General features: G+C 41.5%; 8 protein-coding genes and 1 pseudogene across 18 annotated transcripts; 6 read left to right on the forward strand and 3 right to left on the reverse strand.

Annotated features, from left to right (window-relative positions):
- Window positions 1–1,236: 1,236 nt before the first annotated feature.
- wt1b (WT1 transcription factor b) lies at window positions 1,237–9,501 on the reverse strand. Of its 11 annotated transcripts, none has more exons than XM_069684060.1 (9): window positions 9,084–9,501; window positions 6,149–6,271; window positions 5,139–5,238; window positions 3,822–3,902; window positions 3,356–3,458; window positions 3,086–3,233; window positions 2,724–2,813; window positions 1,504–1,596; window positions 1,237–1,358 (listed from the first exon to the last, which is right to left on the reverse strand). In XM_069684060.1, exons 1-9 carry the CDS (start codon window positions 9,499–9,501, stop codon window positions 1,237–1,239), a joined length of 1,278 nt encoding a protein of 425 aa, XP_069540161.1. The 11 variants fall into 11 exon arrangements, with proteins under 11 accessions (XP_069540161.1, XP_069540081.1, XP_069540482.1 ...); XM_069683980.1 differs by having other exon boundaries at window positions 3,356–3,461; XM_069684381.1 differs by having other exon boundaries at window positions 1,513–1,596; window positions 9,084–9,471.
- A 13,089-nt stretch (window positions 9,502–22,590) lies between these two features.
- Window positions 22,591–29,978, forward strand: eif3m (eukaryotic translation initiation factor 3, subunit M). Its single transcript, XM_069657427.1, has 11 exons — window positions 22,591–22,706; window positions 23,332–23,464; window positions 23,782–23,920; window positions 24,921–25,044; window positions 25,208–25,302; window positions 25,471–25,554; window positions 25,650–25,749; window positions 26,412–26,493; window positions 27,882–28,025; window positions 28,358–28,418; window positions 29,739–29,978. Exons 1-11 carry the CDS (start codon window positions 22,665–22,667, stop codon window positions 29,860–29,862), a joined length of 1,128 nt encoding a protein of 375 aa, XP_069513528.1. The 5' UTR covers window positions 22,591–22,664; the 3' UTR covers window positions 29,863–29,978.
- A 3,833-nt stretch (window positions 29,979–33,811) lies between these two features.
- Window positions 33,812–39,817, forward strand: prrg4 (proline rich Gla (G-carboxyglutamic acid) 4 (transmembrane)). The gene is made up of 6 exons (XM_069661577.1): window positions 33,812–34,344; window positions 34,450–34,613; window positions 35,543–35,570; window positions 35,960–36,101; window positions 38,434–38,628; window positions 38,761–39,817. Exons 1-6 carry the CDS (start codon window positions 34,242–34,244, stop codon window positions 38,786–38,788), a joined length of 660 nt encoding a protein of 219 aa, XP_069517678.1. The 5' UTR covers window positions 33,812–34,241; the 3' UTR covers window positions 38,789–39,817.
- Window positions 39,818–41,611: 1,794 nt separating this feature from the next.
- Window positions 41,612–53,919, forward strand: qser1 (glutamine and serine rich 1). The gene is made up of 13 exons (XM_069661877.1): window positions 41,612–41,794; window positions 43,852–43,961; window positions 44,248–44,385; window positions 44,950–48,258; window positions 48,970–49,274; window positions 49,516–49,632; window positions 49,726–49,859; window positions 49,947–50,134; window positions 50,264–50,401; window positions 50,542–50,639; window positions 52,027–52,173; window positions 52,377–52,472; window positions 52,648–53,919. The coding sequence occupies exons 1-13, from the start codon at window positions 41,685–41,687 to the stop codon at window positions 52,786–52,788; spliced, it is 5,031 nt and encodes a 1,676-aa protein (XP_069517978.1). The 5' UTR covers window positions 41,612–41,684; the 3' UTR covers window positions 52,789–53,919.
- Window positions 53,920–61,342: 7,423 nt separating this feature from the next.
- On the forward strand, window positions 61,343–69,621 carry depdc7a (DEP domain containing 7, paralog a). The gene is made up of 9 exons (XM_069659963.1): window positions 61,343–61,398; window positions 64,456–64,918; window positions 66,092–66,222; window positions 66,336–66,528; window positions 67,381–67,601; window positions 67,704–67,846; window positions 67,930–68,055; window positions 68,322–68,400; window positions 68,510–69,621. The coding sequence occupies exons 1-9, from the start codon at window positions 61,353–61,355 to the stop codon at window positions 68,731–68,733; spliced, it is 1,626 nt and encodes a 541-aa protein (XP_069516064.1). The 5' UTR covers window positions 61,343–61,352; the 3' UTR covers window positions 68,734–69,621.
- A 2,156-nt stretch (window positions 69,622–71,777) lies between these two features.
- cstf3 (cleavage stimulation factor, 3' pre-RNA, subunit 3) lies at window positions 71,778–83,513 on the reverse strand. Its single transcript, XM_069685634.1, has 20 exons — window positions 83,327–83,513; window positions 82,588–82,692; window positions 82,315–82,410; window positions 77,776–77,808; window positions 76,920–77,017; window positions 76,751–76,817; window positions 76,633–76,667; window positions 76,415–76,541; window positions 76,259–76,336; window positions 75,974–76,136; window positions 75,000–75,109; window positions 74,781–74,897; window positions 74,480–74,698; window positions 74,283–74,385; window positions 73,975–74,044; window positions 73,684–73,879; window positions 73,423–73,573; window positions 72,615–72,709; window positions 72,434–72,494; window positions 71,778–72,335 (listed from the first exon to the last, which is right to left on the reverse strand). The coding sequence occupies exons 1-20, from the start codon at window positions 83,351–83,353 to the stop codon at window positions 72,136–72,138; spliced, it is 2,151 nt and encodes a 716-aa protein (XP_069541735.1). The 5' UTR covers window positions 83,354–83,513; the 3' UTR covers window positions 71,778–72,135.
- A 2,199-nt stretch (window positions 83,514–85,712) lies between these two features.
- On the forward strand, window positions 85,713–128,889 carry hipk3b (homeodomain interacting protein kinase 3b). Its single transcript, XM_069658000.1, has 16 exons — window positions 85,713–86,047; window positions 93,785–95,117; window positions 109,856–109,979; window positions 115,915–116,034; window positions 116,489–116,575; window positions 117,050–117,234; window positions 117,329–117,488; window positions 119,946–120,069; window positions 120,167–120,288; window positions 120,492–120,616; window positions 120,984–121,151; window positions 121,241–121,570; window positions 121,656–121,802; window positions 121,904–122,166; window positions 123,345–123,481; window positions 124,141–128,889. The coding sequence occupies exons 1-16, from the start codon at window positions 85,975–85,977 to the stop codon at window positions 124,609–124,611; spliced, it is 3,969 nt and encodes a 1,322-aa protein (XP_069514101.1). The 5' UTR covers window positions 85,713–85,974; the 3' UTR covers window positions 124,612–128,889.
- A 1,518-nt stretch (window positions 128,890–130,407) lies between these two features.
- kiaa1549lb (KIAA1549-like b) lies at window positions 130,408–207,663 on the forward strand. The gene is made up of 22 exons (XM_069657862.1): window positions 130,408–130,624; window positions 166,126–166,497; window positions 169,720–170,208; window positions 170,329–170,444; window positions 175,630–175,849; window positions 176,061–176,194; window positions 176,948–177,116; window positions 182,377–182,436; window positions 183,190–183,341; window positions 183,827–183,998; window positions 184,488–184,651; window positions 185,706–185,741; window positions 187,305–187,495; window positions 192,529–192,659; window positions 193,504–193,628; window positions 196,248–196,480; window positions 198,191–198,323; window positions 201,992–202,363; window positions 202,447–202,541; window positions 202,847–202,995; window positions 203,163–203,314; window positions 204,602–207,663. Exons 1-22 carry the CDS (start codon window positions 130,408–130,410, stop codon window positions 204,863–204,865), a joined length of 4,146 nt encoding a protein of 1,381 aa, XP_069513963.1. The 3' UTR covers window positions 204,866–207,663.
- Window positions 207,664–233,851: 26,188 nt separating this feature from the next.
- Window positions 233,852–235,479, reverse strand: LOC138589755 (uncharacterized; annotated as a pseudogene).
- Window positions 235,480–271,387: the final 35,908 nt, after the last annotated feature.

Below are 271,387 nucleotides of genomic sequence, written 5' to 3' on the forward strand. Positions count from 1 at the left end.
CCAGGTATGTGACATCAGTAGCCCACACAGAGCCATGCAACAGCTCTTTCTTCCCACATTCACTCATCTTTTATTAACACGTGTTCTGAAGCTGAATCATCTCATCTCTTATAGACTCGCACACGAGCTGACACACAACTCCATCCACATCGTGCATATTTAATAAAGCCGGGGCCCGCTCTTGAACGTGCCTTCCTGTTTCTCACTCTGCGTCGATGTGAACATATTCACTGCGGCCGCTCAGACCTCTGAGGGCAGGGCGGACATGGACTTTATGAAGGCTGAAGTTTAAAGTAGAGGCAGAATGATGGGCTCAAAACAGGCTGATACTGCCATCATGTGGCTGCAGGATGTAAAATGAAAGGGACTTGAGTGTGTGTGCTTTTGTTTGTGTGTGTGTGTGTTGGGGCCCAGTGTCTGCAGAAGGGGGGCAGTCGGTGAGGTACAGCAAGCTGACACTGAGGTATGTGTCTTTTCTAATGAGATTTACCGCCGTCCAGATGTTCCTGGTTATGAAGATGTGTGTCGGAGATTTAGGAGGGTGAGACCTGCACCCTGTCAGAGTCGCAGTGGGGTGCTGTTTTACTGTCTGTCACCCCCCTCCCCTCCACTCATAGGTGGCCTCTCACCTCTCCTCTCTTTCTCGCACACACACTTTGACCAAAACGTGAGACAAAATTTTATAAACATACAAAAACATAGAAAATACAAACGGAATGTCTATAAATGGAAGCAAATACACCTCATATTTACAAAGCAAGTTGATAAGTATCATGTATACTGTAAGATAAAAAAAGATGTTTACATTCCCAAAGAAAAACGTCATGTGTTTAACTTCATGAAATAAAAAAAGACACATTGTCCGATTCCTAAATCCAGTTAACATCGTCCAGCACATTTACAAGGTGACACAATAAAAAAGAAGCCAGTGCAAGTGTACTAACATATCCAAAAGAGTGTATCAACATCTTCCTCATCTCACTTTAAAAGTATTCTTGGCTCAGGTAACCGTGGTTCCGTACCCTCCCAGTCAGAGTTTTTATGTCTGATAACATCGTGAAGATCTCGAGGAGTCCTTTGACGCCGGCCGCTCGAGGGAGGCATCAGCTGTGCTCACCGTTTAAGCAACTCTGGCACAGAACCATAACCGCTGACCAGGCTCCAGCTTCTTTCTCTACTAGCTGGCACAACATATTGTCACCTTCCTCTTCCTCGTCCTCCTCCTCCTCTGGCTGCTCAGATGGCAGGCTGCAGCTTGGTCAGGTTCCTCTGGTGCATGCTGTGGTGGCGCATCAGCTCGTCAGAGCGGGCAAACTTCTTCTGACAGTTGGACCAGCGGCAGGTAAAGGGCTTCTCACCTGACGATAAGGGGACACAGACGGGAAATCGTTGCTTTAGAGTGAATTCAATCTGGGGAGTGCCAGCTTTTTTTTCCATTAAAGCCAGGGGGCAGCTTAACAACCGGACGGATAATGGAAAGGTAGAAAATAAAGGTATACGCACTTGTTTTACCTGTATGAGTCCGAGTGTGTGTCTTAAGATGATCTGACCGTGAAAACTTTCTCTGACACGTCTCGCACTCAAAAGGCTTCACACCTGCACAGAGAGGAGACGGTTGTTGTGGTGGCAGAGACACAAATGAAATCAGAGGCAGGGGTGAGGGTCAAATGTTTACACTTAACATTACAGGAAGCAATCAATGTGGAGGAATTTCAAAATAAAAGTGTTCTGGAAGATTTAACAGATTTTGTGTTTTGGTCCAAATTCAAAAAATTCCCTTTTATAAATTTAAATAATTAAAAATCAGACAGTACGTTTAATTTATTGGCTATTAATGTAGGGAAACTATATAAAAGGGACCTTGGGAGTTAAATTCAATAGACTCAATTACCAAATCAAATGAGTCAATTATACATATCCTAGAAATGTCTTCTTTTCATGTAGGGTTATACATTTCAACAAAAAGGAGGTGCAGCTGCCTCCCTACATTTATAAGGTTACGTCAACATGTTTATTCTTTGTACTAAGTTTATTCTTTATTACTATTTTTAAGTCCTTAATTGCCACATGCACAAATACAGTGAGGCAGTCACTGGCAGTCAATCTCTTGCCTCACAGATAATAATGCAATTAATTTATAATATAGGATTATTGTGTATATAAATATAATTAAATATAGTAAAATAAAATGTGTTTTTAAAAATACAACAAGTGAAGTAGTGACATATTAAAGCGTTGTCAGGTTGAGGGAACATTTCTTAAGGTGCAATTTGTGGACTCCTTGTGTTAAATTTTAAAGTGTTACTAAAAAAAGTAAATTATTACCTCTGCTTTGTAACAATGAGGTCATTATTTCAGTAAGCCTTTAATTTTAGACAATTTGGATCAAAAATTGATGTATTAGTTGTTGTAATAAAACTGTAAGGTTACTGTTCATTTACACTTTCTATGATTTAAGATAAGATAATCCTTTACTGATCCCCAGTGGGGAAATTCGGGATACATATTACTTCTCTGAACCGCCAGGAATAAAACTCAGCCAGGAAACAGTAAATCCTTTGTATTTGTTAATTTATATCTATATAAAGTACCTAACATGCGTTTTTTTTAATATTGTAAAAAGTTATCTCCGTTCAGGTTTCTAAAGCTTCCAAAAATTTCAGGATAAAAAAGGAAGCTACAGCCCTGGAGGGAAGTCATAAAGTAGCTTGAAGTCGGCGTACCTGTGTGTCTGCGCTGGTGCCTCTTCAACTGGTCTGAGCGAGAGAATCTGCGGCCACAGTCTGTGAAGTCACACTGGTAAGGCTTCTCTCCTGCAACATACAACACCCACATCATCATCATCATTATCATCATCCACATTCAAATAACATCAGCACCTTTATTTTCAAAAAGAAACACGGGAAGTTAATGCACTAGCTTTGTAAATCTACTACAGCTACACACATTTAAACCTGGACACAGACACATTGTATCCCTGTCTAGCTCATCTTTAATGGTCTGTCATTTCTCATGGCGCCTGATAAAAAAGCAGCAGTTGGAGGTCTGAGTAGGAAAAAAGGGGGTGTTAGTCACTTTATCTCACCTGTGTGTTTGCGGCCGTGCATCTGCAGATGTGACAGTTTGAAGTATCTCTTGCTGCAGCCGGGATAAGCACAGACAAACGGACGCTTTTCACTGGCCTCTGATGACCTCACAACCGGTGCAGCGATACCAGCAACCCGTCGAACATCCTTTAAGAGAGAGAAGAAGAAGATGGCGGAGGCCTTTAGAGAAGTTCTTTTTGATGTATTCATTTACTTTATGTATTTGCTGAGGACGTTTTTTGAGAGCATGTATGTTCCCTCCGACTGACCTGAAGCCCTCTGAAGACACCGTGTGTGTGTATGTGGTACTGAGCACTGACCAGCATGGGTGGAGGCGGGACTGGGGGTTCAGTGTCATAGCTGGCTGCATGGCTGCTGCTGGGCAGGAGCAAAAACGATGAATTATTTTAAAACACTGAACATTTTAAGTACAAAACTGACAACGTAACAATTCTTGATGACTTAAACCAAGTCCTTGAAGAAGTCAAAGTGTCCTCACTTTGCAGAAACTAAAATTAGTCTTTAACAAACGCACAATAGAAACACATATCCGCACACATACACACAATATGTCCCTCTCTACTTCCTGATCTCCTTAGGCAGTAGGCCAACAGCCATCTGGTCAAATCCTCCTCCTCCTCCTCCTCCTCCGCACCACCACCACCACAAAAGAAGCTCAAAGCTGAAGAATGCATTGTGTTATTTTAAACAAATACATACAGATGAAATGCTCACCTCTTCATGGAGGATGCCAGGGAGTTCATCTGGTTCCATGTCACACAGTCCAGCTGAGAGGCCATTTGGTACAGGTTATCACTGAGGGAAACATACGGCGCAGGGATTATTAAAGATGAAGAGGGAGAAAATGTGTCATAGTTGTATTTTTCTTTATTTATTTATTAGTTATCTTTCGGAAAACCCAGACAATATTTATGTTTCCACGCCCTCTTCCTGTCTTTTCTCTTGCCTTGTAAGGATAATGAGGACTTTTCATTCAGGGGGAACTCCAAACTGCCGGCTTATTAACACATCCTGTCCGCCCTGCACCCTTCTCACCGGCTTCATTAAAAAACATGGGCTCTGAGCCATTCTTTACCTTGGCAGTTCACACTTTTGCACACACACACACACACTTGGAGAGGCGATCGTGCACTCTGCGGGGGTGAGTGCCTCCGTGCCTAGCACACCGTGGCCCAGTGCATGACATCACTCCGTCCTCAGTATCATTAAAAAGCGGGAAACAGTTTCGGGGGAATTCTGGACGGCATTCCTTGAGAAGTCCTTGAGGGAAGGATGGTGATGGCTCGCTAATCAGCTCTGAGCTATGTTAGACTGTGGAAAGACTCACTGATATCTGACATGCATGCACAGTGTGTGTGTGTGTGTGTGTGTGTGTTTGTTTGAGGGTTTCCAGCTCATGCCATAAGCTCAAACAACAGCCGAGTCTTCCCTCCTCTTATCAAGCGCTGTTCCAGTATTTGGGTAGCACATGTTCCTTTTCTACAACAACATCGGAGGGCGGCATTCAAAGAATTTCAGCCTAATTTGTCCTTTCAGATGGGTTGCATCAAAATGAAAACAAGTTGGAAACACATTCAGAGGTCGAAGTAAGACGATTTCCAGCCGCAAGCACCCTGCTTAACTTTCACTTAAACTGAGCTTGTCTCTTTTACTTTTCTCCTCATTTTTCCTCGGGGTGGACTCCGACACATCAGCAGTAGATCACTCACTGTTTGTTTTGGCCTGCTGAGCACCAGTGGGCAGCACTTAACCTCAGAACAAATTAGGATTCACAATCCAGACAGTGCAGAGGCAGGCGCAGAGCTCAACGCAGGATCAGAGGGAGTTCACACGTTTAAAAAAAAAAACGACCAGCGAGCGAGCGAGCGAGGGAGCGAGCTGCATGTGGTGTTAGTGGAAAGAATCTGACATTAATGGATGAGTGAGGAGTCTGAAAACTTTAGGAGGAGTGGAGTTGCGCCGTGAGGGGATTTAAGGTAGCAGGAGTCAAATGAAGCAACAATAAGTGCACGAGGTGACGGATAATTGTACCTGTTGTAGTTTCTCAGCAGCAGGGCTTGGCTGCTCGGACAGGATTCTGGAGGATTGTGGCAGCTGAACATGGGAGGAGGAGCCGGGTACTGCTGCTCCACTGAGAAACAAAACAGAAAAAGATTTTAAAAAAGGCTGCAACTAAAAAACTATATATATATTTTTTTCATTTTTGATTTATCTGCCAATTGTTTTCCTTAAACAAGATGCATTACTTTTGGTCAACAAAACGTCAGAAAAATATCCTTATCTTAGAATAACAATAACAACTCTTATTTATAGAACCTTTCAAAATAAAGTTCTTCACGATAAAATCAGCACATGTTTAAAACGTTGAGAGACTTACAGTGATGTAAACTATAAAAACACTTTATAAAACACAAAGAGAAAACAAACAGAAACATCATGAACACAAATAAAATCACTGAAAGGCAGTTTTTAAAAAGTGGGGTTTTAAAAGTGATTGAAAAGGAGACACACAGTTTGCAGCCCTGATTTTCTCCCGAACACAAAGGAACTTATAATAATGTTGTAAAAATAGAAAACAATGTGTATTACTTCTTTAAAAGTACAAAAAACACATAAAAGCACACTTCTAAACGTTTACTTATACAATAAAAATCAGTTAATTTCAAAGGCAAACTTCTGCACATGCATGTCTGCACTGCTTCTTTTCAAAGAGGCGGCGGGTCAATCAGGAACAGTGGTGCTTTTCAGCCTCATATACTATATTGGTCCCCTGACAGTTTTTGACATTCCTGCAGAGTCACATAAAGCTGTTTCCTGCAGTTATCAGAGTCATTAACCATACGTGTGCTTAAAGAGCGAGAGGAGAGCGTGCTTGGACGTGCGTGTGTGGAGAGACGGACGGAGATGAAGGACAACGGATGACAGCGAAGTCTGCTGTGATATGAAAAATAACGGGTTACTTATATAACCTTGCGGTGACATGACAGTCTTCGAGCCTGCGAGTCAATTTAGTGCGGAGACGTCCGGATGCAGACGCTTACCTATGTTGTTTGGCGGTGACAGCGTGTCCTCGTGTTTGAAGGACAGGCTGGAGAGCTGAGGGGCGTGGTGAGACGGAGTGTGGCCATAACTGGGGTTGCTGTCTAAACTCACGGCTCCATAACCTGAAAAGAGAAACAACATAAAGTTTAATAATCTTATTTACCTGGTGGAGTCATTTGGAGTCTCCGGTATCTGGTCGGTTATCTGAATCCCCCGGGTAGTAGCTCTTAGTCTCTGGCAGGGTTACCACAGAGAGACATTCATTAAACTAGTAAATCCCTTTTCCTTGTAACATGTTCTTTTTCCCCTCATCTATCTTTGGCCTTGTGGTTGCAATATTTATGGCAGGTGGAAAAAGAAATTTGGCAAACACAGCAGAGACGGGCTGAGATGAGCTGCTGTAGAGGTCGCTCAGTGAAAAAACAAGGCAGGGAAGTGATGAATTGCATGTATGCTAACTTAATTAAAGTTATAAGAAACAGCGAGCATTGTGAGTTATTGCATTATCTGATTGTAATGCATTTAGGTACAGTTAGAGAAGAATTTTACATTAAAGAAAGCTATTTGAAAATGATGCATTGTTTATTTAACATACACATACAGCAGAACTATGCAAGTGGCGACCTTTGGGCGAGTCGGGCCTTTTCACAACCTCAACATGATCCCTTAATCATACATTTAAAAAATATATATATGAAAAAAAGTATGAAAGAAATGTAAAAAAAGACGTGACCTTTAATTGAAGTTACCTGTATTGAGCCGTTAGCACATTGTTTGATTTTTAGAGGATAATAATGAGGATAAAATAATTTATATTTTATTAGAAGGCTGTTTAGCCCATTCATTACAATCAGAATCAGCTTTATTGGCCAGGTATATGTACACATATGAGGAATTAGACTGTAGTTTTATTGTCTCCATGTACATACACAGAAATAGACCTACGCTTAAGACAAAGACAACACGCTCGATGAAGGTAACATAAGCTTTAAACTACTACTTACAGGCTGAAAGATATATGTATATTAACAATAATAATAAAATAAAAGAACAACAATAAAACTTAGATAGTGAGACAATAGGAAAATGGTGAGGAGTGCAAAAGATGCTTAAATAAGTTATTATGTAACAGGTCGGTTTATTTACAGGCAGTATATGTGTTTGATAGTAGTTTCATTGTAAATAGTGTATACAGTTAAATCCAGGCTGTTAAAGTGGAGGGAGTCAAACTAATAAAAAGGTTGTGCAACATTGTGTTATATTAAAACAACCTTCTTCTCTTTAAGGGTTAAAAAGGTGGATTGTAAGTGCATTTAAATTCCTCGTAGGACTAAGAAAGGAAATAAAAATGTCACGTCACTTTTTATAAATCCAGCCCTTGTAAAAAAGTAATTAAATAGTCCAGACACAGCATGGACAGGGTGATAGACCCTGAGTCAGGCCTGAGAGGGATGTTGAAAAGTTACTGAGAAAAATGACTCACATGATTTTCTTATTTAAATCCCTGCTGAGAAGCAAACGACCACTAAGCAAACAGGAGTCTGAATGTCACGCCGACAGACTCGCACAGGTTTAATGCTCTGAACTCGGAGAAATGAAGCCCAAAAGACACCAGCGTTGTTTACAGTGCTGGCAGAGCCATCAGGTCTATGTGAACACTTCACAGGAAATAAAGTTTGATTCCAGAATAAGATTCGAGATAAAAAAAACTGCTAAACTCCCGGTGAACCAGGATTAAAACCCCAGAGGTATCGTTCGGAGCAGTTCATCAAAGTTATGGTTTACATCTTATCTTAGTTTTTCATCGTAGTGGTTTTTTTTAGTGAATTCTTCTGGGGATATGTTCAAACTCAGGATGTGCCTTTGCCCCGCGCTCTTGTCTTATTGAATAAATGGTCTTGTTTGCCCGCTGAATGTGACACAACAGGTCATTATATGTCTTATAATGTGTGTATTTCTTATTATAGGGAGCTCAAGTTTGACTTTACACATATGTATGGTTAGTTGTAGGGAACGAAGTGTACCCTTATAATTTATTCTTTAACAAATGTACATTGAAAAAGTAAAATAGATTATAACCGTTTACAACCATACCATATTTGGTATAACAGCATTAATAACCCCACAGTATTACAATGAAATAACGCTAGGCCAAAACAGGCGCTTTCGCTAGGTGGTTCTCTGTTATCCGGGGACGCTGGATAACGTTAACACGGAACTGTTGGTGCTTTTAATCCAAAATTAAGGCAAGTTTGACCCACTGGTTTTTAGTGTGCGGCTTCAGCATCACTTGAGTGTGAGTTTTGTAAAAGAAGCTGAACTTAAGATGGATGCGTGTGGAGTTCATGCTTAAGAGCACTGCATTTTCCAATAAAAAAGAAGGTATGATACTGATGTAATGTAATTTTTTAATCTAATGTTCTTATTGTTTTTAATGTGTTATTAAAATATTGATTAAATTGGGCTTGGACACCTTGGCTAAATGTTTTTTCTGAAACAATCCAATCAATACAGACATCTAATTGAGTTATAAGACCATTTAAAACCTTATTAACAGTCTCGCTCATTCTCTTGTTGTGAATTATGAACAAATACAAAATATTGAATGCATGCTAATTATCTAACGTTGACCGTGTGATGAACAGAAAATCAAACGTTAATTTTTGCAGAGAAGCCCTGCAACACCATTGCAAAAGAAGTCCATCATATGGATCTGTGCCAGAGCGTTACCAGAAGCTGTCAAGCCTATTCCTGACACGGGACGGGGTGACCCAGTACTGCACACAACATCCTGCTCAGACACAACACTGTAGACAACACCCTAAATATGGAGATCTATCATGAATGCATAAAGCAGGAAATGTAATTAAACCTGCATTGTGTGAGATATTTAGTTGGAAACAGGGGTGATGTGGTGGGACAGTGCATGCTTACCCTGGTTCCTGGCTGCAGGAGGACTCTCCATGCAGCCCGGCAGGTACGTCCCACTGGGAAACATCCTGGGTTGACTTGCAGATGGCTCCCCAAAGGCCCCGACTCGACAGGGGCCCGAGCCTGTAAACTGGCCTGAGAAGTGCACCGTGAAGGCCCCGAGTCCACAGTGAGGGTCCTCTATCGGGTCGGTGGTCCCCCAGCTTGGTTCCTGCTTGATGAGGGAGTGGTGGGAGGGCAGGGAGCTGTAGGGAGAGCCAGAGTGGAGGTCCAGCAGTTGGGTCCACTGTCCGCCACCGACAGACATCCCGCAGCCGCCACCAGCTCCCGGTAAGGACGGCACGGGAGGCGCTGGAGATAAGAGGGTCAGATCTCGTACATCTGACCCCATGGACATGGCTCCACACGGGTCAGTCAGCATGAGCAGAGGCGGGTCGAGAAAGTCCAAAGAAGGAGAGGTGGTATTCCAGGAGGAGACGCTGATGGAGATCAAAAAGTCACACAGTAATAATCTCCTGAACAAAAAGAGTACCTGAAGAAGAAGTAACGGAGGAAACAAACATCAGTGATCGCGGTGCACTATAGGAGCCATCTCTGTCGCCACAAGTGATGAAATTAACAGTTAAAATAAGTGAGTTAGTGATGATGATGATGGACGCCAAAGTTCACGCTCCCTGGCTGTCTGTGGAGGGAGTATGTAAGGGTAACAGTGCCTTGTCCCTCTGTCTCTACAATGTCTGACTTTCCTTCCTCTCCTGAAGGCTCAAATAGTGAATAACTCAGAGGACAGGGGGGAGGAGCGAGGGAGGCTGAGAAGAAGATGACTCCCCTGCTCTGCCCCGGCCAGCACACACTGCTGCTCTGAGGAGATTGTGAGTAACGACACATTTGCATGAACCCCCGTTAGAATGTATTCTTTGTTCAAGTTCAAGTGTTGCTCATCAGAAGTGTTTGTATAAGGAAGGATGAGGTACTTTTGCTTAAATGCTCCGAAAATAAAGAAATGTGCTGATGGAGTTAAAGCCATACACAAGTATCAGTTAGTCAAAGAGTAAAAGTGTTGTGCGCCCAGGTTGTCAAAAATAAAACTATAATTAATTTTATGTGTGCGTGTGTGTTTATTTCAAATTCTGACAATCTGAACATGTTCAAATTAAACCTTTTTCTTAACAATCGATGAATAATTAAAAAATGTTTCAGCAAAAGTGAAATGTTTTGCTTTCTGGTACACTGTTGACCTCGTGTCCTCTCAGACATCCATCATTTCTGACTCCTCTGACTCATTTGGTTTCAGAAAACCCCACTTTCAAAATAAGTTACCAAATGGATGAGGCAACAACGTCAACGAAATGGGTGAAAAAAAATAAATAAATGCATTTGTATAATTCTTTCTGATGTATTTATTCTAGTGTTTGTGTTTACATTTTACAAGAGTCTTTTTTTTTTTTATTCAGTATATTTCTCAATGATGCTGGATTGAATCACGATTAACGAACACACAGATAAATTAATTACTACTGAAAATGTAAAAAGGATAAAACAAGCAGATCTGAATTATTTTCCGTTTTGGAAACAGTTCTGTTTTTGTTAAAAGCAACTCGCATAAACTACACGGCCTTGGAGGAAAGCCACATCACACAAAGGGATAATTATTTATTAGTCCAGGAGAGGGGGAGTTCTGCGTGTGTGTGTGTGTGTGTGCGTCTGTGTGTGTGTGAGCGCTTAAGAGATAGAGGTTTTGACCTTAACTCAAACTTAACTCTGTGTGGACCTACACAGGAATGCAGTCACTTAGAATATGTCTATAAATTTAAGGCAGCTGCTGTGGATCTTTTAACATTATTGTGTTTGTCAGATTCCTCTTTTCTTTCTTTCAAAGCTTGAAACGTTTTCAGAGGCCTTTTAAAGATATACTCTGTGTACTATCACGGTCAGCTCAAAGAGTGGTGATAAAAAACAATGCAATAATAATGTGGATTAAAAAGTGATTACATATATCATTTTACATTTAATAAATATACATTTTATTTGTATAGGGCTTTACTCAAAGGCACAGTAAAAGCTTATACAGTGAAAAACTTAATTCCATGCTGTGTATAAACTTTCAGACTTTCTATCGTGTGTCAGAACAGTGGATACTCAGTCAGCAAACATGCCAACATAATTTGTGATGGGGACGGGGCGGTGTGGCTCGGGGATGCATTGTGCATTTATTAATGCCTAGTCCTATGTGTAATCTTGTGTGTGTTGGGGAGGGGGGCTCTTTAAATGTCTATTTCTGTGTGGGTACGGGTCAGCGTGCTCTTTTAAATGTTAGCTTTTTGTGTAATCTCGTGTGTGTTCAGGGGGTGGGGGATGCATTTTGTACTCTTTTAATGTCTAATCTTCTTTTAATGTCTATGTCTTCTTACGATGTAATGTTTTTACTGACCTGCGCAGGGACTACGGGCAGAAAAAAGCCATTTGCTAAAACTCAGTACAACACACCTTTGCTTGTTCTGTATAAGGTTAATGTTCTTTGTGCATCATCCCTGCTAAAATAAAGAAACATGTCTAATTAATTCTATTAATTTATCATTTTAATTTTCCATCATTTAATCCATTTTACTTTAGTATTACTATAATGGTCTTTTTATAAAAAGTTAATTATGTTTTTATTCTGCTGTTGTGAAGCACTTTGCAACCATGTCATAAAAGGTGCTATGCAAATAAAGTTTGTTATCATATTCTTTTATAATTTTAACAGATCATGCATTAAATTATGGACTCAAATATGATATCGAATTACTGAAAAGCCGACTGTGTTCATCAAGACATCATATTTTATAAAAGCTTCCGTGAGGAACTTTCATTTTGTGTCGATCTTGGCGACCCCAGAAAAAAAAGCGATACGTCTTCTCCGTCATCTCTTTGCTGAATCTGTCCTGTACATACTTAAGTAATACTCTGTAGCTTAAACACCCTCATGTCGTTTTTTTACCGGTCACACAAACCATCAACTGTGTATTTTTTTGACGAAAAATGTAAATACATCTTAGTCTACATGCTGTATATTGCTACATCTGACACCGACCCAGTGGCAGCAGTTACAGACGTAAAAATAACTGTTAATCTTGTCGCTGATGGTCTCGTTTGCTTTTGTAGGTCATATAGAGGCATCAGTGTTCATTTCAGCCTGTTTCATAACCAGTTAAAAACTCCTCACAGGAGCTTTAGCCTACATTTTCTGGACATTGCTTAATAAAGATAAGAAAAAAAACTTTTATTAGAGACCCCTCCCTGAAGTCTTCGAACATTAGGCATTAGGCCTACAACTAATGCCGTGTTTTACACCAGAGGGGTCGGGAGTAAGAGCAAAAGAGAGCTGGCGGTCAAATCAAACGACTTCCGTTACCCTATAATAAACAGTACACTCATTTTAAAAAGAGAGATATTAAGAATCATGAGCAGATTTGAGATAGAAAATCATCAGGGACGAGGATGCTGTGAGGTGAAGAGTGTCAGCCAGTTCCTGTCGTCACCATCTGGAATATGAGTCTAGGATTCCAGTGAACGTCGGTGACCTCTAATTCAACTTAAAGAGAAGTGATGGCTGAGTGGGGGGAGGGACAAAAGGACACAAAGCAGAGAGAGAGATAGAGAGGGAGAGAAGTTTAAAGTCGCTGTACGAGTGATGAAATCAGCTGGCAAACTGCTGAGGAGGCATCAGTCATTATTGCACAAGGTCACACATGTATCTTCTGAGTTAATTCTACTTTTGGTGACTTTTCTGATCTAAGCTGGATGCAACCCTGCAGATACTGACCTGTTTAGTTTGTTGATAACAGAGTGATTAGATTCACAACGCTGCTGCAAGACCGGTCGTCTTTATCAGCAGCTGGATAGGACGTCAGAAACAAACCCTTGTTCCAGTGAAGCGAATGAAGGCCTGAAACTGTCCGAACTTTCAGCCCTATGGAAGTATGTCAAAGTATTTAAAAAGACGCATAAATCAAGGACGTAAAAGTCAGTCTGACAGTGTATATGATGTCATCCATTACAATGGTCATAACCTTACAAATGCCCCTAACAGCTCATAGACAGATTCATCTGCGTGTTTTGCAGTCAAGGAGAAGATGAAGTGCGCTCTGACTTTGACTCTATTCTGGGAATTAAACTGGTGCAAAGGCAGATCAGTACCCCAGAGGAACACCCAGTCATTCAGAGGATGTCTCCTGACTTAAAAATAGTAGCAAACATAATTAATATCTCCCTTTGGTCCACCCACTACAAACAAACACAAACTAAAATAATGTATTACATGTACAAAAGGTTGCGGCACAATTAAAAGTATCCCGCCAAAAAACGGAGAGAGAGTGAAGGAAAAGGCAGAGCGCCTGAGCCAAGAAAATGCTGGCCGTGCCTTCCCCAGTGGAGTCTTTAGCGGGGATTCATCAAAGGTGACGGGGCCGGGAGAAAACAAGCCTTTCAGACCCTCTATGACGGATGGCGGTCCCCGAATACACCCATTCTTCAGATCAATCTGTGGTTAACTCAGGGTTTAAAACAACAACACGGGCTGTGTGGAGGAAGGGTAATGGTCAATACTGCCTGTGACCCTTAACAAGAAATACACAAGATGTTAACTTTCTACAGGGAGATGCGTTAGCGGAAATTTGAGAAGGCTTTTGTTTCAGCCAGAGGGATGTGTGATAAACTGCACAGACATGTGACCTGGCGTGAAACAAGACATGAAAAACGTACTTACTTTTTCCATTTTAATAAACATCGGTATTCATGCTACTGTGTCTGAAACAGACAGTTTGTTGAGCTGCTTTTTTTTAAAGCAACATGATTATAAATAATAAGTTATCAGTTTTAAAATGGCTTTGATATGAGGACCAAAACAGCCCGCAAAAAAGAGTAACAGGTGTGATTTTCATGTGCTGAGAGCAGCATAAAAAAGGGCCCAGTCCTTCACTTTTCTGTGTGGGCATGGAAACAAACATGATAACGCAGCAAACAGCAGTGTGTTGTAACGTTTCATCATTTCCCCTATCTGCCGGTGGCCTCTAGGAAATGGTTACAATTTCAAACAAAACACAGGCAGAACAATATTCCTGTGTTCCCTCGCTACTTTCTCAGAGCTCTGTTTGGAAGTTTGAGACAGCCAGGCTTCTGCTCTTTGAGATAACAAAGACGCACTGGTGCTTATCGCTCAGGGCTTTATACAGTAAAGGATACATTTGGAAACATTAATATAATATATGAAGTTAATTATTCCTGTTGAGGTCTGAATCAAACTCGGCTTCACACAGTGCGGTCATTGTTCCTCTGCCCGACTTGAAAAACAACAATCGTCAGCTTTTAATTCGCTCTCACATCTTCAAAGTGGTGCATATCAGACGTGAGATAAGAGCCGGAGAAGACAGATCTGTGGGAGAGCGGGCATCTCCATGCTTCATGTGTCAGACACAACACTGCTCCAGTGATCCTTCACACACACGGTCTCTTTCTCTTCTTCTTCTTGTTGTTGATGATCACCTTCAACCTCTATCACCAAACCAAAGATTCCTCCCTCTGCCGTATTTATATACAATCAAAGCTGGACGCTCCTGGATTAAGTCCAAGAGGAAATAATTAAAACCAAAGAATATAAACAGTGAGATCAAACTGCAGAACAACGCCACACTGAGTCATTAAAGGAGAGGGGTGCCGATAATCCAAATCTTTGATATTGTCAACAAATCCAAAGAAAAGACAGAAACTAACCATTTGTAATTCTGTCTTTCCGTATCTTTTGACTTCCCAGATTATCTGGGATTCCTACTAACTGTAAAAACAAATATATACTTGATTAAACCCTTTTTAATAAAGCTAATTAATTTGCTAAAACAGCTCACACAGCTGTTGTTTTTAGCAAATGATACAAAACAGAAGTATTTGTCAGGGACTATTTTTAGCTGCGGATTAAGATACATTTCTGCGCTAGTAGGTCTTTACTACAGCAATAAATTCTGTGATAGTTGAACAAATCCAAAACATTCGTTTGTCTGTTTTGACTTCCCCAGTTTATCTGTGGAACGCCGAAGCTGGGGTCACGTGGGTGACATGGCTGGGGCTCTGTTTTGGACAACAATGGCAAAAGCTGTAAAAAAAATATTTAGAAAAAAAGTAGAATTGATTTTTTAAAAATTGGGCCTTTTATGCCTCTATTAAGAGAGAGAGATGATACACAGTGATTGGTGTCCGAAACAGGGGAAGAGATAGGAGGGATGGCACACTGCAAAGGGTCAAGGGTGTGAGTCGAACACGGGGCCACCACATCGAGATCTGTGGCCACTGTGTATATGGGACGATCGATTTAAGTGCTGAAGCCCCCGACGCCCACACTTTAATAGGGTTCGTTGAAAGTAAGAAAAATATAGAAAACTTTATACTGTAGCAACGACGTATCATGCCTTGTTTCCCATCATGCCTTGTGCTGGACTAAATGTTTAGTTTGATGACTATGATGTTACTGTTACTTAAAGATTTTGTTGGGGATGTGTGTATTTAGAGGATGTTGGTTTATGTGATTTAATGCCATTTTGTTTTAGTCTGTAGTTTAAACCATAACTGAGGGGACTGTTGCATTTCATGACCTCCAGCTCTACTTGCAGTGTGTTTCTAAGTTCACTGTCCCCTGCACTTTCTGTGATTCTGGGCTTCACTCTGTGGAGACATTATTCATTTCCTGTTCCATCAATTCTTTACTCAGATATAGATTTGAGAGCAACTAAAAAATATGATTACAAGTGAGCATGTCAGTGTTTGGAATTACAGCTCTTTAAAGGGAGCTGGTTATTATGGTTCCTTTCCAAGAGTTCTCATCGTTCGTTGGTCAGACTTGCGAACATGCCTGCGCTACGTTGTCCCGTGTCAACACACTCCTATATTTAAAATTCTGCGCAATTAAAGGAAACAGCAGAATTATGTAGGAACAATTAATCAACGTCACTGATTTGTCAATAATTTATGATACAACTCTGTATGACCTCACAGATGTCACCAAAAAACAAACTTGGCGGAGGGTTATAATGTTGCTCACCGTCGGCACTATGTTGTGGTGACATGATTCCGCTGCATGTGACCTAGTATATCGGAGCTGCAGTTGAAAAAAGCTGCCTGTGGTAATTCAGCATATAGGGGAGTGGATCTCGGACGGGCAGTGAAATTTGGGCACAACTATAAAAAGAACGGCTCTCGACTCCCGTCGTCCGAAGAGCCGTTCAAAAGAATCGGATCGTTCGCGAACGTCACAGCACTAGAGCACATATTATTATCAGTGTGACTTTCTAAAAAATAAAATTGCTGTTGATTGTAAATCTCATGGACTCAGCTGTTAATTTAATTGTTGATATATAGTCATTTCCTAAAGAGAAAGTTGGAGGTCTTCGCTGAAGAATTTTGACTAATAAATTGATGGCAGGCTGAAGACACACAGTCATCATCACAGCTCGAGTAAAAAGACCCTGTGCGATGACTAAACATTTTCCTGACAAGCAAAAAGTTTAAATTCTGAGGAACTGTTCCTTTTATTTGTTATTTAAAGGAACCACATTACACATGTCAGTGACACTCTTATTGGATTAAGCTGAACAACCTCATGAACAACCTCTGTCTCATCCTCAGCAGGTGCCCGTGTGTCAGCACCAAGGCCGGCCTTTATCAGCTCCTTACAGTAAACCACAGCTTCTTCCATGCTGTCACACCCTCACAGCTGTGGCTGGGGCGTAAACAGTCATCAGAAAACATCTCGAGATATCTGTAGCGGTAAATGTCTGTTGTCACACCCTGGAGTCTCATTTCTCAGGCTAGAGAGCAAATGTTTACGGGATGACTCGGAGGCACAGTATGTGCACAATGATGGGAAAATATAAAAATTACCACAATCGGCACAGTGTGTCAACTCTGACGCGTGTGTTTAGGGAAATGCCGCTTTTTTGCAACTTTCTCCTTCTCAGGAAGAGAAAAGGGTTAGTACTGAAATGCAGCAGATGGCTGAAAGTAATGGGATTGCTTTGCAAACACATTTTAAACTATACCTCTCGACGCAAGTTATCATTTTGTGGATTAAAATAAAATTGAAAAAACCTATAGTAGATCTTTTGTGAAAGAAAAATACAGTAGTCCCCTGCATGAGCAATAAAATGTCTCAATCAGAGAGTTGAATGGTTGTCTGTTGTCTGTCTTCAGCATCATATTAATCAGCACAACCGGAAAACTCGGAATGATATCTCGGAAGCACAGGGTCACACAGTTAAACGTGCTTCTTATTATGATTTCTGAGCTCTGGCGTGTCTCTCCTTCAGCCAAATATTGTGCAATATATCCCCAATTGAAACAAATTTGATACTCTGCATGAATGTACCTTTTAAACTCTTATTGCCCCTCCTAGCCGCCCGTGAGTGTGCCTAATATAAACACACTCTGATGACAAGAGAGCGCTCCATTATTAGTGACTCGATCTATCCAGACAGGAACGTCAGAATTCCTGGAAGACTTTTGCTTTTCTTTTCTTTTCTTTTTTTTTCTGCTGCTGCCATTAGGTTGAAACAGAGCACACACATTCCACATAGCGGGATTAACGACCTCAGATAGCTCAACACCACCAATGCGCGCTCGCTTTGATTGATTAGTGCGGTGGTCAGTGATGGAGCTGGTCATGCAGTGATATGGAAAGATAACAGGGGTATTTCACGTACCAACCTTTACTGTACAGAACAACCGAGTCAGACACATCTTAGAGGTAGACACAAGAACTATAAAGTTCTTATTTAATGAATAAAAGAAATAGTAATTACATTTCTCTGTGTTGGAGGTGTGCAGCTGTGCTGTGTGATTGATTGATTATCTGTTAAGGAGATAAGTGATCACAGGGATTGAACAGCTATCTGGCTTTAAGATAAGTTGTTTGCACACACACACATACACACCAAACACACACAAACATGCACGTGGCTAGGACAGAGGCATTTTCACAAAGCATAATGAATTAACTTTATGTTACTAAGCTGCATGAATTATCTTCTGTCCACTTGGTGGAAAGAAACGCCTAAAGATGCACCGCTACAACACAACGCTGGCTAATGAAGTTGGGTCTAAAGACTTCCTGACATACCTGTATAAGAGCAATATTCAGTCTCCTTTTAGCTCTGGTTTTGGTTTCGACCAAGTCCTGAGGAAACTACTGGGTCTTTCATTTGCTCCCCACTCTGTTCACCACTAAATCTAAACGTCTGTCTGCCCTTTGGCACAGTACAACAGGTTTATATGAGCTGCCAACATACTAAGAGGTCAGCTCATGCCCAACCACAGTGAATTTGCAAACCAAAAAACAAGTCACTCCTGAATACTGTTCTTTCAATGGTATACTGTATGTCCACGTTAAGCCTGTATCCCAGAACTACACTTACCACCAAAGTAACTGTCAACTGACTCTTATTTTACTGTTTGCAGGATAAATGGATACATAGAGATAATTGTACACTATAGAAGCTGGTGTGGGGCAGCGTGTAGACACACACAAAGTAGCAGTCATGGAGCTAGTTGAGTTGGTGGAGCCAAATGAATGATTAAGTAAACAAAGGCCAATAATCTGCTGTTCTTAATAAACACAAGGGAGTGCTGTTATACTGAATATCAGGACGTCTGTCATTTTCTTCTTCTCCTGTGACCAAATCACAGCCATGCTAATATTAAGCACAACAGCACTCCCTCTCATGTAATACTGCTTAATTGCTGGTTCCCCAAGATCTAGATGATGCTATAAAACTCCTTGTTTTGTCCAACCGACAGAAGCTATTTTTTGATTTAACTGATTCATAAACTGCTTGTTTACGCCTTATGGCTTTATTTCAAGTGAAATAAGGTACAATGGAATTGGTACCATGAAGTTCCAAATGAAAGTGGATAATAAGTCAAGGTCAAAAGCAGTGATGGCTCCTGTTCTAATGTGCCTAAACATAAATGTATATGTGATAATGTAGCACAAGGCATAAACAGAGAGATAACTAGCACGCACTGTGACTATATCTCTGCTGCCTGGACAATAAAAAGTCCATCAGAGAGCCCTGTGGGATTTTGCCTGCCTTGAACCATTGTGTAGTCTTGTGTTCACCTCTGTCTAATACCATTACTTTGTTTGTTTATTTGTTTCTTGTATCTGTTCGTACGTGTGTGTGGGGAGGGCGGGTCAGCTTATAAGTAATTAACAAGCAATTTACTCCACCCAGGGAAGCAGGGAAGTTACTCATGCGATGCTCCCTGACAAGGTCACTGGCTGATAGATGAGCCTGAGCAAGGGGATTTTTCAGAGATTGTGAAGGCAGGCAGAACTGTGGGAACCAGACAATTAGTGGGTGGAAGGTGGGCAGCCATGTTGGATGATGACCATGAGACTAGCTTACACGGATACTCACCACTTGGCGGGCTGACAGGGAGAAAACAGACACCTGGGCTCAACGAACTCTTAACACACAGTCATTTATCTTTGAGGAGGCTGAGCGGGCAGTCTGCCAACCGTTTAGGAAGAGCATGTGCTATTTCAAATCAAACAAATATGGATGAGGTCAATAAAGACTAATGATATACATAAATATTACAAACACACCCATACAAATTCTGGAGCTTATTGTACATTCAAGCAAATATAAACGTGGAATCAATGACCAAAACACACATTCACCAAAAACATTACATATGCCTATGCCTATAAACATAAGATTTAAAACAAGCATCAACATTTCCCAAAAACCTAGGAAAGTATTTTAATGGTGTCAAATAAATAATATATATTAATATTAAAATATATTCAAGTGGAAAAAAAACACAACTTCCCTCAATTTCAATTTACAGCATTTAAAACAGATGTTCAGCACGCAGAGATAAAAGTGTGTTGCAACAAGGCTATTAAAAACAGAGAATTGGATTCAACACAGAATATCAACTTTCCCTGAAAACATAAGATAAAATGATTTATCTTTAGCAATATCTGAAATGATTTCACAACCTCGAGGGAAGGTGTGATTTCAAGATGCTGACTGTCTGACAGGCACTGATTTGCAAATACTCTTCAATTGAATTCTGCACACACGCACCGACTACAAACGCCCAATCAGACATCAGACAAACATTAGCAATGCTGCTGGATAATATCTTGTGCTATTTTCACGACCTTCGGCCGTGACTACTATGAACCAAACTTATCAGACACTGTACCACCATGTGCCAAATCACTTCTCCAAGCACCACTTCCCACACCAGACACTCATGATGTAACAATGAAAAGCTGCCTCGCCAATTATAATACATCATTACAGCGAGATGAACAAGCCTGTTTTTGGAATAGTCTTGGTATGACAGGTGTAAGCGCAGTCAGAATAAGCTGCATTGTCATGTCCATGTATGTCACTTGCCTCTTGACTGTGTTTCGGAGCTTGTAGCCTTTTATTCCATTTGTTCTGCTTTAATTTATGACTTAAGAGTCCGACTCCTACGGCTTTAAGCATGACTTTAATGTTACTAGTTTATACTACTGTATTGTCGATTGTCATGTCATGTCTACCCAACCTGGCTAAGCACCAGCAAATTAATTTATATTAATATTTTAGTGATTATCAACATAATAGCAATGTAATAATAATCATATGTAATCAGAGAGAGCCAGTATCCTTAGGGGAACCGTTTTGGGTTTTTTTAAAGAAAAGGGCAAAGAAAAATATAAAGAATATCTGTTAAAGGGGTAAACTAAACAAGTTATTGTTTACTTTGGACATAAAGGTTAATAAGGTGACACACAAATTAAAAAACTGAAGTTCGACTATTGTTTAGGAAATGTTTGAAATGTTTTTTTTTGTATGAAACGTTTGGAACTTTTATTTTATTTTATCACCTAAACCTAGGTGTAATAAATGTAATCACCAAAATACATTTATATTTATATATTTATATAAATGTAACTTCTATGTGTTTGGTTTTTTATTTGGAGGTGCGTTCATACAGACCGAAATACACAATAAGTACTATTGTTTTAACTAGCAATACTAGGCTGTCTACAAACGACGGTTGTGTGTAACAACACAAAATGAAGTAAAGGACTTGGGTCAATTAGAGTGCACTTGTTATGCCCTTTCAGCAAGGCTCTTGCATACCACAAAGCTCACGTACCATCAGGGTTACACATACCACAGTTTGGGAATCACCGATATAAACTATTAAGCATCATAACACACTGTGGCATTTTAAAGACCCTTTAAATACGACAATAACAAAATCTAATGCACCTGGAGCTTCAAAGCCTCCAAAACTCTTATTGTGGACTTGAAATACACCAGGCACTTGACACCAGCTGTTAATCAGATAATGAAAGCCTCGCAGTTACACAAGCGCACTTGTGTAGAAGCGGCTATAAATTCTTTGCCATGACAGCATGCGAGGGCAGGGAGAGAGTGAGGGTTGGATTTGGTACCAGGCACTTGCCTTCCCAACTGAATGACGCATCATACGAGCATTATGGTGCAACACTCCATCAGACATTTCCCCTCAGCACACTATTTTAAGGTATCTATCCAGTTGAATGCCACAAAGTTCAGTTCCTGTTAAGAGAAATATGTGACAAGCAGACTTTCGGGGAATTATGAAATGGCATGATGAGTCTCCGTAGCCTATGAATCCTCTAGAACACACATATTTTTGTGACAGATGAACTGTGAGCTGCAGTTCAGGTTGGAAATGGAAAACACTCCTCGGGGACACAGCCTACTCAACATTTTAATGTAGTAACCTGACCACATAGTTTTAGGGTGAACTCCTGCTCCACTTACCCTCTTCACCTCACTCACCTCAATCACCGAGTGGCCTGCCATGGTAACAATACACAGGGTCCCACCTGGTACAGAGGCCCAACAAGCACACCCATAGGTCAGCGGGTTTGAGGTGGAAAAGTGTTGCCCTCTGACACTGACGGTGTTTCCGGGTTGGAGAGCTCCACTGGGCCCGGCCTGCCATGGTGGTCCACGCAGATGGACTGTAGCTCAATCAGATAACCTCTCCTGGGGATCAGGTTCATCTCTCTAACTCTCATCCAAGACATCCAGGGTTAATCTCCCACAGAGGAGATTGATACCTGGATAAGAAATCATGAAAAATGAGGATTAGGTGGTGGAAGTGAAAGTGACTAATATAATTTAGGAGGTTGTCTGACCTCTAAAGGAAGGGGTCGCACAAGCTGAAGCTATGGAGCACTCTGTAGGTAGGGCTTTCTCACTCCATCTGGAAATACACCACTTAAAGTCCAATCATTAATGTGCATAATGTTGGTACATCATTTTACAATGAAACAACATACTATATAACAGTAACAATCTACGGAGAGAGAGGGACTTATCATCTATCATGAGACTACTTTCAACCGAACGTTCCAGGCTCTGTTAATGTACCTTTAAGAGCGTGACCCGGAAGAGCAACAGCGTCACCGGTACTCGTTCAACATTTCTTTTCCGCTCAGGTCTTGCTGTGGTGAGAGCGTGGATTTCATCATCTGGGCTCACAAAATCACCCAAAATGAGCGTCCCAGCGTTTATCGACATTACGGAAGAAGACCAGGTACGACTCAAGTCTTTAAATGCTCATTTAGCACTGTTACACTGGCGGATGAGTCGATGAATGGAAACTATACAACCAGATAACTTAGCATGCTAGCTAGCTAACATGCTAACCGTCTTTAGCTGCTGACAGGTACGTGCTTACTGTTAGCTGCACGCTGAATATGTCACATGTGGAAGCGATTTGTAAGTAATTACACATCAAACATACCACTTAGACGACTTTGTTGGTGTGAGCTATATTAAGCTAAATCTATTCACCACTAATACTTTACAAATGACTTGAAAGTTCTTATGTTAGGCTAGCAAAGAATGCTAGCTGCCTAGCAGACATCTAAATAAACAAAGAAATAAAATACAACAAGCCACCCAAAGCATCCTGCTTGCTATATAAATTAAGCTGGTATCCCAATTTAGCCTCAGTTTGAAAAACAAAACAAAAAATGGTTTACATTTCCCTTACTGTGTGTTAAATCAAAAATACAGAGTGGTAAATAAATACAAGAATATTATGATATTTTTGACATTGTCTACACACTGCTACATAAATAGCTTAGTACTACTCTTTCTGTTTTATGTATAATTTTAACTGCTGATACTAATCATATTTCTGTTGAACGTTTCAGGCATCAGAGCTGAGAGCCTACATCAAGTCCAAGGGAGCTGAAATATCAGAGGAGAACTCTGAAGGTGGACTTCATGTAGACCTCGCTCAGATCATCGAGGCATGTGATGTGTGCCTCAAGGACGATGATAAAGGTAGGTGATGATGAAGAACACCACTACATTTAATCTATGATCACTAGTTTAGAAAATTTACAAACAGAAGAGGGCTTTTTATAAGTAGATATTTCTAATTGTTTTACTAGAAAAAGCTTTGGTGTTGGTGTTGTTTTAAGTATCCCTGTAAGCTATGCCATTGATCCAGTATGCACATCTCCAGGACCATGGACCTGGCTCACCTAAATTAAATGCTGTTTAATGATGTCGGCCATGAATAAGTGTCAATATTTCATGCAACTGATCTTGAAAATGCTTCTGAATGGATATCAATTTCTCTGTGTGTTTTTCTGTAGATGTGGAGAGTGTGATGAACAGCATCGTGTCTCTGCTGTTGATCCTGGAGACAGAGAAGCAAGAGGCCCTCATTGAAAGTCTCTGTGAGAAACTGGTGAAGTTCCGTGAAGGAGAGAGACCCTCCCTCAGGATGCAGCTGTGAGTTCCTTTTTTTCGCTAATATATGTTCACAGGAGTGCCTCTTTTAAACATTTTTTATAATATTTGACCAAGTACACAGTCCACATACATGGAGAGAAAACAGGCCATGTTTTAGGTTAGTCAAGATTGTTGGTCTTTTGGACTTTAAATCAAGATATTGTTTGTAGGGCTTTCAAAATAATACGTTCAGTATGATTAATGAATCAAAACCATTAAAGCAGACCCCATGCGTCACTGAACAAACAGCAGCTTTGATGGAAGCAGATGACGAAATGTTGCATGGCTTTAATTGTAAGTTTTTTAGTGCATCAGAGAGAACGACGCCATCCCCAATTAATGAGCACGTGATCAATCTCTCGTTGTGTATTTGTTGCAAGAGGGGATTACACACATGTTCTGCAGAGAAACAAACACACCTACTGAGAGAGAGACGTCCACTGTTACCATTCTTCTGTAAATGCATTGATTAAGGTGTAACACTTTGTATTTGATAGTTTTAAATGCTACACCATCACCAACAAACCTCCTCCACATGTGGCTCGCCTGCTGTGAAAACTGAATCGTGTGTAAAAATAAAAATCATTATGCAAATTTTGGGTGGAATTTATGGAGCATACTGCGTAGGTGTGTGTGCAGTAAGAGCAGAGGTGTGGGTGTGTTTGTGACAAAGAGAACTGATGGGAGCAGACTTAAAGTTGTTTGTGAATGACCAGTACAAAAAGATGGAGAAAACAATTAAACTGAAGAAACAAGAAAAATAAACTCATAATAGAATAATGCAGACTGAGTAAGTCTACCTGTGATGCAATGCTGAAACAAAAATTATTTTATATATGCGACTAATTTACATTAATGAATCACAGAGCCTGTAAGTATTTAGAAAAAAATTTTAATATCGCTTGATAGCCCTAATTCAAAATGTTGCGGAGTGACACAAAACCTACATCTGCTAAAATTTGTGTTCAAACGCATATTTCTGTAATGTTTTATGTTACAGGCTGAGTAACCTGTTCCATGGCATGGATGAGAACACTCCAGTGAGATACACCGTCTTCTGTGGCCTCATCAAGGTGGCAGCAACTTGTAACGCCATCGCCTTCATCCCCACTGACCTTGATCAGGTATCTACGCACCATGATTTACCTGGAATAACACAAGCAGTCAGATATTGTGCATTATTTGCCTTAAACTACAGAGACAGCAAGAAGGATCTGTCTTATTTCTACTGGCTGCATTATTTTCTTCTGCAGTAGATTAAATCTACCTCTCTCTGCTGCTTATCAGGTGCGAAAGTGGATTATCGACTGGAACCTGAACACAGAGAAGAAGCACACACTCTTGAGGCTGGTATATGAAGCATTGGTTGACTGCAAAAAAAGGTAACTACACATTGGGTCAGTTTAATACGGACAGAAAAATAATATAACTTGATTTCATGCATATACGTACCTCTAAACCTAAGACTGTGCAAGATTCTGTGTTATTGTTTGAGGAAATGATCTCGGTACAAGGGACACTTTTCAACAATGCATATACTTATTTCACAGTGAGCCTGCAGCAAAAGTGATGGTGGAGCTGCTGGGGAGTTACACAGAAGACAATGCTTCACAAGCACGTGTTGATGCCCACAGGTAAACTTGGAGACCACGTTTAACATTTTATCACCAAGCCTTAATAAAATGTATGTCCTTCAAACATGTGCGATATTTGTCTCTTTCCTTTTAAGGTGTATCGTGCGTGCTCTAAAAGACCCCAACACCTTCCTGATCGATCACCTGCTCACCCTGAAACCTGTCCGCTTCCTGGAGGGAGAACTCATCCATGATGTGAGTAACGTTGTAAGATTTTTTTCTAGGAAAATTTAGCCCAATAACTGGAGTCATGTCAATTTATTAAACCTAAATATCCTGAAAATGTGAGTTTTCCAAAGCCCACAAAATAGATTTAAAACATTTCTATCAAGAGCATGACTGCTCTGTCATCTTGTACCTCTAGAATGGCCTCTTACGTAACACAGTTGGAATTTAAACACATAGTGATGTAAAACCTCTTGACTGTGTTTTTCAGATGCATATTTGATGCTAAGTGTCGATGACAGCTTAAACAAGCACAACCCAATATTTTAATTGCTGACCAGTCAATGGTTCATAAAGATTGAATGGTGAACAGCAGGAATGTTTGTACATTACCAGCTGAACGGGTTGAGACAATGAAAACATATTTTTAATAGGGTGTGTGCACAGTGTCATTAAAGAGATTTCACGGGTCAACGGCCAGGCCTTTGTGAAGACACTAATAGTTTAGCCCTAATGTTTATCAAGGACAAAATTTCTGCATTGGAGCCAATGTGATGTTTATTCCATTTATCTGTGTCTTAAATGTAATTGGGACATGATTATCCTCTCGGCCTGCTTAGGTGCAAAGTTGACCTGACTGTGTTTCTAATCTTATGATGTCCTTTCCCCATCCTTCTAATTCTCTTTTACAGCTATTAACCATCTTCGTGAGCGCAAAGCTAGCAGCATACGTAAAGTTTTACCAGAATAACAAAGACTTCATTGATTCTCTTGGTAAGTAGACATAACATGAGAGGTTGGTTACTTCAGTTCTGCACAAACACAAATGCACACACTGAATGTTTGAGAAGTACACAGGTTAATATACAAGACAAAATCTACAGTACTGCACTAGTCTTAATAACTTTAACCACCAATAATTAGAAATGTTGTTGGCCAGTGATAAAATGTAAGTCAGCTCTTTCTAATATTTATAAATCACTATTCTGACATTGTTAGTGCTTGATCCCTGCTTTGTAAGAGAAGGTGATGCTTCTTTAAGCTTGCAACAAGGGTGTATCATTTTTTCAGTAGTTAAAGGGCCAGTTCGCCAATTTTCAACCTCAGTCCTATCATGCTATTCTGGGGAGCTAATGCCTTTATGGTAGGAAATAAAATGTAATGCAAGTAAAATGTCTGGCAGAGGCCAGGGAGCTCGCTAAACTACACTTCCTCAATCTAGGACGCCCACCTCCGATGTCATGTCTTGTTCAGAATCGTCAGATTTGAAATGTAGACTGCAGACCTGAAGATTTTTTTTAGATGACCCACTGGTGTATTCTCGTTGTATTTCGGATTCTGTACCGCTCTGACCCATTGCCTTCAGCGAAAACGGTAGTATTTCACTCTAGCGTCTCTCGCTGGGCCGTTACTTTCAGAGGGAGGGGCGCAATGCACGCTGGGTGTTGTAGGAATGTAGAATTGGTGAAACCACAAGCTGTTTGGACAACTTTCTCCGCAGCTATGGTGCCCATTTCAAATATTATTGCTTCTATCGATTACAGAGAACACCAGCTTTGACTGACAGTGGCTTTTTCCAGGGGCGAACTGCTCCTTTCAGAGTATTGTCTTTAGGAACTGGTGTTTCAGCTGTCTCAAACTGTAAGAACAGCATTATTATGCGTCATACAGCTCAAACAATCTGCTGTTTATACAATGGTGAGGGTTAAGTGGACAATGGTAAATCCTGTGGAGGGAAATGAAGCCTGGGATTTGAATATAATGACACATTTTATCCTAGAAAATTTTTTAAGTACACTTAAAAACCATCTGACACACCTTTTCCAATAAGAAACACAGCATCTCATATTTTGCAGTGTTCACTACATCAGGATTTCAAAACTCTTTTGTTGCGACGTACTGTGCTCTGTTGACACAGGACAGGAATGTGTGTGTGTCAGCACTGTGCCTCTTTCTCACTACTAAAGGCTCAGGTCCAATTACAAGCATGTGTAGGATGGACTCTCAAAACAGACAATGTGGAGTGATGTTTGTGTTAATGAGTAGATTCCCTGACTGCTTGTCCTAAATGTAGCAACAACTATCACAGGGAAACTCCCTGAGTGGAGAGTAATCGACTGTGACTGCTTTGTGCTTAATGATCCCTGCGTGTTGCTCTGCAGGCTTGTCTCACGAGCAGAACATGTCCAAGATGCGTCTGCTGACATTCATGGGCATGGCGGTGGAATTCAAGGAGATCTCCTTCGACACCATGCAACAGGAGCTGCAGATCGGAGCGGATGATGTTGAGGCTTTTGTCATTGACGGTACAAACACTCAAATTAATCTTGGCTCTCTGCCCATATGCTGTTCACAAACAACTCGCGGATGGTTAAAAAAAACAGGGTACTGATAAAACTTCTTGTACCAAAAATAGGATTTGTTTCCCTCTTTATGAAAACAATGCAATGTTGATTTTAGATGGCACAGACCCAAGAATAGCACTTCCAATGTTTTGTGACCAGGATTAGCTTCCTCCTTCAGTATCATTTCCATGTGCACACTCTTAAATTATTCTCGTGTCAGTGGTGTTTTTATTGCTTTCTGTCAGAGCCTTTGCTGCCTCTTCATTCCCTTCCTGTCTGCCTTTTCTTTGTAGCTGTTCGTACCAAGATGGTGTACTGCAAAATCGACCAGACACAGAGGAAAGTCGTTGTGAGGTAGGTTCTCTCATCAAACTGTCACATACATGGCTACATTCCAAATAAAGACCTGTATTAGTGGAAGCAAATGTAGTCTTGGTACCATTTCAGGCCGATTTACAAAAAAATTCTGTCCTTCCTTCTTAAAGGGCCAGTTCGCTAATTTTTAACCTCAGTCCTATAATGCTATTATGCTGAGCTAATGCCATTATGGTGGGAAAAAATGCAATTTGGCTCTGTGCCTTTGGAGGACGCTATCCACTTCTCCAATGGGCCCTGGTAAACCTCTGCCAGACTATGTAAAAAAACACCTCATCTGGCGGAGGCCAGGGAGCTCACTAAAATACACTTCCTCAATCTAGGACGCCCGCCTCCGATGTCACGTCTCGTTCAAAATCATCAGGTTTGAAACGTAGACTGCAGACCGGAAGATTTTTTAGACAGTCCACCGGTATATTCGGAATCTGTACCGCTCCGAGGCCATTGCCTGCAGTGAAATGATAGTATTTCTCTCCAGCGTCTCTCGCTGGGCCGTTCCTTTCAGAGGGAGGGGCGCAATGAACGCTGGGTGTTCACGAGCTGTTTGCACAACTTTCTCCACAGCTATGGCGCAAATTTCAAATATTATTGCTTCTATCGATTACAGAGAACACCAGCTTTGACTGACAGTGGCTTTTTCCAGGGGCCAATAGCTCCTTTAAAACTGTTCTTATGCTGCTAAAAGGTGATGTTCATCGTTAATGTAGTCTCCGCTGTATCAAGCGTACACTTCAGTGCGTGTGACTGAAGTTGGGACCTTTTTTTTTCTCTGTTTTTTTTTGTCTTCTCACTGGCATTTAAACTAAACTAAAGGGCTGAAATGCTTTGAATGGAAAACAAACTTCATATTCACATCCAGGAGGTTTACTTTGTTGTCTGTGTAGCCTCCGTTATCATCTTTTTGTTTGTTCTTATAATTCTTCATGCTAGGCCAAACTAGGCTGCAAAGACTAATTAATTAGTGTGTGGATAAGTTTGCATTCCTGAATCTGGCCAAAGCAATCTTGTCTCTCGTCAAGGTCATGAATGCTAAGAGTTTATTTGGTTCTTGTCTGTGGAAAAATGTAATCCGTGTAGAAACTCGGAAAAGCTTAAAGGTTCATAAATTCCCGTCAAGAAAATATTTTTTCTGCTCCTCTTTCAATTCACAGAACTGTTCTGTGATTTGATGTCTTGATACAGAATATAAAGCAATGTCATCTCTATATATTTTATTTCCTCAAAAATGTGAGACACGACTTTGGCCGGCATTTATTTTGTCAAGTTAACATTTTTTCTTCTCTGGTTTCCACTCATCAGCCACAGCACACACCGCACCTTTGGCAAGCAGCAGTGGCAGCAGCTGCACGACAGCCTCAGCGCCTGGAAGGCCAACCTAGCAAATGTCAAGACCAGTCTGCAAGCCCTCTCACCTTCTGCTTAACTCCAGCTTTACCCAACGTTTAGACTGCCTGACCCTCCATTATTTTCTGCTCTTCAACTAACGTGACTGAAACCATCAGTTTTTATATTCCTCCAATAAAAGATCATTGGAGATCACCTGTGATTGCTCCTTTTTTTTTGTTATATATAAAAGATTCATCTGGTTTTAAGTGATGCCATTAACACAGCAACATGCATAACACACAAGAAACTAAAGTGTGATTGACAACTTCACATTTTATGGCTCGATGAAAAGCCTTACCGTTAGTGGACAATGTATATACAGTGTAATCAGTCTTTTCAGACAAGCACCCCACTAGTTGCATTATCATCTTTTCACAGAGCCATACATTGACTTTAATGGGTGCTCTTCTTCCAGCGGCTCTCAACATCTGGTTTTGGTTAAAGGACAGCATGTCGGTATTAGATGAGCTGTGACTTAGGGTGAGAAATAGCCTGTAGTGAGAGGGTCGCTCGTCTGGGAACACATGAGAGGTGACAATAGGAAAGTGAACTTAAAGTGACCCTGTCTGCTGAGGTCAGAGCTGTAGCATCAACACTTTGAGCTTGTGGCGTGGGCTGAGTCACTGCCACTGCAAATTTGAAATTGTCCACCGGGCTAATGGATACAGTTCAGCTGAAGTCAGCGTGACTCACTGTCTCTTGATGTGTCTGAAAAACAAAGACTTCCAACGTCCACTTTTTTAAAGCTCACCTTGCCCATTGATGTCAACTAAAGTGCTATTTATCCCGAGAGAAATCTGTTCTCAGGCACCGGTCCAACATTACATTGTGAACTTTAATGATATATGGCCCAGGCATTAGGTGTAAAAGGGGTCTGTTGGAGTTCTCTCCCTCTGGGGCTGTGATGAAATCAGTACAAACTGACGAAGTGCAGGCTACTGACAATGAATCCCCACCCCCACCCCAAATACATGCTGCTTTTTCTATGACTAATAAAGCCACAGCTCAACCTGGTTACTGTTTATGTGACGTTTACCAAGTAATCTGATCACTTCAGACCCTGCCACTAAAATATTTTCGCTCAGATTAAATGGGCATTAGAGGTATACACTTATTGCTGCGGTTCGTTCTTTTTGCTATCATAGCTGAGGTCTGCACAGGCTCACTGCTCACTTCTGTCCGGTTGTCCACAGGGAGCATCATCTCCGACTCTTATCAGCGGGTGTAAATCACTAAACACATTCTCAGGAGCATAACCTCATCACAGCCACCCGTAAGGTAGAGCGTAGAGCAGATAGAAACGAATGTGATCGAGTTTAACAGAATGTTTGCAGTTATACATCTCTCAGCAAATGCATCCTTTCCTCTGCAAGCACAGGCGTCCCGGATACTTTTCTCATTGTGCACAGGGATGTCTCGTCTTCTTCTCTAATTTGTCTCAGTGGCTTTAAGAATCTGTCATGTAGATGGTCCGTCATGTGAGGCATCCCTCATCTGCACGCTGCAGTCGGTTTATCTGGTTCAAATGTCATGACCCTGTCTTATCATATGCAAATAGAGGAGGTTGTGCATTGTTCAGTGAAGAAAAGCAAATGAGCTGTTAGTCCAGTTGGTAGCCGCAGCTGATTAACAGGATACTTTTGCATATGCAGCTCAGGTTATCAGCAGATGTGCAAGGTAATTCCAGTATTATAATTTTGATTTACATAATATTTGACCAACTTCCATTTTCTGCTAGTTTATACTTCTACTCTGCTACATGTAAGAGAGTAAAGTGTTATACTTTTTAACACTACTACATTTTTTACAGATAATAGTTACTTTTCAGATTTACAATTTACGTAAAAACACATTTGAGCTTGTGGATTTCTTTTATCCAGTTGTTTCCAACCTTTTAAGCTGGTCACCACGAACAAAAACAATGTAATTGAATCCCTGGTCATGTTTTAGATGTCCATGACTTCCATCGAAGATTTCATAGATTGATAGATCTTTATCTGTCATTGTTATAGAAATAACGAAACTCAGTTTAGCAGCTCTTTGGCAGTAGCAGCACTGATGAAAACACAGCAATATTAAGACAAAACAAACACGCTAGAAAATGGCACAGTGATAATAAAACAACAGATGTATACAACATTAAATAATAATAAAATGCTTGTTCTATGATGGCGGCTGGTTTGGGGGGTTGTTGCACTCAGCAGCTGGTAGCCTTAGTCTCGCTAAATTTGTCAGATGGTCTCATTTAAATAACTGTTCAGGTTAAAATACAAACTATTTATTTATAAAAGAAAAATTTAGAGAACATCAGAACTTTTCTTTGTCATATTTGATACCCCAAAAATCATGTCATGACCTCCTCAAATTTATTCTAAGATTCTGAAGGGTGTCTGACCCCTCGGTTTAGAGCCACTGAACTAAACCCCCTAACTGTTTATAAACAGGCTAGCTGCACCTTAACCAGCAATAAATGCTGCTTATAAATCAGTATTAGCTTATGTTATTATTGTTATAATATGTAAGTTGAGCTTACTTTTTTCCACAACTTTTACTTTTGAAGTTCATTTTACCGATAGAGTTCACTTTGTGTTAGCTTGTAAGCTGATGAGCTGATGAACCACATGAATTCCCCAGCAATGAGACACTGCTATCACTTTAACAGTGCTATAGCAGTGTACAGTCTAAGGTGGGTTTATAATCTAACATCAGAAAACAGATAAAGTCTAGATTCTTCATTTCCCTCGCCCTTTTTCTTAGTATCAACATTCCTCTGGGTGAATCTAAGACTCTGACAGTATCCAGAGACATAGCCGAGTACAAGAGACAGACTCTCTCTGCTCTTCAATTAGCACCATCCAGTAGTCGGCTAGATAATGTTCAATTGTATCCTATCTCTGCTTTACATAAACACTAGGCCAAGAGGCCCAGAGGCTCAGAGACAGATATGTGTATTTACATGGACAGAGTGAAACATAAACACTTCTATGCAGGATGATTTGCCGGACAGAAACTTTATTATCTCTACCTTGCTGCATGTTTTGCTGTTTGGTGTCTCTAAAGTTGCCATAGTCACCATTTGTTTGTGGTGTAAAAACCCAAACTAAGTGATACAATACACTTAGTTTGACTTCTTCTCTTTGAAAATGACTCCTCAGCTTATAACACAACCTTTTCCCATACAAGGCCCGCGCATAGTGGTGTAGTCTAGTCACCAGTTTCCGAGCTACCGAGAGATCCTCAGAGAGGAGCTTTAGTGCTTGTAAAAGAGCCTAGGAGATATATAGCACTGTGTTACAACAGTAATTTGTGCCCACCCATTAGAAGTGAAGATACAACATTGTAAACATGAAAAAGACATTGAGACTGAAGCAGATCAGATGTTGCAGCAAAATTATGGCACTTGACACTTTAAAGGGGTCATTTAAGTAATATGATCCTTTAAGTCTAAATAAAGTTTAGTGTCTGAAATGGAAAAAAATGTGTCACCTACTTAAAATAGGGTTAAAGTAACTACATCCATTGCAAGGTGACTCCTTTTCAAATCCACATGAATACGAACGTAAACACTGCATTAAGATCTGATAATATATATTTTTGTAGTGTGTTTAAAAGCCTCCTGTTAATTAAATTAAATTTAATTTAAATAGCCTGTATATTTGTTGCTCTTTTACAGAGCAAATTCAATTCATTCCTCCTCTCAAAAATGTATCTGAACAGCATGTCAATATGTGCTGAAAATATGACCCAGAGTGAAGGTTTGTCAGTAAATGACTTTGCAATGGGAGGATTTGTGGTCTCTGACTCAGAGTCAGAAGCCAGATGATGCATGTGTAACTCTATGTTACACTTATGTGTGAAAAGTTTTGCTGAGAAGTACTTTCACTTTCGTGGTTTCAGCTGCCCTCTAGCGTCCACTTGTGTTTCAGAACTTATCGCATTATCCAGGTAAACGGGATCGATTGGTCGAGTCTGCGCAGGTAGTTTAGGAAGAGCTGAGTTCACATCTGTTGGGAGTAAACAACACCTTTTTTTTGGACCTACCGGGACTTTCTTTGGTGCTTCATGTACTCACAGTTTTATTTAACAGTATTTTTTCCATGTGAAGAATGAGCTGCGGTAAACGTTGAACTCAGCTGTTGTTTGTGACTGTCGCTGAACATTTCCTGACTCATCTTATCAGCGTCGAGTCGGACACGTCCTCGCAGCTCCTTTACACAGCCTTCATATTGTTCTTGTGAACTTTGCCCATCATTATGTGCCACTTTACCTCATAGGTAATGTAAAATATACTTCTCCGGTGCTGGATGGTCAAAGAAAAGTGTTCATATAGTTGTTTGAAGAAGCTGGGTGCGTTGTTCGCAGTAATCTGCCCTCTGAACTTAATGCCCCGCCCGTTGTACGCGCGCAGGTGCACGGATGACCATGTTGTTTCATCTGTTCATACTCCTTCAACTCCTGTCATGCGGAGATCTGGCCTGCACGAGGAGGTTACTGTCCAAACATGAAGGAGACCAAGAAGGTGAGATTTTTTTAATGAAAAAAAACAGAACAGTTTTATTAACATTTAAAACGCAGACCCATCAGTTTTTTCTTCATTAATTTCATGTGCATTTGAACTTTTCAGTGTTTGTAGATGAGGGGGACGCAAATTCGTTCCTGGGTCGCCATCTACTGTTCAACCGGTTTGACTTTGAGATCTTTGTTCCTGGGAATCTGGAGAGGGAGTGTTATGAAGAAATCTGCAATTACGAAGAAGCAAGGGAGGTCTTTGAAAACATCCCGGCTACAGTTAAGTGATGCAGTTCAGTGGGTGTTCTCACTAAAAACATATCCTGAGAATAAAGAGGGGAGCCTTAGTACTGCCCTACAAAGGCAGTAACTACGCTGACACTTTAACTGAGAAAAGTCTTTCGATTGTCCAGTCAAATGTGTAATAGTTAGAAAGGTTAAGATGAACTTATTAAAAAGGTTTTCATAGAGTAATTCTTATGCTTAAAAACCATGATCAGTTATTTGTTCTAAGATTAGACACAAAAATTGTAGTTACTGCACTCTGCCTTTGTATTGCCTTGAATCGCTTTATAGGTAAGTGCAGTAAATACAATTTTTGTGTCTAATCTATTCGTAGTATGAGGGAAACTGTTTTAATTTCTTACTATATTCAATTTGTAAAAATTGTAATGTATTATTTAGTTGTAATAGTCACTGCATCCGGTTTCAAAATAAAGATGATTAACATCTGGTTATACTTGTACTTTCTGCTGCCAGTAAGCAAGCCTCTAAAATATAAACTTGTTTATTTGGGGGAATAGTAAGTGTCACATAAGGCTACTTAAGCAAAGTAAACGCTGGGACTTCAGTCCCAAGACAGACCGCAGTAACAGCACCGAAAAACCAAGGCCAGACTGCAGTAATACGCTACCCAATAGAATCCCTTATCTCTGGGAGCCCAAGGCAGAGCACATTAACTACATTTACGGCAGTTGGCCTTGGATTTGGGTTGGATTTTGTAGTTACTGCAATTTGTACACCTTTTTTTCTCAAGAAGAGAACAAGATTGAAACCGGAAATTTTGTCACAAGAAAGAACAGATATCAAAAGGTTTAATTTGAGTCATAACTCAATTTTGATCAAAATCGTAGTTACTGTGGTTAGCCTTTGTAGGGCAGAGTAGGCTACTGCTGATTTCAATATACTAAAGATGTTTTCTTTTGCAGGATAATTTCTGGAAGAAATACACTGAAGGTAAGACAGAGAGATAAATAACTTCTTCTTCTTTTAATTTAATGTTTTATAATGTTATCAGTGGTGCTTCCAAAACCTGTTTCACCGCTTGTTCCACTTGTTCAACAGTGTACAGTAGCTTATACATTCATTGGCAGGTCTAAAACACAATGTGCTGCTCAAATACCAGTCATTTTGTCTTAGTAATGAGGTCTGCATTCTTACTAAATCTAATAATAAAATGTTTGTTACTCAAAGAAAATCAAACCAAAGAAACCATATCCCATGTTAAAGAGGAATCACCCTGTAATCTTCAGGGGGGTTATTTCATCAGGTATAACATCTTGCTGCCCTTATCAAGAAAGGTTAACACTATCCAGGTACTTACTGTGCTCTATGATGGTCCACAGATAAGGACAAGCGTGGCTCACGGGTGGATGTGACCTCTCTTTTGGTGGGACTGATAGTTGCTGGAGTAGCCATTGTTATTATTTGCCTCCTGGTCTGGTACTTCTGTCAAGGCAAATGCAAGGGCGACTTAAGTCGTGCAAGGTGAGTCAGAAGGTCTTTATAATTGTTAGTTCATGTTCTTGATTCATTATTTTGACCAGTGAAAAATGGCTGTCATTTCCCAAAGCCCTAGTTGAAGCAATCAAATTTCTTGTTATGTTTGACAAAACTGTATCGTCATACATGGCAAAGAAAAGGATCAAATACTCTAATCTGGGAAACTGTGAATAATATATTGTATTAAATTTAATTAAAATATTAAATTGTTAAAATTATTTTCTATGATTTAACTAATTAGCTAATCGATTAATTTGACCTGTTCAACAACATTTTTGTCACACCTTTCATGCAGCACAGAAGTTTTACAAGAATTAGGTTAATTAGCCTTGGAGTTGTTGTACTCACACCTCAGTTATAGCTTAAAAAGCAACATCTTGTATCTGAGATTGCCCCAATCAAGGCAATCTAATACTATAATTTATTAGCTTCCCCAAATAATGGACTCGTTTCCTCTTTTCTAAAACATTTGCCTATGCAGCTATAATATATTTAAGCAATATCACACTCGAGTTCATGATGTTGTACTGAATATCTTCACGGCTGTCATTATCTTCAGCCTCGTACCTATGACCAAATCACAGCCCTGATGATATTCAGAACAACATCATGACCTCGAGTGTGATATTAGGCTTGTTCGAGATGAGCGAGGCCTGCGCAGAATCCATCGCTGCCTTGCCAAGCATAATGCATGACGGTTAGATTGTTGTCCGACTTGCTCTGAAAACCCGACTGCGCGAGGCTTTGAAGTCCCGCGGGAGCGAGGCGGCTGCAGTTTTCAGGGCCAGGCGCCGCAGTTGCTCTCCACCGACTGCACAACTCTATACATGATGGGAAACGACTTGCTCTTGCTTGAGTGAAGCGCCTATTGGCTGAAAAAAGCCTTGACACTCCCCAAAAGGAAGTGATGAGACTTCTGTCTTATTCATCATTATTCATTAAACTTAATGAAGTGTCAGACAGACACCAAACGGGTTTATCAAAGTACTGTCATTCACATTGTAATGCTTTACTCATGCCTCATGAACGTTGTCTTAATAAACATAAATACAATGACGTTTATATCGAAATAACTATCAAAAACTGAACTTAATATTAAATCAAATTAAAATGATAATGATAGTAATAATAATAATAATAACAACAACAAATGAAGACTTTATTCACTTCAATTTACAGTGAGGTGTTGGTATTATAGATGCTTGACGAGGCGAGCAGCAAACTTGTCAACAAATAAGTGTCCGGCTTTATGACTCCTCCCCCGACTGCAACCGGCTACTCTCGCCTGTTGTCGAGGCGAGCCGGCAGTCATCTCGAACAAGCCTATTGCTTTTATACAAGAGTTACACAAGCAGCAAATAGTAGTCATCAGTGATGACCAACAACAGATTCTTTTTTTGCTTCCCCAACTCAACTAGTTCCACAACTTAACTGAAACTGGACTTTTGTTGCCAAGCAACACAAACATTCTCCTGCACTTTGTGTCTACAGGTTTCACACGGATCAGCAGTTTTTTTATGATGTTAATTTATCTGTATGTGTTAATTTATCATCAACCAGTGAAATAAGAGTCTGCTGTGTGATTCAGAGGTACCAGCTGGATTAATGTAGACATACACAGTCTGCTGTAACGGTAATTAACAGTATTCAGAACACCTCGCTGAGGCGGAGTGATTCACAGACTGAAAAGTCCCTGTGATGTTGTTCTCTACTGTTTTAGAACAAAAAAGAAGAACAGATTTCAGAGAAATTATCACATGATAGTTAACAACAGAAGTGCAGTGCTAGCAGACAGTGTAATGTTAGCCAAGTTAGCAAAGTGTAAATGTTTGCCTCTCATTTCAAGGCTGTATTTTTCTAAATTTAAAGCTAAGATAATTTACAGATAAACAGGAAAAGACACAAAACAAGCAGTTTCATTTTAAAAATCTGTGTTTCTCTGACATTATTTGACAGAGACAGGATGTCAGGGCTGCGAGCCGAGCTGTAGCTAATGTTAGCTTAGCTTGTTTGTAGATGCTCTGCTTTTATTTAAATCAGGATTCCCTCAGTTTACTGAGCCAGGCAATAAGACAATGGTTAAATTACATCTATACACGGTTAACAGTATACCACTGATAAAAAAATAAAAAACAGTATATAATATTTATTCACACTGGTATTGAAAGTGTGCTCAGTATTGGCCAATACTCAAGGACAGGTGGTTCCGGAAAGGAAAAATGTTGTTGGAAAATCTCTAATTTTAATACTTGAAGTCATTAAGTAGGTCACATATGAAGGACATCATATATATGGTGTGTCTACACGTCTCACACAGCTCCATTCGGGTGCGACGGAGGAGGAGTAACGCTTCTCTCATAATGCGACGGCTAGAGGAGGTGTCCTTACAACCTGTGCTTCCACCTGCACCCCCACCCCAGATGGAGGAAATGACCCCCCCAGGGCTGCCTTCCTATGAACAGGCAATCGCAAAACATGGACAGCATGACGCCCCTCCTCCTCCATATCCTGGGTAACTGCATTTGTTCTTGACTTTATGTTTGTAACCAACTTTTCAAGTTTGTCTGGTACACAGAGTCTGCAATGCAGTCTCAGACACATGATTCAAACATTTTTTCTTATCTTTTCTTGTTTTTGCTTTTAGCTCAAGAGCTGGAAGTATTCGGCGGTAGTATCTACAGGACACCATATCTCCATGTCTGTCAACATTAGGCAGACACTGCTGCTCTGCTGAATGTTTCTTACCAGTTTTTTCATCATCACAAGATCTAAAAAAAAAAACTCTGGTGCCTTTATTGCTCTGATTTATATTTCTTTTTATATAATTTTTAACATGTCTGGTTTGTTGGTGTATTTTTTTATTTAGCAGTAAAATCATGTCAGTTTTAGCTCCACCCTCTTAACCTGCTTGTGCCAAAATGTATCCTGTACTAATTATTTCCACAGCTGTGGCTATGCTTCATTATGTAACCTCAACCCTGTGCTGAGTAAGCTTGATCATACATTGTACCTGGTTTGCTGCTTTTTGTCTAAATGAAAATGAAGAATAAGTAATGTGTTGGATGTCAGAATTGAAGTTTAAGAGGAAAACTTGAGCCCTGAGGGAGCTGTCGCTTTAGACACGGCATGTATAGAAGGGCTGAGAGCAAGATCAGGGTTATGTTTTATTACACAACAAGTATTAATTGCTATTGAAGAGAGACAGATTTGTTTGTGTAGTTTACAGCTTCCTGTCTCCTTCAGAAGGAGACGCTGCATGGTGGTTATTGTTGTCATAATGAAAAGTATTTTTAAGGATAGTACAAGTGTTTTGATGTACTGGCCAACCAGCTGTATTTGTTAAGATTAACTTTGTGCTGTATATCATGATCTTTGAATTTTATTTTTAATAACTTGTGCAGATGTTATAATGCGTGGCATTTTTACTTTCAATACATACTGGGTTTATTATTAAATATTGCTATAAATTGATGGAGACGAGAGATCATCAAGGGAAGCTTTACAACATTAACAGAGAAGATTATTTAACAATTATAGTAGAATATTATAGCTGTGTTGATTATGATATATTTTTGTAGTAACAGTTTGTCATCTTTCATTCACTGAACTGTAATTTGATAATTATACCTGCCTTTTGGATGCTGGTGTCTCTTTAGAAGATGTAGAATAGTTTCATCATGACATAATGAGAATTTATTTTCTTTTTGAAGCTTATCTGAAGCATAACTTCTTGAAATGAAAATCTCTTTATTGTTTTAATTAAATGAAATATTTTGATATTTTTTGTCTTCTCTTTCACCTGTGTGTGAGTATGCATACACATCATGATGATACTCTTTTTCAATATTTACCGTGAATATTATCAACTCTTGGCGTCATGTCAGCAATCTATCGCTGTTGATCAGATCTGAACACATCTGTTGAACTGAATTTAAAGTGTAGTTGAGAAGACTGAAAACTGCATAAATGTAGTAGGATGATGGGGTGAGGGCTCCACAGGAGAATACCTTATTTTAAAATAGAGACACAGAGACCCAATTATTTTTAGTTTTTTAATGAAGTTACGAAGTACAACTTTATTTACCTTACAGAAAAAACTTAAAGAACACACACTTGTGTACAGAACAGATATATCAAGATTGAAAAAAAAATGATACATTAAGGCTTTTTAATTTTCACAGCCTTTTTGGATAACATAAAGTTTGACTTTTTTTAAAAATGTATTGTATTTGTTTGGCATTAAGTGTTAGTGTAAGTGTAAGTGAATCTTCTTTGCTGGCAAAAAATGCTAACCAAATCAAGCAATTGTACAAGTTGCTCTCACTGTACTGTGAGGAGTTTTTAGCTGGATTTGAAACGGATTGAAATTAACACTGATGCCTCTATATGAGCTGCAAAAGCAAACAAGACCATCAGTGACTGTTTATATCTTTATAGTTATTTTTATTGTCTGTAACCATTGCCGGGAGGTAGGTGTCAGACAAGGCGGTTAACTTCGCGCTGCCAAATTTGCCTTTTTTATATATTTTACAAGGCAATCAGAATCGGGGTTTATTGCCAAATAGGTTTGCACGCCACGCACCAACACATCGAGGCAGCCATCCACGGTGCCATTTATATCAAAGATTCACAGTGAGTGAAACGTTTGAATGTTGAACAAAAGGAGAATGAGATTTTTAGTTAAAAAAACACTTCTTAAACATGTACAGGACAAGATCAGCAAAGAGATAAGAGGTACAACTTTGTCCACAGGGGGCGCCAAAATCAACACAAACCGAAAGTTCCTCAAAGGAGCTTTAATCACAGTACAATGTACAGGAAGATAGGAATATAATTAATATAAAAACAAAGCCACACAAAGATTAGTAAACTAAATACGTAATTATTAAGTAACCAATTTAATGTAACTTGTAAATATCCAGCTGAGAACTGGATTTGTTATATTCACAGAGGCTACATGTTTCTACCAATGGTTTCTACTATAACATAGTATAAGTATGGCTGCTCATATAGGTACACCAAAAGATCTCACAATGTGGATTTTTTGTTGTTTAATTATTTTTTTTATTCTCTGTCAGTTAAATGATAATCCACATAAGAAAGTTTGAGATCTTATTCTAATAATTTCAAGACTTCATCAAAGCAGAGGCTGGTTACAATAAATGTCTTTACGTGGCGATTTTGGTTTCTGTGACGGTATTACAAACTATTTAAAGAACCACCCAGGTAGGAGGCATATTTTTGAACTTTTAGGTGGAAAGAAGGAAAACTACAAAACTTCCATCCAAAGTCTGCGGTGCATCCTGGGAAATAAACTAACATGGGTACGTGAAACCATGCAGGGCTTGCACGTCTCTCCATGACGAGAGATGAACAAAAATTAACCAAATCACCTAGAAGAACGCAAAAGGCACATTTTAATCCAGCGGCTCCGCGGACTGTGAAGCGCTCTGACGGGACTGCCTGCCCTAGTTTGTCGGTCGGTCGGTCGGTGGGTCGGACCCGGGCTGCTACGATGTGTGTCCGCTGCTCTACGAAGCTCCGTCGGGGAAGTGAATCTTTCACCGGATGATGGACAGGAACTACCCGACCTCCAGCTTCGCGGACGCGCTGGCTGCTCCAGCACAGACCGTAGCTTCTTGGGCCTATGACCGCAGCACGGCGAGTGTCAAGCCAAGGTAAAGGATGAAGGAGAGGGCAGCTTCCGAGGGAAATACCGGTGATGGAGGGCCTAGCGTTTGGAGAGAAGTGCAGAGGAGCCTGTTGTGACTAGGAACACTGGAGAAATGGGGGAAATCAGGGAATTTTATGGGAGTTGTAGAGGCTTTGACTTGTCAGTGTTTCATAGCCTCCCACCTCGCTAGTTTTGGTTAGCACACCGCCTCCTCAGCATGGCCATTAACAGAGTTAGTGCACACTAGAGAGAGCTGTTATTGTATGTGTAATAAGGTATCCAGCCAGGTAGCTAATATTAGCATTTTATCGGCCTTTTACTTCACCCACAGGTGCTCGCCAAAGCCAAAACAAGATAGGTAACTAGCCACCAATGCTAGTCATGTCAGTCATGGTACTTCAAATTAGTGGGGCATAGCTGGTGGTGTTGTTACCTAAGAGCTAAGAGGCGACGTGTCGTTGTATCTACATATGTGTGCCTTTATTATAGTTGTGAAAGTTGGAGGTCCATTGCTATACTTCACGTTATTTTACTGAGGCTACTTAAAGTTTTGTAACCCCAAACCTACATTAGTTGTAGAGCTCAAACTAAGTAAATCTCACGACTTCTGTAGTATGTTCTACAAAGTATTTAATATTGAAAATTGATGTTAATGATCATTCATCATGTTAATGATAGCTGTGTAGTATTCTACAAATACTTCTGTTTGTGCTATTAATCATCACCAAAATAGCACCTCAGGCAATTTAAACCTTGCAGAAGTATATGGAGCAAGACTTGAGTACAGTAAGTGTGATGATACACTAAATTATGCCACAGAAGTGTTTACTTAATCCATTTGTTGCATGACAAGAATCATAGCATTTTGCAGTGCACACAATCAGTCGATGTACTGATAACCGGTTCAGAAGTGCAGCCTTAGGTTATCTCAGTTTTCCTCTTGTCATATCAGTGTGACCCAAATAGCAAGGGTTTTGCGGCTGATAATGCATTTGCCTCGACTGCTGAGAAACAAACTGTTATACGCTCACTGTTTAATGTTTTTTTTTTTAGGTTAAAGCCCTTAAAATCTAAAGCAATCCAATAACAGAAGTCAGCCATAAATTCTACCTTTACAAAGGTTATACATTTTAGCTAAGTGACTCTCTTAGAGACGCAATAGTTCTTATATGTTTTATTGAGGTAGTTTTCAGCGTTGTTGTACTGGGCTGCAGTACACTGAGAGATGTTTGTAATGTTTAGCCCATCCTATTTTCAAACATATGGGGGGAAGAATATTAGAAACACATTCAGCATAATGTGGTCCAGTACAACAAACAATAAACTACAACCTTAGTATAAAACATACGGTTCAATTTATACCTCTCTGACAGTGTCAGTGTAAACATACGCGTTATGAGCCTTATAAAACAAGAAAAGATGTTGGATTGCGTTACATTGCAAAAATGTAGCTGGTGAAGTAGTGGTCTTCAAATAGCCCAGAAGAGTTGTATAACAGAAGTTTGCACATCTGTGTATGTAAAAGGGACAAGAAAAAGAGGTGGATGACACCCTCTCTGCTCTGAGCCTTTCCACAGATGTTTACCTTCTGGCAAAAAAAGGAACACTTTAGGCCCGGCTGACTGCATCTGATTAGCCCACCTCTGGTTTTATTTCTGTTTCCAATGATTTTCCAACAAGTCATATGTCGTATATTAAACTTTTCCCCCCCTAATTGGCTCAGGCACACGTTACCATAGAACGTCACACCAAGCCGAGCAATCCAACAGTTATTGTTAAAGTCTGCAATTTACATAAAATGAACAGTTTGGGTTGAATCATGTTAAAAATAATTTTTCACATAGCATGCTTCATACAGACATTATTGCATTTTCTGCAAAAAGGGTGTGGGCCTCCTGAGTTTGTCACGCAGTAGACAGCCAAGACTTTACAAATGGAGTACTTGAAAACAAGAATGCTGTGTTTCAAGAAAAGCTATTTAGTTGGGTCTTACATATTTGGGTGATTCCCTCATACAGTGAAGATTCGAGCTCTCACGTATGTGTTTGTTGTGTGTTACAGTTCCAATTATGGTGGAGCACACCTTGATGCAGAGCTCCTCCAGCGGCAAAGCTACACTTCCACCCACCAGCTTCCCACCTACACTACATCACACCTTCCTGCTGCAGCAGGTGAGTTATGAATGCCATAACTAATGTTTGTTATTAAGAATACATTTTCCCATATTAATTTTCTTTCTCACTCACCCCAATGTTGATATTTGAGATTTGAAAAATATTGGTTTCTTTACACAACCCATAATATCGGTTGTGTAAACCACCTTTAAATCTGGTGGTCAGAAGTATAGAAATACACAGTATCATCATATAGTATCAATGAGCTAATATCAATTTACATATTAGCCCAGACTTTTTTTGCAATGTAAATGTACTAACCTCTCCTTTCTGTGACTGCCAGGAGCACTTGACACAAGCAGTAATACTTCTGAGACCTCAATCATGAGCTTCCTGTCAGCCATGGAGTCTAGAAGCCTTCAGGCTGGTCCTGTTAGTGCCTCACTGCTTCCTCCTTTTAGACCTCCATCATGGCCTGCTGGTAAGAAAACGTCCACTTATTTATTGTTTGATTACACGCTGAAAAATTCCTGTTTGTACCAAGTAAGTAGGCTTATTCTTTTCTTTGTATGTAAGGGGTTCTCTCATTTATGACACTGAGTTCCAAACAAATTATTTTTATTAATTTTTTATGAAGAAGCTAAGTTAATATATAATATGTGTATTTGTGAGAAAAAATATTCCCTGATAGAGCTTTCAAAGAGTTTGATTTTACGATCAGAATTCCAGAATACTTTGCGTACAAGACCAGACCATTTTTACAAAGATGCATCTGTGTCTGCATCATATGATCTAATGAAAGATTGTTGTAAATTTGATCCTACTGAAGCAATTAGAATGTGCTCGTGGTAGGCTGATAAGGTCTGAATGAGCTAAAGAATTAAGGCAAGACAAAATTAATTTGGTTGGTGATGTCAGTATTGAGAAATGTTTGTGTAATTACAAGTTTAATCTTTTGTAAATAGAGGTCTGATTTGTAATGCTTGGATTATATCCCGTCATGTTGCCTGTCCTGCTCTTATACTCTCTATTCTATGCCCCGCAGGTGCCAACTCCTCCACCACTGAACTCTATTTGACTGGTGCCCTGCCTTCAACTGCCACTTTCCCCTCTCCTGCTGCTCTGTCGTCTTATCAGCACACTGGTGCCTACTCATCCAGGAGTTACGCCACCAACCCTTCCTTGGCTCTCCCGGATCCTGCCTTCAGCACTTCCACCAATGGCCTGTTTTCTCACCATGACCCCCTTCTGCATCTCAAACCAAGCCAGACTGTGCTTCCCACTGCACTGGCCTTCAATCATCTCTCTGCCCCTGCTTTGGGCTCGGCTCTGCCTGTCCAGTCCTCCACTTACCGCTCAGCCCAGGAGTCAGCCCCCCACCTCTTACAACCCCAATTCAGCCTACTATCTTCTACCCTGCCTGCCCCTCATGGTGCCCCGCAACCATATGGGGCCACAGTTTTCTCAGGCTCCATTGAAAGAGCTCTTCAGCGTGAATGTAGTGTGATTAAACACCACCAGAGGCCTTCCAGCAGCCACGCAGCCTCCGAGCAGTTGCCCAATTCAGAGCACTCTTTACAGGGATACTTTGGCTCTGGCAATGAAGCGGATGTGTCCTACCAGCAGGACCCGTCCCGTCAGACACCGGTGTCCTGCAGCCCTTCCACAGGTGCAGAATCCTCTCAAGGGGTCAACCGTGCTCCACAACCCAAAACAGACTCAGTAACTCAAGGTTATTCGTCCACTTCTTTGCCGAAGGCTAAAGACTGCTCTTCCAAACTAGCCCAACATCCTGCAGGAGTTGAAGAGAGTCAAAAGCACTCTCAGAACCTCACAGGAGGGTCTCCCGAGCAATATTCTCCACCTGGACCGAAACAGAACTCAGTGATTGCTAATCAGCAGTCAGTCCAGCTCTCCAGCCTAATGTCCAGTAGTCTTGCTCAAACCTATATCACCCCCCAAACCCAGTCTCAGAACTCTAATTCCACCTCGGACAAACTCTCTCCCCTTTACAAGACTCTGCCTTCCCTCTCCAGCCAGTCTGACAATGTGGCATCTGTAAGTCAGACTCTTGTTTACTCCTCCAGTCCTGGGCTGAGCCAGGAGCAGGAGATCCAGTATGGAGCCCAGGTCCAGGGCTTGTGTCAGGGGAATCTCACTCAGAGCTACCCCACATCCCACTCTCAGGGTGCCCCGAATGTGACTTTTACATCTCACTCGCAGGGGCAAGCTTCGGTAACTCTATCTCAGAGCTACGCCACAGGACAATCCCTTAACCAATCCCTTAACTCCTCTTACCCAGCCACATGTGTGCGGAGTCTACCCACATCAAATTCTACACAGGACTACACCCTCATGCAGGCCTCAATGGGAGGTAAAACACATGACACTCTGCCCCAGCAGCAGACGATGTCTCATAAATACGTGTTGTCTGCACAGTTGCCTACCTACTCTTCCACTGCTCAAGCCTTACAAAATGACGTCAGGTCCTCAATCCAGGACTTAAAGCCAACATATGGCAAACAGAAACTTGAAGGGCTTCCTATTCAGGACCTAGATGCTCTCCAGCAGGCCTCCATGGAAGCCTCTGCTGCAGCTAGCAATATGTCTGCTCATAACAATGTCATATATGTCGTTTCAAAAATGGATGATCAACACAAAACGCAAAGCGTTATCCGAAGCAATTCACGTTCCGATGACCAGCTCATGGGGCTCGGTCATACAAACACAGCACAGATAAAGGATGAAAGGATGGGTTCTCTGAGCCAACAGCACCTTCATCTTAGCTGTACCAACGGTCACGATACAACCAACGTGAAAACTACAAACTCCAGTATTATATCTACTCATGTACCCCTCAAATCTCCTGAGCCGCATCAACAAAACCACCAGAACCACAGCCAATCCCAGAGCCAGACCACAGCTGCCCACACCCAGTTCATCACCGTCCCCAGTACTCAGGTTCTCCTCGACCATAACCAGATGATTCTGCTCCAGCAGCCACTTGTCCACCATGCTCAAAACGCTTCAAAGGTGGTATCAGTGCCAGGTATCCAACCAACCCAGGATCTGGGTCCTGTTCATGTCCAGTATCTTCAGATGGATCGAGAACTTCTTGGTCCCAGTGTCAGTGAAACCCAGAGTCAGCAGGGCACAGTAGTCTCCGAACAGAGCTCAGGCTGCCCTGATCCCTCTAAACACCACTACAGCCAGTCGGCAAACCAGCAACCCAATGATGCCAAGAACCACTTTGCGCTGAACTCCATTTGCTTCCCTGACTCCATGCTACTTGCAGATGACAGAAATATTTTGTCAAATGTTGACGACATCCTCGCTGCCACAGTGGCGGCCTGTGGGGTCGCACCACAAGACTTTGTCAAAGCTGCATCCTCTGAGGCGGACATGGCAGTGATGGCCAGCTCAGTTGATTCTAAAGGTCACTTCCAGACGGTGGATATAAGGCACATGTCACCAAGTTTCTCCTCCGCACAACATCCAATAATGACCAACACTAACTCCCACACCATGGCCATGACACTAAATGGAGCTCAGATGGGGTCAGATTATCAGGGTCAGTCTGTTCACCACAACAACAGCTCTGATGTCGATACAAATGGAGATGGAGGGAGCTCTGAGAATGACTATCACTTAGCCGGTCAGGTGTATGACCCCTCAGGTCTTCAGAGTAGAGTCAAAGGGAATGTGAAGTGTATAAAAACAGAGGATGGCCTCATTGAATGCCCAGGAGGTGAAGACTTTGCCAAAAAGAAGGCTCGTTCAAAGTCTTTAAGCAAACCAGGAGGTCCTGAGGAGGATAATGGACAGGCCAGAGCTGCCAAGCGCTATGGGCAGGCGAAGCGGCAAAACTCAAGGGGTAGTGATGTTGGCTCACCGTCTGCTTCCAACAATGTATATGACGGTTGTCCGCAGCAGGAGAGAATGAGGCAGAAGATCCGTGAAGTAGAAGAGAAACAGCCTGAGGTCAAAACTGGCTTCATTGGCTCTTTCCTCGACTTCATCAAATCGGGCCCCAAACAGCATTACTCTCCAAGTCCTACACGAACAATTAGTCGCCCGAGAAAGCCCTGCACCTCGTCCAAACCACCGCCGTGTACTCTGCCTGCTTTGCCCCCCAAGCTGCAGACTCTGCCCGGGCCCTTGATTCCCCAGGAGAGTCCAGGAGCGAGCTCTCAGCAGAAGCGTCTGGATGAGGATCTTCAAAAGAACTTGGAGACTCTTCCGTCGTTCAGTTCAGATGAAGAGGAGAACACTGGAAAGAACCAGGCCCTGAGGAACAGCATCACCTCAGCGCTTTCAGCTCTGGATGAGTCGACAGATCGGAAAACCAGGACAGGTAACTTTACCCCAAAGAACTACCAATACTGGTACTGAAGCAGGACTTAGAGTTTGCTGGTTTCAACCACTTAAATATAAGGATTTAAAGCTTTTTGTTATCTTATAAAGCAGAAGTCTTGGGTTTCAAGTTGCTTGTTGGACTGTAAAGGATGAACAGTGGAAGAAGGAGGAAGTCTTGGCCAGAATATCTGATATCCCGATATCTGCTGGCAAGCCGCAAAATGTTAGCTGTTGCCCCAAAAGGCTAAAGCGCCATCAGGTGATAGCTGATGGGTTTTAGAGATTGAACAAAGACAGTGTTTTCTCAGATGTTCAATTGTGGCTTATCTATACACAATATTTGCCTAAAATTTGCAAAATATTTCTACTTAAATTGGTGGCAGTATGGACATATTATGGTCAATAATAGAGCAATATTGATTTGTGATACCCAGTGTTCTGTTAATGCACTGTGACTGAACATAAATGAAGGTAAAAAAGGCACTGTCCATGTATGGCTCCATGGACATTGGAGAGCAAAGCAGGCAGAAAGTATAAAAGCTGCAACTACCCAACTGGTTACATGTTGTGTACTTTACTGTTAGGCCTCCCTCTGTGGTTTAGCAAACTGTAAATGTTTCAACAGTATTCTTTTTTGCTGTGCGACATTGAGTTTTCTTTTTCGTGTTTATTTCTAAACATGTTTTTCCTCAACACATTTCTTCTGCAGATAACCAAATGCCTGCTTTGATGATCAAGCCAGACCAAGTTCCCACCATACCACTCCATGTCACCGAGACCCGTCTGTCACAAGTTGTTGCTCCTCCACGGACAACGATCGCCATGTCAGTAGGGACTCCATTTATGGCCAACGAGGAGTCCAAAGAGACCCCAACAGGCCAGCTAGCTGTGCAGCTGACGAGTGTGGCCATCGAGGGACTGACGGACGAGGAGCTGTCGGACAGCGGAGGGGAGGGAATGTACAGAGAGAGGGACGAGTTTGTCGTCAGGAACGAAGACATCGAAAGCTTAAAGGTAGAGCTGCCAAAATCAATGATGGTAGATGAATGCTTGTGAAAAGAGATTTTGTTGTTAAGCACAAGTAAGCTGGTGAGCTGAACTATATCATATTATGCCAGTGTTGTTGACCTTATTTTAATGAAACATCTTTCATTTAAGGTGACACCCACCACTTTACAGTCTGTTGTTGAAAATGTCCTGTTCTTACATACTGCATAGTACAACTATCTTCATGGTGTATTGTGCATTTTTCCAGGTGACAATGAGAGCAGGTAGTGAGCCTCCAGCCATCTGGAAAGTGCAGAAAGCACTGCTGCAGAAGTTTGTGCCTGAGTTAAGAGATGGAAAGAGAGTTTTCTCAGCCACGAACAGTGTAAGTAAAAAAACACACATGCCAGTATTTGATTGTTCAGATCATTTTTCTTTATTCTGAGATGTAAAATGTTGTTTTTGTGTATGTGTGTAGTATCTTGGATACTTTGGTGATGCCAAAACCATGTACCAGCGGGTATATGTGAAGTTCTTGGACACAGTTAACAAAAGGGAGTATGTACGAGTGTGCAGTCGGAAGCCGCGCTGCAAGCCTATGAACTCGCTAAGGTAAGCTAAGAGTATGGTTTGAGGTACTTGAAGGTTTTTCGTTTGAAACAAGACTCTTCAGTGTCAAACTGTTATTCTCCCACACAGGGGTGTTCAAGTGAAAACTCTGCTGGGCTTGACAGCCGCTCCTTCCTCGGTCTCTCCAAGCCAAAAGCCTCGACCTAAACAGCTGAAACCCCGCGCAGAGCCCCCGCCTAAGAAGAGGAGGAAATGGAAGGAGGAGTTTTCACCCACTGCCTCAGGATCGTCTGCAGAAGAAGGTGGTGAAGATGATGGTGAAGAGCCTCCTGACTTTTCTCATTAAATCTAGTTTGGATAACAGTTGATGTAAGGGTCGTCTAAATCTGTTCCTACTCTTGATGCCCTGTTAACCTTTGATCTCTGTCACACACACACACTCTTAGAGTTAAACCCTCCAGTGCCCTTTGCATCCCGGCTCCTCAACACACGAACCATGAAAGAGACATTCAAGAGTTTTGTGGAACTGCTGACCAGCATTGCCTTGGACGAAGATGTGATGACAGCACTGGAGAGGGCCAACGGTGAGTGAGCTTACTACCTGGGCATTGAGCTTTTGTTTTCTACTGAGCCTTGATGAGAGGCGCGAAACTGCATGAAAACACGTTTAAGGTGTCTACTACAAAGGTACTAATTCTAAGCTATGTTGATTTGTTCACTCCAGATGAGCTGCTGCTGCCACATATGAAAAGAGTGGACGGGATGATCACAGACAACAGGAAACGCCTGCTTCACAAACTGCACATAGGGCAGGTCCTAAAGGTGGGTGTGTGTGTGTGTCTTTGAGACTTTTGAGGGCGTGTAAAAATTGTTTTTAATTTGTATGATAAATGAAACACTCTTGTATTATACTTAATCTATTTAATTGCAAAAGGCCAAAACATAAGGTTTGAAAGCAAACTTTTGTCAGGTACATTAAGATTATGCTTATTTTAGTATTGAGTTCATGCACTGCAAAGTCTTTTTGTTCCATGTGCTGTTTCACTCTAAAAGGCTGGAAATGTAAGCTAACAATAAAAACAAAACTGTTTTCAACATTTATAATCATAAAGAGCGCACAGATGAACATGTTGGCATGCAAACAAACCTCAAATCAAAGTAATATAGAGAACTTAAAAATAAATGAATAAAATAAATATTTTATTTGGGAGTAATATTTCTAGTAGTCCATCTGCTTTCTCAGTTTCATCAGTTAAATCAGTTCTTTTCAGTAATCCTCGTCGCTGCATTGAGTCCGCTGAATAATGTCCATTTCTGCCCCTTGTCCTCCATCTGTGCTTCTTGCAATCTCAAGCGATGTGTCAGTTTTTCCGTTATGTAGATTTCCTCTACTATCTATATCCATTGTTCTTGGGTGGGGGGATCCACTTTACCCCTCTTCCTTATGATAGATTTTTTTGCCTGTTATCAATAGTATTTTGACCATATATCTATCAGTTATTCGTACATTTCCTTCAGAAGAAATACAATTACATAGATAGAGTACCATGTAGCTCATTGGGATGTTATATCCGAGTGTCTCTTGCAAGCTTTTGTGTACCATTATCCAAAACATTAAGATTTTATTGCCTTTCCAAAATATATGAGTGATGTGCACCTCGTACGGCACATTCTCTCCAGCGTGCTTTCATTTAAATATTTACTCTTGACCTTGGATGTGATGAAAAAGTGGATCCAATTTTTCCGAGAGAATTCCCTCCGTAGCCGTGAATTGGTGGATGTTTGATCTGTTTTCCACATGTTGTGTCATCTGAAATCTTAGTATCAAACTCTGACTCCATTTTTCTTTTACATAGTTAGTTGAATGCTTATTTGACGTTGGACATTGTGCAGATATAATTCTAATTTGGTTTCTTTGTACAGTCTGATTATAATTTGGATCACACCCTTCGCTTCCACGGTGGGGTCTCTTTCAATTTCCATCTTAGTAATCCCTCAGTTGTAGATACACATAGAATTCATGCTTTCACGCTGTAATTCCTTTACTGTTTGAATCCTTTATCATAGCTGGCTGGTTTAAAATGACTATTGAATACTACCCATTTAAGCACATTTACGGGTTCTGTTTTGATAACAAAGAGGAACAGCAAACCTACAGGACCTTGACTGCGGTGTATAAACATGTTACTCTCCTGTTCTGTGTCTTCAGACGGCTCTAGACAGCTTCCCAGAGATCTCAGTGGTGACTGAGCTGAAGAAGGATGGGGAAACACCGGCCTTCAAGGTGCGTCTCAGTGGGAAGGCCTACAACAAGAAAACCATGAAGCCCTACAAGATGCCGAACAAAGTGCCACAGGTAAGACAACATTGTTAAAGTGCACACTCATTGTCTCCCCAGCAGAGGGCGCAGTCTTACCGGTTTGTTACTAACTTAATGCTTTACTCTGTTGACCAAACGCTCTCCTTATACCGTCTCTTTAATCGATTAATACTAGACTGAAAATCATGTTTGTAAGTGTCCTTGAAGATATTTTAATACTATGCATTGTCCCTTTTTAGGAGTATACCGTGGACCAGCAGAAAACGCAGTGGTTCTCTCTGTACCACTCGTTGCAGCACTACAAGTACCACACGTACCTCATGTGCAAGGACGAGGTGAGCCGTCACAGCTGTCCCTGTTTGTGTTGAATTAAATTAGCTGTTCTCTGTCAGTGTAGATTGTACTCTCTCTCAGATAGCATTTAGCAGGATTCACTTAGCGTGCTAATTACTCTGGCGAACATTGCTGTGTTTAATGTTCCTTTTTTCTGTTTGTCGTTCTGCCCTCTAGATCGCATCCCTGCGGGTGCAGGCCGGTGAACTTGGGCAGGAGGAGACGGTACAGAAGTGTCTGCAGAACGGAGCGTGGGTGGAGGGGCTCTTTGACCGCTTTGGAGAGCTGATCAATCAAGTGCAGCAGGCCTGCCGATGATCCAGCCTTTACGGGCTTTGTTTTAAAGCAAAAAAAAAAAATACTGTAAACAACTTGAAAACAAGAGGAAGTCTCCAGCTCGTAATGACAGCAGAGAAGGATTGAGTGAGTCTCTCCTTCCAGCCACAGAGAGATTTCAGTCAGGGACCTGTGAGACGACTAGCCTGAGAGACGTTTGAGAGTTGTGGCCTGAAAGTGGCAGCGGGCAGGAAAGTTCATAGTCTGCAGCCCAGCAGCAGACACTTGACGAACAGAAGACAAGGACTTTGTTATTGGAAGCATTTTGGGAGACTTCCACTTTATGCTTCTCCTAGTCTTTGTAGGTTTTTGTAGTTACAAGCCCACTTTTTAAGGGCCCTTTTAATAGATTTATATTGTTTTTTAAAACCTTTTTTTGTTGTTTTTAGTTAAATGCCGGATCATAACCAGTGAGTATGCACTAGTTAGAGAGCAATTGGTGTAGGAAGTAGAGCACAGCAAATAGAAACCCAGAAATCTGATTGCCTACAGTTTAACAAGCCTTCATCGATCATTTGATAAGTACGCTCACACACAGAGAGGTTGATTTATTGTAAAGAAAAAAAATCTCTATATATTAAATATAACCGTAGCTATATACTGTTTTTAAAACATCCATTTTGTAATGGAGCGCCAACTTATATATAATGTACATTTTGTATAAAGAACAGGGAGGTGGGAACTGCAGCGACTTTCTTAGTAACTGAATACTGTATGTTTACTGCCCCTTCGCTGGTAAGATGCAGGTCGGTGCCCTTCCACTACTGCCTTTTATGAGTTTTGTTAATCAGATATTATCACCTTGACTTATCAGAGGGTACAATGAAATAAATAAAAGTTGTCTTTATACTCCTTTACAGACGTAGCCCACATTTTATGACATAGATATATATTTTTCACAAAAGTAAATATTGTTATGTTATCTTGTTCATTACGATTTCTGAGACACTTTTTCATTGTTTTTTTCACAGTTTTCCAAAATGGACTCTTTATAAGTCCTTTACAAACTTTATGCTATCAAAAAATCATCTTGTTCTCTACAGATGCAGTTTGTAAATAAAGTGCCGCATGTATTAGGTGATGGGTTTGTTTTTTCTTTTTAGGTAACATCTTCCAAATGATCTGGGTCTCATGTGCGACTTATCAGAATGAGAACATGCTTCAGTAGCTGTGTCATCAGTTAGGAGCTTTTTCCACAGGACACATTAGATTTGCAGCAGCAGTATTTTGATGCTCAAAAAAACTTCCAATATGCATCCTTTCTTCTGGATCAGTCGACAAATAAAGGAGCCATTCTTAATTTTTTGGTCCACTTAAATGTCTGCAACATCAAAAATACAAACATTTAAATCCTGATTACAGAAGACGCCTGAAGTTAAATTACAAGATAGGACCGCTGTGGGATGCTTTTAAATCGCATGAAGCCTCGCTATTTAACCTCAGTGACACATTTGTAAACTTAAAACCAAAGTGCTAAAAAGTAATCTCTGCTTTTATAGGGACAGAGATGGATAGACCACAGAATACAAACATTTTTAACATAAGAACAATCTGTAGTGTCAGTGAATTCATCTAAAGTTCTTTTACGCAGAGATCTGTTGCAAAGCATGAATGCTTATGTAGGTTGTCCGGTACATTGAATTCCTTCCATTGAACAAGATCTGATGGACTTGTTTTTGGTGTTATTTCAGAGGCTGTTGCAAGCTGACGTAGATGTTATAGGGGAGAAAAGTGGGTGAGAGTGACATAGCTGCATCATCCTACCACCAGATATTTAGCGACTGAAACCAAAATACATCCTGTAGCCCCAGCAGTGACTCATGGTATCCCAGGAAACTCAAATCCACACTTACTTTCCTCATTGCTACTGGTCTCAACCAAGCAGCCCCCTACACAAAAATATGATCACACACCGATCAGCCATAACATTAAGACTACCTGCCTCATATTGTGTAGGACCCATCGAGGCATTGACTTCACTAGACCTCGAAGGTGTGCTGAGGTATCTGGCTCCAAGACGTGAGCAGCAGATCCTATAAGTCCTGTAGGTCGCGAGGTGGGGCCTCCATGGATCAGACTTGTTTGTCCAGCACATCCCACAGACGCTCGATTGGATTGAGATCTGGAGAGTTTGGAGGCCGAGTCAACACCTTGAACTCGTGTTTTTTCAAACCATTCCTGAACCATGTCTGCAGTGTGGCAGGGCGCTTTATCCTGCTGGAAGAGGCCACTGCCATTAGGGAATATCGTTTCAATGAAGGGGTGTACCTGGTCTGCAACAATGCTTAGGTAGGTGGTACGTGTCAAAGTAACATCCACATGAATGGCAGGACCCAAGGTTTCCCAGCAGAACATTGCCCAAAGCATCACACTGCCTCCGCCGGCTCGCCTTCTTCCTATTGTGCATCCTTGTGACATGTCTTCCCCAGGTTAGCTACGCTCACACACCCGGCCATGATGTAAATGAGAACGTGATTCATCAGATCAGGCCACCTTCTTCCATCACTCCGTGGTCAAGTTCTGATGCTCAAGTGTCCATTGTCGGTGCTTTCGGTGGTAGACAGGGGTAAGCACGGGCACTCTGACCGGTCTGCAGCTATGCAGCCCCATATGCAACAAACTGCGATGCACTGTTCTGACACCTTTCTATCAGAACCAGCATTAACTTTTTCAGAAAGTTGAGCTACAGTAGCTCTTCTGTTGGATCGATCCACACGGGCCAGCCTTCGCTCCCCCCGTGCATCAGTGAGCCTAGGTCGCCCATGACCCTGTGGCCGGTACACTGGTCTACTACACTTTTGGTAGGTACTAACCACTGCAGACCGGGAACACCCCACAAGAGCTGCAGTTCTGGAGATGCTCTGACCCGGTCGTCTAGCCATCACAATCTGGCCCTTGTAAAAGTCACTCACATCCTCACTTCAAGGAGAAAATGTTCACTTGCTGCCTAACATACATCCCACCCACTGACAGGTGCTACTGTAACAAGATAATCAATGTTATTCACTTCACCTGTCAGTGGTCATAATGTTGTGGCTGATCGGTGTATGTCAGAGGTCAGTCTGTGTTAAGTGTCACTTGTTTGTTGGGAGGGTGCTGTTAACTTTGGCTCATATTCTGGTAGATTGAGGGGACGTTGCAAGGCGGGAAACTTATCGTGATGCTCGCCCACCATGCTCTCATGACCAAACTATTCCCTGTGAAGGGGTGGCTGACTTTGTGTCGTCTGAGAGGGTCTTGAGCCCGATGAATAAAATATGATTGCCCAGACAGTTCGGCCACAATGCAAAATTACTGGCAACCCCCCGAAACACAAAAGTGCCTCTGTGCTGCAGCGACTGCTCTGTGAGGAAGGCCACTGTCCTCTGTCCTTTGGAGTTGGCGGAGGACGGCCTGTCAGGCAAGCGTTTGGGATTCCAGTACGGGCATGACTGTAAGAGACAGATACTGAATGTCCGCTGCCCAGATGAAAAGCACATGAATTTTAATGCACAGCATTGTTCCATATGTGGGAGACAGACTGAGAGGACCCTTGAGGCAGCGTGAGAATAAGAGAAGGGCACAGTAACTGGATGGCTGTGTGTTGGATAAGATTTCAAAACACAGACTGCTTATGGGTTCTGTAGTAAAACCTAATGTACTGTGAGGCGATGGTGTAGATTAAAAGCTGTGTTAACCAGTTACACTGCTGTAGGACGTGCAGCAGACGTGAGCAGAGATGTTGACTTGAAACTTGGTGACTTGGACTCGAGTCGACTCGACTTGCAAGTTAATGACTTGAGACTCGACTTGGACTTGAGGCATGATGACTCAGATGACTTGAGTGTGTTCATAAGTTTGAATGTTAGCTGTTAAATGTAAAATTATATAATTCAATGCTGTCTAACTATCAAGTTATGTACGCAGCCCAAACTGGGAATCATGATTGCATGACTCAAAAAGCTCCCCAGCATGTGATTGTCATGATTGGATGACTGGCTGTCAGTCAAACTCCTCGCTATGGCAACACGCAACATCAAATCCCCCGGGTACCTGATGTTTTTCCCCAAAGAGAATCCTCATCAGTCGTACTCGTTACTACTCACAACGGTCTCAGAGCAGACCCTCATTGTGGCTGCATCTGTGCCAAGAGTCATCACTTTTGGAATTTTTTTTTTTTGGAACGAAGTTGAGTTTGTTTTGTGTTTGACGTTGTCGTCTAGCTGTCAGTATTTCGCTGTTTAAAAGTGAGGAGGGAGGGAATATTAAATAAATAAGCTATTTGTTTTTGCTTTGATCACATGTATTTAACTGAATATCAATAATTATAAAACAGATACAATTCATTGTCATACTTTTTGAACAGGTAATAAAAAATTGGCAAATAATATCATTATCAGACGAGCTACTAACACCTTTTCTTTTCTCTTTATAAAGACCGGATACTACAGGTAAGAGTGCTGTATCTTAGGTGGAAAAAAGTAACTTAAGTAACTTGGCCTTGCCTAAACTAAGGACTCGACTTGACTTGACTTGACATAACCTGTGACGTGACTTGACTTAGCAGCTGTACTGATCATTTGGCAGTGGTGGAAAGAAACTAAGTACATTTAATCAAGTACTGTACTTTAAAGGGGCTGCACGATGGTGCAGTGGTTTGCTGTCGCCTCACAGTTAAAAGGTTCCTGGTTTGAATCCCGGCTTGGACGTTGCTGTGTGGAGTTTGTATGTTTTCCCCATGTATTTTGGGTTCCTTCCGGGAAGACATGCTCGTTAGGTTCATTGGTGACTCTAAATTGCCCGTAGGTGTGAATGTGAGCGTGAATAGTTGTCTGTCTCTATGTGATTGACTGGCCATCAGTCCAGGGTGTAGCCCGCCTCTCGCCCAATGACAGCTGGGATAGGCTCCAGCCCCCCCAACCCTGATAAGCTGAATACACAACGGATGGATGGTTGTACTTTAAAGTACAATTTTAAGGAACTTAGTTGTTCAACTTTATGCATTTTTATACTCATATTACCAATTCAAAGGAAGTATTGTACTTTGTTGTGCTTCATTTGTTCAACATGTCTGGTTCTAGTTCTTCACGTACTGTATAATTGGCTTAAAAACACAAGTTACAAAACATTCCCTTTCATTTGTCACTTACAAAACATGCTTAATCAAATATAAAAGTACTTGTTGTGGAGTTAAATGGGCCATGTCAGTCTTATAGCTATTTAATATGATGTGTTTTGATTAATATCAAACTGCTGTGGATGTTCAAGGTGGAGCTAATTTAACTGTACATTTGGTTGGGTGGTTTAATCGACAGCAGATCATCATCACATCCTCATTGTGTCGCGTGTAACTGAAAAGGTGTCAGACGGATGCAGTGGGGTATAAAGAACAACACTTCCCTTTGATATGAAGTAGAAAAGCAGTACAAAGTTGCCTAAATAGGAATAACTCAAGTAAAGTACAAGTACCTTGAAACTTAAATAGGCCTAAATGTTATAGTACCATTCCTCTAAGCATCCATGTTATAAACTGATCATGTTGTTTAATAAATCAGTCACAAGGGTTTACTTTTGATGCTTTAAGCGTATTTGGCTGTTAATACATTTCGTATTACTGGCATTACCTTTTTTACTTTACGTTATTGATGGATTCAACAGTTAGGACTGTGAATCTTGGTCAAAGGTTTTAATTTCTCAGATGAATCTTACAGGTTCAGACGGGGATCTGTATCAACAGTTTATTTTATCCAGGTCACGTTGGATCTCCAAACAGAAACTTACACGAGAGACTTTTCTTATTTACTATGCCACTTACTGGAAATAGTTCCTATGCATATTTGCCGTCATCATAATTGTAAGCAAACAACTATGTGACTCACGTTGCAAGACCGATAAGTATGTAGGAAGAAAGAAAGCGAAGTATGCAGGGCCTTCTGGGCATATGAGTAAATATTGCTTTGACCCTGTGGACTAGAGTTTCTGATTGAGTGCTCTCTCTCTCTCTTTCTCTCTCTCTCTCTCTCTCTCTCTGTCTCTCTCTCTCTCACACACACACACACACACACACACACACACACACGCACACACACTTCTTTCTTTCTTTCAGTCTGTCTGTGTCTCATTTTCTGTGTTGTTGTTTAACACTTGTCCCTTCAATTTGTCTCGTCAGCGTTGTTGCAGGTTTACAAAATACCAGGACATCAAACTGCAACACATTCATCTTAAGAGTGGTAGAACCAGTTTGGCCTTCGACCATATGCACGAGTAACATTTCATTTAAAGGGTGGATTTCCTTTGTTTGGACTTGGCGGCTGTATAAATATTAAAATACATCATCTACTGCAACAGTGAACGTGAGTTTGTTCACGCATGCTGCATGTTTAATCTTCATGCAGGGATCCTGAGCTTCTATGAATTCAGTGCTCAGAGACTGTCGGTGTCAGGGGATCAGAGACATAATGCTTATGATTCATACCTCAGTATGGAGATAATGTCAAGCGCTATTGTTAAAGAGATTCTTCTGTGACAGGAGTAAAGAGTGGGCTTTGCAAATTCATATTATTATGCTGTTTCGTAACACTTTTGCATCAGCGGAAGAAAGGTTTTACTTGAGCAGCTTTTAACTGGCAATATAATTAAAGATTCACAGATTTTAATCATTCAGTGAATGCCTGTGATTATTGTCACGTCATCTTTTCAACCCTTCCGCTCAATTATAACTTGTAGGAGCATTTTATACAGCACAGGGAAAGAGAGGTCTCGAGGGTCACTCCAATCACAAATGGTTTCAGGTCAGTTTCTTCACCTCTAGGCTACGGGCCATCTACTTTCATTCTTAAAGAGTCGATCTCTCAATTTAGTTTGGCATATCCAAAAGTTGGTTACTCAAACAGATCATACTCAAAGTTACAAAAACATTCAATTTTAGTATCTGTGACTAGTTTTCCACAAAAGCTTCTTTTCAAGGGGCTAAAGGGTTCCTACAGCCCATTTCTGTCTACATTTTGACCAAGATTAGGCACATAAATTAACGTGTGAAAGCCACACTCGACTCCACCAAACACAAATGGTCAGCACTACAGAGCCCACCACAAAGTGCCTGTACTTTTGGAAAGTACAACCCCAGTGCAGGGACCTTTTGGTGGGTAAAATAAAGTCCCCCAGGAACTTTATTAACCCTGGTCCATAGGGAAGTTCCTGCATTATCAAGGCAGCTTATCATGAAATTCCTACTCCTTTTGAAAAAAGAACATAATACCCCCAACTGGTACTTCTTATGACAAGCAAACCGAATATGAAATTAGTGGAGTGGCCCTTTAAAGTTACACATGAGCACCCTTAGAGCACCCTGTCTTGCTCATGAGCAGCTCAAAAGTATGTGAAAGAGGAGGAAATGTCCTCTGCTCTGTGTAGGAATGCAAACTAGCAACTTTCTGCTCCTTTAATCAGATGAGAGAAGGATGCTGGGCCTGTCTTTTACACTCATGCGTTCTTACTTCCTGGTGTTAAAAATAATTTTTCTGTGTAAAAGAGGTGCAGAGAGCAGTAATATAACTGGTTTGCACTAGTTGCACGCCTCACCCGTTGCACTGTCTTCCTTCCAGTCTCCCTTTCAGCGAGTGACCAACATTGTCTTTACAGTGTCAGCTTACTGCTTTTCCATTGTCAGATTACACCTAAGGAAATGAGGCACCAGGTTAGAGCCTCATCCATGAAATCTGTCCCTACTACAGCTCAGGCATGTTTACTCTGAGGTGTGTGTGAGTGTGTGTGTGTGTGTGCACGTTTGTTTGTGTCATAGCTGTCATTTAAGTTCAGTGACACTCAGTCTGGGCAGACGGATCCCAAACAAGGTGGAGTAGCAACAGGTACACACCTGAGGCACCTGCAGTCACATGTTTCAATACTGTGACGTCTGATGTTTTGATTGAAGCACAGGGAATCTGTCCTCATTTTGCAGGTTTTCAACCAGTTATATCCCAATAATCCAAATCCTTTTCTTTCTTCTCCTTTCACATCTTTCTCTCCTTGCTGCTATTGTGTAATACTGTAACTGTCGATCAGGTCAGACTTACCTCCAGTTCAGGCTTTTAGGGTGTGACTTTGTGAGTGAAAGGTTGTGAGAAAACTTAGTGGATTTTAAGCACTTCTCTAAGTTTGAAGGTTTCACTTGGCAACTATAATAACTAAAAAGGAGGGCCTTGTCGGGAAATATTAGCACTGTATTATAGTGACTCATGTTGTCGCGTGATAAAAACAAATAATCTACTTTGTGCCACAAAAACGTCTGGGGCTCGAACAACTTTTGTTAGACTGTGTTACAAACTTTGGTGTTTGCAGTTTCAGTTCAGGAAGTTGCCCCCAAATGTAGAAATAAGTGACTTAGTGCTCCTTTTGTTAAACATGAGGGACACAGCGAGAGCCTCATTAACGCGTTAATGCCCGGACAGGGCGGTGATTGGGACATGAATAATGTATCGCAGTGGGCGGGGACGGTTTCGGGCTTGACTGTAGCTCGCTGCGTGCGTCACGTTATGAATTGAAGACCAAGGACGTGGTCTGAATGGATGTGTCTGCACTCACTGGAGGAAGTTTTCATACACCGAACACCAGGTAAGACATATTTATTCACTTGTTGGTAATAGAATATAATCTAGATATTGATAGTTTTCTGTCGTGTTGGAAATATATTTTTTTACTGAAGAGTTTGGCTTATGTGGTTCTGTAACCTGCTGTTTTGAATTAGAAGTTTTAAAATGTTAGCCTACAGTTTTACATGTGGCCAACCGCTAATTTGGATTTGACTGCAAGTTTCGACTACAAGCAGACAATATGACATAGGATACTTTGTTGATGTAATGCATTGTACGGACATATTGTGCTTGTTTGTGCAAAAAAAAATCTGCCTTATGCTAAACGATTTTTTTAACATCTAAAGAGGGAATCTTTCTAATCGAACAAACATTTTTTGTCCGTTTAGTAATTTAATATATTTAAACACTATATGAAACAAAAGTCATACTATTTTTGTTATAGGCCTTTGTATAATCAATTTTGTATTCTTTGACATTGTGCTCAGTGCCGACTCAGCAGCCTGCAGTGCAGTGTAGGTTACTGTTTGTGTTGAAACACAGGTGGAAGAGGGTAATTCCGTTTACAGGCCACCATACTCTATATATCAAACAGGATGTGTGGGTTCAAATCCATACGGGCCAATACGAGCCTCCTGCCCGCTGTATTCATACTATGTCCTGAGGCTGAATCAGTTAATCTCACTGTCTCAGCATGTTGGAGGAATGAAGGTATCTGCCACAGGCTATTAACCACCTGCTGCTTCTCCTATAGTGCAGCAGGGCATTGAATAGCTTGAAATCATTGGTCCTGTGTTGGGTGCAGCTTAATATAGCCTTTAAAATAGACGTAATGTTTTTGCTATATTGCCACTAGTGATGTTAACCACAAGAGGACGATCCCCTTGTGTTGACAGCGCTGCTCCCTCTGCGATTATTTACCTCCACTGATGTGTGCAAACACTCTGAGCACTGTTGTCCTTGGCTCAAACAGGTCACTGCTCCTCTTGCATCCTCATACACTCAGTGATGGGATTTTATTTAAAAAAAAAAAAAGTCACAGGAAAAGAGTCTGGCGTCGGCTATACAAACTGAGCTTAAATCTCAGCCTGGCGCGAACAACGAGAGGTGACAGAGCACAGCCGGGTTCCCAGGATTGTTTCGACCCACACCTGACCCCACTCCATTTTTTCCTTTTTAACAAGCATTAATGGATATTGATCAGATCCGGATTATTGTGTGGCTGGTAATCCTGAGACCCCTGATGGGATTCCCCAGATGGTCCAGCCCTCACTCCTAAAGTGAGGATTTTATTCGAACAATGCACACTAATTATTCTGACCAAAAGGTGCATTATCTTTGTGATTTTCTGCATTTTATAGATTCTATAGCAACTATTCTGATATTATTTCACACACAAACTTGCGCAATGAAATAAATATTGTAATGTTTTATATTCCTCATGATTCCTATCATGCATACACACAGTGAAAAGCTCTTCCTCATACATCTCGTGCATCACCAATTGTTCTTCCCTGATATTCAAATCCCCAATCCAGGACAGTTTCTTCCGTCCCAGAGGTAGACGCAGTTTGACGTAGATGAATCTCATTAATCAGCAGATCACCCATAAATCCTCCATAGACCTTCCTCTGAGCTCCATGTGCTGTGTTTTGTTTTCAAGGAGTGGGTGAGCATCTGCTTGCTGCTGAACCTTTCCCGAGTGTTTTTGTTGTCAAGTCTTACAGATGGGTCAGTAAGAGTATTTGTCTTGTTGTGTTATCATAACATGGAGCCTGGCTGCTGCTGACAGGGTCTGATTTATGGGCCCTGGTCTCAGTGAGCCTCTCAGATCCTCCCCTAACATTTGCTCAACAGGCTTTATAGGTTTCCTGTAGTGAGATGAAAGCTAACATCTTGCCTGGCTCTGCTGTCTGTCACTGTTCTGGCTTTGGTTGGATGGTGACAGATCATTGACCATTACTGATGATAAAGCGATAAACATGTTACAGTGATTGTATGAATCATCTTCTGTTTTTGCGCATGCTTAAGTAACAATGCAGCCTATCCAGTGGAAAATACAGCAGGAACATATTAGGGTATCTCATGTGGGAGACGGCCTCTCCCTCTGTCTCTGCTTCCTTGTGTAATTGAGTGTAGACAGATTACATCGAGTGTGTTAGGGTAAGAAAATCAGGCTCAGTTTTGTTTTTTTCTTTGTCTTTAACCTCTACCGACTGATTGCAGATTAGATTCTCTAGAATTTAAATGAAGGAGGACTTGGGCTGGGCTAGTATCAATGAGATGCATTGATTCTGGACCATGTGCTGTAACACCCACATACAGTGACTGTGGGTTATTATGTAAAATATTACACAGAGGAAAGGGAGTGTGTGTTTGGTGAAGACAGAAACTACAGTGCTTTCTGAGACAATAGACAAAGCTGAGAATGTCAACTGTGGAAAAACAAGTAGATCACCAAAAAGACATGTGTTTAGGAAAGCTGAGTAAGTTTTGTTGGGGTTTAAAGCATCTGCGTGTATAAAAGTTTAGTCCCATGCTAATATTTCTTATTTGATTATACAGGTCATTATTTATGTCATTAGTTTTTAAGAGCATTTTCTAGAAAATACCAGAAAATAGTAAAAAATGTCCTTCACTAATTCCCAGGGTTCAAGGTAGAAGTCTTCAAATTACTTATATCATGTGACCAACAGTCTAAAACCCAAAGATATTACATTTTCAATCATGTAAACCACTGAAAAGTAGCAAATATTCACATTTAAGAAGTTTTAACTGGTCAATATTTAACCTGTTTTCTTTATTAAACAACCTACATGAATAGTTGTACATGAACATTGTAAACTGTTGTTTCTATTCATTGACAAATTGAGTGACAAACCAATTCTTTCAGGCACAATGCATGCATCTGTGTTTGTTTGTCTTTGCCATTTGGTTGAAATTTGTGCAGCAGTTAAAAAGTGAATCTCACTCTCACCATTAATTGTCCAGGGAGCTCGTTCTCTGCCTCTCCTTCCTCCATTTGTCTCCCTCCCCCTCTTTGTCCTCACACTGATTCTCTCCTCTCCTCCTCCATCAGAACCAGGCATGGCTGGGAAACCTTTCCGGGCCACCTACATCTGGGGCAGCATCATCTCCAATCTCCACTCCCGGGTGGAAGTCAAGCGGCGACGCCACAACCTGAAGTCCTACCATGACTGCTTCCTGGGCTCGGAGGCCGTGGACGTGGTGTTGGCACACATCAGCATGAACCGCTTCTTTGGCGATGATGCGGTGCCCCGCTACAAGGCCGTCCGCCTGTGTCAGGCCCTGATGGACTCCAGGGTGTTTGAGCCTGTGGGCATTAAAGTGTTTGGGAAGGAAAAGAAGCAGGCCACATTTGAGGACAGTAGTTTCAGTTTGTATCGATTCCTGAACCCAACGACCAACTCCCCGTCATCGCTGGTCAACAGCAACTCTCACTCCACCAGTACCATCGAGAGCGGCTATGACTCACCGAGCATGAACAGGAACAAGAACGGCTACAGTCCGTCACGTGACAGGTACAGACTGATGTCAAAACATCTTCAGATCTCATTTTTGATTTGCTTTGTTCTCCTTCCTCCAGAGCTAATCCCAAATCCAGTGCCTGTAATAACTAGTGAGGCATGACCTGAGACTTTGAAATCCCATCATGCAGTCATGTCTTCATACCTTGAATTTCTAGGAACCTCCTCATTATGAAAGAGTATCAAGTTCAAATACAACCCTTATTGCAAAATCAAAAGTGATATGAAGACAGAGATAAAACAGACAGAATCCCACTGAGGTACTTGCTCCAACACATTTGTATGACTTTTTCGCCAAGCCTAGAGTATCAAACCACCCTCAAGCAGCTAGCTAGTTTAGCGTAGCACAGCAACCGAAACGGGGAAACTACTAGCTTGGCTTGGTCACAAAAGTAACAAAATCAAGCTACCCCAAACCAGATGTAAAATTTAAAACCACAATTTAACACTTCTTTGCTTTTATTGTATAAATATTTTTTAAAATTAAAGTGAATTTGTATCTGTTAGCGTCATGGGTGCTGGTATGCAGATTTTGTTACAGACCAGGCTAGCAGGTTCCTGTTTCTAGTCTTTTTGGTAAACTAGCTTAACTCGCTACTGGCTGTAGCATACCTGCTGTGTAGACTACAGTACAGAATCTCATATAAGTCCATGAAAGAGAGCAAATAAATGTATTTACCAAAATGTAATACTGTTCCTTTTAAGTCAGGTGATTCTGCTTTACTTTGAAGCTGTGAAATTTAATTTAAGGGAGGCTGTCGAGTTAGTAGCAAAGACAGACATAATGCATTAACCACGTGGTGCTAACACATGGCCTTAGCACTTTGTGTTGTCACAGTGACGACTTCAGACCAGAGCAGAGCACAGGCCTGATGTCCCTTATTAGAGATAAAAGACACAGAGAAACCCTGTAACAGTTTAAATGAGCCTTTTGCTATTTGCAGCATGGGTATATAATTGAAGTGTTCATGTGAATAATGTAAATAAAGAAAAGATTTAAATGTTCTACTTAATGTTAATCAGAAACTGTCAATTCTGAAAATTGGGCATTTATTTTGTCTGACATAAAGATAGCCCCAAACTGTGCCTGACTCATAGCTACTAGAAAACATTGTTGTTTCTTTCTCAATCATTTCCGCTGATTGCTGTTATTATGTGACTCTTCAGACGAGAGGTGCTGAGCTACTCCGCCCACTCCCCTGTACAAACAGACAAATCACTGGAGGACGTGCTCGGAAACCTCAACCTGAGCTCGACCATCACCCCTCAGATGATCAACCTCGGCCTCTCACAAGAGCGTAAGTCCAATGACGTAAAACCGGCACAGTGTTTTCATGCACTAGATGCTTGGTCGCATTATTCAAGTGTGTATGCGTGTACTTGTGATACTTACGGCTCTGTGTTTTCACAGTTGTGGATGAGGTGTGGCAACAGCAGGCTGTGTTCAGACTGCTGCAGCTGATAGAGCTCCCCCTGTTGGAGAACTTGTTAGAGGGTAAAAACGCATCACGGGCTCCCCTGCACGGCATGGACAGTGACCCGGACCTGCTGTATACGTCAAGCTACCTGGACCGAGAAGTCCTCAAGGCCTTCAGTGAAGCACAGTAAGTCCTCTGTTTTATACAGTTTTATGATTCAGATAATCTCTTAACCAGCTGGAGACATGAACATCTGATCAAATCATCAGTTTTTATTTCCCTAAACAACATTTAGTTTAAGCTACAGTTACTTATTTCAATGACGATACAGATTACACTCCTTTCCAGTTTGTGTGTGAAGTTTTAAATGCAGTTGCTTGCACTGTATTGTTTTACTATTCTTCTGTTGCTTCTTTAAAGAGGGGGTATTATTTTAAGACATATATATAATGTTACAATGTTGGATGTCCCGACTAAACGTGGGTGAAGTTTCAAATCTGTAGGTAAACGTATGTTGGAGTAATCCCCAGGCTTCTCAGCTCAGTCTGCAGGCTGCTGTGAACGGCAGGTTTCACACAGGTTTTTCTACACGCTGCACTTTGTGATGCAGCCTTAGAAGGTTTCAGAGAGCTGGCTAATCAGAAGAAAGCGAGCTTGTAGGGGCGGGGTTAGAGGGACAGAGCTGACTGAGTGGTTTCAGGCAGCGGCTGTATGAGGGCCTGCACAGAGCACCAGTGAGAGAAAAACAAGGAGTTTTTTTTAACTGTAAATTATGCTAAGCAAATCCACAGGTATCACAGAGTGAAATATGAAGCTTAAAATGAGCATAATACCCCACCTTTAACTATGGCTTGGATTCAACCTAGATGAATAAACAAATGTTTGGCCTGGTTTAAACTTAGATGTTTTTACCTGCAAATGACCATGTTCGCTCTAAACCGCTGAGGGTTATAAACTGACCTGATCTTCTTTCCATCACCTTGTCTTTACTTTGACTGTTGGCTGTGTTTAAAAGCTTTACTCTCCCCTCTCTCTCAGGGCTGATGAGTGGATGTCAGGGGCGGTGGACTGCCTGGAGTTTCTACCTGATGAGCTGGTGGTGGAGGTCAGTCGAGGTTTGGCAGGTTGTGCTGAGGACCTGCTCCAGTGTAAGAGACTTCTCTACGAGGTCCTGGCTCAGCATTACGGACACGCACAGCAGCCTCCTCTGTTCAGCAACCAGGTGTTCGACATCCACTCAGGCATCTCAGAGCTACTCGGTAAGAAGAGGCGCTATCAGATCTCTCATGTTGTTTTCAAGGGGATTGATGAGGCTTTTACTGGTCAGGTCAGGTTTTCATCCTTGTGTTTTCTGTTTTCAGTGAACGGCAAACAAGAGCAGGCCCTGGAGGCCCTGCAGCTGAGCCTGAAGCTGCAGGACTCTCGCAGCAGGGAGGAGCTGCGCAGGCTCCTGAGATTCATGGCTGTCGCAGCCAAACCACAGGGGGTCAAACTGCATAAAGAGGTGAGCGTGTGTGCATCCTTTCTGCGTCTTTACTTGTACTAGAATTTTGTATCTTTAATAACTAAATAAAATTCTCCTGTCAGATCGAGAACAGAATGGCAGTGAAAAGGTCTTTCTCGAGTGCCATCGTGTACAGCGGGAGACTCTCCAAAGGAAAGGTGGACTTCATGGTGCTGTTCATGATAGATAATCACTGTGATCTCTTCAAAGTGAGTGTTCCTAATTTGTCTGTTTATCGGTTTGTGAACATGTGCGTGTCCGGTCTTGTAGGAGGATGTAACAATCAACATCTCTTAGTCACTATGTTGATAAAAAGCTGTTTACACGGACTGTTTTAAAGGCCGACCGCACCTTGATGTCAGATATTACTTGAAAGAAAAATCATAAATCAAATGCGTCTGACTGTTTAGATAACAGCCACAAACGGTAAAAATAATGATGTTTGTTATAATTAGTATGCTCTCTTTTCCACCAGATCCCTGTTTCTTTGCACAAGATGGTCAGCGACAGAATAATCAATATTGTGAAAGGAAAGGATCTGGATATGATACCAGGTTTGCAGATTTACCTTTCATGTATTTAACCTTCTGAAGTTAAACCGCTTTCAGATGTAGGAAAGCTCCTCCCTCACTTAATTTCTGTCTCTGTCTCTCTTTCCTGCAGGATCAACGTATTGCACAAGAGTGAGCGCCAAGGCCTATTCTGAAAATGCAAAAAGAACCACGAAAGAGGAACTTTGGTCTTTACTGCGCACCGTGCACGAGAACCCCAAGCTCTCCGCTAAAGAGAAGAGACGGCTGCTGGGACAGTTTTATAAAGGCCACCCTGAGATTTTTGTGCAGTACTTTGGAAACAGATTGTCCAGTATAAACGTGTTGCTACAGTGATATTTATTAAGTTAAACAATTCATGTATCATGATGAGGTAGATGTAGGAAACAGAAGCTAATGTGATGTGAATAATGAGCGTTATAGTAGGTGGACTGTATTCGCTTGTATGTAAATAGTTTAGACTACTGAACAGGAATGTGAATTTTAATGTAGAGACGTTAATGATCTGAGATATTTAAGGACAGATTTACTTGTCGTAGATATTTTTTGGTGCAGGACACTAATATGAAACTTTAAATATGAGACTGTTACTTTCCCAAACTGACAAAATGAACCCAGTGTTTGTTACACATTGCTATGCGTCTCTGTGTCTGCATACAGCTTTCAATGGATGTATTCTTTGTGCTTGTGCAACAGGAATAAGAAATCTGTCTGTTCATGTGGTTTCCATGTACAGAGTGATGCACAGCGGAGCTATGTCTGAGGAACCCTCAACCGGATATTTGAACCTGGACATTTGAAAGTCTGATGTTGTGCTATGTTAAACAGTCAGCAGCATTCATGAGAATCATCCCTCTGGGTTTTTTGTGTTTGTTGCAACAATTCAGCAAAACAGATGTTTGTACGTATCTTTTTTTTCTTTGACTGAAACCGTAGCTGCGTTTTAGTGGCATCTTCAGGCTCCTGTTTTAAATGAGCTGTATGTACGTCTTCTAATCAGCCGGGGAAATCAATTCCACATTTCCTGTTGACTAAAGCATTCCCAGACTTTAAACCGCACACATCTTGTTTGTGTTTCGCCAGGTCTTTTTAAAATTCAACTGCATTTGTCCAATCATTCATTAAGTGTTCATTGCAGACTCAGAAGATGTATAATGGGATTAAAAGAGAGTAAAAGGCATCTGGTATGTCGAATAATGTATCCTCAGAAGACAAATATTAAAGTTTGAGACATGATCTGCAAGAGTTGTGTTTTATTCTTACTTGACGTCCACACAGGCCCTTCACATGGCTTTCTCTGTAAAAAAAATACAAACACTGTTAAAGAGGAGGTTCACATTTTGAGTTAAACTATCCCTGGCATTGGGACAGAATGCATAGAATCAGCCAGGAAACTTTGAAAGAGGTTTTATTACTCTAAATTTAAGTAATGGAGTTCAATAACGGGGGACGAAACACACATGGATGTCTCATATCTGAAAGACAATAAACGAAAACGAAATATTAGAAGAATAAACTATAAGCCAAATTAGATTACCTTTCTATTAAGGAAGCATGGATAAATAAAGTTCTCAGGGTAAATGCAGAGACAAAGAACAACTAATAATAGGAAAAACTCGTTAAAGACCAGACCAGAACCAAAAATACAAAATACCTTTAATTCCCTTGTAAAAAATCCTCCCAAGGAATTGTCCTTCTCTCCAGGGGCGAATCCAGGGGGGGTGGCCTGGGCCCCCCTTGAAATCTGATTGGCCACCCCAAGTGCCACCCCAAAATCCTAAACCAGGATTGGCTATTTGCTATTAGAGGCGGGACTAAAATCAACTGTTTGGGCTGTGTTGCAACAGTCTGGGAGTAGCTTTCTTTCCATGTCAGTGTGGCACATTTCCTTTAGTTCTTTAAATCGTTACTCTGACCACACATCTGTCTGAGTCCTTAAAGAGTTAAGCTTAGAAGACAGGGTTAATTAAATGCTATTCATTTGCGTGTGAGTGTGTGGACACATACTTCATGCCACCCAGTTGGGACACCCCATTAAAAAAAGTCTGGATCCGCCCCTGCTTCTCCCTCATTCAAAATTCCTTAATCTACATAGTCCCCGCCCACTATGTGCTACTTTTTGTAAAATTACAGCCGAAAACAAAAAGTGATCTTTACTACACATAGATTTTATAATAGAACGGTATAACTGTGAAATCTATGGCTGATGATGCTCCTGAGGTTCCGAGTCAACTAAAAAACTGTTCAACAAAGACAGACCATGAGAAAGGGTAAAAGTGAACTCAGCATTACAGTACTGCTGAGTTAACTTTAACTGTTTCTCATGGCCTGTCTTTGATTATTTAAACACAAACACGTCTCCAGAGTCTAAAAGAGCAAACGGTCTCACGTTTAATAAGAAAAAGAGCAGTACTTTATTTTTTGAGTCCTTCTGTGATTTTTGTTGAGTGGCTGATATTAAATGTGATTCTCATCAGAAACAAAATCACCCGACTCTAAACATGATGTTTCTGTTCTTCAGCTGTAATCAGTGACTTGTAATTCACAGCTAACCGGACAATGAGAAAGAGTGAGCCAGTTATTGTGTTGTTTTGTTGAAAGCCTTTTTTTTTTACACTCTAAGGGAAACTCATTTTCTAAAACCTTTATCATTCAGAAGCTTTAAAAAAACTGTTTATTATAGACTTTCCCCCCTTTATTACGGTCGGTTTTTCAGTTTCTAAGAGCAACAGGCAGGAGGAGAATAGGAGTTCTCTAAACAGTGCAGGTAACAAAGTAACGCAAGCAAGTAAAGTCTTATGTGACTGATGAGTGGTGTTTTATGCCTACATGTTATCTGTGAATAGGCCTGCTACACTCTCAGTATGATGAGCTCAGAAGCAGACCAATAATGATGTCACCAGACCAGTGTGAGAATAAGCAGCTGGCTCGCGTTGAAAAATGTTCACTGTGCAAGTACAGTTTGTCACAACAGAGGATCTGTCTGGATATGGCAGCCAATGCTGTTTAAATTAGCACAAACTGACATCTTCATTTTTCTTAACAAATACAGTAAACACCTTAAGTCCTCAGTGAGTATACTCAGTCTTACAGTCTGCAAACCCTTTTTTAAACCCTTTAAAGCTGTTTTTCACTTGTGTAGAGTTGCTAAATCTATGACGTAGTGTTTCCTTTCATAGATGGTATCACACAACATGCCCAGAAGATGATTGAGACTTTGACAGTCATATGCTGCCCCCTACTGGTGATTAAACAGATTAAAAAAGGCCTGGTGGGGCTGTGCTAAAACACAAGTCTTTATAAAATATCCAGTGTGTAACAGAGAAAGAGAGGGGCAAGAGAGTCAAATAAACACGCCAGTGTGGTTGGATTCTTTTCCACTTTTATTGAAAGGAACTGTGTTTCTTCCAGTTATCTAAAAAAAAAAAGAAAGAGTAGCTTGATTCCACGTTGCCTTCACTGGAACATCACAAGGCCAAAACTGAGCTGTGTGTCAAGATCATAGGTTGAATTAAAAATTTTGTACAGTATAATGGTCAGTCTTTAAAAATAAAAACTGTTAACAAAAAAACACGAGAACACTCAGGTGTGCGTACTGTATGCATGTTGGTGTGTGTTGTGTCTTCTGTACAGAGATAAAGTGATGTATAATCTGTCAGACGCACTCAGACGTGTGAACATGTACCCCATAGGACCTGTTAAGATTACATTCTTGTAGGGTTCAGTATGTGTTTGAGTTTATCGAATCCTCTTCTGTTGGCGTGCGCGGTAGATGTCGTGTATGGGTGGAGCCACAGCTCCTTTGTCGTCCTCCTCGTCGGAGTCTGCGTTAGGCCTCTTCAGTGACTTGGCAACAGCATGGTTCTCCATGGACCCATTGCCCTCCCCTCCTGCGTCTGGCTGTCTACCAGTGATCAGCTCTACAGCAGCATCGACAGCTGCAGAGAGAGAGAATATATCAGAAACATGTCAAACAGAGAGAGAGATAATAAATAATAAATACAAACGGTCTGGGTTCATTTAAAGTGCAACTTACTCTCAGGAAGCGTGCATCTCCTTAAAGTTTCCATGAGCTCATCCACTTGAACAAAGGGACCCTGCAGCAAGACACAAACAGACTCTTTCCATTCTAGTAGGAAAAAAATACCCCGCTGCTTTCATCTTTTATTCATTTCCAGCAAATATTAGCGTGATAGTAATAAGCTGCTGCTACTCACAGTGAAGCACGTAGGCGGAGGGAGCAGCTTCATCAGGACGACAGCAGCCGGGGGGACTGGGAAAACTCCGCCAGGGACAGGGTGTAGACCTGGAGCTGTGAGGAGGAACACAAGAGGCTACATCATACATGGTCTCTAATAAAGGTTTTCAATACATGTAAGATTGATGCTCCAGTGCCAACTATTGATTAAGATGTTCTTAAAGGGCCAGTTCACCAATTTTCAACCTCAGTCCTATCATGCTATTATGTGGAGCTAATGCCATTATGGTAGGAAAAAAATGCAATTTCCCTCTGTGCCTTTGGAGGACGCTATCTGCTTCTCCAATGGACCCTGAAAAACCTCCGCCAGATGACTCGTTTAAACTACACTTCCTCAATCTAGCACGCCCACCTCCGATGTCATGTCTCGTTCAAAATCGTCAGGTTTGAAATGTAGACTGCAGACCTGAAGATTTTTTAGACGACCCACCGGTATATTCTCGTTGTATTTCGGATTCTGTACCGCTCTGAGCCATTGCCTGCAGCGAAACGGTAGTATTTCACTCCAGCGTCTCTCACTGGGCCGTTCCTTTCAGAGAGAGGGGTGCAATGCATGCTGGGTGTGGTAGGAATGTAGAATGGGCGAAACTACAAGCTGTTTGTACAACTTTCTCCACAGCTATGGTGCCAATTTCAGATATTATTGCTTCTATCGATTACAGAGAACACCAGCTTTGACTGGCAGTGGCTTTTTCCAGGGGCGAACTTCTCCTTTAAACCTTCACTGATTTATTTACAACATGTAGTGGAACACAATTACTACGTACCGGCGAGGTGACGTGGCTGGAAAGGGATCATCTGGTGGGTGTCAGGTTTGGGGTACTCAGGTTTACGGTCTGCTTCATCCTTGAGCGTGGGGGCAGAAGGAGCCACCACAGCCTCTGGTAGCATCGTAGCAAATTTGGCACGAGACACATCCTGCAGAACACACACAGCAGAGACCGTTTACATGAAAAGCCTAAACTGTAGAACTGCTTTGGCAGCAAGAGGTGTCAGTTTATGTTAGCTTTAAAGGGCAAAACACACACCTTGTATCCCAGGGCCTTGAGTTCACTCGAAGAGCAGGGATACAGATCCATGAACTTGTATCTATCTACGAGCAGGGCTGTCTCTTTGCCCTCATACTCGTCTTTGAAGGCTGTGAAACGCCTGCGCTCCACTTTCAGAATACTGGCCAGGTCGCCTATGTTGCTCTCAAAAGCCAAGAACCGAGCCCAGATCTCCCTGAAGAGGGAAGGACAGGAAAATCATCAAACACGTTGACACACGTTTACATCACTTACATGCATGCAAATAGCTTATTCAAAACGTGACATTACCCTGACTTCTCTGGTGACAAGCTTCCTGAGGTGAGGACACGTTCAAACAGAACCCGAGTGTTGTTATCCTCTGAAGACAGGAAGCAAAGAGGGACAGAAAAAAGCGTTACATAAGAAGCTTCATTACAATAAGAGAAGAGAAATCTATCAGTTTCTAACAGCTTGAAATGGGACGTTATCAACATCGACTCATTCTGCAAATTAAGCTCATAATGGCACCAAAAAGACTTCTATTAAATTCATGGATCAGCAGTAAGAACATATCCGCATTTTGTGCACTGGGTCTGTTTTAATCATACACAACCTACCGTTAAGGTGAGAGAGGTAATCAATGTATGCCAGTATGTACTCTGGAATGTCTCCATATTTCTTCAAACCAAGCTCAAAAATCTTGAAGGCCACCGATTTATCCTGTAGGGAAAAAAATGAAAGAGTTTATAAAGAAATAAAGGCACGGTAAGAATGATTGTGGTCACACATCAAAGACGTGATTGCGTGTGCTGACCTTGCTGCAGTAGTACTCCATCAGTGCTGCCGTCACGTACACATGGTGACGTGTGCGCAGATCCTCTCTGGCCTTTTTGAAGATGGTGCGGCCTGATTTGATTCCCTCCGCCCTCCTGGCAAACTTCATGTACTGAATGTAGACCAGCGTGGGGTCGATGTCCTCGATGGCCAGCAGTTTGTTATAGATGCTGTGGACTTTCTCGTACTTCATGCGACTCTGTGAGAAGTATTCCCATAAGTCACCATCTCTCCTGCTGCCCTGATTTTAATCAGTGTTCAGTAAACAGCCAGACACTCACCTCTTCGTAGTCGGCAAAGGAGAAGTACAGAAGCATGTTTTTCTTCAGAAGAGTCCCGATGGCACGTTCATAGATGTTCGCTGCCTCGTCACTAAACAGCTTAGAATTATTCATATCCTGAGAGCAACAACAAAAGATTTTAAAGAATTATAAGACTCCTCTGACAAACTCCCACCAGGTTTTAACAATCCGAGTCTGAAGCGGGGGTTTATCTCTTACCCCTTTCTCTGCCAGCAGTTTGCTGGACTGCTCCAGGTACTGTGCTGCCTCGTACCACACGTCAGGATGGTGACCCAGCACCAGCAGGCACTGCTCATAGGCAAACATCACTGCAACACAGAGACAACACTCATTTAAAGGGGACATATTTTAGATATGCAATCATTGTTCTATTATTCTAATGTGTTTTTGAATCACTTTGGTAAAGTTGTTTTGTTTTTAAAATTGTATACATATTTTAATTTAATCTTTTTCGTAGCCTCTCCTTCCTCCTGAAACCAACAAGCCAAAGGTCAGACCTTATCCACGACTGGCTGACTGTAGCCCCTTCCCCACGTGGGATCGCACATGTGCCGCACTGCACTGTAACTGCAAAGCTTTAGAGCACACGGCTGCTCTAGGATCAGTTATTCGGCCTAACATGCACGAGCCAGAATCGCCAGGAGGTGTCAGAATTGAAGTTGAAATCTTGACAACGATTTGACTACAAGCTAGTGCAAGAAGGCAGCCTGAGGTGAATGATGGTAAAGCAAGGTTCTACATAGAAACCTGCAGCTGTTCTGAACGGCCCATTTCAGAGGCGACCTTTTTAAACATGTAACTCTGGAAAAACACAGAATTATGCAGTTTTCACTTTTTCACTGTGAACAATAAACACCCAAAAATGTGGAACACATGCAAATTATGAGAAAATCCATTAAAAAGACCAACTTTGATAATCCCAATATAGGCAATCTGTTTGATAGAGCTCATAGATATAAACATAACACATGGACAACATAATAATAAAAAAAATAAATAATAATAATAATTAAATTAAAGCAAACACTGCAGCAATTGACGACAATTCATAAAATACAGAGTCAGTATAGCTAAACCCAGAGTAAGGAGAAAAGTGAAAACCTACTTCCTCTAGTGGCGGCACTATTTCACAGCACCATACTGTACAGAATATCCTGACCACAGATAGTCACCTCTCTTTGTGATGAGCGTCTGGTCTTCTGTGCGCAGCGGGTTGCTCTTTTCCCACTGGATGTACTTCTTCCACATTTCCACCTGCTGGGCTTCCTGCGGGGAGTTCTGGGGCGGCACTGAGGGTGCGTTCCTGTCCAACCCCTTCATCACAGTCTCATACTCCTGAATCACATAAAGCACGCAACAATCTGGGTGAGTTTACAGAGACTGTGTGACTTTTTGACATATAGCACAGGGACTCAAAACCGGTCAGTGCATGTGTGACACTCTGTTCAATGTCTCACCTTTGCTACTCTCCTGGCGTTCATGTAGTCCCTACTTCGATCCTCAATCATCTTTTTGGCCAAGTGCACGTTGATTCCCTGTTCAGGAAAAACACAACTCAGTCCAGCACTCAAAAAGTTCAAACTTTATAAGTGCAACACTTATTGGTCACTTACTTCCTCATATTTGCTGTAATCTCTCCAGAGCTGCTCGATGTTGATCATGGGGTTCACACAGCCTCTCTGGTACACCCTCCGTACTGCAGTGATCCGTTGGTTCTCTGCGTACGAGCCCACGGCCTCACTGATGGAGCACGAGACAAAAAACAGTCAACATCTAAGAGAACGCCGACACAGTTTATAAAGACTTGTTATATTGTAAAGAAAACACTCACACTCCTTTGAGGAAGTTGATGTAGTCCACCCAAATCTGGAAGAAGAAGAAGAAGACAGCCGTTAGGTGACAGTAGATATTAGAAACTCACACACTGGTACAAACAGATAGTTCTGTACCTGATAAGACATGATTTCCATGCCAATTTTATCCAGGGCAAAGTCATACGCCTGGGCCATCTTCTCTCTGAGGGTAAGAAAATATAAACATGAAGTAGAATGTAGATTTTGGTGCAACAGTATGCAAACAATGTAAATGCTGTAAATGCACTATGCAGCATGTTCTTACTTGTAGCTTGGCAGCTTTCCTTTGGTCTCTCGAACATATGAGAGGTAGCATTTCCACAGGTCGATGTGCAACACTTTCATTAGGCATCTCTGAAACAGCTACAGGTGCAACAAACACAACATCAACTATTGAGCCATGGACACACATCCTATATACTGTTTATGTCCTACACTAGCACCCATCTTCAGTTTGTCACTGGTTTGGTCTAACCATTGTACTTCAGCCCATGTGCCATATACTGTATGCGATGGAGTTCAGGTTCTACTCGGTAGCTGTGCAGAGCACTTCGGTTATGCTGCTTCATTGAACAGGCCTCAGATGTGGCCTACATTTCAGCAAGCTCCTCCAAACTCATTAATACACCAGGGTTTGAAGCCTGTTTGAGGAATTGAAACGTCTCAGTGTGAGAGATGTGAGGAATTTATATTCAGGCAAAAACTGTACAGGAAAGAATTTGTTTTAGAAGTGGAAACTCAGTGGGGGAAAAAACCTAATCATTTCAAATAGTAAATCATCAAAGTAAAATGTATCTTACAACTAAAATTTAAATTTTGTATAAAAAATGTATAACCATCGAGTGGTTAATCAATAAATACTACATTTTTAACTATATAATAAAGCCTTGGAAGTCACTTTGAGGGCTCTCCATTTTCTCCCATTCGAATACTTTCTGTGCTCGTTAGGACCCAAAATGATTACATCTTTCACAATTACTGTAGATGCCTTGTAAAACAAGGCAGATTTAATGTAGACTCAGATAGTGAATGCATATTCTAGTGGAAGCCAATTAAGGCAATCCTTCTTGGGTATCAAATTAACACTATAGTCAGGTTTCGTGAGTGTGATGGACACTTACCTTTTCTACTTTGTCATAGTTTTTAGCCTTGATCTGAAAATAAGAGTGTAAATGCAACGTTAATTCAAAGGTCTCTCGTACTTTTAAGGAAACATGCATTCATGCAAATATGACCACTCACACACACACACACACACACACACGCACGCACACACAGGACCCTCAAGATCAACAAAGTGAAATTCACACAAGAATGACAGATAACGTTTAAAGAAGGGGTTTATTTTCTGTGTAGATTGCACTACATAACCCAGAAAACCAACAGTGACCATGTTTTACAGAAAGAAACATCCTGAGAGAAAAAGCAGAATGCAGAATTTAAGTACTAACTTTAATAAAAAAAAATACTCATGAATGCTCAGAATGGGACAAACACAGTACTTTACAATAAATAAAATCCCTCCCATTCACAGCCTTGGGTGAGCGTGTCCGCTTGGAAAACACTGCTGCAGCAACGAGTCTCATATTGTCTATTGTTAATAGTCTCACAGCACCCTCCAGCACAGACAGGAGAGGGTGTTGTTACTGTGGTATGAGCACACTGGGCCTTTCCCATTGTGAGTACATGCACAGGCTGTTCAAAATACAAAAGCAGAATTAAACTAGCCTGGAAGTGACGTGAAGTTATAGTTACATGGCAGGTAAATGACCCCGGGGTACTCAGAGTGCACAGAGCACTGCAGTGGGGTGACTGTCCACAGGGCTTCATTAAGTCAAACATTATTGCTTTGCAAGTGCAAACATGCCTGCACAATGAAAAAAAAAGATTTGCATGATATTCATTTCATGTTAAAGACTGAACTGGAACCTGTCAGACCGGTTCAGAGATCTTCTGTAACTTAATCTAAACACACATTTATCTGGCGGCGTCCTGTTGGTTAAAAATGCATTACATATACTAAGACTGCCTCTCTCTAACCCAAAGTCTTCTCAACTGTCCACTGTTGAGCAAAAGCCCTAACACAGCACAAATCATTCATCTGTATCTGCATTAGTATGTACAAATGGCACATGCATGTAAAATGACACCAATAACAATTTGAGATGAGAGGCAAATTTTGTTAATTTATGCAATTAACAAAGAAAGCATTGCAATTCAGTGTCCCAAAGTGTTGCAAGCATTTCATACTAAATTAATCTCACTAGAATGAAAAGATGCTTTCAATGTTTGTATGACCTCTAAGCTGCAGTCCTACAAAAGAAAACCGAAAGCTGGATCTTTTTTGAAACGATGCAGTAAATGCAAACTGCAGTTTAGACTGCCTCTAGGGTCCCTTACCAAAGACAGGCTGACCTACCTAACTTGCTTGTTTCAGATTCTGTAACAGCACACCTGACACACTAAGCTTCACCTTCATTAAAAAACAGACACAAAGCAACTGTGAATCTAAAATAGGAAGAGAAACAAGAGGTGTGCTACAGCTGATTAAAGTGTTTATTTTCAGTTAATCCACATGCAGATATCATGTAATGTCTCAGAGATGCAATTTGGCAAATGCAATATTGTGTTTCCATACTCTGAACTACATCAGCTCTGTAAAGAGCACGAGTTAGACTGCAATAGTGGGGAAGTATGGGTGCAGACATTTCTAAATGCTCCTCCTGGAAGGAAACATTACTACACTTCTCCTGGCTGCTTTGAGTCATAAGTACCGGGTTACATAACCTCCTCATAAGAACTGCCGCACAATGCCAGAACTCTGCTAGAGTTCACTGCCAGAATAAATCTGCAACACGCCCATATGATCCACCCTGTTCACATCGTTTAGTAGAAGAACAGGATGTTGGCATAAAAATATAAACTCAATAACTATGAAAACGCCTTATGTGAGGGGATGCAAGAGGAAGATAAGGGAAAGGTTAATGTCAGAAACAGATTAGTGAAACAAAATTATCATTAGGGGGAAAAATCAGGACAAAGACTACATTTAGAAGAAACTGCACATTCAAATGTAGTTCTTTAAAAACATGGCATAAAAACAATGATTGTTGTTTTTAGATGGGGTACCATGATCCATGTTCTTATGTTTAACACCCAGTGAACTGACTTCACTGAGCAAAATTAATATCTACTCTGCAGCTGTGAAGCTCTGCAGTATGTCTACAGTCTGGCTGTGCAAACATGCTCTACCAATGATATCACTGCAATAAGAAGCAATAGGACTGTCACATTTCTAAAGGAAGTTGGCCTCAGCATGCTATTCTCACTGCATGTACAATTGTCGCTGCAGATTTTATGCGGGCCTAATCAACAACAAACTCGAGCAGTGTCAGACATGTGCTGACAGCCTACACTCAGGGGCACATTTTCTCACATTCCTCTGGCAGTTTCTGTGTGTGAAATAATCCTGATTGAGCTGGGCTCTCTCAGAGGCTTTGAAAAGACTTGCTATGATCTGCCTAGTGTGCAACCTTTACAAATGAGGTAGTGTGCAAAATCTCAAAGAGACCAGTCTCTCACACAAGCATGAGGATACACTATAATCTTTGGTGGAAATGTTTTTTTTATTTCATGGCAAAAAAAGGGCAAAATATGGACAATGACACATCGTTCTTTTGGGGGCTATGGTGGTTTCAGAGATAAGGGGGAGGGGGGGGGGGGGGGGTAAGAGCTGATCAACATACTTACCAAATAAGGAGGTGGTGTACTACTATGACATGCAAATGAGTTGCAAGCTATTAAAACATACTGCCCACACATGACCCTGATTAAAGCTGTAACAATAGAACTACACTGTCTGCAGCCAGATTCAAAGAAATACATTAAATAAAAGCAAAAAATTATGCAAATTAGATGTCGGGTAAACAGACAGCTCTATGCAAATATGGCAAACAGGTGTCTTCGGTTGGGTTGTAGACTGAACTGAGGTTTAGTAAGCAAACGTGAGGGCTAAAAAAAATCTAAGTTATAGATATTAGTTTAAGCTAAGCCATACATTGACATTAAATAAGCATTTTTACCCTATTTGTGGTAAAGCTATGACCTCATCCTTCCTACTTACTTCCTGCTTTAGTTTCTATCATCAAAAGCAGTCAGATTATTTCTAAACAGAAACCAAACAACACTAATGGTCTACATTTTTATATGTATTTAAATTTATTATAACTGTCGAGGGACACAACACATATTTTGCTAAAAAAAAAAAGATCAGGGTAATCATGAGGTGCAATCCAAAAAATAAATCTGTGCCACCTTTCAGAAAAAAATACTTTGCTTTAACACAAATATGGCTTTAGTGACATTAGTTTGTTTTAATCACCTTAAAATACTCCCTACTCTCTGATCCTCTGCACATTTGTTTCCACTAAGGGAACATCCCCACTAGTTGAGTAATCTGCTCTACTCTGGCATTTTTTGGCTGGCTGTCATCTTTGTAAGAGTGGGAAATATGTTAAGTGTGGAGACACTGATGCTTTACTGGCACAAGTACAGTAAGTGCCATCTGTAGGCTAGCATAAATTATTTAAGGCCTGTTCCTGTGAAGCCTAGTGTGGACATATATTTATTTTAATTAAATCTGACTACTGGCGTTTTCTTGTACTGGTTAATCTAAGTGGGAAAAGACTGGGAGTGGGGGTATGGGGAATAAGAGTGGGCAGGGGTAGCGACTCCACAACAACAAACAACCACTACAACCTCAACATACAACATTCAGTTCACGGCATAGAGGTGATCCTTTTACAGAACTACAAACTGTACTAAAAACTAGTGACTGAATTCTGATGATTGGATATATTGTGCAACTCTATGCAGGCAATGTGTTTAACACCATTTGCAGAGGTGGGGGCATCTCAAAATGCACTTCACCAGGGTTGGAGAAATGATTATGTGCAGTGAAAATGAATCAGTCTATCAGTAGCTGGTTGCGTAAAAGCAAAGCTTGTTGATGGCAGCAGGGCAAATGGATGACTGGCCATATATTTGGGGGTATGGGGGGAAGTGTCTAAAGGAAGGAATGGGGCCACACAACAAATATATTTGATTATAAAATTACCCGAAAGAAATGACACAGGAGGCAATAAATTGACACGACAAGTGAATAAAAGGCTAATGCACTCCAATACCATTAAAATAGTTTTAATACTGTTGCAGACCAAACATGCAACAAATGCACTTTACCCCATTTAAATAGGACGCAGAGAATATGAATATTTTTTTTAATCCTCGGAACAAAAGAAGATTTTTCTGAAAAAGAAATGGTTAGAGCTAATTTCCCTTTTGTTGGAGTTTAAAGGCACAATTCTTAATGAGTCCGGCCAGAGCCTGACAATTCAAAGTATTTTACATTGTCCCACTTATATGTTGATCCCAAGTCCTTCAATAATGTAGAATTTTCTTTGGCAGGTAGAAACTTTCACACTTTTTACCTTTGATTATAAATGTGTCAAACATGGTAAGTAGGCCTTGTAAGTCAAAAAAAGAATTGTGACTTTAAACGTATTTGAAGTAAGAGACATTTTGCTTGTGTGAAAATCACATTGTTGATCATGTTAGAAAAACCCCAGCCATGCACACATAAGAAAAGAAAAAGTATTAACCTCTGCTTCAATGAACAGTTTCCAGAATCTGCCAGAACTTGGGAACTGCGTGACAAGTCGTTCATATGTCTTCCTTGCTTTATCTATGGGTTGGTTCTAAAGAAGAAGAATGCATTTACATTCAAAACTATTTAACATATAAAGGAGCAGTCATGTGGGGGAAAATGAGTAAATGCTTTGTATCTTAACAATCTATAACCAATAACTCCCCTCTCCCCCCACCCGTAATCCCAATTTGCTTAACCCCAGGAATGCAACTCTGTGTCACTAAACCTGTGCTTCTCGAATCAGAATGCTCCATGCGTCAAGGTCATATGGGTTTTCTTCCAACTTCTTCTCTGCCTTCTTCACCTTCTCAGGAATATACTCTGCTGCAGCCTGCAAGACAACACAAAGACAAGAGACCAATGAGTTATACTGTTAAACCTAGTACACACCGTGCAGTGTGAAGCATCGTAGGGCATATGGATGCAAAGCTCAGACACAACGCTAACACCGAGTTTATCGTGGTGGGAATAGTCAAGTATAGATTAAATATGCCCTTGTAGTGTGTGGTGGTACTTTAGCAGCAGCATTGCGGCTTAAATGTTGTAAAAGGGAAATCAACTTAAAGCTACAGACAATGGCACAACCTAGCTAGCTAGATTTAAACTTAAAAACTAGGATCATGAACGTGGTCTAATTTGACGTAATGTTAATTATGTATTTATAACAATTTAACACAAGGGCCATGCTTAGTTCGCTTAACACGTTAATGTTGTAAAACTAAGCAACGGCGATGCTAACGGCACAGTTAGCCTGTTAGCATGGCGTACAACAGGCTCAACTAACAGCTTTTCGACAAAGCATACGCTTCGACATTGTACATTACTAAGTTATAATGTTGTATACACGGTAACATCACAATTCATATACTGCAATCGAGTTTAATCTAAGTGCTAATCTCATCGAAGAACAACAAACAAGCTGATGTATGCGAGCGTCTGAGTAAGTGTTAGCTGCATGTAGCTACCTGGTCGGCTGCTCCCTCGGCGGACATGGCTGGAAGAGTAATGCAGGTTATAGCAGTCAAGTGTTTTATCAGTTAGATTAACGTTTAAATAAAAACGCGTAGGAAAATTCTAAAACGAGTAAGTATTCGACATAGCTTCGAGGATCGATCACATTGCCCTCATACAAGTAGCTGCTCAATGGCTGGCCAGTACCTCAAAATGGCGTGAAATTCGACTTCCGCTCCGCCAAAAGCCACAGCAATAACATTTCCTGCGCGAATCCTTCAAAATAAAACAACAGTGTTCATTACACTAATCTAACTAAAATAAAGTGTGCGCGATGACTGCGCAGATTATACTTCGCCGTATAATACAACACATCCTCCCACAATGTATTAGGGTCAGAGAGTGTAACTGTAATGTAATGTAATCAAGTTGCGTAATATAAATCAACGGATTAATCATTTTTGGTTGGCTCACGACGTGTTTTTTTGTGGTTGTTGTTTAATATTAAGAGAGCCAATGGTATATATTTACTGTGTTCAGATTCTCACTGCCGTATGTTCATCTTATTTATTACCAAAACTAAAAGCTAAATAATAGCCTACAATAAGCGAATAATAAACGTACTTTGTAAAGATAAGCAAATAATTCTTTACTGTAGTGTGTTTATGCAGGACAAGCACGTGCATTCAGGTGATTCACATACTGCTGCAAATCAAGTTTTTAATTTTGGCCTGAAGGCGGCTTCTCGCGGTTTGACAAATATAGGCCTTTTTATTTTTACAGTCCAACAACTCCTACAACCTCCACGAGGTTGATCTCATGAACACATGGCCTCTTTCTGAGTAGAGCGCTATTTTGTTACGGTGAACGAACAAAAACAAATCTATATATATGAACAGGCGATATCACAATAAAGGCTCGTTTCACACAATACTGCACAATGCTTATAACTTGCTTGGCAGTAGGGGGAGACAAATGATAGCCACAGAGAGCGCGCGCGCTTGCGTGTAAATGGTCAACGGCCCAAAACAGACCAGAGCAAAGGAACACAGAGCAATTACGTGCTCACAAGTGAACAAATGTCTTTTTTCTTCTCCTACAAAGAAGAACGGTGATGATGTACGATTACTGTTAGGATTGTACAGTTATAGTGCAGTGACACTACTCTAACAAAACGGAGTTTAGATGGAACAAACAACCCAGGAGAAAAAACAAAAGTTTTTAGCTAAATTTGTATTGCCATGCCATGATTTGGCAGTTGTATGACGTGACATTGTTGTACTTTTGTGGGACAGTGAATTGTATGTCTTCCATGTCACTGTATTAAAACCTACGTCTGTCTAAATTTCTGGTGGTGAGCCATGCATAGCTGACATGGGCGAGACTGGGAGGGACAACATACGGTATCCCTGCTCTCCAGGAAGCACTCCTATGTCTCAAATGAGGAGCTAAAGAAGTTTATAGGGGGCTGTACCTGTGGGCTTCTGCTTCCTCTATTACCACCACAGCTGTGTTTACCAATGACGCACCAGTGTAGACAAGAGGTGTTCACACCTGTTTTCCAGCTGACCAGGCCTTGTTGTTTGTCATCTGTAATTGGGGTGGCCACTGGTGAAGAATGAGGAAAGACAAATACCTTTTGGTGGATTAAGTTACAGCTGGTCTTCTCAGACACTCAGAGCTTATGAGCAGCTTACTTTGTCAGCTGGGGGCCTCCTGACTGTCTGAGCAGTAGATGTGAGCTTGTGCTCCCCCACTAATTTCCTTAAGACCACTTTGTTGTTCACACTAAAAAGACAACAAGGACGGAGAGGAAAGAAATAACTATTCATTATTATTATTATTATCATCAATATTATTATAATTACATTGTTACATTGTAATTTAATATGTATAGCACATCATATGTAAAGCAAATGGAAGACACAGATCATTGTAGTCAACCTTCAATACAAATTGTACAATTTTGAAATAGGAATGATTTTCTTTCTTTCTATTTTTTTTTTTTTTTTTTTTTTTAGAAAAATACATTTGCAGGGGAAAAATAGCAAATGCTAAACAAAGTAGATGAATGCTGAGCAAATAAGAATAACAACCTCAATGTGTATACACAAAATATACACTGTAACCAATATGTTGACAGTCAATGCATGATTACTACTTATCTTTTGTTTTTTTCTAACAAGGATTTTCTCAAAATTAGATCCATTGTATTTTATTGTATTGTACTGAACTGCACTGTGCTGCATTACATTTCATTGTATTGTATTGTCTTCGAACTGAATATGCCTCTGAATCCTGAATCATTGTGAGCGTAGCTGCTCGGTGATCGATTACTCTGGTCTGGCCAATGCCGTCAGTTCACAAACATTCGCTTGCAGTTGCTAGAGAAAAGGGACATGTTATAGGCTGGCAGGGCCGCGGAACAGCACGTACGGACGGGGTAACGGACACCCTTTCAGAGATGGGCTACTTTGCCCAAAGAGGAAGGAGACGCATTTGAACTGTTTAACTACAGCCTGGGCTCGGTGTGGTGTTTCTGGACGCTCTTATGCAGGACTTATTTAATGTTTAAAAATGTGGGAGATGGTGTCGTTACCGAGCGCGAGCTCTCCCTTCCTGTCGTCTAGGACAAGATGGCAGCAATGCAGGCGAACTGTACATGGTGTGGATTTATAAGTCCATAACATGTTCAGAGAAGCCCTGGATTATACTTATAGTGACTCTATGTGAAGGTAAGTTATTGTGAGAAGAATGTCAATGGTAATATATGTTCAGTTTAACATTTGAAACGATACTTTATATGTGACGTAATGCAAAGTCATAATAACTTAGCAACAAACTTAGCTCTCGAGCTTCTGGCTGTATATGGTTTGAACATTTGCTTCGCACGTAACGGGCACCGTCAGCACTTTACGTTGATATATTTGCTCGTGGTGAATTCTTTTTGTTATCCTAACAAATAACGATGACGTTGGCGGTAATTATAAACATGGGTGAGGACACTCTGTAGTGTTTGTCTATTCTGTGTTGTTGATTAAACATGTTGCTTGGATCACTAACACAACGTTAGTAGATTATTCCCCAATCAACCCACCCTATATGGTTAATATGGACCGAAGAACTTAACTTGTCAGTGCTTTATTACTTCCTCAACAACTAGCTTTGTAATTAACCGAGCAAAAATTAGAAGATAATGTTATGCTCGACGATAATCATTGTCTATAACACCTCAATAGTATTTGGATGTAGAGAATTATACACGCCGTAATCAACCCACTCCAAATATCTACAAATGTTGCCAGCTGCAGTTATAACGTTATTTGAGGGGCCTCGGCTGCTCTTTTATGTGTTTATCGTGGCGTTCACGTGCTCTTCGGATGCTCGGAGTTTCCAGTATGAGAAGTCGTTCGTCTGACTTCACTTTAAATTCTAATGTGGAAACAACAGGGACACAATTAAAATAATATATTTATATATATATTTGTATTGTTTAATTGTTTAGAACAGAAGTAGGCAACTGCCTGGGCAACAAGTAATGATAACAAACTTATACCGTATTAACATCGACAAATAAGTCAAAAAGTCAATTTGCAATCTTCAAATTACAGTATGGTTGACCATTATCGAACCTTTGTTTTTGTATGCCATTTTTTCCAAAAGTATCCGATTTTTTCCCCGACTTGATGGGGCCTTCGTGAATTTTTTTTCCAGTCGGAATCTATTTTATTTTTAATTTCGGTTTTTCTGACACCACTTGCAGGGTAATATCTAGCTGGCCTCTTTCAGGTTGGAAAACTTAGTCATGGTCAATGTTTTAATGTCCGTAGATTTTCTCAACCGTTTTTGGTTATTTTGGACAGAAGTTGCTGCAACAAGTTACACCACAACTTGTATTTTTAAACCAACGCAGCTAAAATAATACCCCCTTTCCTTCACCTGCCATATCATCCCTTCCAGCTTAGCAGATATAAACACACAGTGACAGACAAGAGGAGTAATAATCCAAAGTTGGACTTAACGTCAAGTTAATCATACTATAGGTGGCTGTAATAATCAACTTTGTTTCCTTCCACAATGTAGGTGTTGGTTTTGTGTTAAAGAGAAGGTATAGGGTTAATAGTTAAGCTACGATATAAGGGTTTCAACATCACCACCACCCTTCGGAAAAACAAAAGTATCTTATATAATTGTGGGTAACATTGTTTGTACTACCAGCTGTTTATGTGGCAGGGAGAAAACCATCACTCAGTGGTCCTGTTCCCACTGAAACTCATCTTTTTTTGTAAAATGGTGAAACTGGAAAATTGAAGACACACTGTGGCATTTATACTTAAAAGTTCATGTACTTTCCCTGCCTTTGTGTGCGTCATCTATGATTGAAGTACTTCTTCTGTTGCCATGGGCGAAACTAAGAAATGACATATTCTTGGTACTTGTTTTTCTTTTCTATGCTAAGCTGAACAACAACAGTAGTACTGAGGACATTAAAGGGAAGTTTTGGCAGATTTGTCTTCTGTTGCAGACGTGGCTGTTTGTAGTTACTGTTCCTTATTCAGGATCAAAGGTCAGGGCTGCTTTGAGTTTTTTTTTATTGTCAGAAACACTACTTTAACTATGGATTCTACAAATGAGGCTAAGGTTAAGCTGAGGTTTACATAGATCCGGTCCAAGTTATATAATATTTTAAGTATCTGTTCTTATGAGAAGAGATTAGCTGGTATTAAAGTTTCACAAGCGACTGTCTCTAAAACATTTATGGTACTGTGAGTACACCATGCGTACAGTGCAGCACTGTACTGCTGGGTTTGTGTAATTCCCCATTGTTTAGGTACTCCTGTCCGCTGTACATGTGTCACATTCCTGATCTTATCAGTTGCAAGGCCAGATAAGCAAGGTTGTGGGTGATAATGATACCAGTGATGCAAGGAGAAAGCACATTGTGGCCAGTAAATAGTAAACAGTGTTTTCCCCAACAGCATTAGCATTTAATGGTGGTTTTTAACGGGGGTGTGGCGGCAGTTGGACTCTGGAACGAATGTGTTGTCATGTGACGTCATGCCACACTGATCTGCTATACTTAGGGCAGCTGTTTATCCTTATTACATCGTGGCCAACATAAAGACTATTTTTCAAGTGATGTCATCTTCAAGTGGGTGCACAGACTCAAAGCGGTAAACAAAACAGAATGAGGCAGAGTTTATGAGGACAGGACCATGACAAGAAGATGTTGTGCAGTAACTCGCATGACTCACAAAAGTGATGGGTGGAAAATATCCAATATCCCAAGGAGTAAACATCTCATCCAGCACACAGTATACTACATAATTACTTTTCTGCATCCAGTGATCTGGTCAGAGCCTTGGATTTTAATAACACGCTGGATGCTTTTGTCCTGAAACTGGTGAGGGTAAATATCAGGTTTAAAGTAAAACAGCTCAGCCTGCTGCTGTGTTCATGTCTGGTTTAATGAGGAGTGTAACAGCTTGTGTGGCTCCATGATCAGTGCTTTGCTGATCGATAAAAGTGCTTGTTGGGACGTGTTGTATTTCAGAGTGTGACGCTTGATGGCTGCTGTTTTTACATGATAGAGGTGAGAAAGGTGGTTGCTTGGATTGCAAACATGATTACTTTGATATTTCTTTCGGAGCTTTGAGTGCATTTAATAAAAAGCACATAATGGAGTGATGTCAATATGGGCCTTATACACGTTCTTTTGAGGCATTCGTGTAAGATAACTTCATAATTAAGCAAAGGTTACAACACAGATGCTTATTCTTTATTAAGTGAAATCATATCATGAAGTTTTACTCTTCTTGTAGTCCTTGTAAGCAGTACTCACTTTTGCTTCAACCTAATATTCAACTGCACAGTGTCTTATCTGAATACAGGAGGCAATTGAACAAGGAGAATGCTTCTAAATGATAGTCATAAGTTCACAGTCCAAATACCATGTGGTCACATGCCGGAGAAAATAAAGGGCCTTTTTATCTAACAGAACATTATTTTCATGAGACACACGTGTGCAGTGAGGTTGTTGGACTGTGAGTGAAGACAGCAAGCCCTGCTTAATGCTCTAGGGATAGCAGCAGAATGAAGATTTCCACATCAATTCATATTTTTTTGCAGCGAGGCAATCGCAATTTAAAAAAAAAAAAAAAAATGCTGGTACAGTATTCAGTTGCATTTCTTTGCATTAGCAGGAAAACAAAATAATTCTGCTTAGCAAATTCTGACAAAAATGTTGTACCTGCACTGCAAAAAGTATTTCGCATATCCTGAACTAGCCTTAAGATGCTATGTAGACTATGACTTATAAAGTTAGCCAAAAATATGGCTGGAGAAGCACTGCAAAACATTAATGCTTTGCTACACAAGAGCTAAACAGAACCTCGCACAATGTGTCAGTTCTCAGATGAAGAAACCATGAGTCTTATTTACCAGAATTCACATTTTGGTTGGATCATATAGGTTATAAAAGAACTTATCAGGCTTGTGTATGTGTGATTGTTATTCTGTGCTTGAGTAGCATAATAAGTTTATAAGGTGCATGTTTTTAAAAATGCATTTATTGGGACTTCTGCATTTTTTTTATATTGTTGTCTGTAGAGCTACCTAACAGAATGCATGATGCAAGGTGATGATATCACCCAAGCTGGTTTCATGATCATGTGGCCTGTGACAAACGTGTGAATGCTTTATGCGTCTGTTTTGATATTCTGCAGGAATGGCCAACATTTATAGCTCACATGTTCCAGAGTCTAAGCCGCACCGATCACAGCAACACTGTTTTAGATTTAGCTGTGAAGTCAAACCACATGGCCAGGAATAGTTCCTGCAGCTGCGGACTGGCTTGAATCAAGCAAGGGTGTATGTGTACAGCACACCAGCCTGGTTTAGGGACCCATTGCCACATATCTATGACTATTACTGAAGGACATATTCATTTGGAAGAAGGAGTGATGTGAAGTGTCATCGCAGCTGCTTCTGTTGAGCTAGATGGAAAGAGTGTTTGTTTTTTCTCCACAACATGGCGTGACTGTCATCACCTGTTCACATTCTCACTTATGACCATTGCGTCTGTCACTTGGTACCATTTGTTCATTGTGAACAGGTGTCTAGTGTTTATTTTCTTCACGATTTAAGTTTGAGTTGGCTAGGGTCATAAGTTCCATGGTGAGCAATTACTTAGCAGCTCAAGGCTGCTGGAGAGGTTCTATAGCTTTGAAGGTAATATGATGCTGCGGGAGGAGCCTCATGGCTGACCAAGGGAGTGTATGGCTTCAGGTGGTAATAATAGCAGCAGCTGCCATCCCTTTTGCCTTTGAACAAAGGCTCTCTACTTCTCTTACTTGGGTCAGTGTTCTCCTGACCATTTAGTGATTGCGTTTGTGTGGCCAGGGAAATTAACTGATGCCCAAGTTACGTTTGTTTTAAATTGGATTTGGGTGTTATATAACACTAAGCTGGTATTCAAATGTTGACATCTTGATTGCTTAGTTGGTGACCGTGTGCCAATCGAAGGCTTACTCCATCTAGGGCCTCTGGTAGCATAAAGCATGTTCTTCATCTCCAGAGCAGTAAATTAACATCTCCAGTCGCTGGCACTGACAGGAAACTCATTTTATAAATGTGTTATTTCATGTGGAAAATTACTACACATTTATACAACTTGGCTGATGTTTCCTTCTCTGCAAACAACTCCAAGCAGCAAGCACATACTTGAAAGTAGTGCAACACACTCATATTGTAGGGCTACAGTCCTGGTGTGAAGTAACGTTTTAAAATTGTGAATTGCATTGTTAATAAACCCTGGTAGGTGAAGAGGAGCACTTATTTTAATTTTTCAACATAGTAAACGTTTACAAGCCAATCCTCATCATTTGCATAGTTTGGAAAAAACAGAGGATGACGAAAGGTTGCTTTGAAACATGGATAAGACTGGTTAGTCTACAACTGTGAACTTGGCTGGGACATGATTGGCTACTAAGCTGACAGACAGACTCCGTCCCCAGACTGCGCTCTGTCTGCAGAGACTGCACTTGTAGTGTCTTGCAGTTGGCTTGGGTGTGTCCTATATACCTATGACCTTCTGGGTGCTGCCCTTACCTTTTAAGCTCTCAGCATGCTACTCGAGGAAACAGGTGGGACAAATATACAGCCTTCGCATGGGAAGTCCTTTGTACAAGAAGAAAGCAGGAACAGCAGCATGTGATGAAATTCTAAACTGTCTATTTCACCTTTCAACATAATGTGTGTTTCAATCAATTTCCCCTTGTTCTCTTTTTTAAAGGGTGGTGGTTTCTTTTGGTAGGAGGCAAAAGAGGGAATGATTTGGTTATCTTTCTTCAACAAGCGAATCACAAACACTGAGCCATGTGCAGTTGGCGCGACAGCAGACCATCATGTTTCAGATTTAGAGAGGCACATGATGGGTAATTGCAGCTGCTTATGAGTGCACGCGCATGTTTGCAGAGCCTGGTGTGAGAAGCATGTCCCTACCCCCCCTGTCCATTTTGTGAACAAGTTGAAGGCAGAATATCAGGTTTGTAGTAGCTCATCAATCAAAACAGCAGAAAGTGTGTAAATGCTAATACGGCGTACATTGCTATCTCAGCGTCTTGAAGCTGCCATTAAGGCGCACCAAAGTCAGAAATTCTCCAATCCTACACATAACGGTTGTAATGAAATAACAGCAGGGCTCTAAATTACAGGCAACACACCATACATTTAGGTGAGTTAGCGACTGGCCCAACAGCAATTAAGCGTATCTCTGCAAACACTGAGCGAGAGGAGGGGTACTATCTATGTCTGGGATAACGCATGAAGACAGACAAAGATAGGCATGGTATTCACTCACCATCCAGCCTGCATGTCTTTTGACTGTGGGAACCTTTGCTGGTGCATTTCTAACTGATAATTAAAATACGCTAAATTACAGTCGAGTCAACGCCGTCACAAATCCCCCGAGCTTTAGGTTTAGAATATAAGCATTCGAAATTGTGGCAGGCTTTCATTATAGACAGCCCGGACACTTATTTGTAGGTGTGCCGGTGTGGCCAATTTCAATCTCCCCATGGAGCACTTCCAATTTCTGTTTTCATTCACGACTAAAACGGTTGCCCTTTAAAGTCCTGCTTCGGATAATTTGATAAAATGTTTCTAACAGAGAAGATGGTAAACAGTGGCACCAAACAGTAACACAGGGTTTGATTGTGCAGAGAGCTGTCAAGGGAATTGGTTGACCTTATCTTGCTGCTCAGAATAGAGTCAAAGGGGTGGCTTACAGCGTTAGTGTTATCACAACACAAGTGTGTTTTCCATCAGGGATATTTATTTTAGGAGACTCTACGGGGGCACTTAGAGCCCAAAACCTCTCTCACTCGTCCGTCCTTTTTAGAAACAAATCTTTCTGAAAGAATTGGGGGAAATAGGGCTTAAAATGACTGTGCTGCAAACAAGACGAGCTTTTTTTGTATGCAGCACTCAGAACATTGGCTTTTCTAATTTGGTTGTATTGTAGATAAACATGGCTCTGTAAATGCACTTTTAATTAAGCTATGAAGACCTTTGGCTACCAGCTGCTTGTATCTCAGCAAATGTGCCCCTGATTGGAAGTAGGTCAAAGGCTCCGCTATGGCACACGGACGGGGTCTGATGAGGTCACTGTGCCAGTTTTCAATGTGGATTTTAAAGGTGGTGAGGATCGAGGAACTTGTGATTTCACCTCAGTGCTCTTTCTTTTTGTTACACATTATTGAGTTTTAGAAATTTCAGCAGGATGTAAATGTCTCAATGAGCATGATGAGCCTATCCTCCCTCAAACACACGCACACGCATGATGGGGGAAGAAGGAAAAATATAACCACATCTTAGGTAATTGGACACGTGGGCCTGATGATGTGACTTTATTTTTTCTCTCTTTGTCTGTCTCCTATCCACTCTCCCGCTCTATTGGTTGCCTAGAGACCCGCAGTAGGATGCAGTGAAATGGCAGGAAAAGGTCAGGCAAACCTTTGAGAAGTTAGTCATCCACTGTGTGGAGGTGTTGGTGGGATTGGATAGGGCAGAATGGCGAAGGTGTTCTCAAGCGCTCCACTACAACACGTTCTCTTGCCCTGATGCATTTGTTGTGTGCGGTTCGGGTGCTGGGGGTTCGGATGTAAATGGGGCCCTGCTACTTGTGATGTCATTTAGTAGGCGTAATTAAAACCACATAATGCATGTCGGTTGTTTTAGACTCGCAATAACTTAAACTCACAAACGACCTTTAGAAAGTAGAGACGGAAAAACACTCACCGTGGTTTGGTTTTTTAGTTGACTACATAAAGGGCATGTGTGTTCAGCATTTAAAATAAGTGAGTGTGCTACGCTTTCACAGCTCCTAAGCTTTGCACCATTTAATGTAACATGCTTAAGTGTTTTTTGGAGATCCAAACTAATTACCTGTTGTTTTTTCTCTTTGTCTGCAGGTATGGCCTCACAAGTCTTGGTCTACCCACCACACATTTATCAAACCCAGACAAGTGCCTTTAGCAGTGTGAAGAAACTCAAAGTTGAGCCCAGCAGCTGTGTGTACCATGAGAGGGCACACCCGTGGACTTATCTGAACAGCAGAACCCTTGGAATTGTGCACCCAACAAAACAAGCCCGCTCGTTTGTGAGCCGAGACTTGGCAGTGGGTGTGAAAGTGCGTGGAGGACAAGAGTACCCGGTGCAGACGGTGGTTGTGCGTGGCGTACAGAGACAACAGCCCGGTAAAAGAGGAGGAGGAGGAGGAAGAGGAGGAGGAGCAGCAGGCCCAGCAGGCCCAGCTGCGGCCCAGCAGCGACAGGACGCAGGGGTTGTCCACTCGCAGGGCAAGGAGCAGCAGCAGACAGACACAGCAAGTGGGGGCAGCAGTGGAGCAACAGGAGCAGGAGGAGGGGGAAGGGGAGAGGGCTGCTGTGGAGGAGGCGAGGAAGGTGGAGAGGAGGAGGAGGGTGACAGAGAAGAGAACTGTGGAGGTTTGAACTCAGCTGACAGCTCTCAGCGATGTGGGCTGAAACGTAAAAGTGAGGAGCTGGATAACCGAGGGAGCACCATGCAGATTGTGGAGGAACTGTCAATGTTGCCTGCCATGTTGCAAACGACGAATGTGGGGAACGCAGCCATGACCGCGCCTGTGGCCGTGGGGGCTGGAGGGGGTCCCGCCAAACAGGGTGTAGGGCCTGGGGGTGCAGCAGGAGGATCAGGAGGAGGGGATGGGGACTATCAGGTAGTACAGCATGAAGTCTTGTGTTCCATGAAGAATACTTATGAAGTGCTGGATTTCTTGGGACGAGGCACATTCGGCCAGGTCGTAAAGTGCTGGAAAAGGGGCACGGGCGAGGTGGTGGCAGTGAAGATCCTGAAGAACCACCCTTCATATGCACGGCAGGGTCAAATCGAAGTGGGCATCTTAGCTCGTCTGAGTGGGGAGAATGCAGATGAGCACAACCTGGTGCGGGCCTTTGAATGCTTCCAGCACCGCAGCCACACCTGTCTGGTGTTTGAGATGCTCGAGCAGAACCTGTACGATTTCCTGAAGCAGAATAAGTTCAGCCCGCTGCCCCTGAAAGTGATCAGACCTGTGCTGCAGCAAGTAGCCACAGCTCTGAAAAAGCTGAAAAGCATGGGTCTGATTCACGCAGACCTCAAGCCGGAGAACATAATGCTGGTGGACCCAGTGAGGCAGCCCTATAGGGTAAAGGTGATAGACTTTGGCTCAGCCAGTCACGTGTCCAAAGCAGTGTGCTCCACGTACCTCCAGTCTCGGTACTATAGGTGAGTACAAGATTTTTAACAAAACAGGTTTAAGTCCATTGCCTTTAAAAGAATGTCACTCTCTGTTTGTGTCCAAACCGACAGTCAGGTTTAGAAAATGTCCTTCCTCTAGCAACACAAGGAAATGTCTCCCATACTGCACAACATCCTGCCTATTTAGGAGCCACATACCACAGAGGCAGAAAAAATGTGACCCTGCAGTGTTTACTCGCAGAATGCAGGCTTACTGTTCACGTCCCCACTGCCTGGGAAAGAAAATACTGCACGACATTAATATAATGAGAAAAGTTAAAAAGTTAATTAAATATTTGGTGTTTGCATTCAGGGCATTGACCTCAAGAGAGGAAAGGATTTACAGACATTATGATAAAAAAAGCAAATATGGGAAAACCTACGATAAGACATAGTGTGAACAGTTAGACAAGTGGAGAAAGGTTTCAAAATAAAAGACTGAATTTCAATTCCATTTCAAACATAAGTACGACGTTGATGGCTCGAGGGTATGACATAGCTGTGTGTACAGTACATAATATTTACTTTAGAAGGACGCCTGTGTTTCCTGATGTGCTTGGATGTGCGCTAGGAAAACTGGCAGAACAAATTACATTTGGCATTATGTTATGAGTGCTTCGGTTTGATTAGGAAAAGAGGCCTGAAATGGTATCAGCTGTTGCATAAGAGACTGGAGTGACCCAGTTCACTGTGTTTGTACCCTACCCGGGTTTGCATAGAGACTGTGGGGTGATAAGAAGAGAACAGTGAGCCATTGCACGACAGTAATTTAATCTAGGTTTTGTATATAAGCATTATTTTGGCGTATGTTTATGTTTCAGTAAATACATGCTAAAAATGCACACAGTTGGTACAAATCTCAGGAAGTTGCGGAGGTGCTCCATCTTTTTATATAGTGTTATTGTCATTTCTTTCTATGGAATAAAACAATGACAATGACATTTCCATGATCTCGCACAGTTGAACTATTCAAGCTTGTTTGAGAAGTGACGCTTATTTCCACCCAGAGCTTAACATGCTTAATCCGATCTACTAAGATTTTGATCTCATCATGCCAATACATGCTTGGTGCACAAATAGTACGACTAATGGCTGTTAAATGAATTGAATTCAAACCTTGGCAGCTTGTACATTCAGCTGATTCATTCTGCCAATTCATGTCTTAAATGACTCATTAGCTAGGACATCATGATACCTTCCTTGGACCTCTCCCAGGCCACAGAATGAGCTGTGGCAGTCAATATATTGCGTAATAAACAGTAGGGCTGAACGATTTCGAAAAAATATCTAATTGCAATTATTTTGACTTATATTGTGATTTCAATATGATTTGCTATATTAAATTGAATGATCATTTTTACATAATTTTTCTCATTTTCATTGAAAAACATAATTTTGGTGTGTTTCGTGCAGGGATCTGTACCAAACACAGGTATTTGATACTTACGTCTGTGTATGATATGTAGGCCAGAACATCTCTGGAGCACAATATTTCAGTTAAAATGGTTTTTTGAAACACATTTAACCTTTTAATAAATATTGCGCCTCCTGCGGTTTCGATTAAATTTCGATTAATTGTTCAGTGCTAGTATACATACAGTTACATACTGACAGGACACCTGCTCTTTGCTGTCCTTCTATTGCCCTCTGATGTAAGCACTCAATAAAAATGCCACAAGAAAAGAGTCCTACACTAAGCTAGCGCATATTCAACTAAATCTAGCAACACTCACAATAGCACTTTTCCCACACCAGCTGCCTTCAGGCTTCCATGTGACGCAACTGTTCCTGTTTAACCACTGCACCTGTTTACGCTGGCCATGTAATCCATCATGCTTTACTTGCACTTTGCTCAGGCTGAACGTTCATAACTATAACCCGAAGTTTCTCTCGCAGTTCAAGTCTATTTGCGCACACGAATGGACTAATACATGTGTGTGTTTGTGGCGGTCAAAGTTGTTGCTAAATGTCTGTGCGTGTCACAGTTTGTACAGTAAGAGTAGGCGTATTACGTTAAATAATTGATTAGATTAAAATTATAAATCAAGAACAAAATACCAGGAAACCTTACAAGGGTAATGTTCCAGAGCACGCCCAAATAATTGCTTAATATGTTTTGAAATTCAACCTCAAGACATACAAGGCTTTCATAAGAAATAGTGCAATAGAAAGTCTCTTGCAAAGATTTCTTGCATGTAACACATGATTATATAATGTTTTCTGAGTTTTACAGTATTGTGGTTTGGAGAAGGAGTGCTGCTGGCTACATTAAAATGATTTACACTAGCTGCATAGATCCATCCTATATCAGGCAACATTTGACTCAAGAGGAAAGCTACCCTTGTTCTCTTTCTACCATGCCAGTGGCTCTTCCTCTGTGATGACATACTATAAAGGGTATGATGAAATCTCTGCATCAGCTTGATATAGTTTGTGGTTTTTCTCTGCCAGAAGGTGTTATGGGATTATTTGTTTTTAGTTTGTGTTACTAAGCAAATGTCAGTCAATTTACAGTGTTGAAGCAAATGCAAAGGATTTTTTGCTTGCCACCCGATCGCCTAAAGTTTGCAAAAAGTTGAAAAGTCAATTTAGATCAAAACTTGGTAATATAATGAATTAGTTTTATGGATAAATAGGCCTAATGCTCTGACAGAGTATTCAGGAATTGAGCAGATTTGTCTTGGTTTCTGGGGCTCGGAAGAAGTGAGCAGGATTTATGAGCCACATTCGGGTCAGTGCGGGCTGTTTTAGTGAAAAGCATTTACGTGGCATTTGAATAATTCTCACTGCCTGCACCCTGAGCCAGTGAAGCAGTAAGCTCTGACAGGAATTAAAACACTGTCGATGAAAATAGATGATTTGATATCTGTCTATATTTGCATTTATTGTAGCTATTCTAATCGACACAAGTGAGAAGACAATACTTTCTTTAATACTCGCTTCCCTTCGCCGTAATTTTTCAAGAAGCAGTTTAAAAATACTCATCGGTGACATAATAATTACATTCTTCTTTCATCCCGCACATGAATGGATCCGTCATTTTTGTGAATATTGTCGTATTGTTGTAAATGGACTTTGTTTCAGGAAGTTGCTCAAAATAGACCTGTCGTGTGAGGGAGGAAGTGAGAGAGCGCAGCTGTTGCGACTGTCAGCTCTGTCAACCTCGAGCTTTGGTGACCAGCAGTTTCTAAAAGATCTTGCATGTGTTGTGTTTAGATATACTGCATAAAAGTACAATTGCGGATTTGAAAGTGCTAAATGAAAATAAGCTAGTGGTATTTAAGGAAGCAGGCCAAGTGAAAACGTGTGCTTCACTTCTCTTGCATGTTTAACTGCGGAGAGGTGGAAGATGGTTTGATACCGTTTTGACCCATGTGCGATAACACATTTCATCCTATAGTAAAGACAACTTGTGTCGTTTGGTAGGGTTATGTTGAGTTTTGTCACTATGTGATGTTAGAAATTTATATTGTGATTTATCCCGGGTTTGATTCTCCTCTGTGGTTGGTTTGGTTACAGATACAATAAGCATAACAAATGCTTTGTAAAAATATTGTTCCTCTTTAGCTTGTGCCCCCGGGCAGACAGGAGCATGCAAAGCATACTGTGAGGGACCAGCGTTGCTGAGGCTAAGAGTGAAGGGTTGCTTAAAATAGCTCGTGGGACGCTGGCCAGTGGGCTCTGACTTCTATAGATGGTGAAGCACATAGGCAGCCAGAATGAAAAAAGGACAGCTTGAAATACTAGAGAGCTCTCACTTACTTGTTCAAGGTCAACCAGCTCTAACGTCAGCTGTTTGTGTTTGCGTGTTCGGTTATGTGCAGTGCACGCAGCTTGTTTGTTTGCCAGTAATCCAAAGTGGCTGGTGGATACCTCAAATCTATCAGCCACTCAAATCAATAAGTTTGACAGATACAACAGCCGCCTCTGCAATTTACAAGCATTTGGCCAGAGGTCGCTTGTAATTTGTCACCCTGGTTTGCACAGTCAGCTTAGTTGTAGCTATCAGAGTTCAATTTTACAGAAGTGAAAATGTTTCTACAGTTTTTAGTTACATTTTCAGACTTGAAAACAAAACTAATTGATTTAGGCTAGCTTTTGGTTCACAGTTTGTTGTTTATTTGCCACACATACAGCTAGAAACCGCTGATATTTTACCCTTTGTTTAAAGTAAGTTACACAAGTCATTTTTTAATCACCCGAGCGACATCTCATAAAGGGAATAAACTAATTGTCTCCTTCAGCAGATACAACGAGCAGCTGCTCTGCTTTCAACAAATGCTAGAAGGCTAGATCTTATCACTCCTTCTTTAGTGTCTCGTCACTGGCTATCAGCAAGTTTTCAACTGATTTGAAGGTTTAATGGATTACCTTTAAAGCACTTCATCGCTTGGCTCCTACTTTTATTGCTGAATGACTGTTCCTTCATGATCCTCCGTCAGGGCCCTGCTGGCTGTTCCTGAGTCCTGGCTCAAGACCAAATGTGACCCTCAGCTTTGGAACTACTTGCCTGTTAATATTTTTACCAGTATTAATAATAATGATCTGTTAAAACATCAATTAATGTCAGTGATTATTTAATTGAACTGTCAATAGCAGATAGAAAGTGGAAGAAAAAGAATCTACCAGGAAGTAGTCCTCAAAAACACATGAAAACAAGCAGAGTTTTTGAGATCTTTCCTCCAACTTCTAATTAAATAAATAAATATAAATGCCTGGCAGTCCAAAGTAATTCATGCAAATTCAAATGAGCTAGATTTGAGACGTAGTAGTAAAAAAGGACTATACACCAATGTAGCTCAAGCATAATCAAAGGTTTATTCTATATTTTTAACATTGGTCAGGTACCTCTATGCTAACCATAAGCTATAGTTCCCTCTCCTCTTCACACATGAAATATTTGACTAAGACTACTGGATTAAGTTTTCCCACAAAAAGTAGGTCTGGCATTTTTACAGAAGGGGAAAGAAATCCCCCACACTGTCAGAAAAAAATGTTTTTTTGTGTGTGGGCCAAGCGGCAACCTCCGGTGTTGAAAAATGAAGCCAATGCGGAAGTGCAAAAAACTGCAGTTCCTCGAGTGGCCACTTGAGGCTGGCTCCAGAAAACAAGAAATAACATTACAGCAGGTGGGAAAATGCCTATTTTTACAGCTGAAATAAACATGTTTACAGCCTGGTACAAAAAACAGGTTTGTTATAAATAGCTAATTTTATTGTTGAAGATAACTGTACGGGGGGTGAATTTTTGACATACCTGTTTTAATGATATTAAGCCTGAATCATAGGGGGCCGGATCACTTGATTGACAGGAAGAGCCTGCTGGCTGTCTGCTAGACGTCAACACAGACACAGACACTGAGCTTAACTCCACCTGTTTGTGTTGTTGGAGCCTTTTGTGGATTTTTTCATTCAAAGTTTGGACAAATAATCTCTCTGTGGGATTTATGGAACTTCACGGCTGTGCAAGAAGTCTGAGCTCCAGCTTCTCGGTGAGTTGAATGTTAGTGTTATTGTATTGATATATTTTTAGCACTAAGTAGCAGGTATACTGTGCTCACTTAAGCTGCTTGTTAGCCTGTTCAGTGTTTATCAAACATTTATTTAATCGTCGGCCAGTAAATAGGAGTCAGGAGTTGTTGGCTTTTCCCCCGAGAGATTACAGCGGACTGCAGTGATGAGAAGATCGGTTATTTCCCGTTTCCTGTTATGTGTCGGCTCGCTGCTCTCTCACCGGGTGAGCGAGCCCGCTACTTCTTTAGTCTGATAACTAAACACCTGCAGTCAGTCACCGTCACAAACAGAATCTCCTCCTGGGAAAGTCAAACCAGCTCATTCATGATTTATACCGTCTATGGCTAATAACCGCTAGCTGCGCTGAGGAGCATATAGCCTAGCTTCATAGCCGTAGCTGGCTGATTCATGCAGCCCGCCCACAGAGCTCAGCCATAGGCTTTAGCTCAGTCGCTCTCCGCCTCTTTGCCCGTCTCTGGATTAGCCGGCGACCCCCAGTGGAGGCGCAATTTGGGCTTCAAAACACTTCTTCAGAAACCAATGGGTGACGCCACTGAGACTACGTCCATTATTTATACGGTATATGGTGTGGGCACAGAAGTGTCCCCCTTTTTAAGAACGGTGTGCCTCTTTTGGTTGGTTTGTAATGAGTGTTTCCAGGTATTTATATGGCAAAGTAGCCTACAGTCTGTAGTTAACAAGCACTTACATAATGCATCATGGTTAGATTTCTGTTTTCTGCCCCACCTTGTATTTTTTCAAATGATGCAATCATTTGGTTTTCAAATATCTCAAACTTGTGCTCACACGTCAAAGACTGCTGCTGATCACCTGAAACCAAGCCTTGTACCAAATGGTGTCACGTGCCCATCACCAGGGCCTCCTGACACACACTGCTTCATTTTCAGCGACAAAGGGAATGCTTAATAACAGAGCATTTTGGCTTCCCCCTACTGTGTTGCAAATGTGTTGTTGCATTACATGAAATGTGTGCAAACTTAACTCAGTGAGCACATGACTGCAGCTTTTTGCCAGTGTGTTATATGTTACACATATTTCTTAATTAAACCAACAGCATTTATAGAAATACCAAAGCTCAGTAACACAGTGTGCTGTGATATTATAGCTTATGCCTTTCTGCCATGCCTGTCTGAGTTGGTAGTAAAACAAACAGTTCAAACATAATAACAGAGGAAATGAAAATGGCAGAAAGTTCCTGAAATTCAGAGAATGGTTTTGTATTCCAGAAAGTCTCCTGGTCCTTCTTGTTGTTTTTTCATACATTTTTGGCTTCACCTTGAAAAAGGCATCCTTCATGATAAAGGCCTTGAAGTCGGAAAAGTACCAGCACTGTTAAGTTGTTGTCAAGGCTGTAAACTGCTGATAGCGCGCTCTGTTTGCTGTGAATTCTGGTAAATGTTGGCCTTAAAAGAGGTGTCAGTTGATAAGTAAGCTGTGGGTTTCCTGTCAGATGTAAGAACTGTATGAAACTTTCTATGTCACTAGTAGTTTTAGTTTTCTCATAAAAGTCATGCACATTAAATGCAAGTGGAAAAGTTAAGCTAGGTATGCTACTTTTGAACAATGAATTCCATATAGGTGCGCAAGAAAACAAATGTTTATATCCGTTTGTTTCTTTCTCTAAAATCCTCCCTCATGTTTTAATAACCCTCAGGCAAACGTTGTTCTTTTCTTATGCAAACCCCTAATGTAGCGTTTGCAGAAGATTTCAAAATACCCCGATTCAAACGGCAAGACTGTGAAGAGGAAGTCAGGTCCACCTGATCTGGAAAAATACTCTCTTCAACAGTGGATCAATGTCAGCACATTGAATACTTAGCATCTGTAAAACGTGTGTAAAGGCTTGTATGGTTAATCTAAGGTCTGGGCAGATCAGGGTGCAAGTATGACCTCCGCCTTTGCTACACAGCCTCTGTGTTTCACTGAATAATGCAGAGAGCTCTGAGAGTGTGTGGAATTACAGTTCCTGGAAGAGACGTGCGGTAAAACTCCATTCTTCGATCATGTAGTCACCGTGTTGTCAGTTTGCCTCTGTGGCTGAGCTCATGCCAACTGCAGTGTAGTCCAAATGGTTTTATTTATCAGAACAAGCTTACTGAAAGGCCTGTGTAAGCATGCAGTGACAATGATGCCCTCCCTATGTGGAGCCACCCTTATTTGCTGTTCTCTGCGTGAGCTGGTTGGATGCCACCTTACACTCGGTCCCTCCCTGTGCGGACAGAGCAGGGAGGATCAGAGGACTATTTCTGGTGTGTGAGATAATGGCCATGAATAAGACATAGAGAGGGATAATTTTTCTGCTCTGCCATGAGCTCTTTGCAAAGAGTCATGTACGCACAGTTTTTTTTTATGTGCAGGTGAGATAAAAATAACTCGCAGCTTAAAAAAAACAACAAAAAAGCAGTTATCAGATCTGAACCTCAAAGTAACAGCCACGTTTTGGGATCAGAGATGAAGTTAATAACACTTTAGTATCTGTGCAGGGCAGAGTACAGTATGGGAATTTGTCCGGGTCATAGACTGTGTAAAAAACATAACTGCTCCCTAAAAGTGAAGCCAAACCCTCTCTATCGCCCCCTGCTGACTGGCTGCAGTATAGGTCATAAAGCCCGCCTCCTCCATGTTAACAGATGAAACACGAGTCAAACCATAAAATCAAAATACATGGCAAATAAATGTTTCTCAAACATGGTTTCTGTCATTATAGTTAGTTCTTATCATGCTGATTTATGTCAAAGTGTTCATTTTTCTGACAAGTTTATTTTTAATTAGTTACTTGATGCTGTAAAATGGATGATTGACAGCTCTGTTGACAAATCCGGCTCCTGCAGCCGATCTGTTCCTGATTAGCAGAGTGGAGGAGGAACGACGAGAGGAGACGTAGCTAAAACAATCACTACAGTCATTGAAGTTTACATATCTGTGAACGTCTGCTTCAGACCAACACAAGAAGCTGTTCTGATGTTACATATGCCGATGTGCGGGATCCTTGCTGTTTTTTTCCGTAAGTTAAGTGTGTGTTTTGGTTAACGGAAGTGGCTACAGCGGCTCCACCCGCCGATCTCTACTGTGCAGCTCTGGCTCCAAATGACATCACCATCGCAAGATGGAAGCGTCCGGCATGGGGGCTATTTTGGCATCAATTTCGTACAAAGAGAGCAGATGGATACAATAATTGGTCTGGGGTATATGTAGCCTAGCTTGACACAAACACTTGAATCCAAGGGAAGAGTTTGCCACTGTCAAAAAGTACAAAAATAAACATTACATTAACTCTTAAATAGTTGTATGTTTTATTTATGTAGGTTAGCAAACCAGGCGCCAGTGCAGCCGTCAGACAAATGAGAGTTAGGACAGTATGTAAAGCTGGCAGCCTTACTTTAGGGACAGGGCTATATTGGTGCTGCATTCTTTTAGCTTTGGTTTTAGCTTTAATTAAGTTCTTGTGAAACCCCTTTATGTTGTTCTAAAGCAACTGGAGACACTATGTATCTTAGCAGAATGTTATGAACTAAAATGAGTAAATGTTTACTTGAATTTTTATATAGTGAAACATAAAAATGCAGCCTAAAGAAACATGTTTATCCCTGCCCTGATATAGGACATCAGGACAGAATAGCCTGCTTTTTTTAAATACAATGTTTGTGGACTTCTTCCTATCCTTCGGGTCAACAATTTAGTGCACACGTACGCCGTTTGTTTTGGAATCAGTCCATGCATCATGTTTTTGTTGCTTCCACCAACATAACACTGCCTTGTGTTAGGCCTCTTTGTGGATTAGACACAGACAAGCTGAGAGGGAGGAAGAGAAGAGGTGGATGGAGGACGGGAAGCAGCTGTTTGAGGTGAAGGAGCACACTGTTGAACTTGTTGACCAGGGAGAGACTTGTTTTCATTGGTTAGACTATCCACAGAGGAGCAGTAAAATATAGTCGATGCCTCGGGCTGGGAGGAGAAGAAATGGCAACCAATTCTAGACATTGCTCCTGCCTGTTTGGGTTTTATTTTGCGATTGTTGCTGAATATCATACCTGCAGTGTGGGCGGGTTATACTTGGCACAGTGGTGCGCCTGTGCTGGGCCTGCTGTTACTGCTGTGCTCAGCATTGTGCATATGGGTTTGTTAGTGATGGTTTCCATTAAAGACGAGCTGGCAGCCAATGCAGAGTTTGTTATTCACAGTCAGGCTTTGTTCTGTAGTGACCTTACCAAAACCAAATGTCATATGTTGCATCATCCTTAAATCCATTGAATAAATCACTAAAAGAAAAAGTTATTCTGAAACTTTCCACACAAGATTCTTTTATGTTTTTCAACCTTAATGTACATCTCAAAACTTGTGTCATTCAGAGATAGAAAGGTTGAATGTTGCGAAAAGACAGCGCTGCTAGCAGACGCAGAAACTCTTTGATGATGCGTCTTCTGTCTCTGGAGGTGTTTTCACCAACAACGCACAAGGCTGTATGGAAACCTTTGAACACAGTGATGTAGTAGGCAAGTCATTTCTCACTCATAGTCATTCATTTGCGACCTTTGAACGGCACATTATCAGTCAACAGACCTGGAATGCACCAGTTTGTCTTGTGACTCAGAAAGAACATGTTCAGCTTTCATAGAAGGATATGTTTTCAGCACATTAGAGCATTAGTAGCAGATTGACTGCATTTCATAGATGGTGAAAAATGTTGCCAATTCCTTGTTGAAAAATCATAAGACTGAGAGAATGCGCCGGAATAATGAATTGTATGTTCGACTTACCCCTAGGGCTGCACGATTATGGCCAAAATGATAATCACCATTATTTGGATTATTATTGAGATATTAATTATCGATAATTATTTATTAATTTTCACATTTAAATAAATGGAGCGACGCTTTTAGTTTCATTTTGTGCTGCATTCTGGCTACAAGTTTTGCATCAAGCTAAGACTTCATATACTTCATAGGTCTTCATACACTCATCATACTGCACTATGCGGTGTTTTTTTCAGGTGGTTGAACATGTTAGTTGTGTTGCTTTGTGGCGCAGACACAGGTTTCATGCACTCTTTGCACATAACTTTTTCTTGCTCACGTCACTTGCCCTGAACCCGAAATACCCCCAAACAACCGATGACGAGCCGTTTTGGGCGGACTGGTGTTTCAGAGTGACTTGCTCTCTTCCTGTTTTAGCGCAACAACAAGCAGCCTACATGACCCGTTTGCACAAACACACTTCAAAGACATAACATAAGAATATTTGAGCTTGTAATGAAGAACAACAAAGAGGACAGCATTGGGCTGAAAGCCGCCAGTTAGCATGGTCACTTGTGGATCCGAAACACCGGTCTCTGTCGTTTACTCTTCCACTCTAGCTGCCGCGGCATGGTAGGGAGCGCTTGAATTGATATGCAGTTGCCTCCGGACGGAGCATGCATTTTAAACATCAGTATCGCCGTCAATCAAATATTTAATCATCAGGAACCCTAAATCATGATAGGGATTAATGTCCTATTACTTGTGCAGCCCTACTTACCACTACTTCAGCTACTGAGGCCATAAAACCTTAGTTTTTGTGCCACTATGGGGCATCAGGTCTTTGGATATGGTAATTGCAGTTTTGTCTGTGTGTCAAACTTGACCGCCATTATTTTAATCCACAGTTTTTCTGATAGGTGTTATGTACAAGTACTGGCCATGTGCTCCGTGCTGTCACAGTTTGAGTTATGCTTGTTCAGGTACATCCATTCATTCATTCTCTGTTCCCACTTACTCCAGTTACACGGGGCTAGAGTGTGTGCGTGCACTTGGCAAAGGCAGGATACTCGTCCATCACCCTGCTCATCTTTTTGTCGTACCTGTCCCTTTCCTCAGAAGCTCCTGCACGTGGCAGTGGGCAGTCACGAGGCTTCTGCCCCTCTAGCATTCAGTGGCCCCTCAACTTGTATGCAACATCCTCAGGATGGAAAATAGATTTGGTTTCACGGGAGGGCGGCGAGGCTTGAGTTGCATTGATTAGGACAGAGCCATGCAGCCATGGCAACATGCACTCACCTCCCCCCTCCCCTGACAAAACCAAAGGAGAGAGACCTGTTTTTTTTTTATTTGGCTTTCTTTATTTAATGCACCGTTTTTACGCATTCTACTGCTTATCTGTCCCTGCATTTAGCACAGAAAGGTAGGAGTAAAAGCTTATAAAAAGCACTTTAAAAATTATGGGTGGAATCTGACAAATTAATATTCAAATGAGGAAGAAATAAAGGTGACTCCTGACTCCTTCCCTTTGTTCTCCTGATGTCGGCCTTGATTATTTCCTGAAATAGAACTGTTTTAAGTTTTGTGACTACTTGCCCTCGTTGTTTCGGTTGTGGTTGTAGCTCTTTCAAGTTGTTAAATTTGAAAACAGCAAAGGGGACTTAAAATGTTTCTAATGCTCGGGCAGACACATTGTGTATCACCTGTATGAAAATAACCCTAACCCCTCATTTTGACCTTAAAGAACAGCGACAGGGTTGTTAAAAAAGCAGATTGAGGCCTCTGTAGAAGCTTTCATGCTGTGAATTGAGTCCGTATGCTGTCAGACTTTTTAGTGTAATAGGAGCTTAGCATCTCTTGACTGACTGCATTGGCTGTTGCAAGTGTAGGGCTGTGAGTTTTCGGTTACAGGGTTGTCCCTAACAACAAGACCAACTTGGTGATGACGCCACAGTGCTCCTCATGTTGTACTGATCAGCCTTACTGTGTGTTCCCATGTAAGCCTTACGTCCTGATGAATGCATGGGTGTGTTGATATGTACCTTCCCTCCCCTACTCCTCCAGGGAAAACCTGTTCCTTATAAATAGGACATGCCTGTGAGGCTGAGATGGTTAGCATAACTGCCTGCTTGGTTTTCTGCTGCTGTGTTGCCTACTGCACCAGCTGTTGTGGGCATTTGTTTTGACCATGTGATCATTTTGTCTAAAACTTATTTTAGCAGATATGAGGTTTGCTGTTGCTAGCCATATGTCCCACAGCATTCAGTCCCATATGGCTCCAAAGACGTCATAGTGATGTTGTCTGCAGGATCCCTTTAAATGTGTTCAGTGTGAAACCGCAGGATTGCCCAATAGTTGGAATGTCCAGCTCTCTGAAAGAGCAATCGTGGGATGTCCCTTGAGCTAATTCTCTTGAAATCTAATATTTGTCGCTCTTTATAGTCTTTCATTCATGTTGGTAAATAGTTTGTTGCGGTTATGTCTTTATGTCGAGCGAACATATCTGTCACTCAACCACAAATTTCTCTAGTTTCTCTCTAACGTCATTTTAGGGCCGAGTTATTCTGAGCCATTCTGTGATCTACACGGGCTGTATGGACATAATAACTGTTAAAAGAATGGCGACAAGATCATTTCAATACATTTATATTGATAAAATGATTAAAACAAAAAAATAATGTATTTTCCCTGAGCAATGCATCAAATAAGGGTTGTAAGGAAAATGTAACTGTCAAACTATATCCCTTATTATTTTAGCCACTTCCCAGCATTATTAGTTTTCTTCATTGTCTGATCGTCATGTTTATTGGATGCCTGTTGTCAAGAATCTGGTGATGTGATCAAGTGCTATATTGCAATACATTTTAATTTGAGGAAAGCTGTTGTAACATCAAGAACCTCCCTTCCCTCCACATGCATACAATCTGAATAAAAAAAGTTTATTCTTTTATACAATGAAAAGCAGAAGGATTTGCATTTACTTTTCCAGCTTCCTTTAGCATCCAACTTTGCCTAGTCTTTGCGAATCAATTTACATGTGTCTGTATCAGTAAAAAAAAATATGCATGTAAACTAGGGGTGGGAATCGCAGGGTAACTCACAAAATGCGATGCATGACCCACAATAACGATGGTATCACGATACAGCGTTTCTGCGATAATTGATATATTGCAAGACAGTCATTAACAGTGTTTTCAGTCTGTACATTCAATAAACAGAACAAACAGCCGTAAAAACAAATGGAAACAAATTGGATTCTAACTTCTTTTCACTGCTGTCTGACGTGATCTGGCTGTCTTCTTCTTCTTTTTTATCCTGCTGTCATTTCTTCTTCGGCCAATTAATGTCCGTTCACGTTACCCTCATTCATGTAAAAGCGCCACTGAGAGGAGTCATGAAGTAGTGAGTCGGTGAGTCAAAATTGTAGGGAAATCTGTTTAGAGTGCCATAATTGTAAATTAAAATATCGATATTTGGCACCACCCTATTGATGATTGTATTGCACAAGTCAGGACAACAGTATATTAGTGTATTGATATTTTGTCTCACTTCTAATGTAAACTTAAAGTAAATGAGCCAAAGTTTGGTTGAGAATTGACACAATATTAGAAAACCACATCACAAAACTCAAGCATATTAATATATTCCTTATATTCTTCTCACACCCCTAACCCGAGCCGTTTTGATGAGGAGGCAGCAACTGCTCAGAAACCCTTTTATCAGAGCAAAGCGCTCAGGCTACACCGCGCTGTCAGCGCAGTGTCACAGTTTAAAGGCTTTGTGGTGTCCTAAACACTGAGTTCTTGACAGTTGTCAGCACGTCTTACCTATATTGGTGCTGACAGGCCTGCGTCACCGCTAGCCGTCCCTGCGACACACAGTATTACGATGCTATTATGGAGTTGGTTGAGGTAACTCTGGGCCAGCACGTAGGCGAAGACGTAGTGACTGTGCTTCTTATTTCCCATCAGCCTAGAGCAGAAACAACAGGCTGTCCGAGGTCTGATCCCGGCCTGGCTGACCTGCTAACCCACTGACTCAGCCTGCTGACGCTTGGCGACAACGCTGGCTTACAAGTCACTTGGCACCGTTACACACATGTACCACATTTTCTCATCTGACTGTCCATCAACAGAAATCCATGACATTGTTAATTATGGATATAGATTTGCTCAAGACATGAGCACAAGCCGAAAAAAGGCTGCATCAGTCGGTTGACTATATGGCCTCTTTCTAAACAATGATCTGCTTTTTTTCAGTGTTTATTGGATGCTTTATGAACTTAAAGTTTGTTATAGAGATCTGCTTTAATATACTTCAAAAGGGCCTAAAACATTTTAATTGCACACATCTTCAACTGTAGAATTCTTTCTTGTTTATCACTCTGTAATGTTTTCATATAACATGTTATTATTGTGTAACTTTTGACCAACAGTTGCGTGTCTTGTCTCTTCCACAGGGCTCCAGAGATTATTTTGGGATTGCCGTTTTGTGAAGCCATAGACATGTGGTCCCTGGGCTGTGTGATAGCTGAACTTTTCCTGGGCTGGCCCCTCTACCCCGGGGCCCTGGAGTACGACCAGGTAAACAACCATCTTCTCGCCGCTCTCCCTTTAAGACGTTTTTGGCATATTTTGTTGTGGAAGTTTCCACTTTTCCCTCCCTCCATGTGTGCCTCCGCCTGTCCTCTTCTTTTGGCTCTATAAGCAACTTATCCCAGCATTTTCCTCTTTTAGTTTCAACTTGTATGACTCAGTCTCTCCTTACCATCTCCACATGGAAACTGTTGTCATCTGCTGCTTTAGTTTTCAGTGGGCCTTCCCTCTCTACCCTCTCTACAGACTTTTCTCCCATACATCAGCCTCATACCCGCACAACGCACACTCATCGTTGCACACAGGCTATGTGGCTGTCTGGGTAGCATTACACCCTCTGTTTCCAACCAACCAGTAATTTCCCTGGTCTCCTCTCTCTCCCTCTTTCCTTTTTTTTCCTTTTCTATTTTCCTTCATCCTCCTTACTTTCCAATCGAGGCAGCCCACAGAGGAGTGGGTTCCACGTGTTTTGTTTTTGAGTGTGCATTCAATCCAGCTTTCTATTACAGGCTTGCCTTCAGGGCACTGACTCAGACGAGGCTCCCACTGTTGGAAGTTTTGCAGAATATGTGATCCACGGCCACTTTAGTCTGAATCTCCCAAAAAGAAGGATTGCGAAGATTCAGTTCAGGAGAGAAGCTGACAAAGCCTTTAAAAGGCAGGAAGGGACACTCAGCGGCAGAGTTCAGGACAGATGGCTCCAAGCTAGGACAAGAATGCAACATTGTCACAGTGTGTACCATTGTAAAAAATGTTATTTTAATCCGAGTTAGATCCGGGCCTAATACCGTCTTCCGGGCTGCAGGAATTGTCTGCACGAGATAGAGGGAGAGATACTTATGAAGTTTAGGGACAGTCAAACTTCTGTGCATAATTACACAGGGAAGAAAGACAGTGATGGATTGTTTGAATGAGGAAAAAGGCGGGGGGCTCAAGGGACTCACAGTAACAAATTAGTGCAGTATTTACTGCTTCCTTGGTGACGTACCCACCCTGAGGATAATATCAGCTGCCGCGTGTGACAGCAGAATGGCATCTTCTTGTGATTGATGCTTTTGTCTATTTGGAGCTGTTGGATGCCTGCCCCTCCCAGCGGAGCCCTGACAGTGTCTTCCCAGGACCAGACTGATCCGGGCTTATCTTGAGCCGCTTTCCCCCAGCCCCGGAGCCCTGTCTACTCAAAGCCTGCCAACAGTCAGATCATGCTCTGTCCCATGCAGCACCCTACATTACAGCGCTCAGCCCCTCCGCACATTGCACTCATACCAAAGTATTTTTATAGCCTGGCTTCATTTTTCACTCTCCCCCAGAACCGAGACAGCAGATATAACTCAACACCTCCGAAAGAGATTTGACTTGAGCGCTGCACCACCAGTCTACATATGATGAATCTGTTTTTGCAGGAACCAGTCAGCATGTCGCGGAGCTGATTTAGAGATATGGGGGGGAGCCTTCTCAATTTAGTAAGGGACTGCTCGGAGCTGATGGGGGTGACGAGGGTGGGTGGCATAAAGTCGGCACAGATGGGGAGCGTGAGAGACAATGAAATAAAGCGTAAGATAACAGGTGAGAAGAGACCTGTGGAGTGTATTCAACAGATAGAGATAAAACCCCACTATATGTAAATGGGGGTTAAACACTGGCAAGAGTTCAGCGCTTTAGATTGCTGCTTGCTGGATCTTGCACCTCTCGTGTTACTGTCTATTATTGTCTGCTGATTAAAATACCTGCAGTGAATTTTAAGCTCAGGATGTTCTCCGGGATGGCTGAATACCATCCTGGCCCGTTTACGCAGAATGGATGTGTTGTAAGAGGGAAGCACATGCCTGTTCTAGCCCGTGAGCCTATGTTTTTTGGTGCCTTGACACCCACCCCTCATAAAAAAACACTGTCTCTCTTTGCCAAGCCTGCCCACTGGCATGCAGGGCTCTCAGTTTGGTCATGGAAGTGCCCAATAAAAGAGAACACTGGTGAATACAGGAGCAGAGGACTAATAAAACGCTTTTTTATCTGTGTTTCTGGTGCTCTTTGGAGGCTTTAATCTCATAAAGAAGCAAAAACTATACATAGATAATTAATCAGATATTATGATTAAAAAATCATAGAAATAAGAGCACAAACTGTACTTGTCTGATAGGGTTACAAGAATCTTAATTTCTACAATTCTGAATCGCATAGCAAAACCCGCTGCATGTGTTGTTTGCCGTGCACGCTTTCCGGCTTCCGTTGTACGCAGTTCCAGCGAGGAGTGTGTTGGTCCAGGCTGGTCAGTAGTTCTGCTAACATTAGCTAGCTCTTGGCGTCGGTAATGTACGGGGGAAGCCTTGACCCACTCCTATAGAATAGCTCTTACCTGCGATGCGTGGACCTCTCGAGCCACCCAGTCATTCGTGAAATTCACCGCTCACTACATCACACATGCCTGGCAGCTCGAGTCTATACAAACGAGAGTGATGCACGAAAAGCCTCACAGCTGTTTCTGATAAATACAGAAGATGCTGGTCTTATTTAAGTTAAAATTATTATTTCGCATAACTTGAACTTGTTTTTCTTAAAATGTTACACTTGAAGTCAAGTACTAAACAATGTTTTACTTTAGCAAGTTAAGCGAAAATACATTGTCTTTTGTCTTAGGTTTGCCTCTGTTTATTTATTTTTTGTATCAAAAGCTGCATAATGTTGAACACATTTTACTGTGCTTTAATGTCATATAATAATTTGCCACTGCGGTTTTCTTAGCACAAAGCAGACTGGAGTAAATCCTTAAATAAACACCCCTTTGTAACAAATAGGGCATTGATTGTGAATCGAGAATCGATTTTGGATCGAATTGTGAGATATTCTAAGATTTACACCCCTATTGTCTGCCATATTTTCTGTCCCAATCAGCCAGAGCTCTATTATTGATTCAATGTAAAATCACCTTAGGTTTAATGTCAGGGTACAAGATTAAAAATATGCTACTCTAACTTCAGTAGATTTAAATAAATATCCTGGTTTTGTGGCCTCCAAACCATCAGCTATTTAATATCACTTCCTGTTTTAGTTTGCATCTCCCATCGCTCATTAGCCTCTACAAGTGAACCAAAATGAGTTAAAAGGTTGAGGACGTGAATAAACTTAAATGGGCATCCCCCTGGGCTATCACTAATACACCAGAACTTGAAATAGAAAGCTTGTAAATTTTATTGCTTAAAATAAACAGCCAACTGACTGTATGTCAGTAAACAGCCAGGCAGCTGACTGCTGGTGTGAGGTGTTATCCAGGGGCCACAGGGTGTTCTCGCTGTAGCTGACCGAGCTTCTGCTGCCCCCTTCTTCCCCCCTTTCTTCTTCTTATCTTTCTGCAGGGGGTCTTTTTCCACGCCACCAAGCACATTGTATTTATAACTCTGGCTCCTCCCCCTCCTCCCCTGCTCCCCTTTTGGTGTCCCCGTGCCTTACCTCATCCCCCGGTCACAACACCTTTTTTTACCTCACGAGTGAAACAGGAGGCTGCTCACGTTTTTGACTTGACAAACTTCACCATTCAATCGTGTATCATTATGAAAGGCTATAAACAGCCCCGGTGTGACTTTTCTCCAAACTTTAGTTTAATCTTCTTTATGCCCTCTTTACACTCGCTGTGTCTTGCTTTCTCTGGAGCCATTGAAGTAGTGCAACCATGAGGGAGCAAAGTTATGTCTTATGTCTTCCATTTACTTTTCTTTGGCGGTTGACCTAGCTGGAAACATGGGGGATCTGTAAGAATAAGAGGATGTAGTCAGGGTCAGTGGAAGCAGAAAGGATTTTGGTTACAAATGCAAGGCCAAAGAGTGAAGTTTCCTGTTTGCAAGTTGGAACAAACTGTTCCCAAATGTCAACAAAGTGGAAGAGACTCTTTGTACAGCAGGTTGGGTCGGGAGGGTGTGGGTATATCACTCAGCAGAGATGTACTTTTATGCATTGCAGTGAGGCATACCATTCAAATGCATCTTTTATAGCGTGTATTGTTATCTGGACGGCCATAAAGTGAGCGGTGCCTGACTGTGCTTCCTGTCTGCTCTGCAGCAGGCCCAGGCTCGCTTGATAGTTGTTTTGTGAGCGCGGTAGCTTTGCACCAGTGATCTCACTGGTTTGTGAGATCTCTGCAGAGACACGCCTTCCAGGAAAAATAAGGGTTTTCCCGTCACAAGAATTTTTCCCACCCACACACACTGACTGTGTTGTTTTTTTTGTGACTGTTGCTGTTTACATGATGTTGCTGAACGACTGCTCGGGATACTTTGCGGACATGAAAGTAGGGGAATTCAGTCAGTGGACTCACAGGGCAAAGTTTGGTGGAATGGGCAGTTTCAGTAATCTGTGACTGAAATGAAAGAAAGGGGGGGACATTTTATTTGATCTAAACCTGCTTGTTCTTGAAAATGACCTAAGGAACAGTAGAAGTGAGTTTGCTTTGATATGAGCAAGGGGATCTCCACCATGTCAACTAAATCACTTAGCAGATGATGTTACAGTCATCATACATGCTCTCAGAATCCCTGTAAATACTTAGCTTTATCATAACCTCATTTGCAGCCAATTAACAGAGCAGGAGGTCCCACCCACCCACACGGACACATTGCAGTATTTACACTTAACCAAACGACGGATAGGAACTACTTCTCAAGCTTCATGTTGGCCAGAAAGAGCAACAAGTAGATCAACACATGAGGAGCTTCCAATAAAAACAAGTTCAGTTATAATCGCTATTAAGATGTGAGCTCAGCCGCCTCGTGCAACTTACTCGTAAAAAATCACTCATTCACGTTTAGCAGCCTGTTGTTTTTTTTGTGTGTTCAAGTTGTGTTTGTGCCAAGTGTTGTCTAAAATGAAAAAAATACCATCTGACAAGTGAGCTGGCATGTGAATAGTGAAAATAGTCAACAGCTGAGAGCCAGCAATTCTCACCACTCGCATTGATATCTGAAGTTTTAAACTGCTGCTGCTAGATTTACCTTTATGCGCCGCAGGTTGGACCAATACTGCTAATTCAGAAGTGCAGTCGTATCCTCAGTGCTGGTAGTTATACAATCAGATGATCTCCGCCAGGTCTGCTTTTGGATTCCTACCATCAACAATATTGTGTGTACTTTTTCCGCCCTTTCACTTATTTTTCTCTCAGGAATTTGGCATTTGAAGCCTCTCCCTTTCCCTTGTATGGGAATGCTTTATTTCTCTCTTGGATATTCTTTTCCCTTGAGAGGATAGTCTTTAAAGCTATTCTGGTTAAACTACGCATCAAGTATAGGGGTGAGGACTGCCTTACACAAAGCGAATGTGAGAGATGGACCTTAGTATTTGCATGCTAATCTATTATCTGCTACATTTGAATGTGTGCAGTGGCTGGCTCACGATCCTCACCGTTCTCCTGACGTGCGAGTCTCTTGCCTCTAAGCAGCGCTGAATCTCTAATGGTTGTTGTCCTTTACACTGAGGTGTGATTGACGTCAGCCATGCCTCTCACTGGTCTCCTCTCATAAACCTGTGTGTGACACTCTTGCCCCACGGCCATCTGACTGACAAGCATCATTACCCGGCAAAGCGTTTGGCATTGAGACCACAGGAACCTTGTTATCAGAGTTTACATGAAAAGACCCTGGCGGCTTTCAGAGATCATAAACACAAGCTGCACTCAGTACAGGCTCTTATTTGGGTGTAGCCATTTCTCAGGAATGTGCCATCTTCAAGGTCTCTGCAGCTGTCCCCACGACGTACAGCTCCGCACACATCATGATAGTGTGATTTAAGAGCACTCTGAATGACCTTGTAAATCGGCAGTACCTAAAAGAGGTTGCTAGTATAAGGTGTGTTGGTTTTGAGAGAGAGTGAATCAGCCCTCATTGTTAAAGTTGATTTTAACGTCTCTTTTCTTTCCTCCTTTCCTTCTTATCTCCGACAGATTCGCTACATTTCTCAGACACAGGGTTTGCCAGGAGAACATTTGCTGAACACGGGGACAAAGACGGCACGGTTCTTTTGCAGAGAGTCCGACTCTCCTTACGCAGCATGGAGACTAAAGGTGAGTTTTAAACACCGGAAAGATATGGCATATAAGTTTATTACCTTTTGTTCAAAACAAGTAACCTCTGCTCCTGTTGTGCGTCACTAAAAGCTAATAGTGAAAGTCATTGGTCGGCTGTAACTCGATGGGCAAATATTTTCTTCCTCCCTCTGGGCAAACAAAGACTGCACTTCCTGATAAAGTAGAAATGATGGCTTTCAGGGGAAAAAAAACAAACATAAACAGACGGACTAAGTATTAAATTCTTATCAAGGATCAAGTCAAAGAAATATAATACTCAAGAGTCTGCCAGCCGCATTGCTTCACGTACGGTGTAGCAGCTTAGATCCTTTCTTCTTTCTTATGAGCCTGTCTGAATCTTAAGTGCTGTTTTCAGGTTTTACACAGCATATCAGAACCTGTTCACAGAAACACCAATCACAATATAACTAATCATCTTCTTTTTCTGTAGTCAACAGATGAGCATGAGACGGAGACGGGGATGAAATCAAAGGAAGCCAGAAAGTACATCTTCAGCTGTTTGGATGACATAGCGCACGTACGTTCAGCTGCTTGGACCACAATGTACTCGGCAGGACTTTAGAGGAAGTTACATGTTGAATGTTTAGAGGCCACTAGGTCTAAACCAGAGGAAGTACAGCTACAGCTGTGTGAGCAGAACAGAGCGCATCTTATTGCTGGGAAAGAAAAGGTCACCTCTAAGCTTAACTTCCCTGCAGTTACATGTTAAAACCAAAAAATGTAGGTTCAGCTTTCACTCATAATTTTCTGTAGAAACAGACCACAGGTGGAAATTCCCAAACCAGCAACGCTAGCTCATCTCAGTGCTTTTAAACGTCAGAGGAGGTTCTTGTGAAATTATGTTCATGATTAATTTTTTGTCATTCTTGGGCTTGACGTTGCAAAAGAAGTTGAGTCATCACACAGATTTAATTTCCCATGTTACTCTGGTGTGTCTGGATAGGAAGTTATTTTGACCTGTAGTTTTAACTGTAAAATGTTTGTACTCCAGGTGAATTTGGTGATGAATCTGGAAGGTAGTGACTTGCTAGTGGAGAAGGCAGACCGCCGAGAGTTTGTGGGCCTGCTGAAGAAGATGCTGTTGATTGATACAGAAGAGAGGATCGCCCCCGCTGAAGCTCTCAGCCACCCGTTTGTGACGATGCAACACCTGCTCGACTTTCCCCATAGCAACCAGTGAGTCCTTTTGGCCTCCGATTTTCAGACATGTTGTCATTTTGACCTTCCAACATAACTTGAACCCTCCGTGTCGCTCTGACTCTCTCTGTAGTGTGAAGTCATGTTTCCACATCATGGATGTTTGCTGGACTCGTCCCAATGCGTATGAGGCGGCCAACAGAAACAAAGGTCCTTTCGTCAGACCTGTGACCACAACCGCTGCTGCCTCTGTCAACCACCCGTTCAGCAAGATGACCGGTGTCCACCCTCAAGTAAGTTCTTTAAGAGGTTTCCATTTATATATTTAACCAAATTTACGAACAAATCTGGCAAAGAAAATGTGAATTAATACATTTTTCAATCTACTACCGGCTATTCAAATATTAGAAGTTAAAGTAGTAATCTCGAGGGATCTCAGTTTCATTCTCTTTGGCGGCACCTGTGACGACAAGCTGTAATTGCGGGAGCACACTTCCCAGATATCCAGACAGTGTTGCATGTGTGACGTCCACGGTTGGCTCCGGTTGTAACTCTTGATTTTCCTCGCTGACGGTCGCTTTCCTTTTTAGACTGTTTGCCTTCATCTGAGCGTCAAATTTGTTTCTTTTCTTTGGATTTTCACTTATTTTTAGTAGTAGTCATTGATCTTTTCTTTGTTTGTTCAGCCATAGTAGATTACTGTTTACTCACAACACTTGCAGAGACCGGAAAAGCAGCCGCTTAGCTCCACCTACCCTCTCTGGCAGACCAACCACTGCTGGGTGACGGAAAACGCGTCACTAACTAGATGCCGCTTATGATTTCTTCCGTGAAAGTGGCCACAGACACCCAGTCTGTAATACTGCAAATACAAAGGCTTTCATCAGTGGGCCATAGGCTCAATCACCATTGTGTTAGCTCATTCGGCGACAGATAGCGACTTAACAGACATTTATTTGAATGAAAATCTTTGAGATTATTACTTTAACTCTCCAGCCAGATGTCATAAAAACGTTGGAGGAGAGAAGGACACAGTGAGATGACGATCTTTAAGAGCAACAGACAAACCTCTAACTCTAACAATGTGTGAATTATTATGACATTTGATTTTTGACATCTGTATAAACTGAACGAACGTTGCAGTCCTCACAGATCTGATTTATTCCTCTGCACTATTTTAAATATCCTCAGTAGATCTCAAGCACCTTTAGGTCACATACTTTATGCATATCACGATTTATTGAAGTCCATTTCCTTTACACTTGGTCACATTTTGCTTTAAGCTTTACGGCCCCTTTCCTTCTCTGCAGAGTTCAGACTTTAGTGTGTTATTTCTAGATTTATGTTCCTGTTCGATGTTTCTATCCAGCTTTTTTAACCACAAAATGAACACTTTAAAACAAAGGAACCCACCAAGTGATTCGTCTCTATATAGTATTTGCATTAAGTATTTTTCCTGTTTCCTGAATTGAGCATTGAAGAAAAATCCATGTGATGGCTTAATCACAGATGACGAGGGGCTGCTGCTGTGTTGTTCTGTAAATCTGCTCCTGCAAAGACTCATCATGTAGACAATTTCCCCACATTTATTGCTTCCGTGTTTCTGTCTTATTGCGTCTTGGCCCTGCTGTCATGGCAACAAAATCACGTCATGTGTCTGAGGTCATGGCAACAGTGCAAATCAGTGTTGTTGCTGAGGAAAAAAAGGGAGCTGACCCTTTTCTTTTCTTTTTAATCGGATCTTTATAATGCAAAACACCCCAAAGTCTATTCAGGAGCCACAATGCTGAGGATGAAGAGATGATCTAATGAGAGGCATTACCTATAGCACAACACAACAGGGACTACATTCGCTTACAGATATATACGGATAATATAAGAGGTCTCTCTTCTCCTACTCAGAATATAAACCTGATTAAAAAATACCTGGTCACTTGACTTGTATAAGAAACCAACTGCTCAGATATATTTTCTGTTTCCATGGAGCAGGTTAGTAAATGGTAAATGTTTCCTATCCTTGAGACTTTTACAGAAGAATGTGGTGGCTTTTTTAGCATTACCCTCTGAAAGGCTGCTTTGTGTTTACTATCATGTGTGTGGGGGCTGGGCAACATGCAGGAGCTGCAGCAGAACAATATAAGCCTAGTTCTCCTTATTCAATTAATGTGATTATAGCCAGGCACGAGAGCAGCGTGAGTGTTTAGAAGCAGAGGCACACGCTCGACTGTTCTTTGTTTATCTCGAGCGTCTCGCGACGACTCAGTCAATGTTTTTGACAACTTTTCCAGCTTTAAAAAATAGTGTTTATTAATCTGTTAGTTATCTGCCTCAGATTTGCCAAACATTTAATGAGCATGTTCATATAAAAGGGGACCAATCATGTGCAATATCACCATATATGAAGCAGCATTTTAACCAGGTGAAAGTATTGATTAGAGCAGATTCAGATTAGAGCAGTTTCATTTATTTTATTTGCCTTTGTAAGCACCCTGAAGATTCCTTTGAGCGGAGCAGCCATCTAGGTTATAATGATGATCTCTCACAGGTGAACAGCCTGAGTAATGCCTACATTTTAATGACTGACCTACTAATCTGTCAGTAGCAGACAGGCTCCTGAGCTGTCAGCCTGAAAAACAGGCCGCTCTTGACACAGATGTCGCCATCTACTGGCTGTGTGACGCTACTGTTGATCATTTTAATGCCACAGAAAAGTCCAGTCATTTCCTTTTCTCCCTTTTGTTTTTTTCCAGGGGTTAGCTCCATCAGCCCCCTCAGTGATGCATCCTGGGATACCGCTGCAAACAGGAAGTGGTCAGTTTGGATGCAATGATTCATTTCAGCAGGCGCTCATTCTATGTCCCCCAACCCTTCAAGGTAGGACGTTTAAATCCAAACTTTATATTTTTCTTTTTCTTTCTGGTGATTGGACTTAAAAAGGCTAATATATTTTTCTTCTCTTTTGTCTCCGCAGGAATCCCCGCTAACACAGCTAAACCAGCCGGCTACTCTGTTCGAATGGAGGCTTCTGTTCCGCTGGTCACTCAAGCGCCCCCCATCCAGCCCATACAAATCAGACCTGGAGTCATCACACAGGTAAGGAGCTAGCAGAGATAGAAGTGATAATAGTGGTTAAAGAACATAAGCTGAGATGGAGAGACAGCTAGGTTTCATAAGTAGGTATAGATCAGGTAAATGTGAGTGCTAAGAAAGTGGATATTTGATGTGCAAGCTCATGAAAGCATTACCGACAGGTCAGTTATTAGATGTCATTAATTTGCTGCTCTGCACTTCCACAGGCCTGGTCGAACCGTGCACAGCAGATCTTGGTGCCCACTTGGCAGCAGGTGACATCGGTGCCCCCACCACCTACCACTTTGGCATCTGACACTGTGGCGGGCTCACAGAGATTGGGTGACTGGGGGTAAGCAAATTGTTTGTCTGTTTCAGAGTCAGCCAATTCAGTGTGTGCTAATGTATTGCATGTGAGTCAGATGTAGAGCCTTCATGTAAAACTGCAGTGTGAATGTTCAGGGGGTTACAATGTGGTATCATTCTGCTTTGTTGGTGTGTATTATATTAGGCAGTAATTATCAGTGCTCTATTACCTTTGGTTGCTATGTACACCCTTGAGAATGGCTGAGCTGCTCCGAAAAGGCCCGTTGCTCCCCTGAATGTTAATGATCGATGAGTCATGCATGTCCTTTGCGACCGGCGACTGAGAGCGTTTTGTCAGTAATGGTGCTAAAGCCTTTTGGCTCAATTTGCAATGTTCTGTTTTCTTAATGCAGGAAAGTGCGTCCCCATGGAAACCATTACAGCTCCATGATTGCACACCCTCAGCCGTTCTTAACCAACCAAATGACCATGTCCACCCACCAGCCAATCAACATCGGCATTGCACATGTGGTGTGGCCACAGCCTGCTGCCAACAAGAGAGCCAAGCCTTGTGTGAACAGGTATGACACTTAGGTTTGGTATTTTAATCTTCTAAACATAAACTGAAAGGTGTTCTCTTGTTCTGAAAGCAACTTTTCTTCTTCAACAGGGGCAGCAACTACTCCCAAAACACAAACATCCAAAATATAGCATGCCAGTCCCCAAAGATGGCCGATACAGCAAAGAATGTGAATGAGGTAGCAGAGGAGGCAGCCAGATGCCCAGAGGAGGGGCGTACTGCTGGAGAGGCGCAAAGAACGAAGCAGGTGGAGGAGCATGAGACGAACTGCTGTAAAGTGGCGCCAGGCTGTGAGGAGCTTTCAGTTTCGCAGGAGCAGCGGCAGGCCATGGTGATCTCTGACCTAGCTAGCCCGACCGTGAGTGTCATCAGTATCAGCAGCGACGAAGAGGAGGGAGCACAGAGGCACTCGATGGGGGAGTGAGTACTGACCATCAGGCTACTCTTAAAGATATTTCTTATTTGGGTCTTAAATGTCTTACTTTATTGATCTCTCTGCTTATAGGTGTAAGGGGAGTGCAGATTGTGAGGCATGTCAGAGCACTGTTAGCATGGAGAGAGTCTGCTCCCTCAGCAGTCCAGACAGCACGCTCAGCACCAGCTCCTCAGCCTCCGCCCAGTCCAGCACCTCCCCCTGCAAACACCCAAACAGGTACTGTCAATGCAACAAAGCTCCTACAACTGTTTTGCTCAGTTTTGTTTTGCAACCTCGCACAAACGCAACTTCCTTCCTCATCGTTTGCCCTCTTGCAGTATGTCGGACGACGAGCAGGAAAGCGGTTGTGACACAGTTGACAGCTCGCCCGCATCAGACACCTCTGGCCGAAGCAACAGCCCCTTCACACAGAGACGATTCATCGCTGACACCAACCAGAACTGCGAGCCCCGTGTGGCCTGCGTTGCCCCAGAGACCGAGCCCAGCAAGCCTCCAGTTCGCACCGTTGTGGTGCCTCCAATGAGGGTGCAGAACAATAACAACAACAACCCTGTTGGCAATGAAATGCCTGGCAACACAGGTAAAACTAGAAGTATGACGCATTGCTAATACAAATATATTCAGTATGTCTGACTTTCAGTTGCTCTAATTATCTCTATTAGGTGTCAAGCCTACAGTTTGGGAGTTGTGCTGTTTATATGCTGAAGACTTTTAGCCCAACATCTCTCTAACCCTGAATAATTCAATAACTAAATCAGGTTTCCTTGCGCACTCAGTTGTTGTGTGTCTGAAGTCTGACGGTGTTATCCCCTCAGATGACCAGCTGAGTAGGTCATGTTAGCTCAAAGGTCCAGTCACCACTGCTGCTGTCTGCTCCACAGGTCACATGACCTGGGATTATGCTGTCTATGTAGGCCACAGAGGTTCTCACAGGTGATTATGGGTGACCTGCCCTGACGTATCTGCTCTACTCTGTGGAGTGGATATTTGTTTGCTGTCAACGCTCTTTACTCTGAGAGCCACTTTATCTGTGTGGATGTGCATCTCTCAAAGCTACATAAAACATGTGTGACTCCGCCCATAAAATGTGTAACGACCTGAATACAACATTAACACATTTTCTGGCTGCCTTAAAGAAATGTGTGTTTGAATCTTTCTTTCAGCCATTAAAGTGGAGTCACATATGCTATATGTAGGCTTTTTAACAGCTGTAGTCGGTGGGACTCTGCTGTCTCTTTCAATAACAGAGTTAATCTAAGAGTTGGCTCTTTTAAAGTGGAGGGTTCAACTCTAAATCCACAGAGTCAAATCACCTCTAATGTCAAAGGCATCAGCCTTCCCGACCGTCAAACTATTGCAACTTAAGCCCAACATAAAAGGGCACAGCTTGCTATTCTCGTGCCACCAGGTGTATTTATAGCTGATGGTCTGACCCCACTATAAGATCTATGAACAAGCTTAGTTACCAACTCCTCCTTCATCCCCCAAACACATCTATTTATAATCACCTAGATCATATTCAGAGGACAGATGCCACTGTGTTTAAAGGTTTTGGAACTGATCAAACACAGCTGAAATCCCTGATAAGCCCTCAAAGCATCCTGCCACTAATGTTGCCATTTGTGTGGTTGTTGTTGAATCCAATCTCTGGTTGCATCTCCTTCTGCCTCTTATTTACTTTGAGATGTGGATAGTGGGACACTGTACAATCTTTAACCTCTGTCTCGCTCTCTGTTTCTTCTTCTGTACCTACCTCAGTCTTAGAGTCTGTATGCCAGTCCAAAGGGCGAGGCATACCTGGACGGCACCACCACTCCACTCCCCTCCTCAACCGGCCGCAGAAGATGCCCCCTGCATTCCAGCCCCAGCAACAGCAGCCTATAGGCTTTGGGCAGGTGAGCACATGCAGTCACGTACATAATCACAAACAGGTACACATAAAAGCACCTAAGGAGTGTTGGCTGAAGACAGATTTGTAAGCCTGAGATAATTTATGATGATTGAAGCATATGTATACTTCATTAAAGGGATACTAACACTTTCCCACTAACTCAAAACCTGGGTTTAATCTCTGGCAGAGCTGGCTAGCAGTGTTTGTGTGTGGGTAGTCCCATTTTTAAATACCGGTGTGTTAAATTGTTGTTGGTGTATCTTGCATTTGTCCTTTTATCTGGCATGTGAGAAAGTAAAGAAGCTAGCAAATGGTTGCAGAAACGGGTTACATTTCTTAAGGAGATACTGTGGCTGTGACTACACTCTGCATTAAGATGATATAAGACAAACATTTGAATTGCAAGTATTTCCCTCTAAGCAGCAGCCGAGAGCACACTTACAGTGTACAGTAAATTGAACTTAACTCAGCCGCCACAGTCGCTCCTGTTGCTAACAGATCTATCAGCTTCGCTAAAAATAACTCTCAGTCTGTGGCTGAACAAGTGTATTTAAAGATTCACATTAAACTGTAGTACTGCTTACTTAAAGCTCTGACAGTATGAGACACAACAGTTAAAAAGAGTTGGATAATAATGGTGTATCTGGTTCCTCTCTCGTTCAGGTGCAGCATTTCGGTTCCTGCCATCAGGAATGGAACGGCAACTTCGCCCACCGGAGACCACAGGCCTATATCCCTCCCACCATGCATGGCCACACGTTCGCCCTTTCCCACAGCAGCCCAAACCACACCGCGGGCCCCCACCCCCACCTTGGGGGCCACCCGCACTCCCAGCCCACCTTACTGTCCTACCCCCCGGCTGGTCCTCTTGTCACGGCCGCACCCGTGGCCCACCTCCTGGCTTCCCCCGTCGCCTCCCGCCCCGTCCTCCAGCCCACCTACAGCATCTCCCACCCGGCCGGCATCGTGCACCAGGTCACTGTGGGCATCAACCCCCGGCTGCTGCCCTCCCCCACCCTGCACCCCCAGGGCCAATTCAAGCCCCTCTTTCCCCCGCACTCCTACATCGCCTCGCCCGCCTACGCCAGTTTCCCCCTCAGCCCCACCAAAATAAACCAGTACCCTTACATCTGAGCACGGCTGCCCAGGTTCCCTTCAAACCACCTGAGGGCTAAATGAGCAGGGCGAGTTCTATCTTAAACCACAAACAACATGGTTTTCATTTCCAAAACCATGGCACAACCACAGAGAAAGCAAGCTATTTTTTTTGTAGACTTGGGTGTAATTGAACTTCAAGCTTTAAAAAAAAGACAAAAAAAGAGTTCCAATGGTGGAGATGATTTGGGCAAAAATTAAGAAGGAAATAATGTATGAGTGATTGAATGAAAGAATGAATGAGTAGTTAAACTCACACTTAATGTGTTTTGCACATTTGATATATCTTTGCATTGGATCTTCTACGAATACTCCTCAAAACAGGTAAATAATTGGGGTGGTGTTGAATAGTTAGACTTTGCACCCCTGGTCCCAGCTATTTTTCTATATTGCCTTCTTACGTGTGCAAGACACATCCATATTTGTAAAGCCATCCCAGTCTCTAGCTCTAGATTGACAGATGCACACGTTGTCCACAGTGTATGTTGTACTGCGTTTGAAGTATTTGTACCTTTTCGGTGTCTTTTGGTGTTAGCAATGTCAAGTCAATTAACCGATCTAAAAATAGGGTTGTTCCTCACGCTGCATGTGGTCTTGCATGAGCAAAAAATGTAAACGGAAAGATGCATAGACGTTGCTCTTATTGTTCGTGTCACAAGACTCGCTGCATTGTATAACTGTCCCCAGCCATAGTGCCTTACATATTTGAGGTTGTTAATGTTACTACTTATATATGACTATATACATGAATATTAATGTACTGGACTGCAGCACTTGAAATTCCAATCAGTTGATGCATCCTATGTGTGAGTATATATATGCACATGTGTATATGTCCATGCATAGCCTGCATTGATGTGATGTATCGCGGATAGCGGTGCTTATATTTTGGAGTCGGTGTAAATTTCAGTGTGTAGTGAGTTACTTTTCTGTTCTCTCAAGAAGAACAGCATGCTTTGCTGTTGCGAATGCTTACTGTTTCATGAAATACGTTTCGTTTTTTTTTTTCCGTTTTCCCCTTCCCCCGAATGAACTAGTGTACAAAGTGCAAGTACTGAGTATTGCTTAATATTTGATAATCACTTTCTATTTAGTGAAACTCTTATTACAAACAGCATTTGTACTGTTTGACGAAACTGCAATACAATCTAAATAGTCGTTGATTATTTTTCTTTTTTCGTCTTCGTATTTTCATTTTTTGAGTGTTTTCACTTTGTTTCTTAGATGTTTAGAAGTGTGGTGGGCATGGCTTTGATTAGGTAAGGAAAAAATGCAAATTAATTCACGGTATGGAATCTTCTAAGCCTGAGCAAACCATGCAGTATTTGATATACACACATATATGGACATATATTATAGAGCTAGACTATTTAGTACAGATGCTTGATAAGGTGTGAGTTAATTGTGTGCAATTCTCTCATTTATGCATGTGTGACAAAGTTAACTTTTTCCCTTTACATTATACCATTTGTTAAAGGCTTAAGGCTTATCGGTGTCGACTGCTTATTTTATACATTCCGTCAGGGAGGATATATACATATATATATACGACGGGAGCACCAGTCTCTATATATATGTAGATATGTTGTGTGTGCATTCTGTTCATTTAACTAGTTTTGTGTGTAATTTTTTCGTCTCTTATTTTCAAATGAAGTTGCTTGTGCAGCACCAAAGACTGTAATTCATTTCCTGAGCAAGGTAGCTATTATGTTTGCATAGACCTCAGTTATACTTTAGTCGTAGAATGGGGTTAAATTAAAACAAATAAAAAAATTTGTATTTAAAAGAAAAAAAAAACGGCCGAGGTTTTGTCTAGCTTATTGGGCAATTAATAAGTCGTATCATTTCTTCTTGAATGTATCATAGATAAGCTGCTATATGATGATTGCCACTTCAATAGCTGTGAAATTAGGTGATTTCTCTGAGTTTAAACCTAGCGTTGCTATTTTTGTATAGGTCCCTAATTATCTGAAATAGAAGTGGTTTTGATTTTTGTGTTTTGCGTTCATATTTGGAGTGTCATTGTAACTACTGTATTGCTGATGATGAACATTAGTTGCATTTGTTGTTTCTCGGGGTGTGTGTTTTTGCATCAGTATTTTATCCTTATTAACCTTTCGGGCTCATCACTGCATATAAATGATGTATCGATGTAACTTAATTTTTGTATGTTTTCATATGGACGTTTTGTACACATCTAAAGCTGTAGCTTGCAGGATTGATTTAACTTTTTCATTGTGCGTGTACGGTATACTAGCAGTTCTCTTTTAGCGCGTTATAGGAGCACTGTGATGATGCCAGGATAAAAAAAACTAAACATCGTGTTCATTGAAAAGCTTCTGAAACTTTTCCATCAATTACACACAAACACGCTCGCCACAAAGCTCTCATACAGGTAGTTAGGCTTGTAAGGGTTCAGGTGATTATAGGCTGTGTGTCCAAAAATGAATTAAGCCCAATGTTTCTGTTCCAAAACTTATTTTACCGTTAAATTGATTTTAATTTGAGGTATTTATTGCAACCTTTTACCTGTTTAATGTTATATCTGGCTGGAATATCAGTTTCACAGTTTGATATTCTGAACTGCCTTGTGTTCGGATCGCTCTCCCCTTTATGAGTGTCTCATATCAAGATGTTTCGTCCGTGCAAAAAGTGTGGCCATTGTTCTGTGTTCCTTACTGAAATTGAGACAGTGTGAGCAGCACTGTGTATGTGCCTTGAGATTCAGAAAGTTAGAATTCAAGATGGTGGTTCCTCACCGCTTATTCAAGGAGGCAGGCAAAGAATCCAATAACCGAATAGAGCAGACCACACTAACAGGAAAACTACAAACACAACTAGGACTTCATAATCTCCCTTCTGTAATAACACACACACAAACACACTTTGAATGATATGACACTCAACGATCTTTGGATAGTCACTCTGGCTGAACAGCAGATGCAATACTTTACATTGTGCGCTCATTGCACCACCAAGTGTTCTTAGATAATCTCCATGCTTTACATTACCTTGCATGTACACCTAAGTTGCTTCACTGTGTCTTGCCTCGGAGCTGCCTGCTCAGAGCAGCTTTTTTTTCCATCGTGCAAGTTAAGACTTAGCGGGAGCAGCCAGGGCACAGACGATTACACTGGCCTTTTAAAAAATCACAAGAGCCATGCTTTTAATCCAGGAAGTAGTCTATCTGGATGTTTATTCTGTGCTCTGGGTGTAACCTGCTCTGTCAAGGAGATTATTGTGGTCCGTCATGAGTGCAATACTCCTCGTTTAAACACTGACATGGATACGGCTGCATGTTTTTAAATAGCTTTTTTTCTGACCTGTAAGCTTTTACGGATCATACTCGAGCATCATTTTGGGAAAGGAAGCTTATGACGACAAGGCATGCACTTGGCAGAGTAGTGCTTGAAACAGTTCCCCAATAATAAGCATGTGAAGTGTAAATCTGTGTTTTGATTCCTCCAAAGGTATTCACCAGCAATGCGCCTGCATAAACTCTCCCACACGTGTTAGGAAAAGAATGGATGCAAGAGGAGAGAAATCTTAAAACTGTTTTTAATTTTCCACACGATTGAGACGTTGGTTTATGGATTTTTTGTTTTTAATTTGAGGGTTCATGTAACATTTAACAGATAAAACAGTGGTTTGTAAAATTCTTTTAAACTTCTGACTTTCATATCAGAGAAAAAAAATCCTCTGCTGCGGTATTATCCTTTCGAGATGTTAATTCAGGGTCTGTATTAGTCTAAATGTGCTACTGTGTTGCTCTTTGATTTGATTTGATGAGATTTGTTCTTCTCAAGCTCTTATTTTCTGGTCATCTGTATCAATTTCAGAGTTAATTCACACTGCAAGTTATGGAATCATCTGTTTAGATTGCTCATCAATAGACTTGATCATGAAATCTGAACTGTTACTGTTTTAATACCTGTAGATCTTTTGTGGCTTTGTTTTTCTTTTGTTTGTTTTGTTTCTTTGCTTTTTTATTTCGTGCTACACTAGTTTGCCATGTAGCAATTGCACTGTGCAATATTTACAGTATGAGGACTGGGAAAACTAACTCTATGGATGTGATGTCTATTTACAGTTTGCGATAGTGTTTCCTCTCTAGTTCTCAGTGATTTAGGTGTGACCAAGCCTTCTCTACTTTGTCACATTAAGCGGGTTTTCCAGGTGACTCTTTTGGTGAGTGTCAAAATAAGACTTTATGGTGTATTATTGTTAAGATTCACTTTGAATTAAAAAAATCTATTGGAGCAGCTTGTTTTGTCTTGTGTGTTTTTTTTTCGACCATTCAGGTGCTTTTCTTGGAGTAAACACATGTACACACAACACATTAAACTGATAATATTGCAGCTTGTGCACCAAATGTGCTCATTGCCCAGTGTTTTTAAAGCCTAAGTAACATTAGAGTGTCTGCAGCAGGTGGTTATTTTAAGATTTACTAGCCATTTTGTTTTTAGAATACTCAATAACAAATGTGTATCGCAATTTCCCAGAAGCCAAGGGGACATGTTCAAATGTTTAATAGTGAAAATTATTACAATTTAATTTATACTAAACAGAAAAGGCAGCTAATCTGTGTTTTTAATAACCGGACATAGGAAAGTTTGTTTTTGCATCATAAGAAATATTTCAAGGATTAAATAATTATTGTTGTGGATTAATTTTCTGTCAGTCAGACAAGAAGTTAATTGACCAAAGTATTCTGCTACAAAGGTGGACAACAATCCTGTAGGCCACACTTATACCAATAAATGGAAATTGTTCAATTCAATTCCAACTGTTGATGAAGATCATAGAATAAGATCAAAAGCTGCAGAACAGCTACTAAATGGGAGGTGCACCCTGGAGTGAACCATGCAGACAAACAGACAAATACTATTACTAGTTAATAAACTAAAGTTTTAGAAATAATTTCATAAAATATAAACTAAAAATATGGATTATTTTCAAAAAAAGTTCTGTGTGTTAAAGTCTTTTGAGTTGAGAGGGTTTTTCTCGTCACCTAAAGAGTGGGTTCATTCAGGTTTTATAGCCTGGTTTTTTTCCTGGTCTAGGCTGACATCTAGTGGAGGAAAGGAGGTACTACAGCAGATCTTATATCTGCACTATAAGACATACACGTTGCAGTTAATGTAGCTCCCAGGGCAGGTTATAGCTAGATATGTTAGTGGAGAATAAGAAAAAAATGTATATAAAATCACCTTTAACGTTTCAATCGATCATAAAGGCAAAAATTGACTCAGTTGCTTCGCATGTCTGCTCTCATTCGTCCAGCAGAGGTCGCCCTATAGGCTGCTCTTTCTGACTTTCTCCCTACAATTAACAACAGAGAGGCTAATTTGCTCAGTTTGACCGGGGTGATGTTAGACTCTAAATTATCATCCCTCCTCCTGCTTCTCTTTCCTTAAATTTGTGGCTTAGCGTCACTGGAGCACACCCAAGCATCCTCCGTCTGCTGCAGGTCTGTATGATCCAGTCTGCCATCCACAGCTCGATGTCAAACCTTTGGCAAAGTGAGCTCTGCGCCGCCCTGCGCCACACCGCGATGATGATGCTGGGTGGACCGAGCGCAGCGGAGCGATAGGGCGCATTTCTTAATTTCCCTCCAACACCGCGTCCCCCCCACCCCAACACCAACCCCGCAAACCCCCCTCCAGCCCTGGACAGCACGACGAGACCGCGGGACCGCCGTGTCTCCCGTTCACACACGAGGATCGATCCGATGTATTATTTACGACCGAAACTTCAGCAACTTATCCACTGGATATGGCTCCCGGTGTGAGGAGTGGGCGGCGGACAGGTCACCCCAAAGTGGTGGTGGCAGGAGCCGAAGGAGAGGACCCCGGTGGGCGCTCGGATGCCGGAGGAGAGGGGAGGTGTTTGAGGACCAGGTGGCGAGCCGGAGCAGCGGGGATGCTCGGGAACTGTGTGCTGTCTGTGGGAATGCTTTTACTTGTTGTCCGGTGCGCTGTGGCCGCAGAGGGTAAGCAGCACACCGCACTAAACACACGCTGATATGTTGCATTAATCAAGTGACATCTAATGTAAAGAGCTGGAGCAGATTTGGTTGGAAATTCATCTTTTGTTTCACGCAGGCAGCGTTTTGTAATCCGCACATTTATTGCTGCTGGGTTCATGATTCACAGGCTGTACGGATGGAGCTGGATGTCTTTGCTTTATCAATTTATTGCAGAAACACTTAACTGTGTGTGGTCCAGGCACCTTTAAGCTGTTTGCATGCAGCAGGCTGTTATTGCATTGCAGTCAGGGAAGCTGTCCAGGCTGGCTATTATGAGTATTAATGTCCTGACTGACCGCTCGGACATGATATGTTTTGTGAGAGACGGTGTTGATGCTGGACTGCAGGCTGTGCTTTGTGTGATGTAACTCTCCCTCGCTTACCTAGGAGTCTTTCCACATGAGACCAAAGCCCGTCTACTCTTTTGTCTCTCTTATCAGACCATGATCCTCTGCTTCTCCTCTGCAGCTGGACTCTTGATGAGCTATAACCTCAACTTTGTGTCTCCCATCTCAACTTCCCCCTTTGTCCTACATTGTGCGTTTAAATTGTGGTTGCATTATCATGACAGAGCTTATTATTAGTGTCTGGGAGTTGTTCTGGGAATGCAGTCACAGGACAGTGAGAGCATCTGGGTCAGCACTAATGACACACATACTGTAGCCCTGTACTGTAGGTCTGTCTGTCTCTGGCGGCACAGATGCAGCATGGGTACGGTTGGCAAAAATAGCTGCCCTTTAGCTTGACGAAAAAGGGAGCAAAAGGCAGTTTTTCCCTCCCTGCAGGTGCACTGGTTTAGCTGCAGCACCTCCTCTCTTACTCTTTACACCTCCTCAGTATGGACGCCTTAGGGCCGCTCTGGTATGACCCCTAAACTGAACAAAAACAACATGTTCTTTGAGAGAGTTGAGTGTGTGTTTCCATCAGAAGCTCCGTCACCTCTCTCCAGTGTGCAAACTGTGATGTAGCGGCTGTAGTCTCACCTCTGCTGATGCACTGCTACAGTAGCAGAGTCTCCTCCTCTCTCCCTCCCCTCCCTCCCTCATCCTCCTCCTCCTCCTCCTCACAGTCAGCACATCCATTCTTAAACACATGAGCCCAGCAGAAGCGGCAGCACCTGAGCCATTCAGTACATATTGGGTGAAAATGGGCACACCGGTACTTTAAGTGTTCATCTATGTCAGGATAGTGTGCACTTGGGCTGTAGTCTTTGGTGGATATATGAGAGAATGGTTGTAGGATTCTGTGGTCTCTTACACTGCTTGACTGATAGTTTCCACTAGACTGAACAGTCTCATAATTATGTCTTTAACACCCAGGATGGTCACATGATGAACAATCTCAGAGCCCATAGGCTGTAGTCTGATGACGATATAGCCTGTGGGGACAACGGTGAACATGTCGAGCGTGTCCAGTTTAGCCAGCGGTTAGCGACAAGGACTTCCTGTCAAGACTCCCTTTTCCGTGCGCTGCATTGTTTACAGTACAGCTAGCAAATTCAGAAGCGACCGCGTGTTCAGATCAAAAGTGAAGAGAATTTCTCCCCTCCCCCCAGATATGTTAGCATAATAAATACCGCCATTTCTGAGTTCATTAAATCCCACGTTGGAGCCCGTTCATCTGTTCCTGGTGAGTCTCAGTTTCACTGTAAATAGTAAGTTACACAGAGGCTTCTTTCTGGTTTACTTCAGCGGAAAAGAAACATTTTTTCTTGTGATTTACTTTAATTAAGGGGTCTTACCTTTGCCGAAATTACAACATCATGATGCAGATCAGTAAACAGTAAAAATGAAGCTTTGTCAGGTCTGTCTTTAAGAGTTGAACGGAGGTTGGATCAAACGTTTCTGCTGCATTCAAGGAAGTCGGGAAATCGAAACGCTGAATGGCTTTCGTGACAGCGTCAAGCGAAATTTGACTCAAGTTTTGATCTAGAGCAGATTGTTAGCTGTTAGCATGCAGATGTCTGTTTATAGAGATTAATCAGAAGCTTAACTGTTGTCAGATGGCGCTGATGGGAGCCGGGATGTCATTACAGCGGATTACGTTCTGCCTGCTTTTGCTCTCCTCACGGACTGTTTTTCCTTCATATGCTGCAGCCTGCTGATGCGTGATATTACTGGGACTACAAGCGTACTACAAATGGAAACCAGAACACTTCTCAAAATCCACGCACCTAAATAGAGATTACATCATGTATAACTTCAAAATAAGAACATTTCAGATTCAACTTCCGTAACAGCAATGTGCGATTATGTCTCTTTCTTAGCTGCAACACATTTTCTTTTAATCCCACCGTAACAACAATATGCTCAGTGAAGAGCCAAGTCTATAAATCACCTTCAGAATAACCAAAACAAATCAGGATCAGGAACGAAACACAAAATTAAATTCACAATCAGCATTATCATGATCAAAATGCACTAAAATTCTGAATGCCTTTACTTCACCACCTAGAAAGGTCCCAGTTTTTAATAAAGGGACCTCCCCCTTTCTGCAAATTAAATGTTACTCATGGTTCAGTAATCTCCGTTGATATTTTACCTAACGTCTGAGCTTTGCTTGTTCCTGATTCCCTCCTTCCATTCGTCCTTATGCATCTTTAATGGGTTCATTATGCAGAGATTTATAGATGTACGTTTTCCAATGTGAACCAAGTATCGGCGAAGATACCCACATTATTTAGCAGATAAGATATTGGACATGAAGTGACTGAACCACATTAGAAAAAGCTCTTTGTCAATGCCATCATAAAATTCTGTGTTTCCTCCATCTGTTAGTGACAGCCTGCCAGCGCTTCAGTATTTTAGTGCCACAGTAATCCCTGGTCTCATACCGCCTTGGATAAAAAAGATTCCTGTGAGTCCTATTCAGAGAGCGAGACAGATTTCTGAATATGGACAGAAAGAGAGCAGTTGTATATAATTGATGCTCAGTATTGGCAGATAGGTTGAGTTAAGGTATCAGACAGAGAAAAGGGAGTCATATCAGGGCGGTGCACCGACATGTAGGAGAGCAGGGGCTCAGGCAACAAAAGGTGTTTCTACACCGGCGTTAATAATGACAGGGTATTCATGACATGCCGTGCTCAAACTCTGTATTATTGAAGAAATGTTTTTGTGAAATCTCTTCATTATCCGTTTGATAAGAGCTGTTTACAAAGATCATTAGATCAATCATTTCTCCCGGAAAGGAAAACTAGGAATGATGCAATTTAATGGCAACCAAACAGATCTCAATTTACAATTCTGCTGTTGTTGTTGCTGTTGTTTTGCATGACAGACTCTAACCCATTTTTTATAGGATATTTTAGATAGAATATTTTTATTTCACTACTTCCTTGAGAATTGGTGTGAAAACAGCAAGTATGAATTTAGGAAGGTGTTGATTTGGAAAGATGTGTGCTGCAACACAGCCATCAAACAATGCCAGGGGCACAGACACATTTTTCCTTAAGACCTGCTTTTGAGAAAAGTTATATATCTACACTAGTTTGGTTTAAAACTACTACTACTCTGGTCACATGCGGTATGTGTGAAAAGTAGACAGCTCCAAATTGACGGGAATGTCCCGAAACTAGAGGAGAATGGTTCTCTGGTTTTGGTGGATGTAGAGCTTATTTCCCTTATTATATATAAAAAATGAAAAATAATAATCTTAAACACTTAAGACCAGCTAAGAGGACACTTGTTAAAGGTGCCATATCTTTTAAATGGATATTCTCCTATTTTGCATGTGTTTGACATTTTCGGGTGTTTATTGTTCACAGTGAAAAAGTGTATAATTCCGTGTTTTTCCAGAATGACCAATCGACCAATCGTCATTCACCTCAGGTTGCCTTCTTGCACTAGCTTGTGATCAAGTCGTTGTCAAGATTTCAACTTACCATTCCGATACCTCCTGGTGATTCTGGCTCGTACATATAAGGCAGAATAACCGATCCTAGAGCAGCCATGTTTTCCACTAACTTTGGAGTGCAGTGCGGCCACTCCCCCACGTGGGATCACACACATGGGGGAGGGGCTACGCGGTCATTCCAAATACTGTCAGCCAATCGTGGCTAAGGTCTGACCTCCGGCTTGTTGGTTTCAGGAGGAAGGAGAGGCTCCAAAAAAGAATGAAATTAAAATATGTATACAATTTTTAAAACGAAACAAACTTTACCAACGTGATTCAGAAACACACTAGAATAATAGAAAATTGATAGCTAAAATATGTGTCCTTTAAGAACTGCTTTTGGCAAAAGTTATATATTTACACCGGTTTGGTTCAAAACTTGAGCCCTGTTTACAACTGTGGTCACATGTGTGTGAAAAATAGACAACCCCGAACTGACGAGAGTGCCCCAAAACTAGAGGAGAACCCTAGTATTGAGAATGGTTCTCTGGTTTTGCTGATTATAGTGTATATTTCTCTTACTATACATATAAAATATAAGACCAGCTAAGAGGACACTTGTTAAGTCAAAAGGCAAAAGGTCAAGGAATCAGCCCTCCTGCCTAATCATGCCTGAGCTGTGCATCCCCATAATAAAGATGAAACCTCCATACAGCCATGAGCGTGAATATAATCATTTACCAGGGAACCTTTTTACAACGTTGACCATAGATCATGATGCACTTTTGGTTGGGAAAAGCACACATTAGGTTGTTAGGTTGCTGTCCATCATGTTTGACTTCAAGGTAAGAGGCAATCAAACTGACGCTGTCTATTTCACAGAGGAGAAAATCTGATTTAGTAATTAAACTGATTAATTAAAATAGGGTCTGGCAGTGACTTTCAATGTTGTGTTTGCTGCTCCTACACAGTGGCTGAGACAATAGAGCTAGACTGATTTATGGGCCAGTCCAATATATATACAACAATCAGTAGACACTGCAGTACAGAAGCGCCAAATGTCAGATATCAGCGCTGGCGTCAGAGATCCAGCCCTGGTGGGGCTCTGCTGCTGTGCTTGTGTGAGGTTTACTCAATGAAAAACATCCTCTCTCGCTGTGAGCTGCTAATATCCTGACTCACAGATTCCTCCTCTGGGAATCCGAACAACATGTGGTATATGGGAACGCCAATTTTTGTCCTACAACAACCATTTCCAGATTCTTCAACAATACGCGGTACAGAGGACAGTCAGGGGTGCAGTGTCTTGTTGGTATCCTCCTGAGTACTGTGGCTGCAAACATTAATCTTTTCCATGCAGTTAGATTTATCTTTAATTACCTCGCGGGGGCTGTTGTCTGGTTTATTTCTCTCTTATTAACACAGCTGGTGGAATCGATGCTCGGCAGCAGCTCGAGGACACACAGCGGAGCGAGACGAGCAAAGGCTTGTTTGGTCCTTTCACGATTAAAACCACTTTCCTGTGACGTCGGCCGTGTTTACTCGTACTACCACAGCCCCCCGCCCAGTTGCTTATGAGTGCTGACGGCACTGTTTTGACAGGGGTTAACCTCACTGACCTCTCCCTGTATGAGACGGTATCCCTGAGCTACTGCAAGTCATCACTTTCTGCTCAGGAATGCATGGCAAGGAGACGTGACAGTAAGATTCAAAGCCATGTCCTATCTGTGATGGAGGCAGAGGCTTTAACCCGTAAAATGAGTTAGTATTCTGTGGTTCGTCTTGTTTTGCATCCTGCAGTTTTGTTCTTTTCCATGTCTTGTTTAGCCTTTTCAGGACTGTCACTGTGGTAAACATTAAAACAACTTCCAGGAATAGCTTTTAAAACAACAAGCATGACTCACCCTTGTTCTGATGACCTGTCTGTTTGCAGCAGCACACAGCGAGCATCATCTCTCTGTTTATTCACCTGGTTTCACCTCTCTGCGGTGATTTAGTGTGAAACGGTTAATTATGTTGTGGGAAAGCATGTCAGGAGGGCTTAGGATGAACGTGCATGTGCAATGTGTGTGTGTGTGCGCGCGCAGTGGAGATAGATGGTTTCTCCTGAGGTGGTCTGTGATTCGATTTGCACTCGGTGTTGAAGCCAGCGTTTGTCTTTGTGAGCAGATATCACATTAAAAGAATCAATTCAGAACACCAGAGATGATTTCTTGTGGAAGAAAAGCATTATTTAGATTCCACTCACAGCTCTCAGTCAGTTTTCTTCTGCATGTTATGCAAAGGGGAGAGTGTGTGACTCCTGTTTGGCAATGCAAGAATATGATGGCCAGACATGAATAGAGAGCCATCCAGTGTTTAAAAATATATATTAGTCCAGTAGATTATAAGAACATTCATTATCCATCTTCACTATAATTAATTCACAGGAATCTTTAGAAAGTCAGAGGTTTGCACTCTTTCCTCCTCCACCGCTGTAAACAAATCACGCAGCACTTCTACGACACGTAGATGCAATGATAAGACGGCAAACAGGCTTCTAATTAGTATCGCGGACCATCTGCCTCGCATTATCCCTCATACAGTTCACTGCAATCAGGGAATATTGTGTGCGTGTGTGTATGTGTGTGTTACTCTTCAGTATCTCTCTGTGTGTTTTTATCTGTTCCTTTGTCTCTCGCTTTGTGTTTGGGCTGTTTGGTGCAGGTTGATGGCGGACTAAAGCTCGGCTCTGCTGTTGCTTTTGAAGGGACGGGACAGCAGGCCGCCTGATTTATTGGGACTCGCTGTATAATATGGCACACTGCTCCGCACAAGGCCGCTGTTCATCACATCGCATCACACAGGGCCGATGGTGAAGATACTTTAGCTTAGCTTGTTTTTACAGACCAGACAGGGAGGACACAAACAACAAGTTACACTAGAGTAGAAGTGTTTACAGGTCCATTATGCAGCCGCAGTTCCTGTTTTGAGTTATCACAGCGATTAAATTTGTGCTCAGACTGAAGGAAGGTCTAGCGACATGGTAATTAAGGTAATACAGGTGGTAGTTATCTCACCTGACGGCTGATTCACACTGAAAGTGTGGCGTGTGTGAGATGGCAGCGGGATGTGTTCATTTTCATTTTAAATGCATGAAAACAGATGAGAGTCTTCACACTGCCGGCATTACACACGTGCATGCTTTTTCAAAGTAAAAGCCCGATCTGGAATTCTGACTCCCCTCGTTTGTAGACAATGCTTTTATTTTGAAGTGTTTCCAGGGCGGTTGTTGTTAATTTTTTTATACTTTATTTGATCCATAAAGTCACTCACTGGCTCCTTATTGCGGTTCCAGCTTAATTTTCTTTGAAATAAAAACTTAGTCATAAGTCTCCCGCAGGCCATAAGTACATGTTAGTAATACTTAGTATATGCTCGCTCTCCGTCTCTTCGTCCCGGCTCATATTTTACCACCCCTTGTTGCGCCATTTTTTGTGGCAAACTTGTACAGGATGTTGTTGGGCTTTCCTGTTGTGCCTTTAGGAGACCAGTGTATGGATCAAGCCCACGAGCGGTATCCTGACGCGCTTAAACAAAATGAAAAATTGGCGTAATTTAGTTTTGCTAGCAATGTGCTAAAACATATTAGACAATGAAAGTTATAGGGAATCATAATTAAACATTAGCTTAAAATCAAACAATATTTTGACTTACCCTGCTGTGCAAGAACGTTGTTGTTCCTGTATATGATTGTCCTTAACATGAATTGTCAAGACGCTGGGTGCTTGACGCTTGCATTGAGACTGGTGAGCTTTTGCCTCAATTTTTATCTCCTCTTCATTCTCAACGCTCTGCTGACAAATTATATTCTGGATGTAGCTTTCTAATGTGTACTGTAGTCCTTTCTGTCTACTTCTCTCTGTTATTTGGGAAGTTTCTATTAGGAACATCTTTCACTGTTATAGTTGAAAACGCCATAATATTTACATGCCGGTGCGAAAGCTTGACAGCCGTAGCAACAGTAACCAAGGGGGGTGGGACTTAGCGAAGGGTCAATTGCAGCATGTTGGTTTCGAAATGTTACAGAAATGTTAAGACAATTATGACTTTTTGTGTAATGCAATTAAACTGGTACAGAAAAGGTAACATGTATTTATCGGTTTATAGCCTGTAGGGGCAGACTCAATCCACAGTAAGCTGACAACCACACTGTGAAAGAGGTGTTGGTGTCTGATTACCACACTCGTGACCTCAGTGATGAAAACAAACCTTAGGTGCTGGTTAAATGGATGTGTAATCTCCACATGTTGTCAGCTAAAAACATGTAATGTGCATAGTATGATGGATCCAGTCTGACACACATTCTCTTTGAGATGCCACTCATTTATGAAACTGATCCTGGCTGACTTTCCATCTGTATGTGTGTGTGGTTTCTACAAATAACAGAAAAGAGTAAAATATAAACATTAAATAAATGCAATAATAATAAAATGATGATAAACATTAACAGAGTGTGACATGATATGCAGTGTGAGGTACTTAAATGCAAAGATAAACCGTGCAACGATGACTAAACAACTAACTGGAGCTCAAGGGAGTGTCACCAAACAGCCCACTCCGGCTGCCATCTATTAACACAGACACAGTGCACAGGGAGAGCGAGCTATGTAAGTGGGTGACGGTCCCTTAAAAGAGGTGAACATGCGCTCAGATAAAACAAACAAACTCCGATGGCACAGCAAACACAATGAATAACATATCACTTAACAAATATGAACAGTTACGACGGGCATTATTTACATGATAAACAAAGGAAAGAGCGGTAACAACTCTGTCGCTGATGAGTGTTATGACAAGGCTCTGCAGAGGCCCGAGCGCCGTCTTCATGTATGATGCGATAAACTAGTCAAACGGTGCGGACTACAGCACCAGATTTATAACGTGAAACAATATGAAAGTTTACAGAACTATAATACAACTACTTACACTCTAAAGGACGCACATGAACGAAACAGATGGATGAGGATGAGAGTGACCACTGAGGGTACGAGTCCACTCTCTACTCCAGCCAGATGCGTCACACAGAGTGTGATAGGGTGCAGAAGGAGGATTGAGGGGTGACACGGACTGCTCACGTGATCAAGCCTGTAGAAATTTGAGATGTCTGCACTAGAAACTGCAAATGTGGGTGATCTTCTGCACACACACAGCCATGACTAAGTTTTTCGCGTTAATGCTAACATGCTAGCAAACGTTTGCCTACTCACAAATCTAGCAGACACGAAACAACCTGATTTATCTTTCCTTTTTTATACAGGAAAGTTGAAAAAAGACTCCCTGTGTGTGTTTATCATAGGTGTGTTAAACTCTAACACTTTGTATTCAAAGTGTAAGAGTTTAGCTATTCCAGAGATGCAGCTCTTGTTAGCCACAAATGAGGCCTTGACTCTGGTGGTTTTTTCATCATGTTGAAACAAGTGAAGACATTCTCTGCAACTGTGAGTGATTTCATGGGAAAGTGAAAGATAGGGAAGTTAAAGATTTAAGAAGATTTTTACCAGAAGTGAATGAGGCCGGATCAGGCCAGGATTTAGATCTGTGGTGTGCATAAATGAGCGAGACAGGAGGACAGAGAGAGAGGGGGATTTGCCTCTTCACAGACTGGGTCATCAGTCACATTTAATGGTGTCACTGTAAACGTATCATATTTGGTTTTTGTCTACTTTTGTTACAAATTCGAAATGCTAAGTGTAATGGCAAGTGTAGCTGTAGGCTTTGCTTTTTCCGCCCAGATTCCTCTGTGGACTGTGGCATTTCAGCTAATCCCTGTGAACCGCTGGAGGAGGGAATGTGAGATCACTGACACATACAAACACATTAATTACACTGAGACTTCAAAATGTTACATACTTAGCAGCTAGCAAAGAGTGCACACACTGCATACAAGCAGGAAACACTACCTCCTCAGTAAATTCTGTTGAGATATTATTTTTCTCTGTAATACAATCAACGTGCAACACTTATTGAAAGTTAACATTAACTTATTTTTGGCCACCAGGGGACAGAGTCACAGCACCACAAGCTGAGATAGTAGCTGAGTCTCAAATCAGGGGCTGCAGCCTTCAAAGGAGGCGGTCTACGGAGGATGGGCCATTCGTAGCCTGCGTAGAACGCTAAAGCCAAACTGAAATGAGAAGGTCTGGTCAGGAAGGAAGATTTCCTGTGTGCGTCACCTGCTGTTCCCGCCCTTACCCTTGCGTCACCAAATGCTACTCCTGTTGTCCAGCAACAGGTAGCTAGCAGGCTAACTAGCTAACTTAACAAACTAGAAATGCACAATATCATCGGCACGTTATTGGTGTCTGCAGATTACGGCTTGAAAATGACATATAGGCATCAGCAGATATGTAATTTTTCTGCCGATATTTTCCTGATTTTTCTGATAAAACATTTTGCCTAAATGCTCGATGATTCCCTAAAAAAGCTTGACGTTGTGCTACGACATTAACTCAGCACAAGTGTGCATGCGCACTGCCTGCGCAAAGTTATCAGCCATATATAAAGACTAAAAAGTCACAGAAACTCGAGCCAATGAATAGAAGTTAAACAATCACAAATCTTAACTAGCTACAGTTAGCTCACATTCCTTTCATTTTACCCGACTTAACAACATCAAACACCCTGAAAATACACTCGCAGCCAAAGCCAACGCTAACAGAGTGTAACATAAACATCAGTGCAAAACGTACTTACATATTCATGTACCCACACACGATAAAAAGAGTCCGTTGGCGATCACTGATGTCTCCGTAGTAGCTGCAGTAAACAAGTCCGGGCAAGTCTCCCTCACTGCCGTGTTTCGGGGGGAGATGCTGCATTCAGGTACGGTCAGAATCGTGAGTGATCAGACACGTGACCTTTTGTACAACGCCTCCTCCGTCAAGCGTGAACAAGGGTGCAAGATGTCTGCGGTATGGCTGTTTTTAGCAACTACAAGAAGTGTAGGCATGATATCAATTCCACTACAGGGGAGACTTGATGTTCTCTGCAATTAGGTGAAAAAAACATGTGCCTAATATATCGGTATCGAAATCAGCAAGCGGCAAAAAGGGTTGGAAAATATCGGCATATCGGATATTGGCAAAAAAATCCAATATTGCCCATCCCTGTTATTTTAAAGATAATTTGTTTCAAGGGCCCTTTCATTTTTTAACACATGTAATGCTAGCTATTCCTTTGAGTTAAAACCAAATACTTTTACATTTAAGACTTTATTCTTTGACTGCGCAAGCGTCCGCCATCTCGTTTGTTGGCACGCAATGAATCTAGGGATGCGTTGGGTGCATCCTTTGTGGCCCGGGAAAAGGAGGATGCCTTTGTCGGCTGCATCTTAGGGTGCCTTCGAATTGAGATAGCCTTCAACGCACCGCTGTGAGGAAGCAGCCCCTGGATTGTGACACAGCTATTATTACTTTAAAATGGTTTCAGGGCTAACATGCTAGCTAACTGTTGTCTACTTACAAGGCTAGCAGGCACTAAACAACATGATTTTCCCATTAAGTCCTGTCTCTGCCTAAATAAGGGGCATAAGTCCAATATTCAGACTTTGCTCACTTTAAATAATTAAAAATGTCATAACAGAAGAAAAGTATTTTTGTCTGTAGCTTGCTAGCTGTTCCCTGTACAGTTTTTGGATAGGAACGTGGTGTACAGTGCATTTGTATGAGCTTGTTTGGTGAAATTAAACATTAGCGCTTGAAACAGTTGTTTAACGTGGACAAACCTTTAGAGGAATCTGATAGCTGATTTATGTGTTGTACTTAATCTACTGGCCCCTTCACTGCGCTGGCAAAGTGAACTAGTCAGCATCCCACCCCCCTTTGTTGTGGATTTCTCTTAGTGCAAGAAGCCTCTTTCATACAGTATGTTGTCATTTGATTCAATAGAAAATGACCAATGAATAGTACATTGTTGGTGTGACCCCTTTCTGGCTCTGAGAATGCTCATGTTCACAACTATCAGAGCATTTTCACATTGTCATGTAAATGGGAGTATGTCTTTTGTGTGCTCTAATTGGATTGTATAGAAATTGGGTCTCGGCTGGAATAAATCATTATCTATCGGCTTACAATGGAGTCAAATCCTGATGAGGATACTGTGTTATCTTTTTCCAAAGTACTTTAAATTACTAATTATACCAAAACTAACTTTTAAACGTTGCTGTTTAACATGGAAAAAGTCATATCAATATTATAGGAATATTCAATATCCTTATTTACAAACAGCAGCTTCATTGCATCAGTGTAAGACATTGCTCACAACCGATTTAGCCCATGAAGTGACCCCATGTGGCGTCCCCCTGCAGCTCCGGGCAGAAAGAGGTTGTTTGTGGTATTTTACGGCTTTGAAACATCAGCGACCGGCTCGCAGTCTGCGGAGAAACCTTTGATTTTAAATCCCAGTGACATCACAGATTCAGGGCCTCTCTCTCTCGTTTCTTTGCTTTTGGTGAAGCAGGTTGAGAGCGGAGGCAGCGATGACAGCGTCAGTGAAGCATCAAGAGCACCGGGGAGGCCTAAGCTGAGCTCAGAGAGCATTAAAGGAAATGTTCAACAGTTTTAGAAGTCTTTCTTATTAATCAGTAATCAAGCTGTCTTAGGACTTTAAAAAAATGTTCTTCTGACAGAATTTAGAAGTGAGTCTGCGTGCTTATACTCTTATGGCATTTCGAGGTAATATAAATGTCTTGCACAAGCTAAAATAGAGCATGTTGTGCTACATATAGTGCTGAAAAGACTCATTGACTTTTTCTAAAAGTAAGATAGAAATCCCCCCTTCCACACACGCAGCCAATATATTGATATTCACTCACTTTTATGCACACTGATAAATCTATACCATGTCGCATTTGTTTGATTTATGCCCGTACTTGTGCTCTGAAGTCACCCCCTAAGTCTTCAAATGAGACGGGCTGTTCCCCACAGGCCATTTCATTACTGGGATAATCCGAGTGTGTAGCTGGGCTGCTGCTGGAGAACTAACCCTTTGCATACGCACAGACACACTCACACACAAACAAGGCCTTTAAACAAGCCACTGTACCAAATGTCTATATGGTTTTCAGAGTTTGTTTCCCTTCATCCGTCATGGATATCTTATTAGTCCTTCCTCAGAGACTGTCCCCAGTGTGTGCCTGTGATTTGTGTGATGTGTGTCACATCCTGCCCCTCTCAGCACTCTGTAACCTGCTGCAGAGAGGGGGAGCCTCTTAAATTATGGAGCTGCCGTATTTGATGTTCAATTTGTTGCTGGATATTAATTGTGTTGCATCAGTGAGGCACGAGACCTGATCTATTGCACAGGAGAGTCAGAGCTGGAGATTAAATTACAACAATGAATGTGTCTGTTTTTCATCGACCAACCAAACAAACAAACCAAATTTACTACTAACAATATCAGTGAGCTGCAGTTTAGATTGCAGCCGTGTGCTTCTGATTGAATGATCCTTTGGTGCATGTGAAGGTCAAATGTGCGTCCATGAGTTAGATCATGGTACCTCATGATACACATATCTCTCAGTAATGATATTGTCACCTAGGACGGGCCTCTCCTTGACAGCGGACATCACAGAAGTCATGGATTGCTCCCATTAAGCTGTGTGTGCTAGCCTAAATGTTGTCGTGCATATGAGAAGAATGACTGAATGTTCAGTTCAAGGAGTGAGTGTGTAAGGAAGAAGGACGGTAAAGTGCAGCTGGGGGTTGATGTGAACAGACACACACTTCGGAGTAAGAGGTAGATTCATGGAGAAAAACTTTTTTTATCTTTTCACTTACTGGTGAAAAAATAGTTTTAATATTTAAAACCTTTTTCCAGAAAACTAGAAATCAAAGCATGTTCTCGCTTTTAAAGGGCCAGATTGGCAATTTATAACCTCAGTCCTATCATGCTATTATGGGGAGCTGATGCCATTACGCTATCCGCTTCTCCAATGGGCCCTGGAAAACCTCCACCAGACTACGTAAAACGCGTCATCTGGCGGAGGCCAGGGAGCTTGCTAAACTACACTTCCTCAATCTAGGACGCCCGCCTTCGATGTCATGTGTCGTTCTAAATCGTCAGGTTTGAAATGTAGACTGCAGACCTGAAGATTTTTTAGACGATCCACCGGTATACTCTCATCATATTTCTGATTCTGCACCGCTCTGACCCATTGCCTGCAGCGAAAACGGTAGTATTCACTCCAGCGTCTCTCGCTGGGCCGTTCCTTTCAGAGGGAGTGGCGCAATGCATGCTGGGTGTTGTAGGAATGTAGAATGGGCGAAAACACGAGCTGTTTGTACAACTTTCTCCACAGCTATGGCGCCAATTTCAAATGTTATCGCTTCTATCGATTACAGAGAACACCAGCTTTAACTGACCAGGGGCGAATTGCTCCTTTAATAGAATATTGAAAAGAACAAAATTGATTGGCTCTACAAATGTGATGACAAAAAAACATCACAAAGTAATTCCCATTCCCATTGCCTTACAGACATAATGGAAAAACAAAGTATCTCAATATGTTTTACCCTTTTAAGCGCACAATTTCATCCGACACTGCAGAGGCACATCAGAAAAATGTTGCCACAGATCTGTCCTATTTCTCCCGCTGAAAGGAGGCCACCTTACCTTGCTGGATAAACCTGTCCTTAAAAGATGGCTCCTGTGGGGACATCAATCCTCTTAACAGTATCTGTCTGCCCATCATTAAACTCATCTGGATTAAATCTGCAGCAGTACAGTGGGTTCTGTGAGTGCATATGAAATCTTGATCAAAATCTAAATGAGGACTGGTAAGGGTTGTACTTAATTATGAATTTTCTGCCCAAAAAATATCTGAATTTAAAGACAATCTTGTAGCAGATGGCCTCATCTGAACTCTGACACTCCAACAGTCTGCATCATTTGTCCGCCCACATCCTGCATGGTGTCCAGTGGAATCAGTTAAACACATTAAAGTGGACAATTTTTTGTATTTTGAGTAATGTCCTCTGTTCTGGGAATGAAGCATATTCAGTAATAGTCTCTGAGAGCTGCGTTTTGAATTATATATTGAATATATTATACAAGTGAACTTTGAGACTCAGTCCAAAGTTGACCCTGAGAGTTGCACAGAGGTGCTGTCTTCAGGCTTTGCTGAAACTTATCTCTTCTATGATTTACCCTTGCCTCTTGCAACAAAGGTTTTCAGCCCATAAAATAAATGCAGTATGGACAGAAAAAGCTGTCAGGGTACTGTAGTAGGGATGTTTTTCCTGTAGAGAGGAACAGGTCGATGCTGGTACATCTTGACAAACTGTCAGGACTTACACAGGAAGCAGTCAGTGCCAGTGTTTTGACGTCCATCACAAGCTGCCAGTGTGTGTTGAACTTCTTAAATCTGCTGCCACACAACTACTGACCTTGTCTAACCAGACTTATGTCATAATTTTCCAAAAGCTCCTCCACTCTGAAATGCAAATACCTCTTAGTGATTAAAGTTAGAGCTGCACGATACTGGACAAAACTGAGACTGTACCGTCTTTATGCCCTGGGAAAGTAGACTTGTTATGTAATGTCAGATGGACTTTTCTTGTAGATATGTTAAGGAAAGGGAACAATAGTAGTAGCATGATGTGGTTCAGTCATTTTACCTTACCTTACCTTACCTTATCTTACCTTACTTGACATCGCACGTCCTATAATGTGACAGCCCTACTTTAAAGTGATAATCTTGACGATTTTCATTTAAATAAATATCTGTAATCTATCGCTGAATGAGGTAACACAATGGTGATTGAGCCTATGGTCTGCTGATGAAAGCCTTTGCATTTGCAGTATTACGGACGGGGTGTCTGTGGCGACATTTGCGGAAAGAATTAGTCGAGGAAAGTTAGTGACACGTTTTCCATCAGCCAGCAGTGGTTGGTCTGCCAGAGAGAGTAGGCGGAGCTAAGTGGCTGCTTTTCCGGTCTCTGCAAGTGTTGCGAGTAAACAGTAATCTACTATGGCTGAACAAACAAAGAAAAGATCGATGACTACAGATACAACTTCAAAAACAAATGAAAATCCAAAGAAAAAGAAACAAATTTGACGCTCAGATGAAGGCAAACAGTCTAAAAAGGAAAGCGACCGTCAACTGTAGACGTTATCGCCATAGAGGCCGCCAAAGAGAACGAAACTGAGATCTTCGAGATTATAACTTTAAGTGCTAGATCCAAACTTCAAAACTGAGGTGATCTTTGTCCATATTGCAAAAACAGGTGCTGCTGACGTTGAATCACTTTGTGTTAAAATAAAATCTTAATCATCATAAAAGAGGTTTTGACAGAAAGAAAGCAGTACCACAATTCATGACTGAAATCTTTTGCACATTCTCCCAAAACAAGTTGTACTATGTTATCCACTGATGTTGCAATTGTCATCACAGTAAAGTATATGGATGAGAAACTTTCCACTGAGCACTTCGGTCCCACTTCTGGTCCTGACTTCATCTCCTGTGTTAATTAACTTCCCCTCATAAGAAGGCCTTTTATAAGTCAGGTTTTATGGTTTTAAATCCGACAAATCTTTTTACTTCTAATGTGCCCCCTTAGCACTCTTTGTTTTCTCTACTGCTCCCATAATTGTCTTGTTTAATCAGTTCTTTGTTTTTCTGCTCAGCTAAATGAGTCTTAGATAATTACTCGTAAATCATTGAATTGCATATCTGAAACGTTTTTTTAAATGAAGGAACTTCAGCCTGCACCTTTAATCAAAATACTATTGAAATCACAATATGGCACACATTAAAGTGCAATATCCAAATCAAAGAAGCTGCATTGTTTTGAACAAGGTCATGTGTGTGACGGAGGCTGCAGAGACGCCCTCATAATATCTGCCAAAATAATCCCAGTATGATTTCTTCTCTATTCTATGTGAGATGATCGTCACGTATCTGTAACTCACATAGTAATGCCCTGGTGCAAACATCTGCAAAACAAGCACACTCTCATTAAAAACATGGCAACAGCTTCTTACGTTGCCAAGCTGACGGCTGCAGTGTGACACAGCTTTGTAACCCCGTGGTGTCGTGTTGAATTGAGGATGTAGCCGAGGCCTTTGTTTCAGAGCTCATCCATCATGCTGCCTGCTGCAGGAGCTGCTGATCTCTGTTTGTTTTGACTATGTGCTGTGCCAAGGCTGAATGTACGAAAGCTGTGATGTGATGCATGAACAGGGTTGAAGCTCAGACCTGCGTGACCTGGTATTCAGCTGGTAAACAGTATAAGGCAGCCATGACTTGTTTTCACTATCACCTGCGTGCTGCGTCTGTCAGACTTCCTCTGCTCTTCTTCTCCGTGTCTCCTGATGTGCGTGGAGGAGGAGGTGTGATGTAAACTGTTTCTGCTGGTCACAAGAGAAGCAGCTATACTTGTTGACGTGCAGAAAAACATCTTGTTGAGCTGCAAGAACAACTTATTACCTTTTTAATATCTCACCGGCACTTGAAGAGCAGAAGCAGTGGTCATTTTATTGAACAGTGGCTCCCAGTGTGTGGGCTCCATGCACCTCCAGAGAAGCATGAGCTAAGGCAGCAAGTTATGATTATTTTCCAGACCAGCTGATCTTACATTTTTGAGACCAATACCCACACTGATTTTATTCACTACATGGCAGCAATAGTTCTCACAGATATGGCGGCCAGTGCAGTTCATTTTTGAGCTGGAAAATAGACCTTCTCTACGTGGATTGGGCAGAGGTTTTGCACCAATATGTCTATGTTACGGTACTCAGTAGGCTGCTTCCTTGAACAACAAGGTATAGAACATCTCTTACATGTGCTGCAAACAACAATTTTGCTGGACAAACTGTGTAATGACACCATTTCTAAATCACTGCAAGCATTATATGTGGTTTTAAACGTTTTCAAATCAGCACATATCGAAAAAACATCAATCTTTAAAAAAATGTGTAAAACCGTGTCTGATCACTCACGTTTCTTAGCGCTCCTGAATGCACCATGTCTCAGCGCATCTCCCCGAAACACGGCAGTGAGGGAGACATGCCCAGACTTGTTTCCTGAAACTAATGTGGAGATAGCAGTGATCGCTGACGGACTCTTATTATCGTGTGTGCGCCCATGAATATGTAAGTTAGTTTTGCACTGATGGTTATGTTACTCTCTGTTAGCGTTGGCTTCGGCCGCGAGTGTATTTTCTGCATGTTGTTATACAATATGCCTTTCCCTATATCTTCTTCTTTTTCTGTGGTGTTTAATGGCACTTGGCAAACAACGTTATGGTGCATTACCGCCACCAAGTGGTATGGAGTGTGGATCGGGATTCTAACTACTGTATTCAAAAGTAAATATTTAGGAGGAAAAAGAAGGTAGAATTTCCCCATAACTCTTAGTGAAGGTAAAGTTGAAGCCCAGTTCGTTTAATCAAAACCATGAGGCAGATGTACGGACTAAAAATCTGAAACTGGAAAACAAGTTCATAAGCTGTCTAATTCATTAAATTGTTAATATTGTGTTGACTGCGTGTCATGTTAAATAAAAAGTGGGCCTACATGACGTAACTTCTTTGGGGTCAATTCTTATTGTAAACATTAAACATTTTGATAATGCACATGTTAAAGGTGCATTGATATTGTAACTGAAATACCCCTAAACAAATCGATATCGGATCGCAAATCGAATCGGGACCTTGTGAATTGGAACCGCCTTACTCATATTACAAGGGTAAAGAGTAGAAACCTTCAGCAGAACATGAGTCTGGTTCTGCTCGAGGTTTCTGCCTGTTGAAAGGAAGTTTTCCTGCCACTGCTGCCAAATGTTGCTAAGTGCTACTCATGCTGGATTCATGTTGGGTCTCTCTCTAAATAACATAAAGAGTTCGGTCTAGACCTGCTCTTTCTGTAGTGTCTTGAGATAACTTTGGAAATGATTTGGCGCTATATAAATAAAATTTGATTGATTGATATTATTACATAATATAGGACAACTGATATATTGGTCCAGATCTATTTATCTTCATGACCTGCCTGTTATTTGTATAGTTGTTGTCAATAAATTATCATTAAAAACTGTGAAAAATTATCCATCAAAATTTCTCAGTATTTAAATTGTGTATTTTGAAAAGTTAGTGTAGTACTAGTGGACACTAGTTTATCAGCCCTATCTATATGTTTGACTTGTTTGGGCCATTAGGAGCCATGTGGTAGGGTAAGCAGTATCAGTGTTGCCAATACCTGGAGCGTGCATGAAAGGAGGTCTGTTGAAGGTGGCAATGCTGTTTGGGTGGTAGATAGCAATGTTCTCTTGCGGGCATATAGCCTACTATTTTCAGGCTGGGAGGTCCGTGTCTGACGTATGATTACTCAAATACTGGAAATGCCCATCCCGATTCCAAAATATAGTAACATGTTGGATTCCATTAAACACATCTGACTTCTCACATCACTTATTTGTGTTACAGTGATAATACAAAACCATATTTCAGAGTTCTTCCAGGAGGGATAAAATCAGCAGGTAAAAACACAACCATGTTATTTTGTGGCCTGCTTGCTTACAGGGACACCTTTGTGATTGCATTACATACATTTTGACATTCTTGGGCTTGACTCGAGTGTGGATTTCAGAGGGGATCCTGGAGGCTTAACAGGCTTATCCCACCTTGTTATCCCTCATTGTCCTCCTCTTCCTTCCATCCTCTGCATGCCTCGGCTAACCTCTGCTGCACCCGAGCCAATACACACGGTCAGAGGCTGCTCGGTATCACACATGAAGTCTTAACATAATCAGGGGTGTGTCATACAAAATGATGATCATACTTTTTTTTCCACATTGATTTCTTTACTTTAATTGTGCTATTTCTTATGAAAAACTGGATTAATTGAAGCCTCTGGTCATAGTAGTAATGAATCACAATAAGGCAAACAACATTAAACAAGCTGCTCACCTCCTGCGTGTGATCAAGGTCAAGTTTGCTCTGTTCATTATTGTGGCAAGTCATTATAAAACAGATTCAGTATGTCTTTGTTATGCCACTTAGAAGCCATGTAATTCACCATGGTCTGCTTCTTTTGTCATGTTTACTTTAACACTCGCCAGGTGTAATTTGGTTTGACATGAGAGGCCTGATTTATGTATCGCTGTGACAGAATAACAGTCACTTTATTTACACCAAGAATTGTAAATGCAGGAAAATTTCCCATTAATGACATTAAATTAAAAAACCAGAGGGGCAAGATGCCATGTGTAGACATTATACATGAATAACTTAAAAGTAAATTAATTTCATTCATTCAGTTTCAATCTTTATTATTACAGTTAAACTGCGTTGGAGGGTTTTAGCTGTCTGCATTTTAATGTTGTTTGTGGCGTTGGGAGTCTTGCAAAACAAAAAGAAGCTATTTTCCATCCAGCACACACAGTAACAGCTCATAAACTGTTCATGATTATTCATTAGTAATATTATTATTATTCTCTCGTCGTGCTCCGTGCTCTACAAAGCCGTCACACAGAGAGGGATTTTATTGAAGGGCAACAGGTTGCAACAGTTACGACAGAAGGCAACAAACTTTACGAAAAAAACGTGGTGTGTGATTTCATAGATGGAGGTTGTTGTATAAAAATGCTACATGTACCTTTAAGTGTGTTGCCATGGGAATAGAAAGACCTGACATTTGTGCGGGAGGTGAGCGCAGGACATATAAGTCTGTCACTTGGCAGGATGAGCTTTGACTTCCTCTGAAGTCTCTCTGAGGGCCCAATTAGAAAGTCAGAGGCAAAGCCATGTGATTTCCCCAGCAGTCTCATGTTAAGTCTATTTTTTCCACCTTGGTGGGTCACAGGTGACCAAGCAGCGACATCACCTCCCCTCCCGGTGATGTATTGGTCTTTCAATAGCAGACTGCAGGCCTCGACCCTTTGCAGAGGTCACTCTGCAGAGACAAATTACTTTAACTCTAATTTAGTGACGTTAGATAGTAGAGCTGTAATATGTGAGGCTAGCTTGAAGATGCTTTAATAGTAGGTCATGATTCTGACCTATTTACCCTTCTTTTATTAATGTTAATCCAGCTCAGTCCTGTGGGTTATTCACTCGTTTCTCACACTGACAGATTCTGTTCGTCTGGATCCGATGGAGGTGAAATCAATCAGGTCACAAGTCGATTTGTACTCAAGATTGTTTATACACATGTGGTCAGATCCAAAGCACAACCCACAGTCTGCACTGAGACTAAGCAGACCAGAAGCCTGTACAAGCGTGCATTTATAGAATTCATCATCACAAATTCAATACATATAAATCACACAGAGAGCAAGAGTCCAGGCATTCCGGTCCATACAAGGAAAAGCATTTAGTCTAAATGATCACAGATGTTCTTTTTCGGGCTGTCTGCCAGCTATCATAGGCATCCTTACTGTATGCTCCCATCATAGAGGTATTGTGCGTATAGGTAAAAAAAAGAAGTGTATGAAAGATATAAAGAGATTAATATACAAGTGAAAAATTATGTTGAATTCATATAAGAATAAAAAAGCTTATTAAATATTAGGGCTGCACAATATTGGACAAAACTAACATAGTGATATTTATTGTGTAAAAGCAGCGAGGATGTTTTACAACATTTAGTTCAGTGACTCTGACACCCACATGAAAAAGTAGAAAAAGTACAGGTGGAGCGACACGTTTCTTTACAAAATAAATACAAATAAACTTGCGGGTTGAAGTTGTGCTACTTTTACGTCATGTCATCCACCACTTCTAACGATGTTCAAATGTATATTTAATCAGCGTGATCAGCCCCGTGACAGTCACTTTTTTAAATGAAAGCTCACCGTATATACTTTCTGTTGACACACAGCAACTGTAGACGTTAAAAGTAGAGGCTCCACGGCACGTCCACTGCATGAACATTCTGTGTACGTAGCCCCAGCGTTAACCAGCACCAGGACGAGGTGCCGCTGACAACGGGAATAAACTAGCTTATAAGCCGGCTCGCGTAACAGAGCGTCCGCCTCGATCATCCCACCGACATTATCTGTGACGGCAGCAGTGTTTGCGTGCTTGTTCACAGTTCATAGGCAGGTGAAACACAGACAGCATGCACAGCGGTCAGGTCACTCACTGGTAAAGAGCTGCACTAATGTGAAATCAGACTTTTCCTGTAGCTTAGTGATGGAAAACAAGAAACTGACATGTTTTTGTTTTGCACCGAGCAACAATAAAGTAGCAGCTTGACGTGTTTCGATAAAATTTGCTTCACTATCGCACATGTTGCGATGTGACTATGCGCATGCGCACATCACAGTTGCGATTGTTAAACGACATATCGTTCAGCCCCATTACATATGGCATTCTCGTCATTATCACTCACTGTTGAGGAATCTCTGCCCAAAGAACCAGAGTAGATTTGAAACATGATAGTAATGCTTGTGAACCTCTCTCAGCTGGCTACTTATCAGGCTCCAATTTCTGATAATGGACCCTTGACTTTCTTTAATTTTCCTATGTGGGTTGAGTATATAATCATGCGTCGTGGCTCAATAGTAAGCCAGATGCTGCAGCATAGAGAATGACAGTTATCCTTGACTGTCCCAACATCAAATTTCACTGTAGGCAAAGCCCCATAATCCTGTTTTCAGTAAACTTAAAGGGGCCCTAAAGAAACACAAGAAGGTCTACATTTATTTAACGTACCTAAATCTAACTAAATCTCAGAAATGTAATGAATAAAAAGAATATTTGCATGGCTGACATTTAAGTTGTTTCCATCCTATTTACCAGGTTTTATTCTTCCTCCCTGCCTCTGCTGCTGCACTGCAGCATATCTGACTGTGTTACCCCCACCTGTAGATCAGTGGAATAATGTGAAACCACTGTCAGGACTGTGTAGTGAGTCACCATTGTGCGTCCTTGGGGGACCTATTCATAGAAAAGCAGCTTCATTGTACTGCTAGAGGTCAAACACTCCGCAGGGAACCATCGCTTCTGTTTGTTGTTCTACCTGTATGTGACAAATATGCCCCCTTTTATTGAATCAATTAATGTGTGAAGAATTAAGCGTAGTGAATATTCAATCAGGATAACCTTCATCCTGTCCCTGTACGCTGTCCTGTCAGCTGCCACGTCACTATCTGATGCCCTCCTTTCACCCCACCTGTCATTTCACACACACACAGCCTGCCACGTCAAACGGCTTCTGTAATCCCCAGACCATCACAGCCGCGGCACACAGCAACTCCTCCACTGCCTGATCTGATACGCACGGCCCAGGAGACGACCATCAAACCTCCTTTCTCTGTGTGTGTAAGGTTATGCCAGGACAATGACTGTATTTGCACAAACTGAATGATAAAAAATTCCACCCTCTTTGAGATGAAACGTAAATGCAATCGTTACATCTCATTTATATGACGCTCCCATGGCAAGTCAGTCCATGTATTTACCTTTGCTTTTATCTCTACCTCCGGCACATGCTCGCTCTGCTCTCTACCTTGACAGTTCACAGGCCAGCGTTGCCTCTGGCGCGGTGCTGACGTGAAAGATGACTTACGTTTGGTGGTTTTAATGGGACTGTGATTGCCTGCAGTGCCCTACTGAGCTGTCTGACTCGCAGTCATCCCGTCTGCCTGAGCCAGGTTCATCTGATCGCTCCACGCATCAAAGGGATATTTCACTGTGAAAATATTCCTACAGTTTTATATACCATGAATCTGTAATGATCAGTGTTTTTTTTTAGGATGAAGTGCGCCCAATTCATTCAACTTAACCAGTCGAATCCAAGAAATGATGTAGATGTAGAGGAGTAACTTTATCTTTATGTAGAACTTTTGAAGTTATTGGAGGAGACGCTTCAATAACATTTTAGTGAGCCTGTTCAGCAACCAGCCATCAGCTATTGGGATACTTCGGCCTTGTTAACAAGTACATGGGTATTTAATAACAGATGTTTTTGCCCCTTGTCAACATAAAAAGGGTATTTGGGTCACTTAATGTGAGAGTTTTGAAAAAACCTTTTATGGTGAAGATATTTCAAAACTCCAGGGACAACAACAATGACATTATCACTTCATTTTGGCGCGGCTGTTGCTCAGTGGTAGAGTCGATCGTCTCTTAATCGGAAGGTTGGGTCCCTGACTGCTACGGTCACATGTTGAAGTGTTCTTGGGCAGGACACTGAACCCCAAATTGCTCCCGGTGGCATAGCCATCGGGTGTGAATGGTTATAGATCTGATTGGAAATTTGCACTTTGGTCATTGTGTGAATGTGACATGTAGTGTAAGCGTGCTTTGAGTGGTCGGAAGACTAGAAAAGCACTATATATAACTTATTGAGCATGGTCCTGACACTACAACAATAATGGCAGACTACCAGTTTGTTTAGGTTCAGCTAGCACCACTAGGTCTAATTACAGTATGTAATATAACTATAAATACACAACAGCATGATAAACAAACCTTACAACCACAAAACAGGGCAGCTTGACTCGAGTCTGTTGGCTGCTGAGGCACTCTCTGCTCTGATGATGAATGGCAATGGAGTCAGGTAAAACATTTTTTAACCAGACATTGGTAACCGCTTGCTAATATGCTGCTGTTTGAAAGTCTGTGGTGGGCTGGGATTGTATAACTCAATCTATGCTAGCTAACTTCACAACTGAAGTAACAACGACGGAAGAGTTTACTGAGAAGTCAAAAGCCAACACCTGGAGATCGGTCCAACAGGCAAACAAATCTGAAGAGGAGCAGGCAGGTATCCAAAATCAGTAAAGAGGGGGGAAACCAGGCAGATCAGGCAATAGCTGGAGGGCTTGGCAAAACACACAAGAAAACCTGGCAGGTAACAAGTGAAAGTGAGAGGCTGATTAGGGAACGAGCCGCAGGCGAGGAGATGTAAACCAGGTGGGGGGAGTGAGCTGATTGCAGGGCATGAGGGAGTGGCGGGATTCGACGACAAGACCAACAAAACCAGGTTAGAATGAACTAAGTGCTGGTGGAATTTGTGACACAATTTAAACAGAACCCACACTTTTAATATCTCAAACTGTGAAGAAATACAACGTTTTTACAACACAGATGACAAAGGAAGGTGCAGCAGTCCATTCACAGCTAGAAGGTTCATGGTTAGGATCACGGTTCTCCGGCTTCCTCCCACAGTCCAAAGACATGCTCGTTAGGTTAATGGTGGCTCTAAAATTGCCTGTATGTGTGAATGTGAGTGTGAATGATTGTCTGTCTGTTTATCAGCTGGCGATCAGTCCAGGGTGTACCCCACCTCTCGCCCAATGAAAGCTGGGATATGCTCCAGCCCCCCCAGCGACCCTGAAGTTTATAGGCAGTATAGATGATGGATGGATGGATGGACAGTAGTCGGACCTGGTTGGGAGTGGGGCCTTTAAATTACAAAGTTATGATGCTGGAGGTCTCTAAGTGTCTGTGGTTGATGACTGTCAACTATAGGCAACCCTACTTGTAAATGCTTTCCTTGGTATGACAAGCAAAAAGGTCTGCTCTTTCACTTTAAATACACTTTAGAAAGGCAGGTTGACACTCATATTTGTGAGGGCTATAATGTTTTCCTTCAACTTATAAGATGTTTGAGTTTTTTTTATTCCTCAGTGTCCACTTTAACAGTACATTGCAAAGCAAAGAGTGAAGTGTGTTTCTCAGCCACACGCACAGTATCAGTCCTGCCTCCTCCTGCTGACGTGTAAAGCAGCACCACAGTATATTTGACTGCTCGGCTAATGATGCTAACGCGCTGCTGTCTGTCTAATATTAATATTGAATTAGCCACTCAGCGATTACCCTCCCAAAAAGCCTGAGCTTCTCCAAAAGATCTTTCATCAAAGCTACAAATGCATGCTAAATTTATTTAGTCCGTTCAGTGCTAGAAATGTTATTTCAAACTGCCTCAAGAGTGTTTCTTTCACATTTATTTATCAGCATCTTGAGGGTTTTCTTTGCTCTGACTTTTCAGTATCGAGTGTAGAGGATTAGGGCACGCTTGTTTCTGTCAGTAGAAGAACAGAAATAAAAAGGAAACAAGGCGTTTGACCGACTCTAAAGGTCATTCATGCTTTAACACCATCTTTATGCATTTAGACTGTTCTGCCCCCGTACTGCTGATATAATACTTTTCAGTCTGATGGTTTATTTTCGTCGTTTGCTGCAGATAAGAGATACAAACTTTTTCTGAAACACGTTTGTGTTCATGTGTTATCTTTGAAAAAATCCCATACATGTTTATAAGTTCCTTTTCCCCAGCTTTGTTTCACTGGGAAACCTCAATAGGTTTTTTGCATACAATGTCAGCACAAAAAAGAGCACTTAATGAAGCATGGAGGGACAATCAGTGGGGGCCGGTTAGACGACAACATTGAGCAAATGTGGCTCAATGATAAGCATGTTTTTGTGAGATATTTGAGAGATATGGTCGTTGTTGTTTTCTTGTTATGTGGACAATAAGGCCTGGGAGCCATTGCACAGTGAGGGAGAGCCTTTTTATCCGTCGGTCGGCACATTTTGTTCCACATTTAGGGACCTAATCACATGACTATCTGTGCATATCAAATGTACTCTGTACTATACTGTGGCACAGTTTTGTTCCATATTACATCATTAACATAATACAGCAGCTCTGTAAAAGCGTTGACATTAGATCTGTTTTATTTCCTGGAATAGTTTGTTTTGCTCAGCAGAACTGCGTCCACTTCCTCTGTCAACTTAATTGTCGCAGCACCTTCATTTCTGAATTTACATAATAAGGCCCAGAAATCAATCAAGTTTGGCTGCTGTCCGTCTGTTTTCCGCCAAAAAGGGTTTGAGCTAGCAGATATATGATCCCTGATATGAGAGTGGCGGGAATGCGTCCCCTGTCACCTTCCAAAAAGCTCACTAAAAGCTCTGAATAATGGCTCTCTGGTGTGTTTAACTGAGCCGGTGCCTGCAGTGGAGAACAAAGAGACACTCAATAGGAGCATAATCCTAATGTACCCCTATGTATAGAGTGATACAGAGAGCAAGAGCTAAATGTAGTGCCGGGCTTTTAAGCACAATGTACCAGTTATATTTAGCTGCAAAGTATGCTTTTCCATGTGCACTTGTTAACAAATCTCGGTTGTCTCGTATGTCATCATATTGCTCAGTGGCTAGCTCAAACTGCGGGACAAGGACAGAGGAGAACAGCGTGGGTGATAAGTAATAAGAGTGGACAGAGTGCAACAACATAAGCCATGACTACAGCGTCCCGAGCTGCATCAGGACAGAAGTCAGTGTGTCGACATGTCATGCTGGAAAAGATGAGCGTCAGTGGATGGGCCGACTTGTATTTGGAGCAGAGAGAAAAAGAGAGAGAGAGGGAGGACAGACAGAAATAAACAGCGAGAGTGCTCAGCCTCCCCTGAGTCACTTTATTGCCCAGAGCTGTTTTTTCCTTCAGGTATTTGTTTTCTATCATTTTATCAATGAGAAGGGAAAGATGCTTTGATGTGGTAGCTGTTAGAAGCGCACTTTGCAAGATAGTTACAAAACAAAAAGATTTATTAACTAGAGAGCGCCGGGTGCACTGAGTGCATTCCTCCACCAAGGCTATAAACTCTGCAAAACGTCTTCATTATTAGGGTAATAAACAAGGCGAGAAACCTGCATCTGGATCTGAATCCAAGTGTGAAAAATACAGTGAATCAAGCTGATCTTAAAGAAGTGTCCTCTTAGGACCGCATTACGTGGTGGTGGCATGTCATTTGTTTTAAGGCATTAAAACTGCATGTTAAACTTTTGGCCTTTAATCTGACAAAGGATTTGAACTCTGGTCTCCTCGGTCGAAGTCTTGTGTTTGTTAGACCCATCCATCGCCCCTCATCTCCACCAAAGCCCTTCTAAAGGATTCATGTGTTCAGCCAAAAAGCATCCCAAGTGGCTTTCCATTGGAATACTTTCCTCTTGTCCTGATAGGTAATGTTGACACTTTAGATGCTAGCTCCACATAACATGACCACAGCTGCAACAAGTGACAATCAGGCTACAAGATAATATTAGATTCTATATTTAGCACAACAGGCAAACAAGTATGGCAAAGTCATAATCAGCAGACTTATTAACAATGTTGGTAACTCCACTATATTTGAAGTATACTAGTATAAGCTAACATAGCTGCCATAAGCTTTTAGCTTAGCAAAACGATTGATCGTTATCAAATGACAACTGCACCTTTTATAAGCTTTATAAACAGCGACAGTCAGTGCATTTACAGTAGGGACATATGACCTGACTGCAAAAAGTGTTTACCTGGCTGGAGGGACATCGCCAGGGAGCTGAAAGTTTGAGATTGAGCGGACAACTGCACGTAGTTTACATTGCGTAATAGAACTGCATTTAATTCTGTTTTGACAGAGAGCGTCCGATGTCAGCAATGCGGAGCGGACCTGTTTTGCTGTTAGAAGTAAACTGGTCCCGCTGTTGTTTAATTGGTTGCCAAGACTTCTCGAGTGATTGATGTCCTGTGACTCCTGTCACTGTTTCAGTGCTCTTCCTCAACAAAGAGAGAGAGCGAACGACCGTTCATTTGGAGCGGAAATCTCCGTAGAGTCCTTTAATTGCTACTTCAGGACACACCATGGAAATCTGAAAGCAAAACAATAATTTTGCAGAGGCAGACCGCCAAAATGTCTGTAGCGGGAACACTGGTCCCACCTTTAACAAAACCTGACCAACCTTGCAGGAGCAACAAAGTCAATATAGTAATGTTAGCTAAATATGCTACTACAACTTCATCTGTGTCCACTTCTTCAGGTTGCCCCTCCCCTCCCATGCCATGCTAGTAGAAGGCAGAGGACATGTTCGAGTTAAGTGACAGGGCGCACTGGATGTTGAGTCCATATTTCATGCAAGGGATCATTGGAGCTAGTAATAAGGTGAATATAATCTGCTTTTTTAAACAATCCTGGAATCTCTCCACAAACTAATGACATGTTTCTTTGTCCTCTTGGCCACGGACAAACAGTTTAGCAGGACCAAAAACATACAGTCACCTCTTTGTCGGGTGTAATAGACAACTGAATGACTGAATGAACATCTCTTTTAAAACCCTGTACACGCCTCTGCGTGGTTGCAGGGTTAAGTGTCCGCTGGGCTGTGTTCCAGACAGCTGATGCGTGTCATAGCCTGCTGTGCAGTTTAAAAAAAATAGTGCTTCCATCCATACTGTCACCGCAGCAGTGCTTGGCGATACTACCACCCTCCTCTTCCATGCGGCCTCCATACATGGACAGAAAACAGAGAGGGTTGTAAATTAATAATACAAGTTCAATCAGAATTCCCTCCTTCCAGACCTTAACTCTGAATTTATCATTTCAATACATCAACAACAGCTCAAAGCGCCTTCTGTGAACAGTCAGGAGGGATGGATGAAGCACTTCCTCAGAAGCAGTTGACCAGACTTCTTAAATGTGTTTCTCTTCTCTCAGGCTTCCATCCACCTCACTGTTGAATTTTACTCTCTTGTTTACCATTTTCCGCACATGAGAGAACAAAAACAGCTCAAAGCAAAAGGGGAAGCAGTGTATAATGTGAGCGCAGCAGCGGGAGCCCCGGCAGTGTCATGTCTGTGTCCTGGTAGCTCAAAGATAGTGACGGATGCAGAGGGGAAAGAATTAGTGTGGAATTGAGGTCTGTGTGTTTGCTGGGAGTTTAAGAGGCGAGTCAGGATCACGTTGCTGCCTCTTGAATAAAGAAGAATCCCAAAACCACAATATTTTATGGATCAAACATATGCAGAGTATACACCGATCAGCCATAACATTATGACTACCTGCCTATTATTGTGTAGGTCCACCTTTTGCTGCCAAAACAGCCCTGACCCGTCGAGGCATGGACTTCATTAGACCTCTGAAGGTGTGCTGAGGTATCTGGCACCAAGACGTCAGCAGCAGATCCTTTAAGTCCTGTAAGTCGCGAGGTGGAGCCTCCATGATCAGACTTGTTTGTCCAGCACATCCCACAGATGCTCGATTGGATTGAGATCTGGGGAATTTGGAGGCCAAGTCAACACCTTGAACTCTTCGTGTTCCTCAAACCATTCCTGAACCGTCTCTGCAGTGTGGCAGGGAGCTTTATCCTGCTGAAAGAGGCCACTGCCATTAGGGAATACCGTTTCCATGAAGGGGTGTACTTGATCAGCATTGTTTAGGTAGGTGGTACGTGTCAAAGTAACATCCACATGAATTGCAGGACCCAAAGTTTCCTAGCAGAACATTGCCCAAAGCATCACACTGCCTCCACCGGCTCGTCTTCTCGTGATTCATCAGACCAGGCCACCTTCTTCCATTGCTCCATGGTCCAGTTCTGAAGCAAATGTGTCCATTGTAGGCACTTTCAGCAGTGGACAGGGGTCAGCATGGCCCTTGACCCTGTCCCCAGTTCACTGGTTTTCCTTCCTTGGCCCACTTTTGGTAGGTACTGACCACTGCAGATTGGGAACACCCCACAAGAGCTGCAGTTTTGGAGATGCTCTATCCTAGATGTCTAACCATTACAACTTGGCCCTTGTCAAAATTGTCAGTCACTCACATCCTTACGCTTGCCCATTTTTCCTGCTTCTAACACATCAACTTCGAGGACAAAATATTCACTTGCTGCCGAACATATCCCACAGACTGACAGGTGCCAGTGTAACAAGATAATGTTATTCACTTCACCTGTCAGTGGTCATAATGTAATGGCTGATCGGTGTACATTTCTTACAGGAGGATATAATCTCATTGGTATTTAACCCCTTTAACAATCATGTCATGTTCTTTTAATTCCTATAAAGTAGCTTTAAAGTTGATAAAACAATCTTTTCTGTATCGGCATATTCCAACTCTTTGTTGAAGCTATAAGATGTTTTACACTCATTTAAATATGCAAACAAAACATGCAGTGTCTTTTATGGCGGCAACCGTTAAATGAAAGTATCCTAAGTGTTGTGTGCATTCATTTGCACACACCTCCCAAATTCATCTTAACATATTTTTGTAAGCTCTGGGTTGACGGATACATTTCAAACAAAGTTCTGAGGATTTGAACAATCAATCTTTGGCTGCAGAGCACAGGTGTGAAATAAAGACTGATCCATCAGCAAGTCAGTGGGGTTTAAGAGGCTGAAGAATATGTTAGTTTAAGCTTTTACTTGCTTGCACAGCAGCAGCTAATCATTATTTTTGTGATCCATTAATCTTACAGTTCTTAAAATGTCAAAAATGGCGATTCCAATTTCCCATTTCCCTTTTTCCCAAGCCAAGGTGACATCTTCAAAACGCTTCTTTGTCCAAAAAACGTTTCTTATTTTAATTTAAAAAGCTGAGAAAGAAAGAAAAGTTTGATATTTAAGGATATTTAAGAGGCAGAACCAGCACATTTTGGCTAATGTTGGGAATTACAGCTCTTTGAAGGGAGCCGGATCTTATGACTCCGTTCTTTTACGAGAGCCGGCTCATTGTTCTTTTTTTTTTTTTGCTGGTTCTCACTCAAGCCCGCTGATGTCATTTTCACTTTTTGACTATTGGTTTGAGCGCTACTCCCTCTATAATGTCAACCACACCAAGAAGTTAGCATTAGTAGCAGTAGGTGACATCATCTGCTTAAAAGACTGAATAGCGTGAGAATATTCATCCAATATATATACCGCTTATCCTCTTCAGGGTCGTGGGGGCCTGGAGCCAAACCCAGCTGTCATAGGGCAAGAGGCGGGGTACACCCTGGACTGATATCAGTCAATCACAGGGCTGACACTATAGCCCCTTTCCCCCTGGTCAAAAACCCCGGCTTTTTTGCTTAGTGGGAAAGGTTACAATTGGCATTCAGACCCGGGTCAAATGACTCTGCAGTAGACCCCGGCAATTATCGCCTCGGCTCCGATCGGCATTGATGGGAAAACCAAACCCGTGTCGACATGCTGCCCCCTTTTTCGGCACGATGCTATGCTCCATCTGTAACTCGCAAGCGCTTGAACATCGTTCCAAAAATATAAACACAACACTTTTGGTTTTGCTTTTCCTGTTCACACAAAAGGCCTATTTCTCTCAAATATTGTTCACAAATTTGTCTAAATCTGCAGTTGTGAGGCCGGTTGGATGTACTGCCAAATTCTCTGAAACGCCTTTGGAGACGCCTTATGGTAGAGAAATGAACATTCAATTCATGGACAACAGCTCTGGTGGACATTCCTGCAGTCAGCATGCCAATTGCACGCTCCCTCAAAAAGGCACACCTGTGCAATAATCATGCTGTCTAATCAGCATCTTGATATGGCACACCTGTGAGGTGGATGGATTATCTCGGCAAAGGAGAAGTGCTCACTAACACAGATTTAGACAAATTTGTGAACAATATTTGAGAGAAATAGGCCTTTTGTGTACACAGAAAAAGTCTCAGATCTTTGAGTTCAGCTCATGAAAAATGGGAACAAAAACAAAAGTGTTGTGTTTATATTTTTGTTCAGTGTAGATACAATAAAGACCTCACCACCGTAACATCTTCACTGTTTACTAACCCTGTCTCCGGCACGTTTGTGATGTCAGACGGTGACATAGCAGAAAAGAGACCAACAGGAGTTTACTCCACTGGCAATGGGAAAAGAGACAATTGGCCTTTATTAGCGGGTCATAGAGGCAGACAACCTTTCACACTCACACCTATGGACAACTTATAGTCACCAATGAACCAAACGAGCATGTCTTTGGACTGTGGGAGGAAGCTGGAGTACCTGGAGGGAACACACACATGTTCGAGGAGAACATGCACACTCCACACAGAGAGGCCCACTTTGTCTAAGCCAGGATTCGAACCAGGAACCTTGTAGCTGTATGGCGACCGTGCTAACTGCTGCAAGTAAATCACTTTTGTTGGAACAAACCTGCAGACATATGTAATGTTGACACTTTAATTCAAATTCAATCATTTCCTCCTTCTTGTACCACTCTTTCACCCAACTGCTGCCCCTATTCCTCTGGTCTTTGTTGGTCTGTGTGTGTGACTTTCTGTTTTCCACACCTTGCAGCTCACCCTCAGTCTCCATCACTTCCTCCTTTAATCTGCACACCTTGTCCTCTCTCGTCCATTGTTAAAATCCTCCCATATGCTCGGCTCAGTCGGAGCAGGTGGCACACCACGGGTGGACTCCACACCTCCGTTCCACCTGGCCGCAGTCCCGAGCACCCACATTCACGTTTCTGCTGGGCACGCTAAGCAGGGAAGGGAAGGGGGCCAGGAAGTTTTCTATCATTTTGATGACAGGGCGGTTTGACTGACTGACCTTTCGGTGGCCTTGAAGTAGACAGATACCCTTTGTAATCTTACAGCTCATTTGGGAAACACAGAAATCCATTTTCCTCCCTCCCACTCTTTGTTTTACACATTCCTGTTTGTTAAGAGTGGATTAAAATTGCAATGTAGCAATTTCACTAATCACATTTCAGCACATTAGTGATTTATTTAAGAAAAGGAATTAACGAGGAATCATTTTTATAGCATGAAAGGACAATCTTTCAGACGCGAATGATAGCGGTTAATGAAATTCAGAGATTTATTCCCATGAAAACAAATTATAAAAAGCATTAAGCCAATTTTCTGGGGTATTGGTGACATTTAAGAACACATACAGGGTTAGTGACCTGGAACTTAACTGAATCTGTAGGTGCTGGATCCTATTACACTTCTCATGTTAGGGTTAGCAAATATCAGAAGATGGAAAAAAACTGTTCTCAGATAGCTTCACAGAGCCAGCTGTGTGAGTACACACTGCCTCAGGCTAATCATTGTGTGTATAATTCAGAAAACATGGACTCAAGGGCCTCTGTAATTTCCACAGTATGAGCTGGACGAATCTCAGAATTATACGCTTTATGTTCAAAGTGTGTTTTTATTAAAGTGAACTTAAAAAAGCAGTGCAAGGGAAATATGACATTGTGAGTTTCTCTTGTGCTTTACAATATGGATACACATTTATAATGAAAAGGTTCCCCCTAAACCCAGCTCCTCTCCTGCTTGTGCTCCTCCAACACTGAAGGAGTTGTATGTGAGTGTAGCTGGGTGCACTTGAGCAGGGGAAACATGCTGAGGGGGTGGAAGGTGTGACAGGACTGCAAAGCTTTATAAATGGATAGAGGAAACCCTATATGGATGTCGGGGATGTGTGGAGAATAAAAGGAGAGGACAGGACTTGAATTGATGAGAGACAACTCCACATTGGCTGTCTTGGTGCATTAATAACCTCGAGCTTCTTCGTGGAAGTTACCGTAATGTAAACCTCCATATCTCTTTCCTGCAGCAATATCTGTGCACAGGCAAAGAGCACTGCAACATGAGTCCATTGTCTGTTTTTAGAAGTAGCTTTATCTTTGCCAAACTTGTGCACAGGGCTTCCATCTCTTGAATAATTCTATTTGTTCCACTTTGAAGATTGTCTCTTTTTCTCTCCTTTGGGAATACATAAATGTCTGCCCTTGGTGTACTGGCTGTAACTATCTGTGTTTGTGATGTGTGTTCACCTTGGCACGGGTCAAAATGATTACAACTTTACAGTCAATTCAAAAATTGTATTTGAAAGTCAGTGAATTATTTATTATAACTTTGACAGCGTATTTAACAGTGTTACAATCGTTCCTGACAACCGCAGCCATCTGCAACAACTTGCACTGTTTGAATCAGGACTCGTACATGCTGGTGTGACATACCTGGCTCTTTGTAATGGCTTCATCTGTCATGTTCAGAGAAGGTAATTCTGTGCTGACACGCAGGCTGAATAAATATGCACACTGCTTAGGTCATTAGATTTTTCACGCTGCCAGTTAATAGGACAGCGGCGACATGTCATTTCAGACAGTTTTTTGGCTTATAAATCAGTTCTGAGTCATTAGTAAGAAGAACAGCTTTTGGGCTGCCAGGTTGTGAGCAAGGAAAAAAAACAATTGGCTTCTCTTCCTAGAATAACGCCTCCTCTTTGTTTTTCAAATAGCTTTTAGGAAGACCCCCTAATGGGGATTTGACCACTTAACTTCGAGAGAGAGCTGCAGAGAATCTGAGCCAAAATGCATTTATTAACAACTCATTAACATTCTCAGCGGCATACTTGATGGATTGTTGTAAATACTCTTTGTTAATGGCTTACTAACATTTACAACCGCAGACTTGATGGCTTATTAGAGAATAAGAAACAGTCAGTATTGATTAATGGATTTCCTAAATTTGTAACTACATTGTTGGCAAATAAAAAGGATGATACAACACACAACTAGCGCTAGTCCCTTATATCGGACAATTTAGCTTGTTGATATATTAGTATGGGTGTATATGTTAGCCAATGTTATGCCAGACTAGGTGAGAGGTCATTCAGTAGCAATGCTAGCGTTACATAGTTCGTCGGAAGAGGTCTGACAAACCTGGCAACCCAAAATGTGTTTTTGTAATGTCTGATAGCTGATCAATGGCTACAAAATAACACAGCCAGAAGATGTTATTTCAAACACTATTACGTGTGCCTCATACGAGCATTTTCATTGACTCCTTCGAAATGGGATTAAATGTAGCTTCAGCTTGAAAGGCCGGCCTTGTAACCATCACTTTTCATCTTTTCACTTTCTTTTCCATTCACAGAAAAACCCACCTATGATGCCTCTGGCTCCTCGTCTTTACCGAGCGACCCTGCGGTCACAGCTGCTTCTGCTCATCCATTGGCTGACCTGTCTGTGGCGGAGGAGGTGCCTTTCTCAGTCGTCCATTCAGATGGTGACTCAGAGTCTGAGGTGGAAGGTCTACCAGGGCAGCCTGCCTTTTCTTCTGTCTTAACTGTCATGGCAGGAACTGTCAAACATCCTGTGAGCCTTGATCGAAGTCGAACCTTGCCGACTATCACAAGGGACGATGCCCAAACCACCCAATGGCCTTCACATAGTTCCAGCCAGGGCTCAGAGATGTCCTCCTCCTCTTCATCGTCTGGGGGAGATAGGATCCTCCCCGCCAGCTCAGGTCTGACTTTCAAAATGTCTCGCCAACACACCGCACCAACTCAGGCTGTTGCAAATGCATGGACTGTCTCACGCCCATCACGTGTGTCTTCTATGGATGGAAATGTCTCATTGTTTCCATCGTCAACAGTATCATCTTCATTGCCATCACTGTCTCCATCAGCTCAATCCACCTCCTCTGTGTTATCATCTGTATTCTCTGTGTTTTCAACTTCTGATGGGTGGATAAACAAAGCTGCCTCATCTCAAGGTCAACAGTTTGGGTCCAGTCCAGCCCTTCAAACAGAAACAGCCACATTATCACCAGCAGGGTCTCTGGGATGGACAAACAGTCTAACAAATATACAGCCCAAGACTCATTCAGTGGTTGTTACACAAGGACTGCTAAGCACAAAAACCGAACTATCACACGTTCCAAGTGAATCCAGCATTGAACAAAGCAATAAAGTGACAAAACACACATTTTACTCAGCGGAGGATAAAGTGCTTGGAGTGAGTGGGACATACATAAAGAGTGCAAGCACAGATGTAGTCGAGACACCAGCAACCAGCAAACATACATCATACTCCACTCCTCACCATGGACAGCATCTTCTAAAGCTTTTATATGGACTAAATCAAACCCAGAACCACTTTGTATCTAATAATCTTGAAATGAGCACCTCGTTTTCCTCCAATCCAGAGAGTCAAGCTGTTCAAATGCAACAGGGAGCTTCGCGAAATCCAAGATCAGCTCTGCTGTCAGTCGATCCTAAAGGCTATTCAGCTTCTAGTCGTGTCACGGAGCAGATGTTAACTCGAACAGCCTATGCAGAAATGGAAAAGAAGACAGCAGTAGATAGCCAGACTTTTGCTGGAAATGCAATCATGTTGCCTCTCACTTCACATATCTTAAATCCAACTGTATCACCAGCAGTCTCCTTCAGACCCTTCAGATCATTTTTTACAGTTTCCTCCCAGTCTCCGCTAGTTAAAACGTCTCTCTCTGAAACTGCAATAACTAAGCTAACACATATCCACTCTGGCATGGTGTCCTCAGAGCATGCATCTAATCCCGGTGATTTACTGATGGCAGCAGGTCACAGCAGCCCCAGAGTTCCTGCCATCAATATAAATTACAGCTTGGGAGAGATAGCAGGAGCAGAGCTCAAATCCATTTCCACTCAGGCTCACCTGAATAACTCACTTTCACCTACACAGGCATCCACCACCGGTCCCATCCTGGGTTTGTTTACCAGAAGAGAAACAACCTCCTCCACGTTTGAGTCAGATCCCCATGATTTGTCAAGTAATGGAGTCATAAATGTTCAGGGTTTCATAACACAAACAGGGTCTCCAATGGGCCTGACTCAGGAGACTAGAGGATGGACAACGCCAACAATTATATTTTCCTCTCACAGTAGGACAGTGTCTCCACCTTTGCATGTTAAGTTAGCAAAGGATATGACTTATAGAACCATGCACAAAAGCCTTTCTCCCACTTGGACTACATTTTTATTTCCCTCCATCTCCCTTAGCCACAGCCCAGACCACAGTACCACTGATGATAACACCAGCCATTCCTCAAATAGTGAGGCAAACTATGCAGACCAACTCAGAGCCTCATTATCATCACCATTTACCCCCACACAAAGACCTTTTCAGACGAGATCTCTCCTTACCTTGCCCCGCATGTTTTATACAAAATCTGGTCAAAGTCCTCTTCCTAATAAGTCTCACCAGACAGTGTCCTCAGATGAAATCTCTGCTCATATCATTAAATCTGGAAACAGTAAAACATCACCAGCCTCCGATGTTCACATGACACACGGAAATGTGCCCGCTGTGAGCATCCACAGAAATGCTGCAAAGAGTTCAGTTCCTCCTTTATTAAATGGAAATGAAGAGTCTACTCTCATCAGACACACTATGTTGTACAAGCAGGGTGCTCCATCAGCGCAGTTCACAACACACTCTTCTTCTGTCGATACAGTGAAAGATTCCTTTATGTTTAATAATAGCTCAGAAGTTTCCAGCGAAGGATCTCCCACTGAAATCCCTGTTTCTCGACTTACTTCTGAGGCTGCGTTAGAAACTATTAAAAGTATTTCTCGTGAGGATGATGTGACACTCATGAGCCATCACGGGCAGTCCTCTCCTTCCTCCTGGACAGAAATCATCCCAGCACCAAGGACAGATTCTGCCCCTCGCTCTCAAGGACCAATCACCAGTGCGAGAAGTGATAAATCAAATTTTTATTCAGGAGGACAAACAACATTTCCCCCCACTGCCTTCCTCCACTCTGAATCACCTCCTTCCTACAGTGATGGACAAAACAGCCATGAAACATCTAGAGCTATTTTCAGCTTTGGCAGCAAACTTGTGGCACCATATACAAAGTGGAAAATCACCAAGCCTGATTTGGAAACTACATCTATTGGCTTTGATAGGGCAAATTATAATTCACAAGCAGATGGACCATCGTATGAACATCCTAAGCTGGAAGACAGACAAGAGCGTAATGTGCATATATTGAGTTCAACTAATCCAACTGCAGTCGCCAGTGATCCATATTTGCTTTATTCAACTGTTGGAGAACATCCATCTTTTAGATTTATTAAAGGCACTTCAGTATATGAGGAACAGAGTCAGAATTTGTCGCCAGCTAATCTCAGATCTGCTGTGGCCGTCAAGATACAGCAAGGAGCCCCTGTGAACACTGATGATCCATCAGCACATGGTTCAGATGGCTCTCTGGCCCTCTCTCACACAACAACTGACTCTGTAACATCTTCACAAGATTCTTTACTTGCATTTGTGTTCAAGAGCAAGCACAGCCCCTCTCTGACAGATATAGAGTCTCCTGAATCAGCCTTCGATGCTGATGCCACACTTTCAAACAGACTCAATATCACTGATATTGACAATATCAAACACACGACTGATTCCAAACCGAGGCAGGTTACCCTGCCAACAGAAGTGGTGCCATCATCTTCAGAGTCTTCACCACTATCATACAGTAGTATCAAAGCTTTGCAGTTGTCTTTACAGATTTCAGTGTCCTCTAAGGCTTCATCATCATCATTACCGTCATCATTGTCAATCAATCCAACCATGTACCCAAGCACTGCATCATCATCTTTGTCTCTACCAGCCACTTTTCCATTCTCATCACCAAGTCTGACCTTATCAATAGATCCCAATCGCTCAGAGGAAATGACTCAGACGTTTGTTGTCCTTTCAGAGGCAGGGACTGATGACTTGACTGCTGGAACATCCAGAACAGGTGCGCTCACTTTCCCCAAAGAAAAAGTGGCCAGTCTAGCCCCCTCTCAATCAGTCAGAATCACTCTGTCTGCTGGGCCCACCGAGAGGACATCTCAGGAATCACCTCTACCCCCTCAACAGGACACCACAACAGCCTCTGTAGAGGTTACCACCACAACTGTAGCCACAACCACCAAAACTATAAATCCCACCACTACCATGCCTTCCCTAAGAGTCACCACAGAGTCTACCACCACTACCACTCCACAGCCCACACCGGTGACCAGGAGAACGACGACCACAACAACCGTCAGAACTCAAACCAGCAGGAGAGCTTTCACCCCACCTGTCCCCAGAACAAGCCCTCCGAGGGCAGCCACTACCATCTTTATTTCCCCTTTCACCACCACCACGGAGGCTCCACCACAGCAGTGCAACATCACAGAGAGACTGTGGGTGAAAACAGGTAATACTTTCGACACAGTCTTAAAAAGATGTTCTGTATTTTCTCTCAGATGCTTTGTCAAATGTCTGTCTGGGTTTCTCTCTCTTTTTGTCCTTCTGTCTGTCCGTCTCTCTCTCTCAGTTGTATCCATCTATGTAAGAAGAAACCGGCTGGACAGCATTCAGAGGCAGAACCTGCGACGGGGACTAAGTCAGGGCCTTCGAAAAGCTCTCAATGATAGCACAGCCCAGGCTCAGGTCAGATCAATAACTGTTGATTTATCAATGAAAAATGTGCTTCCAACAGATCAATATGAACTTAGCATTCATTCATCCATTTAGACTCAAAGTAACCTATGGAGCTTTTGTAAACAAACAAATTATATTTACTGGTTCTCACCGAAACACATTGCAGGCATTCTTGATGCTACATTATTTCACTTTTTTAATTGCATGACCTTTTTTATAAATAATTGCAAAGCCAGTATATGGGACATTTTGAAACCTGCATGCTTTATATCCATGTTCGCTTGCTTGGAATCCCTTTCTTTCTTGCCTTGATAGCTTGTTTCTCGGTACATTCCCACCACCCAATTGTTGATCCGTGAAATCGTGTTAAACCATGGGTAGGACTGTGGATCACGTTACACCATGTGTTCATTGCTGTATCATGTGTGGATCAAATGATATACCAACAAAACAGGTGGTCAATCTTAGAAACATAGCTCTGTAGCACCTCTAGTGGTCAAAAACTCCACAAGGTAACTTTAATGCAGTATATGATTACTTTACAAATTACAAATATTTGAAATGGCGATTGATGTAGAAAGTTGTCAGATTTTCTCTGATACTGATCATGTCAGTACGACTTTAAGTATGTATTAAATAGTGTAAGTATTGATAGTAGTTTCCTCTAGGGTTATATACACTCACCGGCCATTTCATTAGGTACGCCTGTACAATCTAATGCACTTCAATACAACAGCACTGCCATGGATTCTGCTTTTATGAAGTTTAGATTTTGTTGACTTTTGTTTTGTTGAGAGTCGGAAGTGTGTAAATTCAATTATGTTTATTACTGAGGCCACAGTTAAAGGTGGTGTTGTACTGAATTATATTGAGATGTGTCTCTAATTTTTTGTCCTCCCTGTTTACATACATGAGGGGGCCACAGCATTAGAAACACCTCTGAATATAATGCAGCTCAGTACAGCCCCACCACCACCTATGACCTTGAGGCTGAAATATCATTGAAGTAACACCTCTATGAAAGCTTAGAAAAAAAGCCTGTACATTACAGGCAACATAAAAGCAAATCTTATGGCTGAGCTGGTGGATTGGATTACATTAGATTTTTCAAGTGTACCTAATGAAGTTGCCGGTGAGTGTATATTGCACACACGTGTGCGTCAGTGAGAGAGATTGAGAGATAATACAATGGTTGAACCAGAGCCATTGTCACAAACAGGTTGAAGCTAATCTAAAAAACATTATTTTAATCCAAATAAATGCAAAAAACAAATCCTAAACGAATGCAGATGCAAAAACTGAAACCTTTTCGTCAGCCCTGTTTGGGAATTGGGAAAGATTCTTTCTTTTTGACATGTTGATTGACAGCTACTCTTTTTACCAACACAAACCGTTGCTTGGCCTTGTCCTGAAAGCTTAATAATCAAACAATTTTGTAACCCTGGTGAACAGCAGATGCTTCCTGTTTGTGTTCTCACAAGAAATCTGGAGGTTTATCATTGTGGAGTGAGTAAGACACTTCTACCAAGGACCCTCATGTAGGCTATGTGAGAAGAGATGAGGACTAATATAGAAATTAGGTTGACTGAATGCGTCCCAGTAGGCAGCGGGTGATGTCACATATTTGAGTAACTGTACCAACACTGAAACAAGATGTAGATTAGGTGCCGTAGAAGAGAAGTGTTGCTCCAATTCCCTCATATTTACAAGAGGCAGGCTTATATTTACACCCAGAGAATCCATCCACACTCCACCAAAAGAAAATCTTATCAGCAGACACACCAGATTTGGTTTAGAAAAATGCAAGAGGAAAACAGTCTCAACATTTCGCCTGCAATAGACTCACAAACCAGCCATTGAACACGCAATGTTTTTTTGTGTCTGTGGATTAGGCATGTGTGGAACAAATCATGGTTCCCACTGTGCCAAAACCATTCTCCCTCTCCAGTAAGCCTGTAATACCTCCGCTCAGAGTCACTTTGTATCAGGAGCACCTTTTGGCTATGAGCAGCTATGCAAAAACCGGGTAAGAGATAAGTAACAATGTGTATGTTTGAGTTCCAACACCTGTGTTTGTGTGTAAAACAGAGAGATGATGTGCTGATACCATTTTTTCCTCCCCGATACCGATTATAAACTTGAGCAGACAAGTCTATCCTCCTGGAATGATATTGGCTATTTGGTGTTGTCCGTTTTCTGTCGTACACCAAACTTGTGGAATAAATTTTAGCAGCTTGAATAAAATTTGGATGTAAAAACAGACTGTAGGGTTGCAGGAATTAAATGAAGCAGCATTGGGATCCGTTCCCTACATTCAAAATATTTCCTCTCACTCTCCAGTGGGTTGGAGTGCCTTTAGAGTGTTGCAATTTTGAGCAAGTGTTAAGTACATCTGTGTGTGCATGTTTCTGTGTGTGCGTGTGTTTACAACTGCAGTCCTGTGAAATGTCTCGGGTGTTGTATTTCTCAGTGTGGAAGTATCAGATAATTGAGAGTGAGGCCTGTGTATTCGTCCTGCCCATGTGAAGGTCAGTGCTCTCACATGTTCGGTCTCTCTCTGCTGGTGTAGTCTCTGGAGGTGCCTTGCTTCAGTGCACCCCTGTCACCCATTTTAACATTGCTTGGGTTCCTTTTAGTAGCACTGCTCTCCCGTCCAATGGGAAGCAAGCTGCTGGCAAGGGAAATTGCTTCTGTGTTTAATTATAGGTTATAAATGGTTGGGGGGAGAGAGATGTGCAGCGCTGATGTTAAAAGATGATGAGAAATAGACTAAATGAGATGAGCCGAAGGACTAAAACCATTTGGATCCTTTAAAATATATAGAAGTCAACTTTTTTTGTGTCTTGTAATTAAGGCTCTCCGATGACTCGAGACTTTTAGAAAATAGCTCGTATTCGTTGGGTTAATCTTTTGGCAGTCTTTCACACTCTTTGTGATGGAGTTAGTGGGAGTGTTTCCACCCTCTGACTTGCTGGAAATGCAATCTCTTAATAACACCTTCACATGGGTGAAGCCTGAGAGGATGAAGTGATAATAAAGGGCTCTTTTCAGAGAGCTCGAAACAAGGCTGAATTGTGAGGAGGCAGAGACTGTAGGCTCTCAGTGTTTGGGCCAATGGATCTCCTTGTCAGCACGGGCTTTCAGATGGGTTCACCTGACCGGAATGGTTTCACCTCTCTTACACGAACACACCTGGTTTCATTACATCTATCATCGTTTTCTTTCCTGTTTCCATGTGCGTATATAGGTCACCAAAAAGTCAAAGCTCCTACCAACAAAGGACATTTGTAGATGCCGTGACATGTAGTTATGAAACACACAGATTTCACACGTGTTTATGTGCGAATGAGAACACAGGCATACCTGGGCTCCTGGGTAAGAAATGAAGGAACATAAGCCTCTTTGTCCCAAACTACCTATTTAACAGTCTGTCCAGTGTCTCGCTCATCTTTACTCTCCCCTCTCTCTCTCTCTTTCCTGCAGCCTTTCAGTCCCTCACACTTCTCCCCACATATCTGTATTCCTTTATCGCTCTCTGTCCTTTTGCTGTCATTAGTGAGTGGTTGAAATTCAATACATTTCAATACCTTGTCAAGTAGCTCATCTGCTAATATGACTGATTTACACTACCCTCGCAATCTGGCCTAAAGGACTATACCACGAATATTTTTGTTGCCGATTAACTATAAACATTTCCCATCATGGCCGACCATTTTTTGAAGAATGCTCAATTGTTTTAAATGATCTAGTATATTCTGTCGTGGTCTGGTTCCAATGATTTTACTTCACTGCTCACTGGAAACAGAAATCACAACAAAGCTGGAGATGTCTCTCTGAACATAGTGAGTTTTTTTTGCCTGGATTATATCACAGGAATCATCAGACTCAACAAAAGTTGTGGGCGGAGCTAAAAAGGTTATAAGAGACGATAAAAAAATGTGTGCTCTATTAACCCCAGAAGCAGATGTCAAAGAGACCCAACCCACAAGGCAGTTAAAGTTAGCTATACAGAGAATGCAAACTATATTTGTCTCACAGACACATGTCAGACAACTGCATGAAAGGGAGAGCACTACAAGTGTTCCCTGAGGAAACTCCACATATGGATCAGAGCCTAACTGACCTGGCTCATAATGTTTCCGTTCTGAATTTACAAAACTGTCTCAAGAAATACAACTTTATTTATTCCAAACTCTTTAGTAGAGAATTAAACCATAATCTGAACTCATTGGATAGTAATGAACCATAATTGTGTTTCCACACGTCCTTAGGGGTGGTTTGTTTTTAATTTAGATTGTAAGCATTTTCTGCTCTTACATGTCAACATCTCTTGATTGAAAAGGGCTTTATGAACAGGTTTCATATCGTCTGCAAGAGATTTTCACACGGTGGTGTAAATTGTTAAAGACAAGCAGCTTTCTGTAAGGCAGAAAAACCCTCTCAAACGTTGTCATGCTATTTGGAAAGTGGAATGAAGTACAATAAATACCATAAAAGATATTTGTCAAACATCAGAGACTTTATTGTGCAGTTTACACTTTAATACCCGTGGTTGTATGGTGGTTTATGATGCGAATCAAGCAGTTGCAGTGTTGTGAATAACAGCTGTAAAGTATTATTGGATATAAACATGAGTTCTGCATCAGGCTGAGGAAGTTCCTTTTTTATCCTTTATGGATATTGGATAACTTTACGGCTTTATTGATTTATGAATTGTAGTTTTATGTGGTTTTTATTTAGTGAGCCTTTATTTCCAGTGTTCCAATTAATTAGTATGGAAACACTGTGATTTGCATGTTTTTGAATGAATAATTTGAACTTTTACACCAAACTTTTTGCTGACCCTCAGTGGTTTACCATCACATCATAGCATGGGTATTGGGTGGGTCCCAAGTCAGTGACATTCTACGGATATTGGCCTTGTATGGAGCCTATCAAGGGCCATTCATCAACCCATTTTGGCTTACCCATGTGGTGCTTTTAAGTAAACTGAAGACAAACTTAGCTAGGCACCAGTTGGGTTACCCGCTTGTTCGTGGTTGTTGAGGCAAAAAGCCCACTTCTAGCCGCACCTGTTTTGTATGGCCCACTCAGGTATAAGCACTGCAATTAATGGGCTAGAACATAGTTAAAAAAAACTACCAAAAGACTTCTTCAAAGACATCTCATTCTCTTCTCTTCTTCCCCCTCTCAGGTGGAGACAGTATTTGGTTCTCCCAACATGACAGTGGCTTATCACGTGACTGGAGGGGACATGGTTTACGTTCCCTCTGTAGTGCTGGAAGGCTTGGACTCCTATGGCCGTGATAAGCTGATTGCAGATCTGCGACAGTATCTCCCCATGGTAACAGCGCTGCCGCTTCCAGTGACAACATGGAGATCCATCCCAGCGCCCGGCTTCCAGCTAAAAACAGGTCAGCTGGTGTTCAGTCAGTGTGAAAGAAATGTACAGAGACGTACGGTTATTCGTTACTGCTCATCATCATATTCTAAATGTTCCCAGTATACATACTACCAAAGATAGCAGAAACACAACTTTGTAGCATCCTAGAGAAACCTTTAAATCCGCATTAAAAGTTCTGCTCGTGTCCATTTTTATCAGCTTGTTTTGTTTTTATGTTCCAGTGCTGCAGTTTGTGGGAGCGGGGGATGATCCTCGGTCATGTCGGTTCTCTCAAATGATGGAACAGAGGCTCGAGAAGGTGTTTTCTGAAGCGCAGGCCAAAGTGCTCAACATCAACAGCAGGCTCTCTGTACAGGTACTGTGGTGGGATGTGTAGGTGTTCCCTTTGCTGTTGCGGTGGCAGTGCTATCATTTTTAACATAATGCTTTTGTTAGAACCTGTGAAGTGAAGAGTTCTGGTGTTGTTTTACTGAGATCAATCAAAGCATCTAATTCAGGCAAAACCAGAGACCTGATTTAACCCAGAGCCAACCAGCATACCAAACAGATGCTAAACAAGATTAGAAGCGTATTCGAGAGTTTACTGTATATCTTTTGCAGCATATTAGAATAGAGATACAGTTTTGTCCCCTGTTACACATTAGTATTTCAATGTGGTTGATTTGATTTGGCAGCTACAAACAGTTGCAAACTGTGTGCAATTTGTGCAAAATTTTCCCTCTGTGTATCAGACTTTGCTTTTCAAACCAGAGCTGCTTATGATATGCTAATTAATTATGTTTAGGGAGGCAATGTTTGTATTAATTTTAATGAGCTGCCACATTAAACGTACCCTAAATTAGAGTTAATTTGATAGTTATGTACGGATGAAAAAACTGAGGCTACAAAATGTTTGCACACTTTTATGCCTTGCCAGTTTACAGTCACTTTGCTTCTTGATGATTGTAGTATTTGTTTATCCAAGAAAATAATACATTTTTGGAGGTTTGTCTTCTCTACTATGTCATTTTGTTCTAGATTTGATTACAATAATGCAATCCCATACACTTTATGTGGTTCTGCGCCTTCTTCTCTCTCTGAGCCTGTGTGCTTCCTGTTCATTTCCCAGATGCTGAGTGTCTCCCAGGCAGCAGGCTCTCCTGCTGTGTCACTGGTCTACACTGTGAAGAATGGGACTGTCTTCCTTAATGGCACCTCTGCCTCAAACCTCCTCGGTCAGCTGTCAGCTGAGCTGGTGGGCTACTTCCTCTTCTATCCACCACTTGTCATTGCTGAGCGTAAGTCACAATTTGCATTCAAAAATACGTCTGTTAGTCAGGGATAATTCAACAGCGGTACAGGAAGAGACACCAGGTAGTTCTGGTGTTATGATGAGATTACAAATTCGAGTCACACAATAAAAGTGCTGAGCTTTTCCTTGTGCGAAGCCTACAGGAAGTTCTATTTAAACTTGTCAGGCTGTGTTTATAAAGCATGCTGGTTTCTCATTATAACTCTGGACATTTGAAGAATGCCACATATATTGATTTACTATACTTAAAGTAATCAAGACAAGACCATTTTTTAAAAACTTGCAGTGATTGATGTATTGACCGATTTCTGAGTATGTTTTTTGCATTCATATGAAATGGACTATCTCAAAAGAGATCTCAGGACTTCAATCTCGAAGTTTGACGCATGTCCAGTTTCTCCATAGCCTAATTGGATGTTTTTTGCCTGCTCTGCTGCTTTCACAATCATAGTTGTTTTTTAATGATTGAGTCACTTAAAGATAGTTGATTTAAAGACACAACTAAGCCCGTGCCTTTAATCTCAGCCTCCTTTGAGGGCATCCTCAGCCCAGCCCTCCATCTGTGGTAGAGATGTTCTCAGAGAAAAACAAATGAAGAGTGACAAGGACTCAGCGGGAGTCTACACAGCAATCTTAGTAGAGTTCCAGTATGCAGCCTGTTTCCATTCCCTAGTGTAACTGGGGGATGTAATGTATACCGCTCAGTTGAGGGAGATATAGCAGATGCAGAACTCTAAGATATAATGAGACACATCATTTTTATTCCGCTTTATTGATCCCTAAAGGATGGACTCACTGTTTGTCTTGACCTTGTTGGCAGTAAATTCAGAATAGTTTCAGCAAAGAGCTGGGCGATTGCCAATGATATATGATTTAAAGTCCTTTTACACACCTAGAAATCACCTGAACATTTTTAGTGTAACGCTCAGTGGCTAGTTGCAAACAGACTTTTCATTCTAGATGTGTGCTTCCCTTGTGTTGTTAGCATAAACATAAAAAGCCATGATGTTAGTGGCAGGAGGTGGTTATTATGGCAATTATTCTAAAGCAATAACAAGTTCCATCATGTAGCCTACTGTAAAGTAAGCATGTGAGGCATTTTACCTGAAACCTCTATAGTAGCAAAACCACAGTCCGACAGCGGCCATTTTCTTCTGATGTCTCAGGCTGGGAAGCTCAAATGTTGTTTTGCTGAACTGCTATAGGTAGCTTTCAAATCATTATCATTTCACTACTTCACAATGATTATTATCTGAAAAGACATGGATAGTGTTAATCCAGGGGATCATTATTAATTAATAACTCATTGGCCACATCTTATATCAGCATTCAACCAACTTCTAGCTAACATTTCCATTACATGATACATTAGGACAGGCATTTCCTCTCTAATGGTTATGTTAGCTAGCTAATGATAATTAGAGTTAGCTAGGCATTGGTTTAATGCTAGCTAATGATAATTAAAGTTAGCTAGGCATTGGTTTAATGACTCTCCTTACGTTGGCATTTAACCACCTTCTAGCTAACATTACCATTACATGATACATTAGGAAAGTAATTTCCCCGCTAATGGTTATGTTAGCTAGCTAACGATAATTAGAGTTAGCTAGGCATTAGTTTTATGAGTTAGCAGTTACTAATTGGTATCTAATGGTTATCAAATATGTTTTTTTACTTTGATATAGGTCACATTTCACACAATTTTGTACATTCATAGCCTTGTCAGTTGCTGATCGACTAGGGAACTATGATAACGATTTCTCAGTTTGTCCATGTTGAAACCATATGCAACCTGGAAATACAGCAGTACTAAAATATGGCAGTATTTCAATCCTGAGCACGATGTCAGAGTAAAATGGCTGTTGTTTTGTATGGTGTATAGCACCAGCACTCTTTAGGCGTGTCTACATAGGAGTCATTTCACCCACAGTTTCAGTCTCACTAGCGTCTGACAGAACAGATGAGCCCCTATATTAATCAGAACAGATGTCTAAGATGACCATATATCTCCTTATATTTAAGCTTCCTGTTTCTTATATGTAACTACTCTGATTTTATTGGGCTCTGAGTGCTGCCACATGCAGGTGACTTACGCTCTGTGGCTAAACATATCCTGTGTCTATACTGACAGATGATGGATTGCGTCATGCTGCTTACTTTATGCTACAATGTCTACATGGTGTTACAGGTTATATGCATGGCAAGTGTCTTGGCATACTGTAATTCTTTTAACAAAACTTCAGTCTTGTGAAGCTCGAGGGTGTCCAATAAAATAATATTTAATAAATGGAGTTAAGGACCCTTTGTTAATCCAGATGCAACCTTTGGATTGGCTGTGGATTTGAAGAGGCACACGCCTCACACCTACACCTCTGGTCATGATTCTGTTAAATCTCCCTGGCTTAATTTTAATGGGGCTTGAATTTCTCCAGGCTTTGGTCAGTTTGACAAGACAGACCTTTGGCTACGCAGGATCATGCTCAGGATCACATCAGAGTTGATGCCTGAGCCAGGATTTGAGCCAGGGGCTTCCCTGTATCACCATCTATCTGAGCCTAATCCTGAAAGCAGCTTTTTCACTTTTCTTTTCTTTACTGAGCCCACAAAGTTAATAGACTATGGACCCTTTCTTACTTATCTGGGTATACCTGGCTGGACCGCATTTAACGGAACTTAAAAAGAAATGCTTCCTTCCTCATATGGAGGTCGAACCTCACAGAGACCAAATCAATGGTGCACGTGTCCTGCTTAACTCTTTCAAACAGACCCAATGTAGTTAATACATGCTCTCTTTTAAGTTCTGTATAACTGTAATGTAGAGTGAGAACTTACTGACATTTAACAGGTTAAGGTAAAGTAGAATAATACCTGGTGTTATTGGTATTATTGCTGTGGCTTTTTCATTGGTCCAGATGTGACGTATTTATAGGAGATGACCAGCTGACCCAAATACCCACTAAACAAGACAGGGTTATGTAATACTTCCCCACTTTACAAATTGTGTGGACAACCTCAGTGCACCATTACACAATTGCCCAGCCTGCTATGGATTATTGAGTATTGGGGGCACATGAAAAATAGGTATGATATATAACATTTTGAGGTTGTTTGCTCCAAATTGGGAAGACCAAGGTTGCATTTGTAAACAGTATTTGTAGGAGCCTTAGGTGGGATTATGACTGAACAAAGCAAGAAAAGGCCGTCTAACAAGCCTTAAATCCAGTCTTGTAAAGATGCTGTACTAGTGTCACTTAGGGCCCATTGCAGGTTTGGTTTTCACCCTGTTTAAATCTTAATGAATAGGATTTCTGCGAGAGAGTGTTAAATTAAAACTCACTTTGTATTTGGAGTAAATTAAGTTAGTAAGTGAAGTTTCCAACAGGCAGGGTGAATCAGTTTGGGAGCAGAGAAAAGGAGAGCCATTAGCTAGACTCTAAGGGAGCAGACACTGACGCGGAGAAAAACTCAGTAAGACAGGAGAGTAAAAGAAAGAATGAGAGAGTGTGACAGGGATTTTGCTCTGTTTGTTTTGCAGCCTCGCCATTAGTGATATTACACTGTTCACAGGAGGTGTGAGCATATGCTGGCAGCGGCTGCCTCCTCACTTCAAAGCCAATTATCGCAGTAAATAATTAACAGTGGGGGATTCTCATACCACCTTGGGCTCTGCTCTGACAGAAAAGGCCCGGGATCTCACACCACTCCGAAGTGGCGCTTTGTAGCACCGAGTACAGATCCTGTGGCCTGTGTGCAGGCCGGACAGCCACGCTCAGCTCTTTTACTCCCCCAGTCTCTCTCAGGTGGAATATGAGTGGAGCTGTTTGCCAAATGTCTCTTTTTAGACCATAACCATCTCTGAAAACTATTACCGAAGCACTGATATCAAATATGAAAGATTATTTTGTTAAAAGCTCCCTCTTGGTGAATTGAAAGTTCTTGGAATGACTTAAAAATGCTATAAATGATGTATCCCCAAGGCTCTCATTACACAACAGCTTAATATTCCACATGATTCAAACTTATGGACAATGTTGAACAGATTTTGCTGACAGCCCTGCAGCCCCATCCATTAACAATGCCAAAACCCTTATTGTTCCTCTCATCCTGTCGTCCCCCGTCCCCCTCCACACCTCTCTCCTGTCATGCCTGAGTGTACATTTCTGTTGCAAGTCTGCTTTCACAGGCCGGTGATACAGCATTCCCAAAAACACTGCAGCAGCCTGCAGCACAAAAGCTTAATCAGGCAGGAAATAGATGTAAGAGAACACGGAGACAACCGGAGCCCAGGCAGCTGAACGCTCCCCTGCTTCAGTGTGTGTCTGACATGCAGTGATAATGAGGCTTTAACATGAGATCTCAACCACACAGAACACACCGATCTGAAAACACTTGTTGCAGTGACAACAGAACAGACACAGCAGGTGATAATGAATCGTCATTATTATTCTCACTGACTTTTGGCCATTTTTCTACATTGAATGCTGACGGCTCTGACTGGTAGAAAACCAACAGCTGTCAAAAAGTTTCAGTATGCAAATTTGAACATTTTTGTTCATTTTGCCTTGTCACAGCCTGTTTTATGTGATTTTCAAAGTTAAATGAACATCCACAGTACAAAAAAAAGCAAGAAATAATACATTTTTATCAAGATTAAAGTTGTAATCTCGAAGATCTCAGTTTCGTTCTCTTTGGCGGCACCTATGGTGATAAACGGTAATTGTTGGAGCACACTTGCGGTTGGCTCAGGTTGTAACTCCGTTTTAGACTGTTTGTCTTCATCTGAGCGTCGAATTTGTTTATTTTTCTTTGGATTTGTATCTTGGTATTTGTAAGTTGTATCTGTAGTCATCGATCTTTTCTTTGTTTGTTCAGCCATAGTAGATTACTGTTGACTCACAACACTTGTAGAGAGCGGAAAAGCAGCTGCTTAGCTCCGCCTACCCTCTCTGGCAGACCAACCACTGCTGGCTGATGGAAAACGCGTCACTAACTGGGCACCGCTTGTGATTTTTTCCACGAAAGTCGCACCAGTCTGTAATACTGCAAATGCAAAGGCTTTCATCAGTGGGCCATCATTGGCTCAATCACCATTGTGTTACCTCATTCAGCGATAGATAGAGACTTAACAGACATTTATTTGAATGAAAATCTTCAAGGTGTAGTGGTAAATTTTAATTGATGAATATTAATGCTTCTCTAATGCTGATGCTCAGGGGGGAAATTATTTTGTTTTTATGTCTTCACAGCACTGGAGTACCACAATCTGAACACCTCCATTGCTACCAGAGACTTTTGGGTTATTACAGGTAAGGTGATTATTGTTTCAATCTGTAATAAACACTTATGGGACCTTATGGGTTTCATGTTGCATAATGCATGCACTTAATGATTGTTAATGTTTACTACTTAATGACACAACAAGACTTGTAGAGGATGTATGTGCAAGAAATGTACCTTAACAATACAGGGTGCTTTGCATCTGCTTTTCACTGGATCAGTCAAATGCATGTATGACCTTTGGATTGTTTGTTGTAAGTACCTCCTCTGTTGGTTCCATTAATCAACATATTTCACAGTGTTCAAGGACACCCACACTGCTGTGCTGTATAATGGATGGCCTTTCAGATCAGTCGTGTAGCTCTTAACCCTGCTCTTATTGCCATGAGAGGCCAAGTCAGTCCAAGGTCGTCCCCCTACATAATGGGATTTACTCACAGTGAACAAGATGTACGACCAACATTATTACCTTAAAGTGTTTGATAAAAAAAGTGTCCAGATTAAAGCTGCATTAAGTGAAGGGACAGAAAGACTCCAAGAAGCTTTGCCCTGATTTTTCATTAGCGTATCAAGTTGCTATGGCTAATAACTTTTGAACTTGCATCTCAATCAGATAAAAAGCACCACGAAGAAACACAGATCCAGATCGGAGTATTTTTTGTCTCACATTCATTTCTAATTTTACCTCTCTCTTCTTTATTCATGCTGGTCTCCTCGCCAATATTTTATTGCATCCCTCAACAGCCATCTGGCCGTCTTCTTTCTTTTGTCTACGTTTACAGTGATCCAGGACGTGGATAACGCCAGCCTGGAGGGACAGTACCAAAGCTTTGCCAGTCTAATGGAGCAGCGGCTGGCAGAGCTGTTCGTGTTGGCAGGGCAGCAGGGCACTCGTTTCAGACGCGCAACTGCTGTAGACAGCTACACTGTCCAGGTAAGAAAGTAGCGTGGCAGCCGGCGGGGAGGACCACGTCTGACCTATTTCTAGAAGAACAGAAGAGTCGTTCATTTTAGATTCTTTTTTTGATTTTGTTTTTTACTTAGAAGTCTAATGAAAGCATTAATCCAACAGTTTTGTCCACTTATTTCTTAGAGTATGAATATTTCATGGGATGCACGCTTTGATATGCTCTTCTTCACACTTGCATGCAAACTTGTGGTCAGCCCTCGATAATTAGGGAGCTTCTCAGCTCATCATCTGCTAATTGCTCTTCAAAACAAGCCAGAGGTGTTATGTTTAACTAAACAAGAACTCACCTCTTTTATGAGGTTTTCCACTCGTGAGACTCCACACGTACATGCATTACTTTTTATTTCCTTTCTGAAACATAATCTGCCTCATAACAATAAACCAGCCATTAAAAACACGGCTCATATTGAGTGTTGTGTAGTTGAAGGAAATATATCTTTTCCCATCAGATGGTGAGCATCCGCAGGGTGTCAGGCCTGAAGAATCCAGCAGAGATGACCTACTACGTCCAGCACAATGGCGTTCCTATATCGGGCACGTCAGCTGCTAAGGTCCTGAACACAGTGGACTCTCAGACCATGGCGCTCACCCTGGGCTACTTTGTCCAGCTGCAGGCGGAACGTGAGCACAGCATCCCCCTTGTACTTGACAAGCTGGCAAACAGACAGAGACACAGACAGACATGCAAACCAAAACACATGACTCATGCTGAGTGTAGAAAGAAGAGCTGGGGTGAGGGGAGCAGAGAAAAGGTTGAGAAAGCTCTTTGCTCTCTAATGTCTCTGAAATGCTCCCGGCAGGACAGAGTTTGTTCGGGCTGCAGTTCACTGCTTAGAGAAAGAGAGAGAGATGGATGGCGGAGAGCATGCTGCATCCTCCTATAGAGTGCTGCCTACATTAGCTGAATCAGGCTCTCTGTATATCAGGTTGAGCTGTGTCATGTGGCGTGGGTGTGACGGATGATTCTGCATGTTTAAGCAGGGAGAGTCGGCCGTGTATTATACTTCCAATGAAGCAATCAATAACCGACCTTCTGGCATTTAGTGTTTAGAGCACTCTGGATGGCATGTAATGAAGTGGTGATGTTAAAAAGTGTTGTCCTTTTTTCAGCCGTGGTGAAGAACCCTCCTAATAACCTCTGGATACTCGCTGCAGTGTTGGCCCCCATCGCAGTGGTAACACTCATTATCATCATCATCACAGCTGTGCTGTGCAGGAAGAATAAAAACGACTTTAAAGCCGATGCCATCGGCAACCTCAATCCCCGAGCTAAGGTAACTGTCTTTCTTTCTGGGTATGTGTCAGTCTGTGTTGAAGCAGAGCTGTAGCTGAAACTGTTTCGAAAATGAGACCAAATATATTTGGTTTTCTATCAGTGTAAACTGAAGCTGTTTGGTTTTTTGACTGTTGGTCGACAAAACAGGAAATTTTGAGCATCTGCATGGGCTGTGGGAAATTATAATGGGGATACTTTTCATTTCTTTCTGATCTTTTATAAACAACTGGAGTACATGAATAAATTAACCTCCGCTACATTCAAGGCCTTGCCAAACTAGCTCAACTAGATGAAGTCTATTACAACCAGGGAAATCTTTCTCTGTACATTGCAATATAGCAAAGTTTTTATAGCTGCTGTCTGCGGCGACATCCTTGCCCTGGTTTGCCAGAAGTGATGCATTTAGGTCAAAAAAGATGATCAGTTTTCCAGAGCTGAAGGGTGGAGCACCCACAGAGACAGCGTTTATTTAATTAGCTAAGAATATGGCAGATCTTATAACTAAAAAAGCTTAAGACGCGTCCTCAGGAAAGTTTTTGATGCACCAGATAAAAAACAAACTTGACTTAAGACGAAAGATTACAGTAAAACATAGGCAGTCAACTGTGAGATCAAACACAGATAATCACGTAGCTTTTCCTCTGAAGGCGCTGAAAGGTCAAGGAAAGGTAATGTCATCTGCATGAGTCATCAGGGTTTGTGTAATTACTCTCGCTGCCAGTAGTGGGAGACAAGAGTTCTGCACTGCAGGTTTAATTAATTCATTTAGAAACTAATCAGCAGTTTAATCAGTGATGAAAAGAATCACTAGTTGCAGCAGTAAGGTTGTTGTTTGTGACTGTATAGCAGCCGTTTGCAGTCTTTGTGGTGCACTATGTGTCAGAGAGAGAAGACGGTCTACAATGAAAATCAATGCGAGGGTGACTTTTGTATGCAGCTAAGAGGACGTTTCTTGGCTTGTATTCTGTTTGGTCTGCATCTAAATGACCTGCGTCAATGCATTTGGAGACTTTTAGAACTTAAACACACACAACATTTTCTCTTGTTTTCAGATGGCGTACAGGAGAGATGTGGGCTATTATCACCAGGTATCTGCCTCTTTGTATTTCCTCTCATTACCGATCTGTGTTTCCATCTTCAGGGCTCAACTGTGCCAACAGAGGGATTTGAATGGGATTCTGAGCAGGCGTCACCTATGATACATTTCTGTAAATCCCGCTGTGCTGATGAAAAACTAAGAATACAACAGCACTTTAGAGTAACAAACCTTTCACAATGAGATGTACCTGGATGAAAGGCAGGCATTGCCTATTCTCCTTATAGCAGTCCCCTGACGGCACATTCGAAAGCTTTACGAAGAGTGGTTATTATGGAAATCGTTCTTTCGAGCAGAATGAGTGTGTGTCTGCGCGTGTATTCACTTTTTTTTTTAGAAGATTGAAAAGTGTTTCCATTATTGTTGCATCAAGGATGTCACAATCTTTTAATCGAAGCTGTCTCCACTCTCATGTCTGGCGTTAGTTTTCGCTCGGTGCTTCTTTGCTTCACTGTTTGAAATCAGTGTAAATGAAAATGCAGAGTGTAACACTCGGCACACCACACTGCTTTATTTATGGAATTTCTTAGAGAGAGAGAAAGTAATAAAATCTTCAATATTAAACTGCGAAAGCCACTTCAGTGCTACTTTCAGAGCAGTGATTATTACATAACATCCGAGGTCCTGCAAAGTCTCACCATTTAAGAAAAAAAAAGCTTAATTCCATCAGATATTAATTATTTTTGGGTTGCTTCTGACAAACTCTCACATTCCAGGCAGAGTGCACAGCCGCTTCTTTCTCATTAGTTACATAAAAAAAGGGGGGAAACATCTTAAAATGCTCAGAGATATAGTGACTACTGAACATTTAAATGAGGCTCCTGCGTTCGCTCGTCTATACTGCTTTCACAGCCTGTAAGCCAAACACTTTTAACAACACGTGTGCTTGTTAGAGCTTCCTACAGTTGCACTTTAAGTTAGTAAGAGAAAATCTTGACTATCCATGTGTGGGTGTGCGCGATATAGAAAGATAGAGGATGCATGAGCCTCAGTCAGGGATGTATTGATTTTGCACCATGGCTGTGCTCCACGGAGGCAATGATGCGTGTCTGACAATTTACGACACTGCCATGAGAGCAGTCTTTAATATTTAAGTGTATGTGCATGTGTGGGTTTGAAGCGCTACCTTCTCTATAAACATGTGGACATCCATGAATCCTCCTCCCTCTTATCCTCTAATAACTCCACTACTATATTTCTGTAGAAGTCTACAGATCTCATCTTGTCACCGCCCACTGCGAGTTATTTCTTTGACAAGAATTTGGAAGGAGATGAGAAAGGGTCTCACTTAATTCTCTGCTTATCTATTTCAAGGCACCGCAGCGCAGTAATCCCAGTCCTGCTCCTTAAATCCTCTGGACATCTCTTAAAAAGAATCACTTCAGAGCATATTTAGAGACGTCTCTCTCTGTGACATTTGTTATGTACGGCTAATGTGTCTCTTTGTTTCTTCTGTCCATGATTAGTCTGTATTACTACAGGTGTTATAAAGGAAATCTCCTTCACTTAAGCTATTTCCATGTCGTTCTCCCTTTTCACTCTCCCTCTCCCTCAGCCAGTCCAGGGTTTCGACTATGCCAAGCAGCACCTTGGCCAACAGGGAGGGGACGAGGAGACCCTGCCCGCCAGCCAGGATACCTTAGTGATGTCGCTACAAATTCGGGACACACCACTCTCACTGGAGAAGGCCCTGCAGCAAGACGGAACTGCCAGCAAGAAGAGTCTCACCTCTGATAAACACAAGAGGTATCATTAGACATTTCCCTTATCGTGCTGTAATCAACAAAAATACTTGTATTGTGACAAAACAAATGTAGCTATAGTCCACAACTTGAAGACTATCTTATATGTGTAAGAATAAAACACATAACTGGAGATTGAAGGACACAATTCTGTTGTCGTGACATAAGACCTTGGTATTTTTTAGATGATGTGAGCCTTAGCATGAAGGTTTAATTCAAGTAACTCGATGAAACACTTCCTTACTGATATTCAGCAGCAATCAGAATTGTGTTTATTGCAGAATAGGTTTTAGGAATTTGTCTGGTGTTTTGGTGCAAAACAATGAACACAGAAGTAGAATAAGAACAAGGAAAAGCTAGTAAACAGTAGTAGGACATAAAGAATAAAAAATAAAAATGTACAAAACAGTATAATATGTACTATAGGCATAAGAGCTGTACAGATGTGCAGGTATGTGCAAAGTGATGATGAGTGCAAATATGCTAGCGCAAAGCTAACCGGCAGTTAGCATGGGAGCGCAAAGGAAACCGTGATGCTGTCGGTGTTAGCTCGGCGGGGTGGGCGTGTTCTTGCACGAGAGAGTGAGAGTGATCTTTTGGTGACGAAGAGCCCAGGAGGAGGGGCCCAGTTTGAATGTGTTTTTGACAAAATGCAAGGAAAACTCCTACTCATTGTAGCTTTTAACCTCAAAGAGTCTGTCTGTGGTGGGAGCGGTCGGCCACAATTTAACCTGCACCTGGTGTACAGGTCGTGGAGAGATGGTAGATGCAACCAATCAGCCAAAAACAGATGATTCAATTTTTTGTGAGTACAATTAAACACAATGCATGACTTTTATTTACAATAATTATAATGCCAGATTTAACAAAGTCTAACAAAGCAGTGTTAACAAAACATATCCATCACTGCCTTCTTTACAAACTTACCAAGGACACTTAAACTGTTGAAACAAGACAAAGGAGGAGACAAATTATTTAGATAATGTGTGTGTGTGTGTGTGTGCGTGTGTGTGTGTGTGTGTGTGTGTGTGTGTGTGTGTGTGCACGTGTGTGTGTGCGTGTGTGCGTGTGTGTGTGTGTGTGTGTGTTTTATGAATGGGCACTATGATGGATATAAAATAGCCTAAAATAACTCTACAAAGTCAGTTTAGTTTATCAAAATGTATTTAATAACATACTTGTTAAATTGTTAAGTGCATATAAAGGTGTTTAAAGTTAGAATAATTTAAGGTTGTTAGAGTCAAAATGAAGCTAATTGTAGTTTTAAGACTTGGCTTAGTTAGCGTGTAAGAAACATCCTGCTATCTCAACCAGATGCTTATCAAATGAATCATCTTGATTTATTCAGAAACATATTAAAGCTTCTCCTTCCACTGTGACTGAAGATTAGAGTTCTGTATTTGCTAACAGTATGTGAGTTATCTCAAGCATTGCCCCCCTGCTGTGTCAAAAAGCTCCTGGCTCACATAGAGAGAGACAGAACTGTAAACTACACAGATCCCTCCAGTCCTACTTTCTGCCCTCATCGTACCCCGATGCTGAATAATATATATGTGGTCATTAACAGAGATCTCTGTATGGGCAGGTGAAATTGACCATTTTCCTCCTCTGACAGTCTTTACCGCCCTCCTGGATATTAATCGCTACGTTAAATTATGCTGAATTATTCAGCCGAGCAACGCAAAAGGGCACAATTCCTCAAAACAGGCAGGATAATGAGATCAAATGAAATTTATGTGACAGAACAGGGAACATATAGACTGGAGGGCTTGCAGTTATGACTCTGGTGACTCCTGAAACAGCAACCTTTTTATATTTCTCAATCAGTGTACTATGTAAAGGTGTGACTCACCTCTCATAACATCTGTACCTGTCGAACAGTTGTCATATATGTGCAAGGAGGACTTTTGGCTTTACTTTTAGTCTTTGACTTTAGTGGATAGTAGATTGGAGAAATTCAAGTACATACATACAGTAGATTGTGTATCGTGTGTTAGCTGTTTGCCACTCTGCATACAACATGTGCTATAGCAGCTGAAAGCAGCTGTCTTGCAAATGGAACATCATTTTAGCTCTCAACTGATTGCACTGACAGACCAGAGTTGTGTTCTTTCTATGCTGTTTCCCAAAAACAAACTTTTGGGATGATGTTAGGTTTCATATTTTAGGTACTTATTTCAGGCCTAGGATGCCGCTATGCACATCGGATACAAACAAAGCAATCAACATGGATGGATGGATAGAAAATATTTTATTGTCAGACCAAGTCAGATTTTTTCTTGCATCACAGCAGCTCCATTTGCAACATAAAAGTTAAGAACAGGATGGAAAATACTTAAAGTCGAGGTGAAATGAAAAATGTCATTTTAATCCTTTTAGATCACATCCCCGGTAATATTGTGCATCTATTTGACAATATAGGCCAAAAAAATACAGAAAATCCATTCTTCCTGTAAAAAAAAATATCACGTGAGCTAGAGCCAACCAATTTCAACCAATCAATCTGCAACATAGCTGCAGAGCACCAAGAACGCTCGGTCAGTTAGCTAGCTACTGCGCTGTGGAGAACGTCTGTCTACGCCCACTTCTCAGCGATCAAGTCAAATCCCTCTAATGATATGTCCCGCCTGCACGTCCTGTTTCACTCGGAAATACATCACGATACAGAAGCTAGATACTCTCGAAATGCCGTTTCAGCTCGACTTTAAACATTTCATAACACAGAAGACAGTATTTGAGACCCTTAAATGTACTTTTGATCTGGGATTCAGCTCGATATTTAATTTCAGAATGGACTGATAAACAAAAGAGTGCTTCAGTCTAACCTTATTAAAGCCTCGGACCCTGTATCTCTGGTTTAATGGTAATATTTCACAATGTTGTTTACCTGTCTTAACATGTTATTATTGTAGGCTGATACATAAAGTTTCCCAAGTGATTGGCCTACAATCTTTGAGCAGATTGTCATTTGCTGGAGCAGTTCAGACTTTAACACATTGGACAGACACTTGTACCATGTGGTGTTACAGTCCTGTAAGACAATCATAATCACAGAAGTAGCAAACAATAGAAGAATTTGTTTGCTCGCCCCAAAAGTTCTAGGTTAGTGAAGGAAATGAATTCTTTGTTTAGTCTCTTTCCAGACAAATTCCATGTGGTCTTTCCAGGATAACAGATGGTCAATCATTACACCCAAGTATTCATGAGAAGAAACCTGCTTGATTTTTTTGGTAATGGATAATAATAGGAGCATCATGAGAGTCAGATGGTGATCCAAATACAATTTCCTCTGTTGTATTTGGTTCACCATGTGACTCTCATAATGCTCCTGTTATTATGAATGAAAATAAAATAAATATAAAAAATAAAGCTGTATAAATAATGGATGTAGCCACCGAGACGTCACCCATTGGTTTCTTGACTTTGTATACGAAACCTCGAGTTTGGTTTCCTGAATCCAGAAGTGACCATATTTGGATGAGAGGGTGGTGCTGCAGAGAAGCGAGGGCTTATTTCTTAGCAGGAGAATGAGCTAGTTGACCGTCGTGTTGAGATTTGTTTTGTGCTGGAGGCTGACCTCAGTGGTTTATTGATCAGAGTAAAGAAGCTTAGAGAGCTTGGAACATCAACACGTATAAGGTAACTGAGAATAACTTTTCTTCGTCTTCTCATCACTAGTTTCTGTGAGCTAACAAGCCAAAGGTATGGCGAGCGTAGTATACCTGCCTGGTGCAAATGTTTCAATACAATAATACTACAATTTAACTCGCCAAAAAAGCTGGACTTCTTAGACGGCCAGTTAGTGGAATAAATCTCAGAAAGACAGATTATCATTTTTACATGAAAAATATCCCAAAAAAGCAAAATCACGAACACAGCCGAGGGGTTAACTTTAAAGACTGAATTGGCTGTGTTGATGATTAGCAGACAGCCAGCAGTATCCACCTGTCACTCAAAGTGACCCTGCCCCTACAGTTTAAGGCCTGAGATAATTAAAACATGTTAGTTATGTAAAAAAAAATCTTCCCCGCACAGTTGTCATGAATAGAGAAACCAGGCTGTAAACATGTTAATTTCTGCTGTAGAGTTGGGCATTTTAATAATGAACCTAATGGGGAATTTTTTGGCATTGGAGCCTCAAGTGGACACTCAAGGAACTGCAGTTTTTTGCACTTCCGTAATGGCTTAATTTTTGAACACTGGAGGTTGCTGCTCACTAAAAACATGACTACAAGCATGCTGTAGACAATTACCTCTAATTGGCTTCTTCCTTCGTACCGAGGTCCCACTGTTAGCCTCAAAGGATCGAACATACAGTCCAATCAAACAGCTAATCCACATGTATTATACACACCTCCTTTAATTATTACACATTACACGTCTTTGTTAAGCCCTGACTGTTGCACGGAGCGAGCTCTCTGCAGCACTGACTCGACGAGAGCGGGGAGGGCAGCCACAGTTCCTCTGTCTCTCTCTGCTGTTATCACTTATACCAGACAATTAGGGGATAGACCACGGTGCTTTGATGTCACTGTCAGCCTCGTGGTCCTCTGTGCCGACGCTTGATCAGCTCTAATTCCGACCACAGTACAGCATTTGAGGCTAGTGAAACAAGAATTGGATAAAGCAATTGTTTGTTCAATTAAAGGAAGAAGCAGTTCTTTGCTTGCACTCTGGACATGAACGCATACTGGATTTGAAACATACATGACACAATATGTCAGAGATGATGATACATGACACAAGAATGCATCCACATTTTTTTTCTTGCATTTTCTGTCATTTCATTTCCTGTTAGGACCCAAAGGACTAACTAACGCCTGATAATCTTTAGAAGCAGGTAATGTGTAGTGATTGTGTCATTACTGAGCATGCATTAATCATTGTGCAAAGACAAATACAACAATGACACATTATGTTTACTCCAGTGAAGTAGAGAGCAAGGTGGGGTTGTTAAAGGGAGGGATGACATAACGTGGCTGTGAGCCCAGCTTCCGGAGAGCTCACCGCCTTTCCTGTTGCTATGGTTACTTGCAGCAAGTTGCCGAGCGAGGACGGTTCCGTCATCAGCAACGAATCAGAGAAGCTGAACTCCGGCAGGGCCCTGACGGTGCTGAAAGTCACAGCGCAGCAGAAACTGACAAAGGAGGAGACGCGCAAGAGGGACGGTGAGAGTTACACTCTGATGCAAAACACAAATCATTTCTTCTGCAGCTGCTTTGCAGAGAAGGTCAAACGTGTCACACATGCCAAAAACCTTTCCCTACGATCTCCTGTGTGGAAGACTTCCCCAGTCTGTGCTTCACAGGTGCCGTGAGAGAAATGCTCTGCCACTGCAGCTTTTTTTTTTTTTTTACAGCCAGAAAGGTAGCCACTCAGCAGTAAGCACAGATTGACCCGATGAATATGCATGAGGCAGACGCTCTGCTGACATGATACAGTATGTCAGAGGAGAGGATGCTGTGACACACTGGCAGGAACACATACACGCACATATGCACTAATGAAAAAAAGAACACATGAAGTCTCACATTTTGATGCGGAGCAGTTTAAGCCGTTCAGACGTAGAACTATTCCCTGTTCTATTCTTGTTCGCTGAAGCTAAATGTTCCACATGTGTCGGGCGTGAGCTAAATTAATCTAATTCAGATTCTCCGCCCGCAAATTGCATCCAGCTCTCTAGATTATGATTTTCTTAATGGCTGGATCTGAATAATTCATCAGCTGAGTTAAGGGAAACTGAATCAAGTTTGTCTGATGTCTGATAAGGAATGAAAGTGCGGAGTCAGTTTCTTTCATCCATCACAGAGATGCATAGGCACAAGCTTTGAAGCTAACGCTATCTTTATGATCTATTGTCTCCGTCCGGCACTTCATTTGCTGACACAAGCGACTGATATTTGACATAATCCCTCAGCCACGGAGAGAGACAAAGAGGCCGTGTGACTGACAATGTGATGATTAGAGGTATTTGTAGTCTCTTTGTGAGTGAACTCCCTCTCTGTTCTTCAGATCCATATGACACCTCCTCTGGCTCCCTGCAGCTCATCTCTATAAAGCCCATGGCGGCTCAGCCCAACTACTCACATCCTGCGTCGTCTGACCGCAGCCAGGAGTCCGCCATCGTTAATGGAGAGGTGATGTGCATGTACACATTGAGAGACATACATGCACATGTGCAAAAAGGCAGTCATGAACAAACAAATGGATGCACAAATGTATAAAGGGACCTGAAACTCTAACAGCTACTTACTGTGAACGACAAAGAAGAGCTCACTAATTACCAGCTTTGGGCAAAGCTACTTTGAAAACATACTCTGCAAGCTACCAATTAGCCACAATACAAGAAGTTAAACTAAAGTAAAGCTACTCTAGGGAGGAATTAAGTTCAGTTACCTAAAACTACTTAAAAAAGGAAGTTCAGACTTTTTTTATTTAAAAGGGTATCAAATGGACATAAACATGTGATACAAAAATATAACAAATTATCAAACAAAAGTCACACGCCAGCAATTTAGTTTATTGCAAAAATGGCCCACTTGTTCCCAGGTTCTACATAAACTAATACAATATAATACCCCCCCATTCATGGGGAAATGCAGGCAATAACTGATGTGGTTCTTTAAATGGTTGTTATCACTTACCTCTCCCGTCCCAGCTAGCTGAAACTATCAAATAAAGGCAATACGGCCAAAAAAAGGAATTTTAGAACATAAATTATTTTTACCTTTTCGGTCAAAATGTAGTTGTAGTTTCAGTTGTTAAAATATACAAAAATTAATTCAAACTACACAAAAATGGCAAGTAGGGATTGGTCATGCATTTTGAATACAGTATTTGAGTCATTAATTGTTAAAAAATCAAAACGTTCAAGCGACTTTTATCTCATCTTAAAAAGGTTTTTTTTTCATTGTTTTTACCGGCGCCTGGTTGTAATGCAGTAATACCGCCAGACAGTGGCTCAAGCGCATCTGAAAGCTGTTTGCTAATAGCCATTAAATAACAAAAGAAGAAGAGGGCATTCACACCAAGAGAAATGCAGAGACTTCTTCTCAAAGGGTTGTGTTGTGTGTCGGACCGCTGCTTTAGCTCAGTTGGAAGAGCAGGCGCCTCATGTACAGAGGCTACAGTCTTTGATGCACCTCCTCCCTACACTTCCTGTCTCTCTTCAGCTGTCCTGTCAGCTGTCAATCAAAAAAATCTTTAAAAAAAAGAAAAAAAGAGTTGTGTGTCAAACTCCTATGAAAAAATAAATGAAAATGAGGTCAAGTGCAAACTTTTGAATAATTGTCGAATAGTTCCAAGTGAATGTCGAATACTATTTTTGCTTGAAATGTCCATCCCTAAAACAAAGTGATTTTATTGCAAATCCATCCATCCATTATCTGTACTGCTTAGGCGGAGTACACCCTAGACTGATCGCCAGTCAGTCACAGGGCTGACACACAGAGACAGACAACCTTTCACGCTCACACTCACACCTACGGGCAATTTTTAAAGTCACCAATTAACCTAACAAACATGTCTTTGGACTGTGGGAGGAAGCCGGAGTATCCAGAGTATCTGGAGGGAACCCACGCATGCACAGAGAGAATATGTTAAAGAACAAACTCCACACAGAAAGGCACACTTCATCTGAACTTGGATTCGAACGAGGAACCTTCTAGCTGTGAGGCAACAGCGCTAACCACTGCACCACCTTGCAGCCCAAGCTTTAATCACTATTTAAATATGAATGACGCTCAACTATAAATTAGCCACTTCAGATTGTAGATAAACTGCCAGTATATTCACATGTAGTTCACTACTCCACCACCCTATGACTACTACTGCTCTTTCTGTTATGTGACATGACTAATATTTATTTTTATTTGTGTTATTTTTCTCTTACTCATATTGGACAGCACTAAGGGGGAGAAATGTTTGCATATTTCTGTTTTTTTTTTGCTTATGTTGCCAGAACTGTCAATCACATCCAATTAATCCGTGCAGTCCTAATGAGCGGAGCTCTCAATAAATAATAACCACAGACGTTTTTCACCCCGCTGCCCATCTAACCTTGAATATTTAATGTTACAGAGAAAACTTTAAAAAATGTTCTACGCTGATGCCAATTAGGCGGAGTAAAATCTTTTTTTCATGGGAGAAAATTCCCAGTGCTTTTAAATTAGTGATTTGATTTGTGGTATTGTGTGAAGCTTTGACCTCTGATGACCACATTACCATAAAATCAGTTTAATGATGTTAAAGAAGTGCAGCTCAAAATGGCATTTCTTCGCAGTAATTTCATTAAATTATATTGCTGCCATTTTTCTATTATAAAAAGTGATTTTTTTTTTTATGTATTGTTTCCTCATCCGAGTCTTATTTCCCCTTGAAATCTTTTCATACAACCTTCACAGTAAGCTGGCTCTTATCACCGGATCAAAGAAACACTGGAAACAGTCGGTTCAATCACATGATGCAACACACCTTTGGATTTTTCCGTTCTTCATTTTCATTCTTCTTTAATTTCCTCTGTGATTTCAAAGTGATATTCTAAACATAAAAATAATGAATATGTTCCGAGTCTTTCTGATCTTTATTACATAACAGTGTCATTTCCAGAGCCTTTTATTCCCATGAACCCTCTAATCTTTCACCCACACGTCTATGAAAAAGCAGAATCATGCCACGTACGGAAAGAATAACTTTGCGTCTGTTTTTGTTCTGATCTCTGCATGTTCCTTTGCATCCTCGCTCTTTCTTCTCTGCAGGTGAACTTGGCTCTGAAGCAGAAGTCAGACATTGAGCACTACAGAAACAAGCTGAGGCTGAAGGCTAAGAGGAAGGGCTATTATGACTTCCCCTCCACCGACGGCAGCAGCAGCGGCGGCCGGGCCCTGGCGCAGAGACAGCGGCACGGCCATGAGAGGGCAGCCGGTGAGCATGGCAGACCACTGGAGCCTGATGATGAGCGAGGTTCCACTTATGTCAAGTCTCACAGGAGGTGAGGGGGAGAGAGGAAAAGCAAGTGGAACCTGGGTTAACAAGAACATCCATGCTTTCATAAGGGTGTAAGGGTATAATTCCAGCAGTCACTAAGTGCCTCATGTGACATAACATTTCATATTGGTTGATGGGGCTTTTAACCAAGGCCACTCATCCATCCCTGCAGACCTATGAATTGCTTAATAAGCGTATAAATATGCATATTTAAGCATTATAATGTATAAAAAGTGGATGTAGCCTCTGGTCTTAAGGGTCGCCAATGCCTTAAACCTGCATTCTTTTTAATGGCCTGCAGGGGGCGACTCCACTGGTTGAAAATAGAGGTCTGATTGGATGAAACAAGATGGAAAAATGACTTTACTTCTGAGTTGATTTATTACCTCTGTAAACATTTTTCTCATGGATTTATGGTCTCAATCGCTAGTTTCAAGCCTTCTTCAATACACCATGATGTTCATCTTGTAAATTATTGAACCATTCAGAGAAAAATCATCAAAAAGCATGGTATGTTTTATGGCATGTCTACCTTTGATTGACCAGTCCCTACCATGATGACCTTTCAACCAGGATAGAGATGTGAAAGTGTGTCCACCCTGTTGTCCATATATGGTCACATCTGGTTCAGAAAAACCAAGATGGCGACAGCCAAAATGACGAACTCGCAGCTTCGAAAGGGTGGTCCACAAACAAATCAAACACATTTTTTACAGTCTGTATTAATAGTTTAGTAGGCAGTAGGGGTGGAAACTGCAAGGTAACTCACGATACAATACGTGGCCCACGATAAAATCATGATACAGCGATTCTGTGATAATTGATATATTGAAAGGCAATCATATAATGATACATCACGATATCTGATTAATTTCTTCAGCCAATTCATTTCCGTTCATGTAACCGTCATTCATGTCATAAGCACCACCGCTAGGAGTCATGAAGTAGTGGTAGCAGGAAAATCTGTTCAGAGCGCCCTATCTTTGTAAGTTAAAATATCGATATTTGGCGCCAGCGTATCAATATCCCTTGTATGCAGTGAGACCCTAACAAACCTGCCTGATTAGTTTGAGTCCGGAGCTTTAACGATAGAAGTAAGAGGACTGGCAGGGCGTTAACAGTTCACTTTGCTGGTCAAGGAGGGAACCAGCCTTTTCCACATGAGATCATCACACCAGATGCATTTAGAGCGGAAAGCAACATTTGAATTTTGGCTTGTGTGTTGACTTAGTTAAGGGTTGAATGGACCTGCTATTTTTATATCCCAACACAGTGAGTAAGATGAACTTTTAGCAGCAGTTTGCAGAATGAGGTTATAGTGAGGGTGATCACCAACCACATCCTGGCCACATCTTTTCCTTTGTCATGGACTCTACTTGTTTTGTTTACTAGAGGTTTTATACATGTACTTCCTCACACCTGACATGTACAACATTATTATCAATGATGCTGATTCAGCCCTTTTACTTGATGTCCTGATGAGATATCCAAATATACTGTATCTATTTGGTCTGTATTGTAACTTTTTGTACGGTAAGGGAATCAAATCCATTCCCCCACTGTGTTCTCCACACACTCCACTTCCCACCCACCTTTCACTGCAGGCACTCTGCAACCATAGCTGGAAGTAAGAAAGCTGAAAGGATTTCAAGTAATTTATAATTAAACCCCAGGTTTGATTTGTACTGAAGCCACTCTTTACTCTGATTGGCAGGCACTCCCAGGTAGGGCAGACGGCCTACCGCAGCAGACAGAGTCTGAGCAGTCCCAGCCCTGGAGGAACAGAGATGGACCTGCTTGTTATGAGGGAGAGACCCAGGAGAGGCATCCGAAACAGCGGCTATGATGTGAGTCACATGTCATCTCCTGACAAGGCGCAGTTGAATTTGCCAAACATTAAAGTTGAAATCTTGAAGATCTCAGTTTTGTTCTCTTTGGTGGCACCTATGGCGATGAACGGTAATTGCGGGAGCACACTTCCCAGATATCCAGACAGTGTTGCATGTGTGACGTCCACGGTTGGCTCTGGTTGTAACTCTTGATTTTCCTCGCTGACGGTCGCTTTCCTTTTTAGACTGTTTGCCTTCATCTGAGGGTCGAATTGGTTTCTTTTTCTTTGGATTTTCACTTTTGAAGTTGTATCTTTAGTCATCGATCTTTTGTTTGTTTGTTCAGCCATAGTAGATTACTGTTTACTCGCAACACTTGCAGAGACCGGAAAAGCAGCCGCTTAGCTCCGCCTACCCTCTCTGGCAGACCAACCACTGCTGGTTGATGGAAAATGCGTCACTAACTGGGCGCCGCTTGTGATTTTTTTCTGCGAAATTTGCACCAGACACCCAGCCTGAAATACTGCAAATGCGAAGGCTTTCATCTGTGGTGATAGATAGTGACGTAACAGACACTTATTTAAATGAAAATCTTCAAGATTATCACTATAAATATTAACCATTTCGAAAAGCAGGACTTTAGAACATAGTGATTTGCGATGTGTTTGCATAAACATGTGTAAATGATGGGGTAGAGACGTTCTTTTTAAAATACAAATATGTGTTCATTTCTATTCTAATATTCTTCTTACCAAATTCATATGAAAAATCCAGTGCCACTGATTTCAGTCTAGTACAACGGCATGTAAAAATAGAACTCATAATTATCATTCAGAGCTTGTCAGGGCTAAATCTGTGCCTTATTGCCCCACTTAACAAAGAGCCACTGAGCCAGAATCACACATATTCTTCTCAGGTGTGGTTTCAAGTGTGCCACAGAAGGCTGAAAGAAGAGACGAGGTTCATTCATAATTAAGAGTAAAGATTTATAAGCTCCTGTCGCCTTGATATGTAGTGTGGCTCAGGACGGCTGCTTTATGCCTCGGCTCTTTTATTGTTCCATTACGGCTCTGTGTACAACTCTTTCTGTCATGGAGTCAGAATACTCGCAAGTGATCTCCAACCAGTAATGGAGCTGACCATTCCTAAGAGGTGTTTTTCATTCAGAGCTGTCCTTTTGTAAAATATATGAGCTGTGATAGAAATATTTCACTGAACTTCTATTGACCTGCCAGCCTCTCTGACCATCACAGCAGGAACAAATGCAGGTGTTACTGGCTCTGGTATTGTTGTTGTTCTGGCTCACTGAGGCCCATAGATGGAAAATAAATATTATATAAAGCTGTGCTTTTACTACCACTCCCAGTCAAATGTCGAATGAAAATAGCCTCTTGTGCATTTTATTTCTATACATCAGGCTCTTGGGGATGACAGGTTGCTGCCATGAGCAAAATGCCACAGGTGAACATGACTAAGCGCTTGATTTAGATTGCAGAGGACTTGACAGAGATTCTCCACAGAAATAGAAGTCCTCCCTTTATCATGACTCTTGTTCTGTTTGTACCGAGAAACTATTCAGCTCTGTTAGAAGTATAGCAAAATAGCCATTACATGCTACATAGTCCCTTTCAGGACTCTCAGCCCTGTTGATTAGAATGGGACTAGTGTAGCTGCAGGCCCCATCGCTGCAGATGCAAGTCCGTGTTGCAGGGGGCGCTGATTTATGAGGTGCACTACACTAGGTCTCCTGTGGCTACCTTCAATTCGCACAGGAAGTAGGGCAGCCTCGACTCCTATTCATTTATCACTGGATATAAGGACTGGATGGATAGAAACGGAGGCTGGGAGAGAGAGCAGAGGGTATGGAAAGATGGAAAGACTTAAAGGAATGTGAGAAAGACGATGGAAAAGAAGGAGTGAGGCAGCAGGTGATTTAGGATGCAGAGGTATTGATGATTGTGTGTGTATATAGTGTGGAGAAGAAAAGAGACCCCACAACAATCCCTTCATGGTTAGATTTTTAAAAGAATAGAAAAGTGCAGCTTTTCAGTCGCTGAAACAAACTGGCTGCTGAACCTACTGTGACCAAACAGTAACTGCTGGATCAAAGCCTTCCTGCTGACATGTCTCCGAAACTCGGAGAAACTTTAAACATCCTTTGCTATCTCAGCTGGCACCTTGTCAACAACCCACTGAGAGAATGACAGGAGACATTATTGAACTTGTAACTTTCCAGCCTCCTCAGGGTGTCTCTGTTGATATCCTGCAAATTCAATAAGAGGTTGTATTTCGTAATATTTTAATACAGGTGTAAATGGGAACATGCCTCCTGTGGTGGCTACAGATTTAGCCACATAAGCCCTCAGCATAACTACAGTGATATTTGGGCACTTGACTCAAAAGTGTGCCCTACTTTAATATAATGACAGTTACACAAATTAAACAATGAGCGATTAATGAGTTTTCAGTCGCTCAATCAAACATTGGAAAATCTGTCCACCCCCTCCTCTCTTGGTCTCAGTCCTAGCCTGTCGTAGTGTGCAGGACGAACTCCACTGTGTTTGCTCATTGTTGCACAGTTAGACACTTAAAGGGACTTCAAGGATTGCATATGTTTCATTCATTTACTCAATTTCTGGAAATGCAGAAACACAAGCACATTAGCCAGACATCTCGGCCTACTGAATGCACATGTTATATTCTCTCTCACTTTATCATGAAGCAATAAATGTCCTTAAACACTAAAATGATTGACTATAAAAATAACATTGACAATGTTCTGTACACTCACAGATCACATTCTAGCAGGCTACAGGTGGTTTCACTACTGTCTATTAATTCACACTTTTATTTTCTCCTGCTTCGATTATTTTAATTCACTTTACACATGCCTCAGCCAATCATCTCTCAATCGTTTACAGTTCAAAAAGCAGCTGCTAGAACCAGCCGTTGGTACCATCTCTCCCCTGGTCTTGCGTCCCTCCATTGGCTTCCTGTAAAATTCAGAATAAACTACACCCCTGTCTTTTGTTTTCGTTTTGCTTATTTCTTTTTTTCCTTGTTTAACTTTGTGATTTTTTCCTTTTGTTTTTGTTTATATGTTTTTTATTCCTCTGTTTGTGAAGCACTTTGTAACCTGGTGTTTTAAAAAGTGCTCTATAAATAAAGCTTTACTTACTTACTTCCTAATTAGTGAATCACTAGGTTTCAGCACTTTAAACATGAAATCTTTGCCTTCAAAACTCTACACATACTTGCATTACAAGTGGTCCCTTTCTCTCACACATTTAAATATACATTTATGTTAATCCTTTTCTACATTGTTTCAACGCTTATGCTCACCTGGAAATACAGAAACAAAAGCACATTAGCTTAGCATGCAATGTATTGCAGGACCTTTCGATCTGAATGATGTGTGTGCACTCCTGCTTCCAAAAGACCTCCCCCTCTGCAACCAACCATTACCTACTTAGATATTGCAGGTCCTTTTGTACATGACAAATAATAAAAATATGAGTGTCCATGCCCTTTAATATGCCCAGCATCACTGTGGGTCCCACACTGTCTTGATTAGTCATAGAAACAGTATAAAATATTTTACAACAGAAGATGCATTTTGAGATGTGTCAGGAGTGTCAGCTCATAGATGTGTCCCTCTCCTGTGAATGTGTTTGCACGTGTTTCAGACTGAGCCTGAGCTGATCGAGGAGACGAATGTCGACCGCCTGATGGGGCCTCGGGGGTACATGTACGGCCGGGGCTTGAAAGGCCACTCAGAGACCTCCACACTGAGCTCACAGCCGTCCATTGATGAGGTCCGACAGCAGATGCACCTGCTGCTGGAGGAGGCATTCAGCCTGGCTTCAGGGGGGCAGTCCACATCCGGGCGACACTCTCACCACCACCCGCCTCCTGACCACTACAACCCTGGCCCGCCCCCCCTCCCCTATGTAGACGTGGTGACCAGCGCTCCGGGCACTATGACCAGTGGACGGGGAGGCCTGCAGTGGGTGCCATCTTACGGCTCAGACGTGTATCAGTGCAGCCTGCCCAAACCGGTAAGTGGGAAGAGATTCGCCCTCTCTAAAGCACTGTGATAATCTTTATGTAACCTTAATTTGCCTTTCACTGTCTCTTTAAGGCCTTTCACTTCACCCAGCTTCCTGAGATGGCCATGGGTTCTCCTCCCCCTTTACCGCCTCGCACTGGTCCTCCTCCTGGGACCTCCTTAAGGCGGTAAGGCTGAATAAGTCACAGACACACACACACTGTCTGTAGAATCCCAAAGTCCATCAGATATTCCACATCCATTCACATTCAGATTCATATTCAGGGACTAGATATTCACTAGGTAATGTGCTGTGGCCGGGGTGATTTTAGGCCTTGTATAAATTTGAATATTGAACTAGTGCATTGAGAGCTGGCAGGAATGTTAATAAGGTGCTTACTTAAACACATGGAGTGTGTCTGCCACCTGGTGGTGCTGATTAAGTATGTCAGTAATCCTTTATTTCTATTCCTCTCCAATCTCTATCCAACAGTTCCACTTCTGACTTGGGGCCTAAGGGAAGGAGCTCAGAGAAATCTGTCACTGAAATGCAGAGTCAACATGACAACAACCCGTACGGGCCGGTGACCAGAGCAGCCCTTCCATCTATCACTGCAGAGCAGCCTGTGTCCAACTACTCAGGTAAACGTTTTTTCTTCTTCAGAATAATGAACAGCTGATGAGCTTACTTAAATGCAATCATACATTTTGCAAGAATATAAATTGTCTGACAAAATACAACTGAACCTAAATGTAATCACTCCCTGAATTACATTCATCAGTGTCAGCCTCTCCTCTCCTCTCTGTAGGAAACCCAATAACAGCCGTCTACGCCATCCCAGCCAGCAGGACCGGCTACTCAGAATACTTTGTCTCCACACCCCCCACCTCCTACCACAGTCCCTCCTGGATGTCGTATCCACCTGAGCCCGAGGATGTGCCGCCACAGTGGGCAGACTCTGTAAGAACGCCCACTTTGCTTGCTTAGGAAGCACCTAAACTAGGACAGTCGCAGTTTACAGGCATTTGTCACAGTGCCCCAACACTTTTTGTCCAATTAGTTAGACCTTTAATTGTTAGAAAGTAAAGTAGTCTATGAGGTTCTTGCAAAATATGTGGCAGAATTAAGCATAATCCAGGTCATGAACAAGTTTGAAAGAAGTTGTTTGTGTCAGACTCAATCAGATAGTACTTTCATGCAGAGACTACAAAAGACCAGTATTCTGCGACAAAAGAAGCCCAGACAATTGCAGATATACTTTTTTTAATTGGAAAACTAAATACAGAGTTCATACAGAGTGTTCAAATAAATTATTAAACTGTTGTAGAGTTTGATTAAAATACCCAAACTTAACTCCTGGTTGTCTTATCTCTGGTCACTCTACAGCCGAAGAGTTGAGCATAGAAGAGTTCGGGATAACCAGCATGACATTAAGTGTAAAGATTAGTAGTTGAATATACCTGTAATGTGTGCGTGAGACCGCCTCTCCTTATTTAAACATTGCCTTTTGCAGACCATCCAGCTGTAGCCCTGACACTGATTCTAACAGTCGTTCCGTGCTCATGTCCCTACCTACCCTTGAACAGGCCTGGCCTCATTAGGCACTCCTCTTAAAGCATCATCCTTCTTTCTTCCTGTTTTTCATTAAAATAAGATTGGTTCCATTCGTCTCCGTCAGATCTGTTGTAACCCATGTGACCCTCCGTGCCCTCCCCTTCCCCGCCTTGTTTGTATCGAATGTTCTCTTTTTTTCTGTCTGTTTGCCTGTTTCAACCAGTGTCTTTTTGCAGAACCAGTGTCATTTAGAAACCATTTGCTGATCTGATTTATGGCTGCCGTTGAGTGGAAACAACAAAACACCGGGGTAGTTGAGCACATTTCCTAAATGAACATTTATTTTACTTCTTTTTCCATTTCTTGTGGTGTAAACCTGACGCCTGTGACAGCCCATTTTGGAGTTCAAACACTGTTTGAACCAAAGTCCATTTCAGTATCACCAAACAGTAGCTTGCCACAGTCATTATTTTACTTAATTTATAATTATTTTCCCAGAAACACTTTCCCTTATTTTCCCTTATCATACATTTAATTCTTTCTAAAATAGTGTTGAAAGAGAAAATGTTCACCAATTCAAAAACTAAAGCATATACTCTATCTCTCTTGTTATCTTGTTGGTAACCATTATTTTCATTGGAGGTTTATATGAAGTAACTTTAGATCTAATGCCCTGTCTATCATGTTTTCCAGTTGCCCCTGCCTGGGTACGTCGAGGCTTTTCCTCACCCTCGCTACCCCCAGGGGAGCCCCACCAGGCTGCCCCTGGAGTACAACCCAGCGCTGGAGCCTCCGCCTGCTGCCCCTAGCACAGCCTCCCAGCAAAGCCTGCCGCAGGTGGTGAAGGACATGGACAGCATGCCCCTGAGCAGCCTCTCCACCTCTGCACTCGTGCAGGCTATCCGGCAGGAGGTGGCCAAGCTGGCGAAGAAGCAGAACGACGTGTTTGAGTTCTAGTTTTGACTCTGCCCCCTCGTGTGCAGGAGATGGTCTTCAACAGAGGCACGCAGAGGTGGTGCTCCTTCAGACTGATTTTTGATGTTTGTACTGTAAAACAGACTGATCTTCTTTACCCACCGATTCCCCACTGATTGGTTTCTTTTCATACGCCATTGGTGTTTTGCAGCTCCTGACTTACAGGAACAGAAAATATTTTTTTTTAGAAAAAAGAAATGCCATCCTCTATCGATGATGTCCCAAGTTACTACATGCATCTCTTCTTTGTAGATATGTCCATATGATTCGCTCAATAAGGAAAATGTGACTTTTTTTTTTCCACAATTAGACGTTTTTTTGTGAATCAGCATCAACTGAGAAGAGACAAAAGTAGCATTATTGTCTGTACTGAGAGGACCAAATACTTCCTGTCAGATGGTTAAGTATAAACCACAGTGTATATGAGCATGTACAGTATTAGGACATCATGTATCTAATCTCCTTTTATAGACCGTTAGCTTCCAAAAGATGGGCTTCATCTAAATCAGTTCATTCTTGCATCCATACCACATCAATGTACCACATTCTTCAGCTAATTATTTACACATGAACACCCTAACAATTACATCAAATACTGACCGTCCTTGATGCGCTAATTATCATTATAGATTCAAACAGTTGTTCCCCTTGATTACCAAAAATAAAATGTAAGAGCCTTTTTTCGTTCAACCCAATTCAACATTAGAAAGGAGCATCTCTGAGGATGTAATATGAAAATGGAAATCTTTCATGAATCTAAAATAGAGGGAAGCATTTATCCTGAAGTAACCTTCACTTAGTTGACACTGACACATTTTTTTACACTAATGGGAGGTTAATAAAGTATATTACTTTCATTAGATACTAAAATAACAGAAGCTTTGACTTCTATCTAATGTTACTGTCAGCTAGCTAACAGCACCGTTAGTTAGGAATTTACACCTTTCCTATTGTATCTTGTATGCTAACAGTTTTGTTAGCTAGGAAGTGGTTAAATGCTAACATGATCAAATATTTTCTTTTACTTGAAATTTGTTAGATATCTGTTGTTGTCCAACTTGGAACAAAGCAGTACAACATTATTACAACAACTGAGCGTCCTACCCTGAATTCACAGGAAAAATGGCTGCTGGGAATTTTTACCGAATTGTGATCGCTGCTGGTAGCTGTGCAGAAATCTGATCTGGCCTGAAGCAATCTTAATGATCTCAATTTGTGGAATTCGTGAATATAGTACTGAGTTCATGTAAACGAATGACCTAATGAGAAATCCCAAATAAGTACTCCTGTTCTAAGAAGATTTAAGTGCACAAACACTCATGTGCCTGAGCGTAGACTCAGATTGAACAGAACAGCACTTGTTGTTTCCCATGAAGTGTTTTGAAAGAACTGTGTTTAGTGTTAATAAATCATTGTGATACATCTGTGTGCCCTGGAATCACACAGATTGTAGCAGATCTGTTTACAAAGTAACAACACGCTGTACCAACTACCAGGTCACTTAATGACCTCATAAATACTGTATCAGCACGTAAAACAAGCAGAACTGAGAGACCCAAAAGACTACAAACAAAAATGAAAGCACAGAATGGACAGAAAGATACACAACAGACCCATCCTTCTGATAGCTCCTGGAACAAAGGAGACCTGTTTGTGCGACAGTTATTCCAGCAGCGACAAGAAGAAAGGAGGTCAACGCTTTATCTAGTAAAACCCTGGAGCAATCAAGGACCTAACTAACCTTTTTGATGACATTCTTCAGTCTTGAAGCTGTCGATTATATTTAGTCTGTTTTTGAAATCAGACTTAGGCCACCATGCCAGGGCAGCGCACAAACAAAACTATGAACAATTCATGAAAACTCCAACAAAACAAAGTCATTAAATCATCGCACACATCAAAGGAAATCATATTTCTCAGACAAAGACTCATACTCATATTTCACTGTGGCTTTAAAGCCGTCAGAAGGTTATGATGAATTCTTAATGCGGACTTGTTGGCTTGGCAATGGAAAGAAGGGCTGAATGCAGATGAGTGTATTTAGGCCAGGAGCAGGGGTGCTGCTGTATGTTTGCATAAACATGCAGATGCTAAAGATAGCATACGTACTATGTTAATGCAAATCACCTGGGATGCAGTGCTGATTATTGACGCTGTCATAAGAAGGTTGTGATATAAGAAAGACATCTTTGAGTAAAAATGCCTTTTTCATGGGACAGTTTTGCTGTTACAGCAGTCCTGGATGAATTTCGCCTTTTTGCATTATGACCTTTGAACCCTCCCTCCTGTCCAACAATGTTCTTTTATACTCATGCCTGTTGGTGTGTAAGTAGGTTTAAAGAATTACTGTATGTCTTAAACTCAACAAGAACTCTGTTGCTTGTTTTCCCAATGTTCCTTTTACCCATAATTCAGAGAAGCACTTAATGTCTTAACAACTGTACTAATTACAGTGAAACCATGTTTTGTGTATACCAGAAGTGTACACCTTTCCACATTCTCATGCTGGAAAACTTAGCGATATTAAATAAAAGGGTTTCAGGTGGTTTCTGGGTTTAGAAAGATGACAAGTATTTATTCTATAACTGAAGTATGAAGTGAGCTAAATCTATTAAAATCTATGTCTTTTTGTCTTCCTGGCTGATTTTCTCATTTTCGTTTCATCTGCTTGATCTTGTTATATTTGATGTTCCTCAGAGATTGATCTGACAGGCAGACCTTTGACAGACGGAGAATGAAAGACATATTAGCCTACATGATTAAAATTAAATAAAAGATTTTATTAGAACAATCAATCATCAATCTGTGTCTTCTATTTGTCTTTTACTTTCTGCATGTCATTTTTCCTGATGAGCACTGTCACTAGAACTGGAGCAGTTATTTCACTGATGCTTCGCTTTCATAATCTGTTTTATTATCATTTTAGACGTTATGAGGAGGAGGGGCAATTACTATTAACACCTACTTACACCACAGGGAGGTTCAGCACTCCTTTGTATCACCATGCATTACATTAAAAGCTCATACATTACCCTCTTGTTCGCAGAGGAGTAATGGTTTCGAGGCTGGTAGTTGTGTACTGTTAAAAGATTGTAAGCCATTATGCCTGAGCTGTAATCCTGAGAGGGAAACGAAAATGACTAAGACACAGAATACAAGGATGTTGAACTCTTTTGGAGTTGAGTTGAAACTTTTTCATTAATCATTAATACTTTATCATTTAGTGACTTTAGATTCAAAATGACAAAATGCAATCTTTTTGGTTTTGCTTCAAGTTTGTGACGTTTGTGGCTAAATATGAATTATCAAACACGCCTTGGATTACCAGTTATAACTTGGTGATGATTGGTAGTTTGAGTGTGAAACGATGGACCACGAAGCAGGATTAGATTTGTCAGAAGAAAACAAATATTTAGCTGGCCACAAAAAGAAAATTAACAATTTGACAAGGTTAAAAGGGTAAACATATGTCTGATGCCGTCATTAAACACCCACAGTGCATGTTCAGAATAGGTGATGGTAAATAGCATTAAGCACTTGTAGCATGCTAGATATTTGTCCTTTTCTAGAAATAGTTTTTATCCTGTGCTTGTTTGACTCTGACCATTGAGGCTTTCAAGTGCAGCAGCGTTTCCATGGCTTTAGCTCATCCTCAATTTTTTTAATGGAGAAGTGTTGTGTTGAAAGTAAACATCAGTGACAATCAAGAACATCTTCCTCAATACATGCCTAAAAAATCCACATGAAGTGGATGTGTTTAAAAAAGCGTCTTTCTGAGCATATTTTTATTGAATTAAAAAAATATACAATCATGTTGTGGGCCCAAAAAGAAATCCACTAAACTGAAGAACCTAAACTGACCTTTAAAATACAAAAAGGCCTAACAAATGTAATACAAATGGGACAGATGTAGCAGACAATTTCTTTGAGAAAGGGGGTAACACGAAACAAACACTACTAACTGAGCTATAAATAAACATAACAGAACAATTAGTTTATTAGTATAAATTATTATAACTCTTGATCAAAACCAAAAACAGATCAACCAAAAATGCTTAAATAAATAAACAAACCTATGTCTAAAATAGAAAACACATTCCCCCCATGAAGTGGTGTGCACTTGGTATAGTCCAATTGACCACTTCCTGTATATAAGAGCTCTGTTTCTGCAGGGAAGCTTTTCCTCGACCCTGGCAAGATGTCCCTCCAGCTGCAGCTCTCTCAACACTGGTAATTCTAGAGACACACATTACACAAGCCAAAAGCAAACCTAACCAAAGACAAGCCAAAAACTGACTGCACAGAGTTTAACTCAATGTACATGTGACAAGCATATAAACTACTCATCAATACTTAGCAAACTGTATGAGGTATGAAATGAGAGCTTTGTGTCTACATATATGCTCATGTGCAAGCAGTGTGAGGTCAAAAAGGTCATTAAAGTAACTGAGCTATTAAGTGTACACTGAAATGAAAACTAGTGTGAGTGCAGACAGTTGCACACACTTTAAACCAGCTGTGTGATGGGCCTGTTTGGCAATGGAAGTGTGGCGGAGTGGTGCAGGTGGAAAATATACAAGCAGACAATGCCACCTGAGGAATTGCACATCAGGAAATACAAGATAAAACCTTGAAAAATTATATTGAAGATGGATATTAAGGCACACAGAAAGAAATCAAATATTTTATTGTAATGAATCAAAAAAGCTTTAGCCAATTATTTTTGATAGCACTGAAGCTGCCTGGAGGGAAAGCCAGATTAAGAAGTACACAAATAAGGGGAATTAATATGGTTCTTTATTACAAAAGTCTGAAAGACCTGATACAAAATCTAAAACCTGGCTTTTAGAGATGTTTCGGTCATGAATGATCTGTTCAATTCCATGCATTGATTAGTTCCTGCTGTTCATTACATTCTCTCTCGCTTGATGTTAACGTCCAACAGAACTGCGTCTGACTCTGCTCTGCTCACGGCTTCCCAATCCCTTCCTTCTTACTTTTATAAAAACCACACAGATTTATGTTATCACGAGCCAACGGCTTTTTGGAGGAGGGCTGTACGTATCAAATAACCATGTCATTGGTGGTTAGGAAAACTACGGAACGTATCACTTGACCAAATGCAACTCACTCACTCACTCCTCATGAACAATACGACCCGATTACGAACGAATGTGGGGCAGAAGTATTTCGGGATTGAAGATGTGAATCACTGCAAAGACCCCTAACTGCCATCTCTACTGTCTTGATCTCAAAATATTAGCTGCCAGTGCACATGTAAACAAAACTGAGCTGGAGCCACCTGTGAGGAGTCACACTACACTGGGGAGTGTCCAGGGGTTGGACCACTTAATCACCCAGAGTGGAACATAGCAAAAATGGTGCGGTTTACATTTTTGTCCCAGTGCTCTTAATTCATATGCATTAGGTGGTTGGACCTTCACCATGGATGCCTGGCGTCCTAACAAAATTGCACTTAGCTCCTCATTATGTCTCTGATATATAGAGATTTTTTCTAAATCATATATATTTCAGCATCGTTGCACTCCTCATATTTGCGCTATTCAGCAGTCTTTCATAATAACCAAAAGGGTTAAACAATTACTCAAACCCTAATCTCTATTTACAGATCCTACACAGGAGAATAGTCTACAGATCTAGGCAGGGACGTGGATTACCAGGAAGGCAAGTGTTCTGATTTCCGTTTAAACTACGGTTGTAGTCAGAGTAATATTGACCAATCACGTATCAGCAGGCTGCGGTGTATGCAAGAAAAACAGTCCGTGAGGAGAGCAAAAGCAGGCGGAAAGTAATGTGCCGTAATGTTTCCCGGCTCCCATCAGCGTCCTCTGATGACGACTTTGCTTCTTATTAATCTCTATAAACAGATACCTGCATGTAAGTTCAGCTAACAATCCGTTCTAGACCTGAAATTTAACTGAGATGAATTCCTCGAATGCATCGGATCGATCCAACCTCCGTTCAACAAATGAGCAGTTTTCTTCTCCTCTTGATGACAGACCTGACAAAGCTTGAATTTGTACTTCTTACAAATCTGCATCATGATGTTTAAATTTCTGCAAAGGTAAGACCCGTTAATAACAAGTGAATCACAAGAAAACGGTTTCTCTTTCTGTAACAATGCAGCACACGGAAAAGGAAGTCTCGATGGGAAGTCAATTATTGCTTACTGCCCAGCATGTTCACCGGTGTCCCCTGAGGCTATATCGCTGCAGAGACTGTGGCCTATGGGATCCAAGATTGCATAAACCCAAAACAATAAGTATAGAAAGAGACGCCAAAACAGCAGTTTAACCGTAGGTCAACCTACAACATAAAAAAACATAATTATAGGGCTCCTTGCTTGACTTTTCTGAATGCCAAGCCACCCTGCTCACCACATTGAGTATTGGGTATCACAGTAAATCCCTTAGTAATAAGCAGGAGAACCATGGGCTGGGGTCAGTGTCAAGAGATAGGGTTCTCACTGAGATCAAGTCTTTAAAAGGCAAACAGTGCAGCTTAAATACGCGTTTTACATACATGGCGAAACACCTAACGCTACCAAAAGCAAACAAGGTAGTAGCAAAAGGACTTTAAAAGGCCACAGGTGCCTTATCTTACCTGGCCATGATTAGGGGGTTGGTGGAGGAGGAGTCAGGTACAAGGCTGCGTTCACAGACACTGCTCGACACACTATATTAGAGGATCTAGACGGATACACTGCTTACCACAGAAGTCTGCACATTGCGTCTGTATTTCCGTGTTTTTAGCCCTCTCTATCATACAGGCTGATGCAAGTACGCACAATCTGCTAGATTTAAGGCCCATCTTTACTTTCTCGATGCTGCAAGTTTGGGTGTCATTACTGTCCCCTCAGAGGCTTAGCAGGTGGTTGTGGTAAACAGTGATTATTGCAGGGCACATTGAAATATTTGCAGTGGGTACTGAAATATTGTAGGGCCAGAGCTTCTTTTATCTGTCTGAGAACAAGCTTGCTCGGCTGATGAAGGTGAGCATGAAATGAGCCCAGTAGATTTGTCTGCACCATCAGTGAACCGGTGGGCCCCGACCGCTGCGACCTCATGGGGTGATGATGCAAATACAGGACAAGCACAGAGGCTTTGTTTCATCATAGTTTACCAACAATCAGAGCGGAAACATTCGCTGGCTGCTTCAAAGGCTCGACTCTGGCTTTTACCCCCTCCTCAGCAGCTGCTGAGGGATTCAAGGACAGTGGGAATTTTGGGTTAGAATCTGCGCTAAGATTTAAACAAGGCTTATGCTGGTTGTGGTTGGTGCAGTGAGATGTTAATTATACCCTTTGACCTTGTGAGCCACTAGATGAATCCCTATGTGATAGATTCTGTGTGATTCCAGGTACATCACCTGTGATGTGATAAAAATATATTTTTCCCTCTTTAGATGGAGTCCTGTAGTGAAGAGCCTCTTTACTCGAGTCCCTTTATTCAGCAGATGAAGAGAGTCATCATGTCTACTCACCAGGATGTCATTTGCTGTTACAACTACCTGAGGAAGCCCTTATAATTGTTCATGATACGCTGAAATACAACTCCACAGGTCTCAATGGTAAGTGAACATTTTACCCTAAAGAATTTTGGGGAACTGTTAAGGCAAAAATCAACTGCATGCTCAGTGGAGCATTAATACTTGACTAGAATGTCTAAGACTTTTTTAGCTTGAATTAGGAACTTTTTTCTTAAGGTGTTCAACATTTTGCTTCACCAAAGAAACATAAGCTCAGATGCTTTAATGTGTTGAAGAAATACCTGAAATAATGAGATAAAACCATCTCAAAGCTCCATCATGCAACATCATTATTCTTATCTCTAAACTGATCAGCCAACAGGTCTAATATGTGGATAAACGTGTTGATTTGATGTATTATAGTGCTAAGTGAGTTTACATTGGACTTACACTGGGCATGTTGTCTGTTATCATATTTATTCTTGTGTATCGATGAACGGTGCCAGAACCAGATTGTCCCATTTGTTTGTCTCCTCTGTGTGTGTACAAGTAGTGCATTAAATGTGTAGTTCAGCATTTTACCCACCAGGGCTCAGCCTAAAGCCATGCACACAGATGTTCTCTCTATCAATGAGAGAAGCATATCATTATCTGAGTATCAGAAATATAGCTAATTAGATTGTTCCCCTGAGAGAGATGTGCAATAAAAGGAGTGCAGCCTATTGTGTCACATGCAATGGACCAAAAAGGACCGCCTTCTCTCTCCCAGGTTAGAAGTTTTTCACTCTGTCATACAGGGTTGATTCACAAGAGTAATAAAACCTCCAGTTCACCGTGCAGTAGAGAGAAGACAGTAGAGATCATCTGGTCAGGGGTTTCCCATGCAATCAAGAGGCTGATGGATAGAAGAGGATATTCACCATGTGGTTATGTTTCCTTCCTTTTGTTGCTTCGTAGCCTAATATACATGTTAAGGTTTTGTACTTGCCCTAAGCGGACATGCATGCACACATTATTGACTCTGTTTTCCTGTGATAACAAGTAATTTCCGGTTGTTTTCTTGAGATCTCGACTTTTTTTTCTCCTTATCTTGAGAGAACAAAGCTGGTTTTCCCATCATAACGGATTAATGTATCTCATTATCTGGAGATAACAAAGCTCCTTTTCTCGTGATAACAGGATTATTTTCCGGCGATCTAGAAAACAAAACAGGCTGGACACTGTGATATCACAGACCAGGACATGCCATGCTGCCATTGCCCACACTTATGAGGGCAGTTAAAACTGTTTTCATGTTTGCTTTGTGCTTTTGCAACTTATGGGGATACGAGTTCTGATCATCTGAGGTCACAATGGTGCAGCGCTATCTCGAGATAACGAGATAAATAAGTCGAGGTCTCGAGAAAATAAACGGAAATTTTTCTCTGAGTACATATATTGTATATACGAGTGTGTGTGTGTATATATATATATATGTATGAATGCATGTCCCATTAGGGCATCCGTAAAATATCTTATTACTTTGACTCCTTAGTTTTACTTTTAAAACTAAATATTCATCATAAGAAAGTGATAATGACATTATTAATAGGCTACGTGACAAATTGGAAGGGTTGATGGAAGTATTTTATACGTTTTTTATACGGAAGCCCTAAGTGGTCATACATCCACACATGTTATTTACTCTGTTCTCCAGTGATAACGTGCAATTTCTGGTCGTTTTCTCGTGATGTCAACTTTCTCACGTTATCTCGAGATAACAACGCTGCACCACCGTGACGTCAGATGATCATAACTCGTATCTCCAGAGTTGGAAAAGCACAAAACAAACATAGAAACAGGCTACACTTACTTCACTAGAGTTGGCAATAGCAGCATGGCATGTCCTGCACGAGAATATTAGCTTTGTTATCTCCAGATGATGAAATAAATAAGTCTCGAGAACAACAACTGGAAATAACTCGTTATCACGGTAAGATGGGGTAAATAAAATGTATGGATGCATGTTCGCTTTACTCTAAGCACTGCGATCAGTCAAGCAGTTAAAGCCCCTCACTGCCCCTGTCATGACTTCATAATGCAGAAAGTTTGCCATTATCTCCCAAAACAAGGAGAAACACCCTCTAGCATTACCCTCTTCACCCGTGCCTCTATATCTGTTACTAATCCAGCTTCTTGTTCTCCCCTTTAAATGATTCAACAAACCTGAATCAGTTCTGTTGTATTTCAAATCTGGAGAATTTCAGTAAAAGAGACGAAGCCATCGCTATATATTTTATGTGTGGTGTCACAGTAATGAATACATCAGTGCTGCATCCCTCTGAGATTAATTTACACTCCTCCTCTTGTATACACCATTAATGTCTTTGAGCTCCATTTATATCCATCTCCTTATGATGAGCACACATTATAATTAATTAACTTGTACAAACGACTCGTACTTGTGTTTGATGTCTCCTCTCTCAGGTAGAGTGTGGATAGTTAGAGCCTAATTTGGCAGCTGTAATGACATGTAATCTAACTCTGAAGATCCATTAACGCTAATAAAGGCTACTCAAGGTAATTATGGGACAGACGTATTGTACAGACACCAGCATAGAGATGAGATAATTACCACAGTGGACAGTGCAAGGACAGGTGAAGGGAGGACAACAGACAGGAAGTAATATGTGACACTAAAAGTGATGTATCACTCTGTTACTCGGGAGTATACTGCACTTTTTTACATCTCTATCAAAGTGGATTCAGACTGAGGTCTTGCTGGAAAGCCTGAGGATTTGTAACCACAAGTTTATAATAAGCTATAATAAGTCAGAAAGTTCTCAAAAGAACATGTTAAATGTCTTCCCGTTTAAATGATCAAATGACAGTGGATGTATAACATTGTTTTTGTCTGTCTACATCATTTGAAACGGATGAAAGTAAACTTTGTTTTCCTCTGACTGAACTTCTCCCCAGTGATGCCGTTTTAATATGTGAACTCAGTAGGTGGTGCATTGAAAGTCAGACGCAAAAGCAGACTGACTGATTCTCATTAACACGGGCGCCTCTGAACTTCGCAGCAGAATAAATATTAACATCACATTATCGCCTGTCGTGCTTCTGCAACAGATGCTTCTGCTCAAACGAATCCTGAACGTACAGTAAATAAAGCTTTGCAACTTTTTTCGGTGTCAGCGCAGGGGAGCTCTAAAATAGACAAACCTTGAGTGTTTTCATAACAGCACTTCTTTGTGCCTCAGCCCGCTATTTCATGTAATTCTATTGATTATTCCTCTGCCTCCTCCGGTCAGCGCAGCGCAGCGAGTTCCACTCCACACAAGCTGTCCACCTCCTCGAAAAATGATCAGACAGCTGCTTTGACCCGGTGACTGAGAGTGTAAAACGCATTACTGCACAATTGTTAGATAACTTTACCTCGCAGCCTTCCCCTTCTTCTTCCCCTTTTTACACATTTGTTGCAGTGGCAGTTTGAAGGCACTAGGGGATGTCCAAGAGACTTAACCAAGCAGATGTAGCACCACCTCACTGCTGAAGAAAGACAGCGGGAGGATTCTTCCTCAGTAAATGAGACATAGATCCTCTGCATGCATAAAGCCCGGCTGTCTCAAGACAGTATTTATTTCTGATTGGATCATAAATTGCTCCTTAATCTGGCTACAATAACTTTTTATATCCAGTGTGAAATCATCTTTTGATGAAGACCAATTTTCACAAACATGTTTGTTTTGTTATACAGCGCTGAAACATTGAAGAGATTTCAGTAACAAAGGGCTGCTCTGTGTCATGCTGAAGCGATTAGCTGGCTGGGTGTTGGCTGAATGTTGCTAGATGACAGAACAGTACAATACTTACCACCTTTATCCCTGTTTTTCTGAATAATACTGATTGAATATTATTGATCCTGGTAGATTAGGAAAGTTTTCACTGTTTTTTCTCTTCTGGTAGGACGTGATAATAACTTTTTAATATGATGTTTTAAGCCTGATACATTTCTGATCCCGTCCTGTTGCATTAAATGAACCAGCTGTCAGAAACACCGAGCTGAACAGACAGGAGCCAGAGGTTTAGATTAATCTAAAGGTAGGTAGTGCAGTGGTGATTTAATATACAGCTGGATAAGGAGAAAACACTGATCTCTTGAGTGAAAGGTTACTGCGTGGCTTCAGTATGTTAAAGGCATATTTCGCTGCAAACGTATCGAAACATTACCAGAAGCTCGTAGGCTTGTTTCAACGTGTCCTGTACCTGTGTGTCACGCTAATTAGTTTGTTGATTAAACTCCTATTTGGGGGTTGGTTGATGATAAAAAGCATAAAATAGCAACCCTTCTACATGAATATAAATCTACGTTTCATACAGTCCAGAAAAACATAAGCATAAGCTTGAGTTAGCTGAGATGTTTAGTGATGTCGGTTTAGCTCAGCAGTTATATCGCATGTCCGTTATATAGAGGCCACAGTCCTCTATGCGGCTGCCCCGGGCGTCGACTCCCACCCTCGGCCCTTTGCCGAGTCCCTCATCCCCACTTTCTCTTCCCCTGTTTCTGACACTATCCACTGTCCTCTCTCTCAATAAAGGCATTACAGGCCAAGACATTCATAGAAAACCACGCCTGCACTACAATCCACCTCTCCTCTGTAAGTTTGGGACATAATGTCATCAGAATATGGTGACTCACAAAGGTTCCCTATGTCATAAGCATGATCAGCTAACAGCTGCAATGCCTCCCTAGACCCCTGTCTTCTTCAAATTACAAATTTGCAACAGCACAAAGGTTTTTGAGGGAAACCTAATTCAGACAGGATAATATTATATTAACCAAATAAGGAAATGCTTTGAATTAATAGACAAAAATATACTGACTACAACATTTTATGTGTTTTCTGGCAGAATAGTACAGCTTGCAAAACACAGCCAGTAGTGACCACAGCATTATTTGGGTTATTTTATAGTTATGTTTAATACAGAAAAAAGTCACTAGTGCTTTTAAATCGAGACCTTTGAATAACCTGACCCAAAGTGCTTTTAGTTGCTAAACCTAACCAGAGACTGGAGGATTGATACAAAACCTGTACCCCTTTATGACACTCCTAATGATCATTCACTGAAAGTGAAGTGTTTCTCTCAACAACTGTTCACATTTGTATATTTCTGCTGGTCCATTGTGTGTGTCCTCGAGTGAACTACCACTCGTCAGCTAACAGGGCATCATTTACACTTTTCATGTGTATGGATCATTTGTCTAATAACACCTGTGCTGTTAACAGAACAGGCTTGCTGTTGATTAAAAATAATTATAATTGTATATCATTTTGTTGGCAGGTAGCTTAGGTGACAGTGACGACCACGGAGTGCGTCCAATCCAAGAATGATCATGGTCAAATTTGAGCAAGGCAAAGGACTCAGGGGAAGTGGATGAGGCTTTATATACACGCAGGTGTGCGCACACACAAACACATGCATAAAAGCTCTCTCTATCTTCCTACTCCTTCACATCAGACACAAAAATGAATTGCTTCAGTCTGTCCTTGTCCTTGGCAGCTATAACGTTACAGTCCTTTAATGCAGATCCCAGGTGTATTCTTAATCATATGCTTCTTTACAACTTATCGCCGCTCTGAGATTTAAACTTTCCAGCCAGAATGGAAACATAAATAGACGAGGTAATAAACCGTTTATCTTTGAAACTAAGTGCCATTATTAGTGTCTTTATTTCTAGATCAGATTGGGCACAGATTTATAGATCACGGACCAGCGAGGTTGGATTCTGGCTAAATTTAGTTCTAGGTTTGGAGCTAGTATGTGGTGAGTAGCAGGCTGGGTATCTTGGCCGTTAAATTACAGCTCATGTCTCTGCTCTAATTGAAAGCATCTTTGGCTGGATGGGATATGCAGAGCTTTGGCTGAGCAGGACCAGAGAAGCTGGCAAAGCCTGAGCTCTGTTATTTGGATTAATATCCCCAACACCTGTCTTTGGGGAAATTAATGGGTGTTACTGCAAGCAGCTTTCTTTCTTCCTCAAACCATTTCTGCTGATTTCTTACTTTCTTGACCCCCTCTGCCAGCTCTTTTTTTCCCTCACTCTGTTGTCCTTCCCGTACTTTCCCTCTGCAGATTAATTGCTCGGTGATACCGTATGTTAAGGACTGCTGTGAGTTTCCCTACCCAGCTGTTTGAAAGTGTTGGAGTCAGCACGATTTGGCTGCTTGCTCCTCACTTGCCACTTCTTATGCACTCCCTCCTCTCTTCTCCAGTTCTCCTTCAAGCTCCTCCTCCTGTTCTTTGCCCTCTCACCTCCCTGCCTGCTTTCTGTGCAATGTTCCCTGCTGGTGCACAGGCACGATGTGGCCAATTATAGTTCCATCAGAACTATTTCTGATGCAGCCTCAACATTTCTTTTTTAATGCTCACCAATTATTAGGAATAAAATATTTTTTAACCATCTCCCGACATATGTAATTGACATTGTCATCCTGTTACAAGACTATCTGCCTTGTGACATTTTTACTATAACGATGCTTTCATACTGGACCTGTACTGTTCAGTTTAATTGTGCTCTTAGGGCATTGGTTTTGCTGAGTGGTTAAAGCGTGTGCCCCATGTTCAGTGGCTCAGCCCATAACGCAGTTGCACATGGTTAGACTCCCACCCTGGGCCCTTTGCTGCATGTCATCCCCAGCCGTCTTCTCCTATTTCCGCCTCTATCCACTGTCCTATCGACTAAAAGAAAAAGGGCCAAACACATAATAAAAAAATGTATTAATTAATGAGAGCTATAGTGCATTTACCTATTTGGTTTTTGGGGTGTTAAAGCTCACGTAGAAGCTGTCAATCAAACCCTGGTGCAAATTTAAAGCATAGTACACAAACCACAGAATTTATAAGCTAAAGCTAAGTGCATACTTGTGCTGTGAACTGTCAAAAAACAGATCTTATAGCACAAAATTGCAGGGACTTTTCCTCGAAACATCAGAAAATAAGTTTGCATGTTCTCCTTGTGCATGCGTGGGTTCCCTCCGAGTACTCCAACTTCCTCCCACAGTCCAAAGACATGCTCGTTAGGTTCACTGGTGACTCCAAATTGCCCCTAGGTGTGAATGTGAGCGTGAAAGGTTGTCTGTCCCTGTGATTGCAGTCCTGTCCAGGGTGTACCTCGCCTCTCGCCCAATGACAGCTGGGATAGGCTCCAGCCCCCATCCTGAACAGGGTAAGCAGTAGATAATAGATGGATGGATCAGAAAATAAGAAGGTGCAACATACAGTGTGTTCTGTTTGTGCTCATTTTGCCAGTTCCTCATTAAAATGTAAGTAAATCATAGTAACCACACAGTAGCTATCCTTGCTTAAAGGAGCCGTTCGCCCCTGGAAAAAGCCACTGTCAGTCAAAGCTGGTGTTCTCTGTAATCGATAGAAGCAATAATATTTGAAATTGGCGGCATAGCTGTGGAGAAAGTTGTACAAACAGCTCGTGGTTTCGCCCATTCTACATTCCTACAACACCCAGCGTGCATCGCGCCCCTCCCTCTGAGAGGAACGGCCCAGCGAGAGACAGTGGAGTGAAATACTACTGTTTCACTGCAGGCAATGGCTCAGAGCAATGCAGAATCAAAAAAGGTTGAGAATATACCGGTGGTATGTCTAAAAAATCTTCAGGTGTGCAGTCTACATTTAAAACCTGACGATTTTGAACAAGACATGACATCGGAGGCGGGCGTCCTAGATTGAGGAAGTGTAGTTTAGCAAACTCCCTGGCCTCCGCCAGATGACACATTTTACATAGTCTGGTGGAGGTTTTCCAGGGCCCATTGGAGAAGCGGATAGCGTCCTCCAAAGGCACAGAGCCAAATTGCATTTTTCCAACCATAATGGCATTAGCTCCCCATAGTAGCAGGATAGGACTGAGGTTGAAAATTGGCAAACTGGCGCTTTAATATCATGGTCAAAGATGCCTTGTATGTGACTGTAGTTTGACATTTATGACTTAGGGCCAAGTTGCTATCAAAGCTCATGTTCAGTTCATGTATGGTGAACTGTTTGTGACACCAAGCAGATAAATATACACGTTCAGTTCATAAATGCTGCATGCACTGTATGCCTCCTGAATTGTATTATTTCCCCATGGATGTCCATGAAGCAACACTAACGATGAAGGACGACATCACCGAAACTGCCCACAATGAATGAGTTACCCATCAGTCCATATAAATTCGTGCCTTAGCCCTTCTAAAAAAGCCAGTGTGAGTGCTGAATCAAAAGAAAATAACAGTATATCATTTATTTCTTGGTCTGGATCAAATGAGCTAAGCTGCAGGTGTGAAAGCACCTTAATGGTTACAGTTTAGAAACATTTAACAACACTTCACGAAGCCCAAAGCAATCTGACTGGGTCAATAAATTCTTTGTTGCTGCCTAAACTATTAATGAGGCAGCTTCCCTCCCTTGTGTTTGAGTTAAAAACCTGTTACTGTGAAGCATAGCTGCCTCCCAGCCTTTGATAATTACCTGACTGTACAGCTGAACAAGTTTGTAGGAGGTTTTTATAGAGATACAGTGTGTTACCGGTGCAAAGCCACCAGAGCAAGCTGCCATTAGAGCAGGTTCATGGTGCAGATGTACCCTCACCTGCCTCGGACACTCTGCTTGTCAGAATCCACTTCCATGCTGTGGCTTTTCTTACTGCTGCTGTCAGGAATAAGGAAGTGAAATGAGGGGCAGGAGCGAATGGAAGCCAGGGAGCCTTATTGAATACATAAATCACTTCCTGGATAGAGGCTATGTTGTTTCACTGCTAATGGATCTTTGCCACTGCTCGGTAAATCAGAGTGTAGCGCACAACCAGACATGGTGCTACTCAGAGGCAGGACTCCGATGTAGGCAAAGAAAGATAGAGGACATTATTCTGCTGCTTTCTACTTTGTTTTTCTCCTTTCCTCCCATCTCCTCTTGCAGGGATTCTGGCTCAACACAAAATTGCAAAACAAGCAGTATTTAGGTTACTGCCCTCTCTCCTCTCTGGGTAAATGGGCACTTACTCAGCTCGGTGGGGTGGCATTAATCCCTGACGCTGAGCAAAGTCACCAAAAGTTCATACCTGACCAGGCAGACATAATGTCCGTGCTTGTCCTTGTGAAGATATTTCTAAAAACTATAAGAGAGCTGATCTGAACTCATGTTACATTCATAGAGAGATTACAGTAAGAGTGCAACTCGTGCAAAAAATGGTATCCCACAGGTAAGGGCTTTTATTTGCTGCTTTAATCAAGGAGGCCATGTGAGGAATACCAACAACTTTAAGACAATAACCGCACAATAAGGCACAAACAATAAAGTCACATGGTTGAGGTGTTAAAGGGTTTATTTTTAACAAGATTTGAATGTAATGATTTCAAGCTAGGGCTGCATGGTGGTGCAGTGGTTAGGTCTGTTGTCTCACAGCTAGAAAGATGTAGGGCCTTTCTGTTTGCATGTTCTCCCCGTGCATGCATGGATTCTCTCCAGGTACTCCGGCTTCCTCCCACAGTGCAAAGACATGCTCGTTGGGTTCATTGGTGACTCTAAATTGGCCGTAGGTGTGAGAGTGAGCGGGAAAGGTTATCTGTCTCTATGTGTCAGCCCTGTGATTGACAGGCGCTCGCCCAGTCAGTGTTAATTTCATCAGCGAGAATAATGACGAAAGTGTTCGGCAACGATCTCTTTCCCATGACGAAGACGAGACATTGGCGAGCTACAAATAGATCGGTCATAAAAAAAAACTCTGAGGATGCATGTTTTGTTTTTCATTCATGAGACGAGACAGGACTAAAATGTTTTCCCCCACTGTGCGTCTTATCTGTCTGTCAAAATACAATCAGTTCCTTCCTGTAACTTGGTAACCTGGTTGGAGATAACGGGGTCATGAATGTGTTTGTGAACTTTCTGTTAACCCAGGCCTTCTGCTTCAGGCTCTGAGCACGCTCACAGAAACAAGGGTCCGTTTACGCTTCTTCTGAGAAAAGAGAAAACGTTTTGAGTTTTTGTCAACTAAAGCTACAAAGGGAAAAGGTGACTAAAATGTGACTAAAACTATTAAGCATTATTTTTATAGCATTACAAATTAACACTACGCCCAATGACAGCTGAGATGACCCTGAACGGGATAAGCGGCACAAATAATGGATGGACAGATGGATTTCAAGCTATATGAAGAAGATATAATATAGTTTTTAATTAATCAACTTAAAAAATGTAGATCTAATGCCAAAACCCTTGTAACATAATTCTTTAACATGTCAGTTGCTGTTTATAGATGTGCATCTTATATTGAGTCCAGTTTTCCTCTCATTACACTAATCACCACTGTTTTGGCAACTTGCCATCTAAAGTGTTAACTAGGGAATTAATATGGTGAAAAATACATGTTTAACTTTAAGGCTGCATCCGTGGGAGGAGCAGAGGCCCACATAAAAAAAATCTCTTCGAATAAACACATTAATTGAAGATTGTGTAAAAATACCTGCTGGCACTTGGAACTGGCACATGAACAATATTTTAATAAAGGAATAAACTTAATGACATTTCTACAGGTTGATAATGAGGCAGACCCTTAAAAATACATATTCACTTAAGAGTCACTGAGTTATTCTGAGTGTTTAAAGTAATAATCTGGAAGATTTGCATTTAAATAAATGTCTGTTTATGCCGATTCATCCATCAGTATAAAGGCAATTTCAATGCTCTTATGTCTGCTCGGTGGAGCAAGTGTTGACGAGGGATCTCTGAGGAGAAGTGAGGACATACAAGAGCACGAAGGAGTCCTATATCTGACGGACATACTTCTTTATTAGAAATCTCTGTGATTGGACGCTATTTTTAAATAGACATGACTGCAGTTTAAACACAAGTACAGAAACAAATAACAGAACCAAATTAAAGCCTATGGCCCACTGATGAAAGCCTTTACATTTGCAGTATAACAGACTGGGTGTCTGGTGCCACTTTAACAGAAAAAATCACAAGCGGCGCCCAGTTAATGACTCATTTTCCATCACCCAGCAGTGGTTTGTCTGCCAGAGAGGGTAGGCGGAGCTAAGCGGCTGCTTTTCCTGTCTCTGCAAGTGTTGCAAGTTAACAGTAATCTACTATGGCTGAACAAACAAAGAAAAGATCGATGACGACAGATACAACTTCAACAATAAGTGAAAATCCAAAGAAAAAGAAACAAATTTGACGCTCAGATGAAGGCAAACAGTCTGAAAAGGAAAGCGACCGTCAGCGAGGAAAATCAAGAGTTACAACCGGAACCAACCGTGGACGTCACACATGCAACACTGTCTGGATATATAGGAAGCCATCTTAAAACTTTTAAGTTAGAACTTTTATGTCTGTTGCACCTGTGACTGAAACAGTGATGTCACAGTGTACTGACCCTCCCTGAGTACACCTTTACATCGCTGCAACAAGATGAGAAGTTAAAGCGCAGGAGTTCAGCAGAAAACAGATGTTTAGGGGCTGCTAAGGTACTCCTTAAGATTTCCAGAAGCTTTAACTTTCGACTTCTACGATCGTTTATCATCCACTGAATATTCATCTTTAATTGTCATCTGTGTCTGTTTTCTTGAGAGAGAGGCATTTTCAGAGCCTCTTCTCACCCCTATTTTTCTTAATTAGCTCATGGTTGTCTCTGCAGTAACGATTTTGAAATAATGAGTCAGATTCAATCACATGCGCGTGGTTCCTTCCTGCTGCCTTTTAAAGGTTGACGTTGATAGTGACCCGATCTGTCTGCATTCTGTAAGGGGTGACTTTGGCTGTGTGCTTCTGGGCTCCTGACTTCCTCATGCTTCAGTAGCTTTGCTGCTGTGATTGCTAAAACCCCTCAGCCGGAAAAAACTTCATTAGAAAGGGGAGATAGTTAATGAACTCTGACCCTGCGTCTATGTCTGACATGCTGCCTTCACTTCCAACTTTCTCTACTAAGCAACCTCTCAACCCCTTTTTGCCTTTGGAAATCACTCTTCCTGTTTCTTGTTTGTCTGGAGCTACATATGAAATCAGCTGTCTGGACCCTTTTTCAGGTAGAAAAGAGCAAAAGGTGAAAGTTAATCTCTGTCTTTTACTGCAGGGCATGTGGTCATTACAGATGTATGAACGTAGCTTCTGCAGACGCTAATAACACTGTGTAACATTCTTTAGTTCTGTGTTTTGCCTGCCGGAGAAATATCAGCATATTTTCCAATTAAATTAATTTAGTTAGTGCTGTGCCCTCCCCACAGAGCCTGGCAGGTATCAATTGTAAAATGGTTGATAATTTGTATTCAAAAATTAGTTATTTGAACTCTTAAATTAATAATTCCTTCTCTTAAAGTACTGAATTAATTCCCTGGCATTAATAATTAGTTCTTTCAAAAGGCTGAATCATGCCCCAACATTACTGACTTAATGTAAAAACCTGTTCTTTTATGAGCTGAAGTTACACTTTGTTGTAGTCAGTCTGCAGCAGACCCCCAGCTGTGTTATAGCAAAGAAGCAAATTAAGTGCAGCCAGTCTCTCAAGGTGTAAAGAACCTTCAGCCGACTCTTTTTGAAGGGTAAGATGATTTTTTTTCACCGCAGAAATCAATGCCTGAGACTATCATTTAGGTTACCTACCTTCGTAGCAAATATGAGAGGATAAACACAACAAGAAACCCTGCTGAGTCAAGGATGTCAAAAACATAAATTTAAAGAGTCAGCTGCCTGTGAGGAAAAAAAGAGGGGGGATACAGAGATTGCATACAGTTAAGCTGACATCACATAAAGAAATGGAATGAGAAATTGTATTAACCCTTCCTCTGCTACTGAGTACTCTAACAATAGGTTTTTTTCTTTTTAAGATTACATTTTTAAAGCATGACACAGTCGAATGCGCAAAAACCTGATGGAAACTTATACAGGCTGCAACTCAACCCAAGCAGCAACCTTCTGGCTAAGTCCCAAAAATTGCAGTTCCTCCAGTGGCCACTTGAGGCTGACTCCAAAAGAGAGTCGATTCCCTTTAGGCCCCAAATGTGTAACTTCCAACAAAATTAAACATGTTTACAGCCTGGTACAAAAACACTTAAGGACTCCAAAGCTCATCTCTATAATAATGACAAATGTGCAGAGGGTGAATTATTGGTTTAAATTAGAGCCCGACTGATTTATTGGTATACCGATTTTATCGGCCAATATTTGCACTTTGCAGATATATCGATATCAGCGTATATGTTCTCCGATATATATTTCAATCCAAATTCATTTAATTTTAGACGTGCAGCGGGTTAAAGCCATTACATCTCCTGATAAACAGGGGGCACAGTTTTATTTTGACGGCATGTGAGCCAAATTCTCATTCTTTTACCTCAGTACAGCTGAAGTCAAGCGAAACAAAAGATGAAACAGTCACCTCACTCGTGGTTAAACCAGCACAAAAATGACAGTTACCAACATATGTTCTTAACAGACACATTAAAAACACTAACAAAATATTTTTTTGCATTTTGGAACATAAATAGCAAACTTAACAACTTAAACTACACTGTCAGCACTAGGCGGCAAGCATGATGGGAAATGAGGACGTCCCTATCGCTGCCAGAGTGCGCGTCACAGCTGAGCAGAGCAGCACACACAGCGAAGGGAAGCATTATCTTTCCTTTACAGAACGAAACATTGTGAACAAGAAGCTCATGTTAAAATCACAGTAATCAGCCAAAGAAAGCTTGCTTTCAGAGCGCCGCTGTTTCTACCCTCTGCGCTCTGTGACGAAGGCACAGGAGCTTTATTGTCTGCTAGTTTCACAGCGGCTACGCTCTAAACAACAAGCTTACATGTCAACACCTCCGTACAACCCTGGCAGGAAGATACAGGGTTTTGTTTTAATAAGCCATCGTCGCGCTGCTGCCAGGTGTGTGCGTCTGTCTGCTCCGCCCTCCGTCACACCTGCAGCTCCTTACAGCAGTGAGACACACACGAGCAGACTGTTCTCATTCACAGAACGGCAAATGAAGACATTTTGTGAAGTCCCTTTCACGTCTCATAAAGATGTTACGATGTTACGGTGTTACAGACAGACGGAGAGCAGAGCACAGAGACAGCCATGTCACCGTCATGTTACGTTTTGATTGAGTTCCGACCTGCAGACTGTTGGCTGAGCTCCAGACCTCTGCCCCGCGATAGACAGTCCATAGAAAGTCGAAAATGTCCCAAACAGAGCAGAGTAATAAGAATAGAAATAAAAAGGACAGATCCTCTGCAGATACAGACACCGTCTCACACTTCTCCTGGATTATGATGTTGATTAATAGTGAATATTTAATATAGAAAATCCTGCTCATTAAGCCTTTTATTACTTTTATTAAGAGTATCAGTCTGTCAGATGAGCTGGTCTGTGTTTAGTGACTTTTATCTTCAGCAGCACTGTGTGAAGGTGGGAAAAAAAGAAAATCATTTTGGTTCCTACTTTTGTGTGTTTTTGTGTTATACTCACTACTTTTTAATTTGATATTTTATTTTGGTGCTATTAAAAATTGGAATTTTGATATTTTAATTAAAGATACATTTTGAACATATGTGAATATCGATATCGGAATTTTTTTACTCCTTAATATCGGAATCGACATCGGCCCCAGAAATCCAATATCGGTCGGGCTTGGTTTAAATTATATTTAGGCTTAAAATGATGCATAATTAGGGACACGGTTGCTTTGAGTGACAGGCGGATGCTGCTACCTGTCTGCTAGGTGTCACCTCAGCTAATTCAGTCATTAAACTAAACCCCTCGTAACTGGTTACGTTACTACGTTACCTACTGAGAAAAGTAACACCTCAAATTACTTTTGCGTTACCAAAAATAAAAATTGACCCCTTTGCGACTTGTTACATGTCGGTTATTTTATCAGGACGGTGTGTATCCTACTGTATGTCTATCTTTGAATGAATTGACTCTACGGTCATTGCAGCCTAGGCCCCTAATCTGTATTTCTGCAGCCTAATAACAGGAATGACAGCCGCAATATAACCCTCACAGCTCTTTATTATGTTAACAATGTGACAGTGAACGGGGCAGAGGCATACAGTATTAGGCACAGCTGTTTCAAAGACAACAATACAACACGGGCCCTTAGTCCCACCAGTGTTGCGGAGCTGCATATAGTTGCTGCAGATGCTACTTCAGAAGTAGAGCTCTTCACAGCTGACAAAAACGTATCCTCAAGGCACAACTTACATTTCACCACGATGTTGTTCTTGTCCCTTTCCCCAAAAATTTTAAATAATGTGAATATTTCCCCCAAGTAAAAGCTGTCCTCTCTGCCATCTTGCTCATTGAGTTAGCTAGCTTCGCATGTGCACTGACACAGTTGTGTTTACCTTCCACTGGTGTGCAGCTACCTGTCAAAAAGTAGGAGAGAAACAGAAACAGTCCTTCACATATTTTCATTTTTTGTGTTGACAAAAGGAAAAGGGGAATACAGCTTTTTTTTTAGTAACAGATTACTTTTGATGAAAAAGTTACTAAGTAATGGATTACTTGACTTGCAAAAATAACATGTTGCATTACTGGTTACAACAAAAAAGTAATCTGAGTACTCTAATGGATTACTTTTAACAAGTTACCCCCAACTCTGGCTACCACCACAAATAGAATCTCATTCTGCTGGAAAGTCAAGGCTTAATTAGCTAATTTGCCATCTAATGAATTAGCTGCAGGCACAGATTCTTTAGCTTTGATAGGTTGGTGTTTGCTAACCCTACACTCCTCTCCAGCACAACCCTCTCGTCCAAATATAGTCACATAGGCAATGTCCTGTATTTATACTGTCTATGAATGCAACTTAACTGAATTTTAAGGTGAAGCGGATGGATTATAAGCTATACTATTTCAAGTTTTAAGTAGGGTTGAGTCACTTAAAGTTGAGTAAACAGTCTTTAAGACCTCAAGTCTACTTACATTTTATCAATTGGAAAACCTTACTGTGATAGTAGCACAGAAATGTATAGTAGGAGAGAACAACTGAGACTGACTGTTAGGCTCACAACCCTGTCAGGATCAAGACATGTGTGGGGCAGTTCCTCTGGAGAGGGGAGTAAAAAAATGTCTCATATTTGTTGGTAACAGATATTGATGAAAATCAGTTATGATAAATGAACAAGCTTTTACACTACATGTCACATTCACCTATTCACACACTGATGGCAATAATGTAAGTGCCAATTTCCAATCAGGATCTATGCATCCATACCCAATGGCTATGCCCACAGGAGCAATTTGGGGTTCAGTGTCTTGCCCGAGGACACTTGGACGTGACTGTAGCAGTCAAGGATGGAACCACCAACCTTCCGATTGAGAGACGACCAACTCTACCACTGATCCACAGCCATTATAATGTTGAGTGTTCAAAAAACAATCTATAAAGTAATATAAAGCATGAAACAATGAAGCAATTAATGAACCACATGAAGACAGTTATCAGTTTTGACCTTAAAAATCTTGATTCAGGTACAGCTCAGACATGTAGGACAAAAATCTTGCTCTGAACAGATTACACTCAAACTTCCTGAGATAGTAAATGTGTTTATTTTGACTTGGGGCCAATGTTTTTACAAAGGTAAATGAGTTTTAAAGACCTTTAAAAACCTTTCATCCTGTTTCTTTACATTGTAGCACTGAAAGCAATGCACATGCCAGCTCTAATTGCATTTTCCAAATTACCGTTATTTCAGAGGATGGACCACTGAGTGTATTTGAAGATAGAGACACAGTGAGTGTTCCCTGTCCATTGTAAATGTACTGTCTCTGAACCCTTTGCTTTCCTGGAATGATGGCTTTCTTATGCTGCTAATTTGATTCGCTAAAAAAGTAGCTGCATGTACGATGAGTTATCTGCCCCTGCTGCTCTTAATTAATATAATTTGCCCGCTCTATTGCTCTTTCAAAACACCTTTGTGTTTTTCTAAAACTGACATGCACTTTGCTCTCCAATTTATATAGACACAAAAGCACACAAGAAGTATTATCTGAGAACACCTGACATTTCAGGGCTGCCAGAATGTGAGCCTGACTAGTTCAGCCTTTTCAGGCATACAGACGAGTTATCAGCTCCTGTCAGGGTTCTGGTTTTGCTTTGAGTATACACATTTAATATTATTCAAGAACAAAGGTCTGAAGGACTGATAGGGAGAGGATCAGTTTCTCAAGAGATTAATTATTTGCTTTAATTTGTGCAGGCACTGTATAGGGAATTGTGTGTACTGCAACGTTTAACAGCACATTAGAACGTTTTCTGTATTGGAACCATACGGTTTGGTCCAATGCTAGGACTAATGGATGCATCAGGTTTGATTGCCAATCACCTGCCTGTAAAATCCAATAGGTTTGCAGCCCAGTGCATTAATGAGTATATTTGTGCTGAATAGAGTTTGTTTTTGAGATAATTTTTACAGCAAAACATCCTTCAAGGTCACACTGTAGTCTTACCTTCATATCAGGGTAGCCGACTTCCTCCTGTTTGATACAACAAAGCCTGTGTAATCTTTAGTCGAGACTTTCATACAGGACACTTCAGGGGCTGTTGGGTACTAGATGTCCCTGATTGACTTTGTTTTAGAAATATGCAACCATACATGTCTGTATCTGCAAGCTAGCGTACAGTAGAGTGTAACTTAGCTAGTCAATAGCTAAAGCTAACAAAAATGTCAGCAGTAAACATGCATCACACACTTTTTGGCTTTTTTTTACTTTTAAAGTTAAGAAAATTTATACAAGTAAAAACACAAAATAAAATAGTTTATTCAATGCCCTTTAAGAGACGCAGGACTTTAATGCTGCATTCCAGACAACTGGGAACTCAAGAACTTGTAGAAATTTCTGACTTCTGAACTCACAGCGTTCCAGGTGCATGACGCCAAACGTAATGGCCAACCGCGACGAACTGATGTTTCTTTGGCAAGGCTTTAGCCAATTTAGCCAGTTTTCCAACCTTTGTGGATAAAAGATAACTTTCAGAGATTATTTAAAGTAACTAGCTACCTTATCACATTGACGATAAAAATGTTCATGCAGAACATTTGTTACTTTATGATAGCAGTTGTTTTTCAGTTAAATGCAGGCAAATATAACGTTGCTTTTCAGTTGATAGTTTACCATTAATGATGTTTCTCTCCATTGTTGTTGTTGTCAGAAATCTGAGTCGGGGTAGATGAATCCGTTCCGAATTCACAAGTAGGAACTCCAACTTTGAATGGCCTTTCAGAGGAATTTTTTTTGTCGGAGGTCGGAAAAACTCGACATCCGAGTTGTCTGGAACGCAGCATAAGAGGGGCCGCAAGCTAAGCTACGGCTAACGTTAGCTCAGTTTGTTTTTGGGCGAGGATTCCTTCAGTGTAGTCAGCCGGGCCATACAAAGACCATAGAAATTATATCACAATCCACACAGGGTTATTAAAGTACAGCTATTTAAAACATTAATAACATTTATATTATTTTTATTGCACTAATATCAGTATGAGGTAATGGCTTACGCTTAAGTATAGCTAAAAGAATCGGTATTGGGAAGGAAAAAATCTTCGAACATCTCTAATGCTAATTATATTCCACAGTGTTTGAGACCTGGTGGACTGAAATCTAATGCTAATCTAATTATCCCGCGTGCTAGTCTGCCTGGTCTTGTCTCTGCGGTCTTAGAGCAACACAGACCACTTGTGGGAAGGTCTCCGAATGACTCTGCCCTTTATGGCCCTGGTAGCTGAATCACAAAATTGCACTTGGATCAGTGCTGTAAGTATAAATGCATCTATTCCGCAATTTTGTGCGTAATGTTAGTTTGCAATGTAAGAGATGTGCTCCTGTTGAAAAGGCAATTCTCTGCATGGCTGACTCCCCCTCTCTTTCAAGCGCTCCTTCCGTCTAAACTGAACTAAAACGGGAGATAGCTTTGATCCCTTATGAGCACATTTTTTCATATTACACAAATTCTTTCATTTCTTTCCCCTTTCTTCTGGCTGTGAAAAAAAATATCTAAGCATAACAGCGTTCCTGTCTGAATACTTCCAAAATATATCCCCTGTCACTACAATAGCATCTCAGCTGGAGAGGCAGTGATTTGTACAATGGGTGGCCTCTTTCCATAGGAGGAGGGATGATTTCTAATTTCAGGAGAGCCTACAGCTTTGAAATTGCTGTTCCATCACACCAACACCCTTGCTGGTGAATACTGACAAGCCCATATCTTCCACTCAAACAAACCGACCTATCTGAAGAGTCTGGAAAGCTCGGGTTGTAGATATGAGAGATTTGTTGTACACCGTTGTATCAGAGCAATGGAAGGAAGTCGCTGTGTCCTTGTTGGGCTCCTAAAGACTGCATATTAAATGTCAGCGCCCCTTAATCACACACTGCATCCAGGTGCCGCCTTTTTATGTGCTGTCACTTCCTATCCAGGGACAATGGACTGTTTTAAAGTCCCCTTCAGCCACTGTGTGAGCATATGGTCCTAAATAGTGAGACGTCATATTGAGTCTAAAGTGCTGCGGGTGCAGTACTTAAACCCCGGACCATGACACAGTTTTTATTGAGGCACAAATATACTCACACAAACACACAAATACACATACATTCATACATAACGTGTTGGTCTATGATGCGTTCAGATTTAATGTGAAGCTAATTAAGGGGGTGGAGCAGACATCTGCATTTTCTATGTGCTGCAATTGAATTGAAGACGCAATTTGGGAAGTTGTAGATTTTTCTACTTAAACTCATTACTGGTTGCATAATTTCACACATGCTGTTCTTTAGGGAGAAACATTAATACATTTTAACATATTAAGTAGACGGTCGACAGATTTGAAAGCTAACTCCAGCTGGGTGTCAAGTTTTCTATGTGCATTTTCTCTGAACAGTTTTTCAATGCTTAATTAATGTAGATACGTACGATCAGTAATGTACAGGATCTAAAGCATCTGTTTCCATCATAGCTGTTGTTTGAACTAGTTTTTAAAAATATTTTTCACAAATAATAGAGCATATGCAATGCATACAACTGAGGCAGAGTGATGAAATATTGAGAATCAGGCCTACCACAAAGACCGAACTTGCATAAAAACGTAAAACTCAATAGTAAAGCTGATACAGATCCTCAGCTGTTAGTGTTTCCCCAGAGATGAGCCTTGCAGGCTCTTTCATAGACCGACCCCATGGCTAATATAAACCTTAGCATATATGTTAAAACACAGAGAGGTCTGTAGTGTAGTGGGATCGCAGGGCCTGAGATGATACATGCTTTGTGAGCCTCTTGGTTAATTTAATCCAGTACCGCGCACCCTTTCGTTTGTATTTCATCCCCACTTTCCTTAGTGGGACTGACAGGAGCCGGTGCAGCTTCAGAGCTGGTGCCATTAGCAATGACAGCGCTGCCACCGTTAACATTAGCAGCAGTTGCTGTGAAATTCTCACCTAAGCAGCTTGACTCGGTCTCTGTACTGTCAGTCTCTCTCTGGGCTGAACTGGTGTTGTATTTTAATGAAGAAACGCCGTATATCCACTGAAACTTTTTTAAAGCAGTAGTAACGCAGTGAGCTAAACAAAGTGTCTCTTCTTATTTGCCTGTCTTGGGTTGTGTGTGAGAGTTTCCCTGCAGGCTACAGTTCCACAGCTTTATTTAACCCTTGTGCATCCTGAACAACGACTGGTCCTAGGAGTGCTTAAAGGACCAAAATGTCCGCGTGTAACAAACTGCCATAAACACATTATATATTAATATTATTTTCCACTTTAACTGAGTTAATTTTTTTAACCAACATCTGTCCTGATAATAACAACCAAATATTCATTCATTTTCAGAATTTTAACCCTTTAAAGGCCAGTTTGCTTACACAAAAACACAGTTTTTTTAAATGACAAAAACACAAAAAATGAATTATTTTCCATATACTAAATGCTAGAGGGATTTTGGGTTTGAGTTTGGGGGATTATTACAATCTGGGATATGTCAATGATTAGCAACAAAATTGATTTTGATGCATTATTTGTTTTTGTGCAGTGTCAGATTTAAAAAAAACTACCCTTAGGAGTCCTTAGAGGACCAACATTTTTCATAACTACTACATATTCATTCATTTTCAGAATTTTAACCCTTTAAATGCCAGTTTGCTTACACAAAAACACAGTTTTTGTTATGACAAAAACACAAAAAATGAATTATTATTATTATTACTCCTATTACCCTTCAAAGTTTTTACCTTCTAGTAGCCTATTACCTTATTGAGCTCTAGAAAAAAAGGAAAAATACAAGTTCACTTGGAACAGGAACAAGATTTATTTGAAAATGTTAAGAACAAAATTTAAGAACATTCAAAACATAAAATGTGAGAGAGAGAGAGTGAGTGTGACTGTGAGTGTGAGGTGTGAGGTGTGTGGTGTGAGGTGTGTTAGTGTGTTGTGTGTGTGTGTGCGTGCCATCAGGCCTGCAGTGTTCAGGTTTCAGTTTACTTGTAACACAAGTTGCAGATGTAGGAGGCGTGCTCCTTGCATGTATATTTTCCACACTTTGTGCAGGTGGTTGATACCTTGCTCTTCTTGCCTGTGCATAGTTCACAGAGCCTCCTCTTCTTCGTGGTGTTTGGCTCTGGGTCTGGGTTTGGCTGCGGCTGCTGGTCCATCACCATGGCGGCAGCAACTGGAGTGCGGGGCAGGCGTTGTCTTCGTGCAATCTGTGGCATCACCAGTGCTTTGCCAATCTCCTCCAGGAAAAGCCTTCTTCGAAATCTTTTTCCCTGATTCCAGGTAGGATCCGCATCTGACCAGAGGACGTACGCATTGAAGGCTGAAACGTCCAGGAGGTTAAAGAACAGGACAAGGGGCCACCTGCAGGTCCTCCTCCTGCAGCTGTAGGTGCCAACAACCTGTAAAAGAAAAAAAAATACCAAAGAAAAAAATCAATAAATGTATACAAATATCCTTCCTCATCATACACAAAATATATCATTCATCCTTTATATTAATGCAAAAAAATGCTTAATTATAAAAGCACTAAATATAGCTCAGACAAGAACATAAATTCAGTAAGAATAAATAAGTGTATGCATAAATGATGTGTAATTGTACATACCTTATCAAGGTTGTCGACACCTCCTTTGCATTTGTTGTAATCCATGATGATTACTGGTTTCTTCTTTGCGTCACTGCTGATGGCCGCAGGACTACTCTCTTCGCCTGGCCTACCTCGGGCAGACCGCCAGGAGCTTTTCCTGTATAAACTTCCATCTTCCAAGCGTAGGAAGTCTGCACGTCACACGTCACCCAGATTTTCAGGCCATATTTGGCTGGCCTTTTTAGGCATGTATTGCCTAAAACTACAGCGGCCTTTGAATGGAACAAGCTGCTCATCGACACACACCTCCTGACCTGGATTGAAGAGGAGGGGGTGCGCACTGTCCACAGATTCCAAATGCTCCTGAAGGCAGCCAACTTATCTTGCCGGTGACGGGCAGGTCTTTTCAGGCGGCTGTCAAAGCGCAGGGTGGTGCAGATGAGCCTGAACTTCCTATGCGACATAGTGGCCCGAAAGATGGCCCGACTAGAGTGGTCATCCCAGAGGCTGCGGGTGGACTCATTTCTGGATTTATACACTCCAGCCAAAAGCAGCAGGCCGATGTATGCCTCTATATCTGTGCTGTCGAGGTCTTTCCAGTCCTGGATGAAACGCCTCCCTTGAAGGTTCGTCATGGTGGTGATAAGTGTGACGATTTTTCTGGGTGACTAACAGCTCAAAAGAAGACCTCAGCGTGCTGATCCTACTAATTGCATATCTTGTTGGTCCCTCAGGTGCACAGGCTGCTGGAAAGTAGCGCAGTGTCTCCTCATGATGGGGAGACCATGAAATTTTCCCACTCTTAGATGGGCATCCAGGAGCGGCTGCCTCTTCCATCTCCTCCATCTCCTCCAGACTCTCTACGCTCTCATCCCCAGAGGAGTCAGCCTCCGGCTCCGACTCCACCATGGACACTCCCTCTTCCTCCGTTTCCTCCTCCGTGTTAGACAGTGAGCTGTCGCTGTCATGAGCAGGCTGCATGACAATATCCAGAGCCTCTTCCAGATTGTACCTTCTCTTCATTGTGCCGAGTGAAGAAATGACCAGCTCCCCAAGCTGCATATACGTATAGCCTTCTCTGTCCAGCACCTGTGTAAACTTTTGATGGTCTCAATTCTGTCCTCAACGCGCGTGCTGTCCTCAATCGACAGATAGCTAACAGACTTCAAGAGAAAGTCAGAGGCTGTAGTAAAACTAAATTCTCTTTACGGTTGTCGTCATTCTCATGAAGATACACTTTTGTTTGTAAAACTGAAATGATACAAAAGGAAAGCACCAATTACTGGATGCTAGTAAAATAACATTACACGTTCTTATACATTAAACAAGCAAACAGCAGCTACAAAAATATAACACAAGAATAGCTGAATAAACGTGTAAATAGTCTGCAAATATCGTACATAAATTTGACCAGCATAATATATCGATTTAAACAGTGCCACTCATGGCTATTTAAACATTAGCAATGTTCACTTGTAAATATGTCCATTTTAAATTCACACGACAGAATTCAATTAACAACACTTATGAACTTATATAATATACCGCGAGAGCAGCTAAACTTACAAGCGAAGCTTTCCCAGGCACAAACAAAGGGAGGAAAGAAAAAGGCGACTGAAACTGCAGGCTGACCGCATGGCAATGATATTTATAAGCTGCCACCTGACTGTGTCACATGACTGTATCGACCAATAAGAACCAATGGCGGGAAATTAACAAGATTACATGAAATACTTTCAAATGACCAGCAGCGGGAAACATGAACTTAACAGAGATCCAAAGTATGCATAACATGACATAACATTTGGCTTTCCCTGCAGCAGCATCTTTGATGTCCAAAGTTGCTATTACTTGATAGAGTGCATGTGTGGATCATGTGTGAGTGTGTATGGGCCTCTGTTAGGTGTGTGTGTGTGTGTGTGGGCATATGTTTTTTTTAATTTATTACTATTATCAAGGGGCTTTGAACTTCTGTATCAAAGTCAAGCTCATGTTTTATCTCTGTACTTGAAGGACACATGAAATAAAGCCAATGAAAAACAAAAGCCATTAGAATGACTCTGAACTCATATGGTCTCGCACACACACGCGCACACACACACACACACACACACACATACTCTTACATCCATATGAACAGAAAAACATAATTTAAATTGCATATTTCATCCCTTGGCCTGCAGTTCTCCAAAATACAGCAGCAGGGCCCTGCGAGCAAACCATGAAATTGCATGTATTTGTCCCTATAGGCTATACATGGTAAAGTGGCACCATTTTGTGAAAAAAAAAATAAAATTACAATTTTGAAGGGATTGCTTCAAAATGAAGTCCTAAGACAGTGGATGGCATCATTGTATGTTCTAATGGCAGTGGGATAAAAAAATAATGTTTTTTATGGATTTCAAAGGGCCATTTTTGCCCTAATTTCTGAGTGTGATTTCATTTTAAAGATCTTACACTGCACAAAAAATAATAATGCATCACTAATTTCTCTATATACACATACACACCACTCTGTGACATCCATAGCAACACACCCACACCATTTTTGTTGCATTCATGTTTTTCATTGGCTTACAGTGCAACATAATACAACAGGAACAGAAACCAGGAAAATAGCAGTCATTTGTCCCATAGGCAATGCATGGTAAAGTGGCTCAATCTGGTGGAAAACCAAACAAATTAAAAATTTGAGGGGAATGCTCCATAATGACATACTAACACAGTGGATCACATCTTTTATGTTATTATGGCAGTGGGATCAAAAAATGGTGTTTGAATGGGGACATTTTGGTCCGAAAGGACCTCTAAGGTATTAATTGATGCACACACTAAAAAAAATGTTTAAAATACGCAAAAAAATACTTCTATTGCCATTTACCATGCCATATGCATTAACACAGTCCAAAATAATAATTAAAAAAAACAACAAGCGAGGACCAAAATTCCCCCTAGTGATGCATAATCACAGTCAATTAGTCAATTAGTTTACCATTTGCATCAATTATTGTAGAGCAAGGAATTACAATAAATTATTAGTTCTGTGTTTAAAAAAACAAGACTAGGTCAAAACCTAGTATGCGGCTGACCGCATCAGGTCAATGTGCGCTTTTGTGGGCAATGTGTTACAAGGACTGTCCTTATGAGGCAGATGACAACGTGTTTGAAAACAGGTGCACGCTGTGGACTTAAGTGAGGCAGCGGACGAGCAGCAGAGGTGCAGCCCTGCCTACTCCCCAAACAAAGTATCCAGAGCCCTGTAGACAGAGAGTCACTGTGCAGTCACAAAGTCTGCAGCTGTAGGCAGCAAAATAACCTTGGTCTTGAGTTGTATTATCCATGAAAAGTTGAATATCTGTTCACGGTGTAAAAAATGTTTAAAAGGAGATGAGTGAAGTGGAGGCACTGTCCTTATGAGGCTGATGACAACATGTTTGAAAGCAGGTGCGCGCTGCAGACGTAGGTGAGGACAGCGGACGAGCATACAGACCATACAGACAGAGAGTCGCGTCAGCGTAGGTCCCATGTGCTCCATGATCCGCCATTGCGATGTCGCAACTGTTTCTCTCTATGGCTCTGAAAGTACCATCACCAATTCACTTAGTCAGTCAGTTACATAGTCAGTCACATACAGACCCATGTGTAGGGCGGACCCCGGCGGGCAGCCAAAAATAGGGGCCTCAATGAACCTATGCCTATTTTTTTTCCACCAGTGCAGGTTTAAGACACTTGCATTGGCTTCTCTTTGATACCAAGGGGATTCTTCTCTTTTCTGTGATATTTTTCCTTGAAGCATTTTAGAGATCTGTCTCTGATCACTCAAAGGTGCAATGGCAATTATGCACACATATCAGAGCAGGGACCAGTCCGACCCATGGTCTGTTTGTGGGTGTTGTATAATATCAGCATGGCAAAACTTTTTGCATTTTCACATCTGGCCTTTGCAGGATTGTATATTTGCTGGACATCCTTGCACTTGATGGCCTTTAAGAAATCTTGCAACAATTTCAATCATATATTTTCTGCAAATTGTATATCAATGTTTTAACACCTTTCCTCATCAGTCTGTAATAACATGAGTATTGTAACATGTTGATTGTATTAACTATTACTATTTTAAGTCCTTAAGTTCTGTCTACATCATCTCTTTCTCTCTTAATGTTTTGACATCTGTTTGTGTAATGAGAAGAGGAGCATGTCAAGATCACTGATCATATTCTTTCTGCCTGAGTATAAATGCGGTTGGCTTGACTAGTGGTGAAAATGCCTGAGCAGATACAATGAATATAAAAGTTCCTGTAAAAGCCATCTTCATTCAGCTGTAATATTCCCCGCTCTCTTGGAGGCTTCAGGAAAAACTCTTTTGAACTTGAAAAGCAGCAAATCCTCATTTGAGAAGCTGGACTGGATTTTTTCATCACTATTTTTGCATGACTGGATGAAGAATGAAGAAAATACATGATTGATTATCAAACATTTGCTGATTACTTTTCCACTGATTGACTTATAAGTTGATAAACTTATAATTTTTAGCTGGAGATGAGTGTACTTAGAGGTTTTGTGAGTCTGAATCTTGCCAGTTGGGAGTCAGTACGTTCCTACCAACTTAAATCATCTTGGCTTGTTAAACATTCTCTTGCTTTTTCTTCCTGATCCGTCCTGCCTCTTTTAAATAGATGAGAAACATATCTCTAAATATCAGTGGGCATGTGTCTTCAAAATCTGTTTCTTAATTGCCCTGCAATCCTGTAGTATTGATTTCCTGGCTCGGAGCCACTGACAAAACTTTTTAAATTAAAATTCTCTCTCGACTGGACTCGAGAGACTCGACAAGGTCATTGAATGATTGGCATACGCGTCATGTTCTTCCAATATGACTGTGCTGTGATCCACAAACGTACCTGAGACATTCAGAGCATAGATCCCCTGGTTAGTATGGAACAGCTGGAGTCGTTGATTGCTTTGTCCTCTCTGCTCATTTTCTCATGAATCTAATTTAGTATCTCGGAGGTGAAGAAGGAGGAGGAGGCCGGAGATGGTAGTTTGCAGTTATAGCTCTTTGGAGGAGGATGTGGTCTTTATGAGCTTTGAAATACATGCAAAGAGGAAAAGTACAACATCTGTGTTTGGGTTTTAAAGTTTTTGCTCCACACCAGGCATTCTCAGCACTGTTACATAACTCCCTGCCTCTGCATTGCTGTGTCTTTAACTCGAATCCAACAAGCAACATTTGGTTGGGTCCTGTATTGTTGAATGGTTGATGCAATGCTGCTTGGAGTGATGGTTTTCCTCCTCCTGTTAATAAGGCCCGATGACTATTTCTCTGCCATAGTTTTGGATAACACACTCTCTCTCTCTCCTTCCATGCACTATCCATCACTGCGTTGACAGTGACAGCACATCTCTGTCTGTTGACAGAACATAATGGGCCTCTGTGGCCTAATGTCGTGTTGTGATTGACAGATTATCGCAAGGTAAATATCAGTCAATATTCTATTAAAATGAAATTACCAGTGCCAATAATGACATTGAGCAAATAACGGATTAGATGAGAAACGCCATGGACAGGACAATCTGCGGATACTTGGGGAATTCTACAGCTCACAATTTGTGTCACGTATATGACTGGATTTGATGCATCTTATCTATTCAAATGTTATTTACATCATCAGTCTTTTCATGCTCAGCCTGGGGATCTTTTATTATATGATTAACACCCTTATTATTTGTGTAAAAATATATTGCATTTGTAAATAACTAACTAATAAAACATTCAGAGCAATATTCTTTGCAACAACAGATCCAAACACTTAATTATTAATACGCCTGTTGTGTGGACAGCGATGCATGGCTGCTTGGTGTAAATTTTTCTTCTGACTGGGCATGCTGCTCCATTCATTGTGTGGAGGCTAGCCGGTCTAAATATATAAACCCCCTAAAGACATGGTCTACAGGAGAAGCACATGAAAACAAGACTGCTCTGCAGACCCACTCTGCCCTGGGCTGGTCTGTTTCAGTGTGCAGCCATCGTCTTTGCAGCAGGCCCGCCCCCAGAAATGGCTGGGAACCTGAGAGGCCAATGAATGGGTCCTCCCCAAATCTGAGTTAGTCATATAAACGCATGTGCCTTCTCTTTCAACATGACCCCATCATATACACATACACATAACACTCATGGACAGGCATCGTATCATTATTATCCAGCAAAGAAAGTTTATATTCAAGTGCAAGGATTACATGTAAAAAGTCTTCAATATTATTACTACATTATTGTTCAGTTCAAAAGGCCTTGCTAGCTCCCTCTTATTCTTCTCCTTCCTTTCTGGTTACCCAATTCATGCGCTGGTCCTTTTATATCAAGAATCATAGCAACCGTAGCAGTTAAAGCTGCAGTAGGTAAGATGGAGAAGAGAGCGGACTTTGCTTCAAAATGTGAAAGATCACAACCTCCAGGTCCCTCCCTCTGTCATGCGCGTGCAGGCTAGTAACCACGGCAACTGAAGAAGCCAGGTATACAATATGGCGGACACACCGGTAAAAATGTGAAATGACAACAACCGCAGCCGTTTGTATTACACCAACAACACTATCGAAGCAGATACACATCAAACCAGCGGAAATCAGTGTTTTTGCTGTGAACGGTAATCTACAGGTAATTCTATTTAGCAAAACCACCAGCACTTAGTTTGCTAACAGAGACTGTGGAAAAAACAACTAAGCAGTAACACACTGATGTTGAGAACATTTAGCCGTGAGAGCACAGGCACACATCAGGAGAAAGCCAGAAACGGTAACACTGCCTGGGCACTTCACAGAGATATTTTCAGCCACTCCGGCATGAAACAACGCTGAACAGCAGCCACATTGAGAACAAGCTAACGTTAGCCTGACTGGAACACCAACGTCACATCACAGTAACCGCAGACATCTTCGGAATTTTGAAACATTTTTTGAAAACAATTACAGCAGAAATCAAGCTCGGGTAATTATCTGTCGAGCAGAACTGTCTAACTCAGCATCGCTTTATAATCCTCTCAGGTCCCGTAGCTCTCTCCACCTCAGAGATGCCGCTCTGATGTACTCTGGTTTTGTTTCTGTCTCGGTCCAACTCTTTCTTTTCAGCTTGCTTTTGCTCATTTGTCTTCTTCGGTTTAGCGGTCTTTGTAGTGTAAGCCTAGTTGGCAATGGAGGGATGGGCAGTTTTGTCATTCCCAGTAGTTGTTTTTCAGTCTTTGTGTACACAAACCAGCTGACACTGTGTACACTGAAAAAAGTGAGCTTGACCTGAGTGGTGCTGCGCAGCGTGTTGACAGCAGCCTGAGAGACTGCTCGGCTCTGATTGGTTGTTGTGGTTTGGGAGCGTTGGATTCTTGCAAATGCCATTAGGAGCAGTAGGAGGAGCCAGAGGAACATGATCTTTTTCGCAGATTATCTCTCCCATGTACTACTGCATGTTAAACTTGACAGTTTGAGCAAATATGACAAAAAGTTAGTTTTAATAATGTTAACCCCTGTACCCTCCGTGCACATATGTTTTTAATGAGCCATTGCACTGTGACACTTTAAGATTTGCTCCGAAGTTACTGCATGTAATGGTTGTGCCTTAATCTCCATGTATGTAACATGTAATGATACATCCAAGCAAACAGCACAAACTTTTGCTGTCAGGACACTCTTTTAATAGTGATTAAGATGTTTTTCATAGAAAAAACCTTTTGCCAACTCCTTCCCACGGTTTCATGCAAACTAAACAGCCCATTACATCTCACTTCTTCTAGCTGCAGCCCTCCTGATGTTTGAATGAGTTTTGCCAACTGCAAAAAGCAGCAGGAACCCCAAACGTTGCATGAAAATGAGCCTCTGTAATGACCACTTAGTACTCCAAGGAAACTCTAAGTGACTCAGCAGCTGCTACAGAACATCATCAATATAAACTTTCCTGAAGTTTAAATTAATTTTTGGATGACCTGTTATTTTAAATGACCTGGTATGTTAATGATTTTAGTTACAAAAGATGACGCTATGCTTTAAAAAGTAACTTCTACCAGATAACGACAGACTGGCTGATTTATTCTAAGTCATTAAATATGTGCAATAGCCACCTGGAAGATTGTATTCATTCTAGGAGCTACAAACTATTATTTTGCAGGATTATATGTCATACAATTGTTTACTGCAGTCATAACAATGTTTTTGCTCAAGCTTCATATTATAGGCCGCAAGGTTGCATTATGCACAACATGGATTCAGTTATAGCAAGGGAATGCTGGAGAAATCACAGGACGTGTCTATTTCCAGGTTCCTTGTTTAACATCATGTCCCAAAATGACATCATGTGGTCAAATCAGGTTTCTCTCCACACACTCATTTGCATTTAGACCATGCGCGCGCACACACACACACACACACACACACACACACACATTCTCACCTGGAGCAACCTTGATGCAAGTTTTTACTTCAAAACAGATTCATGTGATAGCAGAAGGTGCAGATCAGTCAGGTGAACTATTGAGCAGCTTTTCATTGCACTCTGCTGCATTTTCTTTTTGTCTTTACCTTTACTACATTGTGTTCAAAGCACTCATCTTCTCCCTTTATGATTTGTCCCTGCTTATTTATAATCAGTGGGAACACAGTGTCTCAACACTTGAAGTCAAAGCGACTGTTGGGCAATTAGCTGAGTTAGATCATGTGTAGGAGAAAAATTCACCATCAATAGATCCATTTTTACTAGTCGCACCATGAGCAAAGTAACATATTGTGTTGTCACAGACAGGCTGATCAACAATTTATTCACCATAACTTTGGTAAATCCTTCCACATGCATGCAAAGTGATTTGTGTAGGGTGTGACAGGGCCCTCAGACTGGACACAGACATAGTTTCCTGTATGGTTCTGTTTACATCAGAAATGTATAGACAAATGATCTACTTTTATGATAAGATAAAGGTCTTTCATATTTATAAATGACATATTTTGGTGATTGGTTTCCTTACTTTTAAAATTAGAGACTCTAATACACAAATTTGGATCGGATTTTTGATTTTGTATTAAAATGTCCACCTGTAATGCATGCGTGTTTAAGTGTACAAAATGCAAAGATACACAGAGGTAGTGATGAAATATTTGCTTTATTGTAATTAATACATTTCTTTGAACATCTAGTCCAAGTTTTGTGGCATTCTGATCTTTGCTTCAAGAGTTACATGTGAAAAGGTAGACGCTGTTCCATTTGGAAAAGCCTAACTTTTCACTATTTTTCATTTTGGATAGGGTCCAAAAAACAACCATATAAACTCATTTTGCAGTGAAATAATTTTAAACAACCATCAATTTCATACACTAGGCATGATACATTTATAAAAAAAAATTGTTCATTATACCTCGAGTATGGGTATCTCAAAATCTAAAGCCTTTTGGGGGGATTTGTTCCTATTGTCAAAGTTTCTTAAAGACAGATAAGAATGTTCAACACTCTGTAAGTAAAATGGACTGGATGCATAAACCTACTGTATATCATTGCATATAAGATAATCGAGTCAATGTCTTTTGATACAGGCTGAATCTTTTATTATTGCAGTTGTTGGGAATCATTCCCACAACATTATACCCATTACCCAAGAGAGTATATGCTCCTCTGCATCTCATTATTGGATTTAACCTCCACCACAAAGAGGTTATCGATTCCCTCACAGTGTCACGGTTGCTTCCACATGCTAGATTAAAGAGGGAAAAAGTACCTTAAATGAAGGCCTGTAATTTCACTCATTACCACACACCTCAAGTGTTAGACGGGTGCCTTTGAAGCTTTTAAATTAACTAACTAAGGTGATCCGAAGGACACAAACTTCCTTCAGGGAAATGAAATGGTGGATTGCCCTCTTTTCTCTCCTGCTGCTTTCAGTGATAATGTGCAAGATGGTACTAAGAATTAGTAGCATATAAAGGATGACACATCATGACAGAAATGTTCTGATTAAACTTGCGTCTCATACAATTCCCTTCCCTTTTACTGTAACATCTTCTGTCCAACAGGTTCTCCATTTTTAAAGGTTAGTAGGCTACTTGTATTTTCACTAAATGCGAGGACCACATCTTGTATGTATGAGGATGATGTAGCCTGAAAGACAATGCACAATTATTACACGGCTGTGTGAAATACTTGATTCTGAATTCTTAATTAGGCTGCTATTTCTTGATAACAGACCGTTGCTATGAAGAACAGACCGTTGCTAGGGATTCTTCTCTAATCACACAATCCGCAGGACTAATTGTTATCATATCAATCCACTGAACGAAGTCCAGTAAATTTGACGTCGGCTTGTTTACAGAGGGGAAAAAAAGAGGAAAACAGCGAAAATAGCAGAGAGAAGGCAATGAAGGCTAAACGATGCAAAAACTGAAGGCTACGACAGAGAGATCTAAAACTGAAGACGGCACATGAGGTAAACATTAAACCGAACACAGTATGGTATACAGTGGTGTTTAAAGAAAATGTCAACAGACTCTGACAGTGACAAGACAGAAAACCTAAATCAGGAGCTGCACTGATTCTTGTGGTCCCGTTCAATTTGTCAACTTACTTCACCACCATTAGCTCATTTTAATGCAGGGGTTGCACAACTTCAGATTTTTTCAAGTCGACTTTTCTATCAACGAAGTCAACGTAACGTCGATGTGTCATTGATGACGTCATCACATACACACATGCAAAAAACACAGGTCCCTATTTAGATGGTGGAAGGCGCACAAAGCGAGGCGCAAGGCGCAAAGAGGTTGGCTTAAATCCCTGGATTATTCATAGGCATGTTTTCGGCATCACATGAATCAAACCAATCAGCTCTCAATCCCTTTAAAGGCCCGATGCACCTGCAGACAGGTGTGTATCTATATACACTGGATTTCAGTCATTCTTGTTATATAAACTGGACCACGACCGGCTTATTTAAATTATTTCTTTCCACTGTGTGTCCTTGAACACGCAGAAAAATCACAGTCACTGTACGATATATGTCGAAACACTGATTGATGTTAAAGCCACTGAAGCGATCCTACTGTCCAGCAGAAACGAAAATGAAGAGAGACTTACATGTATGCTGTGTACGTTTGTGCATGAGGCACAGCATTAATTATTTAAATCTCCTAATCTCAAGTTTATTAAGTTCTGTGTGCTGACCATCAAAGAAAGGTAGGCTTTAAATGTTAATTTACTTGTTGTTGCTGCTGGATCACATGGTTGTGTTGTCTCCTGCGTGCGTAATTGACTCTGGACAGTGTATTAGTACCTGTGGGCATGACTGTTGGTGCCACAGGTAGTTATCTTTGAGTATGGTAATATACTTACCTCATAGTGGTAAGTATCTTTCCGTGTGTGTGAGTATGTCTGTTTCGCGTGCATTAGATAGAGCGTGCGTCAGAATGAGCATGCATGATGGAGAGCTTGGTGTCGGTCTCGGTAGTTTTTGGCCCCCTGAGGTTTGGCAGGTGTGTGTGGGGGCAGCGTCTTTCTGCACTTCTCAGCAGATCGGTAACAACTAGAAAGCAGTATCATAAATTAAGGAGACGAGGGAAACAAAAGCTTGCAATTTTTTCACTGTATCTGCAAACACACTGGCGCTGCTGCGCGTCCCCGTGTGAGTGACAAGCAGAGACTCCTGTTGTGAACCCTCCGATGTACTGTATGTCCATAATGCAGCCTCTAATTAGCAGAGACAGACTGCACCATAGCCTTTAGACCAGGTTTTTGTTGGGTTATGGTGCAGTCACTTCCTGTGTCCTCAAAATAGTAATGTGCCACACGTTTATATAGTCTTGTAGTGTTTGTTCTTCTTTTGGCTGTAGTGTGTGTGTGCCCTTTATTTGGCAGAAATGGGTGGGGAAAAAAATAACGCTGTGTGAAATCATGTGGTCAACGACTCGTCGACGTCACCCAATATAAGTCAACTTGTGGTAGTGACGTAGTGGCAACAAGTCGACTTTACTGTGCAAGTCCTATTTTAATGTGAGTAATAACAGCTAGCTTGGTTCATTTTAGTGTGAGTAATAACAGCTAGGTTAGCTCATTTTATGTGAGTAATAACAGCTAGGTTAGCTCGTTTTAGTATGAGTGATAACAGCTAGGTTAGCTCATTTTAGTGTGAGTAATAACAGCTAGCTTAGCTCATTTTAACGTGAGTAATAACAGCTAGGTTAGCTCGTTTTACACACAGTTACACAGTTGACCGTTGCCATGGACGTAGCTTTCCTTGTGAGTGTAACAGACTGTGACTATGTTTTTAAACAGAAAACAGAAATATAATCATTATAAATTAATGACATGATTTCCAAATCAATATTTGTTGTCAAATAATTGATTTGTAAGTAAGCAGCCAGTGTAATAAGCAGGATGTGTATTATGAGGTTGTCATTGTGGAGAAACCCCTTCAGCGTTAGACAAAACTAGTATGTTTCGTGTCGGGGTCCTGCTTGCCCTGTCTGCGATAACAACCTGCTCACTTTACATTATCCCTTAGTATCTTAAGGTTTTTACTGGTTATAATTTGATTGACTGTAAAAGAAGTAAAATAATGGATACACTGCTGTCTTTTTTACTTTCTATGTGAATAAAATACAGCCATGCCAGTGATCAGGATCACACTGACCACGTCTTTGGCTCTGCGAGGGTAAAAGGTCTTTTGTGAAAGCTGCTCTGTTTTGCTAATATTTTGCCCTTTAGCAATCAGCTTTATTTAAAAAAGATGAAACATGCTGGCATTAATAAATATGCATTTCCATGTTTTTAAATGAGGGGAAAGCAAAGGTTACTGATGGATGGAACATAAGACAGATTGCTTGGAGGTGAAAGGGAAATTATTACCAGAATTCATGAGCTCCCATTGTTTCAAAAATATTATTCCACTGTTAATCACTGGCTAAAATATTTCAAGTGTTAAATGTTAATCAATGCACCACAAGTATTTTGCATGACATAATCAGAAGTGGAAAATTTGTGAAAGTCAATGCAGGGGCTGAAGGAGAGCACTTGTGTCAAGCCTGGTTTCTTGGCCTTGATGAATGTGTAACGCATGCTTTGAAACTCATTAGTCCCTTTTTAAATGAGTTGCATGGTAACCCCACTGATTTGCTTAAAAGTAATTACTTTCACCTTAAATTATTCACTAGAAACCATCCCAAGTGAGAACAGTGAGAGGAGAAGGAGAGACATTGAAAATGCACACAACCTACATAGCATTATAAGGCTAGTATTTTCTAATGCACAGTAGTTCTTTTTCTGTAAGGATCAAGGATTGACCTTTACTTTTCCAATCTTTTTTTTTTTTTGCATCTTTAGCAACACAACGTCGATGTGCATGTGTGTGTATGTGTGCAAACTTTCTAGTCTAATATGTCTGACTCCAATGCGGCCGGCTTCTTTCCCATCATGCTCCTACAAAGTGACCAGACTAAGAGTTAATAAATGGCCCAAGTTCAGGACAAGTCCAGAAACCTCCGGCAATGACAGTCTTTTATTTCTTTTTCCATGTTCAAGGACTGGAGCTGCATATAAATGAGAGGTAGAACTAGTACAGCATGGATCCCCTGAGGTTCAACATCTAAATCAGAAAAATTATAAGTCACATAATTCTAGTGAAGTGAGTAGCCTGGACCCATAACAGCAGGTGTCGTTTTATATTAAACACTTTGAGATAAATTAAGTGGTATGCATCATCTGGAGGCCAGCTCACTGATTGGCTGAGTATTGCCTTTGTTAATTACCAATTATAAAATTATATGGTATTATAAAGTGTGCAAAGAGCTTAGTGCCTTGCAGAGCAGACTTGAACAACGATTTATGAACCCCTGCATGACCTCACATATACTTTACTTCTTAATGACGTGTCCTGAGTCTGCGTCACAGGTGTGGTGTGCCTTTTTATAGTGTGAAATATTCATTATATTCCGTGATACTTGCTGCTGGTACACTTATAATGAGTACTCGCAGCTTTCTATAGTGTTGTTAGCTTGTTATCCAGTAGCCGTAGAGGGTTAGATATATATGGCATGTACTTTATATGCTGTGGGATCCCTAATGATTGTGATTTACTGTGACTTTTATGTGCTGCTATAGAGTAGCTCCCCTATGTTCAACCCTCAGGCTGTCCCGCAGCTCCTACTATATATTATTCTGTCAAACTGCCAATGTCAGTTTATTTGTCCATGTCTTTGCTGACTGTACGCCTGCTTCTTTTTGTCTGTGTTGCGCAGTGTGCTTTCCAGCTGCTGCTCTATATGTCATGTCCTGCATTGGTATTAATTAAGGGCTGCAACTAATGACAGACAAGAAATGTTTATTTATTCGAAAATATGTCTTTTAATAAACGTTGCTGCTGATTTGTCTTCTACTAATACAAAAGATAAATAAAAGGAGGAAGAACAAGAGATGAGAAAGAGAGAAAAAGATGAAGTGTTTAAGGTGAGGGACTGAAAATGTAGATGAGAGAAAAATCACACAGCGTGGCTGTAACTGGACTGTTAAGTTGACGTTTTAAAGAGTGATGCTTCAGGTTCTTTCTATAGCACTACATTGTTTAAAGCAAGGGTCTCCAACCCTGCTCCTGGAGAGCTACCTTATCAATCCCCTGAGATGCGTCAGTTGGTTGATAACGAGCAGATCATTCAAATCAGGTGTGTTAGAGTAGCCTACAGAGAAACCTAAAACATGCAGGAAGGTAGCTCTCCAGGAGCAGGGTTGGAGACCCCTGGCTTAAAGCCAATACAACTCTGTCTATAGATAGCTAACATTAGCTAGCTGAGAAGCTAATTATCTTATCTAGGCAAGTCTGCATCAAGTCCATCAGGCCTTCATTACCTACATGCTTTGGTGATAAACAAGGTTTACTTCTACAGTATTTACATCACTTTACATGTCTTGCTGGCAATCCTTTGCAGCGTTGAGGGTGAAATGTATTGTGGCCGAGAGGTTTCGAATGAACTACGTATCCATATTTGCAAATTCGAAAAACACAAGTGCAAAAGCCACAATTTGTGTTATGGCTTTTGCACTTGTGTATTTGGAATTTGCAAAGCGTTTTGGATATGGAGTTCGTTCGAAACCTCTAGAGAATGCTGGAAATGCTGCCACCGTAGAAAGAAGTTTTAGGACACGATGGTGTTGCATCAGCTGCCGCCATTTTGCTATGTTTTGTTAACCTGTCACTTCCTGGTTTTGCATGAGCAGCTTTCAGCAGCGATAGTAAGAATCCGAGATGCCTCACCCTTCAACAAACTCGTTATTTAATTTAATTACCGACTAATACCGGTAATTTAATTCTATTTTTATCATCGATTTTTGTCGACCATGTTGACTAATGGTTGCACCCCTACTGTTTATAGGTCATTGTTATTCAGCATTTTAAATATGAAGCCACCAACAAACATGTTAATGTGATTCTTATTTCATCTACGCCATAATGCATTTTTCTGTTAATATATCAGAATCGTAAAGAACGTGCAGCGAAGGAATATGCTAATAACATACTGATTATCTGTGATGAAAGCCTGCTGCATGAAAAGCTTCTAAAGAACAATAACGGTACCTTTCAGCCATGACCCTTACGCTCTACTTGAACAAGTCAGTTTTTGTACCCATGTTATTTAGAGTTACAACAGTCACAGGAGATGGTTAATTACATTCATTACAGGCATGATAAACACGCTCGCCTGTGTAACTTTGCGTGGCACTTTGACACGTTGTATTGCGCCTTTCTGTTTCCCTCAGATCGAAGACGATAACTACTTTTCAGCAGGGCAGAAAATTACATCACTGTTATCAAAGGACATGCTGTTCCACCTGTGTTTGATGGGGAGTGATTTTGTCAGAGCTGATGAGCTACATTATTTGAAAGACAATGAGTCAGAGAGAGCGCGTGATGCAGTAGATTGGTTTAATTAAAATTTCCATTGGGGTTTCAGTTATCTTGCTTCTTTGTGGACGGTTTATCTGTCTCTCAAATAGCGTGTGGGCTGCGATGAAAAGTTTTTTTGGGTGTAAATGCATAATTTAAAACCTTTATCCTAGCGTGGATAAAGGGTGTGTGCGCGTGTTGATGCTGTCTTTGTGGCAGTGTCAGATCCCTCTGACTGCTTCTCACTCCTTCAAGGGACTGGTGTAGGGTACAACTTGGGTTCATTTTAAACTTTGGAGTATAATAAGGGGAGTGAATGAATGAATGTAGTCAGAGAAGGATTGTCAAGAGGATACGTGTGTGTATATGTGTGCCTGAATGTGTGTGTGTGATATACAGTATGAACTCCGTAATGGGATTTGCAGGGAAGCTGAGGGAATAATTTAGACATAGTGCCCTTTTGCAATGGAGAGCTCATTTGTCACATGTAGTCGGTGAGCTTCCTTCTCCTCGCTGGGTGGCCTTATTATGCTGATAAAGCTCTTCTCTGCAACACAGGATCAGCTGCCCCAGGTCCAGGTGTTTCCCTATTATATTATTTTTATTTGATTTGCTTGACTTCCTTTGTTTTGGTTGGAATAAATGAAAATTTGAGTCCAATTACTACTTTCTTTTTTTATTCTGACCAGGGGCGGATCTACCAGGGTGGCAACGTCTTGCCACCCCAGCTGCCAATTTTGAACGATCACATTAAACATCATCCAAAACAAACGTACTGTAGATATGCATGTATTTGAGGCTGGTCGGAAATTCAGAAGAGTGAAACTCCAATGTCCGTGTGCAAGTAAATGCAACACAAGATGATGGCATGACGCTCCTCCTTGCACCTTGACGCTGGACGCGGGGCTGCCTGTCGGAAACTGGGACTCTTTGTAACGGCTCCATACTGTCTCCAAGCATCGGGGAAAGTGTGACTGTCCAGGGCGAGTGTAACCCCCTGATTTTACATAATAATGTCAAACTATTATTTACACAGGATTGTGATTCGTAGGTCACACAGAGGTGGAATTGTTCCCATGATGGTTGGAAAGTCTGAGCGTGACACCTCTTATAAATACGCCACTGCAGTTTCCACCAGCTCTCTGCAGAAGGCTGTTAGCGCTGGTGTTTGGTTTTTTATTGCCATGAGGCTCAAATGTCTGCATGATGAGTTATTTAGATAGAAAATAATATTGAATGCTTAAATAAGACGAAGTGACTATAAATCCAACAGAGATGCTGTTTCGCCTGCAGCACAGTCTGGGGTGCATCTCTTTTCAGTCACTTTCTGTTGTCTCATTTGTGCAGGTTAAGCGTCTTCAATAGAGGCCTCTGGTCAGGCGTTAAAGGCAGGATGTGACTTCACCAATTTGTACAAAGAAAGTAAAACAAAGTCAGCAGAAGGATGAGAGAGCTGTCAGTCAAGCACGTTTTGTTCACGCCCCCACAGACCTGAGAGGAGGTCCAACAAGGAAACATGAAAACACCTGAAGATTGTGTGTTTATAAGAGGTGTTGCATTTACTTGCACTCGTACATTGAACATCATCTGTTGAGGCTGGACTTGCCTCATCAACTGAGATCTTTGAGATTATATCTTAAATAATTCTTTAAAAAGCTGCGACAAATTTCCCCCAAAAGATACTTTAAAAACTCTAAAGTCTCAGTGATTTCAATAAAAACCTGTTATGAACGGTTATGGAAAGTCTTTTATCTTACGAAATGATTCCAGGGGTGACGGTCTGCTGTGATGAGACAAAGGTTGTGAAATAAAATCAAACATTTCCTCCACAAACCTGAAAGTACATGTAGGACACCTGAAAGCCTAGACAAGTGAAAGTAGGCTTTGTTAAACTGTAACTCATGACTTCCTGTTCAGGGGCGGATCCAGAGGGGTGGCCTGGGCCCCCCTTGAAATCTCATTGGCCACCCCCACTGCCACCCCAAAATCCTAAACAAGGATTGGCTATTTGCCTTGTCAGAGGCGGGACTCGTGTTAAAATCAATTATTTGGGCTGTGTTGCAACAGGCTGCCACTAGCTTTCTTTCCATTTCAATGTGGCACCTTTCCTTTAGTACTTTAAGTTGTTACTCTGAACACACATCTTCTGTTTGAGTCGTTAAAGAATTAAGCTTAGAAGGAAGGGTTAATTAAATGCTATTCATTTGTGTGTGTGTGTGTGTGTGTGGATACATACTTCATGCCACCCCTGCATAAGTCAGTGCCCCAGTTGGGCCACCCCAGTCAAAAAAGTCTGGATCCGCCCCTGATTCTGACCACATCTCAATGTTATGTTGTCTTTAAAATACGTTTGTATAGTACTAAATTGTGTTGTGTAGTTAGGCTCAGGCAACGACCAAGTGCGACCATGACTAATGACTATATACTGTACATTCCAAAGAAAGGGGCTAAGGGATGATTGTTTAACCCCCTCCAGACTGAGCTTGTTCTCCACTGTTAACCACAGAAGCTTTGAAAAGAAATCACATGTTCTTTAACTTCTATCATGCCTTATTGGCCTTTTCAACAAAGTGGTTTTAAGGAACGAAAGCAACAGCTTAACGGTTAAGTCACAACAAAAGCGATTTGTTGATGGGACCTTCGCGGCTTCTTTAGTCTGCTCATATCCCCAAGAGAGACGGTGTAGTTCAACCTATAAAAGGTTATGTTACATTCTCTGGTGAAGTGCTGCAACTTAAAGAAACCAAGTGATTAACCTTCAGTGTTACTGCCTTATGACTGTTCCGGCTTATTCCTTTCAAACCTGTCACAATACTTGCAAGCTTAGTAGTGAAAACCTTCCATTAAAGAGATTATTCTATAGTTGTTGGTGTTAAGTATTGAAGTTGTGAAATACTACAGTATTAATGTAATGTTTTTTTTTATATTGAACTGTGAAGAAAACTCACCTGATGCTTTGAAGACTTTTTTTTGGTATTATTACCAAATCAAGCTTAGGTTTTAAAGTGCACAGGGCAGGGTTCAAAATATGCCTTCAAATCAATCTGCAAAAATGTTGTTTTTGGAAAGAAATATGGCCATAGAAATGCTGTTACACTAAGCCAACATTTGAGAGACAATATGATACCCAGTAAGATGACCCATTTGGAGGTTCTCATTTTGGCTGGTGTTAAACACTTTGATCTGTGTCGCTCATGTGTTTACTGACACAACAGCAAGAGAAAAGTCTGACACAAAGTTAAAGTTGGGGCTGGGTTTCTATTAAAAAACTACAATGATTTGATGAGTGAAGCTGTAATGATGATATTTAAATGTGCCATTGTCTTTTATAAACTAAAGCGTCTTCTTCTGCCATATTTCTAAAGGTTTCGCTTGCTCACATCAATATTTAATTAAACTTTGACTCCAATGATTAATAGTTTTAGAGATGTGAACATTACAATAACAAAGGCAGACTCTTCCCGATTCTTATCATTTATCCGTGTTGCCTTTTGTTCGAGCTGAAAGTACCAGGACTAATCTTTAATTGAGATGTGATCTGCTCAAGAGCAAAGCGTACTCCAGAGTGCAGCGAGAGTGAGTGGGAGTCGGTGTGGCCAACAATCGACATCCACGTCAAAGGACCATGCTGAAAGAGATGCTGCCATGTTTCTAAGCAACGCACAATGCATGCACAAACACTCGCAGGTCCGACCAGGAGTGGGAGATGTTCTCATGGTGTACTTCAGCTTCCTCTGATCCCTGATAGTCCTCCGTTTTTCTGATTCTGACTACAAAACATTTGTAATGCTCCCTACAGAGCCCTACGCCTCCAGCCTCAGGGGGATCAGTCAGCACTGCACTCTGTCAGTTCAGCATCTAGTGCTCTAAAAGCTCCCTTCTCTCCCACTTACTTTTGTTGTAATTGAAATAAAATACAGTTAAATTATCATGAGTAAAAGCTATCAGAGTAGGATAACATGCTTTTTGACTGGAGTGCACATTAATACAAACATAATGAAACAGAAAAGTAGAAAGAGGAAAGATGAGGGATGATTGCAGGTTAGGTAAACTGACCAAAGAACAGGTGTAACAAAAAGTAGTGCCTCATGCCGACATGTTCCTCTTGTCCACATCACCTCGCTCTGCCCTCCACTATATCTCCTGTTGATCCCCTGTAGGCCAGTCTCAGACAGGCCTCTGCGTGTCTCTGTCTCACGCCAGCAGACTGCTTGACATTGTCTGCTCCTCGCTGAAGCCAAAGTCAGGTTAAGATCACAAGCTCTTCATTAGTATTCAGGTGTAGGAGAGCTCTACAGAGCTGAGAGGGCCTTAACATTTGGCTTCAGCCTGGCTCCAACAGAGCTATGCAACTGGGAGGTAAAAAAGCATCACGATTTTTTAGTCACATTTGAACCACACTGCTTTTAAGATATTTTAATTGTAATGTGTGCTCTGCTAAGAATCTTATTTTTTCTCATAGCCAGAAGATGCTTTTTCAGCATGTACCAATTTAAAAAAAAAACATCCTCCACCATTCACTTGTATTGAAGCCGAAAAAGTAAACATAATATGTCCAACAAGGCCAGCCCAGGACAAGCAGAGGCCGATTAGACTAAAAGAAATATATGAGCAAGGTGATTTACAGCAGCTCTGACCAGGACTCTGACTCCAAGGACCATTTAGACATGTTTGGATCAGGTCGGAGGGAGAGGATTAAAGCAGGAGAGCAGCCAAAAGGAGGTCAGGCATCAGTCAGCACACCACTCTGGATGCATCTGTGGGGTCAGGGCGGTATCTGTCCTCAGTGCCAGGATCCAAACCTGGCAAGCAATACACCTTGGGATTGTTAAAAGCCTCCACCTCTATATATTGTGCTGCTATAGTGTGTGCTAAAACGGCAATTTGATTACCATGGATTTTGTTTGACTACACACACTCGCATTTTCTTTTTCAGATAGAAGCCAAGAAGGTGCATATTCATGACGTGGCACATACAACAAAAAGTTTCAGCGTCTGGATTTACCTCTGGAGAATATGAACCGATGAGTATGTGCAGTAGCGTTTCTCCTAATGAACCTGCCAGTGATTTAGAATTAGTGGGAGGAAAACAAACAGTACAATTTTTTTAAATTGTTATAATTGTTGTAATTGATCTTGAGACGCGTCTCCATGTGCTCTTATTGTACAAAATTGAAGCCACAATCCCCCCCAGCGTGACAGTCACTGCCATCTTCGTCTGTCTGCTTAGTCAGACTGTTTGAATGAGAAGCGGTGATTATAGGCAATAAAAAGTTATTACGGTACAAACCAACACTGCTGCTGCAATAAGGCAAGAGAGGATGGTACAGAAATGTATTCTTTTGATACATAAATTAATGTTTTTAGCGTATGAAACGCTCTCAGTGCTTCCCTTTATTTTCTAATGTAACTACACCAAGTACAACTCTAACACTGTAACAATGATGCATATGATTTAAATTGTATAGTCAGAAACTGCAGGGAGGTCGGATACTTTCACTTCATGAAAAATGCATCAAAATAACTTTTTGTCGAGGAAATTAGGACCAAAGATTAAAACGTGATCCAGTGTCCTGAGGTGTCTTTATCGCTCTTGTACTGTCTGGATGATCTACTGGAGTTTAACCCAAAGCAAACAGGTAAAAACGAGAAGAGGGAGACTGGAGGGCGTGTCATGTTATATTGTTACAGGCTCCGTGATGCGATGCATACAGCAATGTGCTACTGTACCTGCACGGCTTTGTTCCATGTCTTTACATGCGTAATGTTACGTTCCAGAAGTTTCCTTATACACATAACCTCAGCTGAGGATCTGTTACCTGTGGAGAACGTCATCAGGACATTATTAATGAAAGGGCGACGCTTTACAGCCGATTTAAAGCCCAAACTCTGAACATAACCTGGTCCTGACCAGGTTAGCTTTGCAGAGTAAGTTACCATGGTGATTTAGCCAGGTTAAAAGAGAGCCAGCTTCATAACACTGAAAACCCCTGGTTAAGGCCCGGCCAAGCCTCTAATCTCGTTTCGTAGTACACCCCTCCGGTTTGGTCACATTCTTCTCCCTCTGTTTAGTTTAAACGTGCCAAGCAGTCATTATGATTTATATGATTTTCATTTCAAGATTTTAATCTGATGATCTCATATAATTCTAATATAATTTGAAGGTTATTAAGCCATCCAAACGGGGATTTGATGAAAAATTATAAGTTTCAGATCAGTTCACATTTAGTCACATGATTAACAACAGATCACATTGCATTTGTTTGTGCATGGTGTTTTACGACATAATATTTTTTTTATAAATAGTTATTAGATTGTATGAAGTCCATATAGATTCTTCTGTTATAGTATTTATATTTCTTCTTACCATAGTTAAAAATGAAACAAAACAAGGTAAAGTGCTAAGAGATCAAAATCGATGGCTAGTTCAGGAACACTACGTAAAATAAACACAAATCTCAGCATCTCCGTCTCTGTCCCTTTCCTGACCTGAACCACATTACAGGTTTTCATCTCCTCCCTTATCTCTTGTCATTCTCGTTCCTCTTGTCCCCCTGTCCCGTTTGGTGTATTAGCCAGGAGCTGAGACACACTGAAGTCACACATTAATCTTCAGTGAAGCGACTCTAACATCTGTTGCCATCTCAGAGGTTTTCCATCACTATACTGTCCTTCCGTTCCCCACATCCCCCACAATCTCAGTCTCCAATCCTGAACCACTTGTGCATCCAGGAGACTCATTTCAAACTAATCATGCCTGGAATAGTAACTAAGTACTCAGACTTTTGTTTTGTCTTTCTCTTTCCTACGTTCTTTCACATAAATCCAGAGAAGAAACATGAACGTTGTGACTTTAAAATGTCCTCCGGGTGATTTGGGCTTTATTTTCTTTCTTTCAGAGTTATCTTTATGAGCAACAAAGCCCTGTTTTTCTGCTCTCACAAAGTTGTAAATGTAACCACATGGGTTCATTTTGTTGGTTTGTATTTTAAAGCCTCATATTATGATGATGAATAAGATGAATGCACCGTACTTCTTCTGTTTGTAATACATTTAGCCAAGGTTTACTGTTGCTGTCAGCCTTTTTCTCTCAAAGAGTGGCCCTTTGTAGTGATAATAATCTCTTTTAAATGTCTCGTAGGAACTTTAATACATGAACTTTGCAAGGTTAGACTTTAGTGTTTGAGTTGTTATGTCTTGCTAATCTGATTCACCAACCTGTCTGGATTATCATCATTCTGAATCTGTGTTTGACGTAAAGCTACAAGGCTGTTAACACAGTGCAGAGACTCTAACAGCAGTTTAGTATCAGACACACACACTTGATGCTTCTTTTGTCCACAGTGTATTGAAGCACACCTCCCAACATGCCTGGCTGAAATAAGAAATGCCCCAAGCAGAGATTAAACAGGGATATCAGGGACGGGAAGAATGGTTTCATGAGAAGGTCTTGGGATTCGGTGGACTGGATGGTGTGATGCAGAGACAGAGGACGATCATGCCCACTGCTGTGATGATCTGCGAGACTGTAGAAGTAACATGTTAGAGAGGAATACATCTGTTTATTGCCTGGAGGGTTGTGTGAAAGCCTGCGTCTGTTTGTATGTGTGTGGGTGGTGGTTCTGTAAGGATGGGTGTATTCTCATCTCAGAGCAGAAGGAGCTTATAGCGTCCTTGTTTTTATGTCTTTGACAATGTATATTGGAAATTGACTGGTGTGGGTGTGAAATGAAAAGTCTTTTGTTGTGAGATCTAGTTAATGTCAACTATATACTGTAAAGGGATGGAAAAAGGAAGGACGCCGGAGCATAGATGAGAAGTCCCAAGGATTGTATTTTCATCTTCAGTTTGGCAACAATAGCAAAAAACATACCTCGACTCTCTTCGAAGGACAGAATGACATCTTTCAGTCCATCCTGTACAAGCTGAACATACAGGTATTGGTGGTGACAATAATGAGACAGCAGACCATACTTCCTGCTTAACCTTTGGTCATAAAATGACTAGTTCTAGTAAAGACTAGCTTAGAAATGGAAGCAAAAAAGTTAAAGCAGATTCTTACACTGATCGGTAAAAAACGTACCGTAGTCATGTTATAGATATAAGTTAAGTTTTTTGTTCCAACAAGGTTTATATGTCAGAACAAGTTATTTCAAGATATGTTCACATTATTTTGACACACACAGACTTCTCACAACTGAAATGAGTAAGTTTTTCCTGTGCAGTGGTTAGCGCTGTCGCCTTACAGCTAGAAGGTTTCTGGCTTGAATCCCGGTTCAGACGTAGTGGGCCTTTCTGTGTGGAGTTTGCATGTTCTCCCCATGCATGCGTGGGTTCCCTCCGGGTACTCCCGCTTCCTCCCACAGTCCAAAGACATGCACGTTAGGTTCTCTAAAATTGCCCGGAGGAGTAAATTTGAGTATGAAAGGTTGACTATGTGTCAGCCCTGTGATTGATTGGTGATCACCCCCCCCTCAAACCCCCAGCTTATAAAGTTATCACCTGAAATGTTTCACTTCATTATAAGGTAAGTTTGTCTTGTGCGAGAATATTATAAATAAGGAATACATTAATTATAAATGCCAGATGACACCAGACATTTGCGAAGTTCAGTATTGCACTGATAATTGGACACAGACTTATTATATTTTCACATATCAGAATAACTCGGCCTATGGGAAATCACACTGTATGTAGGCCACTCAGACTGCACAATGACCTGAGCGCGTTGTGCCAATATTAAACTGGGACGAAGCAATGCGCTTTTGTATATAATAAAACATCATGATTAGTGGTTGTTTAAATTATGAACCATAGGTGTGTAACCCCCACCCCATTAAGCACACGCGGGGCTCGTATGGACCTGAATTACGGCACGCTTGAGTTTGAATTCATTTTCTCTGTCACTGCTACAATGATTGCAGAATCACCTCTGTGGCAGCTCAAAAAGCTCCTGTAAAGCACATTAGCTCCAGTGCTACACAGAGCATGCTGGTGCCAAGATGACGGTCACAGCCAAGGACTAAAAACTGCTATTATATTCTTGTTATATATTTGTCTTCTAAATGGATCCTTAAGGCATAATTAAATTAGATTTCTAACTGTTTTTAAATATTGAATATTTTCCAACATTATGTCTGTAGAAAACGTTAATGAAAGAAGAGAAATTGATTGAAACTCAAATTGAATACTTATTCAAGGCTGTTATAAACAGATGGTGTTGCTTATTGTGATTACTCATTAAGAACAAACCAGGTGGCAAGCATGCTCTAGATGAAACCGAGGTCACACATTCCTCTTTCATACGATCTTTGCTTCTTCCTTATCATCATTACTAAAGGGCACAACCACACTGTTTGCCTTCTGACAGAGGATGGTTCCTTTCTGCGCCCTCTGAGGTCTTGAGCTGACAGAGGACCCGGCTGGCGGCAGCAGTCTCAGTTTGCTGATTTCAATTTTTTTCTTCCTCTCTGGTTCCTGCAGGAGGACCTTCAGAGCAGTTCCCCTCACCTCTGGAAGCAGGAGTGCAACTCTGTGCTCAATCTCCTAGAGCTCGGCTGGCCCTGCATCCCATGCAGACAGAAGACTGCTGGATGAATGGGATCATTTCCAGGAGCTGGAAGGATGTGAGAATGGACTCTCCATCCTCCTCTGCCTCTGGGATGACAGCGAGGAACATTTTGAGGCCCTCATGTTTGACCTTTCAGGGTCAGAGAGAGAAGAAGAGTGAGTGACTGTATGCAACAGGTATACAGTATACTGTTGGTTCCTCTGGACCTTTGTCCTTGCCTTCCTGATGAGCTGCTAAGATGTGCGCTTTTCTTTGTCCAGTTTCTTCTGGAGCTCTTGCTCCATGTATCTGAGACAGAAGTGCCCCGCTGTGATCCAGGTCTGTGCACATGACTCAAACTCAGTTTAAACACCAATACACATTGCTATGTCTCAGTGTTTCGCATTAATTACCTAGACTGAGGCAGCCAGACATAGTCTAATTTGTCCCGCTGCAGTTTCATGATGAACCAAAAGTATTTTTACACTTTAGTTCTGAAGTGCACATGTGCAATTGTCACATTGCATGTACACATTACTTTTCCAAAAAATGTGATAAACAGATATAAAAAATAATCATTACAACCAATTTGTTGACTAGAGCACACATTTCTAGCCTCTTAATTTTGGTCTCAAAAGGCACCAGATCTGTTCCATTTAACTTTAAAATGTACACAATTTTCTTCAGGGGGGCATGCCCCCGGACCCCCCTAGGAGGTTGGGAGTCCACCCACCATAGTCTCAAAAAACCTGTGTGAAACACTGTGTCTGGTAGCATACCCTGCTTGATCCTTGATACTCAACTATGCAAACATAACTTACTGATTGAAAATCATGCTACACTGAAAGAAAACTTAAAACTAGCGATTGAGACCATAAACTCATGAAGAAAATGTTTACGAAGGTAAACTGAGAAGTAGGGTATGTTCCTTTGTGGTTTCTAATTCTTTCTGCAACCAGTAGAGTCGCCCCCTGCTGGCCATCAGAAATAATTCAGGTTAAATGCACCTCCATATTGGCTTCACTTTTGAAACCAAAAGGCCATGTCCATTTCTTATTTATGCTGTCCATGGATTTTTTATAATGAAAGATTTAAATTAATATCTCTGTACACTTAAAATCACTGGGTTGAAATATGACCCAGTGTTTTCATGTAACACCAACGCAGTACTGAGCCAACTAACACAGTAGTGTTTAGATCCTTCCTTGGTTTTAATTTGACTCAGAACCCACTGGTGGAAGGCTACCCAACAGAAAGGCTGGTTATGTAAAAATAACATCCCGTTGGTACTTGTTTCAACTCAATCATATTTACTGAACGGCAGCGGAGAAAGAGGGCGGTCTCATTTGTTGCATCAGTAGAGAGATGACTGAGATCAATGCCCTCTTTTAGGACAGTATTGGATTTGTGAACTCTTCCAGATCATCCAAATCTTCCTGCAACCAGTACAAATCCATCCCTTTAAACCTGTGTACATATGAGTATGGAGATGTTATATTGATTTAGGTTTAGCAGCCAAATATTCTGTCTGCAGTCATAACAACCAGGAATGTACTGCTCTGGAGCTTGATTCATTTTCTGGCTCTTGTATTCAGAGGCATTCACATCCTTATAATGAGAACGTACCTGATTGGTACCTTTTGCTCCTGTACTGTAAGTGGTAGGAACATGAGGAAATATTATGTGTTGGGTTCCCATTTGTACTATCAGCAGTGGGACTCGGGAGCTACAGTGTGTCCCAAAGAACATGAAGTAATTGTAATTACCAAAGGTCCATGACATCCTCAGCATATCATACAGTACTGTATCTGTTTGCCGCTTCAAAATCGAGCTCAAAGTTCAGCCAGGTTTACTTCTTCAGTGTCCATACAAACCATGTTTATACTTTATAATATACAGAGTTGTGTTTACTGTATACAGCTTTAGCAACCTTATACAATATACAGATACATATTTAGTTTCGAGTGCATTTCATCCTGAGAAAAGAAATCTAAGACCTCCAACACATGATATTCAATGTCGGGGCTTTCAACCAGAAAACATTCTCATCATCATTTAAACTCATGTTACAGTGCCCCGTGGTACGGAGTCCAGTTAGTTTACCATGAAAATGAAACTGTTTTTAGGTTAAATAATGACATTATCCATCCATCCATCCATTTTCTGTACCACTTATCCTGTTCAGGGTTGCAGCGGGGCTGGAGTCTATCCCAGCTGTCACTGGACGAGAGGCGGGGTACACCCTGGACTGATCACCAGTCAATCACAGGGCTGACACACAGAGACAGACAACCTTTCACACTCACACCTACCTACAATTTAGAGCCACCAATGAAACTCACGAGCATGTCTTTGGACTGTGGGAGGAAGCCGGAGGGAACCCAAACATGCACGGGGAGAACATGCAAACTCAGAAAAGCCTAATTTGTCTGAACTAGCTGTGAGGCGACAGTGCTAACCACTGCACCACCGTGCAGGCCCTCATTACATTATGTTACTTTAAAATGCTTTAAAGGTCCCATAGTTTAGTGCACACTGACACCTTGAATGAAGACAGAAGGCTGCTGAGACGGCCCAGTGTATCGTGTGTAGCTTTAATGTGGGAAGGTTGCTGAATATTACCTCCAGATCACACTCGATTATCTGGCTGTATGAAAAAATATTAATATTGCACTCAAAATTGTACAGATTCATTAAGTTCCCACATTACCTTTGTAATTTGCTTTCTTATGAAAGATCCTGCAGTTTTTACTGAGAACAAAACGCTGCTCAAAATGAGACACAAGGTACAAAGATTATGCAGCCGATGTTTTAACTTGCTTGTCAGGGCAGTGGAGTGTATAGCGCCGTGCTGGGCTCTAAGACTGTCTGCAGCCAATGATTCTTCGAGAGTTTGACCTTTGAATGGTAATTACAAGCTAGTTATTTGGTGACATTTAGAAAATCCTCTCAAACTTGAATAATTTCTTCTTTCTTGTTCGCTCTGACACCTTTTCCTCTCCTTCTCTGTGCACCGAGTATAATGGGATGAGCATGTGCAGGATATATTTGTGATTAATGGAAATGTTCCTGCCCCAGAGGATACTTTCTCGTGAGAAGCAGCCCGATTTCAAATGCACTTTACTTAGAAACATGCAATTATTTGGCTTTTAGCCCTCTTTCTTGCTCACCATCCTCTGCAAACGCTCCATTTCAGGAGAGAGCTACAATTTCTGTTAAATGAAGATATTACATGTCATATTTCTTTCAAAATACTAGATGTGAGACTGATGTTATGGATGGCTTGTAAATGAGCTCCTGAGTGCTGTCAGGGACATCATACACGATTCAAAGGCTTTAAATGCTAACTTTGAATCCAAAACTGAAGCGCTTTAACTTTAATGGATAATTTCTATCTCCGGTTTCTTGCTCAGAGAATAAGGGCACACAGAAAATATCTGCTTTAACTATTTATCCGCAGTTATAATCAGAATCAGCATATTTCTCTTGGTGATCAGTCAAGAGTGATATTGCCAGAATTAGGTTTGGGAAGGTCAACTTAGGAACAACAAAAAGTAATTGGATACGTGAAGAGACTGGAAGTAGGTTTCATTTAACCATGGCAAGAGTTTACTTTTTTGCCTTTATTGGACAGGACAGCTGAAGAGAGACAGGAAATGTTGGGAGTGGGGAGAGAGTGGTGTATGACATGCACCAAATGATCGGCCTGAGCCTGCGATCAGTGCGTCGAGGACTGTGGCCTCTGTACATGAGCTACTGAGCCAAACCAGCGCACCAACTTTACATTTAAACGTCCTTTTGCGACTATCAAAGACTCAAAAACAATGACACAACAACCACTTACTACACATACAATGCTGACAGCGAGAGCAACAACAATAAACCATTAATTATTTAAAGTAGAGCACAGTATACCAGATTGTTACGGCCCAGCTCGTGAGGCGAAAAGGGAAGCAAGATAAAAGCAGTTGTTCTTGGTAACACATAGTTATTTATAGACAAAGGAGTAAATGGGTAACGGTAACTGATAATGGGCCTGTGGGTGCTGCTCAAACCAATAAACAAAACAAAAAGAGGACTCTAACTTAGGGCTGATAACACTATTCTTTCCTCCAGTGAAACAACTAACTAAACTAGGCTAACCAGACCAAACAACTGTGTGTGTGTGTGTGTGTGTGTGTGTGTGTGTGTGTATGTGTGTGTGACACTTAAATTAAATGAATCTCTGGCCCAGTCCAGATACAAAGAGGGCCTCCGAGTAACCATAATGAATGTGAGCGAAGGCTACACAATAAGAAGAGGCATGTTGGCGAGCTGAACTCAATCAAAAGCTGCGCACCGAATGACGAGCTGGCCAAACTTGAGACGGTGATTGCGCTGGAAGCATGAGTGACATATTTTCCGTACTGGTAGGTTACTATATAAAAGGCCCTTCTATCCATGCTATCTGTGGCATTAATTCCACGTTCCTAGGAATACAGTTTCACCTGGCGGGTGGTTCAGATGGCCCGGGTAGAAGTTGCTCTGGAGGGAAAAGGAGAAACAGAGGTTCAGCATGTTGGCCAGGCTCTCTGGCTTTCTCTGAGGCATTCAGTCCCACATGGCAATTTGGCTGAGGCCTTTTCAGGTGTGCTCGCATTCACACATTGAGACTTGGCTTGATTCGGCTGTCTCACCCCCTCCCTGGCAGCAGGTGGATAACATCTTCAGGCACCCCTAACGCATTGTGCTGATGATGTGTTGGCAGCGTCGGCTCGAGTTTGTTAAAGTTCTAAGTTTTGCCCTCGCAGAAACGCAGGCGTCGAGCCATCAGACTGGCGCAGGTTTCTCCAGGAGGCTTTCAAACTTAACCAGAGGGTGAACTTTCGACACATTTGTAGCAGCTTCAGCTCAGTTCATGGCGTCTGCAGAAGAAGTCTGGGCAGGTGGGCCAACTTAGGGTTTGGGCCTGGGTCTGTTTATAGTGTTAAGAGACAAGAGATGAGGGGTTTTTTTGTAAGGTAGTGAAAGATGAACAAAATAATACATAAAAAGAAATGAAAATGAAGCAAAACAAAGAAAGATTACCTTTACCAAGAAGGTGTCAGACTTTGTTATAACCTGGTATTAACATGCGTGTTGGATGATCCAATAACAAGTGATCAGTTTAAAGTACAGTTGTGATTGCATCTAAGACCCATTCAGGATGCACTGAGTCCACATTCAGAGGTGGTGGTAGATGGACACATTGTTGTAGCAGTACACTGTCTTGGACCAAGATCAAGGACCAGTTCCTTTAATTAGAGCAACGAAGACTGATGATTGCTTGGCCCCTCGAGTGATACGCCACTTGCCTTGTCTTTCCTGTCGGAGTTAATACTTCTGTAGTTTGTTTGTGAAACTCGTTTGGTTTGGTTTATTTTTTACTGCATTCTTAGCATGTGAAACAAAGTTTATGCATTTATGAACTGATGGCTCACAGAGTTGTAGAGTAACATTAGGCATCATGATCAGAACTTTTTATATGACATCGACACATTGTTAGTGCAAAAAGATCATTCATTGGCAAATTGGCTTCATTCATTTATGAAAGAGATCAATATTCATCTTCATCGAACTATTCTCAGCTGTTCTGTGAAAGATTTAAGGTTTATGTCACCTAATTTGCTGCAGTGCACTATCCACTTCAGTATTGTTTGAGAGTGTATTAAAGGATTTGTTAATTCCTTTGCTACTTACATTTCTCAGTTGAGCGAATAAACAGTATTTGTTCCCATCAACTCAGTCTGAGAAAACATGCTTTTACTCAGTAATGACTGAGGGTTTCATGAGGCTCTTTCTGTAGCGATGAAAAGGCTCTGCTTTGGTCTGTTTAAGCTTGTTTGAGTGATTTTATTCTTAAACATCAGAATTTCATTTGCTGACTAAAAGTTTGAAACAGAACTACTTTTTTGTCGGTCCAACATTGCACAATATTTCTACAGAAGCCATATACTCTTTGAGTGCATCATTCTTCAATTGAATTTGAGCTGCAAATCATCCATAAGGAGAGTGACATTGTCAGCTGAAGCACCATGTTATTGTAGTGGGCTCAAGATGTACCTGTTTTTCAACAGTGGCGTTCAAGGCCACATAGAGATTATACAACACACAATATATCGCCGCCCAGTCTATAAGTGGTGTGTTATAATGCTTCTATATGAAAGTTAAATCATCACTTCTCTGACAACCTCACTGTGAGCTACACAAATGTAAGAATAACGGAAGGTTATTCTGTCGTATATTAATAATCTATTTCACTGCCTCATGATGCCTCTGTGATGTCCATTGAATACACGGTTGTGTTTTTCAAAATTGAGTTTTTCCCTCCTTCGTTTCTTGAAAAACCCCGTCCACACAAGCACGGTTACAAAAAAATCCCTGTCAAAACGAAAACGCAAAAACACAACAGAAAGAAGAGGAAGAATCGCGGACAGTCAAAAGTCTGAAAAAATCTATTGCCGGAAGACGAGGAAGGGGGGCGATATAGCAATAGAGTGGACGAGTAACTGTACATATGTGTAAACATGTAAAAAGTCCTGTTAGCAAGGTTACAAGCATCACTGTTTTTGTCACCTCCGTCATTTTCACCTGCATTTCGCCTCATGACGCCTCACAAGGGAGATAACTGCGCACAGCCTGACGTCATGAGACAAAAACGCTGTTTACCCCATCTACACGTCTCCGTGGAAACAGAGTTTCTAAACGTCTTCACCCTAGCCAGAGTTTTACAAAAGATCTTCAGTGAGTCAGATTTTCAGTGACCTTAAATGGTGTTTGTGTGTGGACGAAAGGCCAAAACGCAGAGGAAATTAAAGCTACGTTTTGAAAAGTACCCGTGTACGTGTAGACATGGCCTCATTTAAACAGTCTGACTGAAGTAGGCAGCCGGTGATCGCTCCTGTTTGTGCAGAAGAGGGGTGTAACATGTCCCTTTGTCTGTGAGCGCGCACAGAGCTTTTGAGCAGAAAGCCTGCTTCACAGAGAAAGTTCACAACCACCTTCATGATACCTGTTATGTCTAACTGGTGCTTGAGGCTTTAAGATAGCATTTTGAATGTCCAGCAGTCCACCTCTGTCCACCAAACATTTTAGTCCCGTCTCTTTAACGAAAACAAAACAAACAGACTTTTTATTATCAAAGATCAGTTTTTAGCATAATTCTCATTAACGAATACTGGACAACATTAATCCACAATGAGTGAGCACTTGGCAGCAGTGGGAGGAAAAACTTCCCTTTGACAGGCAGAAACCTCGAGCAGGACCAGACTCATTGGTGAACAGGCATCTACTGTAACTCTTCATGCTCGTTGTTTAAAAAGTGCTTAAAATGAAAATTGGAAGATAAAACTTCTATTAAGGTTACACTTTGGACACTATGGGACATATTCTACACATTAATGTCAATGGGGACAGCTTCAGCTGAGGTTTTTTAAGCGTGATGGATATTAAAAGCTCATTCCATCAGGCCCCTTTGTGGGCTTTTGACTATGTTGGTGTTGGGATATATGGTGTTGTGTGGTAAAGGAGTGGGATGTGTTTAGATGAGAGATACAGGACCTGAAGAGCTTCCAGGCATGACATTCGAGAACAGAGAACACAGAGTGTCTTTAGCTGAAGCAGGCGGTTTCCCAGCTAAAGGTCAGCAGCAAGTGGAGGGCTGCGATCGAGAAAAGGTCAAAGCCTCTTTGAACATGTTCGGAACAAAAATAGTGAATATCATGAACAAGCGAACAATACCAGGCCACTGGGGTCATGATGGTTCAAATAGCCTCCTTATAACAGGGGGACAGAGTAAATTGTGAATTGAGGTGATGTATTGAAAGAGCTATCATACAATAGGATTGAGACTTTGAATGATGCGCCAGTCAGAGTGTGCAGCCCGGACCAGTGTTGGAGAATGTCACAGCACTTATGGCACAGGCAGCATAGATGTTAATGTGACATTTAAACCAGAACACACAGTTGGGTGTCTTGGCCTTCAACTTTATATGGACAATATGTCCCACAGCCCTCTAACAGATATAAACTTAATGTCTGCTGTCACAAGCATGACCTCAGATGGTCAGTATTTGCATACTTTAAAGGTTTGTATTCTGTTTTACATCCAGTATTTGCATTACTATGTTAAACAAGACGCCTGCAGGGTGTTCGTTTCGGACAATGGACACCTCTCAAGTAGATCGAGTGAAACTGTTCTCCAATAATGCACTGGCTAGTGGCTACATTTTAGCCTGTAAGCCCCTGTTTACAATTTATGCAACCTGTTAACAAGCTAGCATCTAAATCCAAAAAAATTAAAGAGACTTCAAGCTGAAGGACAGCAAACTGAAAAGGAAAGAGAGAAGCTTCTGTCACAACACTGAGGGGGGAATTCACTAAGAATGAATTGCAGCCGCTATCTGCTCCGTCTCAAGGTCTGATTCACAAAGCAAACTGCACTGATGATATTCAAGTGCAAACACACCCACAAAGTTTCACAGATCTGCTCTTGTTCTGTGTCTGATTGTGGAGAGCAGCTGTCTGCACCTCCAATCTCTGCTGCACGCTGCTGCGCTCTCAGGCATCAGCTGAGCGCACACTGACGGATCTCAACTCCATGCACAGATCGATGATGAGCAGGGAGAGGAGGGGGCAGCTCTTTAACAGTTTACTGTAAAGTCCAGACTCGACAGGTGTTTACTAGTTTAACTCTCTGTAACGCAGCTTCATTTTTTAAACACGCGCGCAACAGCAGCTCATCCATATAATGATCATGCGTAACGGCACCATAGTGTGCCCGTGTGCAGGGGTTGAGCCTCCTACAGCCCTGGACTGATTGGTCTCCCGATTATAATAATAATGACAATATATTATTAACAGATTGTTTTTACAGACAAATACATTTTTGATCACACAAAAGGTGAATTGTTGTCATGATCACTAGAAACTCTGAGCGTGACAGGTCTTATAATACCGCGCTGCAGTTACCACCAAATCTCTGCAGACGGTAATATTTTCACTGTATCGCGCGGTGCTGTTACCACTGCCGTTTGTGGATTAGGTGCTTTTTGCCATGAGACTCATTTGCATAGAAAGGGTGCATAATGACACGCAAACAGCAGTGGAGCTGAGATGCTTGTTTGCTCTGCAGCGCACTTTGGGGTGCACTCAACCCTCTGCGTGTGCTTCGAGAATGAGACGGAATCTCTTTTGTGTCATTTGCACAGGGTTAGCGGGCACAAATCCTTTAGTGAATTCCCCCCCGAGTGTAGTCCCTACAGTGATGGTTAGCTAGCTAGCCTTGTTCTTAAGCATACTGTCAAATTCTATTTAGCATTCTTGCTAGCATACCGTTAGCTTTCTGCCTCATAAATTAGCCAAAGTGTACTATGACCTGCAGGACTAGAAATATCTCTCGTTGCAAAGTCACAGCTAAGATCTATGCTACCAAAAGCTAGCTAGAAGTAAGTGGCCATGGTATAAGCAGGATATTTCCCTTTGAGGTGTTCATAATCAGGAATTAATGGAGTTCGCAGTACAGTTTTCTGATGTGCATGGCCTCTATGTCGTCCATAAATTACTGATAATGGACATTTAACTCTGAATTAGAGACAAATGTAGATGGCATGTGTAACCTGGCAGATTTTGTTCTGTTGCCAGTCCCAAGGTTATTCAAATGGCTGCATTTACTATAAACTATCCCACTTTTAAATACAATTGCTGGTGAATTGATGTATTGAAACCAGTGATGCCACTGGCTGCTCACACTGAGCATACAAAGCGCACATACACACTCCTGGCTCTTCAGTCTGTCGTGGCTGAGAATGGGCCTCCGTAGGTGTATTGATCCCTTCGAGTGTTGTTTTATTTTAGTGAAGAAAATACACCTGCTGAAGTGCAGCGAGATGGCTTATAATGGTGTCTTCTATCAGGTCTGAGAACACCTAAGTGCTGTATGTGATTTCTCTAATACGCCTGGGTTGTTGTGAGAGTATCTCTTTGCTTGGCTCGTGCGGAAAGGTAAGTCTAAGGACACAGAACTTATAAGATATATGTTATAACTGTTTTAGGGAATTAAATTACTCTCATAATGGACTGTGTTTTTTATTGTTGTGTCCAGATTTGATATATCATTGTCGAAACACCTCATCCAAAGTCTCACTGAGGCAGCCTGCAGCAGCTTAACAACTCATCTCGCCTCCCTTTGGCTAGTGGCAAACTTTGGCTGAGACAGGGACATAATAGTTTCTGACAGGGTGTGTGATTTCCTCAAAGACATTTAGATATGGCCCAGGTCTCCTAAGAGCTAAAGACAGGATTCAATAAGTAATGCCTCAGCAGGCCCCAGCACCTGGCGATCCCCGTCACCCTCTGGCTGACTGTAATCATTTGTGATGGCCCCCGTACGATGGCTGGCCTCCCAACAGCACATGTTTCACTCAGGCTTTTAGACGGGCATCAAAATGCATTACCTCCACAGCAGTAGATGGGAGCCTGGATGCGTGAAGCCAGGCTGGAAATAAAGACATTAACTCCGTAAGCAGACCAAGAATGCTGAGCTGTGTTGGGCGACATCAGAGCTTATTAGACATAAATACCAAGGACCATCAATGCACTACAATTCAGGGTGTGTCAATCACTGCCATACATATATAGCCTGCAGATCAGACATATATGTAGGCTGTACACTATTGCCAAACACGCAAATAACTTTGTGACGAAGTCGAATACGATTTCATCCCTCTCTCCTTCCTGTATCCTCTGACTAATTCTCCTTCTCCTTCAAATTAAGTGGAAACTACATGGTAGATATTCTCTGGTTCTGTGCGTTTAGTGCTATTGCATGGTAAATATGGCCTTAATGGCTCAGCAGCGGGGGGCTTGGCTGTTTAATGAGCAGGCTCTCCTTCTCCACCACGATCAAATGAGAGCCTAATTTGATTTTCCCTCTTGACCTCTATTCCTTTCGGAAACAACAAAGCACCGGGGATTTTTTTTTTCAAAGGCTGGTGCAGGAGAAGAGAAACTCAGAGGTGTGTGTGGAGAAAGAGTGGATAATGATGAGATTCTGCTCATGGGGACACATAGTAGGCGGTTTTATGTTCTAGCTATACGCATACAATTTCAGCTAAATTAAATTGTCAGGTTGTAACACACAGGAGCATACCATACAACCATACACAAAAGGATATCTAGGGGAAATGGACTGTACTTGTATAATGCTGGTCTAGTCTTGCGACCACTCAAAGCTGCTTTTACACTACATGTCACATTCACCCGTTCACACACACATTCACACACTGATGGCAGAGGCTGCTACTTAAAGTGCCCAACTGTCAATCAATCTTCACAGTCACACACCGATGGCTGTGCCTTCAGGGGCAATTTGGGGTTCAGTGTCTTGCACAAGGACAATTCGACATGTAGACTGAGGAAGATTATGGGGATCAAACCACCGACCTTCAGATTGAAATACGACTGACTCTACCACTGA

The sequence above is a fragment of the Semicossyphus pulcher genome, unplaced genomic scaffold (genome assembly GCF_022749685.1).
Source record: "Semicossyphus pulcher isolate SPU_LCO1_2020_fin unplaced genomic scaffold, fSemPul1.0.p SCAF_1, whole genome shotgun sequence".
NCBI classification, from domain to species: domain Eukaryota; kingdom Metazoa; phylum Chordata; class Actinopteri; order Labriformes; family Labridae; genus Semicossyphus; species Semicossyphus pulcher.

Bases quoted from the DNA above. Each gene is read 5' to 3' on its own strand.
- wt1b (XM_069683980.1), bottom strand. From the start codon at position 9,501: ATGCTGACTGACCCGTGTGGAGCCATGTCCATGGGGTCAGATGTACGA. The intron at 5,239-6,148 runs GTAAGCGTCTGC...TTTGTTTCTCAG, and splicing joins GTCACCGCCAAACAACATAG to TGGAGCAGCAGTACCCGGCT. The intron at 3,462-3,821 runs GTGAGCATTTCA...CCTGCCCAGCAG, and splicing joins CTGGCATCCTCCATGAAGAG to CAGCCATGCAGCCAGCTATG.
- eif3m (XM_069657427.1), top strand. From the start codon at position 22,665: ATGAGCGTCCCAGCGTTTATCGACATTACGGAAGAAGACCAG. The intron at 25,750-26,411 runs GTGAGTAACGTT...TCTCTTTTACAG, and splicing joins AGGGAGAACTCATCCATGAT to CTATTAACCATCTTCGTGAG. The intron at 28,419-29,738 runs GTAGGTTCTCTC...TCCACTCATCAG, and splicing joins CAGAGGAAAGTCGTTGTGAG to CCACAGCACACACCGCACCT.
- prrg4 (XM_069661577.1), top strand. From the start codon at position 34,242: ATGACCATGTTGTTTCATCTGTTCATACTCCTTCAACTCCTGTCATGC. The intron at 35,571-35,959 runs GTAAGACAGAGA...GATGGTCCACAG, and splicing joins CTGGAAGAAATACACTGAAG to ATAAGGACAAGCGTGGCTCA. The intron at 38,629-38,760 runs GTAACTGCATTT...TTTTGCTTTTAG, and splicing joins CCTCCTCCTCCATATCCTGG to CTCAAGAGCTGGAAGTATTC.
- qser1 (XM_069661877.1), top strand. From the start codon at position 41,685: ATGATGGACAGGAACTACCCGACCTCCAGCTTCGCGGACGCGCTGGCT. The intron at 41,795-43,851 runs GTAAAGGATGAA...TGTGTGTTACAG, and splicing joins ACGGCGAGTGTCAAGCCAAG to TTCCAATTATGGTGGAGCAC. The intron at 52,174-52,376 runs GTAAGACAACAT...GTCCCTTTTTAG, and splicing joins TGCCGAACAAAGTGCCACAG to GAGTATACCGTGGACCAGCA.
- depdc7a (XM_069659963.1), top strand. From the start codon at position 61,353: ATGTGTCTGCACTCACTGGAGGAAGTTTTCATACACCGAACACCAG. The intron at 67,602-67,703 runs GTAAGAAGAGGC...TTCTGTTTTCAG, and splicing joins AGGCATCTCAGAGCTACTCG to TGAACGGCAAACAAGAGCAG. The intron at 68,056-68,321 runs GTGAGTGTTCCT...CTTTTCCACCAG, and splicing joins ATCACTGTGATCTCTTCAAA to ATCCCTGTTTCTTTGCACAA.
- cstf3 (XM_069685634.1), bottom strand. From the start codon at position 83,353: ATGTCCGCCGAGGGAGCAGCCGACCAG. The intron at 76,668-76,750 runs GTACAGAACTAT...TTCTTCTTCCAG, and splicing joins TGGAAATCATGTCTTATCAG to ATTTGGGTGGACTACATCAA. The intron at 72,495-72,614 runs GTGAGTAGCAGC...GTCTTGCTGCAG, and splicing joins CTCCGCCTACGTGCTTCACT to GGTCCCTTTGTTCAAGTGGA.
- hipk3b (XM_069658000.1), top strand. From the start codon at position 85,975: ATGGTGTGGATTTATAAGTCCATAACATGTTCAGAGAAGCCCTGGATT. The intron at 116,576-117,049 runs GTACGTTCAGCT...TTTGTACTCCAG, and splicing joins GTTTGGATGACATAGCGCAC to GTGAATTTGGTGATGAATCT. The intron at 121,803-121,903 runs GTACTGTCAATG...GCCCTCTTGCAG, and splicing joins CCCTGCAAACACCCAAACAG to TATGTCGGACGACGAGCAGG.
- kiaa1549lb (XM_069657862.1), top strand. From the start codon at position 130,408: ATGGCTCCCGGTGTGAGGAGTGGGCGGCGGACAGGTCACCCCAAAGTG. The intron at 198,324-201,991 runs GTGAGTCACATG...CACGTGTTTCAG, and splicing joins TCCGAAACAGCGGCTATGAT to ACTGAGCCTGAGCTGATCGA. The intron at 202,996-203,162 runs GTAAACGTTTTT...TCCTCTCTGTAG, and splicing joins GCCTGTGTCCAACTACTCAG to GAAACCCAATAACAGCCGTC.